The sequence below is a fragment of the Taudactylus pleione genome, unplaced genomic scaffold, assembly GCF_031769625.1.
Source record: "Taudactylus pleione unplaced genomic scaffold, aTauple2 ptg001621l, whole genome shotgun sequence".
NCBI classification, from domain to species: domain Eukaryota; kingdom Metazoa; phylum Chordata; class Amphibia; order Anura; family Myobatrachidae; genus Taudactylus; species Taudactylus pleione.
Genome location: NW_028286018.1, coordinates 248,578 through 455,482, shown reverse-complemented (window position 1 = coordinate 455,482; position 206,905 = coordinate 248,578). Strand labels below are relative to the sequence as shown.

Genomic DNA, 206,905 nt, shown 5'->3' with positions numbered 1-206,905 from the left:
TGACAGGACACTAGCCCACATCTCTGTGCTCCTGTGTCCACTGGCGCCACAGCTCCTCCCCTGACAGGACACTAGCCCCATCTCTGTGCTCTGTGTCACTGGTGCACAGCTCTCCCTGACAGGGACACTAGCCCCATCTCTGTGCTCTGTGTCACTGGCGCACAGCTCTCCCTGACAGGACACTAGCCCCCATCTCTGTGCTCTGTGTCACTGGTGCACAGCTCTCCCTGACAGGACACTAGCCCCATCTCTGTGCTCTGTGTCACTGGCGCACAGACTCTCCCTGACAGGACACTAGCCCCATCTCTGTGCTCTGTGTCACTGGCGCACAGCTCTCCCTGACAGGACACTAGCCCCATCTCTGTGCTCTGTGTCACTGGCGCACAGCTCTCCCTGACAGGACACTAGCCCCATCTCTGTGCTCTGTGTCGACTGGTGCACAGCTCTCCCTGACAGGACACTAGCCCCATCTCTGTGCTCTGTGTCACTGGGCGCACAGCTCTCCCTGACAGGACACTAGCCCCATCTCTGTGCTCTGTGTCACTGGCGCACAGCTCTCCCTGACAGGACACTAGCCCCATCTCTGTGCTTCTGTGTGAACTGGTGCACAGCTCTCCCTGACAGGACACTAGCCCCATCTCTGTGCTCTGTGTGACTGGCGCACAGCTCTCCCTGACAGGACACTAGCCCCATCTCTGTGCTCTGTGTGACTGGTGCACAGCTCTCCCAGACAGGACACTAGCCCCCATCTCTGTGCTCTGTGTCACTGGCGCACAGCTCTCCCTGACAGGACACTAGCCCCATCTCTGTGCTCTGTGTCACTGGTGCACAGATCTCCCTGACAGGACACTAGCCCCATCTCTGTGCTCTGTGTCACTGGCGCACAGCTCTCCCTGACAGGACACTAGCCCCATCTCTGTGCTCTGTGTCACTGGTGCACAGCTCTCCCTGACAGGACACTAGCCCCATCTCTGTGCTCTGTGTCACTGGCGCACAGCTCTCCCTGACAGGACACTAGCCCCATCTCTGTGCTCTGTGTCACTGGTGCACAGATCTCCCTGACAGGACACTAGCCCCATCTCTGTGCTCTGTGTCACTGGCGCACAGCTCTCCCTGACAGGACACTAGCCCCATCTCTGTGCTCTGTGTCACTGGCGCACAGCTCTCCCTGACAGGACACTAGCCCCATCTCTGTGCTCTGTGTCACTGGCCGCACAGCTCTCCCTGACAGCACACTAGCCCCATCTCTGTGCTCTGTGTGACTGGTGCACAGCTCTCCCTGACAGGACCACTAGCCCCATCTCTGTGCTCTGTGTGACTGGCGCACAGCTCTCCCTGACAGGACACTAGCCCCATCTCTGTGCTCTGTGTGACTGGTGCACAGCTCTCCCAGACAGGACACTAGCCCCATCTCTGTGCTCTGTGTGACTGGGTGCACAGATCTCCCCTGACAGGACACTAGCCCCATCTCTGTGCTCTGTGTCACTGGTGCTCCAGATCTCCCTGACAGGACACTAGCCCCATCTCTGTGCTCTGTGTCACTGGTGCACAGATCTCCCTGACAGGACACTAGCCCCATCTCTGTGCTCTGTGTGACTGGTGCACAGCTCTCCCTGATAAGACACTAGCCCCATCTCTGTGCTCTGTGGTGACTGGTGCACAGCTCTTCTGACAGGACACTAGCCCCATCTCTGTGCTCCTGTGTGACTGGTGCACAGATCTCCCTGACAGGACACTAGCCCCATCTCTGTGCTCTGTGTGACTGGCGCACAGCTCTCCCTGACAGGACACTATCCCCATCTCTGTGCTCTGTGTGACTGGCGCACAGATCTCCCTGACAGGACACTAGCCCCATCTCTGTGCTCTGTGTCACCGGTGCACAGATCTCCCTGACAGGACACTAGCCCCATCTCTGTGCTCGGTGTCACTGGTGCTCAGATCTCCCTGACAGGACACTAGCCCCATCTCTGTGTGACTGGCGCACAGCTCTCCCTGACAGGACACTAGCCCCATCTCTGTGCTCTGTGTCACTGGCGCACAGCTCTCCCTGACAGGACACTAGCCCAATCTCTGTGCTCTGTGTGACTGGTGCACAGATCTCCCTGACAGGACACTAGCCCCATCTCTGTGCTCTGTGTGACTGGCGCACAGCTCTCCCTGACAGGACACTAGCCCCATCTCTGTGCTCTGTGTCACTGGCGCACAGCTCTCCCTGACAGGACACTAGCCCCATCTCTGTGCTCTGTGTCCTTGGCGCACAGATCTCCCTGACAGGACACTAGCCCCATCTCTGTGCTCTGTGTGACTGGTGCACAGATCTCCCTGACAGGACACTAGCCCCATGTCTGTGCTCTGTGTGACAGGCGCACAGCTCTCCCTGACAGGACACTAGCCCCATCTCTGTGCTCTGTGTGACTGGTGCACAGATCTCCCTGACAGGACACTAGCCCCATCTCTGTGCTCTGTGTCCTTGGCGCACAGATCTCCCTGACAGGACACTAGCCCCATCTCTGTGCTCTGTGTGACTGGTGCACAAATCTCCCTGACAGGACACTAGCCCCATCTCTGTGCTCTGTGTCACTGGTGCACAGCTCTCCCTGACAGGACACTAACCCCATCTCTGTGCTCTGTGTGACTGGTGCACAGCTCTCCCTGACAGGACACTAGCCCCATCTCTGTGCTCTGTGTCACTGGCACACAGCTCTCCCTGACAGGACACTAGCCCCATCTCTGTGCTCTGTGTGACTGGTGCACAGATCTCCCTGACAGGACACTAGCCCCATCTCTGTGCTCTGTGTCACTGGTGCACAGATCTCCCTGACAGGACACTAGTCCCATCTCTGTGCTCTGTGTCACTGGTGCACAGCTCTCCCTGACAGGACACTAGCCCCATCTCTGTGCTCTGTGTCACTGGTGCACAGCTCTCCCTGACAGGACACTAGCCCCATCTCTGTGCTCTGTGTCACTGGCGCACAGCTCTCCCTGACAGGACACTAGCCCCATCTCTGTGCTCTGTGTCACTGGTGCACAGATCTCCCTGACAGGACACTAGCCCCATCTCTGTGCTCTGTGTCACTGGCGCACAGCTCTCCCTGACAGGACACTAGCCCCATCTCTGTGCTCTGTGTCACTGGCGCACAGCTCTCCCTGACAGGACACTAGCCCCATCTCTGTGCTCTGTGTCACTGGCGCACAGCTCTCCCTGACAGGACACTAGCCCCATCTCTGTGCTCTGTGTGACTGGTGCACAGCTCTCCCTGACAGGACACTAGCCCCATCACTGTGCTCTGTGTGACTGGCGCACAGCTCTCCCTGACAGGACACTAGCCCCATCTCTGTGCTCTGTGTGACTGGTGCACAGCTCTCCCAGACAGGACACTAGCCCCATCTCTGTGCTCTGTGTGACTGGTGCACAGATCTCCCTGACAGGACACTAGCCCCATCTCTGTGCTCTGTGTCACTGGTGCACAGCTCTCCCTGACAGGACACTAGCCCCATCTCTGTGCTCTGTGTCACTGGCGCACAGCTCTCCCTGACAGGACACTAGCCCCATCTCTGTGCTCTGTGTCACTGGTGCACAGCTCTCCCTGACAGGACACTAGCCCCATCTCTGTGCTCTGTGTCACTGGCGCACAGCTCTCCCTGACAGGACACTAGCCCCATCTCTGTGCTCTGTGTCACTGGTGCACAGCTCTCCCTGACAGGACACTAGCCCCATCTCTGTGCTCTGTGTCACTGGCGCACAGCTCTCCCTGACAGGACACTAGCCCCATCTCTGTGCTCTGTGTCACTGGTGCACAGATCTCCCTGACAGGACACTAGCCCCATCTCTGTGCTCTGTGTCACTGGCGCACAGCTCTCCCTGACAGGACACTAGCCCCATCTCTGTGCTCTGTGTCACTGGCGCACAGCTCTCCCTGACAGGACACTAGCCCCATCTCTGTGCTCTGTGTCACTGGCGCACAGCTCTCAATGACAGGACACTAGCCCCATCTCTGTGCTCTGTGTGACTGGTGCACAGCTCTCCCTGACAGGACACTAGCCCCATCTCTGTGCTCTGTGTGACTGGCGCACAGCTCTCCCTGACAGGACACTAGCCCCATCTCTGTGCTCTGTGTGACTGGTGCACAGCTCTCCCAGACAGGACACTAGCCCCATCTCTGTGCTCTGTGTGACTGGTGCACAGATCTCCCTGACAGGACACTAGCCCCATCTCTGTGCTCTGTGTCACTGGTGCTCAGATCTCCCTGACAGGACACTAGCCCCATCTCTGTGCTCTGTGTCACTGGTGCACAGATCTCCCTGACAGGACACTAGCCCCATCTCTGTGCTCTGTGTGACTGGTGCACAGCTCTCCCTGATAAGACACTAGCCCCATCTCTGTGCTCTGTGTGACTGGTGCACAGCTCTTCCTGACAGGACACTAGCCCCATCTCTGTGCTCTGTGTGACTGGTGCACAGATCTCCCTGACAGGACACTAGCCCCATCTCTGTGCTCTGTGTGACTGGCGCACAGCTCTCCCTGACAGGACACTATCCCCATCTCTGTGCTCTGTGTGACTGGCGCACAGATCTCCCTGACAGGACACTAGCCCCATCTCTGTGCTCTGTGTCACCGGTGCACAGATCTCCCTGACAGGACACTAGCCCCATCTCTGTGCTCGGTGTCACTGGTGCTCAGATCTCCCTGACAGGACACTAGCCCCATCTCTGTGTGACTGGCGCACAGCTCTCCCTGACAGGACACTAGCCCCATCTCTGTGCTCTGTGTCACTGGCGCACAGCTCTCCCTGACAGGACACTAGCCCAATCTCTGTGCTCTGTGTGACTGGTGCACAGATCTCCCTGACAGGACACTAGCCCCATCTCTGTGCTCTGTGTGACTGGCGCACAGCTCTCCCTGACAGGACACTAGCCCCATCTCTGTGCTCTGTGTCACTGGCGCACAGCTCTCCCTGACAGGACACTAGCCCCATCTCTGTGCTCTGTGTCCTTGGCGCACAGATCTCCCTGACAGGACACTAGCCCCATCTCTGTGCTCTGTGTGACTGGTGCACAGATCTCCCTGACAGGACACTAGCCCCATGTCTGTGCTCTGTGTGACAGGCGCACAGCTCTCCCTGACAGGACACTAGCCCCATCTCTGTGCTCTGTGTGACTGGTGCACAGATCTCCCTGACAGGACACTAGCCCCATCTCTGTGCTCTGTGTCCTTGGCGCACAGATCTCCCTGACAGGACACTAGCCCCATCTCTGTGCTCTGTGTGACTGGTGCACAAATCTCCCTGACAGGACACTAGCCCCATCTCTGTGCTCTGTGTCACTGGTGCACAGCTCTCCCTGACAGGACACTAACCCCATCTCTGTGCTCTGTGTGACTGGTGCACAGCTCTCCCTGACAGGACACTAGCCCCATCTCTGTGCTCTGTGTCACTGGCACACAGCTCTCCCTGACAGGACACTAGCCCCATCTCTGTGCTCTGTGTGACTGGTGCACAGATCTCCCTGACAGGACACTAGCCCCATCTCTGTGCTCTGTGTCACTGGTGCACAGATCTCCCTGACAGGACACTAGTCCCATCTCTGTGCTCTGTGTCACTGGTGCACAGCTCTCCCTGACAGGACACTAGCCCCATCTCTGTGCTCTGTGTCACTGGTGCACAGCTCTCCCTGACAGGACACTAGCCCCATCTCTGTGCTCTGTGTCACTGGCGCACAGCTCTCCCTGACAGGACACTAGCCCCATCTCTGTGCTCTGTGTCACTGGTGCACAGATCTCCCTGACAGGACACTAGCCCCATCTCTGTGCTCTGTGTCACTGGCGCACAGCTCTCCCTGACAGGACACTAGCCCCATCTCTGTGCTCTGTGTCACTGGCGCACAGCTCTCCCTGACAGGACACTAGCCCCATCTCTGTGCTCTGTGTCACTGGCGCACAGCTCTCCCTGACAGGACACTAGCCCCATCTCTGTGCTCTGTGTGACTGGTGCACAGCTCTCCCTGACAGGACACTAGCCCCATCACTGTGCTCTGTGTGACTGGCGCACAGCTCTCCCTGACAGGACACTAGCCCCATCTCTGTGCTCTGTGTGACTGGTGCACAGCTCTCCCAGACAGGACACTAGCCCCATCTCTGTGCTCTGTGTGACTGGTGCACAGATCTCCCTGACAGGACACTAGCCCCATCTCTGTGCTCTGTGTCACTGGTGCACAGCTCTCCCTGACAGGACACTAGCCCCATCTCTGTGCTCTGTGTCACTGGCGCACAGCTCTCCCTGACAGGACACTAGCCCCATCTCTGTGCTCTGTGTCACTGGTGCACAGCTCTCCCTGACAGGACACTAGCCCCATCTCTGTGCTCTGTGTCACTGGCGCACAGCTCTCCCTGACAGGACACTAGCCCCATCTCTGTGCTCTGTGTCACTGGTGCACAGCTCTCCCTGACAGGACACTAGCCCCATCTCTGTGCTCTGTGTCACTGGCGCACAGCTCTCCCTGACAGGACACTAGCCCCATCTCTGTGCTCTGTGTCACTGGTGCACAGATCTCCCTGACAGGACACTAGCCCCATCTCTGTGCTCTGTGTCACTGGCGCACAGCTCTCCCTGACAGGACACTAGCCCCATCTCTGTGCTCTGTGTCACTGGCGCACAGCTCTCCCTGACAGGACACTAGCCCCATCTCTGTGCTCTGTGTCACTGGCGCACAGCTCTCCCTGACAGGACACTAGCCCCATCTCTGTGCTCTGTGTGACTGGTGCACAGCTCTCCCTGACAGGACACTAGCCCCATCTCTGTGCTCTGTGTGACTGGCGCACAGCTCTCCCTGACAGGACACTAGCCCCATCTCTGTGCTCTGTGTGACTGGTGCACAGCTCTCCCAGACAGGACACTAGCCCCATCTCTGTGCTCTGTGTGACTGGTGCACAGATCTCCCTGACAGGACACTAGCCCCATCTCTGTGCTCTGTGTCACTGGTGCTCAGATCTCCCTGACAGGACACTAGCCCCATCTCTGTGCTCTGTGTCACTGGTGCACAGATCTCCCTGACAGGACACTAGCCCCATCTCTGTGCTCTGTGTGACTGGTGCACAGCTCTCCCTGATAAGACACTAGCCCCATCTCTGTGCTCTGTGTGACTGGTGCACAGCTCTTCCTGACAGGACACTAGCCCCATCTCTGTGCTCTGTGTGACTGGTGCACAGATCTCCCTGACAGGACACTAGCCCCATCTCTGTGCTCTGTGTGACTGGCGCACAGCTCTCCCTGACAGGACACTATCCCCATCTCTGTGCTCTGTGTGACTGGCGCACAGATCTCCCTGACAGGACACTAGCCCCATCTCTGTGCTCTGTGTCACCGGTGCACAGATCTCCCTGACAGGACACTAGCCCCATCTCTGTGCTCGGTGTCACTGGTGCTCAGATCTCCCTGACAGGACACTAGCCCCATCTCTGTGTGACTGGCGCACAGCTCTCCCTGACAGGACACTAGCCCCATCTCTGTGCTCTGTGTCACTGGCGCACAGCTCTCCCTGACAGGACACTAGCCCAATCTCTGTGCTCTGTGTGACTGGTGCACAGATCTCCCTGACAGGACACTAGCCCCATCTCTGTGCTCTGTGTGACTGGCGCACAGCTCTCCCTGACAGGACACTAGCCCCATCTCTGTGCTCTGTGTCACTGGCGCACAGCTCTCCCTGACAGGACACTAGCCCCATCTCTGTGCTCTGTGTCCTTGGCGCACAGATCTCCCTGACAGGACACTAGCCCCATCTCTGTGCTCTGTGTGACTGGTGCACAGATCTCCCTGACAGGACACTAGCCCCATGTCTGTGCTCTGTGTGACAGGCGCACAGCTCTCCCTGACAGGACACTAGCCCCATCTCTGTGCTCTGTGTGACTGGTGCACAGATCTCCCTGACAGGACACTAGCCCCATCTCTGTGCTCTGTGTCCTTGGCGCACAGATCTCCCTGACAGGACACTAGCCCCATCTCTGTGCTCTGTGTGACTGGTGCACAAATCTCCCTGACAGGACACTAGCCCCATCTCTGTGCTCTGTGTCACTGGTGCACAGCTCTCCCTGACAGGACACTAACCCCATCTCTGTGCTCTGTGTGACTGGTGCACAGCTCTCCCTGACAGGACACTAGCCCCATCTCTGTGCTCTGTGTCACTGGCACACAGCTCTCCCTGACAGGACACTAGCCCCATCTCTGTGCTCTGTGTGACTGGTGCACAGATCTCCCTGACAGGACACTAGCCCCATCTCTGTGCTCTGTGTCACTGGTGCACAGATCTCCCTGACAGGACACTAGTCCCATCTCTGTGCTCTGTGTCACTGGTGCTCAGATCTCCCTGACAGGACACTAGCCCCATCTCTGTGCTCTGTGTCACTGGTGCTCAGATCTCCCTGACAGGACACTAGCCCCATCTCTGTGCTCTGTGTCACTGGTGCACAGTTCTCCCTGACAGGACACTAGCCCCATCTGTGTGACTGGTGCACAGCTCTCCCTGACAGGACACTAGCCCCATCTCTGTGCTCTGTGTGACTGGTGCACAGCTCTTCCTGACAGGACACTAGCCCCATCTCTGTGCTCTGTGTCACTGGTGCACAGCTCTCCCTGACAGGACACTAGCCCCATCTCTGTGCTCTGTGTCACTGGTGCACAGCTCTCCCTGATAGGACACTAGCCCCATCTCTGTGCTCTGTGTCACTGGCGCACAGCTCTCCCTGACAGGACACTAGCCCCATCTCTGTGCTCTGTGTCACTGGCGCACAGCTCTCCCTGACAGGACACTAGCCCCATCTCTGTGCTCTGTGTCACTGGCGCACAGCTCTCCCTGACAGGACACTAGCCCCATCTCTGTGCTCTGTGTGACTGGCCCACAGCTCTCCCTGACAGGACACTAGCCCCATCTCTGTGCTCTGTGTGACTGGTGCACAGCTCTCCCTGACAGGAAACTAGCCCCATCTCTGTGCTCTGTGTGACTGGCGCACAGATCTCCCTGACAGGACACTAGCCCCATCTCTGTGCTCTGTGTCACTGGCGCACAGTTCTCCCTGACAGGACACTAGCCCCATCTCTGTGCTCTGTGTCACTGGTCCACAGCTCTCCGTGACAAGACACTAGCCCCATCTCTGTGCTCTGTGTCACTGGTGCAAAGCTCTCCCTGACAGGACACTAGCCCCATCTCTGTGCTCTGTGTCACTGGTGCACAGCTCTCCCTGACAGGACACTAGCCCCATCTCTGTGCTCTGTGTCACTGGTGCACAGATCTCCCTGACAGGACACTAGCCCCATCTCTGTGCTCTGTGTCACTGGCCCACAGCTCTCCCTGACAGGACACTAGCCCCATCTCTGTGCTCTGTGTGACTGGCGCACAGCTCTCCCTGACAGGACACTAGCCCCATCTCTGTGCTCTGTGTCACTGGTGCACAGCTCTCCCTGACAGGACACTAGCCCCATCTCTGTGCTCTGTGTCACTGGTGCACAGATCTCCCTGACAGGACACTAGCCCCATCTCTGTGCTCTGTGTCACTGGCCCACAGCTCTCCCTGACAGGACACTAGCCCCATCTCTGTGCTCTGTGTGACTGGCGCACAGCTCTCCCTGACAGGACACTAGCCCCATCTCTGTGCTCTGTGTCACTGGTGCACAGCTCTCCCTGACAGGACACTAGCCCCATCTCTGTGCTCTGTGTGACTGGCGCACAGCTCTCCCTGACAGGACACTAGCCCCATCTCTGTGCTCTGTGTCACTGGTGCACAGCTCTCCCTGACAGGACACTAGCCCCATCTCTGTGCTCTGTGTGACTGGCGCACAGCTCTCCCTGACAGGACACTAGCCCCATCTCTGTGCTCTGTGTGACTGGCGCACAGATCTCCCTGACAGGACACTAGCCCCATCTCTGTGCTCTGTGTCACTGGCGCACAGCTCTCCCTGACAGGACAGAAGCCCCATCTATGTGCTCTGTGTCACTGGTCCACAGCTCTCCCTGACAGGACACTAGCCCCATCTCTGTGCTCTGTGTCACTGGTGCAAAGCTCTCCCTGACAGGACACTAGCCCCATCTCTGTGCTCTGTGTCACTGGTGCACAGATCTCCCTGACAGGACACTAGCCCCATCTCTGTGCTCTGTGTCACTGGCGCACAGCTCTCCCTGACAGGACACTAGCCCCATCTCTGTGCTCTGTGTGACTGGCCCACAGCTCTCCCTGACAGGACACTAGCCCCATCTCTGTGCTCTGTGTGACTGGCGCACAGCTCTCCCTGACAGGACACTAGCCCCATCTCTGTGCTCTGTGTGACTGGCGCACAGCTCTCCCTGACAGGACACTAGCCCCATCTCTGTGCTCTGTGTGACTGGCGCACAGATCTCCCTGACAGGACACTAGCCCCATCTCTGTGCTCTGTGTCACTGGCGCACAGCTCTCCCTGACAGGACACTAGCCCCATCTCTGTGCTCTGTGTCACTGGTCCACAGCTCTCCCTGACAGGACACTAGCCCCATCTCTGTGCTCTGTGTCACTGGTGCAAAGCTCTCCCTGACAGGACACTAGCCCCATCTCTGTGCTCTGTGTCACTGGCGCACAGCTCTCCCTGACAGGACACTAGCCCCATCTCTGTGCTCTGTGTCACTGGTGCACAGATCTCCCTGACAGGACACTAGCCCCATCTCTGTGCTCTGTGTCACTGGCCCACAGCTCTCCCTGACAGGACACTAGCCCCATCTCTGTGCTCTGTGTCACTGGTGCACAGATCTCCCTGACAGGACACTAGCCCCATCTCTGTGCTCTGTGTGACTGGTGCACAGCTCTCCCTGACAGGACACTAGCCCCATCTCTGTGCTCTGTGTGACTGGCGCACAGCTCTCCCTGACAGGACACTAGCCCCATCTCTGTGCTCTGTGTGACTGGTGCACAGCTCTCCCAGACAGGACACTAGCCCCATCTCTGTGCTCTGTGTGACTGGTGCACAGATCTCCCTGACAGGACACTAGCCCCATCTCTGTGCTCTATGTCACTGGTGCACAGATCTCCCTGACAGGACACTAGCCCCATCTCTGTGCTCTGTGTCACTGGTGCTCAGATCTCCCTGACAGGACACTAGCCCAATCTCTGTGCTCTGTGTCACTGGTGCACAGATCTCCCTGACAGGACACTAGCCCCATCTCTGTGCTCTGTGTGACTGGTGCACAGCTCTCCCTGACAAGACACTAGCCCCATCTCTGTGCTCTGTGTGACTGGTGCACAGCTCTTCCTGACAGGACACTAGCCCCATCTCTGTGCTCTGTGTGACTGGTGCACAGATCTCCCTGACAGGACACTAGCCCCATCTATGTGCTCTGTGTGACTGGCGCACAGCTCTCCCTGACAGGACACTATCCCCATCTCTGTGCTCTGTGTGACTGCCGCACAGATCTCCCTGACAGGACACTAGCCCCATCTCTGTGCTCTGTGTCACCGGTGCACAGATCTCCCTGACAGGACACTAGCCCCATCTCTGTGCTCTGTGTCACTGGTGCTCAGATCTCCCTGACAGGACACTAGCCCCATCTCTGTGTGACTGGCGCACAGCTCTCCCTGACAGGACACTAGCCCCATCTCTGTGCTCTGTGTCACTGGCGCACAGCTCTCCCTGACAGGACACTAGCCCCATCTCTGTGCTCTGTGTGACTGGTGCACAGATCTCCCTGACAGGACACTAGCCCCATCTCTGTGCTCTGTGTGACTGGCGCACAGCTCTCCCTGACAGGACACTAGCCCCATCTCTGTGCTCTGTGTCACTGGCGCACAGCTCTCCCTGACAGGACACTAGCCCCATCTCTGTGCTCTGTGTCACTGGCGCACAGATCTCCCTGACAGGACACTAGCCCCATCTCTGTGCTCTGTGTGACTGATGCACAGATCTCCCTGACAGGACACTAGCCCCATGTCTGTGCTCTGTGTGACAGGCGCACAGCTCTCCCTGACAGGACACTAGCCCCATCTCTGTGCTCTGTGTGACTGGTGCACAGATCTCCCTGACAGGACACTAGCCCCATCTCTGTGCTCTGTGTGACTGGTGCACAAATCTCCCTGACAGGACACTAGCCCCATCTCTGTGCTCTGTGTCACTGGTGCACAGCTCTCCCTGACAGGACACTAACCCCATCTCTGTGCTCTGTGTGACTGGTGCACAGCTCTCCATGACAGGACACTAGCCCCATCTCTGTGCTCTGTGTCACTGGCGCACAGCTCTCCCTGACAGGACACTAGCCCCATCTCTGTGCTCTGTGTGACTGGTGCACAGATCTTCCTGACAGGACACTAGCCCCATCTCTGTGCTCTGTGTCACTGGTGCACAGATCTCCCTGACAGGACACTAGTCCCATCTCTGTGCTCTGTGTCACTGGTGCTCAGATCTCCCTGACAGGACACTAGCCCCATCTCTGTGCTCTGTGTCACTGGTGCACAGTTCTCCCTGACAGGACACTAGCCCCATCTGTGTGACTGGTGCACAGCTCTCCCTGACAGGACACTAGCCCCATCTCTGTGCTCTGTGTGACTGGTGCACAGCTCTTCCTGACAGGACACTAGCCCCATCTCTGTGCTCTGTGTCACTGGTGCACAGCTCTCCCTGACAGGACACTAGCCCCATCTCTGTGCTCTGTGTCACTGGCGCACAGCTCTCCCTGATAGGACACTAGCCCCATCTCTGTGCTCTGTGTCACTGGCGCACAGCTCTCCCTGACAGGACACTAGCCCCATCTCTGTGCTCTGTGTCACTGGCGCACAGCTCTCCCTGACAGGACACTAGCCCCATCTCTGTGCTCTGTGTCACTGGCGCACAGCTCTCCCTGACAGGACACTAGCCCCATCTCTGTGCTCTGTGTGACTGGCCCACAGCTCTCCCTGACAGGACACTAGCCCCATCTCTGTGCTCTGTGTGACTGGTGCACAGCTCTCCCTGACAGGAAACTAGCCCCATCTCTGTGCTCTGTGTGACTGGCGCACAGATCTCCCTGACAGGACACTAGCCCCATCTCTGTGCTCTGTGTCACTGTTGCACAGCTCTCCCTGACAGGACACTAGCCCCATCTCTGTGCTCTGTGTCACTGGTCCACAGCTCTCCCTGACAGGACACTAGCCCCATCTCTGTGCTCTGTGTCACTGGTGCAAAGCTCTCCCTGACAGGACACTAGCCCCATCTCTGTGCTCTGTGTGACTGGCGCATGGCTGTCCCTGACAGGACACTAGCCCCATCTCTGTGCTCTGTGTCACTGGTGCACAGCTCTCCCAGACAGGACACTAGCCCCATCTCTGTGCTCTGTGTCACTGGTGCACAGCTCTCCCTGACAGGACACTAGCCCCATCTCTGTGCTCTGTGTCACTGGTGCACAGATCTCCCTGACAGGACACTAGCCCCATCTCTGTGCTCTGTGTCACTGGCCCACAGCTCTCCCTGACAGGACACTAGCCCCATCTCTGTGCTCTGTGTGACTGGCGCACAGCTCTCCCTGACAGGACACTAGCCCCATCTCTGTGCTCTGTGTCACTGGCGCACAGATCTCCCTGACAGGACACTAGCCCCATCTCTGTGCTCTGTGTCACTGGTGCACAGCTCTCCCTGACAGGACACTAGCCCCATCTCTGTGCTCTGTGTGACTGGTGCACAGCTCTCCCTGACAGGACACTAGCCCCATCTCTGTGCTCTGTGTTACTGGCGCACAGCTCTCCCTGACAGGACACTAGCCCCATCTCTGTGCTCTGTGTGACTGGTGCACAGCTCTCCCTGACAGGACACTAGCCCCATCTCTGTGCTCTGTGTGACTGGTGCACAGCTCTCCCAGACAGGACACTAGCCCCATCTCTGTGCTCTGTGTGACTGGTGCACAGATCTCCCTGACAGGACACTAGCCCCATCTCTGTGCTCTATGTCACTAGTGCACAGATCTCCCTGACAGGACACTAGCCCCATCTCTGTGCTCTGTGTCACTGGTGCTCAGATCTCCCTGACAGGACACTAGCCCCATCTCTGTGCTCTGTGTCACTGGTGCTCAGATCTCCCTGACAGGACACTAGCCCCATCTCTGTGCTCTGTGTCACTGGTGCACAGATCTCCCTGACAGGACACTAGCCCCATCTCTGTGCTCTGTGTGACTGGTGCACAGCTCTCCCTGACAGGACACTAGCCCCATCTCTGTGCTCTGTGTGACTGGTGCACAGTTCTTCCTGACAGGACACTAGCCCCATCTCTGTGCTCTGTGTGACTGGTGCACAGATCTCCCTGACAGGACACTAGCCCCATCTCTGTGCTCTGTGTGACTGGCGCACAGCTCTCCCTGACAGGACACTATCCCCATCTCTGTGCTCTGTGTGACTGGCGCACAGATCTCCCTGACAGGACACTAGCCCCATCTCTGTGCTCTGTGTCACCGGTGCACAGATCTCCCTGACAGGACACTAGCCCCATCTCTGTGCTCTGTGTCACTGGTGCTCAGATCTCCCTGACAGGACACTAGCCCCATCTCTGTGTGACTGGCGCACAGCTCTCCCTGACAGGACACTAGCCCCATCTCTGTGCTCTGTGTCACTGGCGCACAGCTCTCCCTGACAGGACACTAGCCCCATCTCTGTGCTCTGTGTCACTGGCGCACAGCTCTCCCTGACAGGACACTAGCCCCATCTCTGTGCTCTGTGTGACTGGCGCACAGCTCTCCCTGACAGGACACTAGCCCCATCTCTGTGCTCTGTGTCACTGGCGCACAGCTCTCCCTGACAGGACACTAGCCCCATCTCTGTGCTCTGTGTCACTGGCGCACAGATCTCCCTGACAGGACACTAGCCCCATCTCTGTGCTCTGTGTGACTGGTGCACAGATCTCCCTGACAGGACACTAGCCCCATGTCTGTGCTCTGTGTCACTGGTGCACAGCTCTCCCTGACAGAACACTAGCCCCATCTCTGTGCTCTGTGTGACAGGCGCACAGCTCTCCCTGACAGGACACTAGCCCCATCTCTGTGCTCTGTGTGACTGGTGCACAGATCTCCCTGACAGGACACTTGCCCCATCTCTGTGCTCTGTGTGACTGGTGCACAAATCTCCCTGACATGACACTAGCCCCATCTCTGTGCTCTGTGTCACTGGTGCACAGCTCTCCCTGACAGGACACTAGCCCCATCTCTGTGCTCTGTGTCACTGGTGCACAGCTCTCCCTGACAGGACACTAGCCCCATCTCTGTGCTCTGTGTCACTGGCGCACAGCTCTCCCTGACAGGACACTAGCCCCATCTCTGTGCTCTGTGTCACTGGCGCACAGATCTCCCTGACAGGACACTAGCCCCATCTCTGTGCTCTGTGTGACTGGTGCACAGATCTCCCTGACAGGACACTAGCCCCATCTCTGTGCTCTGTGTCACTGGTGCACAGATCTCCCTGACAGGACACTAGTCCCATCTCTGTGCTCTGTGTCACTGGTGCTCAGATCTCCCTGACAGGACACTAGCCCCATCTCTGTGCTCTGTGTCACTGGTGCACAGTTCTCCCTGACAGGACACTAGCCCCATCTGTGTGACTGGTGCACAGCTCTCCCTGACAGGACACTAGCCCCATCTCTGTGCTCTGTGTGACTGGTGCACAGCTCTTCCTGACAGGACACTAGCCCCATCTCTGTGCTCTGTGTCACTGGTGCACAGCTCTCCCTGACAGGACACTAGCCCCATCTCTGTGCTCTGTGTCACTGGTGCACAGCTCTCCCAGACAGGACACTAGCCCCATCTCTGTGCTCTGTGTGACTGGTGCACAGCTCTCCCTGACAGGACACTAGCCCCATCTCTGTGCTCTGTGTGACCGGTGCACAGATCTCCCTGACAGGACACTAGCCCCATCTCTGTGCTCTGTGTCACTGGTGCACAGCTCTCCCAGACAGGACACTAGCCCCATCTCTGTGCTCTGTGTGACTGGTGCACAGATCTCCCTGACAGGACACTAGCCCCATCTCTGTGCTCTGTGTGACTGGCGCACGGCTGTCCCTGACAGGACACTAGCCCCATCTCTGTGCTCTGTGTGACTGGCGCACGGCTGTCCCTGACAGGACACTAGCCCCATCTCTGTGCTCTGTGTGACTGGTGCACAGATCTCCCTGACAGGACACTAGCCCCATCTCTGTGCTCTGTGTCACTGGTGCACAGCTCTCCCTGACAGGACACTAGCCCCATCTCTGTGCTCTGTGTGACTGGTGCACAGATCTCCCTGACAGGACACTAGCCCCATCTCTGTGCTCTGTGTCACTGGTGCACAGCTCTCCCTGACAGGACACTAGCCCCATCTCTGTGCTCTGTGTGACTGGTGCACAGCTCTCCCAGACAGGACACTAGCCCCATCTCTGTGCTCTGTGTGACTTGTGCACAGCTCTCCCAGACAGGACACTAGCCCCATCTCTGTGCTCTGTGTGACTGGTGCACAGCTCTCCCTGACAGGACACTAGCCCCATCTCTGTGCTCTGTGTGACTGGTGCACAGCTCTTCCTGACAGGACACTAGCCCCATCTCTGTGCTCTGTGTCACTGGTGCACAGCTCTCCCTGACAGGACACTAGCACCATCTCTGTGCTCTGTGTCACTGGCGCACAGATCTCCCTGACAGGACACTAGCCCCATCTCTGTGCTCTGTGTGACTGGTGCACAGATCTCCCTGACAGGACACTAGCCCCATGTCTGTGCTCTGTGTCACTGGTGCACAGCTCTCCCTGACAGAACACTAGCCCCATCTCTGTGCTCTGTGTGACAGGCGCACAGCTGTCCCTGACAGGACACTAGCCCCATCTCTGTGCTCTGTGTGACTGGTGCACAGATCTCCCTGACAGGACACTTGCCCCATCTCTGTGCTCTGTGTGACTGGTGCACAAATCTCCCTGACAGGACACTAGCCCCATCTCTGTGCTCTGTGTGACTGGTGCACAGCTCTCCCTGACAGGACACTAACCCCATCTCTGTGCTCTGTGTGACTGGTGCACAGCTCTCCCTGACAGGACACTAGCCCCATCTCTGTGCTCTGTGTCACTGGCGCACAGCTCTCCCTGACAGGACACTAGCCCCATCTCTGTGCTCTGTGTCACTGGCGCACAGATCTCCCTGACAGGACACTAGCCCCATCTCTGTGCTCTGTGTGACTGGTGCACAGATCTCCCTGACAGGACACTAGCCCCATCTCTGTGCTCTGTGTCACTGGTGCACAGATCTCCCTGACAGGACACTAGTCCCATCTCTGTGCTCTGTGTCACTGGTGCTCAGATCTCCCTGACAGGACACTAGCCCCATCTCTGTGCTCTGTGTCACTGGTGCACAGTTCTCCCTGACAGGACACTAGCCCCATCTCTGTGCTCTGTGTGACTGGCGCACGGCTGTCCCTGACAGGACACTAGCCCCATCTCTGTGCTCTGTGTGACTGGTGCACAGATCTCCCTGACAGGACACTAGCCCCATCTCTGTGCTCTGTGTCACTGGTGCACAGCTCTCCCTGACAGGACACTAGCCCCATCTCTGTGCTCTGTGTGACTGGTGCACAGATCTCCCTGACAGGACACTAGCCCCATCTCTGTGCTCTGTGTCACTGGTGCACAGCTCTCCCTGACAGGACACTAGCCCCATCTCTGTGCTCTGTGTGACTGGTGCACAGCTCTCCCAGACAGGACACTAGCCCCATCTCTGTGCTCTGTGTGACTTGTGCACAGCTCTCCCAGACAGGACACTAGCCCCATCTCTGTGCTCTGTGTGACTGGTGCACAGCTCTCCCTGACAGGACACTAGCCCCATCTCTGTGCTCTGTGTGACTGGTGCACAGCTCTCCCTGACAGGACACTAGCCCCATCTCTGTGCTCTGTGTGACTTGTGCACAGCTCTCCCAGACAGGACACTAGCCCCATCTCTGTGCTCTGTGTGACTGGTGCACAGCTCTCCCTGACAGGACACTAGCCCCATCTCTGTGCTCTGTGTGACTGGTGCACAGCTCTTCCTGACAGGACACTAGCCCCATCTCTGTGCTCTGTGTCACTGGTGCACAGCTCTCCCTGACAGGACACTAGCACCATCTCTGTGCTCTGTGTCACTGGCGCACAGATCTCCCTGACAGGACACTAGCCCCATCTCTGTGCTCTGTGTGACTGGTGCACAGATCTCCCTGACAGGACACTAGCCCCATGTCTGTGCTCTGTGTCACTGGTGCACAGCTCTCCCTGACAGAACACTAGCCCCATCTCTGTGCTCTGTGTGACAGGCGCACAGCTGTCCCTGACAGGACACTAGCCCCATCTCTGTGCTCTGTGTGACTGGTGCACAGATCTCCCTGACAGGACACTTGCCCCATCTCTGTGCTCTGTGTGACTGGTGCACAAATCTCCCTGACAGGACACTAGCCCCATCTCTGTGCTCTGTGTCACTGGTGCACAGCTCTCCCTGACAGGACACTAACCCCATCTCTGTGCTCTGTGTGACTGGTGCACAGCTCTCCCTGACAGGACACTAGCCCCATCTCTGTGCTCTGTGTCACTGGCGCACAGCTCTCCCTGACAGGACACTAGCCCCATCTCTGTGCTCTGTGTCACTGGCGCACAGATCTCCCTGACAGGACACTAGCCCCATCTCTGTGCTCTGTGTGACTGGTGCACAGATCTCCCTGACAGGACACTAGCCCTATCTCTGTGCTCTGTGTCACTGGTGCACAGATCTCCCTGACAGGACACTAGTCCCATCTCTGTGCTCTGTGTCACTGGTGCTCAGATCTCCCTGACAGGACACTAGCCCCATCTCTGTGCTCTGTGTCACTGGTGCACAGTTCTCCCTGACAGGACACTAGCCCCATCTCTGTGCTCTGTGTGACTGGCGCACGGCTGTCCCTGACAGGACACTAGCCCCATCTCTGTGCTCTGTGTGACTGGTGCACAGATCTCCCTGACAGGACACTAGCCCCATCTCTGTGCTCTGTGTCACTGGTGCACAGCTCTCCCTGACAGGACACTAGCCCCATCTCTGTGCTCTGTGTGACTGGTGCACAGATCTCCCTGACAGGACACTAGCCCCATCTCTGTGCTCTGTGTCACTGGTGCACAGCTCTCCCTGACAGGACACTAGCCCCATCTCTGTGCTCTGTGTGACTGGTGCACAGCTCTCCCAGACAGGACACTAGCCCCATCTCTGTGCTCTGTGTGACTTGTGCACAGCTCTCCCAGACAGGACACTAGCCCCATCTCTGTGCTCTGTGTGACTGGTGCACAGCTCTCCCTGACAGGACACTAGCCCCATCTCTGTGCTCTGTGTGACTGGTGCACAGCTCTCCCTGACAGGACACTAGCCCCATCTCTGTGCTCTGTGTGACTGGTGCACAGCTCTTCCTGACAGGACACTAGCCCCATCTCTGTGCTCTGTGTCACTGGTGCACAGCTCTCCCTGACAGGACACTAGCACCATCTCTGTGCTCTGTGTCACTGGCGCACAGATCTCCCTGACAGGACACTAGCCCCATCTCTGTGCTCTGTGTGACTGGTGCACAGATCTCCCTGACAGGACACTAGCCCCATGTCTGTGCTCTGTGTCACTGGTGCACAGCTCTCCCTGACAGAACACTAGCCCCATCTCTGTGCTCTGTGTGACAGGCGCACAGCTGTCCCTGACAGGACACTAGCCCCATCTCTGTGCTCTGTGTGACTGGTGCACAGATCTCCCTGACAGGACACTTGCCCCATCTCTGTGCTCTGTGTGACTGGTGCACAAATCTCCCTGACAGGACACTAGCCCCATCTCTGTGCTCTGTGTCACTGGTGCACAGCTCTCCCTGACAGGACACTAACCCCATCTCTGTGCTCTGTGTGACTGGTGCACAGCTCTCCCTGACAGGACACTAGCCCCATCTCTGTGCTCTGTGTCACTGGCGCACAGCTCTCCCTGACAGGACACTAGCCCCATCTCTGTGCTCTGTGTCACTGGCGCACAGATCTCCCTGACAGGACACTAGCCCCATCTCTGTGCTCTGTGTGACTGGTGCACAGATCTCCCTGACAGGACACTAGCCCCATCTCTGTGCTCTGTGTCACTGGTGCACAGATCTCCCTGACAGGACACTAGTCCCATCTCTGTGCTCTGTGTCACTGGTGCTCAGATCTCCCTGACAGGACACTAGCCCCATCTCTGTGCTCTGTGTCACTGGTGCACAGTTCTCCCTGACAGGACACTAGCCCCATCTGTGTGACTGGTGCACAGCTCTCCCTGACAGGACACTAGCCCCATCTCTGTGCTCTGTGTGACTGGTGCACAGCTCTTCCTGACAGGACACTAGCCCCATCTCTGTGCTCTGTGTCACTGGTGCACAGCTCTCCCTGACAGGACACTAGCCCCATCTTTGTGCTCTGTGTCACTGGCGCACAGGTCTCCATGACAGGACACTAGCCCCATCTCTGTGCTCTGTGTCACTGGCACACAGATCTCCCTGACAGGATACTAGCCCCATCTCTGTGCTCTGTGTCACTGGCGCACAGCTCTCCCTGACAGGACACTAGCCCCATCTCTGTGCTCTGTGTGACTGGTGGACAGATCTCCCTGACAGGACACTAGCCCCATCTCTGTGCTCTGTTTCACTGGTGCACAGATCTCCCTGACAGGACACTAGCCCCATCTCTGTGCTCTGTGTCACTGGTGCTCAGATCTCCCTGACAGGACACTAGCCCCATCTCTGTGCTCTGTGTGACTGGCGCACAGCTCTCCCTGACAGGACACTAACCCCATCTCTGTGCTCTGTGTGACTGGTGCTCAGATCTCCCTGACAGGACACTAGCCCCATCTCTGTGCTCTGTGTGACTGGCGCACAGATCTCCCTGACAGGACACTAGCCCCATCTCTGTGCTCTGTGTCACTGGCGCACAGCTCTCCCTGACAGGACAGAAGCCCCATCTATGTGCTCTGTGTCACTGGTCCACAGCTCTCCCTGACAGGACACTAGCCCCATCTCTGTGCTCTGTGTCACTGGTGCAAAGCTCTCCCTGACAGGACACTAGCCCCATCTCTGTGCTCTGTGTCACTGGTGCACAGATCTCCCTGACAGGACACTAGCCCCATCTCTGTGCTCTGTGTCACTGGCGCACAGCTCTCCCTGACAGGACACTAGCCCCATCTCTGTGCTCTGTGTGACTGGCCCACAGCTCTCCCTGACAGGACACTAGCCCCATCTCTGTGCTCTGTGTGACTGGCGCACAGCTCTCCCTGACAGGACACTAGCCCCATCTCTGTGCTCTGTGTGACTGGCGCACAGCTCTCCCTGACAGGACACTAGCCCCATCTCTGTGCTCTGTGTGACTGGCGCACAGATCTCCCTGACAGGACACTAGCCCCATCTCTGTGCTCTGTGTCACTGGCGCACAGCTCTCCCTGACAGGACACTAGCCCCATCTCTGTGCTCTGTGTCACTGGTCCACAGCTCTCCCTGACAGGACACTAGCCCCATCTCTGTGCTCTGTGTCACTGGTGCAAAGCTCTCCCTGACAGGACACTAGCCCCATCTCTGTGCTCTGTGTCACTGGCGCACAGCTCTCCCTGACAGGACACTAGCCCCATCTCTGTGCTCTGTGTCACTGGTGCACAGATCTCCCTGACAGGACACTAGCCCCATCTCTGTGCTCTGTGTCACTGGCCCACAGCTCTCCCTGACAGGACACTAGCCCCATCTCTGTGCTCTGTGTCACTGGTGCACAGATCTCCCTGACAGGACACTAGCCCCATCTCTGTGCTCTGTGTGACTGGTGCACAGCTCTCCCTGACAGGACACTAGCCCCATCTCTGTGCTCTGTGTGACTGGCGCACAGCTCTCCCTGACAGGACACTAGCCCCATCTCTGTGCTCTGTGTGACTGGTGCACAGCTCTCCCAGACAGGACACTAGCCCCATCTCTGTGCTCTGTGTGACTGGTGCACAGATCTCCCTGACAGGACACTAGCCCCATCTCTGTGCTCTATGTCACTGGTGCACAGATCTCCCTGACAGGACACTAGCCCCATCTCTGTGCTCTGTGTCACTGGTGCTCAGATCTCCCTGACAGGACACTAGCCCAATCTCTGTGCTCTGTGTCACTGGTGCACAGATCTCCCTGACAGGACACTAGCCCCATCTCTGTGCTCTGTGTGACTGGTGCACAGATCTCCCTGACAAGACACTAGCCCCATCTCTGTGCTCTGTGTGACTGGTGCACAGCTCTTCCTGACAGGACACTAGCCCCATCTCTGTGCTCTGTGTGACTGGTGCACAGATCTCCCTGACAGGACACTAGCCCCATCTATGTGCTCTGTGTGACTGGCGCACAGCTCTCCCTGACAGGACACTATCCCCATCTCTGTGCTCTGTGTGACTGCCGCACAGATCTCCCTGACAGGACACTAGCCCCATCTCTGTGCTCTGTGTCACCGGTGCACAGATCTCCCTGACAGGACACTAGCCCCATCTCTGTGCTCTGTGTCACTGGTGCTCAGATCTCCCTGACAGGACACTAGCCCCATCTCTGTGTGACTGGCGCACAGCTCTCCCTGACAGGACACTAGCCCCATCTCTGTGCTCTGTGTCACTGGCGCACAGCTCTCCCTGACAGGACACTAGCCCCATCTCTGTGCTCTGTGTGACTGGTGCACAGATCTCCCTGACAGGACACTAGCCCCATCTCTGTGCTCTGTGTGACTGGCGCACAGCTCTCCCTGACAGGACACTAGCCCCATCTCTGTGCTCTGTGTCACTGGCGCACAGCTCTCCCTGACAGGACACTAGCCCCATCTCTGTGCTCTGTGTCACTGGCGCACAGATCTCCCTGACAGGACACTAGCCCCATCTCTGTGCTCTGTGTGACTGATGCACAGATCTCCCTGACAGGACACTAGCCCCATGTCTGTGCTCTGTGTGACAGGCGCACAGCTCTCCCTGACAGGACACTAGCCCCATCTCTGTGCTCTGTGTGACTGGTGCACAGATCTCCCTGACAGGACACTAGCCCCATCTCTGTGCTCTGTGTGACTGGTGCACAAATCTCCCTGACAGGACACTAGCCCCATCTCTGTGCTCTGTGTCACTGGTGCACAGCTCTCCCTGACAGGACACTAACCCCATCTCTGTGCTCTGTGTGACTGGTGCACAGCTCTCCATGACAGGACACTAGCCCCATCTCTGTGCTCTGTGTCACTGGCGCACAGCTCTCCCTGACAGGACACTAGCCCCATCTCTGTGCTCTGTGTGACTGGTGCACAGATCTTCCTGACAGGACACTAGCCCCATCTCTGTGCTCTGTGTCACTGGTGCACAGATCTCCCTGACAGGACACTAGTCCCATCTCTGTGCTCTGTGTCACTGGTGCTCAGATCTCCCTGACAGGACACTAGCCCCATCTCTGTGCTCTGTGTCACTGGTGCACAGTTCTCCCTGACAGGACACTAGCCCCATCTGTGTGACTGGTGCACAGCTCTCCCTGACAGGACACTAGCCCCATCTCTGTGCTCTGTGTGACTGGTGCACAGCTCTTCCTGACAGGACACTAGCCCCATCTCTGTGCTCTGTGTCACTGGTGCACAGCTCTCCCTGACAGGACACTAGCCCCATCTCTGTGCTCTGTGTCACTGGCGCACAGCTCTCCCTGATAGGACACTAGCCCCATCTCTGTGCTCTGTGTCACTGGCGCACAGCTCTCCCTGACAGGACACTAGCCCCATCTCTGTGCTCTGTGTCACTGGCGCACAGCTCTCCCTGACAGGACACTAGCCCCATCTCTGTGCTCTGTGTCACTGGCGCACAGCTCTCCCTGACAGGACACTAGCCCCATCTCTGTGCTCTGTGTGACTGGCCCACAGCTCTCCCTGACAGGACACTAGCCCCATCTCTGTGCTCTGTGTGACTGGTGCACAGCTCTCCCTGACAGGAAACTAGCCCCATCTCTGTGCTCTGTGTGACTGGCGCACAGATCTCCCTGACAGGACACTAGCCCCATCTCTGTGCTCTGTGTCACTGTTGCACAGCTCTCCCTGACAGGACACTAGCCCCATCTCTGTGCTCTGTGTCACTGGTCCACAGCTCTCCCTGACAGGACACTAGCCCCATCTCTGTGCTCTGTGTCACTGGTGCAAAGCTCTCCCTGACAGGACACTAGCCCCATCTCTGTGCTCTGTGTGACTGGCGCATGGCTGTCCCTGACAGGACACTAGCCCCATCTCTGTGCTCTGTGTCACTGGTGCACAGCTCTCCCAGACAGGACACTAGCCCCATCTCTGTGCTCTGTGTCACTGGTGCACAGCTCTCCCTGACAGGACACTAGCCCCATCTCTGTGCTCTGTGTCACTGGTGCACAGATCTCCCTGACAGGACACTAGCCCCATCTCTGTGCTCTGTGTCACTGGCCCACAGCTCTCCCTGACAGGACACTAGCCCCATCTCTGTGCTCTGTGTGACTGGCGCACAGCTCTCCCTGACAGGACACTAGCCCCATCTCTGTGCTCTGTGTCACTGGCGCACAGATCTCCCTGACAGGACACTAGCCCCATCTCTGTGCTCTGTGTCACTGGTGCACAGCTCTCCCTGACAGGACACTAGCCCCATCTCTGTGCTCTGTGTGACTGGTGCACAGCTCTCCCTGACAGGACACTAGCCCCATCTCTGTGCTCTGTGTTACTGGCGCACAGCTCTCCCTGACAGGACACTAGCCCCATCTCTGTGCTCTGTGTGACTGGTGCACAGCTCTCCCTGACAGGACACTAGCCCCATCTCTGTGCTCTGTGTGACTGGTGCACAGCTCTCCCAGACAGGACACTAGCCCCATCTCTGTGCTCTGTGTGACTGGTGCACAGATCTCCCTGACAGGACACTAGCCCCATCTCTGTGCTCTATGTCACTAGTGCACAGATCTCCCTGACAGGACACTAGCCCCATCTCTGTGCTCTGTGTCACTGGTGCTCAGATCTCCCTGACAGGACACTAGCCCCATCTCTGTGCTCTGTGTCACTGGTGCTCAGATCTCCCTGACAGGACACTAGCCCCATCTCTGTGCTCTGTGTCACTGGTGCACAGATCTCCCTGACAGGACACTAGCCCCATCTCTGTGCTCTGTGTGACTGGTGCACAGCTCTCCCTGACAGGACACTAGCCCCATCTCTGTGCTCTGTGTGACTGGTGCACAGTTCTTCCTGACAGGACACTAGCCCCATCTCTGTGCTCTGTGTGACTGGTGCACAGATCTCCCTGACAGGACACTAGCCCCATCTCTGTGCTCTGTGTGACTGGCGCACAGCTCTCCCTGACAGGACACTATCCCCATCTCTGTGCTCTGTGTGACTGGCGCACAGATCTCCCTGACAGGACACTAGCCCCATCTCTGTGCTCTGTGTCACCGGTGCACAGATCTCCCTGACAGGACACTAGCCCCATCTCTGTGCTCTGTGTCACTGGTGCTCAGATCTCCCTGACAGGACACTAGCCCCATCTCTGTGTGACTGGCGCACAGCTCTCCCTGACAGGACACTAGCCCCATCTCTGTGCTCTGTGTCACTGGCGCACAGCTCTCCCTGACAGGACACTAGCCCCATCTCTGTGCTCTGTGTCACTGGCGCACAGCTCTCCCTGACAGGACACTAGCCCCATCTCTGTGCTCTGTGTGACTGGCGCACAGCTCTCCCTGACAGGACACTAGCCCCATCTCTGTGCTCTGTGTCACTGGCGCACAGCTCTCCCTGACAGGACACTAGCCCCATCTCTGTGCTCTGTGTCACTGGCGCACAGATCTCCCTGACAGGACACTAGCCCCATCTCTGTGCTCTGTGTGACTGGTGCACAGATCTCCCTGACAGGACACTAGCCCCATGTCTGTGCTCTGTGTCACTGGTGCACAGCTCTCCCTGACAGAACACTAGCCCCATCTCTGTGCTCTGTGTGACAGGCGCACAGCTCTCCCTGACAGGACACTAGCCCCATCTCTGTGCTCTGTGTGACTGGTGCACAGATCTCCCTGACAGGACACTTGCCCCATCTCTGTGCTCTGTGTGACTGGTGCACAAATCTCCCTGACATGACACTAGCCCCATCTCTGTGCTCTGTGTCACTGGTGCACAGCTCTCCCTGACAGGACACTAGCCCCATCTCTGTGCTCTGTGTCACTGGTGCACAGCTCTCCCTGACAGGACACTAGCCCCATCTCTGTGCTCTGTGTCACTGGCGCACAGCTCTCCCTGACAGGACACTAGCCCCATCTCTGTGCTCTGTGTCACTGGCGCACAGATCTCCCTGACAGGACACTAGCCCCATCTCTGTGCTCTGTGTGACTGGTGCACAGATCTCCCTGACAGGACACTAGCCCCATCTCTGTGCTCTGTGTCACTGGTGCACAGATCTCCCTGACAGGACACTAGTCCCATCTCTGTGCTCTGTGTCACTGGTGCTCAGATCTCCCTGACAGGACACTAGCCCCATCTCTGTGCTCTGTGTCACTGGTGCACAGTTCTCCCTGACAGGACACTAGCCCCATCTGTGTGACTGGTGCACAGCTCTCCCTGACAGGACACTAGCCCCATCTCTGTGCTCTGTGTGACTGGTGCACAGCTCTTCCTGACAGGACACTAGCCCCATCTCTGTGCTCTGTGTCACTGGTGCACAGCTCTCCCTGACAGGACACTAGCCCCATCTCTGTGCTCTGTGTCACTGGTGCACAGCTCTCCCAGACAGGACACTAGCCCCATCTCTGTGCTCTGTGTGACTGGTGCACAGCTCTCCCTGACAGGACACTAGCCCCATCTCTGTGCTCTGTGTGACCGGTGCACAGATCTCCCTGACAGGACACTAGCCCCATCTCTGTGCTCTGTGTCACTGGTGCACAGCTCTCCCAGACAGGACACTAGCCCCATCTCTGTGCTCTGTGTGACTGGTGCACAGATCTCCCTGACAGGACACTAGCCCCATCTCTGTGCTCTGTGTGACTGGCGCACGGCTGTCCCTGACAGGACACTAGCCCCATCTCTGTGCTCTGTGTGACTGGCGCACGGCTGTCCCTGACAGGACACTAGCCCCATCTCTGTGCTCTGTGTGACTGGTGCACAGATCTCCCTGACAGGACACTAGCCCCATCTCTGTGCTCTGTGTCACTGGTGCACAGCTCTCCCTGACAGGACACTAGCCCCATCTCTGTGCTCTGTGTGACTGGTGCACAGATCTCCCTGACAGGACACTAGCCCCATCTCTGTGCTCTGTGTCACTGGTGCACAGCTCTCCCTGACAGGACACTAGCCCCATCTCTGTGCTCTGTGTGACTGGTGCACAGCTCTCCCAGACAGGACACTAGCCCCATCTCTGTGCTCTGTGTGACTTGTGCACAGCTCTCCCAGACAGGACACTAGCCCCATCTCTGTGCTCTGTGTGACTGGTGCACAGCTCTCCCTGACAGGACACTAGCCCCATCTCTGTGCTCTGTGTGACTGGTGCACAGCTCTTCCTGACAGGACACTAGCCCCATCTCTGTGCTCTGTGTCACTGGTGCACAGCTCTCCCTGACAGGACACTAGCACCATCTCTGTGCTCTGTGTCACTGGCGCACAGATCTCCCTGACAGGACACTAGCCCCATCTCTGTGCTCTGTGTGACTGGTGCACAGATCTCCCTGACAGGACACTAGCCCCATGTCTGTGCTCTGTGTCACTGGTGCACAGCTCTCCCTGACAGAACACTAGCCCCATCTCTGTGCTCTGTGTGACAGGCGCACAGCTGTCCCTGACAGGACACTAGCCCCATCTCTGTGCTCTGTGTGACTGGTGCACAGATCTCCCTGACAGGACACTTGCCCCATCTCTGTGCTCTGTGTGACTGGTGCACAAATCTCCCTGACAGGACACTAGCCCCATCTCTGTGCTCTGTGTCACTGGTGCACAGCTCTCCCTGACAGGACACTAACCCCATCTCTGTGCTCTGTGTGACTGGTGCACAGCTCTCCCTGACAGGACACTAGCCCCATCTCTGTGCTCTGTGTCACTGGCGCACAGCTCTCCCTGACAGGACACTAGCCCCATCTCTGTGCTCTGTGTCACTGGCGCACAGATCTCCCTGACAGGACACTAGCCCCATCTCTGTGCTCTGTGTGACTGGTGCACAGATCTCCCTGACAGGACACTAGCCCCATCTCTGTGCTCTGTGTCACTGGTGCACAGATCTCCCTGACAGGACACTAGTCCCATCTCTGTGCTCTGTGTCACTGGTGCTCAGATCTCCCTGACAGGACACTAGCCCCATCTCTGTGCTCTGTGTCACTGGTGCACAGTTCTCCCTGACAGGACACTAGCCCCATCTCTGTGCTCTGTGTGACTGGCGCACGGCTGTCCCTGACAGGACACTAGCCCCATCTCTGTGCTCTGTGTGACTGGTGCACAGATCTCCCTGACAGGACACTAGCCCCATCTCTGTGCTCTGTGTCACTGGTGCACAGCTCTCCCTGACAGGACACTAGCCCCATCTCTGTGCTCTGTGTGACTGGTGCACAGATCTCCCTGACAGGACACTAGCCCCATCTCTGTGCTCTGTGTCACTGGTGCACAGCTCTCCCTGACAGGACACTAGCCCCATCTCTGTGCTCTGTGTGACTGGTGCACAGCTCTCCCAGACAGGACACTAGCCCCATCTCTGTGCTCTGTGTGACTTGTGCACAGCTCTCCCAGACAGGACACTAGCCCCATCTCTGTGCTCTGTGTGACTGGTGCACAGCTCTCCCTGACAGGACACTAGCCCCATCTCTGTGCTCTGTGTGACTGGTGCACAGCTCTCCCTGACAGGACACTAGCCCCATCTCTGTGCTCTGTGTGACTTGTGCACAGCTCTCCCAGACAGGACACTAGCCCCATCTCTGTGCTCTGTGTGACTGGTGCACAGCTCTCCCTGACAGGACACTAGCCCCATCTCTGTGCTCTGTGTGACTGGTGCACAGCTCTTCCTGACAGGACACTAGCCCCATCTCTGTGCTCTGTGTCACTGGTGCACAGCTCTCCCTGACAGGACACTAGCACCATCTCTGTGCTCTGTGTCACTGGCGCACAGATCTCCCTGACAGGACACTAGCCCCATCTCTGTGCTCTGTGTGACTGGTGCACAGATCTCCCTGACAGGACACTAGCCCCATGTCTGTGCTCTGTGTCACTGGTGCACAGCTCTCCCTGACAGAACACTAGCCCCATCTCTGTGCTCTGTGTGACAGGCGCACAGCTGTCCCTGACAGGACACTAGCCCCATCTCTGTGCTCTGTGTGACTGGTGCACAGATCTCCCTGACAGGACACTTGCCCCATCTCTGTGCTCTGTGTGACTGGTGCACAAATCTCCCTGACAGGACACTAGCCCCATCTCTGTGCTCTGTGTCACTGGTGCACAGCTCTCCCTGACAGGACACTAACCCCATCTCTGTGCTCTGTGTGACTGGTGCACAGCTCTCCCTGACAGGACACTAGCCCCATCTCTGTGCTCTGTGTCACTGGCGCACAGCTCTCCCTGACAGGACACTAGCCCCATCTCTGTGCTCTGTGTCACTGGCGCACAGATCTCCCTGACAGGACACTAGCCCCATCTCTGTGCTCTGTGTGACTGGTGCACAGATCTCCCTGACAGGACACTAGCCCCATCTCTGTGCTCTGTGTCACTGGTGCACAGATCTCCCTGACAGGACACTAGTCCCATCTCTGTGCTCTGTGTCACTGGTGCTCAGATCTCCCTGACAGGACACTAGCCCCATCTCTGTGCTCTGTGTCACTGGTGCACAGTTCTCCCTGACAGGACACTAGCCCCATCTCTGTGCTCTGTGTGACTGGCGCACGGCTGTCCCTGACAGGACACTAGCCCCATCTCTGTGCTCTGTGTGACTGGTGCACAGATCTCCCTGACAGGACACTAGCCCCATCTCTGTGCTCTGTGTCACTGGTGCACAGCTCTCCCTGACAGGACACTAGCCCCATCTCTGTGCTCTGTGTGACTGGTGCACAGATCTCCCTGACAGGACACTAGCCCCATCTCTGTGCTCTGTGTCACTGGTGCACAGCTCTCCCTGACAGGACACTAGCCCCATCTCTGTGCTCTGTGTGACTGGTGCACAGCTCTCCCAGACAGGACACTAGCCCCATCTCTGTGCTCTGTGTGACTTGTGCACAGCTCTCCCAGACAGGACACTAGCCCCATCTCTGTGCTCTGTGTGACTGGTGCACAGCTCTCCCTGACAGGACACTAGCCCCATCTCTGTGCTCTGTGTGACTGGTGCACAGCTCTCCCTGACAGGACACTAGCCCCATCTCTGTGCTCTGTGTGACTGGTGCACAGCTCTTCCTGACAGGACACTAGCCCCATCTCTGTGCTCTGTGTCACTGGTGCACAGCTCTCCCTGACAGGACACTAGCACCATCTCTGTGCTCTGTGTCACTGGCGCACAGATCTCCCTGACAGGACACTAGCCCCATCTCTGTGCTCTGTGTGACTGGTGCACAGATCTCCCTGACAGGACACTAGCCCCATGTCTGTGCTCTGTGTCACTGGTGCACAGCTCTCCCTGACAGAACACTAGCCCCATCTCTGTGCTCTGTGTGACAGGCGCACAGCTGTCCCTGACAGGACACTAGCCCCATCTCTGTGCTCTGTGTGACTGGTGCACAGATCTCCCTGACAGGACACTTGCCCCATCTCTGTGCTCTGTGTGACTGGTGCACAAATCTCCCTGACAGGACACTAGCCCCATCTCTGTGCTCTGTGTCACTGGTGCACAGCTCTCCCTGACAGGACACTAACCCCATCTCTGTGCTCTGTGTGACTGGTGCACAGCTCTCCCTGACAGGACACTAGCCCCATCTCTGTGCTCTGTGTCACTGGCGCACAGCTCTCCCTGACAGGACACTAGCCCCATCTCTGTGCTCTGTGTCACTGGCGCACAGATCTCCCTGACAGGACACTAGCCCCATCTCTGTGCTCTGTGTGACTGGTGCACAGATCTCCCTGACAGGACACTAGCCCCATCTCTGTGCTCTGTGTCACTGGTGCACAGATCTCCCTGACAGGACACTAGTCCCATCTCTGTGCTCTGTGTCACTGGTGCTCAGATCTCCCTGACAGGACACTAGCCCCATCTCTGTGCTCTGTGTCACTGGTGCACAGTTCTCCCTGACAGGACACTAGCCCCATCTGTGTGACTGGTGCACAGCTCTCCCTGACAGGACACTAGCCCCATCTCTGTGCTCTGTGTGACTGGTGCACAGCTCTTCCTGACAGGACACTAGCCCCATCTCTGTGCTCTGTGTCACTGGTGCACAGCTCTCCCTGACAGGACACTAGCCCCATCTTTGTGCTCTGTGTCACTGGCGCACAGGTCTCCATGACAGGACACTAGCCCCATCTCTGTGCTCTGTGTCACTGGCACACAGATCTCCCTGACAGGATACTAGCCCCATCTCTGTGCTCTGTGTCACTGGCGCACAGCTCTCCCTGACAGGACACTAGCCCCATCTCTGTGCTCTGTGTGACTGGTGGACAGATCTCCCTGACAGGACACTAGCCCCATCTCTGTGCTCTGTTTCACTGGTGCACAGATCTCCCTGACAGGACACTAGCCCCATCTCTGTGCTCTGTGTCACTGGTGCTCAGATCTCCCTGACAGGACACTAGCCCCATCTCTGTGCTCTGTGTGACTGGCGCACAGCTCTCCCTGACAGGACACTAACCCCATCTCTGTGCTCTGTGTGACTGGTGCTCAGATCTCCCTGACAGGACACTAGCCCCATCTCTGTGCTCTGTGTCACTGGCACACAGCTCTCCCTGACAGGACACTAGCCCCATCTCTGTGCTCTGTGTGACTGGTGCTCAGATCTCCCTGACAGGACACTAGCCCCATCTCTGTGCTCTGTGTCACTGGTGCACAGCTCTCCCAGACAGGACACTAGCCCCATCTCTGTGCTCTGTGTTACTGGTGCACAGATCTCCCTGACAGGACACTAGCCCCATCTCTGTGCTCTGTGTCACTGGTGCACAGATCTCCCTGACAGGACTCTAGCCCCATCTCTGTGCTCTGTGTGACTGGTGCTCAGATCTCCCTGACAGGACACTAGCCCCATCTCTGTGCTCTGTGTGACTGGTGCACAGCTCTTCCTGACAGGACACTAGCCCCATCTCTGTGCTCTGTGTGACTGGTGCACAGCTCTCCCTGACAGGACACTAGCCCCATCTCTGTGCTCTGTGTGACTGGCACACAGCTCTCCCTGACAGGACACTAGCCCCATCTCTGTGCTCTGTGTCACTGGCGCACAGCTCTCCCTGACAGGACACTAGCCCCATCTCTGTGCTCTGTGTCACTGGCACACAGATCTCCCTGACAGGATACTAGCCCCATCTGTGTGCTCTGTGTCACTGGCGCACAGCTCTCCCTGACAGGACACTAGCCCCATCTCTGTGCTCTGTGTCACTGGCGCACAGCTCTCCCTGACAGGACACTAGCCCCATCTCTGTGCTCTGTGTCACTGGCGCACAGCTCTCCCTGACAGGACACTAGCCCCATCTCTGTGCTCTGTGTGACTGGCGCACAGCTCTCCCTGACAGGACACTAGCCCCATCTCTGTGCTCTGTGTGACTGGCGCACAGCTCTCCCTGACAGGACACTAGCCCCATCTCTGTGCTCTGTGTCACTGGCGCACAGCTCTCCCTGACAGGACACTAGCCCCATCTCTGTGCTCTGTGTCACTGGCGCACAGATCTCCCTGACAGGACACTAGCCCCATCTCTGTGCTCTGTGTCACTGGCGCACAGATCTCCCTGACAGGACACTAGCCCCATGTCTGTGCTCTGTGTCACTGGTGCACCGCTCTCCCTGACAGAACACTAGCCCCATCTCTGTGCTCTGTGTGACTGGCGCACAGCTCTCCCTGACAGGACACTAGCCCCATCTCTGTGCTCTGTGTGACTGGTGCACAGATCTCCCTGACAGGACACTAGCCCCATCTCTGTGCTCTGTGTGACTGGTGCACAGATCTCCCTGACAGGACACTAGCCCCATCTCTGTGCTCTGTGTCACTGGTGCACAGCTCTCCCTGACAGGACACTAACCCCATCTCTGTGCTCTGTGTCACTGGTGCACAGCTCTCCCTGACAGGACACTAGCCCCATCTCTGTGCTCTGTGTCACTGGTGCACAGATCTCCCTGACAGGACACTAGCCCCATCTCTGTGCTCTGCGTCACTGGTGCACAGATCTCCCTGACAGGACACTAGCCCCATCTCTGTGCTCTGTGTCACTGGTGCACAGATCTCCCTGACAGGACACTAGCCCCATCTCTGTGCTCTGTGTCACTGGCCCACAGCTCTCCCTGACAGGACACTAGCCCCATCTCTGTGCTCTGTGTGACTGGCGCACAGCTCTCCCTGACAGGACACTAGCCCCATCTCTGTGCTCTGTGTCACTGGTGAACAGCTCTCCCTGACAGGACACTAGCCCCATCTCTGTGCTCTGTGTGACTGGCGCACAGCTCTCCCTGACAGGACACTAGCCCCATCTCTGTGCTCTGTGTCACTGGTGCACAGCTCTCCCTGACAGGACACTAGCCCCATCTCTGTGCTCTGTGTGACTGGCGCACAGCTCTCCCTGACAGGACACTAGCCCCATCTCTGTGCTCTGTGTGACTGGCGCACAGATCTCCCTGACAGGACACTAGCCCCATCTCTGTGCTCTGTGTCAGTGGCGCACAGCTCTCCCTGACAGGACACTAGCCCCATCTCTGTGCTCTGTGTCACTGGTCCACAGCTCTCCCTGACAGGACACTAGCCCCATCTCTGTGCTCTGTGTCACTGGTGCAAAGCTCTCCCTGACAGGACACTAGCCCCATCTCTGTGCTCTGTGTCACTGGTGCACAGATCTCCCTGACAGGACACTAGCCCCATCTCTGTGCTCTGTGTCACTGGCGCACAGCTCTCCCTGACAGGACACTAGCCCCATCTCTGTGCTCTGTGTGACTGGCCCACAGCTCTCCCTGACAGGACACTAGCCCCATCTCTGTGCTCTGTGTGACTGGCGCACAGCTCTCCCTGACAGGACACTAGCCCCATCTCTGTGCTCTGTGTGACTGGCGCACAGCTCTCCCTGACAGGACACTAGCCCCATCTCTGTGCTCTGTGTGACTGGCGCACAGATCTCCCTGACAGGACACTAGCCCCATCTCTGTGCTCTGTGTCACTGGCGCACAGCTCTCCCTGACAGGACACTAGCCCCATCTCTGTGCTCTGTGTCACTGGTCCACAGCTCTCCCTGACAGGACACTAGCCCCATCTCTGTGCTCTGTGTCACTGGTGCAAAGCTCTCCCTGACAGGACACTAGCCCCATCTCTGTGCTCTGTGTCACTGGCGCACAGCTCTCCCTGACAGGACACTAGCCCCATCTCTGTGCTCTGTGTCACTGGTGCACAGATCTCCCTGACAGGACACTAGCCCCATCTCTGTGCTCTGTGTCACTGGCCCACAGCTCTCCCTGACAGGACACTAGCCCCATCTCTGTGCTCTGTGTCACTGGTGCACAGATCTCCCTGACAGGACACTAGCCCCATCTCTGTGCTCTGTGTGACTGGTGCACAGCTCTCCCTGACAGGACACTAGCCCCATCTCTGTGCTCTGTGTGACTGGCGCACAGCTCTCCCTGACAGGACACTAGCCCCATCTCTGTGCTCTGTGTGACTGGTGCACAGCTCTCCCAGACAGGACACTAGCCCCATCTCTGTGCTCTGTGTAACTGGTGCACAGATCTCCCTGACAGGACACTAGCCCCATCTCTGTGCTCTATGTCACTGGTGCACAGATCTCCCTGACAGGACACTAGCCCCATCTCTGTGCTCTGTGTCACTGGTGCTCAGATCTCCCTGACAGGACACTAGCCCAATCTCTGTGCTCTGTGTCACTGGTGCACAGATCTCCCTGACAGGACACTAGCCCCATCTCTGTGCTCTGTGTGACTGGTGCACAGCTCTCCCTGACAAGACACTAGCCCCATCTCTGTGCTCTGTGTGACTGGTGCACAGCTCTTCCTGACAGGACACTAGCCCCATCTCTGTGCTCTGTGTGACTGGTGCACAGATCTCCCTGACAGGACACTAGCCCCATCTCTGTGCTCTGTGTGACTGTCGCACAGCTCTCCCTGACAGGACACTATCCCCCTCTCTGTGCTCTGTGTGACTGGCGCACAGATCTCCCTGACAGGACACTAGCCCCATCTCTGTGCTCTGTGTCACCGGTGCACAGATCTCCCTGACAGGACACTAGCCCCATCTCTGTGCTCTGTGTCACTGGTGCTCAGATCTCCCTGACAGGACACTAGCCCCATCTCTGTGTGACTGGCGCACAGCTCTCCCTGACAGGACACTAGCCCCATCTCTGTGCTCTTTGTCACTGGTGCACAGCTCTCCCTGACAGGACACTAGCCCCATCTCTGTGCTCTGTGTGACTGGTGCACAGATCTCCCTGACAGGACACTAGCCCCATCTCTGTGCTCTGTGTGACTGGCGCACAGCTCTCCCTGACAGGACACTAGCCCCATCTCTGTGCTCTGTGTCACTGGCGCACAGCTCTCCCTGACAGGACACTAGCCCCATCTCTGTGCTCTGTGTCACTGGCGCACAGATCTCCCTGACAGGACACTAGCCCCATCTCTGTGCTCTGTGTGACTGGTGCACAGATCTCCCTGACAGGACACTAGCCCCATGTCTGTGCTATGTGTCAGGCGCACAGCTCTCCCTGACAGGACACTAGCCCCATCTCTGTGCTCTGTGTGACTGGTGCACAGATCTCCCTGACAGGACACTAGCCCCATCTCTGTGCTCTGTGTGACTGGTGCACAAATCTCCCTGACAGGACACTAGCCCCATCTCTGTGCTCTGTGTCACTGGTGCACAGCTCTCCCTGACAGGACACTAACCCCATCTCTGTGCTCTGTGTGACTGGTGCACAGCTCTCCATGACAGGACACTAGCCCCATCTCTGTGCTCTGTGTCACTGGCGCACAGTTCTCCCTGACAGGACACTAGCCCCATCTGTGTGACTGGTGCACAGCTCTCCCTGACAGGACACTAGCCCCATCTCTGTGCTCTGTGTGACTGGTGCACAGCTCTTCCTGACAGGACACTAGCCCCATCTCTGTGCTCTGTGTCACTGGTGCACAGCTCTCCCTGACAGGACACTAGCCCCATCTCTGTGCTCTGTGTCACTGGCGCACAGCTCTCCCTGATAGGACACTAGCCCCATCTCTGTGCTCTGTGTCACTGGCGCACAGCTCTCCCTGACAGGACACTAGCCCCATCTCTGTGCTCTGTGTCACTGGCGCACAGCTCTCCCTGACAGGACACTAGCCCCATCTCTGTGCTCTGTGTCACTGGCGCACAGCTCTCCCTGACAGGACACTAGCCCCATCTCTGTGCTCTGTGTGACTGGCCCACAGCTCTCCCTGACAGGACACTAGCCCCATCTCTGTGCTCTGTGTGACTGGTGCACAGCTCTCCCTGACAGGAAACTAGCCCCATCTCTGTGCTCTGTGTGACTGGCGCACAGATCTCCCTGACAGGACACTAGCCCCATCTCTGTGCTCTGTGTCACTGTTGCACAGCTCTCCCTGACAGGACACTAGCCCCATCTCTGTGCTCTGTGTCACTGGTCCACAGCTCTCCCTGACAGGACACTAGCCCCATCTCTGTGCTCTGTGTCACTGGTGCAAAGCTCTCCCTGACAGGACACTAGCCCCATCTCTGTGCTCTGTGTGACTGGCGCATGGCTGTCCCTGACTGGACACTAGCCCCATCTCTGTGCTCTGTGTCACTGGTGCACAGCTCTCCCAGACAGGACACTAGCCCCATCTCTGTGCTCTGTGTCACTGGTGCACAGCTCTCCCTGACAGGACACTAGCCCCATCTCTGTGCTCTGTGTCACTGGTGCACAGATCTCCCTGACAGGACACTAGCCCCATCTCTGTGCTCTGTGTCACTGGCCCACAGCTCTCCCTGACAGGACACTAGCCCCATCTCTGTGCTCTGTGTGACTGGCGCACAGCTCTCCCTGACAGGACACTAGCCCCATCTCTGTGCTCTGTGTCACTGGCGCACAGATCTCCCTGACAGGACACTAGCCCCATCTCTGTGCTCTGTGTCACTGGTGCACAGCTCTCCCTGACAGGACACTAGCCCCATCTCTGTGCTCTGTGTGACTGGTGCACAGCTCTCCCTGACAGGACACTAGCCCCATCTCTGTGCTCTGTGTTACTGGCGCACAGCTCTCCCTGACAGGACACTAGCCCCATCTCTGTGCTCTGTGTGACTGGTGCACAGCTCTCCCTGACAGGACACTAGCCCCATCTCTGTGCTCTGTGTGACTGGTGCACAGCTCTCCCAGACAGGACACTAGCCCCATCTCTGTGCTCTGTGTGACTGGTGCACAGATCTCCCTGACAGGACACTAGCCCCATCTCTGTGCTCTATGTCACTAGTGCACAGATCTCCCTGACAGGACACTAGCCCCATCTCTGTGCTCTGTGTCACTGGCGCACAGCTCTCCCTGACAGGACACTAGCCCCATCTCTGTGCTCTGTGTGACTGGCCCACAGCTCTCCCTGACAGGACACTAGCCCCATCTCTGTGCTCTGTGTGACTGGTGCACAGCTCTCCCTGACAGGAAACTAGCCCCATCTCTGTGCTCTGTGTGACTGGCGCACAGATCTCCCTGACAGGACACTAGCCCCATCTCTGTGCTCTGTGTCACTGTTGCACAGCTCTCCCTGACAGGACACTAGCCCCATCTCTGTGCTCTGTGTCACTGGTCCACAGCTCTCCCTGACAGGACACTAGCCCCATCTCTGTGCTCTGTGTCACTGGTGCAAAGCTCTCCCTGACAGGACACTAGCCCCATCTCTGTGCTCTGTGTGACTGGTGCACAGCTCTCCCTGACAGGACACTAGCCCCATCTCTGTGCTCTGTGTGACTGGTGCACAGCTCTTCCTGACAGGACACTAGCCCCATCTCTGTGCTCTGTGTGACTGGTGCACAGATCTCCCTGACAGGACACTAGCCCCATCTCTGTGCTCTGTGTGACTGGCGCACAGCTCTCCCTGACAGGACACTATCCCCATCTCTGTGCTCTGTGTGACTGGCGCACAGATCTCCCTGACAGGACACTAGCCCCATCTCTGTGCTCTGTGTCACCGGTGCACAGATCTCCCTGACAGGACACTAGCCCCATCTCTGTGCTCTGTGTCACTGGTGCTCAGATCTCCCTGACAGGACACTAGCCCCATCTCTGTGTGACTGGCGCACAGCTCTCCCTGACAGGACACTAGCCCCATCTCTGTGCTCTGTGTCACTGGCGCACAGCTCTCCCTGACAGGACACTAGCCCCATCTCTGTGCTCTGTGTCACTGGCGCACAGCTCTCCCTGACAGGACACTAGCCCCATCTCTGTGCTCTGTGTGACTGGCGCACAGCTCTCCCTGACAGGACACTAGCCCCATCTCTGTGCTCTGTGTCACTGGCGCACAGCTCTCCCTGACAGGACACTAGCCCCATCTCTGTGCTCTGTGTCACTGGCGCACAGATCTCCCTGACAGGACACTAGCCCCATCTCTGTGCTCTGTGTGACTGGTGCACAGATCTCCCTGACAGGACACTAGCCCCATGTCTGTGCTCTGTGTCACTGGTGCACAGCTCTCCCTGACAGAACACTAGCCCCATCTCTGTGCTCTGTGTGACAGGCGCACAGCTCTCCCTGACAGGACACTAGCCCCATCTCTGTGCTCTGTGTGACTGGTGCACAGATCTCCCTGACAGGACACTTGCCCCATCTCTGTGCTCTGTGTGACTGGTGCACAAATCTCCCTGACAGGACACTAGCCCCATCTCTGTGCTCTGTGTCACTGGTGCACAGCTCTCCCTGACAGGACACTAACCCCATCTCTGTGCTCTGTGTGACTGGTGCACAGCTCTCCCTGACAGGACACTAGCCCCATCTCTGTGCTCTGTGTCACTGGCGCACAGCTCTCCCTGACAGGACACTAGCCCCATCTCTGTGCTCTGTGTCACTGGCGCACAGATCTCCCTGACAGGACACTAGCCCCATCTCTGTGCTCTGTGTGACTGGTGCACAGATCTCCCTGACAGGACACTAGCCCCATCTCTGTGCTCTGTGTCACTGGTGCACAGATCTCCCTGACAGGACACTAGTCCCATCTCTGTGCTCTGTGTCACTGGTGCTCAGATCTCCCTGACAGGACACTAGCCCCATCTCTGTGCTCTGTGTCACTGGTGCACAGTTCTCCCTGACAGGACACTAGCCCCATCTGTGTGACTGGTGCACAGCTCTCCCTGACAGGACACTAGCCCCATCTCTGTGCTCTGTGTGACTGGTGCACAGCTCTTCCTGACAGGACACTAGCCCCATCTCTGTGCTCTGTGTCACTGGTGCACAGCTCTCCCTGACAGGACACTAGCCCCATCTCTGTGCTCTGTGTCACTGGTGCACAGCTCTCCCAGACAGGACACTAGCTCCATCTCTGTGCTCTGTGTGACTGGTGCACAGCTCTCCCTGACAGGACACTAGCCCCATCTCTGTGCTCTGTGTGACCGGTGCACAGATCTCCCTGACAGGACACTAGCCCCATCTCTGTGCTCTGTGTCACTGGTGCACAGCTCTCCCAGACAGGACACTAGCCCCATCTCTGTGCTCTGTGTGACTGGTGCACAGATCTCCCTGACAGGACACTAGCCCCATCTCTGTGCTCTGTGTGACTGGCGCACGGCTGTCCCTGACAGGACACTAGCCCCATCTCTGTGCTCTGTGTGACTGGCGCACGGCTGTCCCTGACAGGACACTAGCCCCATCTCTGTGCTCTGTGTGACTGGTGCACAGATCTCCCTGACAGGACACTAGCCCCATCTCTGTGCTCTGTGTCACTGGTGCACAGCTCTCCCTGACAGGACACTAGCCCCATCTCTGTGCTCTGTGTGACTGGTGCACAGATCTCCCTGACAGGACACTAGTCCCATCTCTGTGCTCTGTGTCACTGGTGCACAGCTCTCCCTGACAGGACACTAGCCCCATCTCTGTGCTCTGTGTGACTGGTGCACAGCTCTCCCAGACAGGACACTAGCCCCATCTCTGTGCTCTGTGTGACTTGTGCACAGCTCTCCCAGACAGGACACTAGCCCCATCTCTGTGCTCTGTGTGACTGGTGCACAGCTCTCCCTGACAGGACACTAGCCCCATCTCTGTGCTCTGTGTGACTGGTGCACAGCTCTCCCTGACAGGACACTAGCCCCATCTCTGTGCTCTGTGTGACTGGTGCACAGCTCTTCCTGACAGGACACTAGCCCCATCTCTGTGCTCTGTGTCACTGGTGCACAGCTCTCCCTGACAGGACACTAGCACCATCTCTGTGCTCTGTGTCACTGGCGCACAGATCTCCCTGACAGGACACTAGCCCCATCTCTGTGCTCTGTGTGACTGGTGCACAGATCTCCCTGACAGGACACTAGCCCCATGTCTGTGCTCTGTGTCACTGGTGCACAGCTCTCCCTGACAGAACACTAGCCCCATCTCTGTGCTCTGTGTGACAGGCGCACAGCTGTCCCTGACAGGACACTAGCCCCATCTCTGTGCTCTGTGTGACTGGTGCACAGATCTCCCTGACAGGACACTTGCCCCATCTCTGTGCTCTGTGTGACTGGTGCACAAATCTCCCTGACAGGACACTAGCCCCATCTCTGTGCTCTGTGTCACTGGTGCACAGCTCTCCCTGACAGGACACTAACCCCATCTCTGTGCTCTGTGTGACTGGTGCACAGCTCTCCCTGACAGGACACTAGCCCCATCTCTGTGCTCTGTGTCACTGGCGCACAGCTCTCCCTGACAGGACACTAGCCCCATCTCTGTGCTCTGTGTCACTGGCGCACAGATCTCCCTGACAGGACACTAGCCCCATCTCTGTGCTCTGTGTGACTGGTGCACAGATCTCCCTGACAGGATACTAGCCCCATCTCTGTGCTCTGTGTCACTGGTGCACAGATCTCCCTGACAGGACACTAGTCCCATCTCTGTGCTCTGTGTCACTGGTGCTCAGATCTCCCTGACAGGACACTAGCCCCATCTCTGTGCTCTGTGTCACTGGTGCACAGTTCTCCCTGACAGGACACTAGCCCCATCTGTGTGACTGGTGCACAGCTCTCCCTGACAGGACACTAGCCCCATCTCTGTGCTCTGTGTGACTGGTGCACAGCTCTTCCTGACAGGACACTAGCCCCATCTCTGTGCTCTGTGTCACTGGTGCACAGCTCTCCCTGACAGGACACTAGCCCCATCTCTGTGCTCTGTGTCACTGGCGCACAGCTCTCCATGACAGGACACTAGCCCCATCTCTGTGCTCTGTGTCACTGGCACACAGATCTCCCTGACAGGATACTAGCCCCATCTCTGTGCTCGGTGTCACTGGCGCACAGCTCTCCCTGACAGGACACTAGCCCCATCTCTGTGCTCTGTGTGACTGGTGGACAGATCTCCCTGACAGGACACTAGCCCCATCTCTGTGCTCTGTGTCACTGGTGCACAGATCTCCCTGACAGGACACTAGCCCCATCTCTGTGCTCTGTGTCACTGGTGCTCAGATCTCCCTGACAGGACACTAGCCCCATCTCTGTGCTCTGTGTGACTGGCGCACAGCTCTCCCTGACAGGACACTTACCCCATCTCTGTGCTCTGTGTGACTGGTGCTCAGATCTCCCTGACAGGACACTAGCCCCATCTCTGTGCTCTGTGTCACTGGCACACAGCTCTCCCTGACAGGACACTAGCCCCATCTCTGTGCTCTGTGTGACTGGTGCTCAGATCTCCCTGACAGGACACTAGCCCCATCTCTGTGCTCTGTGTCACTGGTGCACAGCTCTCCCAGACAGGACACTAGCCCCATCTCTGTGCTCTGTGTTACTGGTGCACAGATCTCCCTGACAGGACACTAGCCCCATCTCTGTGCTCTGTGTCACTGGTGCACAGATCTCCCTGACAGGACTCTAGCCCCATCTCTGTGCTCTGTGTGACTGGTGCTCAGATCTCCCTGACAGGACACTAGCCCCATCTCTGTGCTCTGTGTGACTGGTGCACAGCTCTTCATGACAGGACACTAGCCCCATCTCTGTGCTCTGTGTGACTGGTGCACAGCTCTCCCTGACAGGACACTAGCCCCATCTCTGTGCTCTGTGTGACTGGCACACAGCTCTCCCTGACAGGACACTAGCCCCATCTCTGTGCTCTGTGTCACTGGCGCACAGCTCTCCCTGACAGGACACTAGCCCCATCTCTGTGCTCTGTGTCACTGGCACACAGATCTCCCTGACAGGATAGTAGCCCCATCTCTGTGCTCTGTGTCACTGGCGCACAGCTCTCCCTGACAGGACACTAGCCCCATCTCTGTGCTCTGTGTCACTGGCGCACAGCTCTCCCTGACAGGACACTAGCCCCATCTCTGTGCTCTGTGTCACTGGCGCACAGCTCTCCCTGACAGGACACTAGCCCCATCTCTGTGCTCTGTGTGACTGGCGCACAGCTCTCCCTGACAGGACACTAGCCCCATCTCTGTGCTCTGTGTGACTGGCGCACAGCTCTCCCTGACAGGACACTAGCCCCATCTCTGTGCTCTGTGTCACTGGCGCACAGCTCTCCCTGACAGGACACTAGCCCCATCTCTGTGCTCTGTGTCACTGGCGCACAGATCTCCCTGACAGGACACTAGCCCCATCTCTGTGCTCTGTGTCACTGGCGCACAGATCTCCCTGACAGGACACTAGCCCCATGTCTGTGCTCTGTGTCACTGGTGCACCGCTCTCCCTGACAGAACACTAGCCCCATCTCTGTGCTCTGTGTGACTGGCGCACAGCTCTCCCTGACAGGACACTAGCCCCATCTCTGTGCTCTGTGTGACTGGTGCACAGATCTCCCTGACAGGACACTAGCCCCATCTCTGTGCTCTGTGTGACTGGTGCACAGATCTCCCTGACAGGACACTAGCCCCATCTCTGTGCTCTGTGTCACTGGTGCACAGCTCTCCCTGACAGGACACTAACCCCATCTCTGTGCTCTGTGTCACTGGTGCACAGCTCTCCCTGACAGGACACTAGCCCCATCTCTGTGCTCTGTGTCACTGGTGCACAGATCTCCCTGACAGGACACTAGCCCCATCTCTGTGCTCTGCATCACTGGTGCACAGATCTCCCTGACAGGACACTAGCCCCATCTCTGTGCTCTGTGTCACTGGTGCACAGCTCTCCCTGACAGGACACTAGCCCCATCTCTGTGCTCTGTGTGACTGGTGCACAGCTCTCCCTGACAGGACACTAGCCCCATCTCTGTGCTCTGTGTGACTGGTGCACAGATCTCCCTGACAGGACACTAGCCCCATCTCTGTGCTCTGTCTCACTGGTGCACAGCTCTCCCAGACAGGACACTAGCCCCATCTCTGTGCTCTGTGTGACTGGTGCACAGCTCTCCCTGACAGGACACTAGCCCCATCTCTGTGCTCTGTCTGACTGGTGCACAGATCTCCCTGACAGGACACTTGCCCCATCTCTGTGCTCTGTGTGACTGGTGCACAAATCTCCCTGACAGGACACTAGCCCCATCTCTGTGCTCTGTGTCACTGGTGCACAGCTCTCCCTGACAGGACACTAACCCCATCTCTGTGCTCTGTGTGACTGGTGCACAGCTCTCCCTGACAGGACACTAGCCCCATCTCTGTGCTCTGTGTCACTGGCGCACAGCTCTCCCTGACAGGACACTAGCCCCATCTCTGTGCTCTGTGTCACTGGCGCACAGATCTCCCTGACAGGACACTAGCCCCATCTCTGTGCTCTGTGTGACTGGTGCACAGATCTCCCTGACAGGACACTAGCCCCATCTCTGTGCTCTGTGTCACTGGTGCACAGATCTCCCTGACAGGACACTAGTCCCATCTCTGTGCTCTGTGTCACTGGTGCTCAGATCTCCCTGACAGGACACTAGCCCCATCTCTGTGCTCTGTGTCACTGGTGCACAGTTCTCCCTGACAGGACACTAGCCCCATCTGTGTGACTGGTGCACAGCTCTCCCTGACAGGACACTAGCCCCATCTCTGTGCTCTGTGTGACTGGTGCACAGCTCTTCCTGACAGGACACTAGCCCCATCTCTGTGCTCTGTGTCACTGGTGCACAGCTCTCCCTGACAGGACACTAGCCCCATCTCTGTGCTCTGTGTCACTGGCGCACAGCTCTCCATGACAGGACACTAGCCCCATCTCTGTGCTCTGTGTCACTGGCACACAGATCTCCCTGACAGGATACTACCCCCATCTCTGTGCTCTCTGTCACTGGCGCACAGCTCTCCCTGACAGGACACTAGCCCCATCTCTGTGCTCTGTGTGACTGGTGGACAGATCTCCCTGACAGGACACTAGCCCCATCTCTGTGCTCTGTGTCACTGGTGCACAGATCTCCCTGACAGGACACTAGCCCCATCTCTGTGCTCTGTGTCTCTGGTGCTCAGATCTCCCTGACAGGACACTAGCCCCATCTCTGTGCTCTGTGTGACTGGCGCACAGCTCTCCCTGACAGGACACTAACCCCATCTCTGTGCTCTGTGTGACTGGTGCTCAGATCTCCCTGACAGGACACTAGCCCCATCTCTGTGCTCTGTGTCACTGGCACACAGCTCTCCCTGACAGGACACTAGCCCCATCTCTGTGCTCTGTGTGACTGGTGCTCAGATCTCCCTGACAGGACACTAGCCCCATCTCTGTGCTCTGTGTCACTGGTGCACAGCTCTCCCAGACAGGACACTAGCCCCATCTCTGTGCTCTGTGTTACTGGTGCACAGATCTCCCTGACAGGACACTAGCCCCATCTCTGTGCTCTGTGTCACTGGTGCACAGATCTCCCTGACAGGACTCTAGCCCCATCTCTGTGCTCTGTGTGACTGATGCTCAGATCTCCCTGACAGGACACTAGCCCCATCTCTGTGCTCTGTGTGACTGGTGCACAGCTCTTCCTGACAGGACACTAGCCCCATCTCTGTGCTCTGTGTGACTGGTGCACAGCTCTCCCTGACAGGACACTAGCCCCATCTCTGTGCTCTGTGTGACTGGCACACAGCTCTCCCTGACAGGACACTAGCCCCATCTCTGTGCTCTGTGTCACTGGCGCACAGCTCTCCCTGACAGGACACTAGCCCCATCTCTGTGCTCTGTGTCACTGGCACACAGATCTCCCTGACAGGATACTAGCCCCATCTCTGTGCTCTGTGTCACTGGCGCACAGCTCTCCCTGACAGGACACTAGCCCCATCTCTGTGCTCTGTGTCACTGGCGCACAGCTCTCCCTGACAGGACACTAGCCCCATCTCTGTGCTCTGTGTCACTGGCGCACAGCTCTCCCTGACAGGACACTAGCCCCATCTCTGTGCTCTGTGTGACTGGCGCACAGCTCTCCCTGACAGGACACTAGCCCCATCTCTGTGCTCTGTGTGACTGGCGCACAGCTCTCCCTGACAGGACACTAGCCCCATCTCTGTGCTCTGTGTCACTGGCGCACAGCTCTCCCTGACAGGACACTAGCCCCATCTCTGTGCTCTGTGTCACTGGCGCACAGATCTCCCTGACAGGACACTAGCCCCATCTCTGTGCTCTGTGTCACTGGCGCACAGATCTCCCTGACAGGACACTAGCCCCATGTCTGTGCTCTGTGTCACTGGTGCACCGCTCTCCCTGACAGAACACTAGCCCCATCTCTGTGCTCTGTGTGACTGGCGCACAGCTCTCCCTGACAGGACACTAGCCCCATCTCTGTGCTCTGTGTGACTGGTGCACAGATCTCCCTGACAGGACACTAGCCCCATCTCTGTGCTCTGTGTCACTGGTGCACAGCTCTCCCTGACAGGACACTAACCCCATCTCTGTGCTCTGTGTCACTGGTGCACAGCTCTCCCTGACAGGACACTAGCCCCATCTCTGTGCTCTGTGTCACTGGTGCACAGATCTCCCTGACAGGACACTAGCCCCATCTCTGTGCTCTGCGTCACTGGTGCACAGATCTCCCTGACAGGACACTAGCCCCATCTCTGTGCTCTGTGTCACTGGTGCACAGCTCTCCCTGACAGGACACTAGCCCCATCTCTGTGCTCTGTGTGACTGGTGCACAGCTCTCCCTGACAGGACACTAGCCCCATCTCTGTGCTCTGTGTGACTGGTGCACAGATCTCCCTGACAGGACACTAGCCCCATCTCTGTGCTCTGTCTCACTGGTGCACAGCTCTCCCAGACAGGACACTAGCCCCATCTCTGTGCTCTGTGTGACTGGTGCACAGCTCTCCCTGACAGGACACTAGCCCCATCTCTGTGCTCTGTGTCACTGGTGCACAGATCTCCCTGACAGGACACTAGCCCCATCTCTGTGCTCTGTGTCACTGGTGCACAGCTCTCCCAGACAGGACACTAGCCCCATCTCTGTGCTCTGTGTGACTGGTGCACATATCTCCCTGACAGGACACTAGCCCCATCTCTGTGCTCTGTGTGACTGGCGCACGGCTGTCCCTGACAGGACACTAGCCCCATCTCTGTGCTCTGTGTGACTGGCGCACAGATCTCCCTGACAGGACACTAGCCCCATCTCTGTGCTCTGTGTCACTGGTGCACAGCTCTCCCTGACAGGACACTAGCCCCATCTCTGTGCTCTGTGTCACTGGTGCACAGCTCTCCCTGACAGGACACTAGCCCCATCTCTGTGCTCTGTGTGACTGGTGCACAGCTCTCCCTGACAGGACACTAGCCCCATCTCTGTGCTCTGTGTCACTGGTGCACAGCTCACCCTGACAGGACACTAGCCCCATCTCTGAGCTCTGTGTGACTGGTGCACAGCTCTCCCTGACAGGACACTAGCCCCATCTCTGTGCTCTGTGTGACTGGTGCACAGATCTCCCTGACAGGACACTAGCCCCATCTCTGTGCTCTGTGTCACTGGTGCACAGCTCTCCCAGACAGGACACTAGCCCCATCTCTGTGCTCTGTGTGACTGGTGCACAGTTCTCCCTGACAGGACTCTAGCCCCATCTCTGTGCTCTGTGTGACCGGTGCACAGATCTCCCTGACAGGACACTAGCCCCATCTCTGTGCTCTGTGTCACTGGTGCACAGCTCTCCCAGACAGGACACTAGCCCCATCTCTGTGCTCTGTGTGACTGGTGCACAGATCTCCCTGACAGGACACTAGCCCCATCTCTGTGCTCTGTGTGACTGGCGCACGGCTGTCCCTGACAGGACACTAGCCCCATCTCTGTGCTCTGTGTGACTGGTGCACAGCACTCCCAGACAGGACACTAGCCCCATCTCTGTGCTCTGTGTGACTGGTGCACAGCTCTCCCTGACAGGACACTAGCCCCATCTCTGTGCTCTGTGTGACTGGTGCACAGCTCTCCCTGACAGGACACTAGCCCCATCTCTGTGCTCTGTGTGACTGGTGCACAGCTCTTCCTGACAGGACACTAGCCCCATCTCTGTGCTCTGTGTCACTGGTGCACAGATCTCCCTGACAGGACACTAGCCCCATCTCTGTGCTCTGTGTGACTGGTGCACAGCTCTCCCTGACAGGACACTAGCCCCATCTCTGTGCTCTGTGTGACTGTCGCACAGCTCTCCCAGACAGGACACTAGCCCCATCTCTGTGCTCTGTGTTACTGGTGCACAGATCTCCCTGACAGGACACTAGCCCCATCTCTGTGCTCTGTGTCACTGGTGCACAGATCTCCCTGACAGGACTCTAGCCCCATCTCTGTGCTCTGTGTGACTGGTGCTCAGATCTCCCTGACAGGACACTAGCCCCATCTCTGTGCTCTGTGTGACTGGTGCACAGCTCTTCCTGACAGGACACTAGCCCCATCTCTGTGCTCTGTGTGACTGTTGCACAGATCTCCCTGACAGGACACTAGCCCCATCTCTGTGCTCTGTGTGACTGGCACACAGCTCTCCCTGACAGGACACTAGCCCCATCTCTGTGCTCTGTGTCACTGGCGCACATCTCTCCCTGACAGGACACTAGCCCCATCTCTGTGCTCTGTGTCACTTGCACACAGATCTCCCTGACAGGATACTAGCCCCATCTCTGTGCTCTGTGTCACTGGCGCACAGCTCTCCCTGACAGGACACTAGCCCCATCTCTGTGCTCTGTGTCACTGGCGCACAGCTCTCCCTGACAGGACACTAGCCCCATCTCTGTGCTCTGTGTCACTGGCGCACAGCTCTCCCTGACAGGACACTAGCCCCATCTCTGTGCTCTGTGTGACTGGCGCACAGCTCTCCCTGACAGGACACTAGCCCCATCTCTGTGCTCTGTGTGACTGGCGCACAGCTCTCCCTGACAGGACACTAGCCCCATCTCTGTGCTCTGTGTCACTGGCGCACAGCTCTCCCTGACAGGACACTAGCCCCATCTCTGTGCTCTGTGTCACTGGCGCACAGATCTCCCTGACAGGACACTAGCCCCATCTCTGTGCTCTGTGTCACTGGCGCACAGATCTCCCTGACAGGACACTAGCCCCATGTCTGTGCTCTGTGTCACTGGTGCACCGCTCTCCCTGACAGAACACTAGCCCCATCTCTGTGCTCTGTGTGACTGGCGCACAGCTCTCCCTGACAGGACACTAGCCCCATCTCTGTGCTCTGTGTGACTGGCGCACAGATCTCCCTGACAGGACACTAGCCCCATCTCTGTGCTCTGTGTGACTGGTGCACAGATCTCCCTGACAGGACACTAGCCCCATCTCTGTGCTCTGTGTCACTGGTGCACAGCTCTCCCTGACAGGACACTAACCCCATCTCTGTGCTCTGTGTCACTGGTGCACAGCTCTCCCTGACAGGACACTAGCCCCATCTCTGTGCTCTGTGTCACTGGTGCACAGCTCTCCCTGAAAGGACACTAGCCCCATCTCTGTGCTCTGTGTGACTGGTGCACAGCTCTCCCTGACAGGACACTAGCCCCATCTCTGTGCTCTGTGTGACTGGTGCACAGCTCTCCCTGACAGGACACTAGCCCCATCTCTGTGCTCTGTGTCACTGGTGCACAGCTCTCCCTGACAGGACACTAGCCCCATCTCTGTGCTCTGTGTGACTGGTGCACAGCTCTCCCTGACAGGACACTAGCCCCATCTCTGTGCTCTGTGTCACTGGTGCACAGATCTCCCTGACAGGACACTAGCCCCATCTCTGTGCTCTGTCTCACTGGTGCACAGCTCTCCCAGACAGGACACTAGCCCCATCTCTGTGCTCTGTGTGACTGGTGCACAGCTCTCCCTGACAGGACACTAGCCCCATCTCTGTGCTCTGTGTCACTGGTGCACAGATCTCCCTGACAGGACACTAGCCCCATCTGTGTGCTCTGTGTCACTGGTGCACAGCTCTCCCAGACAGGACACTAGCCCCATCTCTGTGCTCTGTGTGACTGGTGCACATATCTCCCTGACAGGACACTAGCCCCATCTCTGTGCTCTGTGTGACTGGCGCACGGCTGTCCCTGACAGGACACTAGCCCCATCTCTGTGCTCTGTGTGACTGGCGCACAGATCTCCCTGACAGGACACTAGCCCCATCTCTGTGCTCTGTGTCACTGGCGCACAGCTCTCCCTGACAGGACACTAGCCCCATCTCTGTGCTCTGTGTCACTGGTGCACAGCTCTCCCTGACAGGACACTAGCCCCATCTCTGTGCTCTGTGTGACTGGTGCACAGCTCTCCCTGACAGGACACTAGCCCCATCTCTGTGCTCTGTGTCACTGGTGCACAGCTCTCCCTGACAGGACACTAGCCCCATCTCTGTGCTCTGTGTGACTGGTGCACAGCTCTCCCTGACAGGACACTAGCCCCATCTCTGTGCTCTGTGTGACTGGTGCACAGATCTCCCTGACAGGACACTAGCCCCATCTCTGTGCTCTGTGTCACTGGTGCACAGCTCTCCCAGACAGGACACTAGCCCCATCTCTGTGCTCTGTGTGACTGGTGCACAGCTCTCCCTGACAGGACTCTAGCCCCATCTCTGTGCTCTGTGTGACCGGTGCACAGATCTCCCTGACAGGACACTAGCCCCATCTCTGTGCTCTGTGTCACTGGTGCACAGCTCTCCCAGACAGGACACTAGCCCCATCTCTGTGCTCTGTGTGACTGGTGCACAGATCTCCCTGACAGGACACTAGCCCCATCTCTGTGCTCTGTGTGACTGGCGCACGGTTGTCCCTGACAGGACACTAGCCCCATCTCTGTGCTCTGTGTGACTGGTGCACAGCTCTCCCAGACAGGACACTAGCCCCATCTCTGTGCTCTGTGTGACTGGTGCACAGCTCTCCCTGACAGGACACTAGCCCCATCTCTGTGCTCTGTGTGACTGGTGCACAGCTCTCCCTGACAGGACACTAGCCCCATCTCTGTGCTCTGTGTGACTGGTGCACAGCTCTTCCTGACAGGACACTAGCCCCATCTCTGTGCTCTGTGTCACTGGTGCACAGATCTCCCTGACAGGACACTAGCCCCATCTCTGTGCTCTGTGTGACTGGTGCACAGCTCTCCCTGACAGGACACTAGCCCCATCTCTGTGCTCTGTGTGACTGGCGCACAGCTCTCCCTGACAGGACACTAGCCCCATCTCTGTGCTCTGTGTGACTGGTGCACAGCTCTCCCAGACAGGACACTAGCCCCATCTCTGTGCTCTGTGTGACTGGTGCACAGATCTCCCTGACAGGACACTAGCCCCATCTCTGTGCTCTATGTCACTAGTGCACAGATCTCCCTGACAGGACACTAGCCCCATCTCTGTGCTCTGTGTGACTGGTGCACAGATCTCCCTGACAGGACACTAGCCCCATCTCTGTGCTCTGTGTCACTGGTGCACAGCTCTCCCAGACAGGACACTAGCCCCATCTCTGTGCTCTGTGTGACTGGTGCACAGCTCTCCCTGACAGGACACTAGCCCCATCTCTGTGCTCTGTGTGACCGGTGCACAGATCTCCCTGACAGGACACTAGCCCCATCTCTGTGCTCTGTGTCACTGGTGAACAGCTCTCCCAGACAGAACACTAGCCCCATCTCTGTGCTCTGTGTGACTGGTGCACAGATCTCCCTGAAAGGACACTAGCCCCATCTCTGTGCTCTGTGTGACTGGCGCACGGCTGGCCCTGACAGGACACTAGCCCCATCTCTGTGCTCTGTGTGACTGGCGCACGGCTGTCCCTGACAGGACACTAGCCCCATCTCTGTGCTCTGTGTGACTGGTGCACAGATCTCCCTGACAGGACACTAGCCCCATCTCTGTGCTCTGTGTCACTGGTGCACAGCTCTCCCTGACAGGACACTAGCCCCATCTCTGTGCTCTGTGTGACTGGTGCACAGCTCTCCCTGACAGGACACTAGCCCCATCTCTGTGCTCTGTGTGACTGGTGCACAGATCTCCCTGACAGGACACTAGCCCCATCTCTGTGCTCTGTGTCACTGGTGCACAGCTCTCCCAGACAGGACACTAGCCCCATCTCTGTGCTCTGTGTGACTGGTGCACAGCTCTCCCTGACAGGACTCTAGCCCCATCTCTGTGCTCTGTGTGACCGGTGCACAGATCTCCCTGATAGGACACTAGCCCCATCTCTGTGCTCTGTGTCACTGGTGCACAGCTCTCCCAGACAGGACACTAGCCCCATGTCTGTGCTCTGTGTGACTGGTGCACAGATCTCCCTGACAGGACACTAGCCCCATCTCTGTGCTCTGTGTGACTGGCGCACGGCTGTCCCTGACAGGACACTAGCCCCATCTCTGTGCTCTGTGTGACTGGTGCACAGCTCTCCCAGACAGGACACTAGCCCCATCTCTGTGCTCTGTGTGACTGGTGCACAGCTCTCCCTGACAGGACACTAGCCCCATCTCTGTGCTCTGTGTGACTGGTGCACAGCTCTCCCTGACAGGACACTAGCCCCATCTCTGTGCTCTGTGTGACTGGTGCACAGCTCTTCCTGACAGGACACTAGCCCCATCTCTGTGCTCTGTGTCACTGGTGCACAGATCTCCCTGACAGGACACTAGCCCCATCTCTGTGCTCTGTGTGACTGGCGCACAGCTCTCCCTGATAGGACACTAGCCCCATCTCTGTGCTCTGTGTCACTGGCGCACAGCTCTCCCTGACAGGACACTAGCCCCATCTCTGTGCTCTGTGTCACTGGCACACAGATCTCCCTGACACGATACTAGCCCCATCTCTGTGCTCTGTATCACTGGCGCACAGCTCTCCCTGACAGGACACTAGCCCCATCTCTGTGCTCTGTGTGACTGGTGCACAGATCTCCCTGACAGGACACTAGCCCCATCTCTGTGCTCTGTGTCACTGGTGCTCAGATCTCCCTGACAGGACACTAGCACCATCTCTGTGTGACTGGCGCACAGCTCTCCCTGACAGGACACTAGCCCCATCTCTGTGCTCTGTGTCACTGGCGCACAGCTCTCCCTGACAGGACACTAGCCCCATCTCTGTGCTCTGTGTGACTGGTGCACAGATCTCCCTGACAGGACACTAGCCCCATCTCTGTGCTCTGTGTCACTGGCGCACAGCTCTCCCTGACAGGACACTAGCCCCATCTCTGTGCTCTGTGTGACTGGCGCACAGCTCTCCCTGACAGGACACTAGCCCCATCTCTGTGCTCTGTGTCACTGGCGCACAGCTCTCCCTGACAGGACACTAGCCCCATCTCTGTGCTCTGTGTCACTGGCGCACAGATCTCCCTGTCAGGACACTAGCCCCATCTCTGTGCTCTGTGTGACTGGTGCACAGATCTCCCTGACAGGACACTAGCCCCATGTCTGTGCTCTGTGTCACTGGTGCACAGCTCTCCCTGACAGAACACTAGCCCCATCTCTGTGCTCTGTGTGACAGGCGCACAGCTCTCCCTGACAGGACACTAGCCCCATCTCTGTGCTCTGTGTGACTGGTGCACAGATCTCCCTGACAGGACACTAGCCCCATCTCTGTGCTCTGTGTGACTGGTGCACAAATCTCCCTGACAGGACACTAGCCCCATCTCTGTGCTCTGTGTCACTGGTGCACAGCTCTCCCTGACAGGACACTAACCCCATCTCTGTGCTCTGTGTGACTGCTGCACAGCTCTCCCTGACAGGACACTAGCCCCATCTCTGTGCTCTGTGTCACTGGCGCACAGCTCTCCCTGACAGGACACTAGCCCCATCTCTGTGCTCTGTGTGACTGGTGCACAGATCTCCCTGACAGGACACTAGCCCCATCTCTGTGCTCTGTGTCACTGGTGCACAGATCTCCCTGACAGGACACTAGTCCCATCTCTGTGCTCTGTGTCACTGGTGCTCAGATCTCCCTGACAGGACACTAGCCCCATCTCTGTGCTCTGTGTCACTGGTGCACAGTTCTCCCTGACAGGACACTAGCCCCATCTGTGTGACTGGTGCACAGCTCTCCCTGACAGGACACTAGCCCCATCTCTGTGCTCTGTGTGACTGGTGCACAGCTCTTCCTGACAGGACACTAGCCCCATCTCTGTGCTCTGTGTCACTGGTGCACAGCTCTCCCTGACAGGACACTAGCCCCATCTCTGTGCTCTGTGTCACTGGCGCACAGCTCTCCATGACAGGACACTAGCCCCATCTCTGTGCTCTGTGTCACTGGCACACAGATCTCCCTGACAGGATACTAGCCCCATCTCTGTGCTCTGTGTCACTGGCGCACAGCTCTCCCTGACAGGACACTAGCCCCATCTCTGTGCTCTGTGTGACTGGTGCACAGATCTCCCTGACAGGACACTAGCCCCATCTCTGTGCTCTGTGTCACTGGTGCACAGATCTCCCTGACAGGACACTAGCCCCATCTCTGTGCTCTGTGTCACTGGTGCACAGATCTCCCTGACAGGACTCTAGCCCCATCTCTGTGCTCTGTGTGACTGGTGCTCAGATCTCCCTGACAGGACACTAGCCCCATCTCTGTGCTCTGTGTGACTGGTGCACAGCTCTTCCTGACAGGACACTAGCCCCATCTCTGTGCTCTGTGTCACTGGCGCACAGATCTCCCTGACAGGACACTAGCCCCATCTCTGTGCTCTGTGTGACTGGTGCACAGATCTCCCTGACAGGACACTAGCCCCATCTCTGTGCTCTGTGTGACTGGCGCACAGCTCTCCCTGACAGGACACTAGCCCCATCTCTGTGCTCTGTGTCACTGGCACACAGCTCTCCCTGACAGGACACTAGCCCCATCTCTGTGCTCTGTGTCACTGGCACACAGATCTCCCTGACAGGATACTAGCCCCATCTCTGTGCTCTGTGTCACTGGCGCACAGCTCTCCCTGACAGGACACTAGCCCCATCTCTGTGCTCTGTGTCACTGGCGCACAGCTCTCCCTGACAGGACACTAGCCCCATCTCTGTGCTCTGTGTCACTGGCGCACAGCTCTCCCTGACAGGACACTAGCCCCATCTCTGTGCTCTGTGTCACTGGCGCACAGCTCTCCCTGACAGGACACTAGCCCCATCTCTGTGCTCTGTGTGACTGGTGCACAGATCTCCCTGACAGGACACTAGCCCCATCTCTGTGCTCTGTGTGACTGGTGCACAGATCTCCCTGACAGGACACTAGCCCCATCTCTGTGCTCTGTGTCACTGGTGCACAGCTCTCCCTGACAGGACACTAACCCCATCTCTGTGCTCTGTGTGACTGGTGCACAGATCTCCCTGACAGGACACTAGCCCCATCTCTGTGCTCTGTGTCACTGGTGCACAGCTCTCCCTGACAGGACACTAGCCCCATCTCTGTGCTCTGTGTGACTGGTGCACAGATCTCCCTGACAGGACACTAGCCCCATCTCTGTGCTCTGTGTCACTGGTGCACAGCTCTCCCTGACAGGACACTAGCCCCATCTCTGTGCTCTGTGTGACTGGTGCACAGCTCTCCCTGACAGGACACTAGCCCCATCTCTGTGCTCTGTGTGACTGGTGCACAGCTCTCCCTGACAGGACACTAGCCCCATCTCTGTGCTCTGTGTGACCGGTGCACAGATCTCCCTGACAGGACACTAGCCCCATCTCTGTGCTCTGTGTGACTGGCGCACAACTCTCCCTGACAGGACACTAGCCCCATCTCTGTGCTCTGTGTGACTGGCTCACAGCTCTCCCTGACAGGAAACTAGCCCCATCTCTGTGCTCTGTTTCACTGGCGCACAGCTCTCCCTGACAGGACACTAGCGCCATCTCTGTGCTCTGTGTGACTGGTGCACAGCTCTTCCTGACAGGACACTAGCCCCATCTCTGTGCTCTGTGTCACTGGCGCACAGATCTCCCTGACAGGACACTAGCCCCATCTCTGTGCTCTGTGTGACTGGTGCACAGCTCTTCCTGACAGGACACTAGCCCCATCTCTGTGCTCTGTGTCACTGGCGCACAGATCTCCCTGACAGGACACTAGCCCCATCTCTGTGCTCTGTGTGACTGGTGCACAGATCTCCCTGACAGGACACTAGCCCCATCTCTGTGCTCTGTGTGACTGGCGCACAGCTCTCCCTGACAGGACACTAGCCCCATCTCTGTGCTCTGTGTCACTGGCACACAGCTCTCCCTGACAGGACACTAGCCCCATCTCTGTGCTCTGTGTCACTGGCACACAGATCTCCCTGACAGGATACTAGCCCCATCTCTGTGCTCTGTGTCACTGGCGCACAGCTCTCCCTGACAGGACACTAGCCCCATCTCTGTGCTCTGTGTCACTGGCGCACAGCTCTCCCTGACAGGACACTAGCCCCATCTCTGTGCTCTGTGTCACTGGCGCACAGCTCTCCCTGACAGGACACTAGCCCCATCTCTGTGCTCTGTGTCACTGGCGCACAGCTCTCCCTGACAGGACACTAGCCCCATCTCTGTGCTCTGTGTGACTGGTGCACAGATCTCCCTGACAGGACACTAGCCCCATCTCTGTGCTCTGTGTGACTGGTGCACAGATCTCCCTGACAGGACACTAGCCCCATCTCTGTGCTCTGTGTCACTGGTGCACAGCTCTCCCTGACAGGACACTAACCCCATCTCTGTGCTCTGTGTGACTGGTGCACAGATCTCCCTGACAGGACACTAGCCCCATCTCTGTGCTCTGTGTCACTGGTGCACAGCTCTCCCTGACAGGACACTAGCCCCATCTCTGTGCTCTGTGTGACTGGTGCACAGATCTCCCTGACAGGACACTAGCCCCATCTCTGTGCTCTGTGTCACTGGTGCACAGCTCTCCCTGACAGGACACTAGCCCCATCTCTGTGCTCTGTGTGACTGGTGCACAGCTCTCCCTGACAGGACACTAGCCCCATCTCTGTGCTCTGTGTGACTGGTGCACAGCTCTCCCTGACAGGACACTAGCCCCATCTCTGTGCTCTGTGTGACCGGTGCACAGATCTCCCTGACAGGACACTAGCCCCATCTCTGTGCTCTGTGTGACTGGCGCACAACTCTCCCTGACAGGACACTAGCCCCATCTCTGTGCTCTGTGTGACTGGCTCACAGCTCTCCCTGACAGGAAACTAGCCCCATCTCTGTGCTCTGTTTCACTGGCGCACAGCTCTCCCTGACAGGACACTAGCGCCATCTCTGTTCTCTGTGTCACTGGCGCACAGATCTCCCTGACAGGACACTAGCCCCATATCTGTGCTCTGTGTGACTGGCGCACAGCTCTCCCTGACAGGACACTAGCCCCATCTCTGTGCTCTGTGTGACTGGTGCACAGATCTCCCTGACAGGACACTAGCCCCATCTCTGTGCTCTGTGTGACTGGTGCACAGATCTCCCTGACAGGACACTAGCCCCATCTCTGTGCTCTGTGTCACTGGTGCACAGCTCTCCCTGACAGGACACTAACCCCATCTCTGTGCTCTGTGTGACTGGTGCACAGATCTCCCTGACAGGACACTAGCCCCATCTCTGTGCTCTGTGTCACTGGTGCACAGCTCTCCCTGACAGGACACTAGCCCCATCTCTGTGCTCTGTGTGACTGGTGCACAGATCTCCCTGACAGGACACTAGCCCCATCTCTGTGCTCTGTGTCACTGGTGCACAGCTCTCCCTGACAGGACACTAGCCCCATCTCTGTGCTCTGTGTGACTGGTGCACAGCTCTCCCTGACAGGACACTAGCCCCATCTCTGTGCTCTGTGTGACTGGTGCACAGCTCTCCCTGACAGGACACTAGCCCCATCTCTGTGCTCTGTGTGACCGGTGCACAGATCTCCCTGACAGGACACTAGCCCCATCTCTGTGCTCTGTGTCACTGGTGCACAGCTCTCCCAGACAGGACACTAGCCCCATCTCTGTGCTCTGTGTCACTGGTGCACAGCTCTCCCAGACAGGACACTAGCCCCATCTCTGTGCTCTGTGTGACTGGTGCACAGCTCTCCCTGACAGGACACTAGCCCCATCTCTGTGCTCTGTGTGACCGGTGCACAGATCTCCCTGTCAGGACACTAGCCCCATCTCTGTGCTCTGTGTCACTGGTGCACAGCTCTCCCAGATAGGACACTAGCCCCATCTCTGTGCTCTGTGTGACTGGTGCACAGATCTCCCTGACAGGACACTAGCCCCATCTCTGTGCTCTGTGTGACTGGCGCACGGCTGTCCCTGACAGGACACTAGCCCCATCTCTGTGCTCTGTGTGACCGGTGCACAGCTCTCCCAGACAGGACACTAGCCCCATCTCTGTGCTCTGTGTGACTGGTGCACAGCTCTCCCTGACAGGACACTAGCCCCATCTCTGTGCTCTGTGTGACTGGTGCACAGCTCTCCCTGACAGGACACTAGCCCCATCTCTGTGCTCTGTGTGACTGGTGCACAGATCTCCCTGACAGGACACTAGCCCCATCTTTGTGCTCTGTGTGACTGGTGCACAGCTCTCCCAGACAGGACACTAGCCCCATCTCTGTGCTCTGTGTGACTGGTGCACAGCTCTCCCAGACAGGACACTAGCCCCATCTCTGTGCTCTGTGTGACTGGTGCACAGATCTCCCTGACAGGACACTAGCCCCAACTCTGTGCTCTGTGTGACTGGTGCACAGCTCTCCCTGACAGGACACTAGCCCCATCTCTGTGCTCTGTGTGACTGGTGCACAGCTCTCCCTGACAAGACACTAGCCCCATCTCTGTGCTCTGTGTGATTGGCGCACGGCTGTCCCTGACAGGACACTAGCCCCATCTCTGTGCTCTGTGTGACTGGTGTACAGCTCTCCCAGACAGGACACTAGCCCCATCTCTGTGCTCTGTGTGACTGGTGCACAGCTCTCCCTGACAGGACACTAGCCCCATCTCTGTGCTCTGTGTGACTGGTGCACAGCTCTCCCTGACAGGACACTAGCCCCATCTCTGTGCTCTGTGTGACTGGTGCACAGATCTCCATTACAGGACACTAGCCCCATCTTTGTGCTCTGTGTGACTGGTGCACAGCTCTCCCAGACAGGACACTAGCCCCATCTCTGTGCTCTGTGTGACTGGTGCACAGCTCTCCCAGACAGGACACTAGCCCCATCTCTGTGCTCTGTGTGACTGGTGCACAGCTCTCCCAGACAGGACACTAGCCCCATCTCTGTGCTCTGTGTGACTGGTGCACAGCTCTCCCAGACAGGACACTAGCCCCATCTCTGTTCTCTGTGTGACTGGTGCACAGATCTCCCTGACAGGACACTAGCCCCATCTCTGTGCTCTGTGTGACTGGTGCACAGATCTCCCTGACAGGACACTAGCCCCATCTCTGTGCTCTGTGTGACTGGCGCACGGCTGTCCCTGACAGGATACTAGCCCCATCTCTGTGCTCTGTGTGACTGGTGCACAGCTCTCCCAGACAGGACACTAGCCCCATCTCTGTGCTCTGTGTGACTGGTGCACAGATCTCCCTGACAGGACACTAGCCCCATCTCTGTGCTCTGTGTGACTGGTGCACAGATCTCCCTGACAGGACACTAGCCCCATCTTTGTGCTCTGTGTGACTGGTGCACAGCTCTCCCAGACAGGACACTAGCCCCATCTCTGTGCTCTGTGTGACTGGTGCACAGCTCTCCCAGACAGGACACTAGCCCCATCTCTGTGCTCTGTGTGACTGGTGCACAGCTCTCCCAGACAGGACACTAGCCCCATCTCTGTGCTCTGTGTGACTGGTGCACAGCTCTCCCAGACAGGACACTAGCCCCATCTCTGTGCTCTGTGTGACTGGTGCACAGATCTCCCTGACAGGACACTAGCCCCATCTCTGTGCTCTGTGTGACTGGCGCAGGGCTGTCCCTGACAGGACACTAGCCCCATCTCTGTGCTCTGTGTGACTGGTGCAGGGCTGTCCCTGACAGGACACTAGCCCCATCTCTGTGCTCTGTGTCACTGGCGCACAGCTCTCCCTGACAGGACACTAGCCCCATCTCTGTGCTCTGTGTCACTGGCGCACAGATCTCCCTGTCAGGACACTAGCCCCATCTCTGTGCTCTGTGTGACTGGTGCACAGATCTCCCTGACAGGACACTAGCCCCATGTCTGTGCTCTGTGTCACTGGTGCACAGCTCTCCCTGACAGAACACTAGCCCCATCTCTGTGCTCTGTGTGACAGGCGCACAGCTCTCCCTGACAGGACACTAGCCCCATCTCTGTGCTCTGTGTGACTGGTGCACAGATCTCCCTGACAGGACACTAGCCCCATCTCTGTGCTCTGTGTGACTGGTGCACAAATCTCCCTGACAGGACACTAGCCCCATCTCTGTGCTCTGTGTCACTGGTGCACAGCTCTCCCTGACAGGACACTAACCCCATCTCTGTGCTCTGTGTGACTGCTGCACAGCTCTCCCTGACAGGACACTAGCCCCATCTCTGTGCTCTGTGTCACTGGCGCACAGCTCTCCCTGACAGGACACTAGCCCCATCTCTGTGCTCTGTGTGACTGGTGCACAGATCTCCCTGACAGGACACTAGCCCCATCTCTGTGCTCTGTGTCACTGGTGCACAGATCTCCCTGACAGGACACTAGTCCCATCTCTGTGCTCTGTGTCACTGGTGCTCAGATCTCCCTGACAGGACACTAGCCCCATCTCTGTGCTCTGTGTCACTGGTGCACAGTTCTCCCTGACAGGACACTAGCCCCATCTGTGTGACTGGTGCACAGCTCTCCCTGACAGGACACTAGCCCCATCTCTGTGCTCTGTGTGACTGGTGCACAGCTCTTCCTGACAGGACACTAGCCCCATCTCTGTGCTCTGTGTCACTGGTGCACAGCTCTCCCTGACAGGACACTAGCCCCATCTCTGTGCTCTGTGTCACTGGCGCACAGCTCTCCATGACAGGACACTAGCCCCATCTCTGTGCTCTGTGTCACTGGCACACAGATCTCCCTGACAGGATACTAGCCCCATCTCTGTGCTCTGTGTCACTGGCGCACAGCTCTCCCTGACAGGACACTAGCCCCATCTCTGTGCTCTGTGTGACTGGTGCACAGATCTCCCTGACAGGACACTAGCCCCATCTCTGTGCTCTGTGTCACTGGTGCACAGATCTCCCTGACAGGACACTAGCCCCATCTCTGTGCTCTGTGTCACTGGTGCACAGATCTCCCTGACAGGACTCTAGCCCCATCTCTGTGCTCTGTGTGACTGGTGCTCAGATCTCCCTGACAGGACACTAGCCCCATCTCTGTGCTCTGTGTGACTGGTGCACAGCTCTTCCTGACAGGACACTAGCCCCATCTCTGTGCTCTGTGTCACTGGCGCACAGATCTCCCTGACAGGACACTAGCCCCATCTCTGTGCTCTGTGTGACTGGTGCACAGATCTCCCTGACAGGACACTAGCCCCATCTCTGTGCTCTGTGTGACTGGCGCACAGCTCTCCCTGACAGGACACTAGCCCCATCTCTGTGCTCTGTGTCACTGGCACACAGCTCTCCCTGACAGGACACTAGCCCCATCTCTGTGCTCTGTGTCACTGGCACACAGATCTCCCTGACAGGATACTAGCCCCATCTCTGTGCTCTGTGTCACTGGCGCACAGCTCTCCCTGACAGGACACTAGCCCCATCTCTGTGCTCTGTGTCACTGGCGCACAGCTCTCCCTGACAGGACACTAGCCCCATCTCTGTGCTCTGTGTCACTGGCGCACAGCTCTCCCTGACAGGACACTAGCCCCATCTCTGTGCTCTGTGTCACTGGCGCACAGCTCACCCTGACAGAACACTAGCCCCATCTCTGTGCTCTGTGTGACTGGCGCACAACTCTCCCTGACAGGACACTAGCCCCATCTCTGTGCTCTGTGTGACTGGCTCACAGCTCTCCCTGACAGGAAACTAGCCCCATCTCTGTGCTCTGTTTCACTGGCGCACAGCTCTCCCTGACAGGACACTAGCGCCATCTCTGTTCTCTGTGTCACTGGCGCACAGATCTCCCTGACAGGACACTAGCCCCATATCTGTGCTCTGTGTGACTGGCGCACAGCTCTCCCTGACAGGACACTAGCCCCATCTCTGTGCTCTGTGTGACTGGTGCACAGATCTCCCTGACAGGACACTAGCCCCATCTCTGTGCTCTGTGTGACTGGTGCACAGATCTCCCTGACAGGACACTAGCCCCATCTCTGTGCTCTGTGTCACTGGTGCACAGCTCTCCCTGACAGGACACTAACCCCATCTCTGTGCTCTGTGTGACTGGTGCACAGATCTCCCTGACAGGACACTAGCCCCATCTCTGTGCTCTGTGTCACTGGTGCACAGCTCTCCCTGACAGGACACTAGCCCCATCTCTGTGCTCTGTGTGACTGGTGCACAGATCTCCCTGACAGGACACTAGCCCCATCTCTGTGCTCTGTGTCACTGGTGCACAGCTCTCCCTGACAGGACACTAGCCCCATCTCTGTGCTCTGTGTGACTGGTGCACAGCTCTCCCTGACAGGACACTAGCCCCATCTCTGTGCTCTGTGTGACTGGTGCACAGCTCTCCCTGACAGGACACTAGCCCCATCTCTGTGCTCTGTGTGACCGGTGCACAGATCTCCCTGACAGGACACTAGCCCCATCTCTGTGCTCTGTGTCACTGGTGCACAGCTCTCCCAGACAGGACACTAGCCCCATCTCTGTGCTCTGTGTCACTGGTGCACAGCTCTCCCAGACAGGACACTAGCCCCATCTCTGTGCTCTGTGTGACTGGTGCACAGCTCTCCCTGACAGGACACTAGCCCCATCTCTGTGCTCTGTGTGACCGGTGCACAGATCTCCCTGTCAGGACACTAGCCCCATCTCTGTGCTCTGTGTCACTGGTGCACAGCTCTCCCAGATAGGACACTAGCCCCATCTCTGTGCTCTGTGTGACTGGTGCACAGATCTCCCTGACAGGACACTAGCCCCATCTCTGTGCTCTGTGTGACTGGCGCACGGCTGTCCCTGACAGGACACTAGCCCCATCTCTGTGCTCTGTGTGACCGGTGCACAGCTCTCCCAGACAGGACACTAGCCCCATCTCTGTGCTCTGTGTGACTGGTGCACAGCTCTCCCTGACAGGACACTAGCCCCATCTCTGTGCTCTGTGTGACTGGTGCACAGCTCTCCCTGACAGGACACTAGCCCCATCTCTGTGCTCTGTGTGACTGGTGCACAGATCTCCCTGACAGGACACTAGCCCCATCTTTGTGCTCTGTGTGACTGGTGCACAGCTCTCCCAGACAGGACACTAGCCCCATCTCTGTGCTCTGTGTGACTGGTGCACAGCTCTCCCAGACAGGACACTAGCCCCATCTCTGTGCTCTGTGTGACTGGTGCACAGATCTCCCTGACAGGACACTAGCCCCAACTCTGTGCTCTGTGTGACTGGTGCACAGCTCTCCCTGACAGGACACTAGCCCCATCTCTGTGCTCTGTGTGACTGGTGCACAGCTCTCCCTGACAGGACACTAGCCCCATCTCTGTGCTCTGTGTGATTGGCGCACGGCTGTCCCTGACAGGACACTAGCCCCATCTCTGTGCTCTGTGTGACTGGTGTACAGCTCTCCCAGACAGGACACTAGCCCCATCTCTGTGCTCTGTGTGACTGGTGCACAGCTCTCCCTGACAGGACACTAGCCCCATCTCTGTGCTCTGTGTGACTGGTGCACAGCTCTCCCTGACAGGACACTAGCCCCATCTCTGTGCTCTGTGTGACTGGTGCACAGATCTCCATGACAGGACACTAGCCCCATCTTTGTGCTCTGTGTGACTGGTGCACAGCTCTCCCAGACAGGACACTAGCCCCATCTCTGTGCTCTGTGTGACTGGTGCACAGCTCTCCCAGACAGGACACTAGCCCCATCTCTGTGCTCTGTGTGACTGGTGCACAGCTCTCCCAGACAGGACACTAGCCCCATCTCTGTTCTCTGTGTGACTGGTGCACAGATCTCCCTGACAGGACACTAGCCCCATCTCTGTTCTCTGTGTGACTGGTGCACAGATCTCCCTGACAGGACACTAGCCCCATCTCTGTGCTCTGTGTGACTGGCGCACGGCTGTCCCTGACAGGATACTAGCCCCATCTCTGTGCTCTGTGTGACTGGTGCACAGCTGTCCCAGACAGGACACTAGCCCCATCTCTGTGCTCTGTGTGACTGGTGCACAGATCTCCCTGACAGGACACTAGCCCCATCTCTGTGCTCTGTGTGACTGGTGCACAGATCTCCCTGACAGGACACTAGCCCCATCTTTGTGCTCTGTGTGACTGGTGCACAGCTCTCCCAGACAGGACACTAGCCCCATCTCTGTGCTCTGTGTGACTGGTGCACAGCTCTCCCAGACAGGACACTAGCCCCATCTCTGTGCTCTGTGTGACTGGTGCACAGCTCTCCCAGACAGGACACTAGCCCCATCTCTGTGCTCTGTGTGACTGGTGCACAGCTCTCCCAGACAGGACACTAGCCCCATCTCTGTGCTCTGTGTGACTGGTGCACAGATCTCCCTGACAGGACACTAGCCCCATCTCTGTGCTCTGTGTGACTGGCGCAGGGCTGTCCCTGACAGGACACTAGCCCCATCTCTGTGCTCTGTGTGACTGGTGCAGGGCTGTCCCTGACAGGACACTAGCCCCATCTTTGTGCTCTGTGTGACTGGCGCACGGCTGTCCCTGACAGGACACTAGCCCCATCTCTGTGCTCTGTGTGACTGGTGCACAGATCTCCCTGACAGGACACTAGCCCCATCTCTGTGCTCTGTGTGACTGGTGCACAGATCTCCCTGACAGGACACTAGCCCCATCTCTGTGCTCTGTGTGACTGGCGCACGGCTGTCCCTGACAGGACACTAGCCCCATCTCTGTGCTCTGTGTGACTGGTGCACAGCTCTCCCAGACAGGACACTAGCCCCATCTCTGTGCTCTGTGTGACTGGTGCACAGCTCTCCCTGTCAGGACACTAGCCCCATCTCTGTGCTCTGTGTGACTGGTGCACAGCTCTCCCTGACAGGACACTAGCCCCATCTCTGTGCTCTGTGTGACTGGTGCACAGATCTCCCTGACAGGACACTAGCCCCATCTCTGTGCTCTGTGTCACTGGTGCACAGATCTCCCAGACAGGACACTAGCCCCATCTCTGTGCTCTGTGTGACTGGTGCACAGATCTCCCTGACAGGACACTAGCCCCATCTCTGTGCTCTGTGTGACTGGCGCACGGCTGTCCCTGACAGGACACTAGCCCCATCTCTGTGCTCTGTGTGACTGGCGCACGGCTGTCCCTGACAGGACACTAGCCCCATCTCTGTGCTCTGTGTGACTGGCGCACAGATCTCCCTGACAGGACACTAGCCCCATCTCTGTGCTCTGTGTGACTGGTGCACAGATCTCCCTGACAGGACACTAGCCCCATCTCTGTGCTCTGTGTGACTGGTGCACAGATCTCCCTGACAGGACACTAGCCCCATCTCTGTGCTCTGTGTGACTGGTGCACAGCTCTCCCTGACAGGACACTAGCCCCATCTCTGTGCTCTGTGTCACTGGTGCACAGCTCTCCCTGACAGGACACTAGCCCCATCTCTGTGCTCTGTGTGACTGGTGCACAGATCTCCCTGACAGGACACTAGCCCCATCTCTGTGCTCTGTGTGACTGGTGCACAGCTCTCCCAGACAGGACACTAGCCCCATCTCTGTGCTCTGTGTGACTGGTGCACAGCTCTCCCTGACAGGACACTAGCCCCATCTCTGTGCTCTGTGTGACTGGTGCACAGATCTCCCTGACAGGACACTAGCCCCATCTCTGTGCTCTGTGTGACCGGTGCACAGATCTCCCTGTCAGGACACTAGCCCCATCTCTGTGCTCTGTGTGACTGGTGCACAGATCTCCCTGACAGGACACTAGCCCCATCTCTGTGCTCTGTGTGACTGGCGCACGGCTGTCCCTGACAGGACACTAGCCCCATCTCTGTGCTCTGTGTGACTGGTGCACAGCTCTCCCAGACAGGACACTAGCCCCATCTCTGTGCTCTGTGTGACTGGTGCACAGCTCTCCCTGACAGGACACTAGCCCCATCTCTGTGCTCTGTGTGACTGGTGCACAGCTCTCCCTGACAGGACACTAGCCCCATCTCTGTGCTCTGTGTGACTGGTGCACAGATCTCCCTGACAGGACACTAGCCCCATCTTTGTGCTCTGTGTGACTGGTGCACAGCTCTCCCAGACAGGACACTAGCCCCATCTCTGTGCTCTGTGTGACTGGTGCACAGCTCTCCCAGACAGGACACTAGCCCCATCTCTGTGCTCTGTGTGACTGGTGCACAGCTCTCCCTGACAGGACACTAGCCCCATCTCTGTGCTCTGTGTGACTTGTGCACAGCTCTCCCTGACAGGACACTAGCCCCAACTCTGTGCTCTGTGTGACTGGTGCACAGCTCTCCCTGACAGGACACTAGCCCCATCTCTGTGCTCTGTGTGACTGGCGCACGGCTGTCCCTGACAGGACACTAGCCCCATCTCTGTGCTCTGTGTGACTGGTGTACAGCTCTCCCAGACAGGACACTAGCCCCATCTCTGTGCTCTGTGTGACTGGTGCACAGCTCTCCCTGACAGGACACTAGCCCCATCTCTGTGCTCTGTGTGACTGGTGCACAGCTCTCCCTGACAGGACACTAGCCCCATCTCTGTGCTCTGTGTGACTGGTGCACAGATCTCCATGACAGGACACTAGCCCCATCTTTGTGCTCTGTGTGACTGGTGCACAGCTCTCCCAGACAGGACACTAGCCCCATCTCTGTGCTCTGTGTGACTGGTGCACAGCTCTCCCAGACAGGACACTAGCCCCATCTCTGTGCTCTGTGTGACTGGTGCACAGCTCTCCCAGACAGGACACTAGCCCCATCTCTGTGCTCTGTGTGACTGGTGCACAGCTCTCCCAGACAGGACACTAGCCCCATCTCTGTGCTCTGTGTGACTGGTGCACAGCTCTCCCAGACAGGACACTAGCCCCATCTCTGTTCTCTGTGTGACTGGTGCACAGATCTCCCTGACAGGACACTAGCCCCATCTCTGTGCTCTGTGTGACTGGTGCACAGATCTCCCTGACAGGACACTAGCCCCATCTCTGTGCTCTGTGTGACTGGCGCACGGCTGTCCCTGACAGGATACTAGCCCCATCTCTGTGCTCTGTGTGACTGGTGCACAGCTCTCCCAGACAGGACACTAGCCCCATCTCTGTGCTCTGTGTGACTGGTGCACAGATCTCCCTGACAGGACACTAGCCCCATCTCTGTGCTCTGTGTGACTTGTGCACAGATCTCCCTGACAGGACACTAGCCCCATCTTTGTGCTCTGTGTGACTGGTGCACAGCTCTCCCAGACAGGACACTAGCCCCATCTCTGTGCTCTGTGTGACTGGTGCACAGCTCTCCCAGACAGGACACTAGCCTCATCTCTGTGCTCTGTGTGACTGGTGCACAGCTCTCCCAGACAGGACACTAGCCCCATCTCTGTGCTCTGTGTGACTGGTGCACAGCTCTCCCAGACAGGACACTAGCCCCATCTCTGTGCTCTGTGTGACTGGTGCACAGATCTCCCTGACAGGACACTAGCCCCATCTCTGTGCTCTGTGTGACTGGTGCACAGATCTCCCTGACAGGACACTAGCCCCATCTCTGTGCTCTGTGTGACTGGCGCAGGGCTGTCCCTGACAGGACACTAGCCCCATCTCTGTGCTCTGTGTGACTGGCGCAGGGCTGTCCCTGACAGGACACTAGCCCCATCTCTGTGCTCTGTGTGACTGGCGCACGGCTGTCCCTGACAGGTGTGCCTCCCGCACATATTGACCACCGCTGGGCCTGTAAGACTAACTGAACTGGTTTATTCAGTCAAAGGGTGACAGGAATATTTGCATATATGTGTCAAAGGGTAAAAAGCCTGAGGAGGGTACTGCAGCAATACATTCTGGGTGGCGATAACAGAAGAAAGTAATAATAATTGAGAGAATATATATATTTATTTTTAATAAAGCAATTTTTGTTTCCAAGGATATATATAAATATATATATTTTTTCTATTTTAGCCATTTTTTAACAATTTATTGTAATTTAATTTCAGTTCAGCAGAACTGAAAGCACAGCTCTGGGCTTTTAGGGCCTGTTTCAGAGCCGCTCGTAAGCGGCCGCTCGTTCGTTCCGAGCGATGTTTGCACAACTGTGCATGCGTACGGATCGTAATACGCATGCGCGAACCAGTCAGTGCGGCCGTAAATCGTTTGTTCGCTAAATAGCGAATGCCTGCTATTTTGAGTGACAGAGGGAGGCGTATGTGGGTGGTAACAGGGGAAGGTGCTTGAAAACGGGGAGTGGAGATCCAAACGCAGGCGTGCTTAAAGGTCAAAACGGGCATTTTAAGGGAGTGCATAATTAATACAGCAGCGTCAATGACCACATCACTGGGTTATTTTATAGTCGAACTACTCGCAAGATTGTGGTAGGAAAAACCAACCACAAGAATAGCGAGCAGTTCATACGCTGGTCGATGTACTCGATTAATCTAATAAATAGCGGACATGACGTAGGATGCGAGCGGCCAGGGGGCGTAGTTTTCCAAAAAACGACCGCATGTTTTGTTAGCTCGTTCAGACCTAGAGGCGTGAACAAACCGCAAAGAGCGAACGGTTCATTTGAATAGCCACCCCTTTTTTCTGAATGAGCGAGCGCAAATAGCGTCCGGCTCTGAATGAGGGCCTTAGTTCCACTGTACGTCAGACGGGTCATGCCACCGGAGACTGGCCTCCCAAAGCGGTTAGGTGACCATTATAGCTCAGCCGTCTTGGCGAGATTTAATTGATTAATTACCTCAATAAGTGATTCTTAATGAATAGACTCAATGGTCACATTTTTTTTTTACTCTAGGATGCATTACACCTCACTGTGCTCTATCAATGAACGTTAGGGGTAAATTTACTAAAGTGAGAGTTTTTAGAAGTGAGTTTTAAAAGAGATGTTGCCCATAGCAACCAATCAGATTCTACTTAACATTTAAATAGCACCTTCTAGAAGATAATAGCATGATCACTTTTCACTCTGTCTGATAACACTGCTTAGTAAATAGACCCCCTCTGACTGACAAGGGGGGTGTCAGACATTGCTATGTGGAATGATGTACATGCACCCAGCTTGCTTACCAATAACATAAATACTGTAGGGAAGATTTCTTATTTTTTGTTTCAAAATTTATTTATTTTTTATAATTTTTTAAAAATGTTTAAATATCTTTCTTTAACAGCAGAACACAACATTATGGACAAATGTAGTGAGGAATAAGCTAACAGTTACCTAATACCTTCAGTGCCCAAGAATCACATATAACAAGTCTGTATAAGAAGTGCAACTAGGAAGACGCAGCTACAGTACAAGAGAGCAAACGCCGAGTGGTTAGGTGACGCCAGTCTCTTAACGATGTCTAATGGTAATTTCCTTCACAGGTTGTCAGCTGCTAAGAAATATTATTTTGAGCTGTTACATAAGCAGGATGACGCGGGCACAGACCACGTGGAGCTGGCGGTGAGTTGGGGGGGGGGGGTCTCTGATCTGTTAAGGGGTGGGGTTGGGGCTATTTCCCATTAGTGCGGGTCGTGACGTCACAATGGATGGAATAATGGGGACGGAGAAAAAGTTAATTCATTCATTGTTCAACCTTGGGCAAGTGCCTCATTCGGCCTAGTGCCAGCGCCATCCCTACAGTTTTCCACTATTGTGCATCTTACAGGGACTATGGTAGTGGTTACCGTCCAGCGTGTCTGACTCACTACTAGCAACTTACCAAGGGCTAATTGTCCGCTGCGCAGTGTAATAGCAGCTAAGGGCCTGCTTGCGCACAAGCACCTTAATGTGTCCTGAGGAGCAGGGGTTTTCGGAGCAATATGGCAGCGTCTGCAGAGGTACTGAGATTTGCAGGGTTGGACTGGCCCACAGGGATACAGGGAAAATCCCCAATGGGCCCCAGTACCTGATGGCCCCACCTCTTCTTCTAATGTCAGGTTTCAGACAGTCCTCCTGAATACATTGTTACTATATTACAGAGTCAGTTAGTTAGGTAAAGCAGGAACATGGATGAACAGACCATGCAGTGTGGTATCCATGCTGTATACGGGCTATGGACCTGATTCAGACCTGCACGCTAGATGCGTTCGCACGCTAGATGCGTATGCAAGGCATGCAATCGCACGGCAAGGCATTAGCACGCCCACTATTTCTTAGCGTGCAATCACATTGTGTATGCAGACGCCCACTTGCGCACGTCATATCCAGGAAGTGAATGCAACCATCAATAACATCGAGATGCGATCGCAGCACTTGTGGTTGACCATACCTTGCCGCAAGCATTGCGAGCGAATACCACCGAGTGACGTGTACTATGACGCTGCCTTTTAATAATGCACGCCTCTGCAACGGCGTTAAGACGCTCAGGCACGCCTGCATTCGCACCTCCACTCCCCCCATTTCTAGCGGCCAGCCCCTGTCACCACCCACAAACGGTGTCTATGCGCAGCGAGCGAACGCTTCCCAATCGCTCGCACTGGTTCGCACACGCGCATTGCGATGCGTACACATGCGCAGAATGCAAACAATCGGCTGGCTGCATGCGAGCACATCCTAGCGAGCGGGTCTGAATCAGGTCCTATGTCCACTATAATGGTTAGCCAAGCATCTGTGGTGGCTTGCCACACCCCTCTGGAGGCTGGCCACACCCCTCTGGAGGCTGGCCACACCCCTTAAGCATGATCCCCTATCACTGCCTTCCTCCGGTGGGCCCTTCACGCCCCAGACCAACACTGGAGGTTGCCTAATTAATGTCAGGTCGGCTGGGATGCGCCTTGTTGAAGGCAGCGATTCAGAAAAGTGACTTTCATTTGTGGAGCGACATTATCATAATACTTGTAGTTATTGTAATGAGTTTACAGGCGGAGAGGATACACACGAGAGGCCGCTGTCCCTCCGCACACCTCGGTTTTGTTACAGCCAGCGATTAATTATCAGGTCTTTTCCCGCTACTTTACGTGGGACCCATTACCTGCCTCCGCGTCGCACACCAGCAGGTATGAGCGCCTTCAGACGCGCACTTTGACCAGCGTAATAATAAATAATTCATCATACACGCAATGATTGAGGGTCTCATTCAGACCCGCTCGCAAGCGGGTCGATGTTGGGCTCTGCACAACATGGGGCTCACTACAAAATTGGCGGCTGTCGATGGTGATTGACAGCTCGCCCCATTCTGTAGGCGTGGCGGGGGGGCGGCTTCACAAACGGAGGCGTTCCCAAACGAACGCTTGCCGTTTGTGTGCGGCCCCACTGACATCACCAGTGATGTCAGTGGTGAGCTTCCGGCTCTATTAGAGCCGGAAGCTCTCTGGGGCTTGCGGCAGACGAGACCCTACCACAAGGGTCTTGTCGCAAGCCCCGATGGTCGTGATGGTCTTGACCATCGCGACCATAAACCTGGCCGCTCGCTAAAGCTGTGGGTGGTCACCCACAGCTATGTGAGCGGCCAGGAGGCCGGGTCTTTTTACAGATGCGGCCGCCCTCATTCAGAGCGAGCGCTCGCATTTTGTGAGCGGCTCTGAATGAGGTCCTGTGACTTTTACACAGTGAGGAGAATGTTCCACCTGCAGACACACATAGATGCGCTACTGGATTGTGTAAGGCGTCTCCCAAGGGCAGAATGTAGGCGGCCCTCAGAGACATCTCGTAGGACATAAGTGCTGACGCACTGCCACAAAACCAAGGGGCTTAGCACCGGACCTCCTGTGTGGTTTATGCGTATGTTCTATATATCTTGAACTAAACCTGTCTGTCTCTTGCAGTGGCGCCCATCGATACCCGACTCTCACTTCACGCTTATAGACTCACCGTTTCTGTCTCTTTTCTCTGGTAAGTTCCAAGCGTCAATTATCATGCAGCACAAACCTGGCGCAATTAATTCACGTTGGGCATCTCACTCCCTCTCTCCCTCGTGTGTGTCTCTATCTCTCTCCCATCTTCTTTCTCTCTCTCTCTCTTCCTCCATCTCTCTCTCTCTCCCTAACTTCCTTCATCTCTCTCTCTCTCCCTATCTTCCTCCATCTCTCTCTCTCTCTCTCTCTGTCTACCTCTCCCTCTTTGCCTCTCTTCCTCCATCCCTCTCTCTCTCTCTCTCTCTTCCTCCATCTCTCCCTCTCTCTCTCTCCCTATCTTCCTCCATCTCTCTCTCCCTCTTTGCCTCTCTTCCTCCATATCTCTCTCTCTCTCTCTCTCCCCCATCTCTCTCTCTCCCCCATCCCTCTCTCTCTCTCTCCCCCATCTCTCTCTCCCCCATCACTCTCTCTCTCCCAATCTTCCTCCATCTCTCTCTACCTCTCCCTCTTTGCCTCTCTTCTGCCATCTCTCTCTCTCTCTCTCTCGTCCTCCATCTCTCTCTCTCTCCCTAACTTCCTTCATCTCTCTCTCTCTCTCTCTCTCTCTCTCTCTCTCCCTATCTTCCTCCATCTCTCTCTCTCTGTCTACCTCTCCCTCTTTGCCTCTCTTCCTCCATCTCTCTCTCTCTCTCTCTTCCTCCATCTCTCTCTCTCCCTATCTTCCTCCATCTCTCTCTACCTCTCTCTCTTTGCCTCTCTTCCTTCATCTCTCTCTCTCTCTCTCCCCCCATCTCTCTCTCTCCCCATCTCTCTCTCTCCCCCCATCCCTCTCTCTCTCCCTCTTCCTCCATCTCTCCCTCTCTCTCTCTCTCTCTCTCCCTATCTTCCTCCATCTCTCTCTCCCTCTTTGCCTCTCTTCCTCCATCTCTCTCTCTCTCCCCATCTCTCTCTCTCTCCCCCATCTCTCTCTCTCCCCCATCCCTCTCTCTCTCTCTCTCTCTCTCTCTCTCCCCCATCTCTCTCTCCCCATCACTCTCTCTCTCTCCCCATCTCTCTCTCTCTCTCTCCCCATCACTCTCACCCTCTCTCTCTCCTCCATCTCTCTCTCTCTCCCTCATCACTCTCACCCTCTCTCTCTCTCTCTCTTCCTCCATCTCTCTCTCTCTCCCAATCTTCCTCCATCTCTCTCTACCTCTCCCTCTTTGCCTCTCTTCCGCCATCTCTCTCTCTCTTCCTCCATCTCTCTCTCTCTCCCTAACTTCCTTCATCTCTCTCTCTCCCTATCTTCCTCCATCTCTCTCTCTCTCTGTCTACCTCTCCCTCTTTGCCTCTCTTCCTCCATCTCTCTCTCTCTCTTCCTCCATCTCTCTCTCTCCCTATCTTCCTCCATCTCTCTCTACCTCTCTCTCTTTGCCTCTCTTCCTCCATCTCTCTCTCTCTCCCCCATCTCTCTCTCTCCCCATCTCTCTCTCTCCCCCCATCCCCCCCTCTCTCTCTCTCTCTCTCTCTCTCCCATCTCTCTCTCTCCCCCATCTCTCTCTCTCCCCCATCACTCTCACCCTCTCTCTCTCTCTCTCTTCCTCCATCTCTCTCTCTCTCCCTATCTTCCCCCATCTCTCTCTACCTCTCTTTGCCTCTCTTCCTCCATCTCTCTCTCTCTCTCCCCCATCTCTCTCTCTCTCCCCATCTCTCTCTCTCCCCCCATCCCTCTCTCTCTCTCTCCCCCATCTCTCTCTCCCCCATCACTCTCTCTCTCTCCCCCATCTCTCTCTCTCTCTCTCTCTCTCCCCATCACTCTCACCCTCTCTCTCTCCTCCATCTCTCTCTCTCTCTCTCTCCCTCATCACTCTCTCTCTCTCTCTCTCCCCCATCTCTCTTTCTCTCTCTCCCCCATCTCTCTCTCTCTCTCTCTCTCTCCCCCCCATCACTCTCACCCTCTCTCTCTCCTCCATCTCTCTCTCTCTCCCCCATCACTCTCTCTCTCTCTCTCTCTCTCCCCCATCACTCTCTCTCTCTCCCCTCCATATCTCTCTATCTCCCCCCACCACTCTCTCTCTCTCCCCCCATGTCTCTCTCTCTCTCTCCCCCTCTCTTCCTCCATCTGTCTCTCTCCTCCTCCATCTCTCTCTCTTTCCCCCCATCACTCTCTCTCTGATGTCAGCCATGGGGCGTTCCCACTTGGCACAAGTTTGCTGCCGGCGTGTCGTGGGCATTTAGCCGGAATTGTGGCCTATTCCTAGGTCAGTGTACACAAACATCCGGATATCTCGCACTAAGGATAGGGCTGGTGGTGTAAATGCTGGGAAGTATAGGGGCGGTGCAGCCGCACAGATCCGGTCGGCTCTAAGCAGCGACTATTTTCAAGCACGTGATATGATCGCTTGCGCACGACTCTGGTACCTTTTCCTCTTACCTGAATTTCTCCTGTGTCAGCATCATTCTATTCTCCTCTGGCAGAAACAAATGTCTAATAACCTGTATAGGGCCCACATGTTACCCCTATGTCCGTATACCAGCACATGGGATGCTGGCGCTTAGAATACCGGCACCGGATTCCCGACACCTGTCAGAATCCCAGTGCTGGAATTGGACCGCCGTCATCCTGTAGGTAAGCAGCTGGGTTGGGAGGAAGTTAGGGTTAGGCACTAGGGGGGAGGGTTAGGTTTAGGGTGCGGGGAGGGAGAGGTTAGATTTAGGCACTAGGGGGGGAGGGTTAGTGTTAGCAGTAGGGCAGGGCCAGATTAAGGCTTGTGGGGGCCCTGAGGCATCTAAGTTGTGGGAGCAAACCCCCCCCACATTACTTGCATTCTATTAAACACACGCATACTCACACACATGGGGCCTGATTCAGGCTCACTCGCAAGCGCTATGCGTTCGCAAGCGGGTCTATGGTGGGGCATTGCGCATTCGCGGCGTGCGCAATGCACGTGTGCAAGCCCTGGAGCGAGTGAGAAATTCAGGCTCACTACAAACGGGGCGGCAGTTGATGTTGATCGACAGCGTGCCCCGTTTTTTAGGCGAAGTGGGGGGGGTTGGCTGGACAAACGGAGGCGTTCCGTTTGTGGGCGGCTCTACTGACATCACGAGTGATGTCAGTAGTGAGCTTCCGGCTCTATTAGAGCCGGAAGCTCACTGGGGCTTGCGGCAGACGAGACCCTACCACAAGGGTCTCATCGCAAGCCCGATGGTCGGGACCATCGCGACCATCACCTGGCCGCTCGCTGTGGGTGGTCACCCACAGCTTAGCAAGCGGCCAGGAGGCCAGGCTATTTAAAACAAAGCGTCCGCCCTGATTCAGAGCGAGCGCTTGCATTTTGCGAGCGGCTCTGAATCAGGTCCATAATCACGTGATTTGCGTGTGACATGGGGGCGGGGCTTGCCATTTTAGCTCCGCCCCACTTCGACAGGTGCACTAGAGGTGGGGGCCACGGGACGACGGCCCCTGTCGCCCCCCCTTTTAATCCGGCCCTGCAGTAGGGAGTGGGGGAGGGTTAGGATACCGACCGTTGGTAACCTAACCCTGTCGGGATGCCAGCGTTGAGATTCTGACCGTACCCAACCTGGATACCGTACCCAACCTGATACATAGGGTTTTCCTATGAGACTAGAAGATAGGACACCTGGGAAAAGGTTGTATACAGTAAGCTCTGGGCGGTATGTCATTTGCTGCCAGGAGAGCAGTGTACAGTGCGTAATACCGCCAACCAGAGCCGTAACTAGACTTTTTGGTGCCCTGTGCCAGAATGAGCATTGACGCCCCCTCTATTTTTTAAACAGGGAGATAACACCCAGAAAAGGGCCATGGCCTCATGGGGAAGGGCCAGGGAAGAGATAGGGGAGGCCAGGAGATGCTGGGGATAAAGGATGAGGAAGCTACTAGTGAGAATAATAATAAACAGAAAATTGTAGGCCCAAACAGCGCCCACTGCCCTGCGGTGCCCTGTGCCACGGCACTGGTGGTCGTACTACCCTATTACGGCTCTACCGCCAATGTACTATTCCCTACTATCCCCCAAGGATTGCAAGTAGTTGTATTAGAATATACTATTTTAGGCATATCAGAAATTCTCCCAAAGGCGCCCACTCAGTTCCTCAGTGCCCAGTACCTCAGTGCTGTCAATGCCCAGTACCTCAGTGCTGTCAATGCCCAGTACCTCAGTGCTGTCAATGCCCAGTACCTCAGTGCTGTCAGTGCTCAGTACCTCAGTGCTGTTAGTACCTCAGTGCTGTCAATGCTCAGTACCTCCGTGCTGTCAGTGCTGTTAGTGCTTAGTACCTCAGAGCTGTCCTTCATATCGCCCAAGGATTGCGAGTAGATGAATTAGAATATACTGTATTAGGCATATCAGAAATACTCCCAAAGGGGCCCACTCAGTACTTTATTGCTGTCAGTGCCCAGTACCTCAGTGCTGTCAGTGCCCAGTACCTCAGTGATGTCAGTGCCCAGTACTTCAGTGATGTCAGTGCCCAGTACCTCAGTGATGTTAGTGCCCAGTACCTCAGTGATGTCAGTGCCCAGTACCTCAGTGCTGTCAGTGCCCAGTACCTCAGTGATGTCAGTGCCCAGTACTTCAGTGATGTCAGTGCCCAGTACCTCAGTGATGTTAGTGCCCAGTACCTCAGTGATGTCAGTGCCCAGTACCTCAGTGCTGTCAGTGCCCAGTACCTCACTGATGTCAGTGCCCAGTACCTCAGTGATGTTAGTGCCCAGTTCATCAGTGATTTTGGTGCCCAGTACGTCAGTGATTTCGGTGCCCAGTACATCAGTGCTGTCAGTGCTCAGTACCTCAGTGCTGTTACTGCTCAGTACCTTAGAGCTATTACTGCTCAGTGCTGTCAGTGCTCAGTACCTCAGTGCTGTTACTGCTCAGTACCTCAGTGCTGTTACTGCTCAGTACCTCAGTGCTGTTACTGCTCAGTACCTTAGAGCTATTACTGCTCATTGCTGTCAGTGCTCAGTACCTCAGTGCTGCAGAGCTCAGTACCTCACTGCTGGCAGTGTTCAGTGCTGTAGTGCTCAGTACCTCAGAGCTATCAGTGCTCAGTACGTCAGTGCTGTCAGTGCGTAATACCTCATTGCTCAGTGCTGTCAGTGCTCAGTACCTCAGTGCTGTCAGTGCTTAGTACCTCAGTGCTGTCAGTGCCTCAGTGCTGTCAGTGCTCAGTACCTCAGAGCTGTCACTGCTCAGTACGTCAGTGCTGTCAGTGCATAATACCTCATTGCTCAGTGCTGTCAGTGCTCAGTACCTCAGTGCTGTCAGTGCTTAGTACCTCAGTGCTGTCAGTGCCTCAGTGCTGTCAGTGCTCAGTACCTCAGAGCTGTCACTGCTCAGTACCTCAGTGCTGTCAGTGCTCAGTACCTCAGTGCTGTCAGTGCTCAATACCTCAGTGCTGTCAGTGCTTAGTACCTCAGTGCTGTCAGTGCTCAGTACCTCAGAGCTGTCACTGCTCAGTACCTCAGAGCTGTCACTGCTCAGTACCTCAGTGCTGTCACTGCTCAGTACCTCAGTGCTGTCAGTGCTTCGTACCTCAGTGCTGTCAGTGCTCAGTACCTCAGTGCTGTCAGTGCTCAGTTCCTCAGTGCTGTCAGTGCTCAGTACCTCAGACCTGTCAGTGCTCAGTACCTCAGAGCTGTCAGTGCTCAGTGCTGTCAGTGCTTAGTACCTCAGTGCTGTCAGTGCTCAGTTCCTCAGTGCTCAGTACCTCAGTGCTGTCAGTGCTCAGTACCTCAGTACTGTCAGTGCTCAGTTCCTCAGTGCTGTCAGTGCTCAGTACCTCAGTGCTGTCAGTGCTCAGTACCTCAGTACTGTCAGTGCTCAGTTCCTCAGTGCTGTCAGTGCTCAGTTCCTCAGTGCTCAGTACCTCAGTGCTGTCACTGCTCAGTACCTCAGTGCTGTCACTGCTCAGTACCTCAGTGCTGTCACTGCTCAGTACCTCAGTGCTGTCAGTGCTTAGTACCTTAGTGCTCAGTACCTCAGTGCTGTCAGTGCTCAGTACCCCAGAGCTGTCAGTGCTCAGTACCTCAGAGCTGTCAGTGCTCAGTACCTCAGTGCTGTCAGTGCTTAGTACCTCAGTGCTGTCACTGCTCAGTACCTCAGTGCTGTCAGTGCTCAGTTCCTCAGTGCTGTCAGTGCTCAGTTCCTCAGTGCTGTCAGTGCTTCGTACCTCAGTGCTGTCAGTGCTCAGTTCCTCAGTGCTGTCAGTGCTTCGTACCTCAGTGCTGTCAGTACCTCAGTGCTGTCAGTGCTCAGTTCCTCAGTGCTGTCAGTGCTCAGTACCTCAGAGCTGTCAGTGCTCAGTACCTCAGAGCTGTCAGTGCTCAGAACCTCAGTGCTGTCAGTGCTCAGTACCTCAGAGCTGTCAGTGCTCAGAACCTCAGTGCTGTCAGTGCTTAGTACCTCAGTGCTGTCAGTGCTCAGTTCCTCAGTGCTCAGTACCTCAGTGCTGTCAGTGCTCAGTACCTCAGTACTGTCAGTGCTCAGTTCCTCAGTGCTGTCAGTTCCTCAGTGCTCAGTACCTCAGTGCTGTCAGTGCTCAGTACCTCAGTACTGTCAGTGCTCAGTTCCTCAGTGCTGTCAGTGCTCAGTTCCTCAGTGCTCAGTACCTCAGTGCTGTCAGTGCTCAGTACCTCAGAGCTGTCAGTGCTCAGAACCTCAGTGCTGTCAGTGCTTATTACCTCAGTGCTGTCAGTGCTCGGTTCCTCAGTGCTCAGTACCTCAGTGCTGTCAGTGCTCAGTACCTCAGTACTGTCAGTGCTCAGTTCCTCAGTGCTGTCAGTGCTCAGTTCCTCAGTGCTCAGTACCTCAGTGCTGTCAGTGCTCAGTACCTCAGTACTGTCAGTGCTCAGTACCTCAGTGCTGTCAGTGCTCAGTACCTCAGAGCTGTCAGTGCTCAGTACCTCAGTGCTGTCAGTGCTTAGTACCTCAGTGCTGTCACTGCTCAGTACCTCAGTGCTGTCACTGCTCAGTTCCTCAATGCTCAGTACCTCAGTGCTGTCAGTGCTCAGTTCCTCAGTGCTCAGTACCTCAGTGCTGTCAGTGCTCAGTTCCTCAGTGCTCAGTACCTCAGTGCTGTCAGTGCTCAGTACCTCAGTACTGTCAGTGCTCAGTACCTCAGTGCTGTCAGTGCTTAGTACCTCAGTGCTGTCACTGCTCAGTACCTCAGTGCTGTCAGTGCTCAGTTCCTCAATGCTCAGTACCTCAGAGCTGTCAGTGCTCAGTTCCTCAATGCTCAGTACCTCAGTGCTGTCAGTGCTCAGTTCCTCAATGCTCAGTACCTCAGTGCTGTCAGTGCTCAGTACCTCAGTGCTGTCAGTACACCTTTGTAGAAACAATGGGCCTCATTCAGCGATGTACGCTATTCCGATGTTTACGCAGTTAAGCGATAATCTGCGATCTGCGCATGCATCTGAGTTGCACTGCGCATGCATCAAGCTACATTACCGTAGTCACTCGTAGCGACCACTTACTCATAGTGTGAGTGGAAGTCAGTGAGAGTGTGTGGTAGGTAACAGGGGAGCGGCAGCAAGGAACGCAGACGTGTTGTAATCCCGTACGCACTGGCTCAGTACACGCGGCCATTCTGCGCGACCACAGGGCTACTCAGCAGTCCGATCATCGAAGGTTGTGAGACCGGCGCTGCCTTTTCGTACACAGATGCTTGGATCTGCAAAGCCGCAGGCGGGAATCAAAATACAATCCTCGGCGTCTGCGACATTTTGCAAATTTATGCACAGCCGCTGCGTACAGGATCGCAGCGGCGATGACATCGGCATCCATCTCTGAATGAGGCCCAAAGACAGGTGTGTAATATACTCCTGCTGCTCCTCCAGGTCTGAATCCTGTCTCTGTGGAATAAGCTGAAGTCACACAGTCACTCATTGTTAGGATATTAATCCAACTAAATCCTGATATCCAATTGTGAGCAAATATAAATATTGTCACTGGAACAAATCCAGGTGGCTTCTATAGAGGTTTTGTGTTTCCCTTCCAAGTGACATAGAAAATTAGGGAGAACTTGATGTAATTTTATTTAGCGATCTCCTGTATCCTGTATGTACATTCCCCTCCCCAGCGTTTGTGGGTGGTTACAGGGGCTGGCCATTAAAAAGATGGGGAGTGGAAGTGAGAACGCCTGAGCGTCTTAACACCGTTTCAGAGGCTTGCATAATTAACAAGCAGCGTCATAGGACACGTCACCTGGTTGAATTTCACACTTGAAGTGCTGGCAGTGTTTGCGGTAAGGTATAGTCAACCTCAAGCGCTGCGAATACATCCGATGGTACCCGGTGTACCGATGGTTGCATACACTTCCTGGAGATGACGTGCGCAGGAGGGCGTATTAAGACAGGCCAGTGGGCGTCTGCATACACAAAGCGATCGCACGCCAAGACATAGTGGGCGTGCTTATGCCTTGCCGTGCGATCACCTGCCATGCCGTCACTTAGCCGAATTTGCATACGCTGGGAGCAGGCGTACGCATCTAGCGAGCAGGTCTGTATCGAGCCCTCAGTTCTTAGTCTTCTGTCTACAGATGAGTCTAACCTCCCCCTGGGCAACACGTCACAAATACCCCTGAGCAGAGCAAGTTACCACAGCCACGAGTTGGAGCAACACCCTGCAGATATGCTCAAAGCTGATCCTAGAGACGATTTCTATAAAGGTCAGTATGTCAATGGCTTTCTCCAATCTACCCTTCCATCCTGTCACGTCCTGGGGGCTAAAATGTGATCTGATAAAGTGGCAAATCATCTGATAAGCTCCATTGAATTTGTAAGGTCATCAATTGACCAGGAAGTGAAGAGACTAACGGCTTCATTTATCAACACGTTTTATAATTCACAATGAGTGATAAAATTATTTGCGTATGAGAATGGTGCTCCAGCCAATCAGCTCCCAAATGTCATCTGTTTCAAAAATGACAGTTGGGAGCTAATTGGTTGGAGCACCATTTATCATGCACAACAAGTTTTATTACTCATTGTGAATGATAAAACTCATTGACAAATAAGACCCTAGAGTAGATGCTGGTGACTACAGTAGAAGCTGGAGGTTAGACCAGAAGCAGGTCACTAGAGTAGAAGCTGGAGGCTAGACTAGAAGCTGGAGGCTAGAGGAGAAGCTGGAGACTAGAGAAGAAGCTGGAGACCAGAGTAAAAGCTGGATGTTAGAGGAGAAGCTGAAGACTAGAGTGGAAGCTGGAGACTAGAGTGGAAGCTGGAGACTAAAGTAAAAGCTGGAGGTTAGAGCAGAAACTGTAGACTAAGATAGAAGCTGGAGGCTAGAGTGGATGCTGGAGGCTAGAATGGAAGCTGGAGACTAGAGTAGAAGCTGGAGACTAGAGGAGAATCTGCATGCTAGACTGGAAGCTGGAGACTACACTTTAAGATGAAGACTAGACTTGAAGTTGGAGGCTAAAGTAGAAGCTGAAGGATATAGTAGAAGCTGGAGATTAGTCTGGAAGCTGGAGGCTAGAGTAGAGGCTGGAGGCTAAACTGGAAGCAGGAGACTAGAGTAGAAACTGTAGACTAGACTTTAAAATGAAGAATAATCTAGAAACTGCAATTTAGACTAGAATCTGGAGACAACTCTTTAAGCCAAAGACTAGATTGGAAACTGAAGACTAGATTAGAAATTGGAGACTAGAGTTACAATAGCTGGAGAATAGGCTGGAAGCTGAAGAATACACTGGAAGCTATAAACTAGAGTAGAAGCTGAATACTAAAGTTACAGTTACTGGAGACTAGACTTGAAGCCAGATACTAGCTTGGAAGCTGGAGAGTAGAGTAGAAGCTGGAACCTAGGGATACAGTAGCTAGATACTATACTAGGATCTAAAGACAAGACTATGAGCTTGAGACTAGATGATGGTTAGTCTTGGTTTTTGGTTTACCATCATAGAGCAACATGGGGAAAGTAAGCAGAATGAAGAAAGTAAGATACCTTCTCCATCACCTTGTCATTTTCCAGGTCTGGAAGTGTAGCTGAGGGACAGTCCCACTCCGGACATCCCAGAGGGGTTGTAGTGTAGAGGGAGGAGGTAAGCCATGTTTCTGTAAAGAAGAAATGAGTAAGAGCAACATGAAAAAAGAGGACATGCTAGTATGGAACGTGGGTGTGATCTTTGTTTCTACTTATGTAGTACGACGAGTCTGGTGGATGAAGGAAAACTAAAACATTTATGGGTGGCCATAGGAGAGCACTGGTGGGGATATACTAGTAGTGAGAAGAAGAAATAACATACTAGTGAGAGAAGACTTTGGAGGAAAATGTGGTGAAAGTGAGTAGGAGGAGGAGAGAAGTAAATTGAGAAGGTGCTTCGCAGACAGATGTGAGAGATATGGATGAGTGTGAATAATATCGGTTACTCAGGGCCAATGTAAATGTTGTAGGAAGATGTGTTTAATGCAGTGAATTCATGTTATTACGCTCCAGCTTTATCATGGTTATTCTCTGTGTTTCAGTCCCTCTCCTGCCTATGACCAGACTGCAGAGCGTCCTGCCCAGTTGCGCATACAAGCCCAGCTACCTGGTGGAAGGATACCCTCTAGAGCGCTACCAGGGACTGCAGTTTGTAAGTGACTATAGGAAGAGGAGAAACAAGAGAAGACACTGGTATAAGGAGGGGGCATCATGAAACGCGTGGGTGAGGTCACCGTGTGAGTCAGACGAGGGCAGCCAGCAATAATAATGTAATACATGCCTAGGGCTCTCACTGTGTCCCTGTTTGGCCAGAACTGTCCCACCAGAAATCTTTAATAGATCACAATTCATATTTTCCCAAAAATGTTAAATCCTGATGTGGCCGGAGACCCGGCCCACATGGTCAAGATGGTGACGACGACACTGAGAAACTTAATTACTGTAGCTACATATTCATATGGACTATCGGCGCTAGGTGCCATGTACTGTAAATTTACATGTAATAATGTGTTTTTTTTAACATGTTATATTTAATGCACTGTGGGCCTGAATCAGAGCCGCTCGCAAAAAGCGAGCGCTCGCTTTGAATCAGGGCGGCCATTTTTTTTTTTTAAAACCGGCCTCCTGGCCGCTTTTGTGAGCGCCCAGGTGATGGTCGCGACCATCGGGCTTGCGACGAGACCCTTGTGGTAGGGTCTCGTTCCTGCAAGCCCCAGTGAGCTTCCTGCTCTAATAGAGCAGGAAACTCACTACTGCCATCACTAGTGATGTCAGTAGGGCCGCCCTCAAACGGCAGGCGTACCTTTCGGCCAGCCACCCCCCCCCTCCCCGCCTACAAAACGGGGCGAGCAGTCGATTACAAACATCGACAGCCGCCCCGTCTGTAGCGAGCACCGGAGCGAGTGAATTTCTCACTCGCTCCGGGGCTTGCGCACGCGCATTGCGCACGCCACGCATGCGCATTGCCCCACCATCGACCCGCTTGCGAGCGGGTCTGAATCAGGCCCTATGCACGGTTGTAGAATTGCTTGTTTAAATGTATAGAGTCTGCATTTATAGGAATGTATTTCAAGAGTATTTTATTGTATAAGGAATCTCCTTGTTTCCTGACGTACTGTAGGAAGTGATATGGTCATTAATTATCCTTGCCTACTAAAAGGTTGACTGATTAAGGCTTTGTTTAAAGCACTTTCTTTGAAATGCACTCCAGAGGGTATTCCTGTATTGTGGAGTTTCCTAACTAGGGCCCTCATTCAGAGCCACTCGCTATTTGCGGTCGTTCGTTCTAAAACAAGGGGTGGCTATTCAAATGAACTGTTCGCTGTTTGCGGTCTGTTCACGCCTCTAAGTCTGAACGAGCGAGCAAAACTTGCGTTCGGTTTTTTGAAAAATACGCCCCCTGGCCGCTCGCATCCTACGTCATGTCCGCTATTTATTAGATTAATCGAGTACATCGAACAGGATATGAACTGCTCGCTATTCTTGTGGTTGGTTTTTTCAACCGCTATTTTGCGAGCAGTTCTGATTTAAAAAAAAACAAATGACGTGGTCATTGACGCTGCTATATTAATTATGCACACCCATAAAACGCCCGTTTTGACCTTTAAGCACGCCTGCGTTCTGATCTCCACTCCCCGTTTTCAAGCACCTTCCCCTGTTACCAAACACATACGCCTTATTCTGTCACTCAAAATAGCAGGCACTCGCTATATTGCGTACAAACGATTTTCGGCCGCACTGACTGGTTCGCGCATGCGTACTAAAAACCGTACGCATGCGCAGATGTGCGAACATCGCTCGGAACGAGCGTACTGCCGCTAGTGAGTGGCTCTGAATCAGGGCCTAGGTATTTAGGATAGAGACACACAGGAGAAAAAAGCAGTTTGTTGTATTTTTAAAGAATTTCCTGTACATATGTGGAAGTTCTATGCTAATTCTGTTACTGTTTAAAACCACATAGATACTTTGATCTCAAAGGAGGAATGCAATTTAATTTATACCAGTCTTAGAGGTTTACAGTACATTTTATTTTATTTATTTATTAACAGTTTCTTATATAGCGCAGCATATTCCGTTGCGCTTTACAATTGGAAACAGAACAAAACAGGGTAATAACAGACAGACATAGAGGTAAGAGGGCCCTGCTTGCAAGCTTACAATCTATAGAGAAATAGGCATTGATACACAAGGATAGGTGCTATATATTGCAATTTGGTCTGGCCAGAATGCAGAGTTTCTTGGTGGGCTGCATGATCCAGTCACAAAGGAATGTCGGCAAAATGTCAGGAGTATGTGAAAGAAAGACAATATGTGAGGTTATGTGTGGACTGTGAGAGGGGATGGAATAAGACATGGAAGCTATGAAGGTTATGTGGTCAGTTCTGGAATCTGATAAGCTTGTCTGAAGAGGTGAGTTTTCAGGGAACGCTTGAAGGATTGAAGACTAGAGGTAAGTCTTATTGTGTGTGGTAAGGCATTCCATAGAGTGGGTGCAGCCCGAAGAAAGTCCTGTAACCGTAAATGGGAGCAAGTAATGTGCGGGGATGAGAGACGCAGATCTTGTGCTGAGCGGAGAGGTCGGGTTGGGAGATATTTTGAGATGAGTGAAGAGATGTATGTTGGTGTAATTCGGTTAATGGCCTTATGTGTAAGTAACAGTATTTTGTATTGAATACGGTAGAAAACCGGCAACCAATGGAGGGACTGACAGAGCAGGGCAGCAGACGATGAACGTTTGGCAAGGAAGATAAGCCTCGCAGCTGCATTCATAATGGATTGTAATGGTGATAGCCTGTTTTTGGGAAGACCAGTAAGGAGACTATTGCAATAGTCAATGCGGGAAATAATGAGTGCATGGATTAGAGCTTTTGCAGTGTCTTGTGTGAGATATGGTCGAATTTTGTATATGTTTTTTAGATGTATGTAACATGATTTTGAGACAGATTGAATGTGGGGAACAAAGGACAGTTCAGAATCAAGGATGACACCAAGGCAGCGAGCTTGTGGGGCGGGGTGGATTGTTGAGGTATCAACAGTGATAAAGAGATCAGATTGGTAACTGTTATTGGCCGGTGGAAATATAATTAATTCTGTTTTAGAAATATTAAGTTTCAGGTAGCGAGATGACATCCAAGATGAAATGGCAGAAATACATTCAGTGACACGGACCAATACAGATGGTGATAAATCTGGAGAGGATAGGTAGATTTGAGTATCATCCGCATACAGATGGTACTGAAATCCAAAAGAGCGGATTAGTTTGCCAAGAGAGGTGGTATAGAATGAGAATAGCTAAGGACCTAAGACAGAGCCTTGCGGTACTCCAACTGAGAGAGGTAGCGAAGAGGAGGCAGAATCAGAAAAACGAACAGAAAAAGAGCGATCAGATAGGTAGGAAGAGAACCAAGAAAGAGCTGTCTCCTTAAGACCTAGGGATTGTAATGTTTGTACGAGAAGAGAGTGGTCAACAGTGTCAAAAGCAGCAGAGAGATCTAGAAGAATTAGGAGTAAGTAATGGCCTTTAGCCTTGGCAGTGATCAAATCATTTACTACCTTAGTCAGTGCTGTCTCTGTGGAGCGCTGGGAACGGAAGCCAGACTGAAGTGGGACCAATAAGTTGTGGGTGTTAAGAAAGTGTGTAAGGCGGGTGTAGACAAGTCTCTCCAGTAGCTTGGAGGGGCATGGGAGCTGGGAGATAGGACGGTAATTAGTGTTAGGGTCAGAATTTTGTTTTTTCAGAATGGGAGTAATCACTGCATGCTTGAACAGTGATGGAAAGATGCCAGTAGAAAGAGAGAGATTACAGATTTTAGTTAGGGTTGGGAGGAGCACAGGAGACAGAGCTTTACTAATTTGTGAGGGTATAGGATCTAGAGGAGAGATAATAGAGTAGGAGGATGAGAAGAGTGTAGATACTTCATCTTCATTTGTGGGGTCAAATGAAGAGAATGTGCCAGAGGGTTCAGGTAGGGTATTGAGTAGGCCACTAGCTGAGGAAGAGAATAACATTTCATTTTGGATATTATCAATCTTGTCCTTGAAATAGGAAGCAAGATCTTGTGCACAGATAGTAGCAGGTGGCTTGGGTGAGGGAGGGGTAAGAAGCAGTTTAAATGTATTAAAAAGTCGCTTGGGGTTAGAGGCTTGAGCAGAGTTTAGAGATTGGAAATATGTTTGCTTGGCAGTGTCCAGAGCAGTACGATAAGAGCTGTAGATAGACTTATATGTGAGGAAGTCACGTGGAGTGCGAGACTTTCGCCACTGACGTTCTACTTTACGTGAGAGTTTTTGTAGATGCCTTGTTAGGTTAGAATGCCACGGTTGACGTCTAAGTCTACCCGGAGTGTGATGGGTAGCTGGAGCTACTTCATCGAGGGCTTTTACTAGAATCTGGTTTAGGTGTGATGCAGCAGTCTCAGGAGAAGTGAGTGCAGAAATTGGTGAGAGTCGTTGTTGTAGAGAGGTAGATAGTTGTTGAAAGTTAATCACATTAATATTTCTGCGGGTTTTAGGAGGTTTGGTTGATTTCACTGACATTGAGGTTGATGTAATGGAGGAAAGTGTGCAGGTGATAAGGTTGTGATCTGAGAGAGGGAAAGGGGCATTAGTGAAATCAGAAACTGAGCATAGTCTGGTAAATACAAGATCAAGGCAGTGGCCATCCTGATGAGTAGAGGAGTCAGTCCATTGGGAGAGGCCAAGAGAGGAGGTTAGAGAGAGTAGTTTGGAGGCATGAGGAGATTGTGGACTGTCAATGGGGATATTGAAATCACCCATAATGATGGTGGAGATGTCTGAGGATAGGAAGTGAGGGAGCCAGGCTGAAAAATGTTCCAGAAATTGTTGCGGTGGCCCAGGCGGGCGATAGATAACTCGCAGAGAGAAAGGGGTGAAAGTCCTGATAGAATCTACTTCAAATGATGTAAATGTGAGTGAAGGTACCTGTGAGAGAACTGTGTATGTGTAAGATTGGGAGAGTAATATTCCTACCCCACCTCCTTTACAATTACCAGGCCTGGAGGTGTGTGAGAAGTGTAGGTTACCATGTGAAAGTGCAGCAGGGGAGACAGTGTCTAATTGTGTTAGCCATGTTTCTGTTATTGCCAGAAGGTTGAGGTTAGTTGAAATAAAGAGGTCATGGGTGGATGTTCGCTTATTGCAGACAGAGCGTGCATTCCATAAGGCACATTTTAGTGACTTGGATGGTGAAGGGAGGCACGCAATGTTTATGAGGTTAGCTGGATTTATAGTTAGTGGGTGTGGCATGTGGGTTGGGCCTGGATTTGGAGATATGTCACCAGCTAATAGAAGCAACAGGAGCGAGAAATAAATATATTTGTGGGTTTTGTCTGAATGTTTTTTATGGCGAGAGGTTGTGGATGTTATTGTCAATGTGTATAGATAAGTTAAAAGCTCATATGTGTTTGTAAGAGAAGAGGAAAGTAATGAGGCAGCAATATGTACAGAAGGATGAGCTGCAGGGAGAGTACAGTACATGCACTAAGCCAGCGGTCTCCAACCTTAATTTTGGTGGGAGTTACTTCAGAAAAATGAGACGACTCGAAGAGCAACATTTTATTTTTGAAAACTAAATTCTGGCTAATAACCAAATGTTTCATAGAAAAACAACAATGCATGTATTATTAATACAGTGATAAATATCACTGCAGTATTAGAAGCATTGTTGTTTTTCTATAAAAAATTTGGTTGTTAGCCAGAATTTAGTTTTCAAAAATAAAATGTGGAGAGCTGTCAGCGGGGAGCAGGGGGCTGCTGGATGTGGATGGTTTGTGCAGGCGGGACAGCGGATGAACAGGCCCCACACCTTCTATCAAAGTGCCCGACCCCTCGCCCCTGCCTCATTCCCCCACAACCCCACAGAACGGGGACAGCAATAATGTAAGAATAATAAGTTACGTACCTTACCTCCTTCTTCTGTTCTGACTGCTCCTCCGCCCAGGGTTGTTGCTAGCCTTAGTCTAGTCCGCATATGTCACGGCTCCTCTTTCAGTGGCGCAGCGTGACTTCATGACATCACGCACACTGGCTCACAACAAGCAAAAACTTTATTGCACGGGCCGGCCACGGCAGCATAGGTAGGAGGCGGAGCGGGAGGGCAGGACTGAGCGGGAGGGCAGGCCCTCGCCTGTCACTTCTATTATGCAGCTACGGGGGAAGGGAGCAGGCCCCCGGGTCTGTCACAACAAGTGTATAGTGCTACCAGTGGCTCGTGAGCGACGAGTTGGCGACTGCTGCACTAAGCATTATTTGTTAAGGGACCCAGGGCAGGCTTACACCCTATGATATTGTTTGTTAAGGCCCCCAAACACGGTGCGATTTGCTTACAATCCAATCTTGTTTGCGATTTGCCTTGAATTCCTGAACTTTCCCGGTCATACGATATTGTGCCCACACAAGGAACGATTGTACAAACGGCCAAATTATATAGGTGAGTCCCAAACGACTGCAGTATGCAGCACTATCGAGCATCGTACATCGCATCCTTCATCATGCACACACACGGTACAATGTGTGTTAAATCGTGTACGATAGGTCGAAATGTTCCCGCAGGTTCAATTGATCAGCGACGACGATGTACGACGGCGGGGACGCGCATCGCCATTGTGCTCATCCCCACACACGGCACTTTTTACATGATTTGTCGATCCAATCAATTGAAAACGGCCAAATCATGTAAAAAAATCGCACCGTGTATGGGGGCCATTAGAATTTGATAAAAATAAAAAGGGGGCCTGCGAGCCCTGACTTTATATCCCCTGAGTATCAAGGATTGTATAACTGTGACATCTGTATGATGGGATGGTCCCAAGCACCTTCTGCAAGGAACTCATCCTTTTAAAGACATTTGAGCAATAAACATCTTGTCTCAAGTCGCCTGCATCCGCTTGTATCCTGTGACCACCAGAATAGAGCAAAACGATATTCTGTTTTCCGGCTGTTCTGGATTAAGTCCAGTGCCTCCTGATTTACCATTTAGGGGAGCCCTACCTGGGGTGTACAGCTGGTGTGGAGCCAAGAGGGTTGTGACCAACCGTGCTAACCAACAGGGAAATTGGTCTGACAAGTCATTCTCCCCTCACTGTCCAGCATTGGTGGAGCAGGGAGAACAGGCAATCCCTATCCAAGTTATATAAAGGGAAGATATCCAGTTACAATAATAACAACACTTTTAATAAAAATAATTACAAATATAGCAATAACATACTGTACGACATAACATTAACTCACTCCTGCACACCCACAGGTCCGCCTCACATACGTGTTTCCAAACGATTACACACGCCTCAGCCACATGGAAAAGGACAACCCATGTATTTACCAGGAGCACACGCACTACAATAACAGGTGAGTCGCTGCCCACCCCGATCCCATAACATCACCCCAGCATGTAAGCGTACGACCATGTCACGTAGCATTGTGTAGATGTGATTGGGCTGTGTACAACATTACTACAGTATCGCAATGATAACACTGGAATGCTGCGCGGTGGGTGGAGTAGCAGGAGGTGTGGCCTTTCTGTATTGTCTCCTCTGCGCTACCAAGGTTATGTGTTCACAGTTCAGGTTCCGGGTATAAGCTCATTATTTAATACCTTACAGTGACATCCGTGTAGGATCAGACCCTGCCTCTGTTGGTGTGTAATAACATCCAATCAGTTCCACAGCAGTTGTGCAGTTTGGGAGATGTTGTTGGGGAAATAATATTTATGTTAAAGCTGTAAAAATGGGCACAAATGATATTGCGTTAAATCTCTGTCTCTTATCTCACAGGTTGAGATATATCAAATACATGAAAATAGATCAACCAGAGATTAGACCAGAGGATCGTCCAGGTATGGTGATGGTGATGATTACGATTTTCTGTTAATGTACAATATTTTTTTTAACATATATAAATGTAAAACACTGTATTGGCTTTTTTTCACTTTAATCTACCTTACTGACTACAGTCAGTGGTTAGATGCCCTCACTAGCAGAATGCAACAACAATGATTTTAGCAGGTCCCATCAAATACGTTGAATCAACTACACCATCTTATAACAAAAAAACATATATATGCCCCTGTGACATCCACCCAGGTCAGAACCCTGATGGAAATCATTCCACACATGAATGAGACGCCTGTGCATACATACCGTGCACATTACCTCAACCACTGTAATTGTATCTGGCAAACTAGGAACATGGACGCTGGGGATTTGCTCTTCGATTGGCTGCTATGCTGAGTCACCAGCTTCATGATCATGGTATCATTAGTATTAATGATCATGGTATCAGCGGTTGGCGTAAAATCAGTGGGCGGCCCGGCTTGTCGCTTGAAGTCACATTAGCTGTACGGAATATTGCATTAGTATAAGGTAGTAAATCTGGCTTCCACAGCATCACTCAAGCACGTCCACTTTGTATCCAATACATAATTAGGGCCTTTGTGTGACAAATCTCCACAGCATGGGAGCCAGCGGCTTTGCAAACGCACATTCAAAGAAAGGTTGTGCGCCATAGTCCAGCTTCAACGATTTGGCCTCAAAGGGTAGTGCGGCAGAGAGGAATGAGAGAGTTGTTCGTCAAGCATAGGCCCCAAAAGCGCTAGTGCGGTTTCAGCATGCTAACCAGAACACACTCCAGGTATTCCGCTGTTGAGTTACCTAATTTCATCATTATGCACCATTTTACTAGCTATGTAGTTAAGTAGAACTACTCTTCTACTCCTCATTTATTCAGGTGCCACAAGATATTGAGGCACCTACAGCTGCCGCTAATAACTTTTGAATAGTGAAGTTGTCAGTAATGGCGTCATCGATATTTTGCGTAGAAAGAAGAGCCACACTAATAAAGTACGGTTTTTAAAGTATTTTCCTGTCTAATTAACAGGTTGGCCAGATGACTATAACCCATCCGATTTCCAATATGGAGAAACAGAGGATCAGTTTGTGGGCAGAGAAGAGCAAGAAGATGAAGAGCCCAGTGAAGATGAAATCATAAAGCAGAGAAAGCTTTTCTTTGTTGCTGAGGAAGATGAGCAACCAGGTCCCGTAAGAGGTGCACCTCAGAGAAGAGGTCAACCCCAGGAACCCATCAACACTCTGAACATGGATAATCTTGAACCAAACATCTTCAATCACAGAGTCATACAAAAGAAAAAGAAAAACTTGTCAGATGGACATAAGAGAGACCGGAAGAAAAGGGATAGAGAGAGACAAAAACAACATAATGAGGATGAGAAGAGGATCTATTTGGACAAAAGGCCGCAACATGGTGGCAAAGAAGGGATGTGGCCAACTTTAGGCGATAGAGCTCTACAGACACCAAACTTGGGCGAGCTGAAGAGTCAGCAACCAATGCTAGGAAACAACAGCGAGCAGGACCCCCAGATAATTGTTCATGGGAAAGAACCACACAAAAGTGTTACCAAAGGGCAAGATTTAAAGTCCAGCACACAGGGTCGCAAATTAGGTGGGATGAGACGGCAAGAGTATATGCATGGAGAAATGTTACAACAAAGGTCTACAATAGCTGGAGGGGTGAAACAAGAGAATGAACTCCACGATGGGTGGAGGGAGCAAGAGCGAATGCAAAGACTCAGTTCAAAAAGGAGAAATATTCCAAAGTCTTATGAAGATAACGATGGGAAACCAGGTCATGATAAGATGCTGGGGTCAAAATTAAATCATGCAAAGAAGCCGGCTTCTGAACAAGATGTGATGCATGGTGATAATACCACACAGGGTTATAGAAGTAGCCATGCAGCTGTTAAGAGAATCAGACTCGGTGAGGAGGGCATGGAAGAATATCGGGAAGTTAAAAGGAACAAACCAGGCCTTGAGTCAAGTCAGGGTAAAACACCAGTGCATAAACCTCTTAAAGAATGGGGTAGAATGGTGGGGTTTGATCAAGGTGAGGAGCAAAGTCAAGGCGTTGAACCAGTTGAGAGAAGAAGACAGAGAATTGAGCAAGGCAATGGACAAAGAGCAGAGTCCAACCAAGAACAGAAAAGGAAACAGCTGTTTGACCAAGAGGTGAGGGTAAACCACATAGAGCTGGGTAGGGCTGAAGATGAAGCCTCACCTCAATACACATTGAGAAGTCAAGGTCCTGAGCTAGGTAATGGTAAAAGGCCGGAACCCGCATGGAAAGAAAACAGAAGACTGCAACTTCCTGACCCAAACACTGAGCGTCTGGCTGGAGAGAAGCAAGACCGTGTCATAGAAAGCCCTCAGGAGGAGGATGGTGAACGCCAATATCAAGAAAATGGCCTTGAAGAGGAAGATGAGGAGGAAGAGGAGATCGACTACCCATTTGTTTTCGAGCAGCCTGTTTTATGGAACCGGACTTTCCACGCGGGTCGGACAGATTTCCAGGTTGTGCGGTCGGACTACATTGATCTTCAGTGTAACACATCAGGGAATCTCCAGCTCAAAGAGAACGAGGCCTTGAGCATAGTCGGTTCTTTTATGAGGAAACTCAACCAGTGGCACAGAGGGTAAGAACTTGGGGCAAATTCACATGGAGTGGAAGGAGGTTGGGGTAGAAGAGGGAAAGACTGGGTCTAACTTCACATAATAGGTTTATAATAAGGGCCTGATTCAGAATTTCACGCTATGATGATATTAATGCATTTGGCCAATGTTTTTATTACAGCGCATTAGTCTAAAGTTGCAATGCACATGTGTCCCGGTGCCTCTGCGATGTCACTTGCAGAGATGACAGTTATGGGCCATTTGTGGGTGGAAAAACGTGGGCGTGTAGCAAATGTTTTAAAGTATTTTCAGATACAGCGACGGCGTCTTTGTACGCAGCCCAGAGTCTATAGAGTATGCGCAGATCACCGGGAAAATGGCCACGGCATTTTCGCAAAATACGCCTTGTGTTTTTTCTACCTTTAATAAATCTGTTCTTGTTACCGTACGTGTCACATTTCTTTTCGTGTATGTGAAGCTTTGCATCCAATTACGCAATGTGAAGGCCGGCATAGATAATTCAGCACGGATCGCTATTGCAATTGCCACTGCGATTACACACGCAGGTCTGCTGCGAAAGTAGGCTAATGTTTCCCATCGCAGGCCATCATAAAGACGCTCACTTCCCCTGTCTCACATCCGTAATGCCTTGCAAGTTTGCCAAAACATTGGTACCATCAAGTAACAACTGAGCTTCCCGCACAATTATACAAGGTCAGACCCTTACTCAGAAATTGCTAACCTTCCAGTACGCAGTGAGAGCTCAAGCTGCGTAAGGCATCGCAGTGGCTAATTTATGCACGCCCCTGTAACGGCGTTCAAACGCAACGATACGCCTACGTACCGCGTGCAGCCGGCTTTACTGTGCATTCGCCAACCAATGTGTGCAACTCCTTTGCAATTGCATATAGTATTGCTTACGCTTGATAAGGGGTTAGCGATACCTAGGCGTATCAGGATGGAGACTGGGTGGTGAAATCAAGTGTTCGCAAAAAGGGGCCATTTTATGGGCGTGTCTTAGAACGCTGTTTGAAGCGTTCCCTAATGCAAACACAATGCTTCATTGGCCACGTTTAGTTGGATTTGAGGAGAGTAGCTAGAGAAGACCCTAGGCTACCGCAAATGTGCGACCAATGTTGCATCAATGTTGGGGTGTTTACGAACCCCATCGTAAGCTGTAGGAGGACAAACAGATAGTGAGGACAGTAGTGGCGATTGACAATGATTGACAGTCTGCTGCCATTGGGGGGCGACGTCAGCCTTCGTTTTCCACGGTTTTGCGGGAGAGGGAAGAGGCCATGATCTCTCTCCGCTGACGGAGATTTCCTGGCCTCTTTCCTTCATCTGAGATGGCCGGTCTGCGTGGCCCGATGGCCACTGAGCCGGCCGGGGGACACGCAGATGTTCCGATGCTGCGTCCATGGACGCAGCTCGGATCATTACTGCATGCAGAAGGCATAATTGCAAGGATGGAATTACAAAGCTGCTTGTGCGCTCTAAGGGCCTGCTTCAGACCCGGTCGCAAGTGCTGTGCACTCGCAACCGGGTTGATGGTGGGCCAGTGCGCATGCGCACGACGGAGCCGGCTCCGTCGTGCGCATGCACGAGACCCGGATAGCGACGGGCACTCTGTCGCTCCGGGTCTCGTACCAAAGGGGGCGTGCTGTCGATGTTGAGTGACAGCACACCCCCTTTGGTGGGCGGGCCGGGGGGGGGTGGCTGCCCAAACGGAGGCGTTCCCATGTGAACGCCTTCCATTTGGGGCCGGCCCCACTGACATCACAAGTGATGTCAGGGGAGAGATTCCGGCTGTTAGAGCCGAAATCTCTCTGGGGCTTGCGGCAACGAGACCCTACCTCTGTCAGAGCGTCCGGCTCTGAATCAGGGCCTCTAAGTGGGCAGAAGAGATTATTCGTTCATTCCTGGGTATTGTACAGTCATAAAATAAATCTATTGGTTCACATTTATTTTCCTGCAGAATGTACCAACTCCAGAGGATCATTAATGTTGAGAAGCGCCTGGATTACATGAGAGGGAGCCGCTATTTCCTGCAGCTGGAGCTAAGGGACAGGTCCAGCCGCATCGTGAGACTTGCCCAGTATGTCTTTGCCCCGGGCTGGACAGGAATGACCCGGGAAGACCGGGAGCAGGAGAGGGACATGAGGAATATGATGTGGGGGGCGCAGCGGCGGCTGTTGGAGAGCGAGCGGCAGCTGGAGCTGTGCTGGCCGGCTGGGCTGCTCTGGAACCCGCAAGCCATGGTGTATTTTATTGTGCCAGGTGAGTGTGGTTTGTGGAAGTGAGTATGATCGAGGAATAGAGGGAACGTGCTTGGAGGTGACTACACAACACAAACATGATATTAAAGTCATCTCTCCTCACTGAATGTGATCTGGTTGTATTTACTATTGCCTTCTGTACAAAAAGAAATATGTATAAAAGTTTTTCTAACCTATCTACTTGTGACTTTGGTATATCAGCTGATATGTATCAAGTGAGTTTGAAATGCCAGCAGAGCAGCTCCTACAGGCCCCTCCCACTCCCCCCACTGACAGCAGCAGGACAGGCAGCCAGGAGGACAGTTACTGGCTACATTGTTGCAGCTGTCACATGGGGAGAGAATATGGATACAGATATATGTATACCTTCTTGTCGCGATGTAGTCAGGAAGCCGGCAGGCGAAATGCCGACCACCGGCTTCCCGACAGTGTAAGCCCGGCATGGAATGAATAATAGGCGTCTAAATAAAGACGCCTATCAATAGCCCCAAGTTGAAATCCTGACGCCGGGGGGACTTAGGGTTAGGCACCCCCCTGGGAGGGTTAGGGTTAGGCTAGGGGAAGAGGGTGTTGGGGTTAGGCACCCCCCGGGGGGAGGGTCAGGTTTAGGGTGTGGGGAGGAGGCGTTAGGTTTAGGCACCCCTGGGGGCAGGGGCGTTTCGAGAGAAAAGGGGGCCCTTGTGCAGTCTCCGTCACATGCCCCCTCCTCTGCGGCCGGCTGCACACAGTGGTGCGCGGCCAGCGCCACACTTCTAGGCTCTGGGCACTAGAGTGTGCCCAGAGTCTATAGCGCGTGCGCAGGTCACCAGGAAAATGCCCGCGGAGGCCATTTTCCCTGTACTGTGCATAAGCAAACGACAAGAAAGTGGCCACACCGGCCATTTTTCAGCCGTTTTTTACAGGCGCAGACACCGGAGCCGATGTGGGACTCCGGAGAGGTAAGTTTTATGGGTGCAGGGTGTGCGGTGCGGGCCCACCCCCAGCGTTCCTGGGCGGGTGGCGCGCAAAAATGGTCCGTGTTATGGGCGTGTTATGGAAGTGTGGCGTGCGCATCACTGAGAGTGACTGCGTTCTCAGACTCACAGCCGCACGCATAGGAGGCCATTCACGGTTAAAAAAACTGCACCTGCCATCGGGCTGGCGCAAGTTACGCTAGTGCGAAGAAACGCACCAATCGGTATTACAGCGTGCACGGGCGCTCACAGTGGGCGCAAGTTACAGCGTGCACGGGCGCTGACATTTGACCGCACGGATGTACACAAGGGAAGGAGAATGCTGCGGCATTAGCGTAAAGCTTCAGACTGGCGAGCGCCCATAGACGCTGCTCCGGGCGCTTCTACACGCGATTCAGTTTTAGGCCCACCGGCGAGATTAGCATCAAATATCTATTCAAATCTAAATACAGATGCGTTTCCGTGCGCAAGCGCAGTACGGAATTTGTGTCATTTTAAGCCCCAGGAATTTCCACCTCTAAGCGAGGCCCTTTATATCCAGCGGGAACGAGAATATCCATCTTATATGTGTAATATGGTGACTGTGACCTGTCTTTCCCTTGCCAGTGAAGAACCAGGCGCGCTGGGTGCAGAAGTTTATCTGGGACATGGAGGCGCTGCACCAGGCCACGCTGGACGCCTTTTTCACTGTCATCATTGTGGATTTCAGCAGCACAGACCTGGACGTGGAGGCTGCCCTAAAACAGTCGCGTCTGCCCAGGTGACGGCGAAGGGTATGGGCACCAGTTGGGGGAGGGGTGGTCACGTGTACATTGAATTAGATAAAAACTGTTTACCCCATCACCTCTGCCCATTCCTCTCATCTCTCCTCTGCCCATTTCTCTTTTATCACCTCTGCCCATTTCTCTTATCTCTCCTCTGCCCATTTCTCTTATCTCACCTTTGCCCATTTCTCTTATCTCACCTCTGCCCATTTCTCTTATCTCTCCTCTGCCCATTCCTCTTATATCACCTCTGCCCATTTCTCTTATATCACCTCTGCCCATTTCTCTTATCTCTCCTCTGCCCATTTCTCTTATATCACCTCTGCCCATTTCTCTTATCTCACCTCTGCCCATTTCTCTCACCTCTGCCCATTTCTCTTATATCACCTCTGCCCATTCCTCTCATCTCTCCTCTGCCCATTTCTCTCATCTCTCCTCTGCCCATTTCTCTTATCTCTCCTCTGCCCATTTCTCTCATCTCACCTCTGCCCATATCTCTCTTCTGCCCATTTCTCTTATCTCTCCTTTGCCCATTTCTCTTATATCACCTCTGCCCATATCTCTCTTCTGCCCATTTCTCTTATCTCTTATCCTATGTCTCTGCCCATGTCTCTTACCTGTCTTCTGCCCATTTCTCTTATATCACCTCTGCCCATTTCTCTTATATCACCTCTGCCCATTTCTCTTATCTCACCTCTTCCCATTTCTCTCATCTCACCTCTGCCCATTTCTCTCATCTCACCTCTGCCCATTCCTCTTATATCACCTCTGCCCATTTCTCTTATATCACCTCTGCCCATTTCTCTCATCTCACCTCTGCCCATTTCTCTTATATCACCTCTACCCATTTCTCTTATCTCTCCTCTGCCCATTTCTCTCACCTCTGCCCATTTCTCTTATCTCACCTCTGCCCATTTCTCTTATATCACATCTGCCCATATCTCTCTTCTGCCCATTTCTCTTATCTCTTATCCTATGTCTCTGCCCATGTCTCTTATCTGTCTTCTGCCCATTTCTCTTATATCACCTCTGCCCATTTCTCTTATCTCTCCTCTGCCCATTTCTCTTATCTGTCCTCTGCCCATTTCTCTTATATCACCTCTGCCCATTTCTCTTATCTCTCCTCTGCCCATTTCTCTTATCTGTCCTCTGCCCATTTCTCTTATATCACCTCTGCCCATTTCTCTCATCTCTCCTCTGCCCATTTCTCTTATCTCTCCTCTGCCCATTTCTCTTATCTCACCTCTGCCCATTTCTCTTATCTCTCCTCTGCCCATTCCTCTTATATCATCTCTGCCCATTTCTCTCATCTCACCTCTGCCCATTTCTCTCATCTCATCTCTGCCCATTTCTCTTATATCACCTCTGCCCATTTCTATCATCTCACCTCTGCCCATTTCTCTTATATCACCTCTGCCCATTTCTCTTATCTCTCCTCTGCCCATTTCTCTCACCTCTGCCCATTTCTCTTATCTCACCTCTGCCCATTTCTCTTATATCACCTCTGCCCATATCTCTCTTCTGCCCATTTCTCTTATCTCTTATCCTATGTCTCTACCAATGTCTCTTATCTGTCTTCTGCCCATTTCTCTTATATCACCTCTGCCCATTTCTCTTATATCACCTCTGCCCATTTCTCTTATATCACCTCTGCCCATTTCTCTTATCTCTCCTCTGCCCATTTCTCTTATCTGTCCTCTGCCCATTTCTCTTATATCACCTCTGCCCATTTCTCTTATCTCTCCTCTGCCCATTTCTCTTATCTGTCCTCTGCCCATTTCTCTTATATCACCTCTGCCCATTTCTCTCATCTCTCCTCTGCCCATTTCTCTTATATCACCTCTGCCCATTTCTCTTATCTCTCCTCTGCCCATTTCTCTTATCTCACCTCTGCCCATTTCTCTTATCTCTCCTCTGCCCATTCCTCTTATATCACCTCTGCCCATTTCTCTCATCTCTCCTCTGCCAATTTCTCTTATCTCTCCTCTGCCCATTTCTCTTATATCACCTCTGCCCATTCCTCTTATCTCTCCTCTGCCCATTTCTCTTCTTTCACCTCTGCCCATATCTCTCCTCTGCCCATTTCTCTTATCTCTTATCCTATGTCTCTGCCCATGTCTCTTATCTCTCCTCTGCCCATTTCTCTTATATCACCTCTGCCCATTTCTCTTATCTCTCCTCTGCCCATTTCTCTCATCTCTCCTCTGCCCATTTCTCTCATCTCACCTCTGCCCATTTCTCTCATCTCACCTCTGCCCATTTCTCTTATATCACCTCTGCCCATTTCTCTTATCTCACCTCTGCCCATTTCTCTTATCTCTCCTCTGCCCATTCCTCTTATATCACCTCTGACCATTTCTCTTATATCACCTCTGCCCATTTCTCTTATCTCTCCTCTGCCCATTTCTCTTATATCACCTCTGCCCATTTCTCTTATCTCACCTCTGCCCATTTCTCTTATCTCTCCTCTGCCCATTCCTCTTATATCACCTCTGCCCATTTCTCTTATATCACCTCTACCCATTTCTCTTATCTCACCTCTGCCCATTTCTCTTATATCACCTCTGCCCATTCCTCTCATCTCTCCTCTGCCCATTTCTCTCATCTCTCCTCTGCCCATTTCTCTTATCTCTCCTCTGCCCATTTCTCTCATCTCACCTCTGCCCATATCTCTCTTCTGCCCATTTCTCTTATCTCTCCTCTGCCCATTTCTCTTATATCACCTCTGCCCATATCTCTCTTCTGCCCATTTCTCTTATCTCTTATCCTATGTCTCTGCCCATGTCTCTTATCTGTCTTCTGCCCATTTCTCTTATATCACCTCTGCCCATTTCTCTTATATCACCTCTGCCCATTTCTCTTATCTGTCCTCTGCCCATTTCTCTTATCTCTCCTCTGCCCATATCTCTCTTCTGCCCATTTCTCTTATGTCTTATCCTATGTCTCTGCCCATGTCTCTTTTCTCTCCTCTGCCCATTTCTCTTATATCACCTCTGCCCATTTCTCTTATATCACCTCTGCCCATTTCTCTTATCTCTCCTCTGCCCATTTCTCTTATCTGTCCTCTGCCCATTTCTCTTATATCACCTCTGCCCATTTCTCTCATCTCTCCTCTGCCCATTTCTCTTATCTCTCCTCTGCCCATTTCTCTTATCTCACCTCTGCCCATTTCTCTTATCTCTCCTCTGCTCATTCCTCTTATATCACCTCTGCCCATTTCTCTCATCTCTCCTCTGCCAATTTCTCTTATCTCTCCTCTGCCCATTTCTCTTATATCACCTCTGCCCATTTCTCTTATCTCTCCTCTGCCCATTTCTCTTATATCACCTCTGCCCATATCTCTCTTCTGCCCATTTCTCTTATCTCTTATCCTATGTCTCTGCCCATGTCTCTTATCTCTCCTCTGCCCATTTCTCTTATATCACCTCTGCCCATTTCTCTTATCTCTCCTCTGCCCATTTCTCTTATCTCTCCTCTGCCCATTTCTCTTATATCACCTCTGCCCATTTCTCTTATCTCTCCTCTGCCCATTTCTCTTATCTCACCTCTGCCCATTTCTCTTATCTCTCCTCTGCTCATTCCTCTTATATCACCTCTGCCCATTTCTCTCATCTCTCCTCTGCCAATTTCTCTTATCTCTCCTCTGCCCATTTCTCTTATATCACCTCTGCCCATTTCTCTTATCTCTCCTCTGCCCATATCTCTCTTCTGCCCATTTCTCTTATGTCTTATCCTATGTCTCTGCCCATGTCTCTTTTCTCTCCTCTGCCCATTTCTCTTATATCACCTCTGCCCATTTCTATTATATCACCTCTGCCCATTTCTCTTATCTCTCCTCTGCCCATTTCTCTCATCTCTCCTCTGCCCATTTCTCTCATCTCACCTCTGCCCATTTCTCTCATCTCACCTCTGCCCATTTCTCTTATATCACCTCTGCCCATTTCTCTTATCTCACCTCTGCCCATTGCTCTTATCTCTCCTCTGCCCATTCCTCTTATCTCTCCTCTGCCCATTTCTCTTATATCACCTCTGCCCATTTCTCTTATCTCACCTCTGCCCATTTCTCTTATCTCTCCTCTGCCCATTCCTCTTATATCACCTCTCCCCATTTCTCTTATATCACCTCTGCCCATTTCTCTTATCTTACCTCTGCCCATTTCTCTTATATCACCTCTGCCCATTCCTCTCATCTCTCCTCTGCCCATTTCTCTCATCTCTCCTCTGCCCATTTCTCTTATCTCTCCTCTGCCCATTTCTCTCATCTCACCTCTGCCCATATCTCTCTTCTGCCCATTTCTCTTATCTCTCCTCTGCCCATTTCTCTTATATCACCTCTGCCCATATCTCTCTTCTGCCCATTTCTCTTATCTCTTATCCTATGTCTCTGCCCATGTCTCTTATCTGTCTTCTGCCCATTTCTCTTATATCACCTCTGCCCATTTCTCTTATATCACCTCTGCCCATTTCTCTTATCTCTCCTCTGCCCATTTCTCTTATCTCACCTCTGCCCATTTCTCTCATCTCTCCTCTGCCCATTTCTCTCATCTCACCTCTGCCCATTTCTCTTATATCACCTCTGCCCATTTCTCTCATCTCACCTCTGCCCATTTCTCTTATATCACCTCTGCCCATTTCTCTTATCTCTCCTCTGCCCATTTCTCTCACCTCTGCCCATTTCTCTTATCTCACCTCTGCCCATTTCTCTTATATCACCTCTGCCCATATCTCTCTTCTGCCCTTTTCTCTTATCTCTTATCCTATGTCTCTGCCCATGTCTCTTATCTGTCTTCTGCCCATTTCTCTTATATCACCTCTGCCCATTTCTCTTATATCACCTCTGCCCATTTCTCTTATCTCTTATCCTATGTCTCTGCCCATGTCTCTTATCTGTCCTCTGCCCATTTCTCTTATCTCTCCTCTGCCCATTTCTCTTATCTGTCCTCTGCCCATTTCTCTTATATCACCTCTGCCCATTTCTCTTATCTCTCATCTGCCCATTTCTCTTATCTGTCCTCTGCCCATTTCTCTTATATCACCTCTGCCCATTTCTCTCATCTCTCCTCTGCCCATTTCTCTTATATCACCTCTGCCCATTTCTCTTATCTCTCCTCTGCCCATTTCTCTTATCTCACCTCTGCCCATTTCTCTTATCTCTCCTCTGCCCATTCCTCTTATATCACCTCTGCCCATTTCTCTCATCTCTCCTCTGCCAATTTCTCTTATCTCTCCTCTGCCCATTTCTCATATATCACCTCTGCCCATTTCTCTTAACTCTCCTCTGCCCATTTCTCTTATATCACCTCTGCCCATATCTCTCTTCTGCCCATTTCTCTTATCTCTTATCCTATGTCTCTGCCCATGTCTCTTATCTGTCTTCTGCACATTTCTCTTATATCACCTCTGCCCATTTCTCTTATATCACCTCTGCCCATTCCTCTTATCTCTCCTCTGCCCATTTCTCTTATCACACCTCTGCCCATTTCTCTCATCTCTCCTCTGCCCATTTCTCTCATCTCACCTCTGCCCATTTCTCTTATATCACCTCTGCCCATTTCTCTCATCTCACCGTTGCCCATTTCTCTTATATCACCTCTGCCCATTTCTCTTATCTCTCCTCCGCCCATTTCTCTCACCTCTGCCCATTTCTCTTATCTCACCTCTGCCCATTTCTCTTATATCACCTCTGCCCATCTCTCTCTTCTGCCCATTTCTCTTATCTCTTATCCTATGTCTCTGCCCATGTCTCTTATCTGTCTTCTGCTCATTTCTCTTATATCACTTCTGCCCATTTCTCTTATATCACCTCTGCCCATTTCTCTTATCTCTCCTCTGCCCATTTCTCTTATCTCACCTCTGCCCATTTCTCTCATCTTTCCTCTGCCCATTTCTCTCATCTCACCTCTGCCCATTTCTCTTATATCACCTCTGCCCATTTCTCTCATCTCACCTCTGCCCATTTCTCTTATATCACCTCTGCCCATTTCTCTTATCTCTCCTCTGCCCATTTCTCTCACCTCTGCCCATTTCTCTTATCTCACCTCTGCCCATTTCTATTATATCACCTCTGCCCATATCTCTCTTCTGCCCTTTTCTCTTATCTCTTATCCTATGTCTCTGCCCATGTCTCTTATCTGTCTTCTGCCCATTTCTCTTATATCACCTCTGCCCATTTCTCTTATATCACCTCTGCCCATTTCTCTTATCTGTCCTCTGCCCATTTCTCTTATATCACCTCTGCCCATTTCTCTTATCTCTCCTCTGCCCATTTCTCTTATCTGTCCTCTGCCCATTTCTCTTATATCACCTCTGCCCATTTCTCTCATCTCTCCTCTGCCCATTTCTCTTATATCACCTCTGCCCATTTCTCTTATCTCTCCTCTGCCCAATTCTCTTATCTCACCTCTGCCCATTTCTCTTATCTCTCCTCTGCCCATTCCTCTTATATCACCTCTGCCCATTTCTCTCATCTCTCCTCTGCCAATTTCTCTTATCTCTCCTCTGCCCATTTCTCTTATATCACCTCTGCCCATTTCTCTTATCTCTCCTCTGCCCATTTCTCTTATATCACCTCTGCCCATATCTCTCTTCTACCCATTTCTCTTATCTCTTATCCTATGTCTCTGCCCATGTCTCTTATCTGTCTTCTGCCCATTTCTCTTATATCACCTCTGCCCATTTCTCTTATATCACCTCTGCCCATTTCTCTTATCTCTCCTCTGCCCATTTCTCTTATCTCACCTCTGCCCATTTCTCTCATCTCTCCTCTTCCCATTTCTCTCATCTCACCTCTGCCCATTTCTCTTATATCACCTCTGCCCATTTCTCTCATCTCACCTCTGCCCATTTCTCTTATATCACCTCTGCCCATTTCTCTTATCTCTCCTCTGCCCATTTCTCTCACCACTGCCCATTTCTCTTATCTCACCTCTGCCAATTTCTCTTATATCACCTCTGCCCATATCTCTCTTCTGCCCTTTTCTCTTTTCTCTTATCCTATGTCTCTGCCCATGTCTCTTATCTGTCTTCTGCCCATTTCTCTTATATCACCTCTGCCCATTTCTCTTATATCACCTCTGCCCATTTCTCTTATCTCTTATCCTATGTCTCTGCCCATGTCTCTTATCTGTCCTCTGCCCATTTCTCTTATCTCTCCTCTGCCCATTTCTCTTATCTATCCTCTGCCCATTTCTCTTATATCACCTCTGCCCATTTCTCTTATCTCTCCTCTGCCCATTTCTCTTATCTGTCCTCTGCCCATTTCTCTTATATCACCTCTGCCCATTTCTCTCATCTCTCCTCTTCCCATTTCTCTTATATCACCTCTGCCCATTTCTCTTATCTCTCCTCTGCCCATTTCTCTTATCTCACCTCTGCCCATTTCTCTTATCTCTCCTCTGCCCATTCCTCTTATATCACCTCTGCCCATTTCTCTCATCTCTCCTCTGCCAATTTCTCTTATCTCTCCTCTGCCCATTTCTCTTATATCACCTCTGCCCATTTCTCTTATCTCTCCTCTGCCCATTTCTCTTATATCACCTCTGCCCATATCTCTCTTCTGCCCATGTCTCTTATCTCTTATCCTATGTCTCTGCCCATGTCTCTTATCTGTCTTCTGCCCATTTCTCTTATATCACCTCTGCCCATTTCTCTTATATCACCTCTGCCCATTCCTCTTATCTCTCCTCTGCCCATTTCTCTTATCTCACCTGTGCCCATTTCTCTCAACTCTCCTCTGCCCATTTCTCTCATCTCACCTCTGCCCATTTCTCTTATATCACCTCTGCACATTTCTCTCATCTCGCCGTTGCCCATTTCTCTTATATCACCTCTGCCCATTTCTCTTATCTCTCCTCCGCCCATTTCTCTCACCTCTGCCCATTTCTCTTATCTCACCTCTGCCCATTTCTCTTATCTGTCCTCTGCCCATTTCTCTTATATCACCTCTGCCCATTTCTCTCATCTCTCCTCTGCCCATTTCTCTTATATCACCTCTGCCCATTTCTCTTATCTCTCCTCTGCCCAATTCTCTTATCTCACCTCTGCCCATTTCTCTTATCTCTCCTCTGCCCATTCCTCTTATATCACCTCTGCCCATTTCTCTCATCTCTCCTCTGCCAATTTCTCTTATCTCTTCTCTGCCCATTTCTCTTATATCACCTCTGCCCATTTCTCTTATCTCTCCTCTGCCCATTTCTCTTATATCACCTCTGCCCATATCTCTCTTCTGCCCATTTCTCTTATCTCTTATCCTATGTCTCTGCCCATGTCTCTTATCTGTCTTCTGCCCATTTCTCTTATATCACCTCTGCCCATTTCTCTTATATCACCTCTGCCCATTTTCTTATCTCTCCTCTGCCCATTTCTCTCATCTCTCCTCTGCCCATTTTTCTCATCTCACCTCTGCCCATTTCTCTCATCTCACCTCTGCCCATTTCTCTTATATCACCTCTGCCCATTTCTCTCATCTCACCTCTGCCCATTTCTCTCATCTCACCTCTGCCCATTTCTCTTATCTCTCCTCTGCCCATTTCTCTTATCTCTCCTCTGCCCATTTCTCTTATATCACCTCTGCCCATTTCTCTTATATCACCTCTGCCCATTTCTCTCATCTCTCCTCTGCCCATTTCTCTTATATCACCTCTGCCCATTTCTCTTATCTCTCCTCTGCCCATTTCTCTTATCTCACCTCTGCCCATTTCTCTTATCTCTCCTCTGCCCATTCCTCTTATATCACCTCTGCCCATTTCTCTCATCTCTCCTCTGCCAATTTCTCTTATCTCTCCTCTGCCCATTTCTCTTATATCACCTCTGCCCATTTCTCTCATCTCTCCTCTGCCCATTTCTCTTATATCACCTCTGCCCATTTCTCTTATCTCTCCTCTGCCCATTTCTCTTATCTCACCTCTGCCCATTTCTCTTATCTCTCCTCTGCCCATTCCTCTTATATCACCTCTGCCCATTTCTCTCATCTCTCCTCTGCCAATTTCTCTTATCTCTCCTCTGCCCATTTCTCTTATATCACCTCTGCCCATATCTCTTATCTCTCCTCTGCCCATTTCTCTTATATCACCTCTGCCCATATCTCTCTTCTGCCCATGTCTCTTATCTCTTATCCTTTGTCTCTGCCCATGTCTCTTATCTGTCTTCTGCCCATTTCTCTTATATCACCTCTGCCCATTCCTCTTATCTCTCCTCTGCCCATTTCTCTTATCTCACCTGTGCCCATTTCTCTCAACTCTCCTCTGCCCATTTCTCTCATCTCACCTCTGCCCATTTCTCTTATATCACCTCTGCACATTTCTCTCATCTCGCCGTTGCCCATTTCTCTTATATCACCTCTGCCCATTTCTCTTATCTCTCCTCCGCCCATTTCTCTCACCTCTGCCCATTTCTCTTATCTCACCTCTGCCCATTTCTCTTATCTGTCCTCTGCCCATTTCTCTTATATCACCTCTGCCCATTTCTCTCATCTCTCCTCTGCCCATTTCTCTTATATCACCTCTGCCCATTTCTCTTATCTCTCCTCTGCCCAATTCTCTTATCTCACCTCTGCCCATTTCTCTTATCTCTCCTCTGCCCATTCCTCTTATATCACCTCTGCCCATTTCTCTCATCTCTCCTCTGCCAATTTCTCTTATCTCTCCTCTGCCCATTTCTCTTATATCACCTCTGCCCATTTCTCTTATCTCTCCTCTGCCCATTTCTCTTATATCACCTCTGCCCATATCTCTCTTCTGCCCATTTCTCTTATCTCTTATCCTATGTCTCTGCCCATGTCTCTTATCTGTCTTCTGCCCATTTCTCTTATATCACCTCTGCCCATTTCTCTTATATCACCTCTGCCCATTTTTCTTATCTCTCCTCTGCCCATTTCTCTCATCTCTCCTCTGCCCATTTCTCTCATCTCACCTCTGCCCATTTCTCTCATCTCACCTCTGCCCATTTCTCTCATCTCACCTCTGCCCATTTCTCTCATCTCACCTCTGCCCATTTCTCTTATATCACCTCTGCCCATTTCTCTCATCTCACCTCTGCCCATTTCTCTCATCTCACCTCTGCCCATTTCTCTTATCTCTCCTCTGCCCATTTCTCTTATCTCTCCTCTGCCCATTTCTCTTATATCTCCTCTGCCCATTTCTCTCACCTCTGCCCATTCCTCTTATCTCACCTCTGCCCATTTCTCCTATATCACCTCTGCCCATTTCTCTTATCTCACCTCTGCCCATTTCTCTTATATCACCTCTGCCCATTTCTCTTATATCACCTCTGCCCATTTCTCTCATCTCTCCTCTGCCCATTTCTCTTATATCACCTCTGCCCATTTCTCTTATCTCTCCTCTGCCCAATTCTCTTATCTCACCTCTGCCCTTTTCTCTTATCTCTCCTCTGCCCATTCCTCTTATATCACCTCTGCCCATTTCTCTCATCTCTCCTCTGCCAATTTCTCTTATCTCTCCTCTGCCCATTTCTCTTATATCACCTCTGCCCATTTCTCTTATCTCTCCTCTGCCCATTTCTCTTATATCACCTCTGCCCATATCTCTCTTCTGCCCATTTCTCTTATCTCTTATCCTATGTCTCTGCCCATGTCTCTCATCTGTCTTCTGCCCATTTCTCTTATATCACCTCTGCCCATTTCTCTTATATCACCTCTGCCCATTTTTCTTATCTCTCCTCTGCCCATTTCTCTCATCTCTCCTCTGCCCATTTCTCTCATCTCACCTCTGCCCATTTCTCTCATCTCACCTCTTCCCATTTCTCTTATATCACCTCTGCCCATTTCTCTCATCTCACCTCTGCCCATTTCTCTCATCTCACCTCTGCCCATTTCTCTTATCTCTCCTCTGCATATTTCTCTTATCTCTCCTCTGCCCATTTCTCTTATATCACCTCTGCCCATTTCTCTTATATCTCCTCTGCCCATTTCTCTCACCTCTGCCCATTCCTCTTATCTCACCTCTGCCCATTTCTCCTATATCACCTCTGCCCATTTCTCTTATCTCACCTCTGCCCATTTCTCTTATATCACCTCTGCCCATTTCTCTTATATCACCTCTGCCCATATCTCTCTTCTGCCCTTTTCTCTTATCTCTTATCCTATGTCTCTGCCCATGTCTCTTATCTGTCTTCTGCCCATTTCTCTTATATCACCTCTGCCCATTTCTCTTATATCACCTCTGCCCATTTCTCTAATCTCTTATCCTATGTCTCTGCCCATGTCTCTTATCTGTCCTCTGCCCATTTCTCTTATCTCTCCTCTGCCCATTTCTCTTATCTGTCCTCTGCCCATTTCTCTTATATCACCTCTGCCCATTTCTCTTATCTCTCCTCTGCCCATTTCTCTTATCTGTCCTCTGCCCATTTCTCTTATATCACCTCTGCCCATTTCTCTCATCTCTCCTCTGCCCATTTCTCTTATATCACCTCTGCCCATTTCTCTTATCTCTCCTCTGCCCAATTCTCTTATCTCACCTCTGCCCCTTTCTCTTATCTCTCCTCTGCCCATTCCTCTTATATCACCTCTGCCCATTTCTCTCATCTCTCCTCTGCCAATTTCTCTTATCTCTCCTCTGCCCATTTCTCTTATATCACCTCTGCCCATTTCTCTTATCTCTCCTCTGCCCATTTCTCTTATATCACCTCTGCCCATATCTCTCTTCTGCCCATTTCTCTTATCTCTTATCCTATGTCTCTGCCCATGTCTCTTATCTGTCTTCTGCCCATTTCTCTTATATCACCTCTGCCCATTTCTCTTATATCACCTCTGCCCATTTTTCTTATCTCTCCTCTGCCCATTTCTCTCATCTCTCCTCTCCCCATTTCTCTCATCTCACCTCTGCCCATTTCTCTCATCTCACCTCTGCCCATTTCTCTTATATCACCTCTGCCCATTTCTCTCATCTCACCTATGCCCATTTCTCTCATCTCACCTCTGCCCATTTCTCTTATCTCTCCTCTGCCCATTTCTCTTATCTCTCCTCTGCCCATTTCTCTTATATCACCTCTGCCCATTTCTCTTATATCTCCTCTGCCCATTTCTCTCACCTCTGCCCATTCCTCTTATCTCACCTCTGCCCATTTCTCCTATATCACCTCTGCCCATTTCTCTTATCTCACCTCTGCCCATTTCTCTTATATCACCTCTGCCCATTTCTCTTATATCACCTCTGCCCATTTCTCTTATATCACCTCTGCCAATTTCTCTTATCTCTCCTCTGCCCATTTCTCTTATCTCACCTCTGCCCATTTCTCTCATCTTGCCTCTGCCCATTTCTCTTATATAACCTCTGCCCATTCCACTCATCTCACCTCTGCCCATTTCTCTTATATCACCTCTGCCCATTTCTCTTATCTCACCTCTGCCCATTTGTCTTATATCACCTCTGCCCATTTCTCTTATCTCTTCTCTGCCCATTTCTCTCATCTCACCTCTGCCCATTTCTCTTATATCACCTCTGCCCATTTCTCTTATCTCACCTCTTCCCATTTCTCTGATCTCTCCTCTGCCCATTTCTCTCATCTCACCTCTGCCCATTTCTCTTATCTGTCCTCTGCCCATTTCTCTCATCTCTCCTCTGCCCATTTCTCTTATATCACCTCTGCCCATTTCTCTTATATCACCTCTGCCCATTACTCTCATCTCTCCTCTGCCCATTTCTCTTATCTGACCTCTGCCCATTTCTCTTATCTCTCCTCTGCCCATTTCTCTTATCTCTCCTCTGCCCATTTCTCTTCTCTCCTCTGCCCATTTCTCTCATCTCACCTCTGCCCATTTCTCTTATCTGTCCTCTCCCCTTTTCTCTCATCTCACCTCTGCCCATTTCTCTCATCTCTCCTCTGCCCATTTCTCTCATCTCTCCTCTGCCCATTTCTCTTCTCTCCTCTGCCCATTTCTCTTCTCTCTCCTCTGCCCATTTCTCTCATCTCTCCTCTCCCAATTTCTCTCATCTCACCTCTGCCCATTTCTCTTATATCACCTCTGTCCATTTCTCTTTTCTCTCCTCTGCCCATTTCTCTCACCTCTGCCCATTTCTCTTATCTCACCTCTGCCCATTTCTCTTATATCACCTCTGCCCATAGCTCTCTTCTGCCCATTTCTCTTATCTCTTATCCTATGTCTCTGCCCATGTCTCTTATCTGTCTTCTGCCCATTTCTCTTATATCACCTCTGCCCATTTCTCTTATATCACCTCTGCCCATTTCTCTTATATCACCTCTGCCCATTTCTCTTATCTCTTATCCTATGTCTCTGCCCATTTCTCTTATCTGTCCTCTGCCCATTTCTCTTATATCACCTCTGCCCATTTCTCTCATCTCTCCTCTGCCCTTTTCTATTATATCACCTCTGCCCATTTCTCTTATCTCTCCTCTGCCCATTTCTCTTATCTCACCTCTGCCCATTTCTCTTTTCTCTCCTCTGCCCATTCCTCTTATATCACCTCTGCCCATTTCTCTAATCTCTCCTCTGCCAATTTCTCTTATCTCTCCTCTGCCCATTTCTCTTATATCACCTCTGCCCATTTCTCTTATCTCTCCTCTGCCCATTTCTCTTATATCACCTCTGCCCATATCTCTCTTCTGCCCATTTCTCTTATCTCTTATCCTATGTCTCTGCCCATGTCTCTTATCTCTCCTCTGCCCATTTCTCTTATATCACCTCTGCCCATTTCTCTTTTCTCTCCTCTGCCCTTTTCTCTCATCTCTCCTCTGCCCATTTCTCTCATCTCACCTCTGCCCATTTCTCTCATCTCACCTCTGCCCATTTCTCTTATATCACCTCTGCCCATTTCTCTTATATCACCTCTGCCCATTTCTCTTATCTCTCCTCTGCCCATTTCTCTTATATCACCTCTGCCCATTTCTCTTATCTCACCTCTGCCCATTTCTCTTATCTCTCCTCTGACCATTTCTCTTATCTCACCTCTGCCCATTTCTCTTATATCACCTCTGCCCATTCCTCTCATCTCTCCTCTGCCCATTTCTCTCTTCTCTCCTCTGCCCATTTCTCTTATCTCTCCTCTGCCCATTTCTTTCATCTCACCTCTGCCCATATCTCTCTACTGCCCATTTCTCTTATCTCTCCTCTGCCCATTTCTCTTATATCACCTCTGCCCATATCTCTCTTCTGCCCATTTCTCTTATCTCTTATCCTATGTCTCTGCCCATGTCTCTTATCTGTCTTCTGCCCATTTCTCTTATATCACCTCTGCCCATTTCTCTTATATCACCTCTGCCCATTTCTCTTATCTCTCCTCTGCCCATTTCTCTTATCTCACCTCTGCCCATTTCTCTCATCTCTCCTCTGCCCATTTCTCTCATCTCACCTCTGCCCATTTCTCTTATATCACCTCTGCCCATTTCTCTTATCTCTCCTCTGCCCATTTCTCTCACCTCTGCCCATTTCTCTTATCTCACCTCTGCCCATTTCTCTTATATCACCTCTGCCCATATCTCTCTTCTGCCCTTTTCTCTTATCTCTTATCCTATGTCTCTGCCCATGTCTCTTATCTGTCTTCTGCCCATTTCTCTTATATCACCTTAGCCCATTTCTCTTATATCACCTCTGCCCATTTCTCTAATCTCTTAACCTATGTCTCTGCCCATGTGTCTTATCTGTCCTCTGCCAATTTCTCTTATCTCTCCTCTGCCAATTTCTCTTATATGTCCTCTGCCCATTTCTCTTATATCACCTCTGCCCATTTCTCTTATCTCTCCTCTGCCCATTTCTCTTATCTGTCCTCTGCCCATTTCTCTTATATCACCTCTGCCCATTTCTCTCATCTCTCCTCTGCCCATTTCTCTTATATCACCTCTGCCCATTTCTCTTATCTCTCCTCTGCCCAATTCTCTTATCTCACCTCTGCCCATTTCTCTTATCTCTCCTCTGCCCATTCCTCTTATATCACCTCTGCCCATTTCTCTCATCTCTCCTCTGCCAATTTCTCTTATCTCTCCTCTGCCCATTTCTCTTATATCACCTCTGCCCATTTCTCTTATCTCTCCTCTGCCCATTTCTCTTATATCACCTCTGCCAATATCTCTCTTCTGCCCATTTCTCTTATCTCTTATCCTATGTCTCTGCCCATGTCTCTTATCTGTCTTCTGCCCATTTCTCTTATATCACCTCTGCCCATTTCTCTTATATCACCTCTGCCCATTTCTCTTATCTCTCCTCTGCCCATTTCTCTTATCTCACCTCTGCCCATTTCTCTCATCTCTCCTCTGCCCATTTCTCTCATCTCACCTCTGCCCATTTCTCTTATATCACCTCTGCCCATTTCTCTCATCTCACCTCTGCCCATTTCTCTTATATCACCTCTGCCCATTTCTCTTATCTCTCCTCTGCCCATTTCTCTCACCTCTGCCCATTTCTCTTATCTCACCTCTGCCCATTTCTCTTATATCACCTCTGCCCATATCTCTCTTCTGCCCTTTTCTCTTATCTCTTATCCTATGTCTCTGCCCATGTCTCTTATCTGTCTTCTGCCCATTTCTCTTATATCACCTCTGCCCATTTCTCTTATATCACCTCTGCCCATTTCTCTTATCTCTTATCCTATGTCTCTGCCCATGTCTCTTATCTGTCCTCTGCCCATTTCTCTTATCTCTCCTCTGCCCATTTCTCTTATCTGTCCTCTGCCCATTTCTCTTATATCACCTCTGCCCATTTCTCTTATCTGTCCTCTCCCCTTTTCTCTCATCTCACCTCTGCCCATTTCTCTCATCTCTCCTCTGCCCATTTCTCTCATCTCTCCTCTGCCCATTTCTCTTCTCTCCTCTGCCCATTTCTCTTCTCTCTCCTCTGCCCATTTCTCTCATCTCTCCTCTCCCAATTTCTCTCATCTCACCTCTGCCCATTTCTCTTATATCACCTCTGCCCATTTCTCTTTTCTCTCCTCTGCCCATTTCTCTCACCTCTGCCCATTTCTCTTATCTCACCTCTGCCCATTTCTCTTATATCACCTCTGCCCATAGCTCTCTTCTGCCCATTTCTCTTATCTCTTATCCTATGTCTCTGCCCATGTCTCTTATCTGTCTTCTGCCCATTTCTCTTATATCACCTCTGCCCATTTCTCTTATATCACCTCTGCCCATTTCTCTTATCTCTTATCCTATGTCTCTGCCCATTTCTCTTATCTGTCCTCTGCCCATTTCTCTTATATCACCTCTGCCCATTTCTCTCATCTCTCCTCTGCCCTTTTCTATTATATCACCTCTGCCCATTTCTCTTATCTCTCCTCTGCCCATTTCTCTTATCTCACCTCTGCCCATTTCTCTTTTCTCTCCTCTGCCCATTCCTCTTATATCACCTCTGCCCATTTCTCTAATCTCTCCTCTGCCAATTTCTCTTATCTCTCCTCTGCCCATTTCTCTTATATCACCTCTGCCCATTTCTCTTATCTCACCTCTGCCCATTTCTCTTATATCACCTCTGCCCATATCTCTCTTCTGCCCTTTTCTCTTATCTCTTATCCTATGTCTCTGCCCATGTCTCTTATCTGTCTTCTGCCCATTTCTCTTATATCACCTCTGCCCATTTCTCTTATATCACCTCTGCCCATTTCTCTAATCTCTTAACCTATGTCTCTGCCCATGTCTCTTATCTGTCCTCTGCCAATTTCTCTTATCTCTCCTCTGCCCATTTCTCTTATATGTCCTCTGCCCATTTCTCTTATATCACCTCTGCCCATTTCTCTTATCTCTCCTCTGCCCATTTCTCTTATCTGTCCTCTGCCCATTTCTCTTATATCACCTCTGCCCATTTCTCTCATCTCTCCTCTGCCCATTTCTCTTATATCACCTCTGCCCATTTCTCTTATCTCTCCTCTGCCCAATTCTCTTATCTCACCTCTGCCCATTTCTCTTATCTCTCCTCTGCCCATTCCTCTTATATCACCTCTGCCCATTTCTCTCATCTCTCCTCTGCCAATTTCTCTTATCTCTCCTGTGCCCATTTCTCTTATATCACCTCTGCCCATTTCTCTTATCTCTCCTCTGCCCATTTCTCTTATATCACCTCTGCCCATATCTCTCTTCTGCCCATTTCTCTTATCTCTTATCCTATGTCTCTGCCCATGTCTCTTATCTGTCTTCTGCCCATTTCTCTTATATCACCTCTGCCCATTTCTCTTATATCACCTCTGCCCATTTCTCTTATCTCTCCTCTGCCCATTTCTCTTATCTCACCTCTGCCCATTTCTCTCATCTCTCCTCTGCCCATTTCTCTCATCTCACCTCTGCCCATTTCTCTTATATCACCTCTGCCCATTTCTCTCATCTCACCTCTGCCCATTTCTCTTATATCACCTCTGCCCATTTCTCTTATCTCTCCTCTGCCCATTTCTCTCACCTCTGCCCATTTCTCTTATCTCACCTCTGCCCATTTCTCTTATATCACCTCTACCCATATCTCTCTTCTGCCCTTTTCTCTTATCTCTTATCCTATGTCTCTGCCCATGTCTCTTATCTGTCTTCTGCCCATTTCTCTTATATCACCTCTGCCCATTTCTCTTATATCACCTCTGCCCATTTCTCTTATCTCTTATCCTATGTCTCTGCCCATGTCTCTTATCTGTCCTCTGCCCATTTCTCTTATCTCTCCTCTGCCCATTTCTCTTATCTGTCCTCTGCCCATTTCTCTTATATCACCTCTGCCCATTTCTCTTTTCTCTCCTCTGCCCTTTTCTCTCATCTCTCTTCTGCCCATTTCTCTCATCTCACCTCTGCCCATTTCTCTCATCTCACCTCTGCCCATTTCTCTTATATCACCTCTGCCCATTTCTCTTATATCACCTCTGCCCATTTCTCTTATCTCTCCTCTGCCCATTTCTCTTATATCACCTCTGCCCATTTCTCTTATCTCACCTCTGCCCATTTCTCTTATCTCTCCTCTGACCATTTCTCTTATCTCACCTCTGCCCATTTCTCTTATATCACCTCTGCCCATTCCTCTCATCTCTCCTCTGCCCATTTCTCTCTTCTCTCCTCTGCCCATTTCTCTTATCTCTCCTCTGCCCATTTCTTTCATCTCACCTCTGCCCATATCTCTCTACTGCCCATTTCTCTTATCTCTCCTCTGCCCATTTCTCTTATATCACCTCTGCCCATATCTCTCTTCTGCCCATTTCTCTTATCTCTTATCCTATGTCTCTGCCCATGTCTCTTATCTGTCTTCTGCCCATTTCTCTTATATCACCTCTGCCCATTTCTCTTATATCACCTCTGCCCATTTCTCTTATCTCTCCTCTGCCCATTTCTCTTATCTCACCTCTGCCCATTTCTCTCATCTCTCCTCTGCCCATTTCTCTCATCTCACCTCTGCCCATTTCTCTTATATCACCTCTGCCCATTTCTCTTATCTCTCCTCTGCCCATTTCTCTCACCTCTGCCCATTTCTCTTATCTCACCTCTGCCCATTTCTCTTATATCACCTCTGCCCATATCTCTCTTCTGCCCTTTTCTCTTATCTCTTATCCTATGTCTCTGCCCATGTCTCTTATCTGTCTTCTGCCCATTTCTCTTATATCACCTTAGCCCATTTCTCTTATATCACCTCTGCCCATTTCTCTAATCTCTTAACCTATGTCTCTGCCCATGTGTCTTATCTGTCCTCTGCCAATTTCTCTTATCTCTCCTCTGCCCATTTGTCTTATATGTCCTCTGCCCATTTCTCTTATATCACCTCTGCCCATTTCTCTTATCTCTCCTCTGCCCATTTCTCTTATCTGTCCTCTGCCCATTTCTCTTATATCACCTCTGCCCATTTCTCTCATCTCTCCTCTGCCCATTTCTCTTATATCACCTCTGCCCATTTCTCTTATCTCTCCTCTGCCCAATTCTCTTATCTCACCTCTGCCCATTTCTCTTATCTCTCCTCTGCCCATTCCTCTTATATCACCTCTGCCCATTTCTCTCATCTCTCCTCTGCCAATTTCTCTTATCTCTCCTCTGCCCATTTCTCTTATATCACCTCTGCCCATTTCTCTTATCTCTCCTCTGCCCATTTCTCTTATATCACCTCTGCCAATATCTCTCTTCTGCCCATTTCTCTTATCTCTTATCCTATGTCTCTGCCCATGTCTCTTATCTGTCTTCTGCCCATTTCTCTTATATCACCTCTGCCCATTTCTCTTATATCACCTCTGCCCATTTCTCTTATCTCTCCTCTGCCCATTTCTCTTATCTCACCTCTGCCCATTTCTCTCATCTCTCCTCTGCCCATTTCTCTCATCTCACCTCTGCCCATTTCTCTTATATCACCTCTGCCCATTTCTCTCATCTCACCTCTGCCCATTTCTCTTATATCACCTCTGCCCATTTCTCTTATCTCTCCTCTGCCCATTTCTCTCACCTCTGCCCATTTCTCTCACCTCTGCCCATTTCTCTTATCTCACCTCTGCCCATTTCTCTTATATCACCTCTGCCCATATCTCTCTTCTGCCCTTTTCTCTTATCTCTTATCCTATGTCTCTGCCCATGTCTCTTATCTGTCTTCTGCCCATTTCTCTTATATCACCTCTGCCCATTTCTCTTATATCACCTCTGCCCATTTCTCTTATCTCTTATCCTATGTCTCTGCCCATGTCTCTTATCTGTCCTCTGCCCATTTCTCTTATCTCTCCTCTGCCCATTTCTCTTATCTGTCCTCTGCCCATTTCTCTTATATCACCTCTGCCCATTTCTCTTATCTGTCCTCTCCCCTTTTCTCTCATCTCACCTCTGCCCATTTCTCTCATCTCTCCTCTGCCCATTTCTCTCATCTCTCCTCTGCCCATTTCTCTTCTCTCCTCTGCCCATTTCTCTTCTCTCTCCTCTGCCCATTTCTCTCATCTCTCCTCTCCCAATTTCTCTCATCTCACCTCTGCCCATTTCTCTTATATCACCTCTGCCCATTTCTCTTTTCTCTCCTCTGCCCATTTCTCTCACCTCTGCCCATTTCTCTTATCTCACCTCTGCCCATTTCTCTTATATCACCTCTGCCCATAGCTCTCTTCTGCCCATTTCTCTTATCTCTTATCCTATGTCTCTGCCCATGTCTCTTATCTGTCTTCTGCCCATTTCTCTTATATCACCTCTGCCCATTTCTCTTATATCACCTCTGCCCATTTCTCTTATCTCTTATCCTATGTCTCTGCCCATTTCTCTTATCTGTCCTCTGCCCATTTCTCTTATATCACCTCTGCCCATTTCTCTCATCTCTCCTCTGCCCTTTTCTATTATATCACCTCTGCCCATTTCTCTTATCTCTCCTCTGCCCATTTCTCTTATCTCACCTCTGCCCATTTCTCTTTTCTCTCCTCTGCCCATTCCTCTTATATCACCTCTGCCCATTTCTCTAATCTCTCCTCTGCCAATTTCTCTTATCTCTCCTCTGCCCATTTCTCTTATATCACCTCTGCCCATTTCTCTTATCTCACCTCTGCCCATTTCTCTTATATCACCTCTGCCCATATCTCTCTTCTGCCCTTTTCTCTTATCTCTTATCCTATGTCTCTGCCCATGTCTCTTATCTGTCTTCTGCCCATTTCTCTTATATCACCTCTGCCCATTTCTCTTATATCACCTCTGCCCATTTCTCTAATCTCTTAACCTATGTCTCTGCCCATGTCTCTTATCTGTCCTCTGCCAATTTCTCTTATCTCTCCTCTGCCCATTTCTCTTATATGTCCTCTGCCCATTTCTCTTATATCACCTCTGCCCATTTCTCTTATCTCTCCTCTGCCCATTTCTCTTATCTGTCCTCTGCCCATTTCTCTTATATCACCTCTGCCCATTTCTCTCATCTCTCCTCTGCCCATTTCTCTTATATCACCTCTGCCCATTTCTCTTATCTCTCCTCTGCCCAATTCTCTTATCTCACCTCTGCCCATTTCTCTTATCTCTCCTCTGCCCATTCCTCTTATATCACCTCTGCCCATTTCTCTCATCTCTCCTCTGCCAATTTCTCTTATCTCTCCTCTGCCCATTTCTCTTATATCACCTCTGCCCATTTCTCTTATCTCTCCTCTGCCCATTTCTCTTATATCACCTCTGCCCATATCTCTCTTCTGCCCATTTCTCTTATCTCTTATCCTATGTCTCTGCCCATGTCTCTTATCTGTCTTCTGCCCATTTCTCTTATATCACCTCTGCCCATTTCTCTTATATCACCTCTGCCCATTTCTCTTATCTCTCCTCTGCCCATTTCTCTTATCTCACCTCTGCCCATTTCTCTCATCTCTCCTCTGCCCATTTCTCTCATCTCACCTCTGCCCATTTCTCTTATATCACCTCTGCCCATTTCTCTCATCTCACCTCTGCCCATTTCTCTTATATCACCTCTGCCCATTTCTCTTATCTCTCCTCTGCCCATTTCTCTCACCTCTGCCCATTTCTCTTATCTCACCTCTGCCCATTTCTCTTATATCACCTCTGCCCATATCTCTCTTCTGCCCTTTTCTCTTATCTCTTATCCTATGTCTCTGCCCATGTCTCTTATCTGTCTTCTGCCCATTTCTCTTATATCACCTCTGCCCATTTCTCTTATATCACCTCTGCCCATTTCTCTTATCTCTTATCCTATGTCTCTGCCCATGTCTCTTATCTGTCCTCTGCCCATTTCTCTTATCTCTCCTCTGCCCATTTCTCTTATCTGTCCTCTGCCCATTTCTCTTATATCACCTCTGCCCATTTCTCTTATCTGTCCTCTCCCCTTTTCTCTCATCTCACCTCTGCCCATTTCTCTCATCTCTCCTCTGCCCATTTCTCTCATCTCTCCTCTGCCCATTTCTCTTCTCTCCTCTGCCCATTTCTCTTCTCTCTCCTCTGCCCATTTCTCTCATCTCTCCTCTCCCAATTTCTCTCATCTCACCTCTGCCCATTTCTCTTATATCACCTCTGCCCATTTCTCTTTTCTCTCCTCTGCCCATTTCTCTCACCTCTGCCCATTTCTCTTATCTCACCTCTGCCCATTTCTCTTATATCACCTCTGCCCATAGCTCTCTTCTGCCCTTTTCTCTTATCTCTTATCCTATGTCTCTGCCCAAGTCTCTTATCTGTCTTCTGCCCCTTTCTCTTATATCACCTCTGCCCATTTCTCTTATATCACCTCTGCCCATTTCTCTTATCTCTTATCCTATGTCTCTGCCCATTTCTCTTATCTGTCCTCTGCCCATTTCTCTTATATCACCTCTGCCCATTTCTCTCATCTCTCCTCTGCCTTTTCTATTATATCACCTCTGCCCATTTCTCTTATCTCTCCTCTGCCCATTTCTCTTATCTCACCTCTGCCCATTTCTCTTTTCTCTCCTCTGCCCATTCCTCTTATATCACCTCTGCCCATTTCTCTAATCTCTCCTCTGCCAATTTCTCTTATCTCTCCTCTGCCCATTTCTCTTATATCACCTCTGCCCATTTCTCTTATCTCTCCTCTGCCCATTTCTCTTATATCACCTCTGCCCATATCTCTCTTCTGCCCATTTCTCTTATCTCTTATCCTATGTCTCTGCCCATGTCTCTTATCTCTCCTCTGCCCATTTCTCTTATATCACCTCTGCCCATTTCTCTTTTCTCTCCTCTGCCCTTTTCTCTCATCTCTCCTCTGCCCATTTCTCTCATCTCACCTCTGCCCATTTCTCTCATCTCACCTCTGCCCATTTCTCTTATATCACCTCTGCCCATTTCTCTTATATCACCTCTGCCCATTTCTCTTATCTCTCCTCTGCCCATTTCTCTTATATCACCTCTGCCCATTTCTCTTATCTCACCTCTGCCCATTTCTCTTATCTCTCCTCTGCCCATTTCTCTCTTCTCTCCTCTGCCCATTTCTCTTATCTCTCCTCTGCCCATTTCTCTCATCTCACCTCTGCCCATATCTCTCTACTGCCCATTTCTCTTATCTCTCCTCTGCCCATTTCTCTTATATCACCTCTGCCCATATCTCTCTTCTGCCCATTTCTCTTATCTCTTATCCTATGTCTCTGCCCATGTCTCTTATCTGTCTTCTGCCCATTTCTCTTATATCACCTCTGCCCATTTCTCTTATATCACCTCTGCCCATTTCTCTTATCTCTCCTCTGCCCATTTCTCTTATCTCACCTCTGCCCATTTCTCTCATCTCTCCTCTGCCCATTTCTCTCATCTCACCTCTGCCCATTTCTCTTATATCACCTCTGCCCATTTCTCTTATCTCTCCTCTGCCCATTTCTCTCACCTCTGCCCATTTCTCTTATCTCACCTCTGCCCATTTCTCTTATATCACCTCTGCCCATATCTCTCTTCTGCCCTTTTCTCTTATCTCTTATCCTATGTCTCTGCCCATGTCTCTTATCTGTCTTCTGCCCATTTCTCTTATATCACCTCTGCCCATTTCTCTTATATCACCTCTGCCCATTTCTCTAATCTCTTAACCTATGTCTCTGCCCATGTCTCTTATCTGTCCTCTGCCAATTTCTCTTATCTCTCCTCTGCCCATTTCTCTTATATGTCCTCTGCCCATTTCTCTTATATCACCTCTGCCCATTTCTCTTATCTCTCCTCTGCCCATTTCTCTTATCTGTCCTCTGCCCATTTCTCTTATATCACCTCTGCCCATTTCTCTCATCTCTCCTCTGCCCATTTCTCTTATATCACCTCTGCCCATTTCTCTTATCTCTCCTCTGCCCAATTCTCTTATCTCACCTCTGCCCATTTCTCTTATCTCTCCTCTGCCCATTCCTCTTATATCACCTCTGCCCATTTCTCTCATCTCTCCTCTGCCAATTTCTCTTATCTCTCCTCTGCCCATTTCTCTTATATCACCTCTGCCCATTTCTCTTATCTCTCCTCTGCCCATTTCTCTTATATCACCTCTGCCCATATCTCTCTTCTGCCCATTTCTCTTATCTCTTATCCTATGTCTCTGCCCATGTCTCTTATCTGTCTTCTGCCCATTTCTCTTATATCACCTCTGCCCATTTCTCTTATATCACCTCTGCCCATTTCTCTTATCTCTCCTCTGCCCATTTCTCTTATCTCACCTCTGCCCATTTCTCTCATCTCTCCTCTGCCCATTTCTCTCATCTCACCTCTGCCCATTTCTCTTATATCACCTCTGCCCATTTCTCTCATCTCACCTCTGCCCATTTCTCTTATATCACCTCTGCCCATTTCTCTTATCTCTCCTCTGCCCATTTCTCTCACCTCTGCCCATTTCTCTTATCTCACCTCTGCCCATTTCTCTTATATCACCTCTGCCCATATCTCTCTTCTGCCCTTTTCTCTTATCTCTTATCCTATGTCTCTGCCCATGTCTCTTATCTGTCTTCTGCCCATTTCTCTTATATCACCTCTGCCCATTTCTCTTATATCACCTCTGCCCATTTCTCTTATCTCTTATCCTATGTCTCTGCCCATGTCTCTTATCTGTCCTCTGCCCATTTCTCTTATCTCTCCTCTGCCCATTTCTCTTATCTGTCCTCTGCCCATTTCTCTTATATCACCTCTGCCCATTTCTCTTTTCTCTCCTCTGCCCTTTTCTCTCATCTCTCCTCTGCCCATTTCTCTCATCTCACCTCTGCCCATTTCTCTCATCTCACCTCTGCCCATTTCTCTTATATCACCTCTGCCCATTTCTCTTATATCACCTCTGCCCATTTCTCTTATCTCTCCTCTGCCCATTTCTCTTATATCACCTCTGCCCATTTCTCTTATCTCACCTCTGCCCATTTCTCTTATCTCTCCTCTGCCCATTTCTCTCTTCTCTCCTCTGCCCATTTCTCTTATCTCTCCTCTGCCCATTTCTCTCATCTCACCTCTGCCCATATCTCTCTACTGCCCATTTCTCTTATCTCTCCTCTGCCCATTTCTCTTATATCACCTCTGCCCATATCTCTCTTCTGCCCATTTCTCTTATCTCTTATCCTATGTCTCTGCCCATGTCTCTTATCTGTCTTCTGCCCATTTCTCTTATATCACCTCTGCCCATTTCTCTTATATCACCTCTGCCCATTTCTCTTATCTCTCCTCTGCCCATTTCTCTTATCTCACCTCTGCCCATTTCTCTCATCTCTCCTCTGCCCATTTCTCTCATCTCACCTCTGCCCATTTCTCTTATATCACCTCTGCCCATTTCTCTTATCTCTCCTCTGCCCATTTCTCTCACCTCTGCCCATTTCTCTTATCTCACCTCTGCCCATTTCTCTTATATCACCTCTGCCCATATCTCTCTTCTGCCCTTTTCTCTTATCTCTTATCCTATGTCTCTGCCCATGTCTCTTATCTGTCTTCTGCCCATTTCTCTTATATCACCTCTGCCCATTTCTCTTATATCACCTCTGCCCATTTCTCTAATCTCTTAACCTATGTCTCTGCCCATGTCTCTTATCTGTCCTCTGCCAATTTCTCTTATCTCTCCTCTGCCCATTTCTCTTATATGTCCTCTGCCCATTTCTCTTATATCACCTCTGCCCATTTCTCTTATCTCTCCTCTGCCCATTTCTCTTATCTGTCCTCTGCCCATTTCTCTTATATCACCTCTGCCCATTTCTCTCATCTCTCCTCTGCCCATTTCTCTTATATCACCTCTGCCCATTTCTCTTATCTCTCCTCTGCCCAATTCTCTTATCTCACCTCTGCCCATTTCTCTTATCTCTCCTCTGCCCATTCCTCTTATATCACCTCTGCCCATTTCTCTCATCTCTCCTCTGCCAATTTCTCTTATCTCTCCTCTGCCCATTTCTCTTATATCACCTCTGCCCATTTCTCTTATCTCTCCTCTGCCCATTTCTCTTATATCACCTCTGCCTATATCTCTCTTCTGCCCATTTCTCTTATCTCTTATCCTATGTCTCTGCCCATGTCTCTTATCTGTCTTCTGCCCATTTCTCTTATATCACCTCTGCCCATTTCTCTTATATCACCTCTGCCCATTTCTCTTATCTCTCCTCTGCCCATTTCTCTTATCTCACCTCTGCCCATTTCTCTCATCTCTCCTCTGCCCATTTCTCTCATCTCACCTCTGCCCATTTCTCTTATATCACCTCTGCCCATTTCTCTCATCTCACCTCTGCCCATTTCTCTTATATCACCTCTGCCCATTTCTCTTATCTCTCCTCTGCCCATTTCTCTCACCTCTGCCCATTTCTCTTATCTCACCTCTGCCCATTTCTCTTATATCACCTCTGCCCATATCTCTCTTCTGCCCTTTTCTCTTATCTCTTATCCTATGTCTCTGCCCATGTCTCTTATCTGTCTTCTGCCCATTTCTCTTATATCACCTCTGCCCATTTCTCTTATATCACCTCTGCCCATTTCTCTTATCTCTTATCCTATGTCTCTGCCCATGTCTCTTATCTGTCCTCTGCCCATTTCTCTTATCTCTCCTCTGCCCATTTCTCTTATCTGTCCTCTGCCCATTTCTCTTATATCACCTCTGCCCATTTCTCTTATCTCTCCTCTGCCCATTTTTCTTATCTGTCCTCTGCGCATTTCTCTTATATCACCTCTGCCCATTTCTCTCATCTCTCCTCTGCCCATTTCTCTTATATCACCTCTGCCCATTTCTCTTATCTCTCCTCTGCCCATTTCTCTTATCTCACCTCTGCCCATTTCTCTTATCTCTCCTCTGCCCATTCCTCTTATATCACCTCTGCCCATTTCTCTCATCTCTCCTCTGCCAATTTCTCTTATCTCTCCTCTGCCCATTTCTCTTATATCACCTCTGCCCATTTCTCTTATCTCTCCTCTGCCCATTTCTCTTATATCACCTCTGCCCATATCTCTCTTCTGCCCATGTCTCTTATCTCTTATCCTATGTCTCTGCCCATGTCTCTTATCTGTCTTCTGCCCATTTCTCTTATATCACCTCTGCCCATTTCTCTTATATCACCTCTGCCCATTCCTCTTATCTCTCCTCTGCCCATTTCTCTTATCTCACCTGTGCCCATTTCTCTCAACTCTCCTCTGCCCATTTCTCTCAACTCACCTCTGCCCATTTCTCTTATATCACCTCTGCACATTTCTCTCATCTCGCCGTTGCCCATTTCTCTTATATCACCTCTGCCCATTTCTCTTATCTCTCCTCCGCCCATTTCTCTCACCTCTGCCCATTTCTCTTATCTCACCTCTGCCCATTTCTCTTATCTGTCCTCTGCCCATTTCTCTTATATCACCTCTGCCCATTTCTCTCATCTCTCCTCTGCCCATTTCTCTTATATCACCTCTGCCCATTTCTCTTATCTCTCCTCTGCCCAATTCTCTTATCTCACCTCTGCCCATTTCTCTTATCTCTCCTCTGCCCATTCCTCTTATATCACCTCTGCCCATTTCTCTCATCTCTCCTCTGCCAATTTCTCTTATCTCTCCTCTGCCCATTTCTCTTATATCACCTCTGCCCATTTCTCTTATCTCTCCTCTGCCCATTTCTCTTATATCACCTCTGCCCATATCTCTCTTCTGCCCATTTCTCTTATCTCTTATCCTATGTCTCTGCCCATGTCTCTTATCTGTCTTCTGCCCATTTCTCTTATATCACCTCTGCCCATTTCTCTTATATCACCTCTGCCCATTTTTCTTATCTCTCCTCTGCCCATTTCTCTCATCTCTCCTCTGCCCATTTCTCTCATCTCACCTCTGCCCATTTCTCTCATCTCACCTCTGCCCATTTCTCTTATATCACCTCTGCCCATTTCTCTCATTTCACCTCTGCCCATTTCTCTCATCTCACCTCTGCCCATTTCTCTTATCTCTCCTCTGCCCATTTCTCTTATCTCTCCTCTGCCCATTTCTCTTATATCACCTCTGCCCATTTCTCTTATATCTCCTCTGCCCATTTCTCTCACCTCTGCCCATTCCTCTTATCTCACCTCTGCCCATTTCTCCTATATCACCTCTGCCCATTTCTCTTATCTCACCTCTGCCCATTTCTCTTATATCACCTCTGCCCATTTCTCTTATATCACCTCGGCCCATTTCTCTCATCTCTCCTCTGCCCATTTCTCTTATATCACCTCTGCCCATTTCTCTTATCTCTCCTCTGCCCAATTCTCTTATCTCACCTCTGCCCTTTTCTCTTATCTCTCCTCTGCCCATTCCTCTTATATCACCTCTGCCCATTTCTCTCATCTCTCCTCTGCCAATTTCTCTTATCTCTCCTCTGCCCATTTCTCTTATATCACCTCTGCCCATTTCTCTTATCTCTCCTCTGCCCATTTCTCTTATATCACCTCTGCCCATATCTCTCTTCTGCCCATTTCTCTTATCTCTTATCCTATGTCTCTGCCCATGTCTCTTATCTGTCTTCTGCCCATTTCTCTTATATCACCTCTGCCCATTTCTCTTATATCACCTCTGCCCATTTTTCTTATCTCTCCTCTGCCCATTTCTCTCATCTCTCCTCTTCCCATTGCTCTCATCTCACCTCTGCCCATTTCTCTCATCTCACCTCTGCCCATTTCTCTTATATCACCTCTGCCCATTTCTCTCATCTCACCTCTGCCCATTTCTCTCATCTCACCTCTGCCCATTTCTCTTATCTCTCCTCTGCATATTTCTCTTATCTCTCCTCTGCCCATTTCTCTTATATCACCTCTGCCCATTTCTCTTATATCTCCTCTGCCCATTTCTCTCACCTCTGCCCATTCCTCTTATCTCACCTCTGCCCATTTCTCCTATATCACCTCTGCCCATTTCTCTTATCTCACCTCTGCCCATTTCTCTTATATCACCTCTGCCCATTTCTCTTATATCACCTCTGCCCATATCTCTCTTCTGCCCTTTTCTCTTATCTCTTATCCTATGTCTCTGCCCATGTCTCTTATCTGTCTTCTGCCCATTTCTCTTATATCACCTCTGCCCATTTCTCTTATATCACGTCTGCCAATTTCGCTAATCTCTTATCCTATGTCTCTGCCCATGTCTCTTATCTGTCCTCTGCCCATTTCTCTTATCTCTCCTCTGCCCATTTCTCTGATCTGTCCTCTGCCCATTTCTCTTATATCACCTCTGCCCATTTCTCTTATCTCTCCTCTGCCCATTTCTCTTATCTGTCCTCTGCCCATTTCTCTTATATCACCTCTGCCCATTTCTCTCATCTCTCCTCTGCCCATTTCTCTTATATCACCTCTGCCCATTTCTCTTATCTCTCCTCTGCCCAATTCTCTTATCTCACCTCTGCCCCTTTCTCTTATCTCTCCTCTGCCCATTCCTCTTATATCACCTCTGCCCATTTCTCTCATCTCTCCTCTGCCAATTTCTCTTATCTCTCCTCTGCCCATTTCTCTTATATCACCTCTGCCCATTTCTCTTATCTCTCCTCTGCCCATTTCTCTTATATCACCTCTGCCCATATCTCTCTTCTGCCCATTTCTCTTATCTCTTATCCTATGTCTCTGCCCATGTCTCTTATCTGTCTTCTGCCCATTTCTCTTATATCACCTCTGCCCATTTCTCTTATATCACCTCTGCCCATTTTTCTTATCTCTCCTCTGCCCATTTCTCTCATCTCTCCTCTCCCCATTTCTCTCATCTCACCTCTGCCCATTTCTCTCATCTCACCTCTGCCCATTTCTCTTATATCACCTCTGCCCATTTCTCTCATCTCACCTCTGCCCATTTCTCTCATCTCACCTCTGCCCATTTCTCTTATCTCTCCTCTGCCCATTTCTCTTATCTCTCCTCTGCCCATTTCTCTTATATCACCTCTGCCCATTTCTCTTATATCTCCTCTGCCCATTTCTCTCACCTCTGCCCATTCCTCTTATCTCACCTCTGCCCATTTCTCTTATATCACCTCTGCCCATTCCTCTCATCTCTCCTCTGCCCATTTCTCCCTTCTCTCCTCTTCCCATTTCTCTTATCTCTCCTCTGCCCATTTCTCTCATCTCACCTCTGCCCATATCTCTCTACTGCCCATTTCTCTTATCTCTCCTCTGCCCATTTCTTTTATATCACCTCTGCCCATATCTCTCTTCTGCCCATTTCTCTTATCTCTTATCCTATGTCTCTGCCCATGTCTCTTATCTGTCTTCTGCCCATTTCTCTTATATCACCTCTGCCCATTTCTCTTATATCACCTCTGCCCATTTCTCTTATCTCTCCTCTGCCCATTTCTCTTATCTCACCTCTGCCCATTTCTCTCATCTCTCCTCTGCCCATTTCTCTCATCTCACCTCTGCCCATTTCTCTTATATCACCTCTGCCCATTTCTCTTATCTCTCCTCTGCCCATTTCTCTCACCTCTGCCCATTTCTCTTATCTCACCTCTGCCCATTTCTCTTATATCACCTCTGCCCATATCTCTCTTCTGCCCTTTTCTCTTATCTCTTATCCTATGTCTCTGCCCATGTCTCTTATCTGTCTTCTGCCCATTTCTCTTATATCACCTCTGCCCATTTCTCTTATCTCTTATCCTATGTCTCTGCCCATGTCTCTTATCTGTCCTCTGCCCATTTCTCTTATCTCTCCTCTGCCCATTTCTCTTATCTGTCCTCTGCCCATTTCTCTTATATCACCTCTGCCCATTTCTCTTATCTCTCCTCTGCCCATTTCTCTTATCTGTCCTCTGCCCATTTCTCTTATATCACCTCTGCCCATTTCTCTCATCTCTCCTCTGCCCATTTCTCTTATATCACCTCTGCCCATTTCTCTTATCTCTCCTCTGCCCATTTCTCTTATCTCACCTCTGCCCATTTCTCTTATCTCTCCTCTGCCCATTCCTCTTATATCACCTCTGCCCATTTCTCTCATCTCTCCTCTGCCAATTTCTCTTATCTCTCCTCTGCCCATTTCTCTTATATCACCTCTGCCCATTTCTCTTATCTCTCCTCTGCCCATTTCTCATATATCACCTCTGCCCATATCTCTCTTCTGCCCATGTCTCTTATCTCTTATCCTATGTCTCTGCCCATGTCTCTTATCTGTCTTCTCCCCATTTCTCTTATATCACCTCTGCCCATTTCTCTTATATCACCTCTGCCCATTCCTCTTATCTATCCTCTGCCCATTTCTCTTATCTCACCTGTGCCCATTTCTCTCAACTCTCCTCTGCCCATTTCTCTCATCTCACCTCTGCCCATTTCTCTTATATCACCTCTGCACATTTCTCTCATCTCGCCGTTGCCCATTTCTCTTATATCACCTCTGCCCATTTCTCTTATCTCTCCTCCGCCCATTTCTCTCACCTCTGCCCATTTCTCTTATCTCACCTCTGCCCATTTCTCTTATCTGTCCTCTGCCCATTTCTCTTATATCACCTCTGCCCATTTCTCTCATCTCTCCTCTGCCCATTTCTCTTATCTCACCTCTGCCCATTTCTCTTATATCACCTCTGCCCATTTCTCTTATATCACCTCTGCCCATATCTCTCTTCTGCCCTTTTCTCTTATCTCTTATCCTATGTCTCTGCCCATGTCTCTTATCTGTCTTCTGCCCATTTCTCTTATATCACCTCTGCCCATTTCTCTTATATCACGTCTGCCGATTTCGCTAATCTCTTATCCTATGTCTCTGCCCATGTCTCTTATCTGTCCTCTGCCCATTTCTCTTATCTCTCCTCTGCCCATTTCTCTGATCTGTCCTCTGCCCATTTCTCTTATATCACCTCTGCCCATTTCTCTTATCTCTCCTCTGCCCATTTCTCTTATCTGTCCTATGCCCATTTCTCTTATATCACCTCTGCCCATTTCTCTCATCTCTCCTCTGCCCATTTCTCTTATATCACCTCTGCCCATTTCTCTTATCTCTCCTCTGCCCAATTCTCTTATCTCACCTCTGCCCCTTTCTCTTATCTCTCCTCTGCCCATTCCTCTTATATCACCTCTGCCCATTTCTCTCATCTCTCCTCTGCCAATTTCTCTTATCTCTCCTCTGCCCATTTCTCTTATATCACCTCTGCCCATTTCTCTTATCTCTCCTCTGCCCATTTCTCTTATATCACCTCTGCCCATATCTCTCTTCTGCCCATTTCTCTTATCTCTTATCCTATGTCTCTGCACATGTCTCTTATCTGTCTTCTGCCCATTTCTCTTATATCACCTCTGCCCATTTCTCTTATATCACCTCTGCCCATTTTTCTTATCTCTCCTCTGCCCATTTCTCTCATCTCTCCTCTCCCCATTTCTCTCATCTCACCTCTGCCCATTTCTCTCATCTCACCTCTGCCCATTTCTCTTATATCACCTCTGCCCATTTCTCTCATCTCACCTCTGCCCATTTCTCTCATCTCACCTCTGCCCATTTCTCTTATCTCTCCTCTGCCCATTTCTCTTATCTCTCCTCTGCCCATTTCTCTTATATCACCTCTGCCCATTTCTCTTATATCTCCTCTGCCCATTTCTCTCACCTCTGCCCATTCCTCTTATCTCACCTCTGCCCATTTCTCTTATATCACCTCTGCCCATTCCTCTCATCTCTCCTCTGCCCATTTCTCCCTTCTCTCCTCTTCCCATTTCTCTTATCTCTCCTCTGCCCATTTCTCTCATCTCACCTCTGCCCATATCTCTCTACTGCCCATTTCTCTTATCTCTCCTCTGCCCATTTCTCTTATATCACCTCTGCCCATATCTCTCTTCTGCCCATTTCTCTTATCTCTTATCCTATGTCTCTGCCCATGTCTCTTATCTGTCTTCTGCCCATTTCTCTTATATCACCTCTGCCCATTTCTCTTATATCACCTCTGCCCATTTCTCTTATCTCTCCTCTGCCCATTTCTCTTATCTCACCTCTGCCCATTTCTCTCATCTCTCCTCTGCCCATTTCTCTCATCTCACCTCTGCCCATTTCTCTTATATCACCTCTGCCCATTTCTCTTATCTCTCCTCTGCCCATTTCTCTCACCTCTGCCCATTTCTCTTATCTCACCTCTGCCCATTTCTCTTATATCACCTCTGCCCATATCTCTCTTCTGCCCTTTTCTCTTATCTCTTATCCTATGTCTCTGCCCATGTCTCTTATCTGTCTTCTGCCCATTTCTCTTATATCACCTCTGCCCATTTCTCTTATCTCTTATCCTATGTCTCTGCCCATGTCTCTTATCTGTCCTCTGCCCATTTCTCTTATCTCTCCTCTGCCCATTTCTCTTATCTGTCCTCTGCCCATTTCTCTTATATCACCTCTGCCCATTTCTCTTATCTCTCCTCTGCCCATTTCTCTTATCTGTCCTCTGCCCATTTCTCTTATATCACCTCTGCCCATTTCTCTCATCTCTCCTCTGCCCATTTCTCTTATATCACCTCTGCCCATTTCTCTTATCTCTCCTCTGCCCATTTCTCTTATCTCACCTCTGCCCATTTCTCTTATCTCTCCTCTGCCCATTCCTCTTATATCACCTCTGCCCATTTCTCTCATCTCTCCTCTGCCAATTTCTCTTATCTCTCCTCTGCCCATTTCTCTTATATCACCTCTGCCCATTTCTCTTATCTCTCCTCTGCCCATTTCTCATATATCACCTCTGCCCATATCTCTCTTCTGCCCATGTCTCTTATCTCTTATCCTATGTCTCTGCCCATGTCTCTTATCTGTCTTCTCCCCATTTCTCTTATATCACCTCTGCCCATTTCTCTTATATCACCTCTGCCCATTCCTCTTATCTATCCTCTGCCCATTTCTCTTATCTCACCTGTGCCCATTTCTCTCAACTCTCCTCTGCCCATTTCTCTCATCTCACCTCTGCCCATTTCTCTTATATCACCTCTGCACATTTCTCTCATCTCGCCGTTGCCCATTTCTCTTATATCACCTCTGCCCATTTCTCTTATCTCTCCTCCGCCCATTTCTCTCACCTCTGCCCATTTCTCTTATCTCACCTCTGCCCATTTCTCTTATCTGTCCTCTGCCCATTTCTCTTATATCTCCTCTGCCCATTTCTCTCATCTCTCCTCTGCCCATTTCTCTTATATCACCTCTGCCCATTTCTCTTATCTCTCCTCTGCCCAATTCTCTTATCTCACCTCTGCCCATTTCTCTTATCTCTCCTCTGCCCATTCCTCTTATATCACCTCTGCCCATTTCTCTCATCTCTCCTCTGCCAATTTCTCTTATCTCTCCTCTGCCCATTTCTCTTATATCACCTCTGCCCATTTCTCTTATCTCTCCTCTGCCCATTTCTCTTATATCACCTCTGCCCATATCTCTCTTCTGCCCATTTCTCTTATCTCTTATCCTATGTCTCTGCCCATGTCTCTTATCTGTCTTCTGCCCATTTCTCTTATATCACCTCTGCCCATTTCTCTTATATCACCTCTGCCCATTTTTCTTATCTCTCCTCTACCCATTTCTCTCATCTCTCCTCTGCCCATTTCTCTCATCTCACCTCTGCCCATTTCTCTCATCTCACCTCTGCCCATTTCTCTCATCTCACCTCTGCCCATTTCTCTTATATCACCTCTGCCCATTTCTCTCATCTCACCTCTGCCCATTTCTCTCATCTCACCTCTGCCCATTTCTCTTATCTCTCCTCTGCCCATTTCTCTTATCTCTCCTCTGCCCATTTCTCTTATATCACCTCTGCCCATTTCTCTTATATCACCTCTGCCCATTTCTCTTATCTCTCCTCTGCCCAATTCTCTTATCTCACCTCTGCCCATTTCTCTTATCTCTCCTCTGCCCATTCCTCTTATATCACCTCTGCCCATTTCTCTCATCTCTCCTCTGCCAATTTCTCTTATCTCTCCTCTGCCCTTTTCTCTTATATCACCTCTGCCCATTTCTCTTATCTCTCCTCTGCCCATTTCTCTTATATCACCTCTGCCCATATCTCTCTTCTGCCCATTTCTCTTATCTCTTATCCTATGTCTCTGCCCATGTCTCTTATCTGTCTTCTGCCCATTTCTCTTATATCACCTCTGCCCATTTCTCTTATATCACCTCTGCCCATTTTTCTTATCTCTCCTCTGCCCATTTCTCTCATCTCTCCTCTCCCCATTTCTCTCATCTCACCTCTGCCCATTTCTCTCATCTCACCTCTGCCCATTTCTCTTATATCACCTCTGCCCATTTCTCTCATCTCACCTCTGCCCATTTCTCTCATCTCACCTCTGCCCATTTCTCTTATCTCTCCTCTGCCCATTTCTCTTATCTCTCCTCTGCCCATTTCTCTTATATCACCTCTGCCCATTTCACTTATATCTCCTCTGCCCATTTCTCTCACCTCTGCCCATTCCTCTTATCTCACCTCTGCCCATTTCTCTTATATCACCTCTGCCCATTCCTCTCATCTCTCCTCTGCCCATTTCTCCCTTCTCTCCTCTTCCCATTTCTCTTATCTCTCCTCTGCCCATTTCTCTCATCTCACCTCTGCCCATATCTCTCTACTGCCCATTTCTCTTATCTCTCCTCTGCCCATTTCTCTTATATCACCTCTGCCCATATCTCTCTTCTGCCCATTTCTCTTATCTCTTATCCTATGTCTCTGCCCATGTCTCTTATCTGTCTTCTGCCCATTTCTCTTATATCACCTCTGCCCATTTCTCTTATATCACCTCTGCCCATTTCTCTTATCTCTCCTCTGCCCATTTCTCTTATCTCACCTCTGCCCATTTCTCTCATCTCTCCTCTGCCCATTTCTCTCATCTCACCTCTGCCCATTTCTCTTATATCACCTCTGCCCATTTCTCTTATCTCTCCTCTGCCCATTTCTCTCACCTCTGCCCATTTCTCTTATCTCACCTCTGCCCATTTCTCTTATATCACCTCTGCCCATATCTCTCTTCTGCCCTTTTCTCTTATCTCTTATCCTATGTCTCTGCCCATGTCTCTTATCTGTCTTCTGCCCATTTCTCTTATATCACCTCTGCCCATTTCTCTTATATCACCTCTGCCCATTTCTCTTATCTCTTATCCTATGTCTCTGCCCATGTCTCTTATCTGTCCTCTGCCCATTTCTCTTATCTCTCCTCTGCCCATTTCTCTTATCTGTCCTCTGCCCATTTCTCTTATATCACCTCTGCCCATTTCTCTTATCTCTCCTCTGCCCATTTCTCTTATCTGTCCTCTGCCCATTTCTCTTATATCACCTCTGCCCATTTCTCTCATCTCTCCTCTGCCCATTTCTCTTATATCACCTCTGCCCATTTCTCTTATCTCTCCTCTGCCCATTTCTCTTATCTCACCTCTGCCCATTTCTCTTATCTCTCCTCTGCCCATTCCTCTTATATCACCTCTGCCCATTTCTCTCATCTCTCCTCTGCCAATTTCTCTTATCTCTCCTCTGCCCATTTCTCTTATATCACCTCTGCCCATTTCTCTTATCTCTCCTCTGCCCATTTCTCTTATATCACCTCTGCCCATATCTCTCTTCTGCCCATGTCTCTTATCTCTTATCCTATGTCTCTGCCCATGTCTCTTATCTGTCTTCTCCCCATTTCTCTTATATCACCTCTGCCCATTTCTCTTATATCACCTCTGCCCATTCCTCTTATCTCTCCTCTGCCCATTTCTCTTATCTCACCTGTGCCCATTTCTCTCAACTCTCCTCTGCCCATTTCTCTCATCTCACCTCTGCCCATTTCTCTTATATCACCTCTGCACATTTCTCTTATATCACCTCTGCCCATTTCTCTTATCTCTCCTCTGCCCATTTCTCTTATATCACCTCTGCCCATATCTCTCTTCTGCCCATTTCTCTTATCTCTTATCCTATGTCTCTGCCCATGTCTCTTATCTGTCTTCTGCCCATTTCTCTTATATCACCTCTGCCCATTTCTCTTATATCACCTCTGCCCATTTTTCTTATCTCTCCTCTACCCATTTCTCTCATCTCTCCTCTGCCCATTTCTCTCATCTCACCTCTGCCCATTTCTCTCATCTCACCTCTGCCCATTTCTCTCATCTCACCTCTGCCCATTTCTCTCATCTCACCTCTGCCCATTTCTCTTATATCACCTCTGCCCATTTCTCTCATCTCACCTCTGCCCATTTCTCTCATCTCACCTCTGCCCATTTCTCTTATCTCTCCTCTGCCCATTTCTCTTATCTCTCCTCTGCCCATTTCTCTTATATCACCTCTGCCCATTTCTCTTATATCACCTCTGCCCATTTCTCTTATCTCTCCTCTGCCCAATTCTCTTATCTCACCTCTGCCCATTTCTCTTATCTCTCCTCTGCCCATTCCTCTTATATCACCTCTGCCCATTTCTCTCATCTCTCCTCTGCCAATTTCTCTTATCTCTCCTCTGCCCATTTCTCTTATATCACCTCTGCCCATTTCTCTTATCTCTCCTCTGCCCATTTCTCTTATATCACCTCTGCCCATATCTCTCTTCTGCCCATTTCTCTTATCTCTTATCCTATGTCTCTGCCCATGTCTCTTATCTGTCTTCTGCCCATTTCTCTTATATCACCTCTGCCCATTTCTCTTATATCACCTCTGCCCATTTTTCTTATCTCTTCTCTGCCCATTTCTCTCATCTCTCCTCTCCCCATTTCTCTCATCTCACCTCTGCCCATTTCTCTCATCTCACCTCTGCCCATTTCTCTTATATCACCTCTGCCCATTTCTCTCATCTCACCTCTGCCCATTTCTCTCATCTCACCTCTGCCCATTTCTCTTATCTCTCCTCTGCCCATTTCTCTTATCTCTCCTCTGCCCATTTCTCTTATATCACCTCTGCCCATTTCACTTATATCTCCTCTGCCCATTTCTCTCACCTCTGCCCATTCCTCTTATCTCACCTCTGCCCATTTCTCTTATATCACCTCTGCCCATTCCTCTCATCTCTCCTCTGCCCATTTCTCCCTTCTCTCCTCTTCCCATTTCTCTTATCTCTCCTCTGCCCATTTCTCTCATCTCACCTCTGCCCATATCTCTCTACTGCCCATTTCTCTTATCTCTCCTCTGCCCATTTCTCTTATATCACCTCTGCCCATATCTCTCTTCTGCCCATTTCTCTTATCTCTTATCCTATGTCTCTGCCCATGTCTCTTATCTGTCTTCTGCCCATTTCTCTTATATCACCTCTGCCCATTTCTCTTATATCACCTCTGCCCATTTCTCTTATCTCTCCTCTGCCCATTTCTCTTATCTCACCTCTGCCCATTTCTCTCATCTCTCCTCTGCCCATTTCTCTCATCTCACCTCTGCCCATTTCTCTTATATCACCTCTGCCCATTTCTCTTATCTCTCCTCTGCCCATTTCTCTCACCTCTGCCCATTTCTCTTATCTCACCTCTGCCCATTTCTCTTATATCACCTCTGCCCATATCTCTCTTCTGCCCTTTTCTCTTATCTCTTATCCTATGTCTCTGCCCATGTCTCTTATCTGTCTTCTGCCCATTTCTCTTATATCACCTCTGCCCATTTCTCTTATATCACCTCTGCCCATTTCTCTTATCTCTTATCCTATGTCTCTGCCCATGTCTCTTATCTGTCCTCTGCCCATTTCTCTTATCTCTCCTCTGCCCATTTCTCTTATCTGTCCTCTGCCCATTTCTCTTATATCACCTCTGCCCATTTCTCTTATCTCTCCTCTGCCCATTTCTCTTATCTGTCCTCTGCCCATTTCTCTTATATCACCTCTGCCCATTTCTCTCATCTCTCCTCTGCCCATTTCTCTTATATCACCTCTGCCCATTTCTCTTATCTCTCCTCTGCCCATTTCTCTTATCTCACCTCTGCCCATTTCTCTTATCTCTCCTCTGCCCATTCCTCTTATATCACCTCTGCCCATTTCTCTCATCTCTCCTCTGCCAATTTCTCTTATCTCTCCTCTGCCCATTTCTCTTATATCACCTCTGCCCATTTCTCTTATCTCTCCTCTGCCCATTTCTCTTATATCACCTCTGCCCATATCTCTCTTCTGCCCATGTCTCTTATCTCTTATCCTATGTCTCTGCCCATGTCTCTTATCTGTCTTCTCCCCATTTCTCTTATATCACCTCTGCCCATTTCTCTTATATCACCTCTGCCCATTCCTCTTATCTCTCCTCTGCCCATTTCTCTTATCTCACCTGTGCCCATTTCTCTCAACTCTCCTCTGCCCATTTCTCTCATCTCACCTCTGCCCATTTCTCTTATATCACCTCTGCACATTTCTCTCATCTCGCCGTTGCCCATTTCTCTTATATCACCTCTGCCCATTTCTCTTATCTCTCCTCCGCCCATTTCTCTCACCTCTGCCCATTTCTCTTATCTCACCTCTGCCCATTTCTCTTATCTGTCCTCTGCCCATTTCTCTTATATCACCTCTGCCCATTTCTCTCATCTCTCCTCTGCCCATTTCTCTTATATCACCTCTGCCCATTTCTCTTATCTCTCCTCTGCCCAATTCTCTTATCTCACCTCTGCCCATTTCTCTTATCTCTCCTCTGCCCATTCCTCTTATATCACCTCTGCCCATTTCTCTCATCTCTCCTCTGCCAATTTCTCTTATCTCTCCTCTGCCCATTTCTCTTATATCACCTCTGCCCATTTCTCTCATCTCTCCTCTGCCCATTTCTCTTATATCACCTCTGCCCATTTCTCTTATCTCTCCTCTGCCCAATTCTCTTATCTCACCTCTGCCCATTTCTCTTATCTCTCCTCTGCCCATTCCTCTTATATCACCTCTGCCCATTTCTCTCATCTCTCCTCTACCAATTTCTCTTATCTCTCCTCTGCCCATTTCTCTTATATCACCTCTGCCCATTTCTCTTATCTCTCCTCTGCCCATTTCTCTTATATCACCTCTGCCCATATCTCTCTTCTGCCCATTTCTCTTATCTCTTATCCTATGTCTCTGCCCATGTCTCTTATCTGTCTTCTGCCCATTTCTCTTATATCACCTCTGCCCATTTCTCTTATATCACCTCTGCCCATTTTTCTTATCTCTCCTCTACCCATTTCTCTCATCTCTCCTCTGCCCATTTCTCTCATCTCACCTCTGCCCATTTCTCTCATCTCACCTCTGCCCATTTCTCTTATATCACCTCTGCCCATTTCTCTCATCTCACCTCTGCCCATTTCTCTCATCTCACCTCTGCCCATTTCTCTTATCTCTCCTCTGCCCATTTCTCTTATCTCTCCTCTGCCCATTTCTCTTATATCACCTCTGCCCATTTCTCTTATATCACCTCTGCCCATTTCTCTTATCTCTCCTCTGCCCAATTCTCTTATCTCACCTCTGCCCATTTCTCTTATCTCTCCTCTGCCCATTCCTCTTATATCACCTCTGCCCATTTCTCTCATCTCTCCTCTGCCAATTTCTCTTATCTCTCCTCTGCCCATTTCTCTTATATCACCTCTGCCCATTTCTCTTATCTCTCCTCTGCCCATTTCTCTTATATCACCTCTGCCCATATCTCTCTTCTGCCCATTTCTCTTATCTCTTATCCTATGTCTCTGCCCATGTCTCTTATCTGTCTTCTGCCCATTTCTCTTATATCACCTCTGCCCATTTCTCTTATATCACCTCTGCCCATTTTTCTTATCTCTCCTCTGCCCATTTCTCTCATCTCTCCTCTCCCCATTTCTCTCATCTCACCTCTGCCCATTTCTCTCATCTCACCTCTGCCCATTTCTCTTATATCACCTCTGCCCATTTCTCTCATCTCACCTCTGCCCATTTCTCTCATCTCACCTCTGCCCATTTCTCTTATCTCTCCTCTGCCCATTTCTCTTATCTCTCCTCTGCCCATTTCTCTTATATCACCTCTGCCCATTTCACTTATATCTCCTCTGCCCATTTCTCTCACCTCTGCCCATTCCTCTTATCTCACCTCTGCCCATTTCTCTTATATCACCTCTGCCCATTCCTCTCATCTCTCCTCTGCCCATTTCTCCCTTCTCTCCTCTTCCCATTTCTCTTATCTCTCCTCTGCCCATTTCTCTCATCTCACCTCTGCCCATATCTCTCTACTGCCCATTTCTCTTATCTCTCCTCTGCCCATTTCTCTTATATCACCTCTGCCCATATCTCTCTTCTGCCCATTTCTCTTATCTCTTATCCTATGTCTCTGCCCATGTCTCTTATCTGTCTTCTGCCCATTTCTCTTATATCACCTCTGCCCATTTCTCTTATATCACCTCTGCCCATTTCTCTTATCTCTCCTCTGCCCATTTCTCTTATCTCACCTCTGCCCATTTCTCTCATCTCTCCTCTGCCCATTTCTCTCATCTCACCTCTGCCCATTTCTCTTATATCACCTCTGCCCATTTCTCTTATCTCTCCTCTGCCCATTTCTCTCACCTCTGCCCATTTCTCTTATCTCACCTCTGCCCATTTCTCTTATATCACCTCTGCCCATATCTCTCTTCTGCCCTTTTCTCTTATCTCTTATCCTATGTCTCTGCCCATGTCTCTTATCTGTCTTCTGCCCATTTCTCTTATATCACCTCTGCCCATTTCTCTTATATCACCTCTGCCCATTTCTCTTATCTCTTATCCTATGTCTCTGCCCATGTCTCTTATCTGTCCTCTGCCCATTTCTCTTATCTCTCCTCTGCCCATTTCTCTTATCTGTCCTCTGCCCATTTCTCTTATATCACCTCTGCCCATTTCTCTTATCTCTCCTCTGCCCATTTCTCTTATCTGTCCTCTGCCCATTTCTCTTATATCACCTCTGCCCATTTCTCTCATCTCTCCTCTGCCCATTTCTCTTATATCACCTCTGCCCATTTCTCTTATCTCTCCTCTGCCCATTTCTCTTATCTCACCTCTGCCCATTTCTCTTATCTCTCCTCTGCCCATTCCTCTTATATCACCTCTGCCCATTTCTCTCATCTCTCCTCTGCCAATTTCTCTTATCTCTCCTCTGCCCATTTCTCTTATATCACCTCTGCCCATTTCTCTTATCTCTCCTCTGCCCATTTCTCTTATATCACCTCTGCCCATATCTCTCTTCTGCCCATGTCTCTTATCTCTTATCCTATGTCTCTGCCCATGTCTCTTATCTGTCTTCTCCCCATTTCTCTTATATCACCTCTGCCCATTTCTCTTATATCACCTCTGCCCATTCCTCTTATCTCTCCTCTGCCCATTTCTCTTATCTCACCTGTGCCCATTTCTCTCAACTCTCCTCTGCCCATTTCTCTCATCTCACCTCTGCCCATTTCTCTTATATCACCTCTGCACATTTCTCTCATCTCGCCGTTGCCCATTTCTCTTATATCACCTCTGCCCATTTCTCTTATCTCTCCTCCGCCCATTTCTCTCACCTCTGCCCATTTCTCTTATCTCACCTCTGCCCATTTCTCTTATCTGTCCTCTGCCCATTTCTCTTATATCACCTCTGCCCATTTCTCTCATCTCTCCTCTGCCCATTTCTCTTATATCACCTCTGCCCATTTCTCTTATCTCTCCTCTGCCCAATTCTCTTATCTCACCTCTGCCCATTTCTCTTATCTCTCCTCTGCCCATTCCTCTTATATCACCTCTGCCCATTTCTCTCATCTCTCCTCTGCCAATTTCTCTTATCTCTCCTCTGCCCATTTCTCTTATATCACCTCTGCCCATTTCTCTTATCTCTCCTCTGCCCATTTCTCTTATATCACCTCTGCCCATATCTCTCTTCTGCCCATTTCTCTTATCTCTTATCCTATGTCTCTGCCCATGTCTCTTATCTGTCTTCTGCCCATTTCTCTTATATCACCTCTGCCCATTTCTCTTATATCACCTCTGCCCATTTTTCTTATCTCTCCTCTACCCATTTCTCTCATCTCTCCTCTGCCCATTTCTCTCATCTCACCTCTGCCCATTTCTCTCATCTCACCTCTGCCCATTTCTCTTATATCACCTCTGCCCATTTCTCTCATCTCACCTCTGCCCATTTCTCTCATCTCACCTCTGCCCATTTCTCTCATCTCACCTCTGCCCATTTCTCTCATCTCACCTCTGCCCATTTCTCTTATCTCTCCTCTGCCCATTTCTCTTATCTCTCCTCTGCCCATTTCTCTTATATCACCTCTGCCCATTTCACTTATATCTCCTCTGCCCATTTCTCTCACCTCTGCCCATTCCTCTTATCTCACCTCTGCCCATTTCTCTTATATCACCTCTGCCCATTCCTCTCATCTCTCCTCTGCCCATTTCTCCCTTCTCTCCTCTTCCCATTTCTCTTATCTCTCCTCTGCCCATTTCTCTCATCTCACCTCTGCCCATATCTCTCTACTGCCCATTTCTCTTATCTCTCCTCTGCCCATTTCTCTTATATCACCTCTGCCCATATCTCTCTTCTGCCCATTTCTCTTATCTCTTATCCTATGTCTCTGCCCATGTCTCTTATCTGTCTTCTGCCCATTTCTCTTATATCACCTCTGCCCATTTCTCTTATATCACCTCTGCCCATTTCTCTTATCTCTCCTCTGCCCATTTCTCTTATCTCACCTCTGCCCATTTCTCTCATCTCTCCTCTGCCCATTTCTCTCATCTCACCTCTGCCCATTTCTCTTATATCACCTCTGCCCATTTCTCTTATCTCTCCTCTGCCCATTTCTCTCACCTCTGCCCATTTCTCTTATCTCACCTCTGCCCATTTCTCTTATATCACCTCTGCCCATATCTCTCTTCTGCCCTTTTCTCTTATCTCTTATCCTATGTCTCTGCCCATGTCTCTTATCTGTCTTCTGCCCATTTCTCTTATATCACCTCTGCCCATTTCTCTTATATCACCTCTGCCCATTTCTCTTATCTCTTATCCTATGTCTCTGCCCATGTCTCTTATCTGTCCTCTGCCCATTTCTCTTATCTCTCCTCTGCCCATTTCTCTTATCTGTCCTCTGCCCATTTCTCTTATATCACCTCTGCCCATTTCTCTTATCTCTCCTCTGCCCATTTCTCTTATCTGTCCTCTGCCCATTTCTCTTATATCACCTCTGCCCATTTCTCTCATCTCTCCTCTGCCCATTTCTCTTATATCACCTCTGCCCATTTCTCTTATCTCTCCTCTGCCCATTTCTCTTATCTCACCTCTGCCCATTTCTCTTATCTCTCCTCTGCCCATTCCTCTTATATCACCTCTGCCCATTTCTCTCATCTCTCCTCTGCCAATTTCTCTTATCTCTCCTCTGCCCATTTCTCTTATATCACCTCTGCCCATTTCTCTTATCTCTCCTCTGCCCATTTCTCTTATATCACCTCTGCCCATATCTCTCTTCTGCCCATGTCTCTTATCTCTTATCCTATGTCTCTGCCCATGTCTCTTATCTGTCTTCTCCCCATTTCTCTTATATCACCTCTGCCCATTTCTCTTATATCACCTCTGCCCATTCCTCTTATCTCTCCTCTGCCCATTTCTCTTATCTCACCTGTGCCCATTTCTCTCAACTCTCCTCTGCCCATTTCTCTCATCTCACCTCTGCCCATTTCTCTTATATCACCTCTGCACATTTCTCTTATATCACCTCTGCCCATTTCTCTTATCTCTCCTCTGCCCATTTCTCTTATATCACCTCTGCCCATATCTCTCTTCTGCCCATTTCTCTTATCTCTTATCCTATGTCTCTGCCCATGTCTCTTATCTGTCTTCTGCCCATTTCTCTTATATCACCTCTGCCCATTTCTCTTATATCACCTCTGCCCATTTTTCTTATCTCTCCTCTACCCATTTCTCTCATCTCTCCTCTGCCCATTTCTCTCATCTCACCTCTGCCCATTTCTCTCATCTCACCTCTGCCCATTTCTCTCATCTCACCTCTGCCCATTTCTCTTATATCACCTCTGCCCATTTCTCTCATCTCACCTCTGCCCATTTCTCTCATCTCACCTCTGCCCATTTCTCTTATCTCTCCTCTGCCCATTTCTCTTATCTCTCCTCTGCCCATTTCTCTTATATCACCTCTGCCCATTTCTCTTATATCACCTCTGCCCATTTCTCTTATCTCTCCTCTGCCCAATTCTCTTATCTCACCTCTGCCCATTTCTCTTATCTCTCCTCTGCCCATTCCTCTTATTTCACCTCTGCCCATTTCTCTCATCTCTCCTCTGCCAATTTCTCTTATCTCTCCTCTGCCCATTTCTCTTATATCACCTCTGCCCATTTCTCTTATCTCTCCTCTGCCCATTTCTCTTATATCACCTCTGCCCATATCTCTCTTCTGCCCATTTCTCTTATCTCTTATCCTATGTCTCTGCCCATGTCTCTTATCTGTCTTCTGCCCATTTCTCTTATATCACCTCTGCCCATTTCTCTTATATCACCTCTGCCCATTTTTCTTATCTCTCCTCTGCCCATTTCTCTCATCTCTCCTCTCCCCATTTCTCTCATCTCACCTCTGCCCATTTCTCTCATCTCACCTCTGCCCATTTCTCTTATATCACCTCTGCCCATTTCTCTCATCTCACCTCTGCCCATTTCTCTCATCTCACCTCTGCCCATTTCTCTTATCTCTCCTCTGCCCATTTCTCTTATCTCTCCTCTGCCCATTTCTCTTATATCACCTCTGCCCATTTCACTTATATCTCCTCTGCCCATTTCTCTCACCTCTGCCCATTCCTCTTATCTCACCTCTGCCCATTTCTCTTATATCACCTCTGCCCATTCCTCTCATCTCTCCTCTGCCCATTTCTCCCTTCTCTCCTCTTCCCATTTCTCTTATCTCTCCTCTGCCCATTTCTCTCATCTCACCTCTGCCCATATCTCTCTACTGCCCATTTCTCTTATCTCTCCTCTGCCCATTTCTCTTATATCACCTCTGCCCATATCTCTCTTCTGCCCATTTCTCTTATCTCTTATCCTATGTCTCTGCCCATGTCTCTTATCTGTCTTCTGCCCATTTCTCTTATATCACCTCTGCCCATTTCTCTTATATCACCTCTGCCCATTTCTCTTATCTCTCCTCTGCCCATTTCTCTTATCTCACCTCTGCCCATTTCTCTCATCTCTCCTCTGCCCATTTCTCTCATCTCACCTCTGCCCATTTCTCTTATATCACCTCTGCCCATTTCTCTTATCTCTCCTCTGCCCATTTCTCTCACCTCTGCCCATTTCTCTTATATCACCTCTGCCCATATCTCTCTTCTGCCCTTTTCTCTTATCTCTTATCCTATGTCTCTGCCCATGTCTCTTATCTGTCTTCTGCCCATTTCTCTTATATCACCTCTGCCCATTTCTCTTATATCACCTCTGCCCATTTCTCTTATCTCTTTTCCTATGTCTCTGCCCATGTCTCTTATCTGTCCTCTGCCCATTTCTCTTATCTCTCCTCTGCCCATTTCTCTTATCTGTCCTCTGCCCATTTCTCTTATATCACCTCTGCCCATTTCTCTTATCTCTCCTCTGCCCATTTCTCTTATCTGTCCTCTGCCCATTTCTCTTATATCACCTCTGCCCATTTCTCTCATCTCTCCTCTGCCCATTTCTCTTATATCACCTCTGCCCATTTCTCTTATCTCTCCTCTGCCCATTTCTCTTATCTCACCTCTGCCCATTTCTCTTATCTCTCCTCTGCCCATTCCTCTTATATCACCTCTGCCCATTTCTCTCATCTCTCCTCTGCCAATTTCTCTTATCTCTCCTCTGCCCATTTCTCTTATATCACCTCTGCCCATTTCTCTTATCTCTCCTCTGCCCATTTCTCTTATATCACCTCTGCCCATATCTCTCTTCTGCCCATGTCTCTTATCTCTTATCCTATGTCTCTGCCCATGTCTCTTATCTGTCTTCTCCCCATTTCTCTTATATCACCTCTGCCCATTTCTCTTATATCACCTCTGCCCATTCCTCTTATCTCTCCTCTGCCCATTTCTCTTATCTCACCTGTGCCCATTTCTCTCAACTCTCCTCTGCCCATTTCTCTCATCTCACCTCTGCCCATTTCTCTTATATCACCTCTGCACATTTCTCTCATCTCGCCGTTGCCCATTTCTCTTATATCACCTCTGCCCATTTCTCTTATCTCTCCTCCGCCCATTTCTCTCACCTCTGCCCATTTCTCTTATCTCACCTCTGCCCATTTCTCTTATCTGTCCTCTGCCCATTTCTCTTATATCACCTCTGCCCATTTCTCTCATCTCTCCTCTGCCCATTTCTCTTATATCACCTCTGCCCATTTCTCTTATCTCTCCTCTGCCCAATTCTCTTATCTCACCTCTGCCCATTTCTCTTATCTCTCCTCTGCCCATTCCTCTTATATCACCTCTGCCCATTTCTCTCATCTCTCCTCTGCCAATTTCTCTTATCTCTCCTCTGCCCATTTCTCTTATATCACCTCTGCCCATTTCTCTCATCTCTCCTCTGCCCATTTCTCTTATATCACCTCTGCCCATTTCTCTTATCTCTCCTCTGCCCAATTCTCTTATCTCACCTCTGCCCATTTCTCTTATCTCTCCTCTGCCCATTCCTCTTATATCACCTCTGCCCATTTCTCTCATCTCTCCTCTGCCAATTTCTCTTATCTCTCCTCTGCCCATTTCTCTTATATCACCTCTGCCCATTTCTCTTATCTCTCCTCTGCCCATTTCTCTTATATCACCTCTGCCCATATCTCTCTTCTGCCCATTTCTCTTATCTCTTATCCTATGTCTCTGCCCATGTCTCTTATCTGTCTTCTGCCCATTTCTCTTATATCACCTCTGCCCATTTCTCTTATATCACCTCTGCCCATTTTTCTTATCTCTCCTCTACCCATTTCTCTCATCTCTCCTCTGCCCATTTCTCTCATCTCACCTCTGCCCATTTCTCTCATCTCACCTCTGCCCATTTCTCTCATCTCACCTCTGCCCATTTCTCTTATATCACCTCTGCCCATTTCTCTCATCTCACCTCTGCCCATTTCTCTCATCTCACCTCTGCCCATTTCTCTTATCTCTCCTCTGCCCATTTCTCTTATCTCTCCTCTGCCCATTTCTCTTATATCACCTCTGCCCATTTCTCTTATATCACCTCTGCCCATTTCTCTTATCTCTCCTCTGCCCAATTCTCTTATCTCACCTCTGCCCATTTCTCTTATCTCTCCTCTGCCCATTCCTCTTATATCACCTCTGCCCATTTCTCTCATCTCTCCTCTGCCAATTTCTCTTATCTCTCCTCTGCCCATTTCTCTTATATCACCTCTGCCCATTTCTCTTATCTCTCCTCTGCCCATTTCTCTTATATCACCTCTGCCCATATCTCTCTTCTGCCCATTTCTCTTATCTCTTATCCTATGTCTCTGCCCATGTCTCTTATCTGTCTTCTGCCCATTTCTCTTATATCACCTCTGCCCATTTCTCTTATATCACCTCTGCCCATTTTTCTTATCTCTCCTCTGCCCATTTCTCTCATCTCTCCTCTCCCCATTTCTCTCATCTCACCTCTGCCCATTTCTCTCATCTCACCTCTGCCCATTTCTCTTATATCACCTCTGCCCATTTCTCTCATCTCACCTCTGCCCATTTCTCTCATCTCACCTCTGCCCATTTCTCTTATCTCTCCTCTGCCCATTTCTCTTATCTCTCCTCTGCCCATTTCTCTTATATCACCTCTGCCCATTTCACTTATATCTCCTCTGCCCATTTCTCTCACCTCTGCCCATTCCTCTTATCTCACCTCTGCCCATTTCTCTTATATCACCTCTGCCCATTCCTCTCATCTCTCCTCTGCCCATTTCTCCCTTCTCTCCTCTTCCCATTTCTCTTATCTCTCCTCTGCCCATTTCTCTCATCTCACCTCTGCCCATATCTCTCTACTGCCCATTTCTCTTATCTCTCCTCTGCCCATTTCTCTTATATCACCTCTGCCCATATCTCTCTTCTGCCCATTTCTCTTATCTCTTATCCTATGTCTCTGCCCATGTCTCTTATCTGTCTTCTGCCCATTTCTCTTATATCACCTCTGCCCATTTCTCTTATATCACCTCTGCCCATTTCTCTTATCTCTCCTCTGCCCATTTCTCTTATCTCACCTCTGCCCATTTCTCTCATCTCTCCTCTGCCCATTTCTCTCATCTCACCTCTGCCCATTTCTCTTATATCACCTCTGCCCATTTCTCTTATCTCTCCTCTGCCCATTTCTCTCACCTCTGCCCATTTCTCTTATCTCACCTCTGCCCATTTCTCTTATATCACCTCTGCCCATATCTCTCTTCTGCCCTTTTCTCTTATCTCTTATCCTATGTCTCTGCCCATGTCTCTTATCTGTCTTCTGCCCATTTCTCTTATATCACCTCTGCCCATTTCTCTTATATCACCTCTGCCCATTTCTCTTATCTCTTATCCTATGTCTCTGCCCATGTCTCTTATCTGTCCTCTGCCCATTTCTCTTATCTCTCCTCTGCCCATTTCTCTTATCTATCCTCTGCCCATTTCTCTTATATCACCTCTGCCCATTTCTCTTATCTCTCCTCTGCCCATTTCTCTTATCTGTCCTCTGGCCATTTCTCTTATATCACCTCTGCCCATTTCTCTCATCTCTCCTCTGCCCATTTCTCTTATATCACCTCTGCCCATTTCTCTTATCTCTCCTCTGCCCATTTCTCTTATCTCACCTCTGCCCATTTCTCTTATCTCTCCTCTGCCCATTCCTCTTATATCACCTCTGCCCATTTCTCTCATCTCTCCTCTGCCAATTTCTCTTATCTCTCCTCTGCCCATTTCTCTTATATCACCTCTGCCCATTTCTCTTATCTCTCCTCTGCCCATTTCTCTTATATCACCTCTGCCCATATCTCTCTTCTGCCCATGTCTCTTATCTCTTATCCTATGTCTCTGCCCATGTCTCTTATCTGTCTTCTCCCCATTTCTCTTATATCACCTCTGCCCATTTCTCTTATATCACCTCTGCCCATTCCTCTTATCTCTCCTCTGCCCATTTCTCTTATCTCACCTGTGCCCATTTCTCTCAACTCTCCTCTGCCCATTTCTCTCATCTCACCTCTGCCCATTTCTCTTATATCACCTCTGCACATTTCTCTCATCTCGCCGTTGCCCATTTCTCTTATATCACCTCTGCCCATTTCTCTTATCTCTCCTCCGCCCATTTCTCTCACCTCTGCCCATTTCTCTTATCTCACCTCTGCCCATTTCTCTTATCTGTCCTCTGCCCATTTCTCTTATATCACCTCTGCCCATTTCTCTCATCTCTCCTCTGCCCATTTCTCTTATATCACCTCTGCCCATTTCTCTTATCTCTCCTCTGCCCAATTCTCTTATCTCACCTCTGCCCATTTCTCTTATCTCTCCTCTGCCCATTCCTCTTATATCACCTCTGCCCATTTCTCTCATCTCTCCTCTGCCAATTTCTCTTATCTCTCCTCTGCCCATTTCTCTTATATCACCTCTGCCCATTTCTCTTATCTCTCCTCTGCCCATTTCTCTTATATCACCTCTGCCCATATCTCTCTTCTGCCCATTTCTCTTATCTCTTATCCTATGTCTCTGCCCATGTCTCTTATCTGTCTTCTGCCCATTTCTCTTATATCACCTCTGCCCATTTCTCTTATATCACCTCTGCCCATTTTTCTTATCTCTCCTCTACCCATTTCTCTCATCTCTCCTCTGCCCATTTCTCTCATCTCACCTCTGCCCATTTCTCTCATCTCACCTCTGCCCATTTCTCTCATCTCACCTCTGCCCATTTCTCTTATATCACCTCTGCCCATTTCTCTCATCTCACCTCTGCCCATTTCTCTCATCTCACCTCTGCCCATTTCTCTTATCTCTCCTCTGCCCATTTCTCTTATCTCTCCTCTGCCCATTTCTCTTATATCACCTCTGCCCATTTCTCTTATATCTCCTCTGCCCATTTCTCTCACCTCTGCCCATTCCTCTTATCTCACCTCTGCCCATTTCTCCTATATCACCTCTGCCCATTTCTCTTATCTCACCTCTGCCCATTTCTCTTATCTCACCTCTGCCCATTTCTCTTATATCACCTCTGCCCATTTCTCTTATATCACCTCTGCCCATTTCTCTCATCTCTCCTCTGCCCATTTCTCTTATATCACCTCTGCCCATTTCTCTTATCTCTCCTCTGCCCAATTCTCTTATCTCACCTCTGCCCTTTTCTCTTATCTCTCCTCTGCCCATTCCTCTTATATCACCTCTGCCCATTTCTCTCATCTCTCCTCTGCCAATTTCTCTTATCTCTCCTCTGCCCATTTCTCTTATATCACCTCTGCCCATTTCTCTTATCTCTCCTCTGCCCATTTCTCTTATATCACCTCTGCCCATATCTCTCTTCTGCCCATTTCTCTTATCTCTTATCCTATGTCTCTGCCCATGTATCTCATCTGTCTTCTGCCCATTTCTCTTATATCACCTCTGCCCATTTCTCTTATATCACCTCTGCCCATTTTTCTTATCTCTCCTCTGCCCATTTCTCTCATCTCTCCTCTGCCCATTTCTCTCATCTCACCTCTGCCCATTTCTCTCATCTCTCCTCTGCCCATTTCTCTTATATCACCTCTGCCCATTTCTCTCATCTCACCTCTGCCCATTTCTCTCATCTCACCTCTGCCCATTTCTCTTATCTCTCCTCTGCATATTTCTCTTATCTCTCCTCTGCCCATTTCTCTTATATCACCTCTGCCCATTTCTCTTATATCTCCTCTGCCCATTTCTCTCACCTCTGCCCATTCCTCTTATCTCACCTCTGCCCATTTCTCCTATATCACCTCTGCCCATTTCTCTTATCTCACCTCTGCCCATTTCTCTTATATCACCTCTGCCCATATCTCTCTTCTGCCCTTTTCTCTTATCTCTTATCCTATGTCTCTGCCCATGTCTCTTATCTGTCTTCTGCCCATTTCTCTTATATCACCTCTGCCCATTTCTCTTATATCACCTCTGCCCATTTCTCTAATCTCTTATCCTATGTCTCTGCCCATGTCTCTTATCTGTCCTCTGCCCATTTCTCTTATCTCTCCTCTGCCCATTTCTCTTATCTGTCCTCTGCCCATTTCTCTTATATCACCTCTGCCCATTTCTCTTATCTCTCCTCTGCCCATTTCTCTTATCTGTCCTCTGCCCATTTCTCTTATATCACCTCTGCCCATTTCTCTCATCTCTCCTCTGCCCATTTCTCTTATATCACCTCTGCCCATTTCTCTTATCTCTCCTCTGCCCAATTCTCTTATCTCACCTCTGCCCCTTTCTCTTATCTCTCCTCTGCCCATTCCTCTTATATCACCTCTGCCCATTTCTCTCATCTCTCCTCTGCCAATTTCTCTTATCTCTCCTCTGCCCATTTCTCTTATATCACCTCTGCCCATTTCTCTTATCTCTCCTCTGCCCATTTCTCTTATATCACCTCTGCCCATATCTCTCTTCTGCCCATTTCTCTTATCTCTTATCCTATGTCTCTGCCCATGTCTCTTATCTGTCTTCTGCCCATTTCTCTTATATCACCTCTGCCCATTTCTCTTATATCACCTCTGCCCATTTTTCTTATCTCTCCTCTGCCCATTTCTCTCATCTCTCCTCTCCCCATTTCTCTCATCTCACCTCTGCCCATTTCTCTTATATCACCTCTGCCCATTTCTCTCATCTCACCTCTGCCCATTTCTCTCATCTCACCTCTGCCCATTTCTCTTATCTCTCCTCTGCCCATTTCTCTTATCTCTCCTCTGCCCATTTCTCTTATATCACCTCTGCCCATTTCTCTTATATCTCCTCTGCCCATTTCTCTCACCTCTGCCCATTCCTCTTATCTCACCTCTGCCCATTTCTCCTATATCACCTCTGCCCATTTCTCTTATCTCACCTCTGCCCATTTCTCTTATATCACCTCTGCCCATTTCTCTTATATCACCTCGGCCCATTTCTCTCATCTCTCCTCTGCCCATTTCTCTTATATCACCTCTGCCCATTTCTCTTATCTCTCCTCTGCCCAATTCTCTTATCTCACCTCTGCCCTTTTCTCTTATCTCTCCTCTGCCCATTCCTCTTATATCACCTCTGCCCATTTCTCTCATCTCTCCTCTGCCAATTTCTCTTATCTCTCCTCTGCCCATTTCTCTTATATCACCTCTGCCCATTTCTCTTATCTCTCCTCTGCCCATTTCTCTTATATCACCTCTGCCCATATCTCTCTTCTGCCCATTTCTCTTATCTCTTATCCTATGTCTCTGCCCATTTCTCTTATCTGTCTTCTGCCCATTTCTCTTATATCACCTCTGCCCATTTCTCTTATATCACCTCTGCCCATTTTTCTTATCTCTCCTCTGCCCATTTCTCTCATCTCTCCTCTTCCCATTGCTCTCATCTCACCTCTGCCCATTTCTCTCATCTCACCTCTGCCCATTTCTCTTATATCACGTCTGCCCATTTCTCTCATCTCACCTCTGCCCATTTCTCTCATCTCACCTCTGACCATTTCTCTCATCTCTCCTCTGCATATTTCTCTTATCTCTCCTCTGCCCATTTCTCTTATATCACCTCTGCCCATTTCTCTTATATCTCCTCTGCCCATTTCTCTCACCTCTGCCCATTCCTCTTATCTCACCTCTGCCCATTTCTCCTATATCACCTCTGCCCATTTCTCTTATCTCACCTCTGCCCATTTCTCTTATATCACCTCTGCCCATTTCTCTTATTTCACCTCTGCCCATATCTCTCTTCTGCCCTTTTCTCTTATCTCTTATCCTATGTCTCTGCCCATGTCTCTTATCTGTCTTCTGCCCATTTCTCTTATATCACCTCTGCCCATTTCTCTTATATCACCTCTGCCCATTTCTCTAATCTCTTATCCTATGTCTCTGCCCATGTCTCTTATCTGTCCTCTTCCCATTTCTCTTATCTCTCCTCTGCCCATTTCTCTTATCTGTCCTCTGCCCATTTCTCTTATATCACCTCTGCCCATTTCTCTTATCTCTCCTCTGCCCATTTCTCTTATCTGTCCTCTGCCCATTTCTCTTATATCACCTCTGCCCGTTTCTCTCATCTCTCCTCTGCCCATTTCTCTTATATCACCTCTGCCCATTTCTCTTATCTCTCCTCTGCCCAATTCTCTTATCTCACCTCTGCCCCTTTCTCTTATCTCTCCTCTGCCCATTCCTCTTATATCACCTCTGCCCATTTCTCTCATCTCTCCTCTGCCAATTTCTCTTATCTCTCCTCTGCCCATTTCTCTTATATCACCTCTGCCCATTTCTCTTATCTCTCCTCTGCCCATTTCTCTTATATCACCTCTGCCCATATCTCTCTTCTGCCCATTTCTCTTATCTCTTATCCTATGTCTCTGCCCATGTCTCTTATCTGTCTTCTGCCCATTTCTCTTATATCACCTCTGCCCATTTCTATTATATCACCTCTGCCCATTTTTCTTATCTCTCCTCTGCCCATTTCTCTCATCTCTCCTCTCCCCATTTCTCTCATCTCACCTCTGCCCATTTCTCTCATCTCACCTCTGCCCATTTCTCTTATATCACCTCTGCCCATTTCTCTCATCTCACCTCTGCCCATTTCTCTCATCTCACCTCTGCCCATTTCTCTTATCTCTCCTCTGCCCATTTCTCTTATCTCTCCTCTGCCCATTTCTCTTATATCACCTCTGCCCATTTCTCTTATATCTCCTCTGCCCATTTCTCTCACCTCTGCCCATTCCTCTTATCTCACCTCTGCCCATTTCTCTTATATCACCTCTGCCCATTCCTCTCATCTCTCCTCTGCCCATTTCTCCCTTCTCTCCTCTTCCCATTTCTCTTATCTCTCCTCTGCCCATTTCTCTCATCTCACCTCTGCCCATATCTCTCTACTGCCCATTTCTCTTATCTCTCCTCTGCCCATTTCTCTTATATCACCTCTGCCCATATCTCTCTTCTGCCCATTTCTCTTATCTCTTATCCTATGTCTCTGCCCATGTCTCTTATCTGTCTTCTGCCCATTTCTCTTATATCACCTCTGCCCATTTCTCTTATATCACCTCTGCCCATTTCTCTTATCTCTCCTCTGCCCATTTCTCTTATCTCACCTCTGCCCATTTCTCTCATCTCTCCTCTGCCCATTTCTCTCATCTCACCTCTGCCCATTTCTCTTATATCACCTCTGCCCATTTCTCTTATCTCTCCTCTGCCCATTTCTCTCACCTCTGCCCATTTCTCTTATCTCACCTCTGCCCATTTCTCTTATATCACCTCTGCCCATATCTCTCTTCTGCCCTTTTCTCTTATCTCTTATCCTATGTCTCTGCCCATGTCTCTTATCTGTCTTCTGCCCATTTCTCTTATATCACCTCTGCCCATTTCTCTTATATCACCTCTGCCCATTTCTCTTATCTCTTATCCTATGTCTCTGCCCATGTCTCTTATCTGTCCTCTGCCCATTTCTCTTATCTCTCCTCTGCCCATTTCTCTTATCTGTCCTCTGCCCATTTCTCTTATATCACCTCTGCCCATTTCTCTTATCTCTCCTCTGCCCATTTCTCTTATCTGTCCTCTGCCCATTTCTCTTATATCACCTCTGCCCATTTCTCTCATCTCTCCTCTGCCCATTTCTCTTATATCACCTCTGCCCATTTCTCTTATCTCTCCTCTGCCCATTTCTCTTATCTCACCTCTGCCCATTTCTCTTATCTCTCCTCTGCCCATTCCTCTTATATCACCTCTGCCCATTTCTCTCATCTCTCCTCTGCCAATTTCTCTTATCTCTCCTCTGCCCATTTCTCTTATATCACCTCTGCCCATTTCTCTTATCTCTCCTCTGCCCATTTCTCTTATATCACCTCTGCCCATATCTCTCTTCTGCCCATGTCTCTTATCTCTTATCCTATGTCTCTGCCCATGTCTCTTATCTGTCTTCTCCCCATTTCTCTTATATCACCTCTGCCCATTTCTCTTATATCACCTCTGCCCATTCCTCTTATCTCTCCTCTGCCCATTTCTCTTATCTCACCTGTGCCCATTTCTCTCAACTCTCCTCTGCCCATTTCTCTCATCTCACCTCTGCCCATTTCTCTTATATCACCTCTGCACATTTCTCTCATCTCGCCGTTGCCCATTTCTCTTATATCACCTCTGCCCATTTCTCTTATCTCTACTCCGCCCATTTCTCTCACCTCTGCCCATTTCTCTTATCTCACCTCTGCCCATTTCTCTTATCTGTCCTCTGCCCATTTCTCTTATATCACCTCTGCCCATTTCTCTCATCTCTCCTCTGCCCATTTCTCTTATATCACCTCTGCCCATTTCTCTTATCTCTCCTCTGCCCAATTCTCTTATCTCACCTCTGCCCATTTCTCTTATCTCTCCTCTGCCCATTCCTCTTATATCACCTCTGCCCATTTCTCTCATCTCTCCTCTGCCAATTTCTCTTATCTCTCCTCTGCCCATTTCTCTTATATCACCTCTGCCCATTTCTCTTATCTCTCCTCTGCCCATTTCTCTTATATCACCTCTGCCCATATCTCTCTTCTGCCCATTTCTCTTATCTCTTATCCTATGTCTCTGCCCATGTCTCTTATCTGTCTTCTGCCCATTTCTCTTATATCACCTCTGCCCATTTCTCTTATATCACCTCTGCCCATTTTTCTTATCTCTCCTCTACCCATTTCTCTCATCTCTCCTCTGCCCATTTCTCTCATCTCACCTCTGCCCATTTCTCTCATCTCACCTCTGCCCATTTCTCTCATCTCACCTCTGCCCATTTCTCTCATCTCACCTCTGCCCATTTCTCTTATATCACCTCTGCCCATTTCTCTCATCTCACCTCTGCCCATTTCTCTCATCTCACCTCTGCCCATTTCTCTTATCTCTCCTCTGCCCATTTCTCTTATCTCTCCTCTGCCCATTTCTCTTATATCACCTCTGCCCATTTCTCTTATATCTCCTCTGCCCATTTCTCTCACCTCTGCCCATTCCTCTTATCTCACCTCTGCCCATTTCTCCTATATCACCTCTGCCCATTTCTCTTATCTCACCTCTGCCCATTTCTCTTATCTCACCTCTGCCCATTTCTCTTATATCACCTCTGCCCATTTCTCTTATATCACCTCTGCCCATTTCTCTCATCTCTTCTCTGCCCATTTCTCTTATATCACCTCTGCCCATTTCTCTTATCTCTCCTCTGCCCAATTCTCTTATCTCACCTCTGCCCTTTTCTCTTATCTCTCCTCTGCCCATTCCTCTTATATCACCTCTGCCCATTTCTCTCATCTCTCCTCTGCCAATTTCTCTTATCTCTCCTCTGCCCATTTCTCTTATATCACCTCTGCCCATTTCTCTTATCTCTCCTCTGCCCATTTCTCTTATATCACCTCTGCCCATATCTCTCTTCTGCCCATTTCTCTTATCTCTTATCCTATGTCTCTGCCCATGTCTCTCATCTGTCTTCTGCCCATTTCTCTTATATCACCTCTGCCCATTTCTCTTATATCACCTCTGCCCATTTTTCTTATCTCTCCTCTACCCATTTCTCTCATCTCTCCTCTGCCCATTTCTCTCATCTCACCTCTGCCCATTTCTCTCATCTCACCTCTGCCCATTTCTCTTATATCACCTCTGCCCATTTCTCTCATCTCACCTCTGCCCATTTCTCTCATCTCACCTCTGCCCATTTCTCTTATCTCTCCTCTGCATATTTCTCTTATCTCTCCTCTGCCCATTTCTCTTATATCACCTCTGCCCATTTCTCTTATATCTCCTCTGCCCATTTCTCTCACCTCTGCCCATTCCTCTTATCTCACCTCTGCCCATTTCTCCTATATCACCTCTGCCCATTTCTCTTATCTCACCTCTGCCCATTTCTCTTATATCACCTCTGCCCATTTCTCTTATATCACCTCTGCCCATATCTCTCTTCTGCCCTTTTCTCTTATCTCTTATCCTATGTCTCTGCCCATGTCTCTTATCTGTCTTCTGCCCATTTCTCTTATATCACCTCTGCCCATTTCTCTTATATCACCTCTGCCCATTTCTCTAATCTCTTATCCTATGTCTCTGCCCATGTCTCTAATCTGTCCTCTGCCCATTTCTCTTATCTCTCCTCTGCCCATTTCTCTTATCTGTCCTCTGCCCATTTCTCTTATATCACATCTGCCCATTTCTCTTATCTCTCCTCTGCCCATTTCTCTTATCTGTCCTCTGCCCATTTCTCTTATATCACCTCTGCCCATTTCTCTCATCTCTCCTCTGCCCATTTCTCTTATATCACCTCTGCCCATTTCTCTTATCTCTCCTCTGCCCAATTCTCTTATCTCACCTCTGCCCCTTTCTCTTATCTCTCCTCTGCCCATTCCTCTTATATCACCTCTGCCCATTTCTCTCATCTCTCCTCTGCCAATTTCTCTTATCTCTCCTCTGACCATTTCTCTTATATCACCTCTGCCCATTTCTCTTATCTCTCCTCTGCCCATTTCTCTTATATCACCTCTGCCCATATCTCTCTTCTGCCCATTTCTCTTATCTCTTATCCTATGTCTCTGCCATGTCTCTTATCTGTCTTCTGTCCATTTCTCTTATATCACCTCTGCCCATTTCTCTTATATCACCTCTGCCCATTTTTCTTATCTCTCCTCTGCCCATTTCTCTCATCTCTCCTCTCCCCATTTCTCTCATCTCACCTCTGCCCATTTCTCTCATCTCACCTCTGCCCATTTCTCTTATATCACCTCTGCCCATTTCTCTCATCTCACCTCTGCCCATTTCTCTCATCTCACCTCTGCCCATTTCTCTTATCTCTCCTCTGCCCATTTCTCTTATCTCTCCTCTGCCCATTTCTCTTATATCACCTCTGCCCATTTCTCTTATATCTCCTCTGCCCATTTCTCTCACCTCTGCCCATTCCTCTTATCTCACCTCTGCCCATTTCTCCTATATCACCTCTGCCCATTTCTCTTATCTCACCTCTGCCCATTTCTCTTATATCACCTCTGCCCTTTTCTCTTATATCACCTCTGCCCATTTCTCTTATATCACCTCTGCCAATTTCTCTTATCTCTCCTCTGCCCATTTCTCTTATCTCACCTCTGCCCATTTCTCTCATCTTGCCTCTGCCCATTTCTCTTATATCACCTCTGCCCATTCCACTCATCTCACCTCTGCCCATTTCTCTTATATCACCTCTGCCCATTTCTCTTATCTCACCTCTGCCCATTTGTCTTATATCACCTCTGCCCATTTCTCTTATCTCTTCTCTGCCCATTTCTCTCATCTCACCTCTGCCCATTTCTCTTATATCACCTCTGCCCATTCCACTCATCTCACCTCTGCCCATTTCTCTTATATCACCTCTGCCCATTTCTCTTATCTCACCTCTGCCCATTTGTCTTATATCACCTCTGCCCATTTCTCTTATCTCTTCTCTGCCCATTTCTCTCATCTCACCTCTGCCCATTTCTCTTATATCACCTCTGCCCATTTCTCTTATCTCACCTCTTCCCATTTCTCTCATCTCTCCTCTGCCCATTTCTCTCATCTCACCTCTGCCCATTTCTCTTATCTGTCCTCTGCCCATTTCTCTCATCTCTCCTCTGCCCATTTCTCTTATATCACCTCTGCCCATTTCTCTTATATCACCTCTGCCCATTACTCTCATCTCTCCTCTGCCCATTTCTCTTATCTGACCTCTGCCCATTTCTCTTATCTCTCCTCTGCCCATTTCTCTTATCTCTCCTCTGCCCATTTCTCTTCTCTCCTCTGCCCATTTCTCTCATCTCACCTCTGCCCATTTCTCTTATCTGTCCTCTCCCCTTTTCTCTCATCTCACCTCTGCCCATTTCTCTCATCTCTCCTCTGCCCATTTCTCTCATCTCTCCTCTGCCCATTTCTCTTCTCTCCTCTGCCCATTTCTCTTCTCTCTCCTCTGCCCATTTCTCTCATCTCTCCTCTCCCAATTTCTCTCATCTCACCTCTGCCCATTTCTCTTATATCACCTCTGCCCATTTCTCTTTTCTCTCCTCTGCCCATTTCTCTCACCTCTGCCCATTTCTCTTATCTCACCTCTGCCCATTTCTCTTATATCACCTCTGCCCATAGCTCTCTTCTGCCCATTTCTCTTATCTCTTATCCTATGTCTCTGCCCATGTCTCTTATCTGTCTTCTGCCCATTTCTCTTATATCACCTCTGCCCATTTCTCTTATATCACCTCTGCCCATTTCTCTTATCTCTTATCCTATGTCTCTGCCCATTTCTCTTATCTGTCCTCTGCCCATTTCTCTTATATCACCTCTGCCCATTTCTCTCATCTCTCCTCTGCCCTTTTCTATTATATCACCTCTGCCCATTTCTCTTATCTCTCCTCTGCCCATTTCTCTTATCTCACCTCTGCCCATTTCTCTTTTCTCTCCTCTGCCCATTCCTCTTATATCACCTCTGCCCATTTCTCTAATCTCTCCTCTGCCAATTTCTCTTATCTCTCCTCTGCCCATTTCTCTTATATCACCTCTGCCCATTTCTCTTATCTCTCCTCTGCCCATTTCTCTTATATCACCTCTGCCCATATCTCTCTTCTGCCCATTTCTCTTATCTCTTATCCTATGTCTCTGCCCATGTCTCTTATCTCTCCTCTGCCCATTTCTCTTATATCACCTCTGCCCATTTCTCTTTTCTCTCCTCTGCCCTTTTCTCTCATCTCTCCTCTGCCCATTTCTCTCATCTCACCTCTGCCCATTTCTCTCATCTCACCTCTGCCCATTTCTCTTATATCACCTCTGCCCATTTCTCTTATATCACCTCTGCCCATTTCTCTTATCTCTCCTCTGCCCATTTCTCTTATATCACCTCTGCCCATTTCTCTTATCTCACCTCTGCCCATTTCTCTTATCTCTCCTCTGACCATTTCTCTTTTCTCACCTCTGCCCATTTCTCTTATATCACCTCTGCCCATTCCTCTCATCTCTCCTCTGCCCATTTCTCTCTTCTCTCCTCTGCCCATTTCTCTTATCTCTCCTCTGCCCATTTCTCTCATCTCACCTCTGCCCATATCTCTCTACTGCCCATTTCTCTTATCTCTCCTCTGCCCATTTCTCTTATATCACCTCTGCCCATATCTCTCTTCTGCCCATTTCTCTTATCTCTTATCCTATGTCTCTGCCCATGTCTCTTATCTGTCTTCTGCCCATTTCTCTTATATCACCTCTGCCCATTTCTCTTATATCACCTCTGCCCATTTCTCTTATCTCTCCTCTGCCCATTTCTCTTATCTCACCTCTGCCCATTTCTCTCATCTCTCCTCTGCCCATTTCTCTCATCTCACCTCTGCCCATTTCTCTCATCTCACCTCTGCCCATTTCTCTTATATCACCTCTGCCCATTTCTCTTATCTCTCCTCTGCCCATTTCTCTCACCTCTGCCCATTTCTCTTATCTCACCTCTGCCCATTTCTCTTATATCACCTCTGCCCATATCTCTCTTCTGCCCTTTTCTCTTATTTCTTATCCTATGTCTCTGCCGATGTCTCTTATCTGTCTTCTGCCCATTTCTCTTATATCACCTCTGCCCATTTCTCTTATATCACCTCTGCCCATTTCTCTAATCTCTTAACCTATGTCTCTGCCCATGTCTCTTATCTGTCCTCTGCCAATTTCTCTTATCTCTCTTCTGCCCATTTCTCTTATATGTCCTCTGCCCATTTCTCTTATATCACCTCTGCCCATTTCTCTTATCTCTCCTCTGCCCATTTCTCTTATCTGTCCTCTGCCCATTTCTCTTATATCACCTCTGCCCATTTCTCTCATCTCTCCTCTGCCCATTTCTCTTATATCACCTCTGCCCATTTCTCTTATCTCTCCTCTGCCCAATTCTCTTATCTCACCTCTGCCCATTTCTCTTATCTCTCCTCTGCCCATTCCTCTTATATCACCTCTGCCCATTTCTCTCATCTCTCCTCTGCCAATTTCTCTTATCTCTCCTCTGCCCATTCCTCTCATCTCTCCTCTGCCCATTTCTCTCTTCTCTCCTCTGCCCATTTCTCTTATCTCTCCTCTGCCCATTTCTCTCATCTCACCTCTGCCCATATCTCTCTACTGCCCATTTCTCTTATCTCTCCTCTGCCCATTTCTCTTATATCACCTCTGCCCATATCTCTCTTCTGCCCATTTCTCTTATCTCTTATCCTATGTCTCTGCCCATGTCTCTTATCTGTCTTCTGCCCATTTCTCTTATATCACCTCTGCCCATTTCTCTTATATCACCTCTGCCCATTTCTCTTATCTCTCCTCTGCCCATTTCTCTTATCTCACCTCTGCCCATTTCTCTCATCTCTCCTCTGCCCATTTCTCTCATCTCACCTCTGCCCATTTCTCTCATCTCACCTCTGCCCATTTCTCTTATATCACCTCTGCCCATTTCTCTTATCTCTCCTCTGCCCATTTCTCTCACCTCTGCCCATTTCTCTTATCTCACCTCTGCCCATTTCTCTTATATCACCTCTGCCCATATCTCTCTTCTGCCCTTTTCTCTTATCTCTTATCCTATATCTCTGCCGATGTCTCTTATCTGTCTTCTGCCCATTTCTCTTATATCACCTCTGCCCATTTCTCTTATATCACCTCTGCCCATTTCTCTAATCTCTTAACCTATGTCTCTGCCCATGTCTCTTATCTGTCCTCTGCCAATTTCTCTTATCTCTCCTCTGCCCATTTCTCTTATATGTCCTCTGCCCATTTCTCTTATATCACCTCTGCCCATTTCTCTTATCTCTCCTCTGCCCATTTCTCTTATCTGTCCTCTGCCCATTTCTCTTATATCACCTCTGCCCATTTCTCTCATCTCTCCTCTGCCCATTTCTCTTATATCACCTCTGCCCATTTATCTTATCTCTCCTCTGCCCAATTCTCTTATCTCACCTCTGCCCATTTCTCTTATCTCTCCTCTGCCCATTCCTCTTATATCACCTCTGCCCATTTCTCTCATCTCTCCTCTGCCAATTTCTCTTATCTCTCCTCTGCCCATTTCTCTTATATCACCTCTGCCCATTTCTCTTATCTCTCCTCTGCCCATTTCTCTTATATCACCTCTGCCCATATCTCTCTTCTGCCCATTTCTCTTATCTCTTATCCTATGTCTCTGCCCATGTCTCTTATCTGTCTTCTGCCCATTTCTCTTATATCACCTCTGCCCATTTCTCTTATATCACCTCTGCCCATTTCTCTTATCTCTCCTCTGCCCATTTCTCTTATCTCACCTCTGCCCATTTCTCTCATCTCTCCTCTGCCCATTTCTCTCATCTCACCTCTGCCCATTTCTCTTATATCACCTCTGCCCATTTCTCTCATCTCACCTCTGCCCATTTCTCTTATATCACCTCTGCCCATTTCTCTTATCTCTCCTCTGCCCATTTCTCTCACCTCTGCCCATTTCTCTTATCTCACCTCTGCCCATTTCTCTTATATCACCTCTGCCCATATCTCTCTTCTGCCCTTTTCTCTTATCTCTTATCCTATGTCTCTGCCCATGTCTCTTATCTGTCTTCTGCCCATTTCTCTTATATCACCTCTGCCCATTTCTCTTATCTCTTATCCTATGTCTCTGCCCATGTCTCTTTTCTGTCCTCTACCCATTTCTCTTATATCTCCTCTGCCCATTTCTCTTATCTGTCCTCTGCCCATTTCTCTTATATCACCTCTGCCCATTTCTCTTATCTCTCCTCTGCCCATTTTTCTTATCTGTCCTCTGCCCATTTCTCTTATATCACCTCTGCCCATTTCTCTCATCTCTCCTCTGCCCATTTCTCTTATATCACCTCTGCCCATTTCTCTTATCTCTCCTCTGCCCATTTCTCATATCTCACCTCTGCCCATTTCTCTTATCTCTCCTCTGCCCATTCCTCTTATATCACCTCTGCCCATTTCTCTCATCTCTCCTCTGCCAATTTCTCTTATCTCTCCTCTGCCCATTTCTCTTATATCACCTCTGCCCATTTCTCTTATCTCTCCTCTGCCCATTTCTCTTATATCACCTCTGCCCATATCTCTCTTCTGCCCATGTCTCTTATCTCTTATCCTATGTCTCTGCCCATGTCTCTTATCTTTCTTCTGCCCATTTCTCTTATATCACCTCTGCCCATTTCTCTTATATCACCTCTGCCCATTCCTCTTATCTCTCCTCTGCCCATTTCTCTTATCTCACCTGTGCCCATTTCTCTCAACTCTCCTCTGCCCATTTCTCTCATCTCACCTCTGCCCATTTCTCTTATATCACCTCTGCACATTTCTCTCATCTCGCCGTTGCCCATTTCTCTTATATCACCTCTGCCCATTTCTCTTATCTCTCCTCCGCCCATTTCTCTCACCTCTGCCCATTTCTCTTATCTCACCTCTGCCCATTTCTCTTATCTGTCCTCTGCCCATTTCTCTTATATCACCTCTGCCCATTTCTCTCATCTCTCCTCTGCCCATTTCTCTTATTTCACCTCTGCCCATTTCTCTTATCTCTCCTCTGCCCAATTCTCTTATCTCACCTCTGCCCATTTCTCTTATCTCTCCTCTGCCCATTCCTCTTATATCACCTCTGCCCATTTCTCTCATCTCTCCTCTGCCAATTTCTCTTATCTCTCCTCTGCCCATTTCTCTTATATCACCTCTGCCCATTTCTCTTATCTCTCCTCTGCCCATTTCTCTTATATCACCTCTGCCCATATCTCTCTTCTGCCCATTTCTCTTATCTCTTATCCTATGTCTCTGCCCATGTCTCTTATCTGTCTTCTGCCCATTTCTCTTATATCACCTCTGCCCATTTCTCTTATATCACCTCTCCCCATTTTTCTTATCTCTCCTCTGCCCATTTCTCTCATCTCTCCTCTGCCCATTTCTCTCATCTCACCTCTGCCCATTTCTCTCATCTCACCTCTGCCCATTTCTCTTATATCACCTCTGCCCATTTCTCTCATTTCACCTCTGCCCATTTCTCTCATCTCACCTCTGCCCATTTCTCTTATCTCTCCTCTGCCCATTTCTCTTATCTCTCCTCTGCCCATTTCTCTTATATCACCTCTGCCCATTTCTCTTATATCTCCTCTGCCCATTTCTCTCACCTCTGCCCATTCCTCTTATCTCACCTCTGCCCATTTCTCCTATATCACCTCTGCCCATTTCTCTTATATCTCCTCTGCCCATTTCTCTTATATCACCTCTGCCCATTTCTCTCATCTCTCCTCTGCCCATTTCTCTTATATCACCTCTGCCCATTTCTCTTATCTCTCCTCTGCCCAATTCTCTTATCTCACCTCTGCCCTTTTCTCTTATCTCTCCTCTGCCCATTCCTCTTCTATCACCTCTGCCCATTTCTCTCATCTCTCCTCTGCCAATTTCTCTTATCTCTCCTCTGCCCATTTCTCTTATATCACCTCTGCCCATTTCTCTTATCTCTCCTCTGCCCATTTCTCTTATATCACCTCTGCCCATATCTCTCTTCTGCCCATTTCTCTTATCTCTTATCCTATGTCTCTGCCCATGTCTCTTATCTGTCTTCTGCCCATTTCTCTTATATCACCTCTGCCCATTTCTCTTATATCACCTCTGCCCATTTTTCTTATCTCTCCTCTGCCCATTTCTCTCATCTCTCCTCTTCCCATTGCTCTCATCTCACCTCTGCCCATTTCTCTCATCTCACCTCTGCCCATTTCTCTTATATCACCTCTGCCCATTTCTCTCATCTCACCTCTGCCCATTTCTCTCATCTCACCTCTGCCCATTTCTCTTATCTCTCCTCTGCATATTTCTCTTATCTCTCCTCTGCCCATTTCTCTTATATCACCTCTGCCCATTTCTCTTATATCACCTCTGCCCATTTCTCTTATATCTCCTCTGCCCATTTCTCTCACCTCTGCCCATTCCTCTTATCTCACCTCTGCCCATTTCTCCTATATCACCTCTGCCCATTTCTCTTATCTCACCTCTGCCCATTTCTCTTATATCACCTCTGCCCATTTCTCTTATATCACCTCTGCCCATATCTCTCTTCTGCCCTTTTCTCTTATCTCTTATCCTATGTCTCTGCCCATGTCTCTTATCTGTCTTCTGCCCATTTCTCTTATATCACCTCTGCCCATTTCTCTTATATCACCTCTGCCCATTTCTCTAATCTCTTATCCTATGTCTCTGCCCATGTCTCTTATCTGTCCTCTGCCCATTTCTCTTATCTCTCCTCTGCCCATTTCTCTTATCTGTCCTCTGCCCATTTCTCTTATATCACCTCTGCCCATTTCTCTTATCTCTCCTCTGCCCATTTCTCTTATCTGTCCTCTGCCCATTTCTCTTATATCACCTCTGCCCATTTCTCTCATCTCTCCTCTGCCCATTTCTCTTATATCACCTCTGCCCATTTCTCTTATCTCTCCTCTGCCCAATTCTCTTATCTCACCTCTGCCCCTTTCTCTTATCTCTCCTCTGCCCATTCCTCTTATATCACCTCTGCCCATTTCTCTCATCTCTCCTCTGCCAATTTCTCTTATCTCTCCTCTGCCCATTTCTCTTATATCACCTCTGCCCATTTCTCTTATCTCTCCTCTGCCCATTTCTCTTATATCACCTCTGCCCATATCTCTCTTCTGCCCATTTCTCTTATCTCTTATCCTATGTCTCTGCCCATGTCTCTTATCTGTCTTCTGCCCATTTCTCTTATATCACCTCTGCCCATTTCTCTTATATCACCTCTGCCCATTTTTCTTATCTCTCCTCTGCCCATTTCTCTCATCTCTCCTCTCCCCATTTCTCTCATCTCACCTCTGCCCATTGCTCTCATCTCACCTCTGCCCATTTCTCTTATATCACCTCTGCCCATTTCTCTCATCTCACCTCTGCCCATTTCTCTCATCTCACCTCTGCCCATTTCTCTTATCTCTCCTCTGCCCATTTCTCTTATCTCTCCTCTGCCCATTTCTCTTATATCACCTCTGCCCATTTCTCTTATATCTCCTCTGCCCATTTCTCTCACCTCTGCCCATTCCTCTTATCTCACCTCTGCCCATTTCTCTTATATCACCTCTGCCCATTCCTCTCATCTCTCCTCTGCCCATTTCTCTCTTCTCTCCTCTTCCCATTTCTCTTATCTCTCCTCAGCCCATTTCTCTCATCTCACCTCTGCCCATATCTCTCTACTGCCCATTTCTCTTATCTCTCCTCTGCCCATTTCTCTTATATCACCTCTGCCCATATCTCTCTTCTGCCCATTTCTCTTATCTCTTATCCTATGTCTCTGCCCATGTCTCTTATCTGTCTTCTGCCCATTTCTCTTATATCACCTCTGCCCATTTCTCTTATATCACCTCTGCCCATTTCTCTTATCTCTCCTCTGCCCATTTCTCTTATCTCACCTCTGCCCATTTCTCTCATCTCTCCTCTGCCCATTTCTCTCATCTCACCTCTGCCCATTTCTCTTATATCACCTCTGCCCATTTCTCTTATCTCTCCTCTGCCCATTTCTCTCACCTCTGCCCATTTCTCTTATCTCACCTCTGCCCATTTCTCTTATATCACCTCTGCTCATATCTCTCTTCTGCCCTTTTCTCTTATCTCTTATCCTATGTCTCTGCCCATGTCTCTTATCTGTCTTCTGCCCATTTCTCTTATATCACCTCTGCCCATTTCTCTTATATCACCTTTGCCCATTTCTCTAATCTCTTAACCTATGTCTCTGCCCATGTCTCTTATCTGTCCTCTGCCAATTTCTCTTATCTCTCATCTGCCCATTTCTCTTATCTGTCCTCTGCCAATTTCTCTTATATCACCTCTGCCCATTTCTCTTATCTCTCCTCTGCCCATTTCTCTTATCTGTCCTCTGCCCATTTCTCTTATATCACCTCTGCCCATTTCTCTCATCTCTCCTCTGCCCATTTCTCTTATATCACCTCTGCCCATTTCTCTTATCTCTCCTCTGCCCAATTCTCTTATCTCACCTCTGCCCATTTCTCTTATCTCTCCTCTGCCCATTCCTCTTATATCACCTCTGCCCATTTCTCTCATCTCTCCTCTGCCAATTTCTCTTATCTCTCCTCTGCCCATTTCTCTTATATCACCTCTGCCCATTTCTCTTATCTCTCCTCTGCCCATTTCTCTTATATCACCTCTGCCCATATCTCTCTTCTGCCCATTTCTCTTATCTCTTATCCTATGTCTCTGCCCATGTCTCTTATCTGTCTTCTGCCCATTTCTCTTATATCACCTCTGCCCATTTCTCTTATATCACCTCTGCCCATTTCTCTTATCTCTCCTCTGCCCATTTCTCTTATCTCACCTCTGCCCATTTCTCTCATCTCTCCTCTGCCCATTTCTCTCATCTCACCTCTGCCCATTTCTCTTATATCACCTCTGCCCATTTCTCTCATCTCACCTCTGCCCATTTCTCTTATATCACCTCTGCCCATTTCTCTTATCTCTCCTCTGCCCATTTCTCTCACCTCTGCCCATTTCTCTTATCTCACCTCTGCCCATTTCTCTTATATCACCTCTGCCCATATCTCTCTTCTGCCCTTTTCTCTTATCTCTTATCCTATGTCTCTGCCCATGTCTCTTATCTGTCTTCTGCCCATTTCTCTTATATCACCTCTGCCCATTTCTCTTATATCACCTCTGCCCATTTCTCTTATCTCTTATCCTATGTCTCTGCCCATGTCTCTTATCTGTCCTCTGCCCATTTCTCTTATCTCTCCTCTGCCCATTTCTCTTATCTGTCCTCTGCCCATTTCTCTTATATCACCTCTGCCCATTTCTCTTATCTCTCCACTGCCCATTTCTCTTATCTGTCCTCTGCCCATTTCTCTTATATCACCTCTGCTCATTTCTCTCATCTCTCCTCTGCCCATTTCTCTTATATCACCTCTGCCCATTTCTCTTATCTCTCCTCTGCCCATTTCTCTTATCTCACCTCTGCCCATTTCTCTTATCTCTCCTCTGCCCATTCCTCTTATATCACCTCTGCCCATTTCTCTCATCTCTCCTCTGCCAATTTCTCTTATCTCTCCTCTGCCCATTTCTCTTATATCACCTCTGCCCATTTCTCTTATCTCTCCTCTGCCCATTTCTCTTATATCACCTCTGCCCATATCTCTCTTCTGCCCATGTCTCTTATCTCTTATCCTATGTCTCTGCCCATGTCTCTTATCTGTCTTCTGCCCATTTCTCTTATATCACCTCTGCCCATTTCTCTTATATCACCTCTGCCCATTCCTCTTATCTCTCCTCTGCCCATTTCTCTTATCTCACCTGTGCCCATTTCTCTCAACTCTCCTCTGCCCATTTCTCTCATCTCACCTCTGCCCATTTCTCTTATGTCACCTCTGCACATTTCTCTCATCTCGCCGTTGCCCATTTCTCTTATATCACCTCTGCCCATTTCTCTTATCTCTCCTCCGCCCATTTCTCTCACCTCTGCCCATTTCTCTTATCTCACCTCTGCCCATTTCTCTTATCTGTCCTCTGCCCATTTCTCTTATATCACCTCTGCCCATTTCTCTCATCTCTCCTCTGCCCATTTCTCTTATATCACCTCTGCCCATTTCTCTTATCTCTCCTCTGCCCAATTCTCTTATCTCACCTCTGCCCATTTCTCTTATCTCTCCTCTGCCCATTCCTCTTATATCACCTCTGCCCATTTCTCTCATCTCTCCTCTGCCAATTTCTCTTATCTCTCCTCTGCCCATTTCTCTTATATCACCTCTGCCCATTTCTCTTATCTCTCCTCTGCCCATTTCTCTTATATCACCTCTGCCCATATCTCTCTTCTGCCCATTTCTCTTATCTCTTATCCTATGTCTCTGCCCATGTCTCTTATCTGTCTTCTGCCCATTTCTCTTATATCACCTCTGCCCATTTCTCTTATATCACCTCTGCCCATTTTTCTTATCTCTCCTCTGCCCATTTCTCTCATCTCTCCTCTGCCCATTTCGCTCATCTCACCTCTGCCCATTTCTCTCATCTCACCTCTGCCCATTTCTCTTATATCACCTCTGCCCATTTCTCTCATCTCACCTCTGCCCATTTCTCTCATCTCACCTCTGCCCATTTCTCTTATCTCTCCTCTGCCCATTTCTCTTATCTCTCCTCTGCCCATTTCTCTTATATCACCTCTGCCCATTTCTCTCACCTCTGCCCATTCCTCTTATCTCACCTCTGCCCATTTCTCCTATATCACCTCTGCCCATTTCTCTTATCTCACCTCTGCCCATTTCTCTTATATCACCTCTGCCCATTTCTCTTATATCACCTCTGCCCATTTCTCTCATCTCTCCTCTGCCCATTTCTCTTATATCACCTCTGCCCATTTCTCTTATCTCTCCTCTGCCCAATTCTCTTATCTCACCTCTGCCCTTTTCTCTTATCTCTCCTCTGCCCATTCCTCTTATATCACCTCTGCCCATTTCTCTCATCTCTCCTCTGCCAATTTCTCTTATCTCTCCTCTGCCAATTTCTCTTATTTCACCTCTGCCCATTTCTCTTATCTCTCCTCTGCCCATTTCTCTTATATCACCTCTGCCCATATCTCTCTTCTGCCCATTTCTCTTATCTCTTATCCTATGTCTCTGCCCATGTCTCTTATCTGTCTTCTGCCCATTTCTCTAATATCACCTCTGCCCATTTCTCTTATATCACCTCTGCCCATTTTTCTTATCTCTCCTCTGCCCATTTCTCTCATCTCTCCTCTGCCCATTTCTCTCATCTCACCTCTGCCCATTTCTCTCATCTCACCTCTGCCCATTTCTCTTATCTCTCCTCTGCCCATTTCTCTTATCTCACCTCTGCCCATTTCTCTCATCTCTCCTCTGCCCATTTCTCTCATCTCACCTCTGCCCATTTCTCTTATATCACCTCTGCCCATTTCTCTCATCTCACCTCTGCCCATTTCTCTTATATCACCTCTGCCCATTTCTCTTATCTCTCCTCTGCCCATTTCTCTCACCTCTGCCCATTTCTCTTATCTCACCTCTGCCCATTTCTCTTATATCACCTCTGCCCATATCTCTCTTCTGCCCTTTTCTCTTATCTCTTATCCTATGTCTCTGCCCATGTCTCTTATCTGTCTTCTGCCCATTTCTCTTATATCACCTCTGCCCATTTCTCTTATATCACCTCTGCCCATTTCTCTTATCTCTTATCCTATGTCTCTGCCCATGTCTCTTATCTGTCCTCTGCCCATTTCTCTTATCTCTCCTCTGCCCATTTCTCTTATCTGTCCTCTGCCCATTTCTCTTATATCACCTCTGCCCATTTCTCTTATCTCTCCACTGCCCATTTCTCTTATCTGTCCTCTGCCCATTTCTCTTATATCACCTCTGCCCATTTCTCTCATCTCTCCTCTGCCCATTTCTCTTATATCACCTCTGCCCATTTCTCTTATCTCTCCTCTGCCCATTTCTCTTATCTCACCTCTGCCCATTTCTCTTATCTCTCCTCTGCCCATTCCTCTTATATCACCTCTGCCCATTTCTCTCATCTCTCCTCTGCCAATTTCTCTTATCTCTCCTCTGCCCATTTCTCTTATATCACCTCTGCCCATTTCTCATATCTCTCCTCTGCCCATTTCTCTTATATCACCTCTGCCCATATCTCTCTTCTGCCCATGTCTCTTATCTCTTATCCTATGTCTCTGCCCATGTCTCTTATCTGTCTTCTGCCCATTTCTCTTATATCACCTCTGCCCATTTCTCTTATATCACCTCTGCCCATTCCTCTTATCTCTCCTCTGCCCATTTCTCTTATCTCACCTGTGCCCATTTCTCTCAACTCTCCTCTGCCCATTTCTCTCATCTCACCTCTGCCCATTTCTCTTATATCACCTCTGCACATTTCTCTCATCTCGCCGTTGCCCATTTCTCTTGTCTCACCTCTGCCCATTTCTCTTATCTGTCCTCTGCCCATTTCTCTTATATCACCTCTGCCCATTTCTCTCATCTCTCCTCTGCCCATTTCTCTTATATCACCTCTGCCCATTTCTCTTATCTCTCCTCTGCCCAATTCTCTTATCTCACCTCTGCCCATTTCTCTTATCTCTCCTCTGCCCATTCCTCTTATATCACCTCTGCCCATTTCTCTCATCTCTCCTCTGCCAATTTCTCTTATCTCTCCTCTGCCCATTTCTCTTATATCACCTCTGCCCATTTCTCTTATCTCTCCTCTGCCCATTTCTCTTATATCACCTCTGCCCATATCTCTCTTCTGCCCATTTCTCTTATCTCTTATCCTATGTCTCTGCCCATGTCTCTTATCTGTCTTCTGCCCATTTCTCTTATATCACCTCTGCCCATTTCTCTTATATCACCTCTGCCCATTTTTCTTATCTCTCCTCTGCCCATTTCTCTCATCTCTCCTCTGCCCATTTCTCTCATCTCACCTCTGCCCATTTCTCTCATCTCACCTCTGCCCATTTCTCTTATATCACCTCTGCCCATTTCTCTCATCTCACCTCTGCCCATTTCTCTCATCTCACCTCTGCCCATTTCTCTTATCTCTCCTCTGCCCATTTCTCTTATCTCTCCTCTGCCCATTTCTCTTATATCACCTCTGCCCATTTCTCTCACCTCTGCCCATTCCTCTTATCTCACCTCTGCCCATTTCTCCTATATCACCTCTGCCCATTTCTCTTATCTCACCTCTGCCCATTTCTCTTATATCACCTCTGCCCATTTCTCTTATATCACCTCTGCCCATTTCTCTCATCTCTCCTCTGCCCATTTCTCTTATATCACCTCTGCCCATTTCTCTTATCTCTCCTCTGCCCAATTCTCTTATCTCACCTCTGCCCTTTTCTCTTATCTCTCCTCTGCCCATTCCTCTTATATCACCTCTGCCCATTTCTCTCATCTCTCCTCTGCCAATTTCTCTTTCCTCTGCCCATTTCTCTTATATCACCTCTGCCCATTTCTCTTATCTCTCCTCTGCCCATTTCTCTTATATCACCTCTGCCCATATCTCTCTTCTGCCCATTTCTCTTATCTCTTCTCCTATGTCTCTGCCCATGTCTCTTATCTGTCTTCTGCCCATTTCTCTTATATCACCTCTGCCCATTTCTCTTATATCACCTCTGCCCATTTTTCTTATCTCTCCTCTGCCCATTTCTCTCATCTCTCCTCTGCCCATTTCTCTCATCTCACCTCTGCCCATTTCTCTCATCTCACCTCTGCCCATTTCTTTTATATCACCTCTGCCCATTTCTCTCATCTCACCTCTGCCCATTTCTCTCATCTCACCTCTGCCCATTTCTCTTATCTCTCCTCTGCATATTTCTCTTATCTCTCCTCTGCCCATTTCTCTTATATCACCTCTGCCCATTTCTCTTATATCTCCTCTGCCCATTTCTCTCACCTCTGCCCATTCCTCTTATCTCACCTCTGCCCATTTCTCCTATATCACCTCTGCCCATTTCTCTTATCTCACCTCTGCCCATTTCTCTTATATCACCTCTGCCCTTTTTCTCTTATATCACCTCTGCCCATATCTCTCTTCTGCCCTTTTCTCTTATCTCTTACCTATGTCTCTGCCCATGTCTCTTATCTGTCTTCTGCCCATTTCTCTTATATCACCTCTGCCCATTTCTCTTATAACACCTCTGCCCATTTCTCTAATCTCTTATCCTATGTCTCTGCCCATGTCTCTTATCTGTCCTCTGCCCATTTCTCTTATCTCTCCTCTGCCCATTTCTCTTATATCACCTCTGCCCATTTTTCTTATCTCTCCTCTGCCCATTTCTCTCATCTCTCCTCTGCCCATTTCTCTCATCTCACCTCTGCCCATTTCTCTCATCTCACCTCTGCCCATTTCTCTTATATCACCTCTGCCCATTTCTCTCATCTCACCTCTGCCCATTTCTCTCATCTCACCTCTGCCCATTTCTCTTATCTCTCCTCTGCCCATTTCTCTTATCTCTCCTCTGCCCATTTCTCTTATATCACCTCTGCCCATTTCTCTCACCTCTGCCCATTCCTCTTATCTCACCTCTGCCCATTTCTCCTATATCACCTCTGCCCATTTCTCTTATCTCACCTCTGCCCATTTCTCTTATATCACCTCTGCCCATTTCTCTTATATCACCTCTGCCCATTTCTCTCATCTCTCCTCTGCCCATTTCTCTTATATCACCTCTGCCCATTTCTCTTATCTCTGCTCTGCCCAATTCTCTTATCTCACCTCTGCCCTTTTCTCTTATCTCTCCTCTGCCCATTCCTCTTATATCACCTCTGCCCATTTCTCTCATCTCTCCTCTGCCAATTTCTCTTTCCTCTGCCCATTTCTCTTATATCACCTCTGCCCATTTCTCTTATCTCTCCTCTGCCCATTTCTCTTATATCACCTCTGCCCATATCTCTCTTCTGCCCATTTCTCTTATCTCTTATCCTATGTCTCTGCCCATGTCTCTTATCTGTCTTCTGCCCATTTCTCTTATATCACCTCTGCCCATTTCTCTTATATCACCTCTGCCCATTTTTCTTATCTCTCCTCTGCCCATTTCTCTCATCTCTCCTCTGCCCATTTCTCTCATCTCACCTCTGCCCATTTCTCTCATCTCACCTCTGCCCATTTCTTTTATATCACCTCTGCCCATTTCTCTCATCTCACCTCTGCCCATTTCTCTCATCTCACCTCTGCCCATTTCTCTTATCTCTCCTCTGCATATTTCTCTTATCTCTCCTCTGCCCATTTCTCTTATATCACCTCTGCCCATTTCTCTTATATCTCCTCTGCCCATTTCTCTCACCTCTGCCCATTCCTCTTATCTCACCTCTGCCCATTTCTCCTATATCACCTCTGCCCATTTCTCTTATCTCACCTCTGCCCATTTCTCTTATATCACCTCTGCCCTTTTCTCTTATCTCTCCTCTGCCCATTTCTCTTATATCACCTCTGCCCATATCTCTCTTCTGCCCATTTCTCTTATCTCTTATCCTATGTCTCTGCCCATGTCTCTTATCTGTCTTCTGCCCATTTCTCTTATATCACCTCTGCCCATTTCTCTTATATCACCTCTGCCCATTTTTCTTATCTCTCCTCTGCCCATTTCTCTCATCTCTCCTCTGCCCATTTCTCTCATCTCACCTCTGCCCATTTCTCTCATCTCACCTCTGCCCATTTCTCTTATATCACCTCTGCCCATTTCTCTCATCTCACCTCTGCCCATTTCTCTCATCTCACCTCTGCCCATTTCTCTTATCTCTCCTCTGCCCATTTCTCTTATCTCTCCTCTGCCCATTTCTCTTATATCACCTCTGCCCATTTCTCTCACCTCTGCCCATTCCTCTTATCTCACCTCTGCCCATTTCTCCTATATCACCTCTGCCCATTTCTCTTATCTCACCTCTGCCCATTTCTCTTATATCACCTCTGCCCATTTCTCTTATATCACCTCTGCCCATTTCTCTCATCTCTCCTCTGCCCATTTCTCTTATATCACCTCTGCCCATTTCTCTTATCTCTCCTCTGCCCAATTCTCTTATCTCACCTCTGCCCTTTTCTCTTATCTCTCCTCTGCCCATTCCTCTTATATCACCTCTGCCCATTTCTCTCATCTCTCCTCTGCCAATTTCTCTTTCCTCTGCCCATTTCTCTTATATCACCTCTGCCCATTTCTCTTATCTCTCCTCTGCCCATTTCTCTTATATCACCTCTGCCCATATCTCTCTTCTGCCCATTTCTCTTATCTCTTCTCCTATGTCTCTGCCCATGTCTCTTATCTGTCTTCTGCCCATTTCTCTTATATCACCTCTGCCCATTTCTCTTATATCACCTCTGCCCATTTTTCTTATCTCTCCTCTGCCCATTTCTCTCATCTCTCCTCTGCCCATTTCTCTCATCTCACCTCTGCCCATTTCTTTTATATCACCTCTGCCCATTTCTCTCATCTCACCTCTGCCCATTTCTCTCATCTCACCTCTGCCCATTTCTCTTATCTCTCCTCTGCATATTTCTCTTATCTCTCCTCTGCCCATTTCTCTTATATCACCTCTGCCCATTTCTCTTATATCTCCTCTGCCCATTTCTCTCACCTCTGCCCATTCCTCTTATCTCACCTCTGCCCATTTCTCCTATATCACCTCTGCCCATTTCTCTTATCTCACCTCTGCCCATTTCTCTTATATCACCTCTGCCCTTTTTCTCTTATATCACCTCTGCCCATATCTCTCTTCTGCCCTTTTCTCTTATCTCTTACCTATGTCTCTGCCCATGTCTCTTATCTGTCTTCTGCCCATTTCTCTTATATCACCTCTGCCCATTTCTCTTATAACACCTCTGCCCATTTCTCTAATCTCTTATCCTATGTCTCTGCCCATGTCTCTTATCTGTCCTCTGCCCATTTCTCTTATCTCTCCTCTGCCCATTTCTCTTATCTGTCCTCTGCCCATTTCTCTTATATCACCTCTGCCCATTTCTCTTATCTCTCCTCTGCCCATTTCTCTTATCTGTCCTCTGCCCATTTCTCTTATATCACCTCTGCCCATTTCTCTCATCTCTCCTCTGCCCATTTCTCTTATATCACCTCTGCCCATTTCTCTTATCTCTCCTCTGCCCAATTCTCTTATCTCACCTCTGCCCCTTTCTCTTATCTCTCCTCTGCCCATTCCTCTTATATCACCTCTGCCCATTTCTCTCATCTCTCCTCTGCCAATTTCTCTTATCTCTCCTCTGCCCATTTCTCTTATATCACCTCTGCCCATTTCTCTTATCTCTCCTCTGCCCATTTCTCTTATATCACCTCTGCCCATATCTCTCTTCTGCCCATTTCTCTTATCTCTTATCCTATGTCTCTGCCCATGTCTCTTATCTGTCTTCTGCCCATTTCTCTTATATCACCTCTGCCCATTTCTCTTATATCACCTCTGCCCATTTTTCTTATCTCTCCTCTGCCCATTTCTCTCATCTCTCCTCTGCCCATTTCTCTCATCTCACCTCTGCCCATTTCTCTCATCTCACCTCTGCCCATTTCTCTTATATCACCTCTGCCCATTTCTCTCATCTCACCTCTGCCCATTTCTCTCATCTCACCTCTGCCCATTTCTCTTATCTCTCCTCTGCCCATTTCTCTTATCTCTCCTCTGCCCATTTCTCTTATATCACCTCTGCCCATTTCTCTCACCTCTGCCCATTCCTCTTATCTCACCTCTGCCCATTTCTCCTATATCACCTCTGCCCATTTCTCTTATCTCACCTCTGCCCATTTCTCTTATATCACCTCTGCCCATTTCTCTTATATCACCTCTGCCCATTTCTCTCATCTCTCCTCTGCCCATTTCTCTTATATCACCTCTGCCCATTTCTCTTATCTCTCCTCTGCCCAATTCTCTTATCTCACCTCTGCCCTTTTCTCTTATCTCTCCTCTGCCCATTCCTCTTATATCACCTCTGCCCATTTCTCTCATCTCTCCTCTGCCAATTTCTCTTTCCTCTGCCCATTTCTCTTATATCACCTCTGCCCATTTCTCTTATCTCTCCTCTGCCCATTTCTCTTATATCACCTCTGCCCATATCTCTCTTCTGCCCATTTCTCTTATCTCTTATCCTATGTCTCTGCCCATGTCTCTTATCTGTCTTCTGCCCATTTCTCTTATATCACCTCTGCCCATTTCTCTTATATCACCTCTGCCCATTTTTCTTATCTCTCCTCTGCCCATTTCTCTCATCTCTCCTCTGCCCATTTCTCTCATCTCACCTCTGCCCATTTCTCTCATCTCACCTCTGCCCATTTCTTTTATATCACCTCTGCCCATTTCTCTCATCTCACCTCTGCCCATTTCTCTCATCTCACCTCTGCCCATTTCTCTTATCTCTCCTCTGCATATTTCTCTTATCTCTCCTCTGCCCATTTCTCTTATATCACCTCTGCCCATTTCTCTTATATCTCCTCTGCCCATTTCTCTCACCTCTGCCCATTCCTCTTATCTCACCTCTGCCCATTTCTCCTATATCACCTCTGCCCATTTCTCTTATCTCACCTCTGCCCATTTCTCTTATATCACCTCTGCCCTTTTTCTCTTATATCACCTCTGCCCATATCTCTCTTCTGCCCTTTTCTCTTATCTCTTATCCTATGTCTCTGCCCATGTCTCTTATCTGTCTTCTGCCCATTTCTCTTATATCACCTCTGCCCATTTCTCTTATAACACCTCTGCCCATTTCTCTAATCTCTTATCCTATGTCTCTGCCCATGTCTCTTATCTGTCCTCTGCCCATTTCTCTTATCTCTCCTCTGCCCATTTCTCTTATCTGTCCTCTGCCCATTTCTCTTATATCACCTCTTCCCATTTCTCTTATCTATCCTCTGCCCATTTCTCTTATCTGTCCTCTGCCCATTTCTCTTATATCACCTCTGCCCATTTCTCTCATCTCTCCTCTGCCCATTTCTCTTATATCACCTCTGCCCATTTCTCTTATCTCTCCTCTGCCCAATTCTCTTATCTCACCTCTGCCCCTTTCTCTTATCTCTCCTCTGCCCATTCCTCTTATATCACCTCTGCCCATTTCTCTCATCTCTCCTCTGCCAATTTCTCTTATCTCTCCTCTGCCCATTTCTCTTATATCACCTCTGCCCATTTCTCTTATCTCTCCTCTGCCCATTTCTCTTATATCACCTCTGCCCATATCTCTCTTCTGCCCATTTCTCTTATCTCTTATCCTATGTCTCTGCCCATGTCTCTTATCTGTCTTCTGCCCATTTCTCTTATATCACCTCTGACCATTTCTCTTATATCTCCTCTGCCCATTTCTCTTATCTCTTATCCTATGTCTCTGCCCATTTCTCTTATCTGTCCTCTGCCCATTTCTCTTATATCACCTCTGCCCATTTCTCTCATCTCTCCTCTGCCCATTTCTCTGATATCACCTCTGCCCATTTCTCTTATCTCTCCTCTGCCCATTTCTCTTATCTCACCTCTGCCCATTTCTCTTTTCTCTCCTCTGCCCATTCCTCTTATATCACCTCTGCCCATTACTCTAATCTCTCCTCTGCCAATTTCTCTTATCTCTCCTCTGCCCATTTCTCTTATATCACCTCTGCCCATTTCTCTTATCTCTCCTCTGCCCATTTCTCTTATCTCACCTCTGCCCATTTCTCTTTTCTCTCCTCTGCCCATTCCTCTTATATCACCTCTGCCCATTTCTCTAATCTCTCCTCTGCCCTTTTCTCTCATCTCTCCTCTGCCCATTTCTCTCATCTCACCTCTGCCCCTTTCTCTCATCTCACCTCTGCCCATTTCTCTTATATCACCTCTGCCCATTTCTCTTATATCACCTCTGCCCATTTCTCTTATCTCTCCTCTGCCCATTTCTCTTATATCACCTCTGCCCATTTCTCTTATCTCACCTCTGCCCATTTTTCTTATCTCTCCTCTGACCATTTCTCTTATCTCACCTCTGCCCATTTCTCTTATCTCTTATCCTATGTCTCTGCCCATGTCTCTTATCTGTCCTCTGCCCTTTTCTCTTATCTCTCCTCTGCCCATTTCTCTTATCTGTCCTCTGCCCATTTCTCTTATATCACCTCTGCCCATTTCTCTTATCTCTCCTCTGCCCATTTCTCTTATCTGTCCTCTGCCCATTTCTCTTATGTCACCTCTGCCCATTTCTCTCATCTCTCCTCTGCCCATTTCTCTTATATCACCTCTGCCCATTTCTCTTATCTCTCCTCTGCCCATTTCTCTTATCTCACCTCTGCCCATTTCTCTTATATCACCTCTGCCCATTTCTCTCATCTCTCCTCTGCCCATTTCTCTTATATCACCTCTGCCAATTTCTCTTATCTCTCCTCTGCCCATTTCTCTTATATCACCTCTGCCCATTTCTCTTATCTATCCTCTGCCCATTTCTCTCATCTCTCCTCTGCCCATTTCTCTCATCTCACCTCTGCCCATTTCTCTTATATCACCTCTGCCCATTTCTCTCATCTCACCTCTGCCCATTTCTCTTATATCACCTCTGCCCATTTCTCTTATCTCACCTCTGCCCATTTCTCTCATCTCACCTCTGCCCATTTCTCTCATCTCACCTCTGCCCATTTCTCTTATCTCTCCTCTGCCCACTTCTCTTATATCACCTCTGCCCATTTCTCTTATCTCTCCTCTGCCCATTTCTCTCACCTCTGCCCATTCCTCTTATCTCACCTCTGCCCATTTCTCTTATATCACCTCTGCTCATTTCTCTTATCTCACCTCTGCCCATTTCTCTTATATCACCTCTGCCCATTTCTCTTATATCACCTCTGCCCATTTCTCTTATATCACCTCTGCCAATTTCTCTTATCTCTCCTCGGCCCATTTCTCTTATCTCACCTCTGCCCATTTCTCTCATCTTGCCTCTGCCCATTTCTCTTATATCACCTCTGCCCATTCCTCTCATCTCACCTCTGCCCATTTCTCTTATATCACCTCTGCCCATTTCTCTTATCTCACCTCTGCCCATTTCTCTTATATCACCTCTGCCCATTTCTCTTATCTCTTCTTTGCCCATTTCTCTCATCTCACCTCTGCCCATTTCTCTTATATCACCTCTGCCCATTTCTCTTATCTCACCTCTGCCCATTTCTCTCATCTCTCCTCTGCCCATTTCTCTCATCTCACCTCTGCCCATTTCTCTTATCTGTCCTCTGCCCATTTCTCTCATCTCTCCTCTGCCCATTTCTCTTATATCACTTCTGCCCATTTCTCTTATATCACCTCTGCCCATTACTCTCATCTCTCCTCTGCCCATTTCTCTTATCTGACCTCTGCCCATTTCTCTTATCTCTCCTCTGCCCATTTCTCTCATCTCACCTCTGCCCATTTCTCTCATCTCACCTCTGCCCATTTCTCTTATATCACCTCTGCCCATTTCTCTCATCTCACCTCTGCCCATTTCTCTTATCTCTCCTCTGCCCATTTCTCTTATATCACCTCTGCCTATTTTTCTTATCTCTCCTCTGCCCATTTCTCTCACCTCTGCCCATTCCTCTTATCTCACCTCTGCCCATTTCTCCTATATCACCTCTGCCCATTTCTCTTATATCACCTCTGCCCATTTCTCTTATATCACCTCTGCCCATTTCTCTTATATCACCTCTGCCAATTTCTCTTATCTCTCCTCTGCCCATTTCTCTTATCTCACCTCTGCCCATTTCTCTCATCTTGCCTCTGCCCATTTCTCTTATATCACCTCTGCCCATTCCTCTCATCTCACCTCTGCCCATTTCTCTTATATCACCTCTGCCCATTTCTCTTATCTCACCTCTGCCCATTTGTCTTATATCACCTCTGCCCATTTCTCTTATCTCTTCTCTGCCCATTTCTCTCATCTCACCTCTGCCCATTTCTCTTATTTCACCTCTGCCCATTTCTCTTATCTCACCTCTGCCCATTTCTCTCATCTCTCCTCTGCCCATTTCTCTCATCTCACCTCTGCCCATTTCTCTTATCTGTCCTCTGCCCATTTCTCTCATCTCTCCTCTGCCCATTTCTCTTATATCACCTCTGCCCATTTCTCTTATATCACCTCTGCCCATTACTCTCATCTCTCCTCTGCCCATTTCTCTTATCTGACCTCTATCCATTTCTCTTATCTCTCCTCTGCCGATTTCTCTTATCTCTCCTCTGCCAATTTCTCTTCTCTCCTCTCCTCTGCCCATTTCTCTCATCTCACCTCTGCCCATTTCTCTTATCTGTCCTCTGCCCTTTTCTCTCATCTCACCTCTGCCCATTTCTCTCATCTCTCCTCTGCCCATTTCTCTCATCTCTCCTCTGCCCATTTCTCTTCTCTCCTCTGCCCATTTCTCTTCTCTCTCCTCTGCCCATTTCTCTCATCTCACCTCTGCCCATTTCTCTTATATCACCTCTGCCCATTTCTCTTTTCTCTCCTCTGCCCATTTCTCTCACCTCTGCCCATTTCTCTTATCTCACCTCTGCCCATTTCTCTTATATCACCTCTGCCCATAGCTCTCTTCTGCCCATTTCTCTTATCTCTTATCCTATGTCTCTGCCCATGTCTCTTATCTGTCTTCTGCCCATTTCTCTTATATCACCTCTGCCCATTTCTCTTATATCACCTCTGCCCATTTCTCTTATCTCTTATCCTATGTCTCTGCCCATTTCTCTTATCTGTCCTCTGCCCATTTCTCTTATATCACCTCTGCCCATTTCTCTCATCTCTCCTCTGCCCATTTCTCTTATATCACCTCTGCACATTTCTCTTATCTCTCCTCTGCCCATTTCTCTTATCTCACCTCTGCCCATTTCTCTTATCTCTCCTCTGCCCATTCCTCTTATATCAACTCTGCCCATTTCTCTCATCTCTCCTCTGCCAATTTCTCTTATCTCTCCTCTGCCAATTTCTCTTATATCACCTCTGCCCATTTCTCTTATCTCTCCTCTGCCCATTCCTCTTATATCACCTCTGCCCTTTTCTCTCATCTCTCCTCTGCCCATTTCTCTCATCTCACCTCTGCCCATTTCTCTTATATCACCTCTGCCCATTTCTCTTATCTCTCCTCTGCCCATTTCTCTTATCTCTCCTCTGCCCATTCCTCTTATATCACCTCTGCCCATTTCTCTTATATCACCTCTGCCCATTTCTCTTATCTCTCCTCTGCCCATTTCTCTTATATCACCTCTGCCCATTTCTCTTATCTCACCTCTGCCCATTTCTCTTATCTCTCCTCTGCCCATTTCTCTTATCTCACCTCTGCCCATTTCTCTTATATCACCTCTGCCCATTCCTCTCATCTCTCCTCTGCCCATTTCTCTCTTCTCTCCTCTGCCCATTTCTCTTATCTCTCCTCTGCCCATTTCTCTCATCTCACCTCTGCCCATATCTCTCTTCTGCCCTTTTCTCTTATCTCTCCTCTGCCCATTTCTCTTATATCACCTCTGCCCATATCTCTCTTCTGCCCATTTCTCTTATCTCTTATCCTATGTCTCTGCCCATGTCTCTTATCTGTCTTCAGCCCATTTATCTTATATCACCTCTGCCCATTTCTCTTATATCACCTCTGCCCATTTCTCTTATCTCTCCTCTGCCCATTTCTCTTATCTCACCTCTGCCCATTTCTCTCATCTCTCCTCTGCCCATTTCTCTCATCTCACCTCTGCCCATTTCTCTTATATCACCTCTGCCCATTTCTCTCATCTCACCGTTGCCCATTTCTCTTATATCACCTCTGCCCATTTCTCTTATCTCTCCTCCGCCCATTTCTCTCACCTCTGCCCATTTCTCTTATCTCACCTCTGCCCATTTCTCTTATATCACCTCTGCCCATATCTCTCTTCTGCCCATTTCTCTTATCTCTTATCCTATGTCTCTGCCCATGTCTCTTATCTTTCTTCTGCCCATTTATCTTATATCACCTCTGCCCATTTCTCTTATATCTCCTCTGCCCATTTCTCTCATCTCTCCTCTGCCCATTTCTCTCATCTCACCTCTGCCCATTTCTCTTATATCACCTCTGCCCATTTCTCTCATCTCACCTCTGCCCATTTCTCTTATATCACCTCTGCCCATTTCTCTTTTCTCTCCTCTGCCCATTTCTCTCACCTCTGCCCATTTCTCTTATCTCACCTCTGCCCATTTCTCTTATATCACCTCTGCCAATATCTCTCTTCTGCCCATTTCTCTTATCTCTTATCCTATGTCTCTGCCCATGTCTCTTATCTGTCTTCTGCCCATTTCTCTTATATCACCTCTGCCCATTTCTCTTTTATCACCTCTGCCCATTTCTCTTATCTCTTATCCTATGTCTCTGCCCATGTCTCTTATCTGTCCTCTGCCCATTTCTCTTATCTCTCCTCTGCCCATTTCTCTTATCTGTCCTCTGCCCATTTCTCTTATATCACCTCTGCCCATTTCTCTTATCTCTCCTCTGCCCATTTCTCTTATCTGTCCTCTGCCCATTTCTCTTATATCACCTCTGCCCATTTCTCTCATCTCTCCTCTGCCCATTTCTCTTATATCACCTCTGCCCATTTCTCTTATCTCTCCTCTGCCCATTTCTCTTATCTCACCTCTGCCCATTTCTCTTATCTCTCCTCTGCCCATTCCTCTTATTTCACCTCTGCCCATATCTCTCATCTCTCCTCTGCCAATTTCTCTTATCTCTCCTCTGCCCATTTCTCTTATATCACCTCTGCCCATTTCTCTTATCTCTCCTCTGCCCATTTCTCTTATATCACCTCTGCCCATATCTCTCTTCTGCCCATTTCTCTTATCTCTTATCCTATGTCTCTGCCCATGTCTCTTATCTGTCTTCTGCCCATTTCTCTTATATCACCTCTGCCCATTTCTCTTATATCACCTCTGCCCATTCCTCTTATCTCTCCTCTGCCCATTTCTCTTATCTCACCTGTGCCCATTTCTCTCAACTCTCCTCTGCCCATTTCTCTCATCTCACCTCTGCCCATTTCTCTTATATCACCTCTGCACATTTCTCTCATCTCGCCGTTGCCCATTTCTCTTGTCTCACCTCTGCCCATTTCTCTTATCTGTCCTCTGCCCATTTCTCTTATATCATCTCTGCCCATTTCTCTCATCTCTCCTCTGCCCATTTCTCTTATATCACCTCTGCCCATTTCTCTTATCTCTCCTCTGCCCAATTCTCTTATCTCACCTCTGCCCATTTCTCTTATCTCTCCTCTGCCCATTCCTCTTATATCACCTCTGCCCATTTCTCTCATCTCTCCTCTGCCAATTTCTCTTATCTCTCCTCTGCCCATTTCTCTTATATCACCTCTGCCCATTTCTCTTATCTCTCCTCTGCCCATTTCTCTTATATCACCTCTGCCCATATCTCTCTTCTGCCCATTTCTCTTATCTCTTATCCTATGTCTCTGCCCATGTCTCTTATCTGTCTTCTGCCCATTTCTCTTATATCACCTCTGCCCATTTCTCTTATATCACCTCTGCCCATTTTTCTTATCTCTCCTCTGCCCATTTCTCTCATCTTTCGTCTGCCCATTTCTCTCATCTCACCTCTGCCCATTTCTCTCATCTCACCTCTGCCCATTTCTCTTATATCACCTCTGCCCATTTCTCTCATCTCACCTCTGCCCATTTCTCTCATCTCACCTCTGCCCATTTCTCTTATCTCTCCTCTGCCCATTTCTCTTATCTCTCCTCTGCCCATTTCTCTTATATCACCTCTGCCCATTTCTCTCACCTCTGCCCATTCCTCTTATCTCACCTCTGCCCATTTCTCCTATATCACCTCTGCCCATTTCTCTTATATCACCTCTGCCCATTTCTCTTATCTCTCCTCTGCCCAATTCTCTTATCTCACCTCTGCCCTTTTCTCTTATCTCTCCTCTGCCCATTCCTCTTATATCACCTCTGCCCATTTCTCTCATCTCTCCTCTGCCAATTTCTCTTTCCTCTGCCCATTTCTCTTATATCACCTCTGCCCATTTCTCTTATCTCTCCTCTGCCCATTTCTCTTATATCACCTCTGCCCATATCTCTCTTCTGCCCATTTCTCTTATCTCTTCTCCTATGTCTCTGCCCATGTCTCTTATCTGTCTTCTGCCCATTTCTCTTATATCACCTCTGCCCATTTCTCTTATATCACCTCTGCCCATTTTTCTTATCTCTCCTCTGCCCATTTCTCTCATCTCTCCTCTGCCCATTTCTCTCATCTCACCTCTGCCCATTTCTCTCATCTCACCTCTGCCCATTTCTTTTATATCACCTCTGCCCATTTCTCTCATCTCACCTCTGCCCATTTCTCTCATCTCACCTCTGCCCATTTCTCTTATCTCTCCTCTGCATATTTCTCTTATCTCTCCTCTGCCCATTTCTCTTATATCACCTCTGCCCATTTCTCTTATATCTCCTCTGCCCATTTCTCTCACCTCTGCCCATTCCTCTTATCTCACCTCTGCCCATTTCTCCTATATCACCTCTGCCCATTTCTCTTATCTCACCTCTGCCCATTTCTCTTATATCACCTCTGCCCTTTTTCTCTTATATCACCTCTGCCCATATCTCTCTTCTGCCCTTTTCTCTTATCTCTTACCTATGTCTCTGCCCATGTCTCTTATCTGTCTTCTGCCCATTTCTCTTATATCACCTCTGCCCATTTCTCTTATAACACCTCTGCCCATTTCTCTAATCTCTTATCCTATGTCTCTGCCCATGTCTCTTATCTGTCCTCTGCCCATTTCTCTTATCTCTCCTCTGCCCATTTCTCTTATATCACCTCTGCCCATTTTTCTTATCTCTCCTCTGCCCATTTCTCTCATCTCTCCTCTGCCCATTTCTCTCATCTCACCTCTGCCCATTTCTCTCATCTCACCTCTGCCCATTTCTCTTATATCACCTCTGCCCATTTCTCTCATCTCACCTCTGCCCATTTCTCTCATCTCACCTCTGCCCATTTCTCTTATCTCTCCTCTGCCCATTTCTCTTATCTCTCCTCTGCCCATTTCTCTTATATCACCTCTGCCCATTTCTCTCACCTCTGCCCATTCCTCTTATCTCACCTCTGCCCATTTCTCCTATATCACCTCTGCCCATTTCTCTTATCTCACCTCTGCCCATTTCTCTTATATCACCTCTGCCCATTTCTCTTATATCACCTCTGCCCATTTCTCTCATCTCTCCTCTGCCCATTTCTCTTATATCACCTCTGCCCATTTCTCTTATCTCTCCTCTGCCCAATTCTCTTATCTCACCTCTGCCCTTTTCTCTTATCTCTCCTCTGCCCATTCCTCTTATATCACCTCTGCCCATTTCTCTCATCTCTCCTCTGCCAATTTCTCTTTCCTCTGCCCATTTCTCTTATATCACCTCTGCCCATTTCTCTTATCTCTCCTCTGCCCATTTCTCTTATATCACCTCTGCCCATATCTCTCTTCTGCCCATTTCTCTTATCTCTTATCCTATGTCTCTGCCCATGTCTCTTATCTGTCTTCTGCCCATTTCTCTTATATCACCTCTGCCCATTTCTCTTATATCACCTCTGCCCATTTTTCTTATCTCTCCTCTGCCCATTTCTCTCATCTCTCCTCTGCCCATTTCTCTCATCTCACCTCTGCCCATTTCTCTCATCTCACCTCTGCCCATTTCTTTTATATCACCTCTGCCCATTTCTCTCATCTCACCTCTGCCCATTTCTCTCATCTCACCTCTGCCCATTTCTCTTATCTCTCCTCTGCATATTTCTCTTATCTCTCCTCTGCCCATTTCTCTTATATCACCTCTGCCCATTTCTCTTATATCTCCTCTGCCCATTTCTCTCACCTCTGCCCATTCCTCTTATCTCACCTCTGCCCATTTCTCCTATATCACCTCTGCCCATTTCTCTTATCTCACCTCTGCCCATTTCTCTTATATCACCTCTGCCCTTTTCTCTTATCTCTCCTCTGCCCATTTCTCTTATATCACCTCTGCCCATATCTCTCTTCTGCCCATTTCTCTTATCTCTTATCCTATGTCTCTGCCCATGTCTCTTATCTGTCTTCTGCCCATTTCTCTTATATCACCTCTGCCCATTTCTCTTATATCACCTCTGCCCATTTTTCTTATCTCTCCTCTGCCCATTTCTCTCATCTCTCCTCTGCCCATTTCTCTCATCTCACCTCTGCCCATTTCTCTCATCTCACCTCTGCCCATTTCTCTTATATCACCTCTGCCCATTTCTCTCATCTCACCTCTGCCCATTTCTCTCATCTCACCTCTGCCCATTTCTCTTATCTCTCCTCTGCCCATTTCTCTTATCTCTCCTCTGCCCATTTCTCTTATATCACCTCTGCCCATTTCTCTCACCTCTGCCCATTCCTCTTATCTCACCTCTGCCCATTTCTCCTATATCACCTCTGCCCATTTCTCTTATCTCACCTCTGCCCATTTCTCTTATATCACCTCTGCCCATTTCTCTTATATCACCTCTGCCCATTTCTCTCATCTCTCCTCTGCCCATTTCTCTTATATCACCTCTGCCCATTTCTCTTATCTCTCCTCTGCCCAATTCTCTTATCTCACCTCTGCCCTTTTCTCTTATCTCTCCTCTGCCCATTCCTCTTATATCACCTCTGCCCATTTCTCTCATCTCTCCTCTGCCAATTTCTCTTTCCTCTGCCCATTTCTCTTATATCACCTCTGCCCATTTCTCTTATCTCTCCTCTGCCCATTTCTCTTATATCACCTCTGCCCATATCTCTCTTCTGCCCATTTCTCTTATCTCTTCTCCTATGTCTCTGCCCATGTCTCTTATCTGTCTTCTGCCCATTTCTCTTATATCACCTCTGCCCATTTCTCTTATATCACCTCTGCCCATTTTTCTTATCTCTCCTCTGCCCATTTCTCTCATCTCTCCTCTGCCCATTTCTCTCATCTCACCTCTGCCCATTTCTTTTATATCACCTCTGCCCATTTCTCTCATCTCACCTCTGCCCATTTCTCTCATCTCACCTCTGCCCATTTCTCTTATCTCTCCTCTGCATATTTCTCTTATCTCTCCTCTGCCCATTTCTCTTATATCACCTCTGCCCATTTCTCTTATATCTCCTCTGCCCATTTCTCTCACCTCTGCCCATTCCTCTTATCTCACCTCTGCCCATTTCTCCTATATCACCTCTGCCCATTTCTCTTATCTCACCTCTGCCCATTTCTCTTATATCACCTCTGCCCTTTTTCTCTTATATCACCTCTGCCCATATCTCTCTTCTGCCCTTTTCTCTTATCTCTTACCTATGTCTCTGCCCATGTCTCTTATCTGTCTTCTGCCCATTTCTCTTATATCACCTCTGCCCATTTCTCTTATAACACCTCTGCCCATTTCTCTAATCTCTTATCCTATGTCTCTGCCCATGTCTCTTATCTGTCCTCTGCCCATTTCTCTTATCTCTCCTCTGCCCATTTCTCTTATCTGTCCTCTGCCCATTTCTCTTATATCACCTCTGCCCATTTCTCTTATCTCTCCTCTGCCCATTTCTCTTATCTGTCCTCTGCCCATTTCTCTTATATCACCTCTGCCCATTTCTCTCATCTCTCCTCTGCCCATTTCTCTTATATCACCTCTGCCCATTTCTCTTATCTCTCCTCTGCCCAATTCTCTTATCTCACCTCTGCCCCTTTCTCTTATCTCTCCTCTGCCCATTCCTCTTATATCACCTCTGCCCATTTCTCTCATCTCTCCTCTGCCAATTTCTCTTATCTCTCCTCTGCCCATTTCTCTTATATCACCTCTGCCCATTTCTCTTATCTCTCCTCTGCCCATTTCTCTTATATCACCTCTGCCCATATCTCTCTTCTGCCCATTTCTCTTATCTCTTATCCTATGTCTCTGCCCATGTCTCTTATCTGTCTTCTGCCCATTTCTCTTATATCACCTCTGCCCATTTCTCTTATATCACCTCTGCCCATTTTTCTTATCTCTCCTCTGCCCATTTCTCTCATCTCTCCTCTGCCCATTTCTCTCATCTCACCTCTGCCCATTTCTCTCATCTCACCTCTGCCCATTTCTCTTATATCACCTCTGCCCATTTCTCTCATCTCACCTCTGCCCATTTCTCTCATCTCACCTCTGCCCATTTCTCTTATCTCTCCTCTGCCCATTTCTCTTATCTCTCCTCTGCCCATTTCTCTTATATCACCTCTGCCCATTTCTCTCACCTCTGCCCATTCCTCTTATCTCACCTCTGCCCATTTCTCCTATATCACCTCTGCCCATTTCTCTTATCTCACCTCTGCCCATTTCTCTTATATCACCTCTGCCCATTTCTCTTATATCACCTCTGCCCATTTCTCTCATCTCTCCTCTGCCCATTTCTCTTATATCACCTCTGCCCATTTCTCTTATCTCTCCTCTGCCCAATTCTCTTATCTCACCTCTGCCCTTTTCTCTTATCTCTCCTCTGCCCATTCCTCTTATATCACCTCTGCCCATTTCTCTCATCTCTCCTCTGCCAATTTCTCTTTCCTCTGCCCATTTCTCTTATATCACCTCTGCCCATTTCTCTTATCTCTCCTCTGCCCATTTCTCTTATATCACCTCTGCCCATATCTCTCTTCTGCCCATTTCTCTTATCTCTTATCCTATGTCTCTGCCCATGTCTCTTATCTGTCTTCTGCCCATTTCTCTTATATCACCTCTGCCCATTTCTCTTATATCACCTCTGCCCATTTTTCTTATCTCTCCTCTGCCCATTTCTCTCATCTCTCCTCTGCCCATTTCTCTCATCTCACCTCTGCCCATTTCTCTCATCTCACCTCTGCCCATTTCTTTTATATCACCTCTGCCCATTTCTCTCATCTCACCTCTGCCCATTTCTCTCATCTCACCTCTGCCCATTTCTCTTATCTCTCCTCTGCATATTTCTCTTATCTCTCCTCTGCCCATTTCTCTTATATCACCTCTGCCCATTTCTCTTATATCTCCTCTGCCCATTTCTCTCACCTCTGCCCATTCCTCTTATCTCACCTCTGCCCATTTCTCCTATATCACCTCTGCCCATTTCTCTTATCTCACCTCTGCCCATTTCTCTTATATCACCTCTGCCCTTTTTCTCTTATATCACCTCTGCCCATATCTCTCTTCTGCCCTTTTCTCTTATCTCTTATCCTATGTCTCTGCCCATGTCTCTTATCTGTCTTCTGCCCATTTCTCTTATATCACCTCTGCCCATTTCTCTTATAACACCTCTGCCCATTTCTCTAATCTCTTATCCTATGTCTCTGCCCATGTCTCTTATCTGTCCTCTGCCCATTTCTCTTATCTCTCCTCTGCCCATTTCTCTTATCTGTCCTCTGCCCATTTCTCTTATATCACCTCTTCCCATTTCTCTTATCTATCCTCTGCCCATTTCTCTTATCTGTCCTCTGCCCATTTCTCTTATATCACCTCTGCCCATTTCTCTCATCTCTCCTCTGCCCATTTCTCTTATATCACCTCTGCCCATTTCTCTTATCTCTCCTCTGCCCAATTCTCTTATCTCACCTCTGCCCCTTTCTCTTATCTCTCCTCTGCCCATTCCTCTTATATCACCTCTGCCCATTTCTCTCATCTCTCCTCTGCCAATTTCTCTTATCTCTCCTCTGCCCATTTCTCTTATATCACCTCTGCCCATTTCTCTTATCTCTCCTCTGCCCATTTCTCTTATATCACCTCTGCCCATATCTCTCTTCTGCCCATTTCTCTTATCTCTTATCCTATGTCTCTGCCCATGTCTCTTATCTGTCTTCTGCCCATTTCTCTTATATCACCTCTGACCATTTCTCTTATATCTCCTCTGCCCATTTCTCTTATCTCTTATCCTATGTCTCTGCCCATTTCTCTTATCTGTCCTCTGCCCATTTCTCTTATATCACCTCTGCCCATTTCTCTCATCTCTCCTCTGCCCATTTCTCTGATATCACCTCTGCCCATTTCTCTTATCTCTCCTCTGCCCATTTCTCTTATCTCACCTCTGCCCATTTCTCTTTTCTCTCCTCTGCCCATTCCTCTTATATCACCTCTGCCCATTACTCTAATCTCTCCTCTGCCAATTTCTCTTATCTCTCCTCTGCCCATTTCTCTTATATCACCTCTGCCCATTTCTCTTATCTCTCCTCTGCCCATTTCTCTTATCTCACCTCTGCCCATTTCTCTTTTCTCTCCTCTGCCCATTCCTCTTATATCACCTCTGCCCATTTCTCTAATCTCTCCTCTGCCCTTTTCTCTCATCTCTCCTCTGCCCATTTCTCTCATCTCACCTCTGCCCCTTTCTCTCATCTCACCTCTGCCCATTTCTCTTATATCACCTCTGCCCATTTCTCTTATATCACCTCTGCCCATTTCTCTTATCTCTCCTCTGCCCATTTCTCTTATATCACCTCTGCCCATTTCTCTTATCTCACCTCTGCCCATTTTTCTTATCTCTCCTCTGACCATTTCTCTTATCTCACCTCTGCCCATTTCTCTTATATCACCTCTGCCCATTCCTCTCATTTCTCCTCTGCCCATTTCTCTCTTCTCTCCTCTGCCCATTTCTCTTATCTCTCCTCTGCCCATTTCTCTCATCTCACCTCTGCCCATATCTCTCTTCTGCCCATTTCTCTTATCTCTCCTCTGCCCATTTCTCTTATATCACCTCTGCCCATATCTCTCTTCTGCCCATTTCTCTTATCTCTTATCCTATGTCTCTGCCCATGTCTCTTATCTGTCTTCTGCCCATTTCTCTTATATCACCTCTGCCCATTTCTCTTATATCACCTCTGCCCATTTCTCTTATCTCTCCTCTGCCCATTTCTCTTATCTCACCTCTGCCCATTTCTCTCATCTCTCCTCTGCCCATTTCTCTCATCTCACCTCTGCCCATTTCTCTTATATCACCTCTGCCCATTTCTCTCATCTCACCGTTGCCCATTTCTCTTATATCACCTCTGCCCTTTTCTCTTATCTCTCCTCCGCCCATTTCTCTCTCCTTTGCCCATTTCTCTTATCTCACCTCTGCCCATTTCTCTTATATCACCTCTGCCCATATCTCTCTTCTGCCCATTTCTCTTATCTCTTATCCTATGTCTCTGCCCATGTCTCTTATCTTTCTTCTGCCCATTTCTCTTATATCACCTCTACCCATTTCTCTTATATCACCTCTGCCCATTTCTCTTATCTCTCCTCTGCCCATTTCTCTTATCTCACCTCTGCCCATTTCTCTCATCTCTCCTCTGCCCATTTCTCTCATCTCACCTCTGCCCTTTTCTCTTATATCACCTCTGCCCATTTCTCTCATCTCACCTCTGCCCATTTCTCTTATATCACCTCTCCCCATTTCTCTTTTCTCTCCTCTGCCCATTTCTCTCACCTCTGCCCATTTCTCTTATCTCACCTCTGCCCATTTCTCTTATATCACCTCTGCCCATATCTCTCTTCTACCCATTTCTCTTATCTCTTATCCTATGTCTCTGCCCATGTCTCTTATCTGTCTTCTGCCCATTTCTCTTATATCACCTCTGCCCATTTCTCTTATATCACCTCTGCCCATTTCTCTTATCTCTTATCCTATGTCTCTGCCCATGTCTCTTATCTGTCCTCTGCCCTTTTCTCTTATCTCTCCTCTGCCCATTTCTCTTATCTGTCCTCTGCCCATTTCTCTTATATCACCTCTGCCCATTTCTCTTATCTCTCCTCTGCCCATTTCTCTTATCTGTCCTCTGCCCATTTCTCTTATGTCACCTCTGCCCATTTCTCTCATCTCTCCTCTGCCCATTTCTCTTATATCACCTCTGCCCATTTCTCTTATCTCTCCTCTGCCCATTTCTCTTATCTCACCTCTGCCCATTTCTCTTATATCACCTCTGCCCATTTCTCTCATCTCTCCTCTGCCCATTTCTCTTATATCACCTCTGCCAATTTCTCTTATCTCTCCTCTGCCCATTTCTCTTATATCACCTCTGCCCATTTCTCTTATCTATCCTCTGCCCATTTCTCTCATCTCTCCTCTGCCCATTTCTCTCATCTCACCTCTGCCCATTTCTCTTATATCACCTCTGCCCATTTCTCTCATCTCACCTCTGCCCATTTCTCTTATATCACCTCTGCCCATTTCTCTTATCTCACCTCTGCCCATTTCTCTCATCTCACCTCTGCCCATTTCTCTCATCTCACCTCTGCCCATTTCTCTTATCTCTCCTCTGCCCACTTCTCTTATATCACCTCTGCCCATTTCTCTTATCTCTCCTCTGCCCATTTCTCTCACCTCTGCCCATTCCTCTTATCTCACCTCTGCCCATTTCTCTTATATCACCTCTGCTCATTTCTCTTATCTCACCTCTGCCCATTTCTCTTATATCACCTCTGCCCATTTCTCTTATATCACCTCTGCCCATTTCTCTTATATCACCTCTGCCAATTTCTCTTATCTCTCCTCGGCCCATTTCTCTTATCTCACCTCTGCCCATTTCTCTCATCTTGCCTCTGCCCATTTCTCTTATATCACCTCTGCCCATTCCTCTCATCTCACCTCTGCCCATTTCTCTTATATCACCTCTGCCCATTTCTCTTATCTCACCTCTGCCCATTTCTCTTATATCACCTCTGCCCATTTCTCTTATCTCTTCTTTGCCCATTTCTCTCATCTCACCTCTGCCCATTTCTCTTATATCACCTCTGCCCATTTCTCTTATCTCACCTCTGCCCATTTCTCTCATCTCTCCTCTGCCCATTTCTCTCATCTCACCTCTGCCCATTTCTCTTATCTGTCCTCTGCCCATTTCTCTCATCTCTCCTCTGCCCATTTCTCTTATATCACTTCTGCCCATTTCTCTTATATCACCTCTGCCCATTACTCTCATCTCTCCTCTGCCCATTTCTCTTATCTGACCTCTGCCCATTTCTCTTATCTCTCCTCTGCCCATTTCTCTCATCTCACCTCTGCCCATTTCTCTCATCTCACCTCTGCCCATTTCTCTTATATCACCTCTGCCCATTTCTCTCATCTCACCTCTGCCCATTTCTCTTATCTCTCCTCTGCCCATTTCTCTTATATCACCTCTGCCTATTTTTCTTATCTCTCCTCTGCCCATTTCTCTCACCTCTGCCCATTCCTCTTATCTCACCTCTGCCCATTTCTCCTATATCACCTCTGCCCATTTCTCTTATATCACCTCTGCCCATTTCTCTTATATCACCTCTGCCCATTTCTCTTATATCACCTCTGCCAATTTCTCTTATCTCTCCTCTGCCCATTTCTCTTATCTCACCTCTGCCCATTTCTCTCATCTTGCCTCTGCCCATTTCTCTTATATCACCTCTGCCCATTCCTCTCATCTCACCTCTGCCCATTTCTCTTATATCACCTCTGCCCATTTCTCTTATCTCACCTCTGCCCATTTGTCTTATATCACCTCTGCCCATTTCTCTTATCTCTTCTCTGCCCATTTCTCTCATCTCACCTCTGCCCATTTCTCTTATTTCACCTCTGCCCATTTCTCTTATCTCACCTCTGCCCATTTCTCTCATCTCTCCTCTGCCCATTTCTCTCATCTCACCTCTGCCCATTTCTCTTATCTGTCCTCTGCCCATTTCTCTCATCTCTCCTCTGCCCATTTCTCTTATATCACCTCTGCCCATTTCTCTTATATCACCTCTGCCCATTACTCTCATCTCTCCTCTGCCCATTTCTCTTATCTGACCTCTATCCATTTCTCTTATCTCTCCTCTGCCGATTTCTCTTATCTCTCCTCTGCCAATTTCTCTTCTCTCCTCTCCTCTGCCCATTTCTCTCATCTCACCTCTGCCCATTTCTCTTATCTGTCCTCTGCCCTTTTCTCTCATCTCACCTCTGCCCATTTCTCTCATCTCTCCTCTGCCCATTTCTCTCATCTCTCCTCTGCCCATTTCTCTTCTCTCCTCTGCCCATTTCTCTTCTCTCTCCTCTGCCCATTTCTCTCATCTCACCTCTGCCCATTTCTCTTATATCACCTCTGCCCATTTCTCTTTTCTCTCCTCTGCCCATTTCTCTCACCTCTGCCCATTTCTCTTATCTCACCTCTGCCCATTTCTCTTATATCACCTCTGCCCATAGCTCTCTTCTGCCCATTTCTCTTATCTCTTATCCTATGTCTCTGCCCATGTCTCTTATCTGTCTTCTGCCCATTTCTCTTATATCACCTCTGCCCATTTCTCTTATATCACCTCTGCCCATTTCTCTTATCTCTTATCCTATGTCTCTGCCCATTTCTCTTATCTGTCCTCTGCCCATTTCTCTTATATCACCTCTGCCCATTTCTCTCATCTCTCCTCTGCCCATTTCTCTTATATCACCTCTGCACATTTCTCTTATCTCTCCTCTGCCCATTTCTCTTATCTCACCTCTGCCCATTTCTCTTATCTCTCCTCTGCCCATTCCTCTTATATCAACTCTGCCCATTTCTCTCATCTCTCCTCTGCCAATTTCTCTTATCTCTCCTCTGCCAATTTCTCTTATATCACCTCTGCCCATTTCTCTTATCTCTCCTCTGCCCATTCCTCTTATATCACCTCTGCCCTTTTCTCTCATCTCTCCTCTGCCCATTTCTCTCATCTCACCTCTGCCCATTTCTCTTATATCACCTCTGCCCATTTCTCTTATCTCTCCTCTGCCCATTTCTCTTATCTCTCCTCTGCCCATTCCTCTTATATCACCTCTGCCCATTTCTCTTATATCACCTCTGCCCATTTCTCTTATCTCTCCTCTGCCCATTTCTCTTATATCACCTCTGCCCATTTCTCTTATCTCACCTCTGCCCATTTCTCTTATCTCTCCTCTGCCCATTTCTCTTATCTCACCTCTGCCCATTTCTCTTATATCACCTCTGCCCATTCCTCTCATCTCTCCTCTGCCCATTTCTCTCTTCTCTCCTCTGCCCATTTCTCTTATCTCTCCTCTGCCCATTTCTCTCATCTCACCTCTGCCCATATCTCTCTTCTGCCCTTTTCTCTTATCTCTCCTCTGCCCATTTCTCTTATATCACCTCTGCCCATATCTCTCTTCTGCCCATTTCTCTTATCTCTTATCCTATGTCTCTGCCCATGTCTCTTATCTGTCTTCAGCCCATTTATCTTATATCACCTCTGCCCATTTCTCTTATATCACCTCTGCCCATTTCTCTTATCTCTCCTCTGCCCATTTCTCTTATCTCACCTCTGCCCATTTCTCTCATCTCTCCTCTGCCCATTTCTCTCATCTCACCTCTGCCCATTTCTCTTATATCACCTCTGCCCATTTCTCTCATCTCACCGTTGCCCATTTCTCTTATATCACCTCTGCCCATTTCTCTTATCTCTCCTCCGCCCATTTCTCTCACCTCTGCCCATTTCTCTTATCTCACCTCTGCCCATTTCTCTTATATCACCTCTGCCCATATCTCTCTTCTGCCCATTTCTCTTATCTCTTATCCTATGTCTCTGCCCATGTCTCTTATCTTTCTTCTGCCCATTTATCTTATATCACCTCTGCCCATTTCTCTTATATCTCCTCTGCCCATTTCTCTCATCTCTCCTCTGCCCATTTCTCTCATCTCACCTCTGCCCATTTCTCTTATATCACCTCTGCCCATTTCTCTCATCTCACCTCTGCCCATTTCTCTTATATCACCTCTGCCCATTTCTCTTTTCTCTCCTCTGCCCATTTCTCTCACCTCTGCCCATTTCTCTTATCTCACCTCTGCCCATTTCTCTTATATCACCTCTGCCAATATCTCTCTTCTGCCCATTTCTCTTATCTCTTATCCTATGTCTCTGCCCATGTCTCTTATCTGTCTTCTGCCCATTTCTCTTATATCACCTCTGCCCATTTCTCTTTTATCACCTCTGCCCATTTCTCTTATCTCTTATCCTATGTCTCTGCCCATGTCTCTTATCTGTCCTCTGCCCATTTCTCTTATCTCTCCTCTGCCCATTTCTCTTATCTGTCCTCTGCCCATTTCTCTTATATCACCTCTGCCCATTTCTCTTATCTCTCCTCTGCCCATTTCTCTTATCTGTCCTCTGCCCATTTCTCTTATATCACCTCTGCCCATTTCTCTCATCTCTCCTCTGCCCATTTCTCTTATATCACCTCTGCCCATTTCTCTTATCTCTCCTCTGCCCATTTCTCTTATCTCACCTCTGCCCATTTCTCTTATCTCTCCTCTGCCCATTCCTCTTATTTCACCTCTGCCCATATCTCTCATCTCTCCTCTGCCAATTTCTCTTATCTCTCCTCTGCCCATTTCTCTTATATCACCTCTGCCCATTTCTCTTATCTCTCCTCTGCCCATTTCTCTTATATCACCTCTGCCCATATCTCTCTTCTGCCCATTTCTCTAATCTCTTATCCTATGTCTCTGCCCATGTCTTTTATCTGTCTTCTGCCCATTTCTCTTATATCACCTCTGCCCATTTCTCTTATATCACCTCTGCCCATTTCTCTTATCTCTCCTCTGCCCATTTCTCTCATCTTTCCTCTGCCCATTTCTCTCATCTCACCTCTGCCCATTTCTCTCATCTCACCTCTGCCCATTTCTCTTATATCACCTCTGCCCATTTTTCTCATCTCACCTCTGCCCATTTCTCTTATATCACCTCTGCCCATTCCTCTTATATCACCTCTGCCCATTTCTCTTATCTCACCTCTGCCCATTTCTCTCATCTCACCTCTGCCCATTTCTCTCATCTCACCTCTGCCCATTTCTCTTATCTCTCCTCTGCCCATTTCTCTTATATCACCTCTGCCCATTTCTCTTGTCTCTCCTCTGCCCATTTCTCTTTCCTCTGCCCATTCCTCTTATCTCACCTCTGCCCATTTCTCTTATATCACCTCTGCTCATTTCTCTTATCTCACCTCTGCCCATTTCTCTTATATCACCTCTGCACATTTCTCTTATATCACCTCTGCCCATTTCTCTTATATCACCTCTGCCAATTTCTCTTATCTCTCCTCTGCCCATTTCTCTTATCTCACCTCTGCCCATTTCTCTCATCTTGCCTCTGCCCATTTCTCTTATATCACCTCTGCCCATTCCTCTCATCTCACCTCTGCCCATTTCTCTTGTATCACCTCTGCCCATTTCTCTTATCTCACCTCTGCCCATTTCTCTTATATCACCTCTGCCCATTTCTCTTATCTCTTCTTTGCCCATTTCTCTCATCTCACCTCTGCCCATTTCTCTTATATCACCTCTGCCCATTTCTCTTATCTCACCTCTGCCCATTTCTCTCATCTCTCCTCTGCCCATTTCTCTCATCTCACCTCTGCCCATTTCTCTTATCTGTCCTCTGCCCATTTCTCTCATCTCTCCTCTGCCCATTTCTCTTATATCACTTCTGCCCATTTCTCTTATATCACCTCTGCCCATTACTCTCATCTCTCCTCTGCCCATTTCTCTTATCTGACCTCTGCCCATTTCTCTTATCTCTCCTCTGCCCATTTCTCTTATCTCTCCTCTGCCCATTTCTCTTCTCTCCTCTGCCCATTTCTCTCATCTCACCTCTGCCCATTTCTCTTATCTGTCCTCTGCCCATTTCTCTCATCTCACCTCTGCCCATTTCTCTCATCTCTCCTCTGCCCATTTCTCTCATCTCTCCTCTGCCCATTTCTCTTCTCTCCTCTGCCCATTTCTCTTCTCTCTCCTCTGCCCATTTCTCTCATCTCTCCTCTGCCAATTTCTCTCATCTCACCTCTGCCCATTTCTCTTATCTCTCCTCTGCCCATTTCTCTCATCTCACCTCTGCCCATTTCTCTTTTCTTCTCTGCCCATTTCTCTTATCTCTCCTCTGCCCATTTCTCTTCTCTCTCCTCTGCCCATTTCTCTTATCTCTCTTCTGCCCATTTCTCTCATCTTGCCTCTGCCCATTTCTCTTATATCACCTCTGCCCATTCCTCTCATCTCACCTCTGCCCATTTCTCTTATATCACCTCTGCCCATTTCTCTTATCTCACCTCTGCCCATTTCTCTTATATCACCTCTGCCCATTTGTCTTATCTCTTCTTTGCCCATTTCTCTCATCTCACCTCTGCCCATTTCTCTTATATCACCTCTGCCCATTTCTCTTATCTTACCTCTGCCCATTTCTCTCATCTCTCCTCTGCCCATTTCTCTCATCTCACCTCTACCCATTTCTCTTATCTGTCCTCTTCCCATTTCTCTCATCTCTCCTCTGCCCATTTCTCTTATATCACTTCTGCCCATTTCTCTTATATCACCTCTGCCCATTACTCTCATCTCTCCTCTGCCCATTTCTCTTATCTGACCTCTGCCCATTTCTCTTATCTCTCCTCTGCCCATTTCTCTCATCTCACCTCTGCCCATTTCTCTCATCTCACCTCTGCCCATTTCTCTTATATCACCTCTGCCCATTTCTCTCATCTCACCTCTGCCCATTTCTCTTATCTCTCCTCTGCCCATTTCTCTTATATCACCTCTGCCCATTTTTCTTATCTCTCCTCTGCCCATTTCTCTCACCTCTGCCCATTCCTCTTATCTCACCTCTGCCCATTTCTCCTATATCACCTCTGCCCATTTCTCTTATCTCACCTCTGCCCATTTCTCTTATATCACCTCTGCCCATTTCTCTTATATCACCTCTGCCCATTTCTCTTATATCACCTCTGCCAATTTCTCTTATCTCTCCTCTGCCCATTTCTCTTATCTCACCTCTGCCCATTTCTCTCATCTTGCCTCTGCCCATTTCTCTTATATCACCTCTGCCCATTCCTCTCATCTCACCTCTGCCCATTTCTCTTATATCACCTCTGCCCATTTCTCTTATCTCACCTCTGCCCATTTGTCTAATATCACCTCTGCCCATTTCTCTTATCTCTTCTCTGCCCATTTCTCTCATCTCACCTCTGCCCATTTCTCTTATATCACCTCTGCCCATTTCTCTTATCTCACCTCTGCCCATTTCTCTCATCTCTCCTCTGCCCATTTCTCTTATCTGTCCTCTGCCCATTTCCCTCATCTCTCCTCTGCCCATTTCTCTTATATCACCTCTGCCCATTTCTCTTATATTACCTCTGCCCATTACTCTCATCTCTCCTCTGCCCATTTCTCTTATCTGACCTCTATCCATTTCTCTCATCTCTCCTCTGCCGATTTCTCTTATCTCTCCTCTGCCCATTTCTCTTCTCTCCTCTGCCCATTTCTCTCATCTCTCCTCTGCCCATTTCTCTTATCTGTCCTCTGCCCATTTCTCTCATCTCACCTCTGCCCATTTCTCTCATCTCTCCTCTGCCCATTTCTCTCATCTCTCCTCTGCCCATTTCTCTTCTCTCCTCTGCCCATTTCTCTTCTCTCTCCTCTGCCCATTTCTTTCATCTCACCTCTGCCCATTTCTCTTATATCACCTCTGCCCATTTCTCTTTTCTCTCCTCTGCCCATTTCTCTCACCTCTGCCCATTTCTCTTATCTCACCTCTGCCCATTACTCTTATATCACCTCTGCCCATAGCTCTCTTCTGCCCATTTCTCTTATCTCTTATCCTATGTCTCTGCCCATGTCTCTTATCTGTCTTCTGCCCATTTCTCTTATGTCACCTCTGCCCATTTCTCTTATATCACCTCTGCCCATTTCTCTTATCTCTTATCCTATGTCTCTGCCCATTTCTCTTATCTGTCCTCTGCCCATTTCTCTTATATCACCTCTGCCCATTTCTCTCATCTCTCCTCTGCCCATTTCTCTTATATCACCTCTGCCCATTTCTCTTATCTCTCCTCTGCCCATTTCTCTTATCTCACCTCTGCCCATTTCTCTTATCTCTCCTCTGCCCATTCCTCTTATATCACCTCTGCCCATTTCTCTCATCTCTCCTCTGCCAATTTCTCTTATCTCTCCTCTGCCCATTTCTCTTATATCACCTCTGCCCATTTCTCTTATGTCTCCTCTGCCCATTCCTCTTATATCACCTCTGCCCATTTCTCTCATCTCTCCTCTGCCAATTTCTCTTATCTCTCCTCTGCCCATTTCTCTTATATCACCTCTGCCCATTTCTCTTATCTCTCATCTGCCCATTTCTCTTATATCACCTCTGCCCATATCTCTCTTCTGCCCATTTCTCTTATCTCTTATCCTATGTCTCTGCCCATGTCTCTTATCTCTCCTCTGCCCATTTCTCTTATATCACCTCTGCCCATTTCTCTTATATCACCTCTGCCCATTTCTCTTATCTCTCCTCTGCCCATTTCTCTCATCTCTCCTCTGCCCATTTCTCTCATCTCACCTCTGCCCATTTCTCTTATATCACCTCTGCCCATTTCTCTTATCTCACCTCTGCCCATTTCTCTTATCTCTCCTCTGCCCATTCCTCTTATATCACCTCTGCCCATTTCTCTTATATCACCTCTGCCCATTTCTCTTATCTCTCCTCTGCCCATTTCTCTTATATCACCTCTGCCCATTTCTCTTATCTCACCTCTGCCCATTTCTCTTATCTCTCCTCTGCCCATTTCTCTTATCTCACCTCTGCCCATTTCTCTTATATCACCTCTGCCCATTCCTCTCATCTCTCCTCTGCCCATTTCTCTCTTCTCTCCTCTGCCCATTTCTCTTATCTCTCCTCTGCACATTTCTCTCATCTCACCTCTGCCCATATCTCTCTTCTGCCCTTTTCTCTTATCTCTCCTCTGCCCATTTCTCTTATATCACCTCTGCCCATATCTCTCTTCTGCCCATTTCTCTTATCTCTTATCCTATGTCTCTGCCCATGTCTCTTATCTGTCTTCTGCCCATTTCTCTTATATCACCTCTGCCCATTTCTCTTATATCACCTCTGCCCATTTCTCTTATCTCTCCTCTGCCCATTTCTCTTATCTCACCTCTGCCCATTTCTCTCATCTCTCCTCTGCCCATTTCTCTCATCTCACCTCTGCCCATTTCTCTTATATCACCTCTGCCCATTTCTCTCATCTCACCGTTGCCCATTTCTCTTATATCACCTCTGCCCATTTCTCTTATCTCTCCTCCGCCCATTTCTCTCACCTCTGCCCATTTCTCTTATCTCACCTCTGCCCATTTCTCTTATATCACCTCTGCCCATATCTCTCTTCTGCCCATTTCTCTTATCTCTTATCCTATGTCTCTGCCCATGTCTCTTATCTTTCTTCTGCCCATTTATCTTATATCACCTCTGCCCATTTCTCTTATATCTCCTCTGCCCATTTCTCTCATCTCTCCTCTGCCCATTTCTCTCATCTCACCTCTGCCCATTTCTCTTATATCACCTCTGCCCATTTCTCTCATCTCACCTCTGCCCATTTCTCTTATATCACCTCTGCCCATTTCTCTTTTCTCTCTTCTGCCCATTTCTCTCACCTCTGCCCATTTCTCTTATCTCACCTCTGCCCATTTCTCTTATATCACCTCTGCCCATATCTCTCTTCTGCTCATTTCTCTTATCTCTTATCCTATGTCTCTGCCCCTGTCTCTTATCTGTCTTCTGCCCATTTCTCTTATATCACCTCTGCCCATTTCTCTTTTATCACCTCTGCCCATTTCTCTTATCTCTTATCCTATGTCTCTGCCCATGTCTCTTATCTGTCCTCTGCCCATTTCTCTTATCTCTCCTCTGCCCATTTCTCTTATCTGTCCTCTGCCCATTTCTCTTATATCACCTCTGCCCATTTCTCTTATCTCTCCTCTGCCCATTTCTCTTATCTGTCCTCTGCCCATTTCTCTTATATCACCTCTGCCCATTTCTCTCATCTCTCCTCTGCCCATTTCTCTTATATCACCTCTGCCCATTTCTCTTATCTCTCCTCTGCCCATTTCTCTTATCTCACCTCTGCCCATTTCTCTTATATCACCTCTGCCCATTTCTCTTATCTCTCCTCTGCCCATTTCTCTTATATCACCTCTGCCCATATCTCTCTTCTGCCCATTTCTCTAATCTCTTATCCTATGTCTCTGCCCATGTCTTTTATCTGTCTTCTGCCCATTTCTCTTATATCACCTCTGCCCATTTCTCTTATATCACCTCTGCCCATTTCTCTTATCTCTCCTCTGCCCATTTCTCTCATCTCTCCTCTGCCCTTTTCTCTCATCTCACCTCTGCCCATTTCTCTCATCTCACCTCTGCCCATTTCTCTTATATCACCTCTGCCCATTTCTCTCATCTCACCTCTGCCCATTTCTCTTATATCACCTCTGCCCATTCCTCTTATATCACCTCTGCCCATTTCTCTTATCTCACCTCTGCCCATTTCTCTCATCTCACCTCTGCCCATTTCTCTCATCTCACCTCTGCCCATTTCTCTTATCTCTCCTCTGCCCATTTATCTTATATCACCTCTGCCCATTTCTCTTATCTCTCCTCTGCCCATTTCTATTTCCTCTGCCCATTCCTCTTATCTCACCTCTGTCCATTTCTCTTATATCACCTCTGCTCATTTCTCTTATCTCACCTCTGCCCATTTCTCTTATATCACCTCTGCCCATTTCTCTTATATCACCTCTGCCCATTTCTCTTATATCACCTCTGCCAATTTCTCTTATCTCTCCTCTGCCCATTTCTCTTATCTCACCTCTGCCCATTTCTCTCATCTTGCCTCTGCCCATTTCTCTTATATCACCTCTGCCCATTCCTCTCATCTCACCTCTGCCCATTTCTCTTATATCACCTCTGCCCATTTCTCTTATCTCACCTCTGCCCATTTCTCTTACATCACCTCTGCCCATTTCTCTTATCTCTTCTTTGCCCATTTCTCTCATCTCACCTCTGCCCATTTCTCTTATATCACCTCTGCCCATTTCTCTTATCTCACCTCTGCCCATTTCTCTCATCTCTCCTCTGCCCATTTCTCTCATCTCACCTCTGCCCATTTCTCTCATCTCACCTCTGCCCATTTCTCTTATCTGTCCTCTGCCCATTTCTCTCATCTCTCCTCTGCCCATTTCTCTTATATCACTTCTGCCCATTTCTCTTATATCACCTCTGCCCATTACTCTCATCTCTCCTCTGCCCATTTCTCTTATCTGACCTCTGCCCATTTCTCTTATCTCTCCTCTGCCCATTTCTCTTATCTCTCCTCTGCCCATTTCTCTTCTCTCCTCTGCCCATTTCTCTCATCTCACCTCTGCCCATTTCTCTTATCTGTCCTCTGCCCATTTCTCTCATCTCACCTCTGCCCATTTCTCTCATCTCTCCTCTGCCCATTTCTCTCATCTCTCCTCTGCCCATTTCTCTTCTCTCCTCTGCCCATTTCTCTTCTCTCTCCTCTGCCCATTTCTCTCATCTCTCCTCTGCCAATTTCTCTCATCTCACCTCTGCCCATTTCTCTTATCTCTCCTCTGCCCATTTCTCTCATCTCACCTCTGCCCATTTCTCTTTTCTTCTCTGCCCATTTCTCTTATCTCTCCTCTGCCCATTTCTCTTCTCTCTCCTCTGCCCATTTCTCTTATCTCTCTTCTGCCCATTTCTCTCATCTCACCTCTGCCCATTTCTCTCATCTTACCTCTGCCCATTTCTCTTATATCACCTCTGCCCATTTCTCTCACCTCTGCCCATTTCTCTCATCTCTCCTCTGCCCATTTCTCTCATCTCACCTCTGCCCATTTCTCTTATCTCACCTCTGCCCTTTTCTCTCATCTCACCTCTGCCCATTTCTCTCATCTCACCTCTGCCCATTTCTCTCATCTCTCCTCTGCCCATTTCTCTTATCTCACCTCTGCCCATTGCTCTCATCTCACCTCTGCCCATTTCTCTCATCTCTCCTCTGCCCATTTCTCTTATATCACCTCTGCCCATTTCTCTTCTCTCTCCTCTGCCCATTTCTTTTCTCTCTCCTCTGCCCATTTCTCTTATATCACCTCTGCCCATTTCTCTCATCTCACCTCTGCCCATTTGTCTCATCTCTCCTCTGCCCATTTCTCTTATATCACCTCTGCCCTTTTCTCCTCTCTCCTCTGCCCATTTCTCTTATATCACCTCTGCCCATTTCTCTCATCTCACCTCTGCCCATTTCTCTTATATCACCTCTGCCCATTTCTCTTATCTTTCCTCTGCCCATTTGTCTTCTCTCTCCTCTGCCCATTTCTCTCTCCTCTGCCCATTTCTCTTATCTCACCTCTGCCCATTTCTCTTATCTCTCCTCTGCCCATTTCTCTTATCTCACCTCTGCCCATTTCTCTCATCTGTCCTCTGCCCATTTCTCCTTATACTTTGGAGATGTGTTGTGATTACGGTCAGCGAGGTCCTCATACTCTGGAGACCTATTGTGATTACGGTCAGCGAGGTCATCATACTCTGGAGACCTGTTGTGGTTATGGTCAGTGAGGTCCTCATACTCTGGAGACCTGTTGTGATTTCGGTCAGCGAGGTCCTCATACTCTGGAGACCTGTTGTGGCGTGCTTGATGAAGAGCTTATACTCACAGGCTGGGGATTTATACGCCCTGTGAAGACCTATCTACATCTTTCATCTGCCCCATTTATCTCGCTTATTCCTTGTCACGTGTCCCTCTCTCTCCTCAGATACCAATTTGCCAAACTGGACGGAAATTTTGAGCGGTCTGCAGGACTTCAGGTTGGGATAGACCTGGTAAAGGTGAGTGGGACAAGGATGTGACCAGTAAGGTACCAATAAACCTATATAACAAGTTGAATAGACATGTTTGGCCTAAGAATGTAAGTGAGCAGGAGTGTCAGGTGGTGGTTCACGTCCCATTCTGCTCTTAGGCCCTGATTCAGACCCAGACGCTATTTGCGTTCGCTCGCTATCTAAACGGGGCCGGCTATTTAAATCATGTGCTCGCACTGCGTCGCGTAAAGCCGCCCACTAAGTAATAGCGAGCGGCCGCACTATGCGCTCGCACCTGTATAAAGACGCCCCTTTGCCACTCGCAACACACATCATCTCCGGCAGTTGTAGGATTAATCGGGAACATCGAGAGCCATCGGAGCCGCTCGCAGCGCTTGTGGTAACCTTTTCCCACCACAACATTGCGACCAGTTCTGGCTAAAATACAACCCAGTCTCGTGTGTAATGACGCTACTTTGCTAATTATGCACATCCATTAAACGCCGTTCTGACGGTCAGGCACGCCTGCGTTCGCAGATCCACACCCCGGTTTTCAAGCATCTTCCCCGGTTACCACCCACAAACGGCGCTATCTGTCACTCAAAATAGCCCGACTTTGGGCTACGGGCGAGCACTTTTCCATCGCAATGACTGGTTCGCGCACGCGCATTGCGACTCATACGCATGCGCAGATTGCAAAAAATCGCTCAATGCGAGCGAGCGCAGCATAGCGTCCGGGTCTGAATCAAGCCCTAAGGCCACAGTTGTTTATGATTATGGGGACATGAGCTCAGGTGCTTCATTAATATCCATAAACCTCATGCCCACCATCAGAGGCTGAGAATGGCTGCTGGAGGGATGGGGGGGGGTCTTACAATGACTAATGGGTGAGCTGGAGAGTTATCTGGTATCAGAGCTGCGTCTTATGGAATCAGTTCTCTCTCCTGCAGAACCCGCACAGCATCCTCTTCCTCTGTGACCTTCACATGCATTTCCCTCCGTCCATCATTGACTCTCTGCGATCGCACACTGTGGAGGGCAAGATGGTGTACACCCCAATGGTAATGAGGCTCAACTGCGGAGCGTCTGCGCTGTGGCCCGAGGGTGAGTTTCATGTCTCAAGTGGACCCTGCTGGAAGTTTTATATTACAAAAAGATTATTTACTCTCCACACCATAAAGTGTTAGCGTCTGCATCCTTTTCTATAATGGCCGGAATCAGAGCCACACAATCATCCTCCACATACCTGTCCCCCATCATTTACACCCCCACATACCTGTCCCATATCATTTATACCCCCACATACCTGTCCCACATAATTTACACCTCCACATACCTGTCCTACATCATTTACACCTCCACATACCTGCCCCACATCATTTACACCTCCACATACCTGTCCCACATCATTTACACCTCCCCATACCTGTCCCACATCATTTACACCTCCCCATACCTGTCCCACATCATTTACACCTGACCCTACCTGTCCTACATCATTTACACCTCTACATACCTGTCCCACACCATTTACACCTCCCCATACCTGTCCCACATCATTTACACCCCAACATACCTGTCCTACATCATTTACACCTCCACATACCTGTCCCACATCATTTACACCTCCCCATACCTGTCCCACATCATTTACAACCCAACATACCTGTCCTACATCATTTACACCTCCCCATACCTGTCCCACATCATTTACACCTGACCCTACCTGTCCTACATCATTTACACCTCCACATACCTGCCCCACATCATTTACACCTGACCCAACCTGTGCTACATCATTTACACCTCTACATACCTGTCCCACATCATTTACACCCCAACATACCTGTCCTACATCATTTACACCTCCCCATACCTGTCCCACATCATTTACACCTGACCCTACATGTCCTACATCATTTACACCTCTACATACCTGTCCCACATCATTTACACCTGACCCAACCTGTGCTACATCATTTACACCTCTACATACCTGTCCCACATCATTTACACCCCAACATACCTGTCCTACATCATTTACACCTCCCCATACCTGTCCCACATCATTTACACCTGACCCTACCTGTCCTACATAATTTACACCTCTACATACCTGTCCCACATCATTTACACCTCCCCATACCTGTCCCACATCATTTACACCTCCACATACCAGTCCTACATCATTTACACCTCCACATACCTGTCCCCCATCATTTACACCTGCACGTAGCTGTCCCACATCATTTACACCTCTACATACCTGTCCCACATCATTTACACCTGCACGTAGCTGTCCCACATCATTTACACCTCTACATACCTGTCCCACATCATTTACATCTCCACATACCTGTCCCACATCATTTACACCTCCACATACCTGTCCCACATCATTTATACCCCCACATACCTGTCCCACATCATTTACACCTCCACATACCTGTCCCACATCATTTACACCTCCCCATACCTGTCCCGCATCATTTACACCTCCGCATACCTGTCCCACTTCATTTACACCTCCACATACCTGTCCCACATCATTTACACCCCCACATACCTGTCCCACATCATTTACACCTCCACATACCTGTCCCATATAATATACACCTCACATACCTGCCCCACATCATTTACACCCCCACATACCTGTCCCACATCATTTACACCTCCACTAACCTGTCCCACATCATTTACACCCCCACATACCTGTCCCCCATCATTTACACCCCCACATACCTGTCTCACATCGTTATACCCATTATTGAGCTTTTTAGAGAAATTCACCTGAAAACTGACATGTCTTTATTGTCCAAATTATATTATATAAACCCCTCCTGTGTCGCAGGACGTGAGATGTTTAGGTTGTCGTGGTGGAGATTGGACTCATATTTAGGGCTCCAGGTGAACAATAACTGCTGACTATAGATTTGCACACAACAGTGACATTTCTTTATTGGATATTCGGCTGCAGGATTTTGGGAGGTGAACGGATTTGGGCTGCTGGGAATTTACAAGTCGGACCTGGACCGTATCGGTGGGATGAACACAAATGAATTTCGTGACCGTTGGGGGGGAGAAGACTGGGAACTATTAGACAGGTGAGGGGCTTAATACTAATGGACTGAGAGGTATACTGTGTAATTATAGGAACAATGTTTTATTTTCCCATAGCAATCTAGGGGAGAGGGATAGAGGCCCTGATTCAGAGCCGGACGCTCTGACAGAGCGCTCGCTCTGAATCAGGGTCGTCCTTCTTAATTTTAGAGTGGCCTCCTGGCCGCTCGTATAGCTGTGGGTGACCACCCACAGCTATAGCGAGCGGCCAGGAAGATGGTCGCGATGGACAAGACCATCGCGACCATCAGGCTTGCGACGAGACCCTTGTGGTAGGGTCTCGTTGCCGCAAGCCCTGGAGTGCTTTCGGCTCTGTAAGAGCCGAGAGCACTCCCACTGACATCACTTGTGATGTCAGTGGGGCCAGCCCCAGACGGTAGGCGTTCCCATGGGAACGCCTCCGTCTGGGCAGCAACGCCCCCGGCATGCCCACCAAAGGGGGCGTGCTGTCACTCACCATCGACAGCACTCCCCCTTTGTAGCGAGACCCATAGCGACGGCTTGCCCATCGCTATCCGGGTCTCGCGTATGCGCACAACGGAGCCGCCTCCGTCGTGCGCATGTGCACTGGGCTAACATCGACCCGCTTGTGAGCGCTCAGTGCTCGCAAGCGTGTCTGAATTAGGCCCAGAGTACCAACCAATCAGCTCCTGGCAAAAAAAACCTGTTAAAAATGAATTTTTTTTTTAATCTCCGTTTTATTTTCCAAAGTATATACAAATCAGACAACGCATCACTTTATTTTTACTTAAAAATCTGTGTAAAATCCCAGTACATGAAAATGACCTCAGTGTGTGTTTAGTATTTCAAGTTATTTGTTATCTACTGAGCAGGCGCCATGTGGCCGTAGGCTTTCCGCTGTTATCTTCTACTCTTGTGTTAGGATCCTTCACGCCGGGCTGGAGGTGGAGCGTTTGGCGGTCCGGAACTTCTACCACCACTATCACTCCAAGCGCGGCATGTGGAACCGGCGGCAGGCTCCGAATGGTCAGCAGGACGTCTGAGGAACTCTGCACTAACAACTGCCACCCTGGGGGATACCAAGAGGATCTCGGCAACTAGAGGCCTCCAACTGTCACTCAGCTCTGAGACGAGAATGTCTACGTGAAAATGGTTGGACGCTGCATTCGGGATCCGGCCATCGACTGAGGCTGACACAATACCGGTCACTTCATGCGTTTTTTTCTACCAGTATAGTTTGCACTAGGAGTAAAACTCCCTACATGTATTATGGGAAATGCCGCAGTCTCTACCTACGATCTATAAACACTAAATCGCTGCCGTGTATTGCGACAGAATAAAAACCAGTCGCGGTGGGTGGGAACAGATGGTCTGACTCTGGATCTGAAGGAGGGACATATAATGGGGATTTGGGTTTAGGACGAAGTGCCTTGATGATTGATATGGTCTTATCGGGTTTTATTTATTTAAACAAATAAAAAAGTCCTTATTATGGTACAGGAGCACAAAGTCTACCTGTATGGGCAGAACATTGGGGGATTGGCTCTGCCCCAATATACAGATTAATAGTAATATAACGTCAATGTAGGTATACACAAGCATATATATAATATATATATATTATATATATACTTGTGTGTGTATGTATGTATATGTATATATATATATATATATATATATATATACACACACACACTATATATATATATATATATATATATATATATATATATTGCTATATATGTATATGGTCAGTATCCCCCTATATTGTATGTATATGATATGAGACCAGCTGGGTTATACAGCAAGCGTCCAGGTCCGTGGTGACCATTCATTTATAGGGCCAAAGCCCAGGCCCGGTGTATAATTATATATGGAACAAGTATCTTGTATCCAGGGTGGTCTCGGGTCACATCAGGGGCCTGTATCCT

At 49.7% G+C, this 206,905-nt stretch overlaps 1 protein-coding gene across 1 annotated transcript; it reads left to right on the top strand.

Annotated features, from left to right (window-relative positions):
- The first annotated feature begins 68,961 nt into the window (after positions 1–68,961).
- On the top strand, positions 68,962–206,471 carry LOC148442098 (beta-1,4-N-acetylgalactosaminyltransferase 3-like). The gene is made up of 13 exons (XM_088464235.1): positions 68,962–69,066; positions 71,370–71,436; positions 79,932–80,060; positions 81,862–81,971; positions 89,085–89,185; positions 89,611–89,672; positions 90,713–92,321; positions 94,277–94,578; positions 96,137–96,290; positions 201,845–201,917; positions 202,841–202,994; positions 204,871–204,997; positions 205,897–206,471. Exons 1-13 carry the CDS (start codon positions 68,962–68,964, stop codon positions 206,015–206,017), a joined length of 3,114 nt encoding a protein of 1,037 aa, XP_088320361.1. The 3' UTR covers positions 206,018–206,471.
- The last annotated feature ends 434 nt before the right edge of the window (positions 206,472–206,905 follow it).

Coding starts and splice junctions, on each gene's coding strand:
- LOC148442098 (XM_088464235.1), top strand. CDS start 68,962: ATGTCTAATGGTAATTTCCTTCACAGGTTGTCAGCTGCTAAGAAATAT. Junction 80,061..81,861: donor TAGAGACGATTTCTATAAAG/GTCAGTATGTCA, acceptor TCTGTGTTTCAG/TCCCTCTCCTGCCTATGACC. Junction 201,918..202,840: donor TTGGGATAGACCTGGTAAAG/GTGAGTGGGACA, acceptor TCTCTCCTGCAG/AACCCGCACAGCATCCTCTT.